Consider the following 260,961-nt stretch of genomic DNA (forward strand, 5'->3'; position numbering starts at 1 on the left):
ACTTGATAGAACAATAGAACAATATCATTTATATAAAGTACAACAGGAAATGTTGCATAAAATCACTTTATTTGTGAAAAAAATCCATTTCCTTGCACACAAACAATTGCAGATTTCTACGTCTAAACTTAAACGAGAACATCAATGAGAATTTTATTGTAGTTGTCATCGTACATCTCGTATCAACTATTCGTTGTAACATTATCACATACATAATGTATACGGTAAGACGGTAAGCAGGAGACAACTCTTTTCTACTCAATGTAAACATAAACGAAACGAATTCAAAAAGAAAAGTTTTAACATTTTTCCCGATTACAAAAAGAATTTCCCCAGTCAAATTTCGAATGAAAAACACAATGATCAGTACTCACTGCCTGTTGTGTATACTATCATTACACGTTGACAACGCACATCCGAACCGTTTCTCTATACCTGTATTTTCTTGTCATACTTATATGTAACAGAGCACAGAAAAATTTCGAAAAATCTTCGTGGAAACATCTACTTTGTAGTAAATTCATACGACTGACTTGATTAATTGCGTATCAGCGCTACCTGATTATATCAGTTCATTGATTCCAACTAATGCGCTATACCCTAGTAGATTGAGTAACTCATGTCAAGGCCTAATATTGTTAATTATGGCCGCCCAATGTGGTAAGAAACGTCAGATTTTTTCTTTCACTTCATTTCATCTGCTTACGACAACAACGACAAGAATAACAGAGGAGCTCTGGCTAGTATTCTTTTATATAGCGAAGCGTATAATAGAAATAATGAAGTAATAGATTTTGTATCACACACAAGTATAATACTTTACACAAATGAACCACCAGATTTAATGACTTCGTTACAATATGCTTACAGTTTTTAAGACGTTAGAAAAAACACAAAATCTCAATATATCAAAATTGAGGCAGCATTATTCAGACAAAGTCAAACAGATAATGAGACAACAGCGAGTCAAAGGTTCAATCTATATGTCATTTTGTAAATGTAAGGTAAGATGTCGTTCAAAACGGCAAGCATATGACAGTTATGCAATGTTTTCTTCAAAAGAGATGCAAATAGTCGTCATGAGTGACATACATCAGAGGTCAGGTCGAATATGTATTTGAATTACATCTGGGTTGTATGTGAAAAGAATGCGAAAGAGTCTCACACGAAAATGAGGCCTATTCTCTCCCATTGGACTCAACTTTCACTCACATGCTGATTCTACTCGGCCACATGCGTATCAACTTATCATTTCTCTGCTAATCTCAAATGTAATGCTCCTCGCCACATTACTCATGCTACGTATGTGTATAAAAGCCAAAAACGTAAGGTAAAATAAAAATCCCCTTCGTTATAAACAAGAAAGACAATTCATTTTGTTGAACGTTAATTTAAAAGTTTTCTATAAATTTTTTTCTTTACTGGAATTTCATCTTATAATCTTATTATATTACCGTGGATATGGTCGTCATTGTTGAAATTGTCTCATCATATCTTCATCATTCAACTTTGTTGAGGGACATTTTCGTTTTCCTATTTTTTTTTAATTGAAAATTTCATGGTCATGGTCAATTTAGCAGCAAAATAAGTGAGCATTTGATTAAAGTTTTTTTTTGCAGGAAAAGCAACAAATGTTTCCTTTCGTTATTGATTCAGGTGAATTTAATCTTCGGTATTAGATACGGACGATAAGCATTTCGCTAGTATAATTATCTAAAGTTTAATAATTGCTCTCTCTAGCACCTAAGGTAACTGTGACGTAAGTGAAATATCACGGCCAGCATTGTCAAATTGTCTTCACTTTTTCATACAACTTATATTCAGAAACGAAAAACAATATCGAACTTGATATGATTTTGGCCCTCTGTTTGACTTACGTCACCTAAGCACCTAAAGAGAGCTGGTTTAATCTTTTTTTGATCTAAATAATTTCAACAGATTGATACAAAATCTATTACTTCATCAGTTTAATCGAGCATTTTGAAGCGTTTGCTGTCAGTTTTCTAATTACCTCCGTCCGAATTTGTTCAATGCTTTTGCCATAGAGTGTCACACTTTTTGATATACGTCTTCCCTTAAGTGATTGTATCTTGAGTGAGTGTTCACTAAATTTTTTATTGATTATGGAAGTATCAGAATCAGCTTACTACATCTACTACGATTACTTCAATTTTATAACAATTTTTAATAACAGAAGTGTATAAGGTTCCATACTGAGACTTACACAATACACACTAACAGATCCACCGCTTATTTTTCAGCTTTTAAATCGTTCTGTAGAATGGTACACAGTACTCGCTACATCAAACGTTTTTCGTCTCTATTGTCATTTTCAATAAAAAAAATCCACAAATCTCTCATCTCATCACTTACACAATTTCACGCACATTTTTTTTCCATCCAAATAAACAATCTGTGTTTGCTCGTATGTCGTACGGTCACAGGGAAATGTCCCTGTAAAAAAAACACTTTCCATGTTTTATCAATGATCCAAAATTTATTGCAGAAGGTGGAAGTGTTTACTTAGGTGGCATTCATATATTTGTTTAGTTGTAAAAACGTCTGTGAACAAATTTTGGACAATTAATATGAAAAGCACGTTCCGTTGGCGATTGTGGTGCAAAGATAATGTTATAAATTATGTTGCCGATGATTTATTGCACATGAATTTGGACACGTTTGGTTTTGCAATGAAATGTTCTTTAAAATATTTTTAAAAAATTAGGCGTCCAGGTCGAATATATTAAAGCTGCATCATCTGTTGTTGACAACGACGACAAAAATAAGCAATAATGATTTCTATTTAAAATGAATCTTATAGCAACATCAATACCCTCTCTAGCGAGAGAGTATTGGCAACATGCATGTTAAAACAAATGAAGTGAAGGATTTGTTGAACATAAAGCAAATGAAGTAATAGATTCGTCTACTAAGTTAAGCATAATATTAATTGCAACCGAATTGTAGTTCCTATGTTTGATTTTGTTATTTGTTTACTAGTGATGACTTAGTCATTTTGGAGTGGACACACTGTACTCGAATATATAAGCATATTTGTGGTGTATGGGAAAATATAGAGATATATGGAAACCTGGAACTGGGAGTCATAAGAAGATAATCAATTGGTTGATTTTGATTGCAGAATTTTTTAAGAAATTGAAAAAAAAAGTTTCGTTTGTATTCGATGGTTGTGTGACATATTTGTAAGAAGACTGCATGAGCTAAAACCTAGCGCTATGTAAAGTGTCCAACACAATAGAGGTATCGGGCTTGTGAAAAGGATTCGATATTCGTACATCTCTACTGAAGTAATTTTCTTTTGGAGTACGCACCTAATGAAGATCCTATTCGAATTGATAAGTTTTACCAACACACTTCAAGCAAGAGTGGTATACTCTAAATAAAGAGAGATACCGCACTATTCATATTTCCGCCACCCATCCCTTAGTTTACTTAGCATAAACTAAACTTTGAAGTACTAGATGCAATGTAATTTTTCGACGGGTAATATTGTTTAAATTCCTAGTCGTATTTGCTAACTATGCATGTAAAATAACACAAATGAAAATGTGTCAACGTAACTGTTGCAAAATGAAATGCATTGGCAACATTTCACTCTTTCTAATCTCCTTTTCCTTTACGAAATACACATTTCCTTTAAAGTATAGCAAAAAGCAAAATAATTTCATTTTCTCTTAAAGGCCAGGAAAAGCCGAAAACTCTCTCTTCGGTTCTTCATCCGTTCCCACTCTCATTCGCCTTTCTCTCTCATCGCATGTTTGTTTATTCGATTGAACCAACATGTTTTCTTATCAAATATGCACTGAATTTATGTTTTCCTCCGAAGCGGCATTGTGTATTACGAATCATGTCCGGAGCGATAGCGGAGGACTTAACGCAGTCTAACCCCCAAAAAAAGAACTTTCTTCGGCAAAGTCTCAGAGTTTTACGAGTAGAACAGAAGGGCATATGTGAAAAATGTCGAAAGTTGGAAATTGGTGGGTCGATTGGGGTTTTGGAGATATTTCTTGAATGGTGGCAGATAGAGAATTACTTTCTTCGTCAAATTTTCGATTTTCGTAAAATTTTTAAATTTCGTCAAATTTTCGAATTTCTTCCAATTTTCGTCAAATTTTCGATTTTTGTCAAATTTTCCATTTTCGTCAAATTTTCGAATTTCGTCAAATTTTCGAATTTCGTCAAATTTTCGAATTTCGTCAAATTTTCGAATTTCGTCAAATTTTCGAATTTCGTCAAATTTTCGAATTTCGTCAAATTTTCGAATTTTTACCTAAAAAAATTGACTGGAAACAACCAAAATTTTACCAAAAAAATCTGCGTCGCAAAGTGGCAGATGTTACGGAACAGACCAGCAAGAAAATTTATCTGCCACTTGCGACGCAGATTTTTTTGGTAAAATGTTGGTTGTTTCCAGTCAAATTTTTTTTGGTAAAAATTATTTGGCAGATGATGAGAAAAACTAAGCCAGCTTGTTTGAACTAAAATTGGGTGTAAAATTTAATTTTTGCGTAACGAAGCTGAAAGCGTCAACTCTAATGATATCATTCATTTTAGAAATTGTACTTCAAAGACTGCGTCACACTTTTCTCGAAGAGATTTTTGTTGGTATTAACCATTGTATGTATATTACATACACACGGTCGATGTACAGGGTTTAGGGCCAGAGAATAGGTATAATTCATGTTCTTTTATACCAAAATGTACATGCAATCCGAACCGAAACCCAATGAAACATGTGAATCAGAGAGAAATGTTTTCAAACAACGAAAATTTACTCGAGTGAGATTGTTGGCTGGTATTATACACACCGTACAGACTATACGTAATATACGATTCATGCGATCAACTGGCTGGGAACATACACTCTGCTCAACAGTGATGTTGCACAGAGCCCATTTTCAAACACTTTGTGTATCAGTTGTTATCTCCCCGCGGACCAGAATGGTTGGGTAAAATAGCTATTGCATAGAGTTGTGTATGAACATTTCATTTGAAAAAACAATTTTGATAGAACAGAGCGTGGACACTGAATGATAATTTTCGAACTTTTCTCGATATTATATATACGTTGAATTCGGTTGATATGAATGTTTTGACGAGTGATTTTTGATTTGGTTATTTTGTTTTGATCAAATTTTTGAATTGATTAATAGACTGTGGAAGGTAGTAATTTTCCTACCGTGGCAAGAATTGTTTTTTTAAATTTTGTTTTACAAATTCAATTTATAATCAAAACTAGGATAAATATCTCGGACTTTTTTTTGTTATTTTAAAATATCGCGTGTGTTTTTTTGTAAAGTGCATAGAGGATTTAAAAATAGTTTTATGTTACAAACATACAACAAAGTAGAGAAAAAAAGCAACGGCTAGGAAAACATAAATGTAATTTTAGGTCATTTTAAAATATGATTTTTTGTTCCATTTAAAATAGCGTTAAGCGATTGTGATTAGAAGCAGAGTGGCGGTTTATTTATTTTGGAAAATTATAAATGAGAAAAAATCGTTACGTTTGCATTGTTAGTCGCTACGCTCGTATACCTTCTATTTAATCGGTGCAGAGTGTAACATCTGACTGGCGCCTGTTTATTTGTATTAAAAAAAAGAAAGAAATCCCTTGAAAAGGAAGAGCAAAAAAAATTGTTTGTGGTCAGTGTCAGATGTAAAGGTTCATCAAAAAAAGATAAAACAAAAAAAACATTTTGTGTCCAGGATTTAATTACAAATTTTGTTCCTCAGAGAGGACGAAAGTGCATGGAATATTTTTTCACCAGTTTATTTTCAACATATAAATCAAAGTGGAGAGTTGACCATCTAGCTTTTGTGTCAGTTCAAATGTGAAAATAATTTGTTTTTAGAGAAAAAAAAAGAAGAGAAAAACCAAATTTCACTGAAGGGAAGCCCGGTGGTGTAAAATTTATATCAAAGAGACGAATACTTGATAAAAGCTTTAACGTGTGTGACAATGGAAATTTTTTGCTTTCTTCGAAACCGAAAATTAATGGCAAAATATGTGATGAGAGAAAAGTGATTGAAAGTGTACAACAAGCGACATACTCAGAAATTCCTAAACTTCCTTAACTTCGAAGTACATAACTATACAGAAAATGTGAATTGTTTTCGGTTGATTTTCAAACCCAAATAAAAAAAGAAAAATTTTCCCAGCATTTCTTCTTCGTGGCAAATGTGTTAAACCAAAATTAAAAAAAAAAACGAAAATGTTTCCCATTCAGCGAACAATGAACGTTGTCACCGGATCCATCAAAGTGATTTTCATTTTATTCCTTCTATTCGATTGGAGTGTATTGGCCGAACGTCTGCTCTGGCAAAATGAAGCTGAATTCAATGCCGAGCCAATGCTGCGCCATTATAAACATCACAAAAATAAACCGAAAAGGAATGAAGACATTACTCATGTGTATGGCAAGCTGAAAACCAATTTACGGCATCGCAGCCACCATCACCAAAACTACCATCATACCACAACGACGACGACGACGACAACAGTGAGTACACCAACGACAACAGAAGCAACGACCACAACGACTACACAACCACCGACTACCGCAACATCATTATCATCAACTACAACAACAAGAAGCATTCGAACACCAGAAGAGCATCGCTTAAGGCACAGCAATAAATTTTATCAAGCTTTCAATCTAAACCATGATTACAATCATGAAAAGAGCAATGTGCGACGGTACATCAATCAGTCCAGCTATCCAATAAGTACACCGCATAATCCGTGGAAGAAATTGGTCAGTAGCACTACATACAACAATAATCACCATCCGAAACAGTCTCAGACGGCACGGAATTTCTACAATGTTTCCAAATTGATGCAAAACCGTCTGTTCGATCGAGATGGTATGGTTTATTCGACTCGTCCGCCCAAAATTCGCCATCCGTACGATGTGCTCAAAGTACCGCTACAAGAACGCGTTCGTGTCAAACCTGTGCGGAAGTCGTTCGATCACAATGATTTATGGGATGATAGTCGGCTTATGGATGACGATGATCATGATGTCGTTGACTGGTCGACGAAAAAGAGACATCTGAAGTTCAAGACGAACAGGAAGGGAAAGAAACTGTTCGATGATTATTACGAGGACGATTACGATGAAAATGAGGAGGATGATGAAGTTCAGGACAAAAATCTGGGGCTGGATTCAATGCTGAAGGTAAGTTTGAGTTTTGTTTGATTCTTTCACTTTCTATGCAACTGAGTGATCGGATTTTCAGAATCCGACTAACTTTAATACTATTAGGAACTTAGGATTTACATCGAGGGCGTTTATAAAACTAATCTTTTAGAAACGGCTAGACATATGTTATCAACAACATAGACAAACGATGAGCCTAGTGTATAGTGTTCCCTTATATTAGAAAATCGTAAGTTAAATGAAGTAAAAGATTCTGCCCAAACACTAGGAGTTTTGAGGAGATTTAGTAATTATAGCATACAGTTTAGAGGCTAATGGTATGTATCAGAATAGGCTTTTGCAATCGGCAGGGACATAGCACATCTTTAGAATTAAATCGTTAAAAATTCTGAAAATATCTGAAAAATTTCAGGAATTTTTGAAAGTTTTTACGTAATTTTTGTAAACTACGAGTTGCATACAATGTTTTCCTCAATACTTTTCGTCAACGAGCTGAGATCAGGTCTATCATAAGTACACTACCGAAAGCAATGCAGTGAACGTGTTTTATATTAAAAAACTAAATTCTTTGGTCTCTCGAGTTGCATAACATTAAGAATATTTTTGTTGTGCTGCAGGCAAACTGTCTATTGTTATTTGTTCTAATGTCTTTAGTCATTTTAATTAATTTCTATACCTGCTGCTTATAGCGGAGTGGCATTCACGATATGTTTCGGTATTAATTTTTTGATTGCATGAGGTGGTATTACATATCACAATTATATGACTAATACACGATTGAAGCTGGTGTACAGTTCAATAAATATTGAATTACAAAAGTGGTCGATAAAGGTTGCAAATGAAGTTTTTAAGGTCGCAATTCTCGTGACATGTTTTTTTTACAGGCTAACTTTCACAGATGAAAATAAATCTTAAATCTTTAAACAATTAAGTAATTCGGGAACCGTATCATATCACGGTAAATCAACTACTACTTGTTCAGACTATTTTTAGTATTTGATACGAAATCTTGTCCTTCATTTGTTGTAACACACATTTTCCTATGTAAAACTACAATGGTTAACACACATTGCTTATTTTGTAGTCGTTGTTGCTAACAGATGAGTCTTAAGTCTTGTTTAAAGGAATGTTAGTTTTAACTACTAAGTTTATCGCGTCGGCGTCGCGACGTGTTGGATTGCGTAAAAAATGGTCATTTCGTATTTCGAATTACGTATTTCGTAGCCAGATCACAATTTCCAATTTTTATTTTGAAAAGTTATCAATGATGATTGGAATATTTACAACTCATCAAATGATTTTTAAATTGAAACGGAAAAGCTTCGTAAAATTCATTGCATTTATAACCCTAGGCCGTTAATTATAAAACAATTAAATTTGCATATGACTCTCTGAAACTAACGCTCACCTAATGAAGTGCTAACGAATTGACTAATACGAAAATTATAGCGCAGTGCAGCTATAATTAGATCGGAATGTCCTTCAACTATTATTGTCAATCACATATGATGATATTCAGGTTCGTTGCTTTGACTCCCACAGGGAAATCAAATATATTTTGCAATTGAACAATATGAATCATTTGGGTCAGGCCCCTTTTTTGAATGAATTTAACGACAAATTATTGTCTGCGGTTTTTGCGTGTTGCTGGGCCGGTGGAATGCTCGTATGATGCAATTATTTGATAATTTAAGAAAACACTTTTTTAATGCGATTTTCTATTCACAAATATAATTTGTCTTATAAAAACAAATGATCCAATCGTCTGAAAGGTATGTCTGCCTCATTACTATTTATTTATTCTGAGCTCGTAAAATATTCGAGCCATTAAATTGCAATAAAAAATATTGAAAACAGTTCTTGTTTATCCCATAATTTGTTCGTTGGAACTTACCATCGCCACTGGAGGAACCGGCGGCAAAACAGATTTTTGTCGAAAGATTTCACTGCAATTTCCGTAAAGTTTGATCCGATTTAAGCTTTCTAATTTGAGTACTTAGCTTAACAAATTAAAAACTATTTTGCCTTCGTAATCGCTTTGTCTATATTATAGAGCAAAACTTCGCCGTTTAATAAAATAAAAGCAAGTGCATGTGAAGCAGAAGGTATATACAAGACGGTAGACCGTATAGACCCGAAAAACTCATAAAATGCAATCAAGACAACATAAAACCACAACAAAATTTTCATTCATAAACATAAAACCATACGGCACATCGTTTGGAAAAATGTAAATATTTTTTGTCAACACGAACAAGAGTCCGGTCATTCATTTTAATTAAAGCTTTATGCCGCTTTCATGCCCCAACAAAACCAAATTATTAATTATATGCAAAATGAACTAATAATACGAACGGACTTGGTCGGTGCTTTTTTATTCGGTTTGCTGAATAGACCCAGAAAACTTATGTGGCGTTGATTGATTCGTTATATCCCAGCCAGCCTCATTATGCACGATTGGATCGTAATATCCAAAAGGAAATGATTAAATTTTTATTGAATCGATCGTTAATCTTTTGCTCTTTCAGGAATATATCTCGGAATTTCTCGGTTTGTGTGCCGAGAGATTATCGCCCGGTAATTTATTCAGTTTAAACAGAATGCTGAATTAGGAATTTATATGTCTGAATAAACAGAGTATTAATGCATGGTATAAACTCTTGACATGCGGTTGGTTGGGTACATACATATATATATATATTAGACACAGCGCACAGCCGTTAATTATTCAGATGGGTCACATAATCATAATTAATAATGAAGCTGTGTTGAAATATATTGATTCGATTACAACTATTGTCTGTTAGATTTTATGGATAGGTTAAGCCACTAAGCTACACTGTCTGTGTTGTTATAACAGAAATGCACCGTATCGCACCATTATTATGGGACATTTATTATAATTGAGATTTATTTATGGTTAGCGAGGGGCTTTAAGGTAATATCTGGGCAAAATGTATTTTAATCGTTTATTATAAATGATTTGATTAATTTACCATTAATTAAGTGGCTGTTAAGCTGTTTTGGTTATAACTGCATTTGATAATTGCTGATGAATTGAAACGAATAAATAAATAAAAAATTAACAAATTTATGATTCGTGCGTTACGATAAATAAGCGCTTTTATGCAATTGTGTGACGGAATTGATTGGTTTCGTGCCTCTTTTTTATATGACAACAACGAAGATTATTATAGCTGTGACAAGCTACATGCGTTGAACCGTACTTTTCTTGTTTCAGGCACAACGTTTGACGCCCGCCCTCGGGATAAAAATGAAAAGTTTCGTTTTAACTAATTTCAACCAAATTTTTTGTGTGTGTTTATTGACCTCGGCTACGACTCAGATCAACAAAATTCGCAAGAAAACTATCATCTTTTTATCCCTAGTCATGTAAAACACTATTATTTTTCCTAGTCTCGAAAGTGGCTTATTACAACCCTTTTAGATGAAAAATAAATTGACTTTAAGCTCAAAATCGTGTAAAATCCATTACATAATAATAATAGCAATAATCTGCCTACTTTTCATCTTTTTATCACTTGTTATGCAATATTTTACATGCTGAGGGCGTCGAAAGAAGTGCTTGAAATATGAAAAATACGGTATTCGACGCATGTAGCATGTAGCATGCGTACTAGTTCGAAAAAGATCTTTTTTTGCAATCTGAAGTGTTGCCAGGAGATATTCATATATATTTAGACCGAATAAGGGCCTAATCTCGGGCCTAATATTGAGAAATGTTTCACCAAATTTCAATAAAAATATTCAAATTTGTGAAATTTGGTAAAATTATTTGAGCCAAATCGGCACACGTTCATACCCTGAAAGGCTAAAGTGCGATAGAAATGTTTCTGACAACAAAACTCTCAATATAACAATGCTAGTCTAGTAGCAGCTTCATGTATGTGCATGTTAAGCGAATCACTAGATAAATGGAACAGATGCTTAGTAGAAAATCCAATAACATTTTTCTCATGATTCGCTTAAAATGCACGTGGATAAATCTAGGACTAATCTCCTTAAATTGTGAATGCTTTTCCCACTGTTCACACAGGCAGCATGATATTAATTTGTTGTTGATAACAGTTACATTGCACATAGTTTCTCATGATTGGATTTCAACAGTGGCCAAGGCAATACTGTTTGTGTCGCGTATTATGATTTTACGCATTTTTATCAAACGTTGGATGCGAACGGTAAACTGGTATATTATCCCATTACACGGTGATTACCAACCCAATGCAAAGCCAAGATTGACTAAACATCATGTTGATAACACAGTTTCATACGATTCTTGTTGCATAAATAACTAGTATAAGAGCTGATGGTTGCATGTGTATAATAAACACAATAGGGCAATTCCTCTCTCTATATATTTACAAGTTTCAAACAGAATTTATTAATCACTTAATTTTTGAAAGAACTGAAGAAAAAAACGATAAATTAGTAATTTTATGACTGTGTTTATCCAAACAATCAACCAAACTTCTTTTTTCTCCATTCTATCGTTCTTAGAACTACTGCTCCACATTTTCATTCAATTTTTCCCTCAAATATTGACTATTCTCATTAAAGAAAAAAACGAGTGGAATAAAAATTCTATTCGTTTGTACCATCGACACTCACGTATTTCTTTTATACTATATGCACATCTCTTACCGCATTACTACGTCTATGCCATACAGAGCAAACACTACACATGGTCTAAATAGCATTTAATGCACACATTAAAAATTATTACAATTTTTTTTTTTGGTATTAAGCAAACAAAGTGAATATTTATTAATGTAATAATATTGTTGGGCCCATTTATTTTGATTAGGGAACAGAATGGGACACATGTTACGAATTAAATGATTTAATTACCAGTTGAAAACCAATTTTTTATTATTTCATTCAGTCGCTTTCGTTTTAATCGAAAGAAATTTTGTTTGTAGATGAGTTCAAAAGTTACGGAATATTTTTTAGTTTGTTAAATATAAACTTAGACACAATGATGATAAAGTGGTTAAGTCGAATTTGTGGGACTTTACAAATCTGACTAGTTGATAGGAAAATTTCCGTTTAACATTTTCGAATTTCCTCGAGAATTTCCTTTAAAAATTTAAGTCTGACTGAGGAAATCTGAAAATCGATGATCCCAATGAGGATATAGTCATGAAGGTCACTCATTTCTGGTGATAACGGTATATCCACACCCGGAAATGTAATTTTTCGACTTTTATCACTGCCTACCTAAAAAAAGTGGTTTAGACACCTGGGGCTCAAAAACTCATGAAGCATTTCTTAAGCCCTCCCCAGCAACAATAAGTTCCATTTTTTCGAAGGAAATTTTCAAAAGAATCACCCTGAGTAAATTCACGGAATTAATTTCAATTTTTCTCTTTCATAAAATTCATTGAAGAAACGGTTCATGTAGGGAAACCTGTCGAGATTTAACGAAATTTAGAGCAAGAAAGGTTAATCCTTTAGTTAAATTAATGTTGAAATATACGCTTGAAACATATCATTAACAATAAAATTAACGAAGAATGCAAGCAAGCAGAATAAGCATTCGAATAAAAAGCACTCTTTGTGTAAAGACGCGCGTGTTAACGTTCTTATTTACAAGTTATAAGTAACTTAATGGTATTGGGATTGTACAAAAGCTTACTCTTCGCACCTTTTTGATGTTTCCATAAACTTTTTGCGTACGCGGGGTGAGGTGGTTTTAAAATTGTATTGTTAGTTTTTTTACAAAACACTTCATGGTAATGTAATCGCTCGTTGGAATCGATCGATAAAAATTAAGGTAAATTTTAAGAAAATTCTCCTTCCCAGCCCTTACACTTTCTACGGGACGAAGAAGTAGTAGATTTTTCAATAAACACTAGTCAATTGAAGTAACAGATTCCACGATTAATAGCACGATTTGTTAGATCCTTCCAATGGATTAAATAGAAGTAAAACTTTAAGTGCATCAAATTTAACAAAAGGCGCTCTAGAAGCATCGCCCCGGTAATGATTTGTAGCTGTTGTTAAAAAGATGAAACTTTAGCTCTAACCTGTTTCATAATTATAATTGTTTTTCCTTTCAAAGTTTTCATTAACTTCACTTCCACTGCAGCGATGTAGTTGAATGAAATCGATCCATACGCTTTCCAGCTGAAGAAATTGAATACTTTCCAATAAATGAAGTACACAAAGCTTTGCATGCAACACATTGCTTGATATATGCTTTGTGCACACGAAATGTTGCCAAACTTGCCTTGTTCAACCATTATTACATCCATTAAAAATATGGCTCGTTCGAATATGGATAAGTCAGCCAAACATCCACTACCACTTCTTCGTGGAAGAGAAGATTTCGTTGAATTATTGAACAAGTTATTGCTGAATAGTTCACATAAAGAGACCCAGAAACGCTAGAAATGTATGTTTATGCTGACTGACTTCATTTTGTATTCGAGTTACAAGAGTGCAAAAGCAATTACATTTCGATGAATTATCGATTAGTTCGATTATCTTTCACATAAAATACAAGTCTTCAATGCGGTGTTCAATCGAATATTAAACGAGATGTAGTTCGTTTCACTTAGTCCCGAACTAATTATAAATATTTTCACTCAATCCTTCTATATTAATATGTGTTGTGTATGTTACATGCAGACGAGAGTCAGTTAAATTCTATTGCGGTAAAACGTTTCGCAATCCTAGTAATAAGTAATAAATGCATGGAAATCGAAAAACAAGTCATAACAATATTCCATACACCAGAATGAAAATGTAATGGGATGTAAAATCACCGAACGAATTAGATGTATAGCCGGTTGTGCGCTCCCGGAGTGTTTGGATTTTTGATCTAAAATATTTTATCGAAATTCCGTTAAATTATGTAATAAAACCGAAAATGTTATTGTTTTCGTTGTGGTAACATGAAACTCAAACAAATCGATGTTTGTTCAACTTATTATTTGAGGGAATGCTTTTCCTTCGAAGAACTTAGAAAATACTTTTGCCTCGAACTGTTATTACACTCGTGATGCTTAACGATTTAGCACATTAAATTTAATCCCGACCGATGTTTGTGGGGTAAAAACTGATATTAATACGGGAAATATTTGTGTTGCGATATAAGTAAAGTTTAGCGAAATGTTTTTCTTTTCCGTACCAAAACATTCGTTCCACACACAAATCGTGCTGAGACTATCATTTTCATTGTAACCGTCTCGTTGCAGAAATAGTAAATTCTCAATTTTATGGTTGTGGTTCACATTCAGTTACTTGAGCGTAAAATTATCGTACGATTTTCAAAAGTTTTGAATATTTATCATCAGGTATGTAGATAGGACCAACGTAATAGGTGGAGGACATTATTTTAGCCGTTAAAAATGAGTTATACTTTCATGGAGTTGCAAACTTTCTAGAAAAGTTTAAAACATCTTCGTGTGCAACGCACTTCAAGCATGAGTGGTACCCCAAATAGAGTACTAAAACGGGAGAGTGTATCAAACAAATTTTGGCACTGTAAGCTTAAGCTTTGTAACGATACCATACAACGCATCGGTCGCGACGCGTACCCTTTTTGTTAGATTTTTTGTAGCGACATTGCTCTACGACGAACTTTACAAACGAATCTTAAATTTCGAAGTTGAAACTCAGCGACTTCGTGTCGTTTGTTCTTGAATTATTTTTTCGGTTAATAGACAACAGTTGAGTGTCAAATATGACTGATTTTGGCGTAGGTGCCACTATTGAGCTTATGCGGGAATTCTGATTTCTTCTAAAATTCGCCGACCGATGCGTATCATGTTTCGTATCGCTACAAAGCTTAAGCTTAGGGTTAAGCAACTGTACATGTTTTGATTTAAAAAAATTACGTTGGAAGTGTTCCAGCAGTGCTTACAAAGTTCGCCGACGGTAGCAAACAAAAAGATGGTCAAAAATTGGCCATTGGTGACAACATCTGAGAAATCAGGTACTAGTGGTGGATAGGGCTTGTAACCCTCTGTCCATATCAACAATCTAAAACTTCCCCGGTTGCTTCCTTTCGAAGATATCGCCCATTGAAAATCGTGATTTTTCGACTACTTGGGGCTACAGCTGCCCAACCAGATGTTGCAATGTGAATTTTGTTTATAAAAAGTCTTAGAATTAGTCCCGCTACCGATCCCAATATAATTCAGAATTAACCGCTACTCTACCGGCCGTGGACGACACAGCTGCTGGTTCTCAGAAACGGCCCAGCCGTTCGGTCTGATTTTTTCCAGGGTGATGTTCTTGTCCATCACTGATTAATAATATGAAAAAAAAATTTTGGCGGTCGGCGTTCCCTATTTAATCTCGTTTCAAACCAACCGTGGCGAAGGTGAATCGCGGTAGGTCGGAATCCAGAGACACTTACCGTGGATTTACATAGCAACGTAAAAGTGACAGATGCAATGTTTTTTAAATACTGCAACCCGAAATTTCATTCATAAAATTAAAATTATGAATGAAATTTCGAGTTGCCGTATGAGAAAATTTTTGCATCTGTCACTTTTACGTTGCTATGTAAATCCACATTTAATAAAAAGGTTAAAATCAACACCCGCACAAAACGTTAGTATAAATAAAATGAAAGGAATTCCCCTGTTAAATATTGATGACAACAAACTTGTTTTCATAACTCTTGAAATGTGTGAACTAGCCTGCAATTCACAAATTACAACACTGAGAACAGTGCTATAAAATTTTGAACTACATTTTTGTACATTTGCACAAAAATGAGCCATCATTGTTTAATGGTAAAAAATGATCAGAAGAATGTCTCGACCAAAACTTCGTCAATATGTTCTATCGTTTTTTGGAAATCATCCTTCAATTTAAAATATAATGACACTGAACTTGTACCTTTTTCTTTTCCTAAACATTGGTTAACCTTCTTTTTGTCCAAGCCACTCAGATCCCTGCAAAGCCAAACCAGAGCAACTCGCACTATTGATTTAATACCAGAACTACTCCAGTTTATCGTTAATACTAACCCATAAGACGATTTCGTAAACAGAGGATAAACAAAAACGAAAACTAAATGTTCTTTGTGAAATGTAAAACCAAAAGATTGTCGATCTTAAGAGCCATACATAATGCTTTTAAGGCAGACTTAATATAAATAAAATAGAAAAAAAAATCAAAAGAAGTTTGAAATCCTTTTCGAAATAATTCTCTGTGTATAGTCTTAGTGCTTTTATGGAAAATAAAGTGATTTTAATGTCTCCGACATGGAATATATTGAGAGAGCAACTGTGAACATTTTAACATTTAATCAATATAAATAAACGAATGAAAAGTTATGTTGATTTATGGGACTCACTTCTACTTCATGTTCTTGACTTCATCAGACAGAAGGTCGATTTTGCATATTACATTGAATAAAATATAAACTGCAACGTTGTTGTGTTTAAATAGCAATCGAAATGAATTTATACAAAAAATTCCAATTAAATGCTATTGTTGTTGCTTTCAAGACAGTTTGATTTTAATTATTTATTATTTCAATTTTCTTATGATAATTGAGTGAAATGCTAACAATTTGATCTAAGTATTTTCGAGAGAATAAATTCACTGTGTTTGCTATATAATACGTTATCGATAACAGATGATAGATACCCGCAACAGGTACCAACACTACCCAAAAAGTAGCTACATCATTGGGGTAAAGTGTGAGAGTTTTTTAAAGGCTTGATTTGTTATCGAATCAGTCCATCACCATTATATTGAATGGTGCAAATGTCGGCTTTCTACTTATCAATTGAACTTTTTTTTTGTGAAGAGAAAAATCAAAGGTAATGACAATGACAAAGAGTAATGTTGATGTCGAAGAGCCACTGTGTTTTTGTTTTGAGAGGACGATTTCAACTTGGACGGTTAGGGATTAAAGAACGTAATTTGATTACGTTGAGTTTCGTGTTTGAAATGAACTCCAACGGAATGGCTCAGTGGGCTCAGTATGAAGGCTGAAGTTGAAGGTTGTTAGTTCATATCTCACCCGTGTACAACATACTAAAATTTTTATTTCCAATCCAATTCGATTCAAGTATTTCAAAATGTCTTAAAATTTAGAATTCGTCGTTGGAATTAGGAATATTTTTTCAGAAACCAAGGTGCCTATTTAAGTTTCAGATGGCTGGTGAATAACTTATGATTGTAGAAAAAGGAAATTCACGATCGAGTATCGTTCTTATTTTGATGAATGCATCTTCATAATACGAACAGTCTGTCACTTTAATTTAATTTTCTATGCAAATGACTAAATCAATAAAGAAACCAGACTCGGATATATATTACAATCGAGTGATAAATGTGTTTAAGTATTAGCGAAAAACACATAAGTTAGTTATTGCGATCACGGTTCGTGAATTGCAGTGACCAGTGATTTGGAATGACCAATTTCCATAGAATACGTGGAACATGTGAACGAAAATTTCCTAATAAGATAATAAGATAATAATAATAATAATAAGATAATATAATATCTTGGGACAATTTATCGATTTTGTCATAATACTCTGTGACACAGAGTCTGTGTAGTCAGTCAAAACTTTGTAATTTCCTTTCAACGCACTGCACCCACCCACTTCCCTTCACTAACATCGTTTCGACTGGCATGATAACTTTCACATAAATTAAATACTCTGAAAATAGTTACACAGTCGTTACTTGACGAACAGAGTCCGTGGGCCATTATCTTGAAGCTCTAATTTTTTCACAAATCTCATTACCGACATAGTTGCTGAGTCGGTTACCTCTTTCTATCTCGAAGCATTTTCAAGAGATTGATGTAAAAATCTTCTACTTCAATAGTTTTAACATATAACTCGCTAGGCCAGAGCCAGGGTTCAACATTTCTGTTTGTCGTCGCTGTGAAATAGAGCAGATGATTACAACTCTAGCCTTCAACTTCCATGTAAGTTATTAGCCTGCACTTATCCTTGTGATGAGTCCTGCTGTGCGAGTCGTGGTATCATTGTGTGTATAGTCTCTTATTTACATAATGTATATCTCACTAGCATTCTTGTTGACACATTATAAAAAGACTTCACACATTTTAGTGCAAACACGACTACCATTCGTTTTCATTTTCTAGTACACCAGTTCGTTTATGCGCGATATGCATTTTTATCTTGAGACATGCAGGTGCAGCAATAAAATATAAATAAATTTACACACTTGAAGACGTAAATAGAGAAGTGCATGATCTTAAAAAAAAAGAGTTGAAATCTTACGTTTTTTTCACTATAAATTTTAATAAGCCACTATGGATATACGCGCATATCATAACCATTTCACTCAACTTTTTTTTATCACAATTTAAACAAAAAAAAATCTTGAATTTTGTTTCGTTGGTTCCTTTTTTATCATTTTTAGTCAGCCTCTGCACTAGAATGGTTAGTATGAACAGTACAATGATGAATTTTTTTAAAATATAAAACTTAAATAAAGGAAACTAAAGTGAATTTGGAATATTTTTTTAAAATTTTTGCAACAATTGAATTTGAATTGTGAAACTGTCATCTGGATAATTTCGTTATAATATAGATATTGAATCCTGTTTTTGAATTAATGGTCGCTTACATAGGGATGATCATTGAGAAGATCAGTTTTCTTGTGAACGTTGTAGATCCGAGTCGAAGTACAATAAAAATATTGAAGTCCTAGATTTGGATCAAACACTAAACTTTAAACAAACTAAACCTGATTTTTACCTAACTCTAGCCGGGTATAATGAGTCCGTACTTATACGACATACAATACATAGAAAGGCCAGATTTTCTGCAATGGTTAGCCATCTGAGATCGACATTGACGCTAAGAATAACCGACAATGACTGGACAATGTTCTGTTATATATCAAAATGAAAGATAACAATATTGAAGTGCTAGAGTTAACTGTTACCAAATGAAGTAGCAGATTTAACGATTTTAACGAGTTTTACCAAATGTGATTTCCCCAACTCTCATTTTTTATGTTGAATATATAGATCTGCTTGAATAATGGCAATTTTTCTTCATAATTGAAGATACGTAACGAAAAGTTCATTTTGAGCCACCCTACTAGACAGTCATGTCATCCTTAGTATGATGAATATTTGTTTACTATTTATTTATGTTCAGCCAGACAATTTCACAATATTTTTTATTTTAAGTAAAAAAACGACAAATTTGTAAGAATGGACAAACTCGAAATGAAAAGTCTTTGAATATTATTACGACAAACATTTACATTTGCTATTAGTGCATTTTGTAACAATGTATCCATGTACTGTATACACAAGTGTCATATTGCAGTCAATATGCATTTAACATTATTAGGTGTGTATGGATGTGTGCATTATTAAGATTCAATTTTTGTTTGAAGTTCAGTGAACGGATTTAGTAATTTTATTTACTAAAAACCGAATGAATCAGACACCATTTATAATATTAATATTTTCATTGCACATTTTATTAATTTTAATTGGCTGAATAATTGCGGCTATCGAGTTCATAATGTCAAATAATCTGGGTAAATGTAATGAAATATACGAACAAGATAATCATATGCATACAAGACTTTTTTATCAGACTAAAAAAACCTTCATAGTCGTAGGATTTGTTTAATAAAAAAATATATATATTTTTCGAATGCATGTCATATCGAAGTGATAGTGTGGTGAATGCTATTAATTCGAATTGATTTCTGAGAATTTTATGTGTTTTAACATGCATCATCATGTATACACACAAATAAGTCATTAAATGCAGTCGTAAATTTGTGGCTAAGTCGAACAGCGATTAAATAGAATATTTAAATCATTTTACAATTAGAGACGATATGCCTTTTTATACGGGCCGCATAAGTAGATAATACAAGTCGCCGAAATAGAATCGTTTACCGATTTGGGACAATTAACCTTTCTCATCAGTCGGCAATTATGTATAATTGAATCTTTTACTTCTTTCGATCTGAACAAAATCTTGTACTTCCCGTGTTTTGTCATTCGCTTTGCAATAAAAGGTTCATATTTTCATGAGCTAATCGGTTTTTTGTCTTCAATATCGATAACAGATGGATTGTGCGAGAATTCAGAAGAAAAATTCGATTTCAAACTTTATTGTAGTCAATTGAATCGTGAAATTTACATCTTTCATCAAACAATGGCCTGAGGCAACGCACTTCAAGCAAAAGTGGTACTCTAAATAGAGTACTGAAACTTTACAGTGCTCCAAACAAAAATTTACACTGTAAAAAGAGTGGTCATAAAATTTCATACAAAAAGTACTCTATCTGGCAGCTGTCATAAATAGCACTTTTGCTTGAAGTGCGTTCTTGAGGAGTTTGGCCAGTACGAAACGATCTTCTAAAATTGTGAAATTTCTCAATCGCTTTATTCATGCCTGATGTGATTCTCACCTAGCTTATTTTTAGAGGATGACAATCTCAAGAAATCGCGGTTTCATAACCTTTGCTAGTAACCATCAAGTTCCAATCTCATAGATTTATCCTTGCTGATCAAAAGAAGAAGGGAAAACGCAACTACAGTTGAGCATAATTGGACCTAATTATAAATGAAACTATTTTGTTTTCATGTTCTCTTACATGAATATAAATTAAAATTTATGAAAAATAAGTTGAAAAAGCTTTAATTGTTATTAGAAGTCTTGTTTCAACCATAATCGCTATGCTACTGTTAACAAAATTCAACTCAGTTGTGTACAAAATACAGATGCTTGTCGAAGCATTTTTCGCAGATTCTTGTAATATTCTGCGAACGGCTCGCAAATTTTGGCTGGTTTTTGTGTTTTTGGGGTTATTTACTATGTTAAAGCCTCACACATTACATCTAGTACATTTTGTCATGATATTACTAATGTTTAACGTAAATTGTGATCATTTTACATTATTATTAATGTCTAAGAACTTAAACGATAGAAGGAGGATATCGAACAAAAAATGCGAGATCAACACCTCGGGTGATTTTGGACATCGGGAGAGATAAATTTATTTACGCTTTTTACAAATGCCGGCAACCTAGAAAGTCAAAACAGACTGCGTATACCGATTTATCTCGTCCAATGTCATCAATTTTTTGATCGATATCCTTCTTCTATCAGTTATACCAGCCAGCGCTCTATTTTTTTATGAACCAACTTCACTGCATTGCATGGATATTTTGCTAGAGTGAAGTTTCACCAGAAAATAACGCACAAAGAAGTAGTGGAAATTAGGGCGTCTCTGCAGGTGGCGGCTTGCATATATTGCGTCGGCCTCTCAGATAATCTGTCAATATTCACCTGTAATCAATAGTTTTCTTTTGCTCTTTCTTTTGAATTGACAGAACGAAAAGACAAGAGATGTTGTCTAAAGGAACAAACGAAAATCGTGGTGTTGTTCATTATTCAAGTATACCGATCCTTAGTTTTGTATTGAACTTTTCCATCTAAATTGTAAAACTAACAAAATCGTCAAACATAATCTTTGCTCTTTCTGATTCATGTCATCAGCTGTTAAGGACAATAAAACTTAGCAATACAGATTACACAATGCTTGCGATGAAAACGAGAAATATAAGAGTCGCGTTACGACAAAGTTTGTTGTTTTTCAATGGAATGTTTTCGCTTTTTCATTTCCATATTTGAAAGATATTTTGCACGTATTCTGAGTGTGGCTGAACAATATTACGTCTAAAAAAATTGTTTTCTTTGTCGAAATGAAAAACAAAATCATTGAAAACAATCAGCGTTGTCTCCCAATTGACTACCAGTGTTTTATAGCTACATGAAGCCTACATAAAAATAACAAAACATTTACTCTAATTCACTTCTGGGACACATCAAATTCCATGTTTTATGCGGCAATTGAAACTTTTCGGTAATTTCTAATGATTCGAAAATCTTGTCCGGCAACAGAATAATAAACATTTCGTTGGAACGTTGATCTTGGAGAACCGAAACGGAATAAATTTATTGGGATATATGAAAACCCAGGTTCATTAACTTCGTGCAATAAGGCACAGAGTAGAAAATAAAATATATAAAAAAAATCCAACTAGATAGACACGATGTGGTAGTAGTATATATAAACATACGTGTGTGTATTCAAAGTGTGTAACCTCCGGGCAATCATTTACGATTCAACAACAACAACAACATAAGAAAATTCTTTAAATGTTCTTTCAGTGCAATTGAAATTCAAAACGCAAAATAGAATTTATTAAAACTTCATTTCAATGAATAAGAAAATGAACGAATTTTTGTAACAATGTTATGGAGAGCCGAACATGAATTTATTATAACATGTCCTCCGGTTCGATTTTAAACTATTTTTGTGTTTAAAGATAAAATTTAATAATAAAAAAAAATGAAAGAAAAGAAATGGAAGACAACCGTTCAACTCTTTTATCGCATCTTTATTGTTTGAGAATGTAAATATGAAATGTAACAGAATGGTGTTTATTCAAACAAAATATTTTTTTTCTATCTTTCTTGAACATTTCGCTGAGAACAACTCTTGTGTATACCGTGCATATCTAGATATATGCATTGTACAATCAAATACAAAACGATGGTACCTGATAACGATCTTTAACCGAAAAAAGTCACGCTTTGTATTACGTTTTTCTTTATTTATTTAAATATTTATTTAAAAGGTGGTGAATATTCTTATGAGTCTAGCTATGCAATTCTGTGACGGAATTGTACTGTTTCCTGTTGGTGATATCGTAATGAGGAACATTATTACACGCAGACTTAAAGTGTTAGTACTGGTGCAAAAAACACTTTTTCGCACAAGTGCAGAAAATTTTCTTTTTACATCCTACAGTGTTGCCAGAAGAATCTTCCATATGATCAGACCGAAGTATTAATTACATCGATAAACTCTCTAAATGACCGTCTTTTTCTAAATCGCTTATTTCTCCAACTTCTCTCATTTCTCCATAACGAATAGAGTAATGTGAGAAGTTAGAGAAATAAGAAATTTGGAAAAAGACGGTCATTTAGAGAGTCTATCGATAGAATGTTACAACAATTACTATAACAAAAAAAAACCTTTCCAACATAGGCCACTGCTCACACCCTGATAGGTTAAAGGCTAATGCTAATTTAAATGTTACCGACAACAAAAATCGCACGCCATGCTATTTTCTAGGTCTTGACACTATTTTTTATTAAGGGTTGTGTTGTTCTGCCCATTTCATGCTAGTCATAGCTTCATTCATGTGCATGTTAAGCGAATCATATGAAAAATGAAACAAATTTTTACATAGAAAATACATTTCCATTTTTTTTATGATTCGTTTAACATGTCCATGCAAGACTAGCATCCTTATATTGATAATGTTTTTGCTACTACCGAGTCTATAGGTAAATGTTAGTGATTTTTGTTGTTATTTGACATTTGCATTATACTACAGTCTCTCAGCAGTTGGCAATTTGGTTTATGGTTTATGGAACAGAGCCTCTAAAATTTGCAAATTTTGCACATTATGATGTTGAGTTGCATAAAGGTACATTATCGCACACGATGTCCTGTCAACCTCCACTTTGCCTGGTGTTGACAATCGACATCTAGTGCGATAATGAATGATTGTGGCATAAATAACTATTACATTAAAATTCGCTTTCTTCTTCTCACTTCTATTAATTTCTACCTACTTCACCGGTTCTTTTTTGTGAATGCATTCCCTTCTGTTTGATTACATTGTTCTCCCTTTCATTCAGTCTAAATGGTAAAATTTGCAATGTTTTCTGCAAATATGAAATATGAAAAAGGTAATTCATAACATTACCAGAAGTGTAAAGGTTGATTCGAAAAACACAGCGTCCATGGAACACCAACATCCGACAAAACAACTCGCTGTTATAATAAGTCGAAAATCAATTACACTCCAACAATATCAAAGTAATCAGCAGCGCTGTGTTTTGTTTTCATGTATAGAATTCTGGTTATAAGTTAGACAGTTGAAGCTTTTGATTTTCCTGTTTTCAATGTTTTTGAATGAATGTTCGAACTTGAATCTGAAAAAAGTTTATCAGTAAATTGATGTACTAGCAGAATTTGTTTACCGGAAACTGAACGCAGAAATCGGTTCTAACTATTCGTTAAATGAGTACAGTGAAAAGTTACACATTTTATCAGTATGCACATCGGCGTTTAATCAATCACCATATTACATACCGATTATCTGAACCGATCCATTTATTAGAGATGAAATCTTTGTAGTTGTAATTGATGCAATGTCTGATTAAAGTTGTGAGTTGATCAGCTCTTCAATTAAAATCTGCAATGTGCATCTGATATGAATTAGCCATATATGACATGACATCCATCACTCTTAACACTATGGAGTATGGATATTGAATAATTGGGACGAGCTTCACATAACAAAAGTTGTGCAGAAACGAGTGTACGGGGATGTTTGGGTCATTATAATACAACGTAATACATTTTGAACATAACTCGCCACATATTAGAATTAAATAAGAGCATCGCCCGCTCTCGTGAAGATTCTGGGTTCGTGCTCTAGATCAAATTTTCTTTTCAAATGACAATTTAAGATTACCTTCACATTTCAACAGTGTGTAAAATGCATACAGAGAAAATCTCCTAACATACAGCTTTCATCATATATAACTTATTCGGGAGTGCAGGGATTATGTTTCCGAACATATAGTAGAATAAGGAACCACGTATGATGATGAATATGTATCAAAAGGACTGTTTCTGTGTTTAAACTTTCTGAAATTTTTGAGAAAACTTGAATGAGGTTGGGAATTTTTTGGAAATAAAACTTTGAAATGAGAAAAAAATTGGAAAAAATAGTTCCCCAGTGGTAGATGAACATGGAATTTGTTAGTATATTCCTCTAACATGTAGAATGTAGGGTAAAGCTACTAATACGAGCAGTCCATTGTCTTTTATTTAATTTGTTCGAACAAACTAAAGAGAGGACAATACAAGGCTCGAATTACAGCAGAGGTTCGCATTGAGTAGTTTTATCTTACATTACCCTAAGCGTAAAGCTGAAAATTCGAATTGATTTTATTTTCCCATGTTTACATTTTGTTAGGAAGAATTCGTGTATGGCAAGGCCTGTTCTCAAAATTCTTGGAAATGCTTGAAATTCTAAAATTCCTGATCAGGGCAGTATGCAGAGTATGCGACATTATTTTGTCAAGATTTCCGGGTATTTTATGAAATTCATTTAAATGTCGCCAACATATTTACATCGAAGCTGCTTCAGTTTGACCAGGTTAGATACATGGTTGACTCTCGATTGACCCATTCGGAGAAAAAGATATCAAACGAAAAATTAATTTTGTTAGAATATCAAACTTAAAAGAACTTAAAAGATCCACAGAGAATTCTTTTCGGCAATTCTTGGCCTAACTAATTTTCACCTTCTGTTTTTAATCGTCTACACAGAAAATTTGTCCAATTTTTTTCGTTAAGGGTCTAATTATTTTTACCGAAGTCACTGCAGGATGGTGTGTATTTGTGTTATACATACACATTGTATGAACTTAGGCAATGCGTAACTTGCCATTAAAATAAGCAAACAAAAGATTTTCTTATCATTCATTCACATTGTTAGGTGGTACTATACTTTTAATGATCTCTCAACAAAAGTATACTTTGCATTTGCATATATAAGTGGTCGTATGTACATTCGTGTAAATATGGAAGATATATATTTGACACACGAGCAATATCTGAGCACACGAAATATTTTTCTTTTTCATTCATAATAATTCCATTATCAACAGTGTGTATTACTATAGTTGTATACACATAATTTTCCAGTTGTATATAGGTACTCGTTCAAAGTGTATATAATACGGTGTGCGATGCAGATAAATTACATCATGAATATTATATGTAAATATTGACTAGAATTGGCATTTGGAAATTGACACACTTTTTCGGAGTAATAATAAATTGTCAATGGGAAAACTATGTTAATATTTTATGTTCTACACAGTTGCATTGTCGATGTACTGTTTTGAATAAATAAAACGAAGTTTTCAGATAAAATGGGAAGTGTACAGCAAACTTTGTTGTAAATTTTCATTCAATAATTCCGAACATTTCACTGGTTTTCCAAAAGTTTTGATGACCCAATTACATTGATGTAACGTGAAAAGACATTGATTTAGATCGAATTAAGGTGTGATTTAGAATATTGCAAACACTTCGGTCTATACGTGAATGTTTAAGAGGACGTGGTGCATACGCGAACTATAAGAAAAATAAAAATTTAATATTTTAGCTTCTGGAAAAAGTTACAAGTAGGAAAACTTAGTATTTGTGCCAACATCGGTAAAAAAATGGCAAGTTTTATTTTTCTTATAATTCGCTAATGTGACACGTTGCCTTTTTGCATTAAATTATTCATTGAGAGCCGTTGTTTCGATTTTAGATGATTTATTTGTTAAGAAGCTTTTTCTATTCATTTATTATTCATAAACAACCGCAAGTTTCTTTAGTTTTTCAGATTACCTTCCTCATATTCGTGATTTTTCTATATCTTATAAAATCGGAGTCACACTTTTATTATAACTCTGTTTTGAAATCTATATATTTCTTCGACTGTAAGGAAAATTGAGAAGAGCCGGTGATCGTCCACTTATTAACACGTAGGGGATAATGCTCGAGCAGGCACTTTAGGCACACCGGAAAGTGCTAAGGGAGTCGAGGAATACCTCCAAATAAATTTCTAAAAATCAAAATTCAAATTTTTGATTTTTATAAATTTATTTGGAGGTATACCTCAACTCCCTTAGCACTTTCCGGTGTGCCTAAAGTTGACAAGTCGCAATAACCGGCAACGTGAAGACGGTGATGTGTCGGTTGAACGTATATTTTCGGGCTAAAAATTTGGGATTACATTTTAAGTCAGTGTGAGATTTCTTTCGTTTTGTTAGGGATGGTAAGGAATTAAAGAACGTATTTTACTTCAGCAGGAACTTTTCCATGTAACAACGGTTCGAGATAAATACAAAATGCTTCTCTATAAATAGTGGTAAAAAATTATATTTGCCAGTTCGAAACGTAATGAAAGTAATTCCTGAGAGAATAAATTTTAATTCCAAAAAAGATTTAAAGAAATTCGCGAGTATAACGCCCTTCTACTTGACATTCGTCGAACAGTAACTATGGGTGACTTTATTGCTTTATTGGGGAGATTTCTCCCTGACTTCTACTGAATGTTTGGTGACATATTATCCATGTGTTTACGCTAGCTGATATTGGTGACATTTCGTCGTTTTAATTTAATTTTTAAATATTTTTTCTTTATTTACATTTTCTTGTTGCAATTAGCTATTGTATGCGAAACAAGACAACTTGTAAATTAAATTAAATGAATAAATGAATTGAATTGAGTAGATTCGGTTACGCACTGTTAATCCCTAAAAGTACTTAAATCTGGGTCCAATAACCTGTCGCATAGGGCTATGTATCTGTTATCGATAGCGACGATAAAAATAATGACAAGCTCTGGGTAATATCGTCCTTTATGTAGTAAAATGCATGTTTAAAAAAATTGAAGTACAAGATTTGAAATCACCCGATTAAAAATACTTTGATCGATGGAAGTAATAGACCAGGTAATAATACTGGTCATATGCTTGCCGTCTGTGACAGGATAATTCTATCTGTCTAAGATATTTGTTGCAAGAACTTTTAATTTAAGAATTTTAATGTGGATTTTCCGATTTGACAATAATGTCAGCTCCGGGAAGGAAACAAAGGATAATCAGATCAGTGTTTAAGATCATGGTAGTGATCGTCCCACCCTGATAAATATGCATAAATCTATGATGTCACCTTACATTATAAGTCCACTATTCATCAGGACAACGCTTTTGTTCATCAATGCCAATTAAAATCAAAGAATCGACATTGATTCATTGGATCAAACAAATCATTGAATATTGTATGGAAATTGTACTGCATGGCATTAGTGTCACGTAATTTATCCAATGAATAAATCATCAATGTTGACTACTACGGAGTAATTAGAAAGGAAATGAAGACGATGCTTAATTGAGTTGTTTATTAAACAAAGTTTATGGAATATTACGTTTTTAGTTATTGAGTGGTATGTTATGTATACCAAGATCTGTTTGTGTTAATTGAATCCGACATTGGTCGATAAAAAACGGTAGTAGTTCTCAGAAATCGAAAGTTGTTACTTGCTCATTATTACATTATTCAATTTGCACACCTAAGAATTGCACAACATATCGAAGGACATTATCATCATCTCATAAATACTAAAAGATTAGTTTGGAATATTTTAGCTGAACTGGAAAAAGAAACTTTTGTATATAAATGTGCACCACACACATTCTCTCTGTCAGCACCAGTAAAGTTTCGCATTTAAATAAACAATTTTATTAGCATTACAACAATGTGAACAACATACACAAAACACGAAAACTTTGCTGAGTTTCTGAGATCGTTTTCTTATCAGACAATATAGACATTAAAAACGACAAATTATTCATATCGCACTATAAATTTTCGTTTTACTTGTAACACATTTAAAAAATTTATCTTATACAAATTGACATTACATACCCAGCGCCTAGAGAACGAGATACAGTCAATAAATTAAATGTGTCACACAGAACACAAACTTTGTGCAGTAAGTAAGTGAAGTATCATGCATGAAAATATCTCGTTTTTAATGTGGATAATAATTAATTAGAAACTTTATTCAAAATTTAATGGCAACAATATTTTCGCATTGTTCTCTAGGGAGCGCGAAAATGTTTGACTATTAACCAACCAAATTATTATTGTCAAGTTTTGCATAATAAATTAAATTTTAATGAACATGTCCAATTAGCGCAGTAATAAGTGCAATGAACAGTAGCTTCGAACAAATAGCGAATAAATTTTCATTTTATTGAGTTTATAAATTGGTATATTTCAACCTTTAATGTTTGTTTATCAGCAGTAAATTGTATGATTCACATCATTGGATGCATAACGCAGGGTTTCACAGCAAATATTTCGGTTGATTAAAAATAGGGGATATCAGCACCAGATATTTGAATTAACTGGATCCAGACGGATGGTATCAGACATTTTATGCCTTGAAATGTTATTAAAACTTTCTCGCTCTAAGTCTAATTGTACAGATAGAAATATGTAACCAGATTTAAATCTTCTAGGGATTAATAGTGCGCAAACTAATCCTTTATTGGAATTAAAATTTAATCCCTCAAGACCTACTTTCATTACATTTTGACAACTAAGTACTTCCGTGTAGTGGAGCATTTTCTTTTTTATTTAAAATGAGAAATGTTTGAATGTAGACCATTGTTCATGTCCTTGATGAGATTTGAACCCGTGACCTACAGCACACTGAGCCATTGCGTTATTAATCCTGTTGCAGTTTTTTTTCGAACCGTTGTTATAGAGAAAAAATCTCAGTGGGATTAAAGAACTTATTACGACCGTCCCTTACAAATCGAAAGTAATACCCCACAGACCTAAATTTTAAAATCAAATTTTTGTCTTTGTAGTTATTTTAGGCAATTTCGCATGGTATGTAGAGCTACAGCAAGCGAAACCGTAATTCTTGGAGCGTCTGTCTTCGACCTAACGATTTTTCCGATTTTTCCGAATTCCTTGGTACATTCTTCGAATCTGTTACTTCTTTTGTTATTTTCAACTCAAAATCTATTACTTCGTTGAATTTAAACAAGCGTTTTGCGATTCAGAAAAATCGTTGATTCTTTACGTTTCGCTACTATGCCTGCTAGAGTATCTACTCTTGCCGATAAATCCCAATCCACAATTCATAGAACCGGAATTAGAACGTATAACAAATTCACACTGCAGATAATGAAATGAATTGTTACGAGTCATCACACAGTCGTGACAATAAAGCGATTCCATTAATTAAACGCGTGAAATGAGATGAGAGAAAAGCGATATTATAGGTCAACACTCGAAAGATGCAATTTAAAATGCAATTTAAATTCCGAACCTTTTCCCATTCTTCACACCATTTTTTTCAATTTAGATAGGCAAACAAAAAGTCCGTTAATTTTATTAAATTATACCTTTTGTGTGGCTGTGTGTTAAAAGAACTGATTATGATGCACTTAAAAGATCAGACGCCAATGATAGTTTGTTTGGTGTGTTGTTTCTCTGTTTATTAAATTATTATTCTTGGTGCATTATAGCATCTAAAATCCGTTTGCCAGAGCGGCCTGTTTAGCATATTATAACGCATTAGCGAGTAATTTTGGTGGCAAAAATTCTTCATTTTTCTGGTTAACTTTATCTGAACCGCAAACTTTAAAATTTAATTAGAGGTAGACGGTAAACAAAGAATCGTTTACAAAGAGAGCTTTTCTTCGAAACTTGCGCGAAAGTTTTGGTTCATATTAAGCACTTGAATAATTTAAATTCTATTCGCTGGGAAATTGCTTTTTGGAATAGCTCGGTTTGTTGTTTCCACTTAATATATTTCACTTCATCTTCCACTTCGGCACAATATCGTTACCTCAGTAACGGGGGGAGCAATTTAATGGCATGTTTACCCGTTTATTTAATTAAGCGTCATAAATGTGTGTGGAAATATCAAATTTAGTTCGGAACAATAAATTTCGCAAATTTTATTATGTTTCCATGCTATATTGTCTAATAAATATTGTCTGCAGCTCGGATAATTGGAGGAAAACAAAGCTAATTCTGAAATTAGACTCTAAACGAGAGCCTGACTTCTCGTCAAAGCATCTTAATTAAAGAACGGATCAAATGACTTTTCTTGGAAATGTCGGATTTCTAACGGCACAAACGCGAAATATTTTTTAATTGGATCAAGGGAGGGTTCAAGAACTACGTTAGAATTTTTCCTCGTTTTTCGATCCCCTCTCATTCCTTGCTTAGATATTTTTTATGCAAAAGAACTTTTTGGAGCTGGGGCTATTATTGGACCATTAACTTAAAGTTACCAAATTTTACCGAAATTTACCGAATATTTATTGGAATTCGGTAGATTTTTTTGGTGAATTTCGGAAAATGTTGATAAGTTTTTGGTAAATTTCGGTGTTCGATAATTAAATTTAGCAATAATAGGCGCTGATATGTAGTGACTGTTTTCGTAGGCCCCCTCAAAGGCATTACTTTCCATATTGCGAATATCAGTGGTCTTCTTTCATGGCGATTGTAAAATGCCATTCTTTCCCATTCTTCTTCTTGCTGTATCATCGGCTGAATCAGATGTACAAATCTTATAGATTGAAATGTCTTCTAAATGTCTGAGACTCACTCGAAGCAAATTTTCTTCATTAAATTACCTTTCTAACTGAAGTGACATCATCATCATCACAAAACATTTCAATTATTACTAGATGATGATGAGATGTGATGACTTAAACTATAACGAAATATAATTCGAAATGTTAACTGAACATTTTGTAAACAGGGCATTGTGTGTCTGTGTGGCATTTATCGATTTTTTTTTTTGAATTGAAATGATTTTTTAGAACAATGGAACTGAGTGCATGCCAAGTTTATGTTAAATGCAAATTTTGTATCTCACAATTTTTCTGTTTTGTTTATTTAGCCCGTGCCCCAGTCGTGGTGTGGCTTCATATAAATTTCGAATTATTTGCATATTTGAGATAATTTACATTTGGAGATTATTTCCTTTTTTTAGAAAACATTTTGTTTTTAGGTCATTGGAACTCAATGGTCGAGTATGTGAGTTAATTTTAACGACTCGCAGCACAAAGTATAGTTATTTGTATGTCAAATCAAAATAAAGTGTAGGAGTTGTTACGAAAAAAAAGAAGAAAAACAGTCAGAGAAGGTTTGGATGTGTAACTATATGAATCGCCATATGAATATACGGTGCAGTCAGTCAGTCGGCCGGCGCCCTACAATCATAGATGATTATGTTGAAGGTTGATTTTTTTTTTAAATATTTTTTTATGTAAAAATAAATTACTGCAATGCTCGAACCTCGAACGAAAAGCGATCGATGGAATTTTAAATTTTACGAGACACTAATAGAACGAAATTGCAACAATAAATTTTCTAACTCTACTACTAATCCGACACCTTCGAGTGTGCATTAATTTATCAGAGCTACAACAACACGAAAGAAACAAAATATTTGGTTTGAGTGCATTTCATAAAAAAGCAACCAGCATAAGTATCGAGTTCAATGTAATTTTATTGCAGAGCTGCTATATTTAGACGGCAGTTACGATGAAAATTTATTACTCATTAATCGGATTGTAATTAGCATAAAAGTCAAATAAATTAATATGAATTAAGACACATAGTAAGTCCTAAGTGCTATGTATAAGCTCTTTTTCACAGTTCATGCAACGAAATGGGTTCATTTCATTCGTCTTTGTACATTATCAATGAAAAGAAAAATTTGCTATTGCATGATATGGTGAATACTTTACATGATTCTGCGACGAAAACCGTCAATTTCATCAATGAATCATTTTTTGGCTGCCCTCAGCATGTCAAATCGGAACAACAAACTTAACCGCAACAACTCGAATTTTTGACGTAAGGACAGAACTCCTTTTGACGTAAATATCTATTTTTGTGACTCATCATTAATCTTATAAATGAACAAGAGTGAAATGAGTGGTTCGGACAACTTTGGATCCAAGGGGTCGTACACAAATGACGTCACGCTTCGTCACGGGAGGGTACTTTTAGGAAATAGTGACTAGAAAATTTTGACTCCTTTTGCGTAGCGAAGGATAGTTTGGCAAAAAATAATCGATAAAATAGCATGACGTCATTTGTTACGGCCCAAGAACCTGAACAGAATTAAGGGGTAAAAAGTAAGAGGTAAGTTCACCGCAGTAGAAATAAATAAAGCCGCTGTAGGCACACTTTTCAAATTATTTAAGTTTTTAATGATGGAATAAAGGCACTGCATTTAATCAGCGATGATCTCTGGCTAATTTGCTCTGATCTATATAAAAATGTAATTTAAAACAAATGAAGTAGCAGATTTCATTGAAAATATTTAAATCGAAACAATTCACAGATTCCCTATAATAAAGCAATCTCGCGTGGTCTTGTAAAATGATAATTTGATTTTGTAAAATCACGATGGCGCTAGATTCCTTGATACCCAAAACTCACGATTAAATTGAAATGCCGGTTTTTCGGTCCGAATAATGCAAAAAATTATTCTCTTAATAATTCGACCGAATGAGCAAAACGAATTTTATTCGATTTTCAATTAAATAGTTGAACTGCATAAATAGACAGCGTGATCTCACATTCTATAACTCAAAATATTGCATTTTATGAATCACTTGTAAATGAGTGATTTTTCCGAATCATTTCTGACCAGAATATTGTGCGCGCCAGTGATTTGAGTTTAGATTAATTTCAAGTGGCGCCAGATCCCTTATGGTCTAATTTATGCGTTTTTGATGTGATGCGTTCGTGATAATTTTTTTATTTAATTTTTTTTCTTCACTATTATTATGGTGATTATGTTGGGAACAATACGGGTGGCCAAGTGCATGTAGCATTTAAATAGAAATAAACAGATCGCTCAAATAAAAATAAAAATAATGAAAAAAAAACTCTTAGAAAACAATACGTGTTACCCTCCGTTTTAAACAGCCATACGTAACATTGTGGCATGGAATATTGTATACAACAAGATCGTTAACATAGAACTGGTTGTATATGGTGTGTAGATAGGAGTATAATGGGAAAAAGCATGAATGACTCTAATTGAAACATTTTTGAATCAAAATTTTTGTCATAAAAAATATCAACAGGAAACTCATAATCCCATTTAATGACTTAATTGTATGACAGCATTTCTTTACACCAAATGGTGTACATTGTTAACAAATTGCTCGCTAGTTTTCAGGACAAACTGGTTTTTTTTAAATGTTTAATTAATATTTAAGAAGATAACGGCAGCGTATAATGACAGAATGTAAATTCAATTAGCTGTGTAGAGGTATTTAGTGGAGTGAGCCTTGTTTGGAACAATAAATTTTATGTTAAACATGTTGTCTGCTCTGTAGGGTATTTCTTTGTTTATTAAAGATTATGATGTTAGGATTATCAATTGTTTATCACACTTAGACGTTTAAAGTGTCACTGATGAGTCTCTACGCTATGGCATACAATTGCCTGTCTGTCATAATGTATTTTCAGTAAAAAGATGTTCACCGCTTCCCCTTTATAAACAGGAGTTGTCATGTTACTAGTAAATCTAGTACTTCTTTGTTTGATCGTTTACGTTTGGTGCTTTTACTTTTTCTATATAAGCGGCTGGAGTTCATCTTTTATTTTTATTGTGTTTGTCGATAACAGATGACTGGATACCCGTTTCAAATTTTCCTGAATCTTGCTGAATTAACGTTTGCAACAAATCTTGGTACAATTAGATTTTAAACATTTTTTTAAAGCAATCAGGAGCGCGCATCCAACCAAAAATCTACTTCCTCAATTCGGGTTCATTAAAGGGTTCATTTTAATTTAGAGGACATCCTCGAACTAATAGGGTAACCTCGGAGTTCTGATGGCTCCGCAACTCAGCTTCAAAGCCCACATCGACAACAAGATAGCAAAGGCATATTCGATGTTGGGGCTCCTAAAGAGGATCTGCGCGGATCTCAAGTCTTTGTCCAGCATTTTCAATGCACATGTTAGATCCCATCTTGAATATGCTGCAGTAGGGTGGACTCCTTCGTCACAATCGCATAGCGACCGTATCGAATCGGTTCAAAAGAAATTCGTTATGTTCGCTTTAAGGCGATCGGTCAGGCGCGACAGTCAGTATCGACTCCCACCGTATGATGACCGACGTAAAATTTTGGATTTAGAATTCGTCGAACGCAGAGCCGAATTTTCTTCCTCTACGGTGAGCTGAATCGCAGAATTGACGCTTCGATACTTACTACAATGTTTGAATCGCAACGCTACACACCTGAGCATGCGTGCGGCCTCCTTCGGATTGATACTTTTCGAGTTCCCTACCATAGAACCGACTATGGTTTTCACTAACCCGTATCCTCCATTTGCAGAGAATTCGAAAATGTGGCTCATGTCTATAACAGCAGTAGCTCTCGCTCAGATTTTCGTTTGAGGATCAGATCCATCACGTGACGACGAATTACGCGGTCAACTATCAGTTAATTCGTAAACTAACTTTATTGTATGTCTTTGTCAGCATAGTTTATAATTTTGTAAGTTGTTAAACCAATTGACAAATAAATGTTTGAAAAAAAAAACAGGTCAGAACCGACTCCTTTTATTTTACTTGCAAATCTCTTTCATGCACACATTTTTGTTAATTTTTTTCTTTCAATGCTCGCAACTGGCAAGGGGCTCGTAATTTACATGTTTACACTATTTCTCAATGATTCAGATCTGTGAAAGGTTTAGAAAATAAGTCTTTTGAGGGGGATAGTGAGATAGTTCGTTTCTGCTGTTGTAGTAGACAAGGACGGAAAAGTTAAAAAGTACAGTTTTCGCGTGAAGTTTTTCGATCCAAGGTGAAGCCGAGGTTAACAGCTACTCGAAATAGTGACTTCTCATTTTTCAAATTTTCCGAGTTACGAACTAGGTTTTACATGCTGAAGGCACCGAAATGCTTCATTGATGAAATGAATGAATGGACTGAATGATTACACTGATTACAAATTTGTCGCTTTTGAATTTTAAGTCTTTTCGTTTACCGGTCAGCAGTGTCTAATGTAATCTGATGATCATGAAGTTAAAGTGGAGCAGAGCATTAAATAACAATTTCGAAGCCGTACATCAAAAACAATTGCCTGGGATATTTTTCCTTTTAAAATAAAAATTTGGTTGAACAAGAATGAATAATCCATTTGGTTTATCTTTGCTTCCTTTTCTTCTACCTAAATCCGGTGAATCTGTTTTCAACGTCTTCACTCAAAAGTGATTTAGTAAAACTCTCGTACATATATCAAAAATACAGGTAAGGGAAATTACTTTCACCCAGGGACTATTTTTGGGGAAAAATTTGCTAACGTTTTTACAAAATTTCGAATTGTTTCCAAAAATTTGTCTAAAAATAAAATTTGGGAAAATTAGGAAAATAATGGGAAAACTTGAGAAAGTACTGGAAAACGTTTTCCCAAAAAAGAGTCCCTGCTTCTACCCTATATCAAACTACCCGGACTGTCTCAAACCTTGACAGGTGAGACGAAATATGAATTCGAAAGTGACAAAGAAGTTGGATTCAAATATATGAAATTTCATGCACTTTTATCATGAACGCCTTCTTTCGACTACCAACACAAAATATAAAAAATTTCGAATGTGATTGGAGGATGTGAATAATTTTAATCTCAATATGCAGTATCGATGATACAGTTTTTTTGTTAATCGGAAATATTTCACATTTTGTTTAATTACATCGAAACGTTCAATTTCCTGCCTAAATTCCAATGAATATTTAATTTTAAAACAAAAAACAACATTCAATCCGATGAGCCTGGTGTTTTATTTACGCGCTGTGCAGCTTTACAAAACAAATCTATTAAGTAGTTGCACATAAAATGCATCCACACAGTATACATTGTACGTACAGTATATACACTGTATGTTCAATCTATCTCTATTATATCCGTAAACCAAAATTTGTAATTATTCAAAGTGATTCATTAAATATTGACTTTAGTTTAACATTTGTTTTCGGTGTATAAAACGAATTGACCGATTGATTTCGAGTGCTTTGTGTCTCTGTGTGTGTGTGTGTGCACTTTGTACACAATTTAATCCAGTCCAAAAACCGATAACCCTTTTTCCGAGCCGTGGTTTATGTAAACTTTTGTTTTGTCGTCGTTAAATATTTGATCGAATTTGAAATGGAAATTACATACAGTCGATCCAACCGAAACTGGAATTTCGGTCTTCCAGTCGGAATACGCGCCGTATGATTTTGGTGAAATATATGTTTGACGAACCGCAAAAAATCAATTAATTTTAGCTTTTGTGACAACAATGTGAGGAGTAGCATAGCATCAAACTGATAAGACCGGGAATTCATTTGAAATTGATTTTATTGTACACAACCCATTTCGAACCTTGCTAGAGCGCATATTGTACTCCTTGAGGCCTCGGAATTCAGAATGGGAAATGAACCGCATCATTTTAATTAAAAACCATCCGCCAATTCAGACCAATACAATACGCATCAATCGGAAGAGACATGAACGGTATTAAGTAATTAATGGGGAATATATTGGAGAAATTTTCATGTGAATGTTTCATTAAACATGAGTTATCTGTAGAGTTGATGTATGTCGTGTACCTGTACGCTGTACAGGTATATGAGTTTATGTTGTTTTCCACTTTAATTTGCAAATAACGAATATTTGCTTTGCAATTCATTTTTGAGTACCAAACCATGTTATGCGAATACATAGGTTCGATTGCATTCAACCCTAAGTGCACACCAATATTACAGTAACGTCGATTTTTTTTGTTTTATCCACTTTTAATAAATTAATAACGCGATGGTGGGACCATTTTCCCCGACTGATACTCTGGAAGTGAGAATTTAATTATTCGTTTTTCCTCTTAATTTTCACTTCATTATAATGAGTCAATTAATTCAGTCGGAACGAATGTAAATTATGAATGATGAATAATAAAGGCCATGAATTTGAATGGGTCGATAATTTATGAAGTACAAATTTTGTCTAATGAAGTCATTCATTAACTCCACATCTGAAGGAAAAGTGGAAAATCTTTCGGAGCAGCCAGTTCTTAACCAAATTTAAATCCCTTCACGATACCCGAATGGTCGACAAGCCAGTAAACTAATTCTAATCTATTGGCGGCTAGCGAGTTTCTATAATACTCTTCATTTGAACCATAATGCACGCACATGCTCGTGCACCTTGTAGAAAAACAAAAGAATTTTCTCTGAATTTTCAACCTGACCACCTGAATCTGATTTTCAGTTGTAACACAGATGTCCAGCATGTCATACGTATCGAGCAGTTACTTTTTTTTGGTAATACATTTTCTCATATTTTCTTGAAACTTTCGGGCAGTATGAAAATGGACCGCGCATTCTCCAATATTTTCCTTTAAAAAAAATTTTTGGTAAAATTTAGGAAAGCGTTTTCTCAAAAATAGTTCCTGGTATTGAGTCTGTTACTTTTCTTTATTAAGAGGCACCGGTACTTAGCTAAAATTGTAGCCGACATTTGTGTGCCTCGTATTTCATCTTTGATATCTTTCCATCAGAATCCTTTTTCGGAAATGTACAACCGCAATTCCGACCACGAATGTGTTAGCTTTCAACAGAAAATACATTTGGTTGTAGTCGTTTGACCAGCTCTGAGAAAAGTGAACAGTTTAACGAAATTTACATAAACTGCTCACGTTTCTCAGAGCCGGACAAACTGCTACAACCAAATGTATTTCCTGTTGAAATCTACCACATTCGTGGTCGGAATTGCGGTCGTACATTTTTCAAAAAGGATTCTGATGGAAAGATATCATCAAAAGTAAACTAAAGTCCAGTATTCAAAAATCGCCCTAATGTATGCTTTTCAGCAACGCACCGATGCCTCTTAAAGTTTCGTCAACGTATCGTTGCAAAATCTTTTACTTCAATTTTTTTAAGGCCAGGTAAAAGCGCCTTACATCGCATGTAAACATTGCTATATGATATTAAACATTTCATGGTCCATCGCTTTATTCTTGTCCTCACTGTCGATAACAGATATCACCGCCGCTTTGTTATCAGAGCGAAATAGTTATTAGAGGCGTTAAATAAATATTATCATATGACTTAACCAAGACAAATTTCATAAAAAAAAGCCTGTCGAACATGGAAGTTTCTATCCAGTAGTGTGACATGAACTATTGAGATAAAAAGAAATTTCTTCTACATTTCCACAAATAGAAGTTTACCGCTTCTCCCTTATCTAACTTTGATAACCATCTAAAGACTGGCTTCTTAGAGTGGGCTGGGCAATACCACTCTTTGTTTACTTGGTCTTAGTTAGGTGACAAACGTGATTCAGTTAACTTATAATGTTACGTAGGCATCACTTTGTAGTTTCTTAAATACTCGCTTTTTATTGTTTTTTTTTTTTTTTTTTTTGACATGGAAAAAGGGGTTTGGTGCATGGAACAAAAAATGGCTCTACGTAATATCAGTTTACCAATTATACGACAAATCTGACATCTGATAGTTTCGAACAATGTTTTTTTGTTCACTTCTCTGTCGCTCTTTCTTTTAGTAATTTTTCTACCTTAATTTCTTCACACCTTCAGTGGAGAATTTTAGTTGTATTGGAAAATCAAATAGCGGAAATTCGAAACTTTTTCATTGAAAGTTAAAATGAAAAGTGGTTATTGCACTCAATCAATCTCCTTTCGTTCTTTCGTTTCTCTTCTTTTTCCTTTGCAAAAGTTCGAACCGATGAAAAACCTGCATCCTTTGGGAATCAATAAAACATATTTCCAGTTCGAGATCTCAATGCCTTCGAGCTAAAAATAAAATACAAAATGTTGTCAACTTGTGCGACATAAAGCGATAAGAAACTAACAATCAACCAGACGTTGTTGTATACAGCATTGTAATGGTTTTATGCTCAGTGAACTTTATTTGTTTTATGACAGGGAATACACTTTGAACACTTTATATCTGTTGATCAGTTGATTTTCGCATTTAATGATGTTAAGGATTTAAACATTACACGAGTGACAAACACATTGAAAGTTAAATAATAGAAGCTGTAGCTTTCGGCATTAATGTCTATGTTTAACAACAACAACAACAACAGAATTAAATTGATTTCCAGAACAAAATTTTTGTTGTTGATTCCCAGTCTCGGGATGGTCTTAGTGGGTCATCGAGCCGAGTTCAAACGGCTCTTTCAGAGATGGTCAACCGTTAATAAGCCGGTCCGACCAGAAAAGCTTTTTACTTTTTAGTATGAATGACGGGCAATGAAGGTCATTTTACAAATTGTCTACATACGACGCCCGAATGGGTTTCCTCAGCCATTCCGACCCTGTTGATGATCAGCTTTTTTAAGTTAAGTCAGCAGATCAAAGTTTATCACTACGATACATTGAGCAAACGATGTATGAACGCCTGTACAGAAGTGTAGCAGATGTACCACTCCAGCACAGATCTTTGCTGAGCATTTTATGTATTTGTATCCTTAATAATTCAATATGAATATTTAGTATTGATGACATATCCCATGTGCAACGATAAATTCACATTAAAATTCAATTTTATTGTTTGATCAAAGAATCAAAGAAATTTTAGATTTTGAATAATTTTGACATTTCCTGGTGTCAAAGGACATTAATTTCATCAATGTCATATCCGTTCGCGTATGAGTAGAAGAACCAATAAGATGGTATGCCACGAAGTGTGAAAATGATGCAATACATGGTTAAAAATGTAATGAACGAGCCATCAGAACAGTCGGAGCGTTAACTGTTATCAATCAGTCTGTTAACTGTTATCAATAACGACGACAAAAATAATGACAAGCTCTTGGTAATATGGTCCTTTATATTTTAAAATACATGTTAAAACAATTGAAGTACAAGATTTGAAATCAACAGATGGAAGTAATAGACCCGACCCATACTGGTCATATGCCGTCTGTAACAGGTTAAAAAAAATCGAAGAAGCGATGCAGAGAACCGACTTCGGTGAATTTTCACACATAATTTCCGTTCTGCAAAGTGATTTCCTACAAAATGTTGTCTGTACGATAATATATTAAAAAGCAATATAAGCGGATTTCAGTCCCGTACGAAGGAGTCGTGGCTGTACGTCTTAATGTACCGCTCGTGACACATGGAATTCGAAGTAGAGAATTAAATCAAACTTTTTGTGTATGCATAAATAGATGGCAAGTCCACAGAAAATAGGGCAACAGTAGTGTCATTTTTAAGGGTTTGTATGGCTTTCCTTCAAGTTTAACTTTCGCAGTATTGAACAAGGTGGGCAAAAAGGGAAATCCGAGTTAGTCATTCCATTGTTAGTGATTCAGTGTTCAAGCTCTTCGGGAAAGACCACAGGGTTCTATTCGAATGTGCACGGTCAAGGTCAAACTCTGTAACTCACAATCGGCAATTTTTGAAAAATTGATTTGCCCAAGTTTTGTAAAAGATTATTGGGCAAATTTTAGCGGAAAATCTGTGTAATTTTTGGGAGATCTTTTGCTAAAAACGTTTTGGGCAAATTGTCAAATTTTGGAAAATATGACTTGCCGTGATCGTCTAGAGCACTAGTTTAAGTTGCCTACAAGACTGCAAGGTTTTTCCATATACATCGACAACATTTCAATACATTTTCATATTTTTTTAAAAATTAAACGGGTATATGAGGTCGTACGGGTCTTTTCGCAACGCTTTCGTACGATCTATTCTCGGTGTTTATAAACACAAATCAAATTGACATATTTTCAGTTTTTTTCTTCAGTTTTTATCCATAAACTAAATGTGGTTTTCACGACATTATTTATGTTTAATGCCTTGGCATCCAAATAAATCAATCATTTTTTGTGTATATTTTTAAAATAAAATAAACAAATAAATTTTGCCTCTCTTCCAACTCTTTAAAGTTTATTACGCTGATTTTGTACATATTTACAATATTTTGAATTCTGCAATTATCCAATTAACATACCACCAACATATATTAAATATTAACTGATAAAATGGACTAAACTTTCACAGAAAATTTATTATTTTTCGTTAAAATATTTATACATTTTACAAATTATATTCGGGGGCACAGCCAGTGCAAACAATAAATAAATATTACGTGCGGTAATTATGATGATCATATATATATTCGAAAAAGTTACCATGGCAAATTTTCATTTCCCTTTGCATTTGCAAACACTCAATCAATAAATTTTTATTACAAAAAGTCATAAATCAGACGAGATAATTTTATGATTTCATAACTGAGACTAATTGCAAGAAATTGCGTTGTGCTTCTTGAAAATTGCATAACCGATGACGGGACTAAATTGCACTTTCAGCTAAGATGATCAATGTGTTATAAGAAGAAGTTAGACACAGTTGGCGATTGATGTAACGATTGATTAAGTTGTTACATCAATGTCCGTAAAGTCCGTTGAGACAATCAAAAACAGTGTCCATTGTAATTAGGTGAGGATTAAAAATGCAACAATTATTATTTTACTAGCGGTCCCATACGAAAGTTGACCATCAAATAGCAATTTACCCTCTGCGAAAGGATCCATTCCATATGGACAATTTTCGATAATTTTTATTAATTTTCCTATGTGGAAATCAACTTTTGTATGGGGTAGTAGTAAACCAGAATACATTGAATGCCGCCGACCTAAGGCGAGACAGTTACCGAAGCTTGTTACTTGTGAGTTTGCCTTAATCACAAAATTATTACCTCATGTAATGAATTACTTTCGCAGCATCCAATGTGACCTACTATTTCTAACAAGAGAGTCAGTAGCAAGTTTTTTTTAAGGATTCTAGTGCCTATGAATTTACTACATCGAAGCCTGGATGAAAATGCTTAGAAACTGTTCATTATGATTCCTCGTTAAATCTATTACTTCATTTGTTTTAAGTATTTCGTAATATTTGATGCAAAGTCTTCTACTTCATTAGATTTAACATATGTTTTACCAATGACATAATGACAACATTGACTATTATGTCATCACTAACTTTTGTCGTTCCTATTGATAACATATGATTAGTCAGTTAAGTCGATGGAGTCTTTTCTTTATACATCAAAATTTCAACCTGGCGATATATTTAGGTTGTGTGACGGTGCTTTATGAATTAACTGATGGCTTGTAGGTCGAGAAAAGAAAAACAAGAACAGTAAGGACACTATGTCACTGAATCATCTGGAAAACATAGAGATAACTCATATCTGAATTTCACCAACGCCACCTGTAGATGAAATAGGAGTTAAATGGTGAAAATTACCGGATTTTTCAAGGCTGTATGTAATCTTTGGGCAGGTCACACAGATCGGCATTTTATTAGATACACGAAAACACACATTTTCCATACAAATAAATTTAACAATGTGTCGAATGTGTTCTGTATGTCGTGGTGAATTTTTATTATGGAACTTGACCTCCCCAAAATTTACAGTTTAGGTTTTTTGGGTTAATAATTGGGGTAATTGACAAACGATTTATGAGAAAATAAAATGGAATAAAAATGTGTGGGAAGCGATTTTGTCTAGTTGTTTCTTCCTCAGTACTTGTAGGCACACATAAAAGCTCCTACATAATAGCAATGGATCCGTTAAGTACAATAAATCTCTTCATTTCAATTTAATAACTTCACTTTAACATTTCTCGTTATTATGTCAATTGGAAATATTCCAAATAGGTTTTTTTGTGAAATATAAACTTTTGCTGACCCGGTGACTGATACTTAAAATAAATCCGAGAAACGTTTTTCTTCAGATCTCGCGCATGAGATGAACATTGTTGATGAGTAACAACGTTTTTATATTTATTTCGAATTTATTTCGACGGTTTGTCTATTTTGCATCAAACAGTGTGTCAGTCGGAGCGCGCATTTCGTCTCGAGATTAATGTAAAATTGGTTGCTGTAGTACACACTAGTATGCGAGAGGCGAATTCATGAATAATATTTGTGTCGGCATCGAACCGCACGCATATAAAAATGTAATTTCTGTTGTGAATTGAATTGAATGTTCAATCGAGAATTTTTGTACGTCTCATCATTTTCTAGATGTTGTTATGATTATATTCATAAACATTTTTATTTGATAATTAAATTTCATGTTCACCAATATGTAGGTTAAATCGATATTGGTTATGGTCTGAGAACAAATTTTATGAAGAAAAAAAATTCAAATAAATTAAATAATCGTGAATCGCGCGTTGCAACTCTGTTCACCGGAATAGCTGTTTAAATTCACAAATTATTGCCAGCCAATCAATTCGTCTTTTTTTGTTCCTTTCGTGAGTTAATTTTCGTTCATTAAATATTTATTTTAAAATGCAGAAAATGAAATGTTTCAACAAAAGCTTCCATTCATGCTGACATATCTCTTTAATCAAGAATATAACGTACCACGTAATTAAATGTCGTAAAATCAATTTTTTTTATAGAAAAAGAAACATTAAAGTAAATAGACGCGACAATGTACCTACAGTGTACCGGATACACAATACACATTCCCAGTGTTGTCTTTAGCTTTTGATCGCCAGAGGAACACTGTACTTCTGGTCGTTTTCCGGTTTAAGCTTTAGGCTCTTATCTTTCATTTGTTAGGAAATAATTTTAGAAGGGGTTTGGGGGTTTCGCTGGAATACACATCCAGGGATTCCACGCACTCACTTTTCTCACTTTTTACAACTAATTTCAACATGTGAAAAAGTGAGCAACTATTTGCTCGATTTCTCACTTTTTCAACTATTTTCAGTCCGTTCACTCACGTTTTTCAAAACAAATTAAAACAGGTTGGAAACCATGTTAGATTTGAGAAATTTCGCCTGCGGCGCTCGAAACTCTCCTCTTTTTTCTAGTCTTGTACATTATCATTTAGAAATGTTACCTCTGGAGTTAGTGTACGCAGAAACTTTGCGTCGACTCCAATCTACTTTTTGATTCCACCACGAGCTTGTGCCATTGCTTGAGTCGTTCAAACAGAACGCACGCTTATTTTGGTGGAGGGATCTGATCAGAGCTTCAAGGCTGTCAGGTGAGTTACAGGTAACCTGCAACTTTCATACAAATTTTCCTGGACTCTCCAGGCTTCAGATCAGGTTTGCATTAAGTCTCAATGAAACAAACGTCAAATGAAAACAGCAGACACAAGAACAAGAGTTTAATGTTGAGCTCGAAAATAGTTAGTTTATTGAAATACTGATGATCACACGCAACCTCCATTCAAGTTCCGTAGCGCCGTAATTGTTCTATCAATTTCCAACAGAAATGTTTATTTTTTATGCATATCGGGTCCACAATGCCAACAGAAATCGGCACAAAAAATGAGGTTCTGCTTTTCAGTCAATTTTATCTGCCGATTTCTTTTGAACGTTACAAATTTTTCTCAAGCCTTCCTGACTGAGTCATAGGAAATTTAAGAAGTAAGATGGAGGTAACGGATGTCCTCAATGTCCTACACATCTAAGTTTACGACAACATGCCGAAACCTGCATTCTTTCTGAATTTACAACCATTTTCTGACAAGCAATTCATGATGATTCGAAAAGTGCTGATGTGACGCAACAAAGTTCTAGTTGAGTTTGACGAATTTTAATTTTTAGAAACTTAATTGTGGAATAACTTTGGATTCGCGTAAAAACAGGGTACAAATTTCCCGAAAACTCACTTTTTTACCTACTTTTATATCAGAAAATCAACTATTCTAGCAACTATTTTCGTGACTTATGCTCACTTTTCGACTTTTTCACTTTAAATTCTCCGTGGAATCCCTGCACATCCGATAAAAGACAAACAGTGCTAAATGATAATCAAAATATTTTAGAAAGATTAATAAAGAAATATCAATACGAGCCATCTGAGACAGATCAGACAGATCAGTCAAGACAAATGCGGTATTTATGTAGCAAAGTAACTTGACTTAACTTGACTTACTTATTTATATAGCAAAGTGAATGCCAAAAGTAATGAAGTACAAGAACAGACAAAAGCATTTAGATGATCAGTAGAAGTAAAAGTTCGACACTGGTAATATTTTTGTCTTTATTGAATTCATCTACGGTAGACACCATATTAGCAGCTTATAGTAGTTATTATGTATTTTAGCAGTTATTGGTAACAAATATTTCAAATTAAAAGTTGACTTTTTTGGGAATTGAACCGGGGACCTCTAGATCATGAGAAAAAGATCTTTCTAATGTTGCAGTACAGTAGTGTTGGTTGACATTTCTTATTGTTGAAGCGTACTTTAAAAGCCATATACGTGTGTGGCGCATAAGTTACGCATAGAACGTTATAAAGTATCGCACAGAGCCGGTGTACAGAGCCGGAGGCGTGCTACATAATCCAAATCGTCAAAACAAACATTTTGGGCAGAGGTGCATGTGCATACGCTATTTTACTCAACAAAGAGAAAAATCAACAAAACAAGAATCGACAAAACGAAGTAACGTATGTGTTACCTCCCTAGACGCATACTGCGTTGAGTAATATATATTATGCACCTGTTGCCAAAATTGGTATTTTGACGTGTAGGACATTATTGCCCTAGCCGAAGGCGTGGGCCATAATGCCTACACGTCAAAATAACAGTTCGGCAATAGGTGCATATCATATTTTATATGTCGAGATCAGATATATCGAGATAAACAAAAACTCCCTAGAGGGATAAGCTCGAGATTATCGTTCTAGACAGATAAATAATTATATGTCGTTTTTTAACATAATTGAATTTAAGTCGACTTGATGGCAAGATAGTTAGATTATCAAAATGCTTATAATCAATTTCAGATAATTCCAACTTAAACAACTTTCTGATATGATTACGAAATAAAACTACTTCACAAAAGATGAATAAGAAACATAAATAAATCTGATCCAAATTCAATGTTTAAGACCAACATCCACTATATACGTTAAACGTACGTTATGTGCGTTTAGAGGTGTGCGCCGCCGAGTTTTTAGCCGGCGGCGCGGCTGAGCCGAGTAAATGGAGACGCCGCCGCTGATACAAAAATTTCAGCCAGCCGCCGACCGCCGCCGATGCTTTTCGTCGGCTTGAAAAATTTGAATTTTAAATTTTATTAAATGTTAGAATTATCAGCTGCACAATAGATGAATAGATTTTAATGATTTAAAAAGCTATCACTCTCAAGATTTTTCTGATTTTCTTAATAAGAGACTGTTTTTTACGTATACCTATCGTATCATACTATGAAATTCATAGAGTATACTTTGTTCCGAAAGGGCTCTCACTTATAGAGCTACTGTGCGATGGTCTTTCTAAAAACAATTTTTGACTACGGAAGGCAGAGGGATTCTTTTGAAAAACAGGGTACCGAAATCGTACGCATTTTCTAGTGGAATTTTGCATATGTACCTAGAAAGGACTTCGACCCTAGAAACCAAAACCACTTTCAAAAAAATTCTTCGAAGTTTGTGTGGCTAGCGGGAGATCATCAAAAAAAAAAACGAAAACTTGCACTTTTCTCACAAAAATTTCTCCAGTCACACGAGCTGTACAGTGCGGGATGTCATTAGAAACCTCGAGAAACTTCTGTAAGAACAATGTAAGTTCTCAGTCATTTTCGGTTGAAAACTTCAGCTGTACATATTGCAGTGTGGACGAATTAAAACCCAATAAGTCTCTATTCGGCTCAATAGTACATGTGATTACCTTTCTAATGACCCCCCACATGACACTGTACGCTCGTGTAACTGGAGAATTTTTGTAAGAAAAGTTTATCTAGGGACCAAGATCTATCGATCCATATAACTGCGATAAAATACTTCCGATTTCGGCACACGGACTTTCAGAAAAATTACTCTCAATGCGTTTTGCGAATGCGAATGTGAGTCTTTATAAGTAACTGATGGGAGGATATTCAGGTTCTACAAAAAAAAACAGAAAATGGAAAAAGTACATAATTCACTCGTAGTCAGTATCAGTAATCAGTAAAAAAAAAGAAAATTTAAATTTCCTATAAAATGGATCGGCGCGCTGCGGCTGAGCCGAGCCGCCGATGAAAACCTGTTATGGCTGGCCGCCGCCGGAACCACTACACTCGACTAGCCGCCGCCGAAAATTTTCGCTCGGCGCACACCTCTATGTGCGTTTAATTTCCGTCCCACCCGTAAGTTATTCACATTCCACGTACATCACTACAATACGTAGCACATGAATGTTCAAATCTGACAATCGAAATACGTATCTACGTTGTCAACGTGTCCCACGTCACTATCGCTCCAGTTACGAGCAGCGGCGACAGAAATGAGGAACTAGCTGTAGCTGTTTTCAAGTCCGGATTTCTATATAGTATATAACGTACGTAGAACTACATGTTATGTTTTGAACAGGATTCTTATCATCTATCGTTGTGTTGCTGCATCTAGTGAGCAAAACAACCCCATTTACTAACTAGTTAGCAAAATAGCTATTACTAAACAAGTGTAAAAAAGATGAAAAGTCTAGTTTTTGTGTGAATTTTATGTATCCGAGGCAAATTCGAGAAAACGTGAAAACATTTTTATTCCAAGTTATGTAATGGATTTTATCGCATACGCGGTGTGATTCCCCGAAAAAATTATTCACCTAGGATATATAAACAAACATTATACTTCTGTAAATTGTCAAAGTGTCATTCACATATCTTGTTGTCTCGTTTTCGCTTATGCGATAAAAAAGAATATGCACGTATGACAAGCCGTCTCGGCAAGCCTCGACCGCTTTGTCATACGTGCATAATATTTATTACATGCTTGGGCGTCGAAGAAATACACGAATTTATTAAAAGTACGATTTTCAACGCTGCTACATGCGTAAATTACATTATTTTTAATGAATACTCTTCCAGTAATCTAAGATCTCCATGGGGTAATAATCGACTGTTGTTTGATACAAAATCTAGCACTTGGTTAGTTTTAACATATATTCTACAAAAGTTAACTGGTCATTGTTGCTCATTGTTATAGGTCACCAAACTTCACTTATTTTGAAAGGTATCATTTCTATCAGTTAAATTATTCACATAACGACTGCGGTACGCCCAGTGGTCTGTACTCCAATTATTATGTGCATTACTGCAAGATATTCTCATATGGATTCTGCTTCATTCCCCATTTCATTTATCGAATAATCGTACGATTCGTGTAATTAACCGAGATAATCACATTAAAATGATAGAGAATGGGACAATGTACCGCAATAATTAAAATATATTCTAATATGCACTTAGCATCCCGAAAGCAATAAATACGAAAATTACGAAAATTAATGAAGTGCAACGTACCGTGACGGAATTAATAATTTAAAAGGTAACTACACAGACCGTCCTGTTTAAAGTGTAAACAACTCAAATATTAGTTTTTGATTCATTTAAAATTTCAAAGTACGTTTCACGGCAATTACATTTTGAGTAGAACTGTATAAAGTGCTCGCAGTCATTTGTGTACAAACTTCTGTAATATTGGCAATTAATTGAGATCTAGTCGTAGACGGTATTGGGATGGGATGGCGTTCTTTCAAGTCATTTTACATGCAACAATTTTTTTTTGTTTCACAATTTGTAATTGGAGAAGAGAATCAAAGAGGAAACAAAAGGATTTTTGCATAATGTGCAAAATTTGCAAGCTTTCAAAGTCTCTGTTGCATAAATCGTTGTCTGAATCTAGAGCCTAATAAAGTTCTTTGCACTCGATGCTATGGAAAAAGCTATTTACGCACTGTAGTACAAAAAAATTATTTTTTGTGTTCTCTTAAACGTATACGACGAATTACTACATAAGCATCAAATTACACTCATGACCTGACCTACAGCATTTCTGGTTGATATATATTACAAATATTGGTTTTCATAGATTTTTATCAACAATAAAAGAGAGATGATTGATGACCAACCCACATCAAAAATATGTAAAGGTAGAGAGTCCTTATAGTAGATTTAATTTATAATCATCGGTTTGCATCACATGGAAATAAAATTACTTGATGTGAACGAATTCAATTTATTTCCACCATCTCCACCTATAACATAAAAATCTCATTCGTCATTGCCGTATATGAAGCGGCAAAGCATCGTAATATATACATAATAAATGGCTCCATTTCACACTGACACCGGTTATATCGAATTATCTACACCTTTCCAGTTAATTACATCCATCTTAATACATATATTTCATCATCATACGTTGCATGTTAGTTGCCGACTCACACATCATAATTTTTAGTTCGCCAATATTTCTATCAAATTCTTGATGAAATTTGATATTTGAGTCAACGTAAATGGGAAGAGAAAATGCTGAATATTCTGCGAGGTAGATAATGTTGTTAATTTCACTTGTTGGCTCTGTGAACTTTATTTTGCGAGTGACACAAATTTAATGTTTTAGGCTGGTGCAAAGTATGGGAGCTGGTAAATTTGCTCTTTCTTTTGTAAGATTTTTGGACACTTTTAGAAGCGTCGTGCCAAGGGAAAATTCTTTCTTTTAATTAGACTGTCCAATCTAATCTAACCATAAGCTAAAGACGGCCAATTGTCACACTAGTGCGCTAATTTATTTTCGTTAATGCATTATATTAGATTCGTCAGGTTGGGATGGATCGTTCCCAGACCATGAGACACAGGTCGTATGACTCTTTGTTTCAATTTCTGGTACATCATGTAAATCAATTAAACTTCCCAGTCCCTTCCAAAGCTTCCCAGTCCCTTCCAAAGCTTCCAAGTCCCTTCCAGGACCTTTCAAATATAGTAAATCCTAGCTTGAATACGTCAATTGGTCGAATGACATCACCTATCATTTTTTATCAAGACGCAGTACTTTGGCCATTCACAGTTGATATAAAGACCTATTTACTCTCCGAGACCATAGCTACAATTTGGATCGTTTCTGATCCACATCTTCATCATATGCTTGTGCAGACCACAATGCCAACTTCTTGCTTCCACTACAATCCTTATGCGACACCAGCATATGCTGAGTAGGTTTTTGACCCACTTGTTATCGGGCTGGTTCGTCCACAATCTGGCACACTCATCGGTCTTTTTGTTACCCTTAACTCAAGAATGTCCGGGTTTGTAACTAAGTTCTAGCTGTTTTATAGTTTCCTGTAGTTCTCTCACAAGTTTTAAGAATAGGTTGGGTTTTCCTTGACCGTGGAAACAATGAATAAGGGTTTGGGTTTTCCTTGATTTTCCGGTCGACAAATAAAAAACTTTGTTTTTTATGGACGTTTCGCGATTTTCTTTTCGCATCATCATCATCATCCATAGAAAAAACACTAAACTTAGTTTATAATTCGCATTAATCTAACAGGGTTTCGGTACTTACGAATAATACATCTCAATCGAATTAATTAATTTTTCAAAAACACTAACACAAGTTTTAATGTAGGAACAGGTGTCATGAGAATCTCTTTCTGAACAAATGACGGCATTTTTGCCTTGTACCTCCCATCAGTGCTACTAATGCGTTAACGTACTAATTAATGTATGTACAGCCAATAATCATTCTCTCGTAGATATTTGCGACACACACTAAAGAAAATGTAATTCCTAACGTAGACAAAAAGGGTTTTTAAACGAATTGGATTCCAGAACTCGCCTTCGGCCCTATAGGTAGAGAACGTCTTAATGTCTTCAAGATATAAATCTAGTACTTCAATGATGAGAATACATCGAATAAAGAAAATGTTAATAAAAAGAAACATTTTGGCAAAATATTTCTAATAACAAATTGGATAAGATTAGTTAACAAAACAAATTTTTTTCGCTGATCAATCACATTATTCCGCGAAGCGTAACACATAAAACAGTTAAAATAAAACGAACATCGCGGCAATTTTGCATGATATAATCTCTTCGAAGAGATTAAGAGCTTTTGCGGTATACTATCGTGAGATAAATAAAATGTAATTTATAAAATGTAAGGATATACCTACCTACCTACCTAAACAGCCTGACCACCACACCGTGTGTATTCGTTTACTTTATTTATGCCAGACGAAACGGCTTCTTCTTTTGCCTTTTTCACATGATAATATTGGTTCCATATGGAGTAAAATGTATGGTTGGAATGGTATATGGTATGTGTACAGTGGAACATGTACAATTTAGTTGACTATAACTTAGTATTCTCTCGACTCTTTACGAGGGTATAATGAACCTTTCTGAATAATTTACATTTTTTGTTCGTTCCTTTTCTGTGGAAACGAATTCTTTCATTTCATTCATTGTGTACACGTTTCTGGTTCACTTTTTTATTCTGTGAAATTAAAGGAAATGCGAATTGTTTGTTTTATATTGTCCGAACAATACAAATTCGGAAGGTTGCGGAAAAAAAAGTCGTAAAAATGATGGCTAATGCTTACGATAATTGTTTAGTGTAATTACGGATTTCCTTTCATTGCCATTGAATTAAGTGGACTACTCGGAACAAACCATGCTAATTGCTACTAAATAATGTAATCGATGGATATGTTTCAATTGAGATTGGACTGGATAAACAGGATTTCTTTCCCGTTATGCAATAATTAAGCAGTTGTGGAAGGTCTGACTTCTTACATAACGAAATTATTACTTGCTTAGGGTGTGATTACTCATGGGGTGTAATACGTGAAATTAGATTTAGAGACCTTAACTTATCATCTGGGTGGCAAACGTCCAAGTGAGAAACATTTCCCAATATACTAGACAGAGCTGGCCAGGCTGCTCATCCGTTTGTTAAAAATCGAAGTAGGAAGTTAACTTTTCCCAAAATACTCTAGATGCAGGGCCTGGATTTTTAGTTGAAATTCCTACATTGACGCCTCTTTAGATTAAATCTTTCGTTTTGGCGCCCCATGCCACTCAAAACTCAATAATGAGGGATTCGGAACAGTCAGACGCATAACAGGTAGGAACTGTAACAGGTCTATTACTCCTAACTCTTTTTATTCTCGAGAACTAATTGCTCCCGATGATTATGTTTCAGTTCCTTTACAACCCCATAATCAGGGCCGGTTTAGAATTTGTATCTAGGTGTTTCGTGCTTCAAAATGTTTTCAATGTCCCACTTTCTCGGCGCCCTTCATTCTCCCTGCGTACTGTGTCTGGCCCACTTTGCCCAAAATCTAATTTGGCCATGTCTATAGTCTCTACCAAGTTTCTCAAAAGACTAATCCAGACAGAAAGTAATTCAATTGAAAATGGTAAACCAAATACTTCAGCCTCGACTTCAGCAAGTTTGCCTTGTATGTGCGAATCGTTTGTTGGTCTGAAAATAAATTACATCACTTCATATTAAACGATAAACCGGATTTCTTACAAAAGGTGTGAAATCGAAGAAAAGGATAAAAGAGGGAACAGAACAAGACAAGCCTTTTACACTCAATTTTGTTAAAGTGCTTGCCTACTGGCAATTAACGTTAAGTGATTTCAAGTTGAGGTGATTGCTTAAGTTGCACTGCAAATTGAAATCAAATCGGTTGTACTTGTGTTATATTTCTATAGACACACATTATACAGAATGAGATGCACTACAAATAACTGATATGAATTGTTAACTTTCATCCAATTAGTCAGAATATTTCACATTTAATGGGTACAAGTATCACAAATTTACAAATATGCGGATTAAGTACCACAGACGCTGGATGCATGCATATTAGACGTATATTATAAGCGTTGTAATGCATCACAAGATTTATTTGTAAAAGAAAAATGTTTAATCGATGTGTATGCATTTCCATTCACATTAATTTAGCTTAATGCAGATGGAAACGAAAATATTTAAATGATTTAACTGAACAACAAAGTAACATCCATTTCAAAGCATCGCTAAAAGACATCTTCCTTAGAGGTGTGCACCGCCGATTTTACGCCGGCGCGCCACCGATTTTGTGCTAAAATTTCGTCGCGCCGCCGCCGAAAAATAATAGCTAACGCCGCCGCCGCCGATTGTATTTTCGTCGCGCCGAAATATTTATACGTTTATTGAAATTGAAGAGTGCAAAGTATGAGAGATCACATTGAAATTTGGAAATAAAATTTTTTGCTGTACACGCCCTAATGAGATTCGAACCCGAGACCTCTTGCGTATGAAGCAAGCGGTCAACGATCTGAACCACCGGACTTAGTTCGGCAAAAAATTTTATTTCCAAATTTCAATCATACTTTGCACTCTTCAATTTCAAAAATTAGTCTAACGGTCGGTGTGTCCGAAGCAATACAACATCCAAAATAATTTATACGTTTAGTGCTTTCAGCCATTTTAATGGGCGGCAATATAAACTTAAATAGAAAAATCTATACAAAAGTGTGTGCCTAAGTACAAAGTTTTAGCAAATGTTTATCTCTCTTAATTTATAAGTCAGGTTTCTATATGCTGCTATGTTTCTATATGCGTAGAAAGGAGTTTTTTGTTAAAAAATTTTTGTTGGAACTTTGGGTTTTTCTTCTTACTTGCACTGTACGACGGTGATTTTGTTTCTGATGCTACGATAACGTATCCTATTTCCATCAGTAGATGGCAAGTGTTTTATGCACATTTTTAAATACTAGTCCAAATAAAAAGTTTGCTGTTGTCCATTTATCGATGGATACAACTGAGGATGGTCAGATCACGCTGGCCTGGGACCGCCATCGATACCCGAGGTCGAAACAGCATTTGTCTTTTCTGTATCCTCACTTAACGTGAACCCTTGGGTACTATTACTCTATTTTCTTTGCAATGGAATGAAGCGCGGCAGACGGCTGACGACGTTTCTCTTATTGTCTGATTGATTGTCTGTTGATGCAGATAAGAGGAAGAAGAAAGAGAACAAAATTCAGTGAATCAGTCAAAAATGGGTGGCAAACTTAAGACCTTATGTGGAATTTGGGTGGAAAATGGCGCAAATCACATATTTCAGGAATTTATAAAGTGGAAAATCTTTCCGGTTTCAAGTTTTTTCGTCAAAAGACGAGACACGGGTATCTTTATTTTCAATTTTTAGCTGCTTTATGTAAAAAAGTTGGGAAAAAAAATCATTTTGGCGTAGTCTATACACTTATTACTTATAAATTTAAGTTTATCTAAATCTCTTATTTGCGAAAACCTTCTACTACGATCTTACTACTACATCGAAGATGGACTAAAGGCAACGGGAGCGGTTATTGTTCAAATCGAAAGATAATAGTAGTGAATTTGCGTAAATGACACTAAATTATAAGTTGGAAATGAGAAACCTGCAGAACATCTAGTATAAGTTGACTTACAGCTTATATGTCATTTACGCAAACTCACTAATCATTCTTGGATTCATTAAATTAGATGTTTTTAAAATAATAGGTCAGTGATTCTACAAAATATTCAAAATATAAAAGGTGAGATACGTCTCAGTTGATTACCCTTGTATAAGTGATACTTCAGATCGCAAGATAGTAAGAATTCAGTGTGCGGAAAAAGGATTGCGCACGCTTTTTCAAATGTTTTTGCATTATTTTCGAAAGTTTAGATTTTTTGGAAATTTATCGGCGCGCCGATCGGCGCACCGCCGCCGACTATAAATTTCTCCCGGCGCGCCGCCGCCGATTCCTTATCAGTCGGCGCACCGCCGCCGACTATTTTAAGATCGGCGCACACCTCTAATCTTCCTTCCATATCATTTCAGTAAAATAATCTGCAATGCTATAGGGACTTACAACAAGTGATAACAATTACGTTTGATATACAGTCGACGTCAGTGAAAGTTAGACATGAATTTGCTGTAGCTGTTTTTCAGTTGGTATACTCACAAACACAACAGTGCACATACGCCTTTATAAATGTGAATTAGTTATATGTATGCGTCAAACCGTATAAAGATGTATAAACAGGTTTGTTTGTATCAGTGAACCAGCTGAAAACGAGTTGAATCAAGTTCATGTCTAAATTTCACTGACGTGGACTTCAATTTCACCTTTTCATTCTATCAAAGTCAAAGTGTTGCGTGTTATTGCCGATTTATAGACAGGTCAGGTCAGAATGAGAATGAAGTAAGCTTCTGATAGGTTTGTTCCAAGGCCATAAGAATTGTCAAATTTCATCCATAGACAACATAACCTAAACAATTTCTCAGGAAAAATGAGCTGCCGAAATTAGCGCGAAGCAGCTTCAATACGTAAAATTTTTTGAAAGCTGTCACTATAAGTATGCGGCGCCTCAAATTTTTTGCAAAAAACAAAGGTTATGTTGTCTGTGGATGAAATCGTCGTGGTTCGGGTTGTCAAACTTCGCGTTTACAGTTATTTGGAATAAACCAAAAGTTCAAACTGAAGGCTCAATGTTTTTTTTTTACAGTTTGAGATTTTAAATTCAAGTCTATGTGGAAATTCTGTCTGGAAAATAAAGTTCAAATGTATTCGATTTTCGTATATTTCTAATACATTTCTAGTACTTTAATCATAAAATTATTGTTAGTGCTCTACGTTTCTGTTAACCAACTGCACAGCTATGACATTTCATAGATATGATCTGTGGAGCTTCTTCAAGCCAACCTATATAATTTCTTGATAATCTTCATCCCCCGAAACAAGAATAATAATTCAAAATTTCGGGTTACATAATATGTTATTGAGAACGACGACAAAAATAAGCAAAGAACAGTAGCTAACGTCGTCTTAAATAGAAAAATCTATGTTAAATCAAATGAAGTAAAAGATTTTATTTCAGTCTATCGAAACTTCAAAGCAAATCATGTAGTAGATTCGATATGAGTGCATGTATTGCTTGGAAGACTGTCCTAATAATATGCTTAAATTTATCATTCTGTAAATGGTTACAGTAGAAATTCAAGTATATCTGTCTAACGCTTTCTATTTTTCTAAGGAATTCTCCAACTCTTTGAATTATGTCTTTTACAGTCACTCAACCTTCCACCAAATCAATCAATCTATACTAATTATTGACTGAACAGATTATTTCTTTCAACTCAATCGATTCTTACATCGAAAACCTATCCGAATTGTATAATTGTAATCGACAACGCTTTGGAAACAGTTTTAATAACAGTGACAATAAAATGCATAAAAACTCTTCGCCATAGAAATCAAATTTATTGTTTTGTAAATGGAATTAAAAAAAATTTACATTCGCTTTTCGTTGAGAAAAAAAAACATTTAATGACTCAAGTGTAACGCAATAAATCACTTCACTTCTCATATTGGTATGCGATAAACCTGGGCGACAAATACTGTATTCAATCAAAGGCATAAATTATCGTTCACCTTTCTGTGTAGACACATTTTGGTCAAAATCAATTAGCAAAGGTTTTTGTTTATTGTTTTCCATTCAATATTTATTATTGAATAGCTGTGACCATATTCGATGCATATTTAGGTGTCTCTATGACTGAATATGCGGGAATCAATGGGTTGATTGAAAATATATTTTGAAATTTCCGTAATGAATTTTATTGATGGAATGAAGATATTTATCATAAGACTTATAATGCAGCAATATGAAATAACTACTCATTCATATCATTCCTTTGAAGAAACGAACCGCTTTCTCTTGGAAAAATTAACCAAAATTAATTGCTTATTTGTCTACTCAATTAACTTCAATTATAATTGGACTTGTAAAGAGTAAAGACGTCTCTCACGAGAAATGTCTTCTTCAAAATGAAAGTGTTCAACAAATCACCATAGGTCTCGATCAAACATGTTTTCGTGTAAAATAAATCAAATTTTAATGTCTCAATTACCTTTTTCACAACTCAGGGACGAAAAATTCAACTTATTTTGCTCTGAACTATGAAACGTTGTATGTAATTCAGTGATTAAGGATTTCTTGACCCTCAGTATGTATTGTTGCACTCGGTGTATTATATAATCAGTAAATCGAGGATGCTTTATGATTAAAACTTCTCTGGAACTAATGCCACTCAAGATCTGACACTTCATTTCGATGCTACTGACACCTCTTTTTAAAGTGATGACATTACCCCCATACTATATGTACCTTGGCTAGAACTTATTTCTTATTTTATTCACTTTTAACTATGACGATTTCCTGAAAAAATTACATTAGTTTGATGAAAGACACAATCTCGAGACACAATGGAATACATACAGTGGTCGTCAGTAAAATTTAGGCATGCATTGGCTTCAGCTGTTTTTCGGCTGGTACACAAACGCTTATAGGCCATTTTTCAACTGGAAAATTGCTGAAGCAAATTCACTCCTAAATTTCACGGACGTCTGACGTTCACTTTATTATTTCCATTGTGTTTTTCAGTCAAATAATGCGACTTTTCGAAAAGGCTGCTAGTTTCCCTCTTTTTATGCAGTAGAACTGCATAATGTGATGAAAAACAGCTCGTAACAACCCAGATGTTTGTTGATAAAACATATTGTAAAATAGTTGGAGGCTGAATTAATTTTCAAAGAAGTTAATCGAAACGAGCCGTCAGAACAGTCGGAGCGTTCGCTGCGACTGAGCCCGTACGAACCCGTACATCTATTGCGTACGCGACCCTAGTTCGTCGGTCGCCCTACTCTTACCCTAAACCTACTAACCTAAAATTCTTATGAAATGTGCACGTCTTAAAAATTGCGCATAGCGCAATTACGAAGCCCCGTACGACGTTCCTTTCAACTGTAACCCAAACTTAAAAATTTTTGCAACAATTTATATTAACCTATATTTACCTATAAATAAACATTTTACTAATAAATATGCTAGTATATAGCTCAAAAGAATTATCTACACCGTTATATAGCTCAATATAGCTGTATATATTTATAAATAGATATCCATATTTGGGATGCTTGAAACACCCCACACACATAACCAATCACTTCCCACTGATCAGTAACTTTGTTAGTATCATTTTCACCGGTTTCTATTGTTTTTACAAAAATCCAAAATGGCGGCCGACGGCCATTTTGTTAGGAGGTGGAAATTAGTACAGCTGCTTTACATTCAATGATACTATTCAAACAAAAAAAAAATCATGAAATTCGGTCAAAGTTTACTCGATATATTAACAAAAAACACCACGTTCACTGTACGGCCGAGTAGCGACATATAAGCTCACTCCAAGAGACCTAGCTCACGCTTCTGTAAACCGAATTCCACGAACTTTTTTTTCCCTGATTGGTACGGTCAATACCTATCTAATAAAGCAAAATCCATCGAAATCCGTTCAAATTTGGCCAACCTACAAGCAAAAACGGCTTGCCACCCTGCACCTAGTTCACTCCAAGGGGTCTAACTAACGAGTCGATCATCTGATTTCCATAAACTTTTTTTTTGTCGATCGGTATTGTAAATACCTTTTCTTTGACGTATCACTTACATGTTTAGCCTTTGAATGGCCGCAGATATCTTCGGAAAACGTTAAATCAGTTATGGGGCCCCAGCTCGGGAGGGGTCGACCCAAAATTGCACATCTTCGTACTTAGCCTCACTATTTCGACTATATTTCAGGGAAAAAACATTTTTGAAATCGGATTTGATTTACTCAAGATATTGACGTGACAGACGGACGGACGGACGGACAAAATTTTTATTGCGGATTCGTTATCTATGAACATAGGCAAACACTTTGCCCTTACCGTCTGCTTCGAATTCCATCAATTACACACGACATCGTAATCCTATTAGCCCCTTGTACTTCGTACGGGGCTAAAAATCGGTGCATGATTAGGGGCATACCGTAGAATATATTTCTTGCTGCTGACATGAAAGCAGGATGGTATGGCCACCAGTCGATGTGTTTCCTTCCACAATTGTTGGCTTAGAAAAATGTGTTATCATAAGGTGGCGACACCAGTCTCAAGACATGTACTAGTAGTCTGACACTTATTGTTCTTTCATCCATCCAACCGTTTAGCAAAATAATAATAGTTGTCTGACTACTCGTACATGTCCGGAGACTGGTGCGCCCATCCTACTTCTCTCTGTGTACTAATCTTCCTCTCCTGCAAAGTTGATAGAAAATTTTGTTTGAATAAATAACGTTAAAATGGAAAATTGCTTTTCAAGTGTCTGGAAGGTTAGTGAACCATCTTTTTCATCATATCTGTGTGCAGAGACAGAATACCGACCGAAATGGTTGGGTCAAAAATCCAAAAAAAAAAATCTTTCCGTAATCCGAACCTTTCCCATTTTTTTTCCAATCTCTAGACGAAACAGGCTGTTGTTATTGAAATTAGCTTTTCTTTCGCTCTCATCTCATCCAAATGTAATTTACCAAATAAAAACGAATGAATGTAAATAGGCAAATCTCCGACGTAAAAAAAGTTGTTTCGTGTGCCTATTCAATTCTTAAATTGCAATTTTGACTTTCTTAATGGTTGAGTGTCTAAATAGCAGATGGGTATTGAATTCGCACAAAAGAAAGCTTTTTATTTACCCAAACCGTTTTCGTCTTAAAAAAAAAAACTTTCAGAAGCAAACGGGCCTGTGAATAAAACGGTATAACATTTCTGTTCTGTGAAGTAAAAGGCACCATCAACGACAACAACAACAAAACTATTGAATTCGAACGCGTCTTATCTTATTTTGAATGATTCGTTTTTGTTGTTGTTTTGCGGTTGTTGCTCAAGAATTTTTTCATATTTCATCATTGAAAAATGCTGAACATTAAGAGAATAAAACATTTTTCGTTTCATACACTATATGTAAAATAATACTGAAAAAGGGGCATACACTGTGTCTTATGTGTGCGGCAGAGTCAAATAAATAAAATCGAGAAGAAAAAACAACACGTCTCAAATGCGCCGTAATGTCTGCGAATCACTTTGAATGTGGATCTGAAAGAATGATTGGTGTGTTTGACTCGTGCGAAACATCGGGCAAAATAGATATCCAAGCTGAAGATTTCTGTGTCAATAAAGTAAAATTAGATGGCAATCAGACTCGGTCATGCTCAAGCCCATGATCATGGGGGGCAAGATTATTTTTCTGAACTTCAACTAACGAAAGTCAAGGATAGAATGCTAAAATTGTCCTCTCATTTCACGCGGGGCGCGATCGTTGTCCTATCTGCATAAACTTTCTCATGGAGAAGGTAAAAATTGTAAGTGAAGAGACGTTTTATCAATTAATGATCAAGAGAATTTCAAGTTTGATTTCTGAGTTTTGAGATTGTTCAATCAAACTCGCCATCAAGATTACACTGGGTTTTGTTTTATTTAATTTTCGAGTAGCAAGCGTAGCAATCAAAGTAGACATTCAGAGAAAAGTTGAGTTGCAAAATCACTAATTTCGAAATTATCAGTCGCTTCAGTTTAGTTTTATTTTTTGCTAATTTTTTTACTTGAAATATGGAAAGTTCGTCATCAGTTTCTTTAAACGCACCTGCACCAATCGTACCATACGTCAGGCGACGTGGTACTAGACATCCACTAGAGCCACAAGACGTTTTGGAACGTGATAGAGTTCTACGTCAAATTCGTGAGGAAGGATTGGCTCGTAGGGCAGAAAGTGATCGTCACACTCGCAATGCAGTTGCCATGGGATTTACCGTCACAGAGGAAAACTATGTGGACTTGACGACGGATGATACAATGGAAAGTGACTTTCTTTTTGGCCCAAATGGAGAATTGAGACGATTGGACGAAGTTATGGACGATGTCTGTGTGATATGTCTCGGTCGAATAGTAGAACTCGCTCGGAAGCAGGAAATAGTGATACTTTCTTGCGGTCATCCTCTTTGTGAAGAATGTTTATTTCAAATGATGGAAAATGGTCGTATCACTTGTCCATGTTGTAGGGCGAATATACAATACGCTGTAGTGAGGATCTATTCGGCAACAGATTTTAAGATACGATCGGTTCCACAGTTAAAGAATTATTATCTACGACGAAAAACGTAATTAAAATTTTAAAATCCGGTTGTACATAAAATTAAATAAATTTCAACGGTTGAACTTCATGCTAAAATCTGTCTTTTATACTTTCATAGTATGAAATTCATACTGCGGCTACTTTTGGAGCATTTTACCGAGGTTGTGTTTTACTATTTATGAAATGAAACTGCAAACTCTACTTATACAATTTATACTAATAAAATTTCGACTCTTGATTTCATGCTTGTTACGCGTAGATCAACCATCTACCAATCCTTTCGCACGGTAGAGGAAATGTTCGAGTGCCTTTTTAACCATGGTTTTCTATGTTAAAACGATGAATTAAAGTTAACAAAAAGTGGTACCAATTTCCGAAGTATAAAAGCGAAACGTTTTTGTCAAACAAACAGTGGATCATAAAATATACTCGTTCCAAGATTTATGTGAAAACAACTTAGAACTTTCTGCTCTGTGCAGTGGGAGCAAAAAACAAAAGATCACTTTGTCTGTGGTCCCGCGTATGACCATCACCGTCCAATAAAAGATAGACCAGTTGCAAATTCCAGCCAAACTTTTTATTAAATTTCGTCTGTTATCGACATCGACGACAAATGTAAATGATTACCTCTGGGTGCCATGAAAAATCCCCCAGTCCAAGAGCATCCACAGCGTGTCCGTTAACTTCCAATCTAATATTTTCCATTTCAATATCATCCAGTCCAACATCATCCAGTTCAATTTCATCCAGTCCAACAATATCCACTGGCCATTTTCATCGAGTCCAATAACATCCACGCATTTTGTATAAGGAAAATCTTTTTGTATAAGGAAAATATCGCTGAGATGGCTGGATATTATTGGACTGGATGAAATTGACGTGGATATTATTGGACTGGATGAAAATGGACAGTGGATATTATTGGACTGGACGATATTGAACTGGACGCTATTAGATGGGAAGTTAATGGACGCTGTGGATGTTATTGGACTGGGGGATAATGCGCGTTACGCTTCCCTGCATATTCCTTTTTTGCATTATTTCATTTTGTTGAGGAGAAAGTGGGCGACGATTCCCACCCCCTATTTACCTTGACCTCTCCAAAATGAAGAGATATATCGAACCTGAAAAATCATTATGTAACGCCACAATCGCAGTCGTACAATATGGACAATATACAGTTCGCATCTAACAAAGTTTAATTTAAATGGACTTCAATTCTACGTAATTATTTGGTTTTGAAATAAAATTGAAATAGTCCTAACTTTTCAAAACTTTCCACACGGAATCGAATCTGTGATGAAAATGTAAATTCTTGTTCAAATCATTCGCTAAATGTGGATTTGTTTAAAATTTGACGTTCAACTACATTCAGTTGTTTGGTTCGATGTAGTCTGAAAGAAAAAAAAAATTGCAAAATATATGTTGAAAAAAATGAAGTAATAGATTTTGTATGAGAACCTAGAAAATAATTTAAACAATAGAAGTAGTAGATTTGACCTTTCTGACACGAAATGGCTATTAGCAGCTATGGCTTGCAAAAAGTTAAGCTTTCCGTAATCTAAGTAAAAGTATTTTTGATCACGAAGAGATTTGAGTTGAATCCTTAGATTTTCCTCTGTGTCCAGACTTTAAAATGTTGGTATATCGTAAAATTAGTTTCTATTTAATTCCAAATTATGTCTTGCCACCAGAAACCAACTACCATGCATTACAACCACAAATTTATTTAAATTGTAACGCCCGGAATAGTGTTTAGCTTTTATACACACACGAATTTCTCTAAGGACTAAATTATGGACATTGTCACATTGCCAAAAATTCCACTGAGTTTGTGTTCATCGTGCATGAATGGAGAACATGTAAATCTGCGTTTTATGGTCGGTTTCGTGGGAGTGAAAGATTTTTCGAGCATCATTCCCAGTTAAATTAAAATATTTCCATTTGCCAACAGTTTTTTGTTTTCTTCGTTTAGCGGTTTAGTGGTTTTGACATAGCATATTTTGTTGAGCTTTTTATTTTCCATCGGCAAACTTTTGTCAGTTCGTTTGATACTACTTTATTTGAACGGAACGAAACATAACTGGTGTACAATTCACATGCAGTTAAACGTCGACGGTGGTTAACTTTGAATGCAACATAATATTGCATCAAATGTGTGTTTTACTGTCGAAACATTTTCACATTGCCTGTAAAATGGTTTACTACAATCGTTGCAGACTTTCAAGTTCGGAACAAGTTACAAATTCGGTACCTCTACATCGCAGAGTTACATTTATGATTTTATTAAAGTCGTCGAGCGAGTGAACAACATACATTTTCATCCTTTATTTTAATATATTTATACCACCTCTAGGTATGTAATACGTATAAATGTACCCGCTGATGCCGATATATGTATTTGTCTATATAACCAACTTTTATGTGAAATTGCTAAATTAATAATAAATGCTTTGGGATTATATGCACGGGTAATTTGAAGTGTAGTTTTACGTTTTGTTATGTATAATTTAGTACTTCATTTTGTAACACAATTTTGAGTAACGTCTCTCAAGATTGCTGAAAGGGTGTGTTTCTTTCTGTATTATTCATGAGTCAAACACAAAACTCATACATAATATCCGACGATGAATGTTCCACTGATTAGAACGGAGACGATAAAAATGTTGATAGAAAGGATACACAAAGTTTGTTTGTTTAATTAAAAGTTAATAAAATGTTGCTTTTGCAACTGTATGTACACGTCGCTAGTATTAAACATACGGTAACATCCAAATGGTTTTTTCTGTTGAAGTTCATAACATTCATTACGAATGCGTTTTAATTATCTCGCCGTAGTAATGTTATGGTACACTGAGGGAAATCCAGTAATAAGTTTTTATTACAACGCTCAACTCACATTTTATGCGGAATTATTAGACAGACGCAGAATTTAATTATGAGTGGGACATCGTTGATTTTATAAAAATTACGCTAAAAGTAATGAACCGAAAGCATTTTAATTAACGGCAGGGTGAGCGAAGATTAAAAAAAAACAGAGATTTTACACTGGAAAATATTACAGTGTGTGGTGTGTGCATAAAATTTGTAGGTAGGAAAACGCAAGGTTTTATATGAGGGGGTTGCACAGATCACTTCTGGAAATTATAGCAAACAATCAGCTGACCTGTGTTGTAACTCAAGTTCAGTCCTTTTCAACAACATTAAAGATAGAATCGCGTAGGATTTCTCGTTAGAAGAATTTTGTAAAAGACGAAATTAAGTTGATGACAGGAATAACACATTTTGGTTATTCTACATCGTCCTTTTTATTGATTACTACCACGGCGTGGCGGTCTGCGTAGCCTCGCACAGAAATGCTTGAGCTTTGCCACAGAAATTTAACCTTTCACTGACTGCAAGCATGTCACCAGTGTAATTGTCAAATCTTTCAAATCTTTTGATCAAAATACTTTAGTTTGTTTCATAGAAAATCTTTTACTTCCTTAGATTTAACATACACGTTCCCCTTTACCATATAAGGTCACATAGGCCATACGTTGAATATTTTTGTTGTCGCTGTCGTTAGCAAGAATTATTCAGCTGTACCAGCAGTAATATCGTACTATACAGCAAATTTTGAAATTCTCCGATTTAGTTCCAAATGACACCAAATTATCATCTAATCTGGGTGTCCATACGAGTTCAACGAGCTATTGTACGTCAAAATCGGTGGTCATTTGGCCAACATGTAAATCTTTGAATCTAGGGAATCTACGTAGGAATTGGTCGATTTTTCAGATTCTTTTTAAATTTTTGGAGGTTCTAGTCGTCATTCTAAGATTTTTCTTCCGATCTCCAAACAGATTGTGGGCATCTTGCGCTCAGTTCTACAACTCCAGGATTTTTCAGATTTTTTTTTTGTTCCTTTCTGGAGTTTTGGGATTATTGAGGAGTTTAATTGTCTATTCCTACACAGCGACTAACTCAAATGGTGCTTGTGGTGTGCTCGCTTGCATTAATGCAGTTGGTGACAATATCACGAATGTGATTTTCTTCGAATGAAGTATTTTATGCGACGGTCAAAATGAAAAAAATGTGGGCCGTCTCTAACTTTTAAGGCTTTCCTTAATAGATAAAGAATCAAATAATACTTCCCGAAACATTGATATTAGTCAAAAACCCTTACAAAGAGAAATGTGACGCAGGTCCTTGTGCATACTTAGAAAAAAGCTGATATCATTCTGCGTTTAAAGAGAAAATTTAGGAAAAAAATTGCGTTACAAGTGTCAGATACTGAGAAAACTACTGTTAGAAGCATTTTTTAAATAGAGAAAAATATGTCACGAAAGAATGACATTCAAGTAAGAAATTCGATCATCTGCCATCTGTTGCGCAACTTTCTTTTGTGATAAAATATTCTTTCTAAATTTTTAGACCCGTACGAAGTACTGGGGTCTTATAGGTTTACGCATACGTTTGTAACACGTCGAATTGGACTCCCTGAGTAAGGGGAAACCTATTGTGGTTGTCTATAGATGCCAAATCCGCGAAAAAAAAATGTCCGTCTGTCTGTCCGTCTGTCCGTCTGTCTGTCCGTCTGTCTGTCTGCACGATAACTTGAGTAAAACGCATCCGATTTTGAAAATTCTTTTTTTTCCCGTTTGGTAATGTCAAAAGACAGGCTAAGTTCGAAGATGAGTGATTTTGGATCGACCCCTCCTGAGCTGGGGCCCAATAAGTGCTGTACGGTTTTTCGAAGATATCTCCGGACATTTAAACGCTATACTCGTAAATGATACATCGGATGAAAGATATTTACAATACCGATCGACAAAAAAAAAGTTTATGGAAATCGGATGACCGACTTGTGAGTTAGACCCCTTGGTGTGAAACAGGCACAGGGCGGCAAGCAGTTTTTGCTTGTAGGTCGGCCAAATTTGAACATATTTCGTTCGTTTTAGCTTTATTAGATAGGTATTGACCGTACCAATCAGGGAAAAAAAAGTTTATGAAATTATGTTCTCCGGAGCGTGAGCTAGGTCTCTTGGAGTGAGCTCTTATCTGGCTACTCGGCCGTACAGTGAACGTGGAGTATTTTGTCAATATCTCGAGTAAATTTTGACCGAATTTCATGATTTTTTTTGTTTGAAAGGTATTAACGAATGTAAAGCGTCGGTACTATTTTCGGTTTCCTAACAAAATGGCTGCCGGCGGCCATATTGGATTTTATTAAAAGTGATATAAAGTGGGAAAAATGATGCTTAGAGAGTTTCTGTTAACATGGAAATAATGTGTTAAGTGTGAGGGGTTTCAGGGATTCCATATATGGACATCTATATATACCTATATACAGCTATATTGAGCTATATACAGGCATATAGAGCTATATAATAGCATATTCCTCTGTGAAATGTTTATTTACAGTGAAATATAGGTAAATATAGCGGTATATAGCTGTTTAAATAGGAATTTATGAAATTTGACTTCGTACGGGGCTGTCTGTATTGCCTCCGGAAATTTAATTGTATATGATAACAAGGCAAAGAGTGGATAATGTAAGTGATTTAAAAGGAAGAATAGTTTTTCAGCAGAGAAGAAAATGAAGTAAGAGAAATGAAGAGTTTCACATTAAAGGCTTTTGATACGAATAGGTGTTTCGTACGGGTCGGCGTTAGCTATGTTTTTCGTTCTTGTTGGCAAAATACTTGCGTACAAACACAGAATGCATCACCTATAATTATATCAGTTGTTTTAGAAGCATGCACTGCATAGGGACTTGCGTCACATTTCCGTTTACAAGGTTTTCTGACTGATTTGGAAAAGATTTCGAATCTCGATCATAATCTAGAGTTTAGTATTTTATATAATTTCCTTGTTGAGTTCTCATGTTAAATGGTCTACATATTGTTGCATAAACTGCCTTTCTATAAACTACCTATATTTTTAAAGGTTCTCAGTGTAGACCATCATTACATGTCAAATCAACAAAATCATACACGACAGAGCTCGCAACGAAAATTAAAAAATAATTTGACTCTGTTATCCTTTCCTGTGTATGTTTCATCCAGTCCTAACTAATAGCAGCCCGCTTTCACAATTATTTAGAGTAAAATGTCTCAACGTAAATTTAGTAAATGTTGTGGCCGAATTCTGGTGGTTTAAACATCAAAAAAAATTAATTAAGCGATGACACCGAAGATAAAGCTAAACACATTTGATGTTTGAAATTAAAAAAGAACGAAAGAAAAGAAACGGAAAAATATGATTTGAACGTTTTAATAACATGATGGATGGGATAAAAATAAGATCAATCATTTCTAAAAGGGCAATACAATACATCGTATTCATGCTGGCGCTGGCTGTGATGTAAATATCTAACGTTCTAAACTTATTATATAAATTTGTGTTGTGTTTACTTCAGCATATTTATTATCACCGCCAGTGTGTTAGATTATTAATTTTGTAAATAAATTTTCCGAAATAATTTTTTTTGTAATAAAATGTGCGACACACTTCAGAATTCTATAAACAACTCTGTGAGTTAAAATCAGCGCACGCATTGATATGCGATGACAAAATGTTAAGTGTGCTAGTTTCACAGTAGTTTGCAATAATTAAGTGTTATGTGAGTAACAGTACAGTAATCCGATATTTCACTATCACACATTTAATGTACTTACTCGTAGAACTGTTTCCGATTAGACTACATTTTGCGTGTTGTATCTAAAGAACGAGAATTAAATTTCAGCTTTTTATTATCGTAAATTATCAAATTTTCGTAACTAACGAACGGATAAACTTTGTTTCGCAAACTTTACACCTAAGAACATTATTTAATACAAACAGAACTTGAGTAACAATTTTGTACTTTAACAAGTTTGGATTCAATTAGATTGTATGATATATCAGATTTTAACTAGAGTACGTGTGTGGGTGGTGTTGGCTGATGTTAAATACTAAATTCTTCCCATGAATGGATATGCATACAAAACGTATCCACACGCTTCAATCGTTTCATTATTCCAAATCCCCACACCTATGCATTTCAAACATTCACTGATTCAGATGCCGTTTTACATGCATTCGCGGTGCATGTGGCAAAAGCGAATACCCCCTGCGACGTCGATACAATCGAATAGTCTATCAAAATCTTTTTACAATCCGAACAGATCTGTGAAGACCACAGTACGAAGTTCAAAACCATTAGCGTTAGATATTTTTCGACACCTTTTCTAATAGTCCCTTCACAGACGGCAAGCATATCAACAGTTTCTACTACTTCGTTTCATCGAAGTGATCGACCGATTTTAAATTCAAATCTTTTACTTCATTTTTTTACCATTCGTTTTGCCACAAAGGACCGCATTAGTCAGAGCATGTCGCTCATTCCTGAATTCGTTACCGATAACATATGATACAGGTTACAAAGTCGGTTAAAAACTGAAGGATTCTATTGAAATACAGCCTACCGAAATCGGACCGATTTTTTAGGGAAGTCATTTTTATGTGCCTAGACAGGACAGACTGTGCAGTCAGTGGGAGTAGACCGAAATCTGAAAATTGCAATTTTCTTACCGGTTTTTCTCCCACAGGTGACAAGGCACATCACCGACCATGATATCATTTGATAATTGAGGTCATGAAGTTACGGGCCAACGGTGTCATATAGTTACACCACTTGTATACCACTTCTGTGATTTATCGAATCATTTCCTTCTAATGATCATTGGTACGAAATCTTTTACTTCTTTGATTTTCACATATACGTTTTGCTGTCCCGTCCGACAAGTACCATTAAATATTTCAATGTAAGATTTTTGAGTTATCATGTTATGCATCACTAAAAGTGTTGGTTTATAATACACCCAATGAACTGAGCTTAGAATTTGTTTTCTGTTTTCAACGTTATTCAATCCACAAATACAATCCATATGAAATAACATCGAAACATAGCTCGATTACACAAACACTTATGCGCGCAAGAGGGGCCTAAGATGTACGAAGTACGGGCATGGTATGTACGAAATCTTTTATGTGGATTGAGAAACTGTGATATGTAAGTAAAGGGAATACAAGTTTCTAAGCTAAAATTTTCGGGTGTATGACCTATAGCCCACTTTTCTGCGTCATGATCGTTTACGGGACAATGACTTTTTCCACTCTCTTGCCACATAACCAGTGTGTAGGTTTTATCATCAGATTTTTATGTAACTTTCCTCAACTGTCCTGTCATTTTGCCGTAAATAATGTCCTTTGTATTTGGGTAGCGCTGTTCAATGAAACGTAAAAATGAATGACTGACTGAAAGCTAATAGACAAGAAGACGAAGAAAGAAAACAACATGTTGGATTGTCAATCCATTCTTTTATCCGTTGATTGATGGCCACACTGTGTGTGTGTATATATATTCGTTAATTTATTGGCATTAAGTGCTGCAAGACTGGATACATTTATTCTGTTCAGCTTTTGTAAAAAGTATGATTTAATACTGCTTATACACATGACGAAAACAGTTCGACAGTTACACATTTGATTGAGTTTATACTGAACGAACGAAGTAGATGAATTCCTTTGTACTAAAGAGACCACCCGATCTCTTTTTTTTCGATGGTCTTACAATCAGTTTTCCGTTTCAGAAAAACCAATGACCAAAAATCATACCGAACTACATTCCAAAGACATCATCACAATGCCGAACGTAACTGAAAACTTTGCCATTATCGTTTCAGTTCATGATTTTCATATCCTCTTTTTCCCCATTCCTTTACATGGAAAAAGTTTTAAACACGAACGGTGCCGATAATCTTACAACGTTTGTTCATGTAATTTCAACGTGTAGCAGATTTTATACAGTCAAGTTTACTGGCACATGCCACTGTTATATATGTGCATTCAGCTTGGATAGATTGACACATTGTCTTGGCATATGATGGTTTTCTTTGTGTGAATGACTTCCTCTAACTACCGAGAAGTAAGATTTTGCCACCAAGAAGTTGAATTTTATGCTGAAATATAAATTTAATTTTACCTGCTTCCGGCTTTAAGTTGATGCAGTTGTTACAACGACTACACCGCAATGATTATTTTATTGAACCCACAAAGTTGAGCGTTTGAATATTTTACTGCTTTCCGGTCAATATCTACAGACGATAAAAAATTGCAACTGAATTCAAATGCGAATGTCGTAGTATCGAGTATGCTTGCATAGGTTGGATTATGGGATGGGATGGGTGGACGAGGATTATTTTATCAAAAAAATTACCACAATTATGATTTCGCAACCTCGGTTTCGACAACATGTGAGGATGATTACCTTTAATTTTCACTGTGGATAGGCGGATTGACAGTAGAACGTAAACGTTTTTATTACCCATCCACCCGGAATATTGTTGTTACACGTACATTTCCCACCCGCGGAAAGCGATCGTTACATGTGGGAACTTTTACATTACATCACAAGTGAAGGAATATTCATATGAAAATTCATTACATATCAGGAGATTTTCATTACATACCAGCAGAATTTCATTACTTATCAGCAAAAATGTATCACATAAAATGTTCTTTAGCACTGAAAACGAAACAATACTCGCGATGTTATTTTAGTTTTAATATCACAAACGTTGTCACTTGAATTAAGTGCACACCAACCTAAGCAAATTCATTAAAAACTTTCGAAAAAAAAAAATACAAAAATGAGTGACGGCCATTTTGTCTATAGCAATTATTTCAATTTTTTCAACTTCGACGAACACCTATGGCCAAGCAATTTTAATTTTTGCATTTTTCACTTATTTTCAAAAACAATCAACACTTTTGTCTTTATTATCATGTATTCACCTCCCTTCACAGCAAAATTTATTGTAACAAATATTACGCAAAATATGAATCTAGCACTTCACAAAAACAAAACAGTCGAAGTAGTTTGTCAACATGTCATCAAAACAGTAGTGTTGCCAGTGATGCTTTCGGGATTAAGAAGAAATGTGATTTTATGAGCAGACTAGATTCGTTTATAAACGTTTCAATGCAACAACAGATTTTTTTGGTTGGTTTTTTGCTATCGGTATTTTTTATGTTTATTATTACTCTGGCAGTGAATGAAATAGCGCGACATAAATGTTGTGAAATTATACATTAATTTAGAATAATCTTTTGGTATTCAAGAATCTGCTAGTTGTCTTCTGGAACACTTTTGGTTTTGAACTGTCAGGTCCTTGGGTGGAAAAATGTACTCGTAACAACAATATTCCGGGTGAATAGGCAATAAAGCAGCCTTCGCCTTCGGCTCGGATATGCAAACTCTACACTTGTCAACATAACCGTTTCCAAAGCTTGTTGCTTAAAACCACACTTGTGAGTTCGGCTCGTATCACAAAATTGATCCTTCATGTAATGAACTACTTCCGCAGCATCCAATGTAATCTACTATTCTCTATTAGTCAAAATTAATTCATCTCAATCATAATTTATTTTTAGACTCATTTCTATGAAGAGATACGAGAATTTCGGTTGCTTCCAAACCCAAAAAACGCAAAGCCATTCTTTAATAACATCACAAACAAGGAAAAACGTCTTGGCGCAATACATACGCAATCTCGGGTAAATGTGACTCAAGAAACCATACAAATCCGAGTAAATATTGCTAATCGCCTCTTTGGCAGAGGAAAATAGTATATTACGTCCTTGTTTGTAAGTTTGTTGTTTTGGCAAGTGTAAGCAATTACGTTAGACATTTTCCGGCATAAACATGTAAAGTCAGGCCCGCACTGGCCATATGGTGAATTCGGGGAATTCCCGATGGGCCTTTTGGATTTTCGTATGAGAATTTTTAATTTATGGGCCTTTTTAAATTGAGTTGCATGGAGCCCCCGATGGGATTTTTCGAGCCAGTCCGGTACTGGTAAAGTACATAATACTGTGACATTTTCGCTAGTCGTTTTCCTCTCGACAAAATGCATATATTCAATTGATTCAGTGCTAGGCCGGTAAAAATTTCAAGTCTGTCACTTCTTTTGTTCAAATAATTTTCGACTCAAAATCTTTTACTTATTGGGTTTTGAAATGAACATGTTACAAAAGACCTCATTCACGTAAGCTTCTTAACACTTACTTTTGTCGCCATAATCGATAACATGACATCACAATACTGGAGGATGTATCTTTTGTATAATCCGGTGTCCGGTTAGATTTGGGTCGGATGATCATAATTCGACGCTTTTCACAATACCTCTAGTGTCAAAACTACGACTTTTCAGTAACGGCTGAAAGCGAAACATTTAAAGGCCAAAGAGCACAGCCAGTACCATATATGGTGGTGGATATATCAAAGAATTCGACAGCGACAATATTAGGCGTTCAGACGTAACCTCACTTAAGTTTCGTTAAATGTTCCGTTCATTTGCGAGATTTCACGAGATTTTGTTTCTAACGTGGATGCCATTTCAAACGTCCTTGAAGATGATTTATTACTATTAGTAATGCAGTGATCTAACATTAGTCAAGCTTGTTATACAACATAGACACTAAATTTACATTGTCATGAAATTAGCAATGTTGTTTGTTAGAGTGAAATATTTGTTTGAAATTCTAATTTCTTCATTTGATTATTCGTACATTACAATTCACTAGACGGTTTGATTGAACTATACTTCATGATAGTACGCGTATCTATTTAATCGAGTCTAATATTTGTTTGTTGGTTTGTCTCTCTATGGAAGTCTATGGCATCCAATGAAAGTCTAGAACAGGTATGGTCGATCGGCGAATTCGTCTTAAACACACTCACATTTTATGTCAAAATAATATGAAAATGAGTGCGTTTAAGTACGAAAATCAAATTTTTATGTCCTCCGGGCGAACAATAGACCATACCTGTTTTACACTTTCATTGATGGCATCTGCTGTGGAAGAGTTAGAAAAAGTATTCGATTTTTTTTCTTACAGAAGGGGAAATCAACTTTGAGCCGAAATTTGCTTAAGCTGATCACTCATATTTTGAAATTAATTCTGTGCTGTGGCCCGTTTGTAGCAAAATTTCAAACGAAGCATAAAATCTGTGGGACTCTTTTGAATTCGGTTCGATAGTAGTTGGGATAAAGTTCCATGAATGTTATTCTAAGAAAAGTTTTCAACAGTTTTCTAGTAATTTCACAAAACACAACTGCATTCATCACGGGAAAGTGGATGGTATTGGACTATTTTATCATAGAAACTAATCCCTTTGATTATTTCAAGAACTTAAGTATCTTCCCTAACAACCTTGTCGCACATTGTCCTCTCCCTTCAGTGGCAACCCAATTGACTCTGCATCTTTCTTTTGTAAATTACAAGTTGATTTTCCTTTGACGGAAGGTACTTCTTTGGTGTAATATATTTCAGACAGAAAATCTTGTTTTTATATCATAAATAATGGAATGCGAAACCAGATAATAAAGAAAAGATTTTTTTTTTTTAAATAAAATATTTTGTTTCATTTCAACGCAAATTTGATTTGATTTTTGATATTGTTTTTCTTTCGTTACAGGATTCAGACGATATCTACTCAAAATCATACATTCCAGGCACATTGACAAAACACAAGTTCGAAACGTTAGGTACTCGTGATGCAGTCAAAGATTCACGACAAAATTATCTTTCAAATCAGAAGAAAGAACAAGGTACGCATAGGATGATGTGTATATGAAAATTACATTAGATCGCATGTGAGGAAGTAATAAAATTTATTGCCAATTTTATAACAATTTCTGTGTTCCCTCCTCCTCGTCGTAAGAGTTTTACGATGAACCTTTTTTTATTCCTCGTTTGTTTTCGTACGGGTTGGTAACATTACATAATCATCGCGTTAAATTGCCGTAAATTTATTTTTCTATCGTCCTACGTCTTACACACCCACATTGATTTAACAGGCGTCGTTGTTTTAGATAGATGGAAGAGATTTCGGTTGTGTTTCCCATCTCTATGATAGAGTATGGCTACACGAACCACAGTCTTCCCGTTTTTTTCACTTTTAATTTTCCTTCGTTTACCTTTGTTATAACATTGCGAATCTCAATGTAATTTATTCATTTTCAAATATATTTTACGCTAAAGATTTGTATGCGTCTCTCATTCGTAGCTCTGGCTGCTGATCACGCCAACAAAATGTATTCGGAAGCAATATGCAAATGGCCAAAACCCAGAGTCATTGCTGTACAGAACGATCCAGATAAATTGTACACACCTCATTGTACGATTTTGCACAGATGTGGTGACGATGCCGGCTGCTGTTTAACGGATTCGCGAACGTGTGCGGTCAAATTATACGAACATGTTGACTTGTATTTTTATGTAAGTAAAAAAAAAATTGTTCTTTTCATTCCATTTGTCGATTGTCGACGAAAAAATATTTCCAACTGGAAAACTCGGAAAACTAAATTGTTTTCTGGATCTCTTTTATTTTACATTCGTAGAGTGTGCCACAGTAAACTCCGTTATTACAGAAAATCAGTGGACGGTTGTCTCATCTGTTATCTACAACGACGACAAAAAACATCAATGGCGATCTCAGATTTATATAGCAAAATGTATAAAAATGTCTTTAAATAATGAAGAAGAAGATTTTGCAACTAGATTCGTTTATATGTAATTTAACAACAAGCACAAACACACACTGAAAATGTAGATCTCAAATGAAATAGTAGATTCTACAATTATACTGGTGATATGTTAGCCGACTATGAAAGGATTAAACTAGAGTTAGAAAGCATATTTTAAGGGGGCGTACAATTATATTGAAAAAAGCTTTTACTTTGAACCGTGTTGTAAAATGTTTGAGCCACCGAGAATTGAAATATCACTCTTTTTAGCACTCATTTTAGTGTTGTAAAGTGACTTATCTCAGCACCCGTTTGATGTGATATTACAACACTCAAAGCAGTGTTGATATGGAATTTGTATGAGTTGTTACAGCGTTTGAGAAAATGCAAAGCAATGTGATCGATCAAAATTGAAGAGTGATTGTTTACAATGAAAATTAAGATTTTTTGTGCTCTTGTCTAGTTCCTCATTGTTCTACATGTTGTCAACAAAAGAAGCGTAAAGAGTGTCGTTTCACTCACACGTACGTGTGGAATTGAATAAACGTAAAGACAAACGCTAGTTCTATGTGGTGGAATAGGTGTGTAACAAATAAAACGAAAGAAACAAACGAAACCCACAAAAATTACATTCTTATGAGATCAGTTAAAATGCAAAATTTGCACACTTCATATGCCTCTGTGATTTAAAACGTTGTGCGTGTTGATGCAAAGTACTTTAATAGGCTCGCGATCGGCCTATACTTTGCATCTCGATTGCATAAATAACTATTACCTAACTAGTGTTAAGATAACGTGTATTTTCTACGTCGTTTAGGGAACACATTGCCCCAGTGAAAATGTCGGTCTCACGAGACCATGAAATACGTATTCTCAACGGTCTAATTCCAGTCTCAAAATTGCTGGAATTCTCAATTAGGTCTCAAAATATTTTTGTTTTTGCTAAAATCATTTCGGATGAACAAATGAGAATACCGTAGACCAAACGAGTAGTCTCTTTTCGAATATTATTTCGCCAGACTGTGCGAGACTGGATGAGTCGTCTCGTTGCAGTAATATACTCAGATCGCTTGAGACGAAACAAGTAGTCTCTTTGCTAACATTTATTGGTGAACTGTGCGAGACTGGATGAGTGGTCTCGTTGCAGTTATATGTCCAGATCGCTTGAGACGGAACAAGTAGTCTCTTTGCTAACATTTATTGGTGAACTGTGCGAAACTGGATGAGTGGTCTCGTTTGAAGAAAATATTTTCTTCGATATCTGAGACCGGTTGAGTGGTCTTGTTTGAAGAAAATATTTTCTTTGATATCTGAGACCGGTTGAGTGGTCTTGTTTGAAGAAAATATTTTCTTTGATATCTGAGACCGAGTGAGTGGTCTTTTTGGAAGAAAATATTTTCTTCAATTACTGAGACCGGTTGAGTGGTCTCATTTGAAGAAAATATTTTCTTTGATATCTGAGACCGGTTGAGTGGTCTCATTTGAAGAAAATATTTTCTTTGATATCTGAGACCGGTTGAGTGGTCTCATTTGAAGAAATAATTTTTCCGATTTCTGAGACCGGTTGAGTGTTCTCATTTGAAGAAAATATTTTTTCAATTCTTTGAGACCGGTCGAGTGGTCTCTTTTGAAGAAAATATTTTTTCAATGCTTTGAGACCGGTCGAGTGGTCTCTGTTGAAGAAAATATTTTTGGCAATTCTTTGAGACCGGTCGAGTGGTCTCTTTTGAAGAAAATATTTTTGGCAATTCTTTGAGACCGGTCGAGTGGTCTCTTTTGAAGAAAATATTTTTTCAATTCTTTGAGACCGGTCGAGTGGTCTCTTTTGAAGAAAATATTTTTTCAATTCTTTGAGACCGGTCGAGTGGTCTCTTTCGAAGAAAATATTTTTTCAATTCTTTGAGACCGGTCGAGTGGTCTCTTTCGAAGAAAATGCTAATTTTATAAATAAATGCAACCGAATAGTTGAGGTTTTGCGTTCTTTTGGTTCGTTCTGCAGATCCAGTGAGACAACTGTTTTAAATTAAATCAAACGTTTTATTCCACTCAACCACTCAACCGGTCTCAGATATCAAAGAAAATATTTTCTTCAAATGAGACCACTCAACCGGTCTCAGATATCAAAGAAAATATTTTCTTCAAATGAGACCACTGAACCGGTCTCAGTAATCGAAGATAATATTTTCTTCAAATGAGACCACTAAACCGGTCTCAGAAATCGAAAAAATTATTTCTTCAAATGAGACCACTAAACCGGTCTCAGAAATCGAAAAAATGATTTCTTCAAATGAGACCACTCTACCGGTCTCAGAAATCGAAAAAATGATTTCTTCAAATGAGACCACTCTACCGGTCTCAGATATCAAAGAAAATATTTTCTTCAAATGAGACCACTCAACCGGTCTCAGATATCAAAGAAAATATTTTCTTCAAATGAGACCACTCAACCGGTCTCAGTAATTGAAGAAAATATTTTCTTCCAAAAAGACCACTCACTCGGTCTCAGATATCGAAGAAAATATTTTCTTCAAATGAGACCACTGAACCGGTCTCAGTAATTGAAGAAATTATTTTCTTCAAAAAAGACCACTCACTCGGTCTCAAGCCTCCTGCCAATGAGACTGCTCATCCGACCTCGGAAATTGTAACAACGGTTCAAAATTAGAACTCCAAATAGATATATCTGATTTAGCAGCACGTGAACGTCGACGGCCGTCCAAATTGAAAGTTAAGCATCATTCGTCGCGGTTAGTACTTGGATGGGTGACCGGAAAAAACATTACAAATAAAAAAAGGTAAAATAAAAAAATTCAAATATTACTAACGATTCTACAATTTCAGTCAGTTTGGTCTAGCGAATTATAAACAAGAATAGACCGGCTGAAGCCTGGTGAGGTCTTTTTTCATTTTTTTTTTCAATTTCTGTTTACTACTAGCTTGGTACTCATTCAAGTACCACTTTGGTATTCAACTACCAAATTTTGGAATTATAAATAGGCAAGCAAGCCGATTAATTTCATCAGTCGGTGTGCAGCTATCAAACAGTAAAAATATCTACAACATCCGTATTAGTCAACTACCATGTTGGTAGTCAACTATCACTTTGGTAGTCAACTACCACTTTGGTAGTCAGTCAACTACCACTTTGGTAGTCAGTCAACTACCACTTTGGTAGTCAGTCAACTACCACTTTGGTAGTCAGTCAACTACCACTTTGGTAGTCAGTCCACTACCACTTTGGTAGTCAGTCAACTACCACTTTGGTAGTCAGTCAACTACCACTTTGGTAGTCAGTCAACTACCACTTTGGTAGTCAGTCAACTACCACTTTGGTAGTCATTCAACTACCACTTTGGTAGTCAACTACCAAATACTCGATTTATAAATAGACCAGCAGGCCGAATAATTTCGTCAGTCGGTGTGCGTCTCTCGAGTAAGAAACATCTTTGCTGCTATATAGTTTGGGGGTCTAACTACCAACAACTACCAAATTGCAATGTCTGCTATGAACGATCGGTTACCAGATAACAAATAATAATTGATTTGCCTGGTGTTGGTTTGCTCATAGTAGCATTGCAATTTACCAACGTGGTAGTCAACTACCAAATTGTTGAGTTATAAATAGGCAAGCAGGCAGAATAATTTCGTCATTCGGTGCGTAGCTCTCAAACGGTAAACATCTCTGCTGCTAAATATTTTGGGGGTCCAACTACCAACAACTACCAAACTTTCAAATTGCAATGTCTGCTATGAGCGATTGGTTACCAGATAACAAATAATAATTGATTTGCCTGGTGTTGGTTTGTTCATAGTAGCATTGCAATTTGAACTTTTATCAATCACATTTTATTTGTGACACAGACGGACGGACGGACAGACGGACAGACGGACGGACGGACGGACGGACGGACGGACGGACGGACGGACGGACGGACAGATGAAGTGCCCACAATAGGTCTTTTTTTCCTATGGAAAAAAGACCTAAAAAAGTAAAGGGTAGTGGCCATCTGTGAACTCAACATAGAAGTACAAAAAAAATCTTCCGATAAATAACGAACGAAGAAAAAAGTTCTAAAAAGAAATCAAATATGAAAAGTCTCAAACGGTCTAGAAAAAACTGAAAAAAGAGAAGTCTCAAACGGTCTAGAAAAAACTCAAAAATTAGAAGTCTGAAAAAGTTTTTTTTTTTATGACACTCATTTATCCTCATCCAGTCTCACAAGGTCTAACAAATCCAAAATGAGACCACTCATCCATTCTCACAACGTCTAACAAACCCAAAAGGAGACCACTCATCCAGTCTCACAAGGTCTAACAAATCCAAAATGAGACCACTCATCCAGTCTCACAAGGTCCAACAAATCCAAAATGAGACCACTCATCCAGTCTCACAAGGTCCAACAAATCCAAAATGAGACCACTCAGTCAGTCTCACTACGTCTAGCAAATCCGAAACCAGACCACTCATCCAGTCTCACTACGTCTAGCAAATCCGAAACCAGACCACTCATCCAGTCTCACTACGTCTAGCAAATCCGAAACCAGACCACTCATCCAGTCTCACTACGTCTAGCAAATCCGAGACCAGACCACTCATCCAGTCTCACTACGTCTAGCAAATCCGAAAGCAGACCACTCATCCAGTCTCACTACGTCTAGCAAATCCGAAAGCAGACCACTCAGTCAGTCTCACTACGTCTAGCAAATCCGAAAGCAGACCACTCAGTCAGACTAGAACATCCTCAAATGAGTCTAAAGAGAGACGTCTCATGAATTTTGGATGAACTCCGATGAACTATTTCGATAAATTCTCGGTCTCAAATATTCTCAAAGGCTCGAAATACGTAGTCTCACGGCCATACAAAAGTTTCGGTCTCAAAAAGGGTCTCAAATACGTTTTTTTTTTTCACCGGGGTGTTCTTTTTTTTAGCGAATTCGATTTCAAAACTCGCGTCCGGCTCGTGCTGGACACCTCTAATTCGCTCGTAAAAAGCCCTTTATAAGTAAGGTTTGAAAACATTAGATGTCTATGTTCCTAAAACAGGACAGTGTATTAAACAAATTTTGGCACTGTAAAAAAATCTGGAAAGTTTTTTCATACAAAAGAGTACTCTATTTGGCAGCTCACACTAGAAGGTTGAACCACTTTTGCTTGAAGTGCGTTGCTCTGTTACATAAATCGTTGAATGAATCTCGGTGCAAAGTACTTTATAAGGCTCACTAACATCTAAAGTACTTTGAGGGATTGTTTTGAAAGTGAACCAGGCTCCGTCGGAGTTTATTTTGGCGACGCGACGCTTTGTTTACATGTCTAGTCGCTCCGTGTACAGACAGTACACGGGACTCATAATGTCAAAAGCAAAGCAAAGTTGACGTTTTCGTGTTAGTGATATAATTTTTCAATGAATTTCGGTCATAATTCCTCTAGGTAGTCTACCTCTATGTGCCTAGTTCACCAGCCAAAAAAATAATATTAAAATTAAACGACTGCGATCTTAGGCTTTTTGGGGCCAAGGGCAATCTGGGCATGTAAACCAAGCGTCGCTAAAAAATGGCTCCGATGGAACTTGGTCCGCTTTCAAAAAAATCCTTTTTGCACTCGTCATAATGGTTGAGGTTATTTATGAAAATGAGTGCAAAGTACTTTATTAGGCTCTAGATGTTTATGACACGAGGCCAAACAGAGTACTTTGCACCGACATTCATACAATGATTTATGCAGCAGATGGCATATAAAGTTCGTAGCTTTTAAAGATTGTGCAAGTCACCATTTGCGTAAATAACTCTTTTTATACCAACTACGAAAGTTGATACTTTCAGATTTCGCCCCCGAGATGAGGAGTGAAAGTAATAGAATTCACGTTTGACTCTAATCAATGAAGTCAATTTTTACGAGGACAACGTCTTATTCATCTGATTTTAAGTGCCACTGAAGCACCACTTAAAACCTATGAGAGGCGATTTTTCCGATGGAATGTCTTAAACATACAAGCTTTGTCGACTTTCACATAGACATAAGAGTTTTTTTTAAGTCAAACGTAGAATTCAAGTCTAGCTCAAATTCAAATTTAGTAAATTTACCCAACTCATGCTACAGTGGAATTTTTAATTTACGATAAAGATGTAGAACTTGAGTGTTGTGATCAAAGGAATTTCAAACTTTAGCAAATATGAAATTCCGTATCATCTCAACCTAATGACTATTTCTGTAAAATATATTTCGAAAGACCATCGCATCGCATCATTTGCTATAAAATGTTATCTCCTTTAGCATGCACACTCATGTTTATTGCATTTAGTTCTACCTACTTTATAGCCACTGAGTGTATAAGTCATAATATTTTCACATCATCAATGTAATGTCGCATCGTTTGTTCAAAAGAAAAACGAAACGATGATGTCGGCCCATATATCAATTCGTATTGAATAAACAAATATGATAACCAGATTGTTTACTCCCTCAAAAATCATTAAATTCAAGTAGTATCCCACAACATCAATATTTAATGGCCACATAAATTTAGAGTCTCAACTCTTTCACAGATTTTTTTTTCTTTTCTCTTTCTCCCGAAAAACACATCAAACAGACAATTCTAAATTCGGTTGACAATAAATATCTAGACACACATCTCCGCACACAGCATTCGCATCAGTCAACAATTATTTATTAGAAGATTTTTTTGTCGTACATATAATTGGAGCTCGTTACTTTCTTTATATGGTGATGACGGAGTGACTCAATTAATAAACATTATGTTCATTTCGTCGAGATTTCTTAAACGAATTGATAAAAACGATTAAATAAGTTTCCAAGATAAAAAAAAAATTCTTATCCAAAAACTAGTTTTCCAGCTGATAAACATCTCATTTAAAGTTGTTCACATTATCGTTGCATATCTCATGCCGTTTTGAATTCTTTTGATTGCCTCGTTCATCTTTATGTATTTATATATCTATAGAGATACCATAGCATTTGTAGTAAAAAGAAAAATGTCTTGTCGTCAAAGTAGTTTCAGCACAATATTGTATTATGGACTGTGTGATGTGATAAAATATCAAGTGTGTTAATTACCATACAAATTGTTGAATTATACATCAGTCGGCTTCTTACACATTTTTTTTCATTTCTTCTTCTCTCTGTAACTTTGGTTTGGCATCTTAATTAAACATTTTAAGACTCACGCATACAATACGTACCGCAGAGGTTCTGTATCTACTCCGACTGTTTCGCGTCTAGCAATCTTACTAGCAATCGAACAATTACGTGCGAATGATAAGGTTGGCATTCCTCCTATAATGATAGCGAGTATATTCGTTTCCATTTCATTTTCGTGTCACTTATGCATTCGTGATAAATTATCACATTCACAGCTAATTTGAATAGACAAGAGAGAAAGATCCAATTAACATCTTTCGGTCTTTTGCTTCTTTTTCGGGTATGTTTTCGTATATTGTGTAGATATGTTGCACGGGTACATCAATTAAAATGCAATAAATTGTCTCCACATGAATCGTTGAACTCATTTTCCATTTGATTATGCACTGGTATGTGTTGTACTTTCCGCGATAGAATTACCGAAAAATGTTAATTTTAATGAAATGTCCGAGACTTCTTTTTGTCGTGTTTGTGGCAGTCAGCACAGACTGATATTGTTTTTATGGGAAATTTTGGGAATTTCAGTGAATGGACGATTATTGCGCAGCTAGAATGAAGCACGACATAGTAAACAGACAGGCAGCAGTGGCTGATTTGACTAGCCACTTTTAGTTCTTTCATTTGCTTAGACTTTGACGCAAATGCTTACAAATGACAATTCATTTTAGCGGTAAGATCGTCCTAAATGAAATGCTCAGACATGTGTTGAGCAGTTGACTGTTTAGAGTGAATGCAATGAATTTCAATTCATAGAACCATAATCGATTTTGCATAGCCAATCTATTTCAAACTATGGTGGCTGCCGATATTACTACCAAAAAAAATTGTTATCTGCGCTCCTGAGTGAAAATGAAGATCTGAAAAAAATTCGAAATACGTGATCTCAAGTCTTAAAAGACAATAGATTTGAGACCGTGATACAACGTATTTCGTTCCTTTGAGACTTACGTTTTTCCCCAAGACGTTCTCAAAATATAGGCCTATCATATGCCTTAAAAAAGAGTATTGTGTGCACTTACTGCCCAAGGTGTCCTTGACCTACCAGCACCGCCTTGCTGACTGCACCGACATCTCTGTCGACCTAGATGTACTTTAATGGTCAGTATAAAAATTTCAAAAAAGTGGTCAATGGTGGATTGTTAGTTTAGGCATGGATGGTGTGCTCGACCTCTTCTACAATATCGGACCACGAGCTAACTTGTGGCATTAAATATAAGTAAAACTCCCAAGGTCAAATGTTCGATATTCGTGGACCATCGAAACCTTCAGAACATTGTTGAAAAAATTACCTAACTTTCCGAGAAATAATCATTGAAAACACAATAAAGTCCTCCTAGAAGACATTTCGTGAACACATGCCGTTATTGCATGATACCTTACTAGTACCAATGTATTCTATCTACCAGCTCTATACCACACTGCCGTCTTAAATATCGTATGTTAAAATGAATGAAGTAATAGATTTTGTACCGAACATCCAAAAATAGGCCAAACAACAACGGATTTTATGAATATCCTTGAATCACTGTCGTTTTCCCGTGTTAAAGGATTTAATTTAATAACAGAGAAAATCTACAAATGGAACGATTACCGTAAATAACGACAGATCCGAAAATAGTCCACCCTCTCACAACGAATCAGGACAAAGTCTTGTAAACAATATGTCCCTATGTTAGCAAACCATTTTTCTTCCATTCCGCAAAATATTTTTTTTCTTCATTTTAATGCCACGAAGATTAATTTTCATTTGAGATGGTAAATTAATGGAATGGAAATTAGGTGCAAAAAATGTTATTCGGGATTAGAATACCAGACTACATGACGCGTAGTTGAAGGCGAGTATATGACGATGTTGTTGTTGTTGTATATCATCTACGTTCTGTATGTGTTGTGTTGCGTATATCCTGTTCAAAACCGCATATTAAATGCGGAGACGAGTGAAACTTCAGCGAGAAACTTGGGTGAATTACAATCAACATTTTTCAGATAACCATCAATGTGTGAAAATGAGGAAAAGTTTTTCACTTCACTAATTTCGATTTATGGCTTTTCATTTCCTTCGCTTCTTAACTAATTCTTCAGGCGCCCCATGTTAAAGCCATGCCTGTATGCGAAATAGCAAAAGGGTTAAACCTTTTTGGATGTTTTGTGTGTACTTAAAAGTCTGATAATTTATAACAATTCGGTGCTCAATGCTCAATTACACATTTTGTGAAGTTTTCGAACTTTTCAGCTAAAATTTCATTTAATTTTCGTGCGAGAAAAAGTTCACTGTCTCCTGGGAAATCTAACAGATTTAGCGTGTTACGGACGGCTATGTCACCTGTTGGCGGTGAAAAAAAAATAGCGACGAGCTTTGATTCACGATTCTTTTAACAGCAAAATATATGTTGAGACAAATGAAATTAGTTAACCTTTCACAAACGGCAAGCATATCAATCGGCAGTATAATCATTGAATCTATTACTTCGTCCGTCCTATTACTGTATAAGACTGTATACGTTACAACAAATCGCTTATTTGGGTCGTCGGTCTCGATAACAGATGACATAGACGTCAGAGACCGCATGATAGCACAGCTATGAAAATGTGTTTATAGTGAAAGATAAGTGACCTTCTAACACACTGCGCACTTGAATCTATTTAGCACTTTAGTGTGAAAACGGAAATTAAGACGATAGTCAAATTACGATTGGTTAGTGTATGTTCTTGACCCTTTGCATAGCACTCTCAAGCACCGAAGCTGACTTTGACCTCACTCAATTATAAGGCCAAAAGCACTCTTGTTGGTGTTGGCTATTTTTTACATTTTGATAACAATTGTATGAAAACGAATAGCTAACTTTGATTGTTTCAGCCCTCTATTTGAGTGACATCAATGTCAGCGTCTGTCCTTGCTTGAGAGTGCTATGCTCTTTGCCAATTCGAATAAAATCGTTTTAGCAACTACATGTTTTTCCCTAGCACAATGTTGCCCCATATTCCGAAGATATACATGATTGCATTCAAAATGGATTGTTCGGTTCCATTGAAAATGCTTGAAAGCTTCAATGAATACATTAATTCATTATTCCGCCCATTTTGTGTAGCTTTACACTTTTTCGAATCAGAATACATACCGGAAGGTTCTACTTTTTCAACATTTTTTTGGCCTCAAATATTTCCAGCGAAATATGTCGAGCATTTCCTGGATCGGTATGATGGTATGAATAGAAAATCCAATTTTTTTTTTGTTCATATTAAATCCGACAGAATGATAGCCTGTAACAGTGTATATAGGCCCCTAATGTTATGGAATTTGCAACAAATTTGATTTCGGTTTATGCATATTTAACGTAGTTTCATGTTTATGTCTTTAGAACACCACAGTGAATGGTAATGTTGTGCTACGATGAATTTTTATAGATTCGCTTAGAGCGCGCATTCCCAACAATTTGTACAACATGGTTCGGGTTCTCGGAAGGAAACGTACGGAAAATATCTACAATAGAACAAACATGCACAACCACTTTTGTTTCGTGATTTCTCTTTTTATATCAAATTTAAGATTTCGTCATTCTACTCCAATGAGTAATACATAGAGGCACACCACTTTTGACGTTCAGAAACATTTAGTTAACTCGAAATTTTAGCAATTGTTCCGGATTCCGATATTTTCAGTTCACTTCAGATTAGTTGAGGTAAGTTTTCGAACTTGTAAAATTCAGGCGGCGACAAAAGTAAACGAAGATATCTGGCAATGCAGTATGTTAAAACTAATGTAGCAAAAGATTCTCTATCAAACCCATGAAAGAAATTAGATGAAACGGAGTAATGTAAAGTACTGAACTGAACATATAGTGTCCATAACTTCCTACACCACAACTCATGATGTTTTCAACCTACCGCAGACCAAAAAAACACTCACCAGACCATTCGTAACAATGTTGATTTACTCTTGTCCTCAGGTCAAATCAATTCACCAGCGCACCGGCACCATCGAGAAGCGAACATTCGTCAATCACACCGAATGTTTCTGTGATAGCAAATCCAATGCCAAATCACCGCGACCAGAGCCAATGCGTCTTGCTACCATTATTTCTTGCACATGTACCAAGGCTTTCGAACAAGTCCTCGAAGAGGATGGAACATGTCGTTGCGATTGTTCGTCCAGTAACTATGCATGCGATTGGAAGAAAAAGGGACGGGAGCATTTTTCAATGGAAGATCGAAAGTGAGTAATTTTCTTGGTTTTAGAATGACGAGATGAGACACTTCTTCTGAACTCAATCGAATGGGTCAAAATGTGTGTCATCCCTCGTTCAAAATTTTTAATTTTTTATATTCTCTGCTCTTCAAATTTGTACAATATTTTTGTCCACCATGCCAGATGTATATTGGAGGGACGATGCAATCCACCAACATGTGAGTACGGCCGTTATGATAAAAGGCACGGACGTTGTCCGAGGAAGGAGGATAAATTAGCCACCGGATTTTCGTATCATTCTTAATAAGTAAAATTTTGATCAAAAGAGGAAAACATTTTTTTTAGATGCAATCAAATGTGTAGTGTTATGATTAAACGTTTAAATGGCGTTGTGCTTTTCTGTTTCTTGTTGAAAAAATGCACCACGCAACAAAATATTGAGATAATTTAGACTTTCGATCGCATTCAAACAAAATAAGATGTGTCCTGAAATGACCTCCAAAAAAACCGAGGGCAAAAAAAAACCTTTTTCAGTGATGTCAGTGTGAGTTTTCATTTAATGTTCTCCCTGCAATGATTTTTGATGGGCTGACTTGCTCCTTTGTTCTTACCTAAAAGTCCCTCTATGTAAACGTTACCACAACAGAAAGCCCCCACACCTAACGTCAAATAGCCAGACGATCTCCATTAGTGGGATTTGTTATACAATTCAGCCAGATGCGATTAAAAAAAATAATCGGGAGACAATTTGCTCAGTCCATATCCCAATCCCACCTAAATGATCATATCATTTTCCATTAATTTAGTATAAAAACATCCAACCAATTCAGGACGCAATGGCTACCACGACTCGTTTTGGAAAAATATTTGTTTTTCGAAATTTCTCGAATTTTCTTTAAAATGATTTTTAAGGCCAAGAAAATTCTGAGGCTCTGAGGTGATGTATGCCCAAAACAATTCGAAAGACCCGAAAAATTGAAATTTTCAAACAAAAATTGAAAATGTCCATCGAGCGCTCGGTAGCCCAGTACGACCAGTCCGGTCCTGAATCAATCTATGAAAGCCTAAATCGCATTCGATCAACGAGAACATCTCATTTTCCGGAATCTCTCAATTGAATATAGCGTTGACTTCTATCACGGATTTCTATGTAGTAAAATATGAAATCACCTGACTTCTAGTCATATGTGAATAATTACAATAATTTTAAGCATTTAAATGATTTTATCTCCTAAGTCTTTTTTATACACTTTAAGCATGCTCTCGTATGCATCGAATAAATTAGAATATTTTTAAGACAACGAATCGAAGCAAGTGGCAGCCTTTCACTACTTTTCTTTTACCATGTAACACGACATACACAGTCAGAGGCTGTGAAATCTCAGCAAGAATTGGCTTCAGCTGTTTTTCAACTGATCCACACATGTAGTCAAAACTATTTATACTTGTTTATAAGGTTCAACCGTAACGGTTGAAGCTGCTGCCCGCTCATGGTAGTGGTAAGGCCGTATAAAGTCGTATGAACAGTTTTGATTGTTTGTGTGGATCAGCTGAAAAACAGCTGAACAAATTCATGCTAAAATGTCACTACATGTAACTGTAGATTAGAAAATCTTCTTTGTCGGTTCACAGATTCGTGTAGAGTACTACCTTTTCTGCAAGTTTTACAAAAAAAAACCTGTGTTAGATCGATGAAAATAGAGTCGATCTGCTAAAGGAAACCTTTTCTTCAAGAGCACTACTTAAAATCAGCTGTTGTTTTGCATTAAGCGAAGTACGAAAAATATTTTAAGACCTTACTGCACAATTTAAATTACGAACACTCCTCGCTCCAATGTTTAAGAAAAAGCTCAGAAAATATAAAGTTTTTTTTATTATTATTCTCTTTGTTTCTTGGTCTTCTGGACCTCGAGCTTATGACTTTTGTTTTCGGGCGTTCGGAGAGTCCTAACGAGGGTTGATCTGAGTATATCTCATCCAACAGACATCGTAGAAAATTTGTGTCAAGATAAAGCCAAATAAAGTTTTTGATCGAAGATTTTTTGTGTTAGACAGCTTCGAATTTTCAACTTTGTCTGGCCTCTGGCGCTACTCTATTTTCAATTGAAATCGTATCTTCATTTCAAAAATACCATTTCTCATCGGTCCATGGCGACAGTGGCACTGTTCCAATGCTCTAAGAATCCTCTACCATTTTGCGCACGAACAGTTCTAGCGAATCATAACTGAAATGAAATTTAAATTCTGTGTGTTCTGCTTGCGCTGTAAAAAAAATGTGAAGACAGACTTTATCAGCATTTTGTAATAGAAAGAAAACAACTTAATTTTCGATTTATTCAAAGATTTATTTCCCGTTCATATCCACAACATTTTACTTCTTAAAATATTGAAAATATGTAGTGGTCAAAAAAGTTCTTCGCAATAAATTACTCGTAATTAAACAGTCCCTGTCTCTTTCCAATTCTCGTTTTAAATTTTTTTTTTAAGAAAGTGAAATAATTCCATAATTATTAGCCATAAATAGCGACAATGCGTCATTTGTATTTACATATTTTTTACATTTTTATTTAAATTAACTTTACAGAGATTTGTGTTTTTTCTTTTTAAATTTTTATATTCCAGCAAATTTGATTTGTTATTTATGAAATTGTTATGTAAGTGAATGCGAACGAACAATAATTGAATTAGACATTAAATTAAGGCTAACGGTTTAACAGACGTAAAAAAATGAACATTTAGTACTGTGTGTTCTTGGAAGACATGTACGTAGAGAAAATGTATTTGTGTTAAACGATTAAGATACCACCAACTGGTACCTGGCATCGTAATAACAGAAAAATGTTAGCAAAAATCGTTGGAAGTTTTTACATTTTGGGTATGCTGATGTAAGATGAACATTCAGTTTCGATGCGACATCCCTGCTTCTCCTTGTACTTTACCTTTTACATTCTAAATTCAGATATGGACCCTCCACAATTTAATAATGTCGTGATACCTGCCTGAAGTAATTGCAAAATTTATATAAAACAGAATTTCCTTAGGGTTTTCTTGCAATTACGCCAAAAGACTGTCGCGATTGGGTAAATTTAGTCAATCGTTTCCACCAACACTATGCAATGTTAATTCGAAAATATTTACATTACCTATAAAATGGGTCCACCCGAGAGCCATGTATATGTTTTATCGGTCGGCTTAAAAGCTCTACTTTAATAATTCATTACAAAAACAAAACGAAAAATGTTGAACATATTTACGAGCAGAGCAAGGTTACCACCCATACTTGATAGTCAAGTTAATGGTACTTGATATCCGATTGAACTTTCGCATAGAATTGTGAATTATGCACAACCACTCGAAGTAGTCCAAAGTTTAAACTTTCCACACGAAAAGTGCACTTTACAATTTAAACAAAAAATTGAAAATTTGTTATGTTAAAATAGTTAAGCTATGTTTCAAGATAAAAAAAAAGGAAAAACCAACAAGGTGACCATACTGGATGTTTACCGTGAATGTGCACCGTTACTATATATTTTAAGTAAATAATTTATTTAGAATGCAAATGTGTGAAGACTACAATATACAATATTCTTGTATAATGAAAAAAGAAGTTGTTTTGTCGAGATAATTATAGTGAAAAAGAAATTAATTTAACCAAATATTAAATCAAATAATATATTAAATATTAGTCACAGCCCCCTGATCCCAGAAAATGTGTCCATATCATCAACATAAAATCAGACTTAAATTAAAATGAAAAACAGAACGAAATGATAAAGATTGAGATGAAAAACGACACAATGTATGAAAGCAAAATATAGTGAGCGAAAACTCCTATAATGGCAAATAAAATAAAGTGAAATTTAGAAGTATTATTATTATTATGATAATTAGATTATTGATAAAACATAATAAATGAAATGGAACACTTTCAGAAAAATAAAATCAATTAAACAAAATTAAAAACCAAAAAAAAACTTTTTACTCTAAAAACTGACCCCAATTTACTTTTAAACACAATTAGAATAGAATACCCATGAGACAAGTTAATCGACAGAAAACATGAGTCTAGTCGAAAAATTGTGTTACGGTATGCCTACAAAATTAATGGTGATAAGGACTTTCGATTTCGATATGACAGATTGAAGTCAAAATTTGGTTTCGTGGGGGCCGATTTTTTCATGACGTTTTGACTTTGAAAATTCATTTCTCGAAAGTAATAGTACAAACCTTCAAATAAAATTTACATGCTACATTCGTCGAAAACCGTACTTTTCATGTTTCAAGCACTACTTTCGACGCCCTCAGCATGTAAAATCCATTACATAACTCGGGATAAAAATTAAAAGTTTCGTTTTCGTGTGTTTATTGATCTCGGCTTCGCCTCGGATCAAGAAAATTCACACGAAAACTATACTTTTCATCTTTTTATCCCTAGTCATGTAAAATACTATTTCCAAACATAAGGTATTTTACTTGCGAAGCGATGCGAAAATTTCAATTTCATACCTAGGACCCATCCAATATGAAAAATACTATTCGTACCACGGACTAAAAGTCTTTTTTAGCGTATTCGATTCCAGACCTCGCCTTCGGCTCTGTCTGGAAACTTCTCACACGCTAAAAAAGACTTTTAGTCCTAGGTATGAAATGTACTATTTCGCAGTGTGCTGTGTGTAAAAAGTGGATTCTTTTCTTTTTTCAACTTGTTTCAGATACTTTGGGGTATTATGAATGAGGTAAAACTAAATATTCAAGAAAAATGTTGAAAACTCCGGTTTTGGAAGAACTACGGAACAATACTTGCACCTAACCTCAATTTTTTCTGTTTTTCTCGCTCTTTTCAAAACGCTCAAGTGGGATCGAGTAGGACGTCTGGGATATTGTGTAGGTAAGCACCATCGAATCCCGAAAACATTGTCCTGTTACTAATTTTTGCATGTGGTCATCCTAATAAGTCCATTTTTTTTATTTACATGCCAAGGAAAGGGAGTCAGGCTAAGCCGTCATTCCAACCTGTAAAAACGTGGATCTTTTCAATGTACAAGTTTTTGGATTTACAGATAATATAATTCGTTTAAGTTCTTCGAAGGCTTTCAGAAGTTCGCCTAAACTTCGAAACGTACATTGTTCATACGAAATTACGAACCCATATCTACACACATAGTAAAAAAGTTAGTTACGAGCCTCGGTTTCTGATGCGAGCTTCTTTTGTCTTACCATTTGTTTGGATGGGTGAACAAAAGAAGCAAAAAGGACTCTTCCCCAAATCGCCTTCACAGAACAAGAGAAAAGATAGAAGAGGCTCTCACCTGGCTTTTTTATGCTTTTTTATGCTTTTTTATGCAAGACTATGCTTCTCTTATTCTCAACACTTCTCTAAGAGTTCGTCTATACTCTCATGTCGTCGAATTGTCAGTGTAATTTTAACACACATCATGTAGTCATTACATTATCACACACATTGTCACACGATCCGTTCGGACCAGTTAACCTCTGGCACCTTGGAATTTTTTCAGCAAAAAGCCAGTCTGAAAAATAGACACAATTTTCGTCAGGTGGGATTGTCTTGTATAAAAATACAAGTCTACCAGAAGTTGACAGCACTGTGAAGCAGTACTCTGAAACCACTGTCGCCATGGCCTGATGAGAAATAGTATTTTTGAACTGTATATTAATCCCGTGTTAGGGGGAGGCATATTGAGGCATTTCCATCCCGTGTATTAGGTCCCTTATTTGACGTTTCGAAAATGAACCGCTCCTGCCTGGTTTATTTTACTCTGCCGTGCACGGATTCGTTGTTGATGTGATGAATGCTTAGTATTCGAGTTAAGCAAAAATTTTGATGGCTTAGTCATCTGTTGGTTAACAATTCAACAAATCTAGATACATTGCACTCCGTATCTATAAAAGAAACAAAACCCAAGTCGCATGCGTATATGTGGGACTTATGAAGGTTTGAAAAAAACTTTCATTTGTCCACATTATATGTATGTGTTTTTACTATAAACCCGCTTTGCTATGAAAACTTATGAACGCAAGTCATCTGTTATCGACGTCGATGACGAATGTAAGCAGCGATTCACTGTTAGTGTTATCTTATACATAACAAAATGTTTGTTTAAACAAAAGAAGTAAAAGATTTTGTTTCAAACATTAGGCAATACCTTAAACACAAGAAGTAGCAGATGTAGTGATTATCTCCTAAAACGCTTACTGTAGAAGATTTACTATCAAACCAATTTACCTCAAACATTATTTAATAAAACATTTGCCCCTGTCCATTCACATAACACAAAATCCAGTTTATGCTGTTCAATGTTCCCTGATGGAAAGATGATCTTTTTATGTTTTGCTGAACGCCGATACCATTCATTACAACAAAAGAACAAAATTGAACAAAGTGCATATGAACTCTGCCCATTTAGTGTATGAAGAGTAAATTCATCAACATTTTGATTAAAAGATCCCTTTACCATCTGTTAAAATGATAAATTTCTTTTATGTTCAACTGTTAAATTAAATGGCAGAATTATGTGTTGCAAAGACGTATTTAATTACAAAAATCCACAACAAATGGTTGGATGATTCATTACTGAATCACTGAATCAAAAAGTAAAAAAACAAAATTATCTGAAATTCATATAGAAGCGTACATATTCATGAGGAAGTGCAATGATTGAAATTATTTTTTATTTTGTTTTATATTAAGACTCTTTGCAATTTTACAGCTTCGTTTTATATACAACACTTGTGATTCATACAAAATATCTAAACCGAGAAAGGGAAAACACATCAACCATTTTATTGGTTTGCGAGTCATTGTACACAATTCATAAACTAATCGAGCACGTTATACTCTATGTCTATCCCGATGATGTCACTTTCAAATATTTCCTTCCACAGCTAACTAAAATCTATTACTTCTTTTGTTAATTATTGATGCTGGTGACAAAATCTATTACTTTATAAGTTGAAACAAACACTTTGCTATAAAAGGAGGCAAAACAATCGCTTTTTCGGTCATTGCTGTCGAAAACATATGACCAGACGCTTCTGCTCAATTTGCTGACAGTGAACCCGGCACCCTAAATCAAACACTACTTGGAAAATCCGCATTTCAACTAGACAAATTGGTATTCATAAAATTCACCCGGCTGACTTCATCGTCAGTTTTAATATCAGTGCACGTAATTTGCCAGTTAATAGTTTTGCGTAAAAAGCAATAAATCCAAATGGCATGTTACACTCACTCTACAGCGAAAACATTTTTTTTTGCCCAGTTCGAAGATGCTAAATCAATTTTAATAGTTATGCCAATTGAAGCGTCTGCGTGTCAATGCAAGGCAATTAAATAAACTAATAAACGAGTTGCATGTCAATATTGTGTGCATTGTGTGTACGAAGAATTTCTGAATTGCGATTGATTGGAGAATTTATTGTCGACGGTACTTCGATTTTACGTCGATGACAATAATTTTTGGTGTCGTTGTTGAGCGTACAAACAGTGCATCGGTAGTTTATTTAATGAATTTGTGTAATAAATTCCCGATCGTGATAAAAAAAATTCGACGTTTGTTTCTAAAGATATTCTGTTGAAGACAATTAAGATGGGAGTTATTGCTACCAGAGTCGAACTGGCTACCAAAAAGGGCATAAGGCGTCCAAAGGTAAGATTTAGTCGAAAGAGGCTCCAATATAGTACTTTCAACCGGCCTTTCAAAAGGGCCTACCCGATTTCACGATATAACCAGCCCGATCCTGGCAGACTGCTACAATAACTTATTTAAATAAATCAACAATGCAATTGGAAACATAATTATAGGAAGGTTAATTAGTGAAGTCGATCAGCTCATTTTACAACAACATGCCGAAATCTTACGTGTGAGAAATGCTCAAAATAATCATCTGCCATTTCTTTTCGCCTGATAGACCACAGCAACATGTAGCCTCTGAGTTCCCAGAACTAGGACGTATTTAGAGTACCATTCATGTTTGAAGCGTATTTGCTGACGCGATTTAATGATATGGTCAGTCAAGCCCTGACTCTCACAATAAGGAAATCAACAACGCCTTCTAATGGGAACATAATTATGGTAAGTTGCTCATTCGAATTTTACAAGTGGAACAACGTGCCGAAATTATACGTATGTCTCGATGGATGGGTCTAAGAAATGCTTGAACTAATCATCGACTGTAGCCACTTTTAGGCTTTGAGTTTCTACGACTAGAAACAAAGTCGTATCTGGGTAGGTTGTTTTTCTGAACACAAAATATATTTCATACCAAGGACCAAAAAAGTGCAACTTCGTCTAGCCTTCGGCTCTGTCTGGAAACCTCTCACACGCTAAAAAAAGACTGTTAGTCCTAGGTACGAAATATACTATTATTTCAACCGATAAACTGGCAAGTATCACCACACTTGATCCACCTGATGGCATCAGTAAACTGATCAATGTATTTGCTCTAAGTTTCCTTTACACGTGACCAAATCGAAAAGGCTCCATATTACGTTCGACTCAATTTAGTTAATAACATTTTACCGTCTCGAATATGGAAATGGAAATACTTTCAGTCCGTACACCAGACAAAATTAATAGCAAAAAAAAGTAAAGAAAAAACTTTAAAAGTATGAAATATGCAGATCATGTTCGTTCAATGTGTAAACTATTTACTCAAAAGCTATTTTACGAATTACGTTTTGAAGTTGATTTATCTGAAAACTAACACAAAACTAAATAGTTAAGTCGAAATTCCGAAAATTTCTCCCAGTAATATGGGAGCGAGTTATGGTAAAATTGCAGACATTTTATTTACATTTAATATTAAATAAAAGTCTTAAATGCAGATCGTAAACAGGATGGTATACAATAAAATAGAGTAATGTGCAGTGTACATTTTTTTGTAAACAGAGATTATGTAAATGCTCAACGGAAAACTAAATATTTGAACGAATATAAATAAATGGATTGTGCACTCGATCCGCATGCTAAATTGGTTTTCAGACGATTTTTTTTAAGATCCAACCATATTTGTGAAGCCATAAGCGATAATAAATCAACCGATTCTTTTCGTTGCATTTTAAGTCGCAGTTTGATCAGGCGTCGTATATCCGTTAGTATTCATTTTTTTTTTTGTAAATCTGCTCATTTACGGGTGGCATCACATAAAAAGTCTCAAGATGGTGGAATAATGGTTTCATTAAATTATCTGACATAATATGGTTTACAGTCAAAGGCAGTCGAATTTCAACATGAATTTGCTTTAGCTGTTTTTCAGCTGATCCACACATACAATCAATACTGTTTATATTTGTTTATACGATTAATGGGCTACACGCAACAATCCGTATAAACAGTTTTGATTGCTTGTGTCGAGCAGCTGATAAACAGCAGAAGCATATTCATGCTGAAATTTCATTGCCTCTAACTGTACGAAAATGTGAGATAATAGAATGTCACCCAACATTTCCACTTACAGTGGAAGTGTGATGCATGTCCCTTTATCCACTTACAAAAAACTGATATCGGTGGGGGTGACACTCACTGCTTCAACACGCAAAAAGAAATGCGTAATAACGCCAAATAGAAACCTACGCGACTAGAATCTAAAACTATAAAGCACTTAAATCGCTCATAGGTCCCAAATAAGTGACTTTTAAGGAAAAAAAACTAGATTCCAAAAATTCTATCAATCTATAATCTCCGATATATTTTTTAGTGTGTCAGGACTTGCGTCACGGCGCCTTACTAACGTTTTAGTCTAGCAAAAGCAAACGTTTTAAAGATTTCGTCGTATTACAATGATTGAATCTGTTACTTCCTTTGTTTAAAGTGCCTGATGTTAAATCTGTTACTTCATTAATTTTAACTTAAGCCTTGCTATAAGAGAACACTAACAAAGTTTATTGCTCATTTTTGTCTGTGTTGTCAATAACATATGACAGCTTTTTGTTTATCTTAGGTGGGTGAGGGATGATTTGGCATACAGTTCTAAAACGACGCATTTTTCAACTAGGTAAACTCGCACACGAATTTTCGATACCAAAATTTTGTAAAAGGAGTCATTAAGTCGATGACATGGCTAAAAAGCATTTGCAGCAGTAAACTTGCGTGCGTGAGTTCATCTTTTACGTAGTTTAAAGTGCGTTCTTTTGGCACCGTGTGCCAGATGCCCTCAGGTGTTCTGTTATGGAATTCATGTGAAAAAGTTAACCCTTAGGATGCCATTAGTATACACTAAGATCCAAGATCACAAATGTATGATAAAAATCTTGTTTCTTGTGTGTACCTTGAATCTTTGATTGAAAAGAAAAAAAAAATTCAATACGGGCAGTCTAATGTAAAACACAGCGGCGGATAAGGTTTTCAGCGCCAATTAGTTTAATCTAATTTTCTTAAATTTAACTTTAAAAATCATAAACATTTTCCGAAGTGACTATTCACATGCGCCTGCAAATAGTCTATTTATAATATTTTGACTATTTGCAGGCGCCTGCAAATAGTCTCTTTATAATATTTTGGCTATTTGCAGGCGCCTGCAAATAGTCTATTAATTATTGAAGACGCTATTTGCAGGCGCCTGCAAATAGCCAAAATATTATGAAGAGACTATTTGAAGGCGTCTGCAAATAGCCAAAATATTATGAACATACTATTTGCAAGCGCCTAATTTTTTGCTTTATAAAATTTGCCAAAATAGAGTGATGTTTTCTTCTGCAAAATGCACAGAAAAGAGTAATGCTTCTTTCTACAAAATGCACAGAAGAGTGTGATGATTCCCTCTACAAAATGTCACAAAAGAGAGTGATTCTTCCTTCTACAAAATGCACAGAAGAGTGTTGCTCCTTTTTACAAAATGCACAGAAGAGAGTGTTGCTTCCTTGTACAAAATATCACAAAATGGAGTGTTGCATTATTCTACAAAATGCACATAAGAGAGGGATTCTTCCTTCTACAAAATGCACAGAAGAGTGTTGCGTCCTTTTACAAAATGCACAGAAGAGAGTGTTGCTTCCTTTTATAAAATTCAGAGAAGAGATTGTTGCTTCCTTCTACAAAAAGCACAGAAAAAAGTGTTGCTTCCTTTTACAAAATGTCACAAAAGAGAGTGTTGGATCCTTCTACAAAATGCACAGAAGTGATTCTTCCTTCTACGAAATGTCACAAAAGATAGTGTTGCTTGCTTATACAAAACGCACAGAAGAGATTGTTGCTTCCTTTACAAAGTGCGCAGAATAGATTGTTGCTTCCTTTGCAAAATGTACAGAAGAGAGTTTTGCTCATTTTTACAAAATGTCACAAAAAAGTGTTGCTTCCTTCTACAAAATCCACAGAAGAGAGCGTTGCTTCATTCTACAAAATGACACAAAAGAAGTTGTTTCTCGTCTTAAAATTGTTATGAGAAACTACAATTTCTATTTGAATTTCATAAATAGCTATTTCCTTTACATAATGCAACGAAAAGAGTGATATTTTCTTCTAGAGCAGGTCACAAGTGAAACTTATGTTTCATTCTACGAAATATCCTTGCGCGAAGCCAACAAATCTCATATTCTCGACATCTGACACTTTCCTGCCTGCGAACAGTGTCGCTATGACACACAATGATTGTCCATTCAATAACCGAGTTCAGCGTTAAACTTTTACCAGCGCTATTGGAACGGTATCGAGTTGCCCATGGGTTAATCCGCCACTGGTGACGTATCACGAGTGCTATTGACAGTTATATTCGGATCCAATCGAGCCTTGAACGGAAAGAATCGAGCAAACCGTCTTTTACCGTCTTCAAAAGTACTCGTGATCCCATTCTGTTATACGAAATCACGTACGAGTCTTGCATCCTTGCCCACAGGCAATCTCAATTTCATCTGGTCTTCTGTTATAAATTCGGATACCTAACTTTACCATCAATAGATGCAATTGAATTGAAAACTATTTATCCGAGACATTCTGACTACACATTCTATACGCTCGTGCATGGACAGGTGTGCTATAGAAGAGGCCAACTGGTGTTATGACTATAATATTTGTGTGCATTAGCTAATTGTGCAAAATAATTTACTTACCACAGAGATATTGTATTACAGCTAGAGTTCAATAAAAGGTTATCTCCATCGAATTATTCACTTTTCTACTTAGGCAAGCATCGTCCGTACATTTTGTTGAATATATGTGCATTTAAATGGGTAATCTACCAGATAGGCGCGTAAATACATTCGGGAAATTCCACATTTCACATGAAACTTGATCTTCTAACTTTGTCCGTATTCAAATGAATGTTAGTGTGGAAGTTTCAAAGGCACTGCAGTAATCATCGGTTAGTGTTATTTAATGGCTAAAATATTATTAAATTTGTTATGCTGGCACGGTGGGATTCTGTAAAATGTGCACAGTGTACAGAGCCATCGAGACAAGAAGACACACAGCCACACATGCACACACCGTTCAGTTTTGTTGTTAAATTAATGTTGTATCTTAAATAGCTTTATTGCCATTGAATCAGTACGTACATGGCATTGTGTGGATGCGGATAATATAATTCAATAATTTTGTTTTGTTCAGTTTCAAAAGTTAGAAACAGATGCAAGTTCAGAGACTCTCCTATTGAATAAATAAACACGGGGAGTACAAAAACAAGTAAATCCGTGGTGGAACGAAATTGTCTCGATTTTAGCATTCGAATATACAGCCACCTTGTATGAGGCATGGTCCATTAATCATAAAATTTTTATTTAATGTGAAAATTATATGGAACAATAAGTCGTTCAGTCGTTGTGTTCTTGTGTGTAGCAGTTGGAGTAATTTTATCGACCCAAAAGATGAAAATCATATCCTTCGTGCTGGCGATTTATGTGACCTGGATTGTTAGTGCAAATATGTGATTAAGGAATTTTGTAGCTCGATTCCCGTCAGAGTTTATTGTAGTTGATACAGAATAGTCGATGTGATGTTGAGTGAATTATCCAAGTGGAAATGCAGATACTGTAATTTGATATTGAGCTGGCAAGATCTTCCGAAGGGGTTTTATCTCGTCTACATGCATCAGCTTAAAGTATTTACTCATCGCAGTTCGAATATTGTCTTATGATGATCGGAAAATGATTCCCGCTAGAAAAATGGTTATCATTTGTCAACTAACTGAGACAAAAATAATAATCAATGAGCACCAGCTACACTGCTGTAAGATGCTACACGATTTATGCTGAAAGAAGTGAAGTAGAAAATGGTCAATATTAAGTTTCATGATGTATGTTGATGTTGAAGCAACTGAAGTAGAAGATTCTAAATAATCCATTAGCAACATTTGTAAGTATGTATGTTGCAACAAGTGAAGTAGAAGATTTATTAATCAATAGGCACCTGCTACATTGTTGTAAGATATGGTAAGACGCATGTTGAAACAAGTGAAGTAAAAGATTTTCAATAATCAATGATCAGAATCTGTTGTAAAATGTTGCAATATGATAAAACAATTGAAATAGAAGATTTGGTATCAATTACTAAACAACAGTAGCAACAGATTTAATGATTATGTCGCAATACGCTTGCTGTAAAATGATCGAAATCCTGGTACACACCTAACGCAAATGCAAAAAACTAGAGATCTGAAGAGATCAGAATATTATGAAATAATCATTTTCACTGAGTCATTACACGTCTGTCACGTATCAAAGTGTTGTTGTACGTCTATCACGTATAAAAATGATGAAAGGATAATATACGGCGGACGCGTATGGATGTCACAAGTGTCACAAGTATTTTCATACACGCTCCTTGTACCATAAGAAACGTGCCACTCGGATTTTATACAAGTGGCGTATCCGATGTATATTATCCTTTCATCACTTTTATACCTGCTAGACGTATAATCAAAAATTTGTGAAAATGCAGAGTACAACTGTCAACTAAAGTTGGCTCAAAAAGTCTTCAATTCAGCACAACGTATAGTCCAAAGAAACCTAACTCACCCAACTATATAGTGTACAGTTTCATTACCAGAAGGATCTGTTCATAAAAGGCAGAAATGTGAAAAGACTTAAGAGTATCAAAAAGAAAAGGCAAACGATTAAGATCAGTTATGCATAAATTCGTCCGAATAAATTTCTTTCATTTTCAGCGACTCGAACAACCTACCGCATTTCTCTTCAAAAAATGAAACAGAACAAGTTAAACCTTTTTTCACCAGAAGCATTTATCTGTTATTTTATTCACATTAAATACTACATTTATGTGTTATCATTATGTTCAATGGTTTCCATTTAGTCATTTAGATAGACGGGAAACGAAATATTTATATACTACACACGCACGTATCACAATGGATATGCATAAGATGTTAAACATGTTTATGATGTTAATTAAAAGGTGTTATACTTGGGAATAGAGCGAAGAAAGTGTGATATGTATCGGAAAGTCGTAAAAATAGAATAACATCAACCAGACCGAAGTTAATGTTTTGGTAAAATATTTATCGATTGAATCGAATGTTTTTGAATGAGAGAGTTAGTTATTGTTGTATTATATACTTCAATCCGTAATGTGAGGATTGTAGATAGCGCGTGTGATGTATTGTTTTCCACATAACTAAACTGTAATTCTGTAATCAATTTCTATTGACCGTACAACGGGTTTCAATGTCCTTCTTACTTTTTCACCGTCTGTTCTACCTTATATTAGGTAAATATGTGATATAAACTGCGATTCAAAGGAAACATATTTTTGACCAAATCACCAATATCTATTTAGCCTTACGTCCTACTCATTTTTGTAAACGTTTATGACGCTCTAGAATTGGATGTCTGAATTTATTTCTTATTTTGTTGAAATAATCGGTTAATTTTGGCTGCAAAATCTTTTACTTCATTTGTTTGGACGCGCATTTACCGCTATATAAGATCGCATTAACAGAGATCATTGTTCATTTTGGTCGTTACTCTCGAAAACAGATGATTTATCGTCACAAATTTTAGCTTCACCGATTGATAAATGCTTTTTAGGCACTAGATGTGTTCGCCTAAAAAGTATTTTCTCAAAATAGCCAACAAAAGTTTTACTTTTCGTCGCTGAGTCTGTTAACAAGTGACAAGTTGGTTCGTGTCGAGGGGTGACTCACTTCTAGATTAAATGGATTAAATGGTATTTAATGGATTTAATGGATTAAATGGAAGTGAGTCACCCCTCGGTTAGTGAGTATTTTGTTGATCGGAGGCTAAGCCAAGGTAGAGTTATGAAATGCATTTTAATGCTTTTGACCTTAAAGTCAATTTACTTTTCATCACTAGGTTTGTAATAAGCCCGAGGGGTGACGCACTTCCATTTAATCCATTTAATCCATTTAATCCAAAAAAATTTTTTTAGTTTTACCGAAATAATTAGGCTACCCACCTGAAAAATTTGTAAAGTAATTGCGAAAAATAGATTTGCACGATCACCAGCTCGTTTAAGTACTCGTGAGGTAAAGGAAATTTTTTTTGTTAAAAATGGTATTAAATTTATTTAATCCATTTAATCCACTTTACACCAAAAACTCCTAAAAGTGGATTTTTTTCGCTTTTTAACATTGTAGTATGAGTTGTAGTACGTGGTTCGATCAAAATCAACAATTTTTCAGACTTTTACAGTATTTTGTAAAATGAAGTTTTTTCGTATTTAATCCATTTAATCCAATTTTTATTCCATTTAATCCATTAAATCCATTTAATCCATTAAATCCATTTAATACCATTTAATCCATTTAATCTAGAACCCCTCGAATAAGCCACTTTCGACTCTAGGTAAAACAAATGTATGAAACAGTGTTTTACATGATTTTGTTTTCCCTAGGGTCGAAAGTAGCTTCTTACACACCTAGGGAAAACAAGAAATTTGGTTTAGGTTTCAAAAGCATGTAATATCCATTACATAACTCGGGATAAAAGTTGAAAAGTCTCGTTTTCGTGTTTTTAATTAATGTCGCCACGAATCAACGAAATTCACACGAAAACTCAACTTTTCAACTTTTATCCCTTACAAATATCTTCATATGTGCGGTGTGTTTAGCTTTGTTTCTTTCATTCAAATGACGCTTTTTCTGATGACAATTCGGGGGAGAAATAATCTATTTCCTCCTCTCTTGCTTTGACAGGAAAGAAAAAAAAATTATTCCTTCAACTGTGGAAAACGTTGGAAAACCTGTAAGTGTATCTTCAGACCGACCATATTTTTCAATTCGGAGGAAGCTGGAAAGTCATCAGTGACCAGCATAAGCAGTGATACTTTAGGCGTAATGCCTTTTGATGTTGAATTGTGTGATGTTGAAACTATTGGGTAGACAACGGAATGAATCAATGAACTCATAGTCTTTTGATCTTTAGAAATTTTGCTCGCAGCAATAATCAAAAAACCGGATGAAAAGAGTTTCATTAAAAAAGAAATCATCAAAAATGTCGCTGTCTCTGTACTATACCTACTTCTTCCGACTCAACCCAAAAACACACCAAAAATCATTTTTAATAAGACAATAAATGGCCCTTTAATTTGCGCCATCATAAATTACGTGGAATGTGTCGATCGATCAATGGGATTTCATATCGGATGCATGTTTCTGGTATATTATATGGTCTAAAATTCGAACTCTCTCGATGCATGCATAATTATTTGTAAATGTGTGTATATGCCTCTGGTTTGTATAATGCTTATAATGTGCATGCATGCATATAATGGCATAAACTAAGAAAACTGCATCGTTGAACCGAAACCCGAATTAAACAATTTTATTAAAGTTCATTCATCAATTCATCACCCATCATCGATCCCATTTATTATTTATTTATCGACACAAATATATATATATATATGTATACGTACGTGCGGATGATGATGATGATACGAGATGTGGAGGATGGTGTATTACATGGTAAATATTATTATGTATATAAATGTGGATGGATATGAAAAGTTGAGTTTTTGTTTGTTTGATGCGATATGTACACACAATATGTACTTTTCGTATTGTATCTTCTCTCTATATATAGGATTTTAAGCATCATACAAATACAATGCACAATTATTATTATAAGCCGCAACCGCATGGTAAATGGTATGGTTCACTCTCTACCGTCGTCGTCGGTCGTATATACTGTATAATATAAATGTATCATGAGGTTTAACAAACATAAAATACGAAAATATCAATTCTAAATGTACATTTTATTGTGTGTAAGCAAATGGATTTTTAGTTTTATTTTTTCGTGTTTTTGTATCAGGAATATAGTGGCCGTTTTGTTTCATTTTCATGTTCACGAATCAGCAGAAATAATCTTTTCAATTTTGTTCTCGGTTCGTCAGTTGAAAATTTACTGTGATAACGAACGCGTCGCGCGCGCAACTATTTTTAAAACATTTCTTTTCTTTTTCATTTATATATATTTTCTCACCAGAATTTTTTTATATATTGTGTGTGCGCGAATTGGTGTCTTTTCGAAGGAATACAGAAGAGAAAAGTCGAACAGAAAGTTTTTTATTTTCGTTTTTAAATTGGTTCCGTTCAAAATTCGGAACAGAAAAAAAAACATTTTTGTTTAATTGATCAACTAATTCAATGTTCAATCAATTTTGTCGCACCAAGCAAAAGTAAAGAAAGAAAAATCATATTTTGTAGGTGTGCGTACTTATAAAATCCCTAGACGATACTTTAGTTTAAAGGAAAATTTACAAAAAAGAGAGATTCGAACACAAACGAAAACAGCCAATTCCCAAATTACATTAAATATTCGTGTCCTTCGAGTTGAACTGTTATTTACGCGACGAGGACCAAAACAGGGAGTTTCAGACGTGTGCCATTTAAACAGAAATATTTGTTTTTACATTCTAGTTGGGTTGTGAGAATAACCTGTGTGAAATGTGAAATCGTAAATGAGAGTGAAAAAGGATTTTATAACAAAGTCCTCAGATCTCAGATGAACTTTTTGGAATGTAAATAGATTTTCTCGATCGAGGATTTCCTTCATCGTTCAAGAATTTTCTGATCATTTTGTCAGATGAATAGATAAAGATGGGGTCGTTAGGTATTAGTAGGATGAAGTAGACCAGGAGGTTTCATAATTTGTTTCCATATGTGCGGTTTGTGATAAGCCTCGTTGTCTCAACACAAAAGGCCATGCGAAAATGACGTTAGACGCTCCCCCTTTTGTTTGGACAGGGAAGAAAATAGAAATTTTATCCTCCGAACTGTCACCTTTGTTTTTGTTCCTAATTTCTTCCTTTGGAAAAACAACGATTTTAATGTGTGAGTGATGTGACGAAACGTTTTTCTCTTCGAAATCAAAACTTTTGTCAGAAATTTTTTGAAAACTAAGATCCTGATCTTGACAATCTTGATTTTGCCAACATGTATATAGAAGCATGTAAAAGTCAAATCTCCCCGAATTAGCTGCGATCCGCTTATCAAACGAACAGTGCGAGAAGCAGTCGGTAAGGATATTCTTAAAGGAGTTTGTTCGAATGAAAAAGGACTATCTATCCATTTGCTTGACAAAAACAAACTCTTCTCCTGGAATATACCAAAGTTATGTGTATACATTGAACTATCAATTAGTTTGTAGTAATCTATGTACACAAACAAATCCAATAGAAAATTAAATTTCATCCGTCTTAGCAAATACTTATTCGTTTGGAGTCACAGTAAATTATACGTTATAACCTTTAACAGACGGTAAATATGCATCATTACACTGCACTGCAGCAATTAGCGAATCTAGCACTGCTTTTGATGATAATAATTTTTACGTGTTACGGCATGTTTCATTTTCATTTACATTGCCTAATCACGTAAAGCATTGTACTTACGAGGTTCCAAGTTGTTATTTGACAAGTGGGGAATACAGCCCTCCCCTTCGGGTCGGGCTGTAACACCCCACTTATCAAATACACAACTTGGAACCTCGGAAGTAATATACTATTAACCGATTTATGTAAAAATCTTTTACTTCATACTTTTAACATACAGTTTGCTATAATTAAATTCGTTCTAAACCGACCAAATTACTTATATAATGTTCGAGTTGCTATCAATAACAGATGATAAAAGTCTTGAAAAAAAAAATTACTTTTGTGGTCGACAGTGGCCTAGGGAAAACATGAAATTTCGCTTAGGTTTCAAAAGCATTTAAAATCCATTACACAACTAATAAAACTATACACAAGAAACTAATTAAATTCTTACCCAGACAATCGAATTATTGTCAGGAGACAGACTAGACCTTCCTTGACATTAAGACCGTCAATCTACACTGAAAGAACAAATTTATAAATTAATTTTACCACTTCATTTCGTTTATGATTCACTAAAAGTGTTCATGCTAAATTGTATGATATTCTTTGTCCCTTCGAAGCTACATCTGCACTGATCATCAGTTGTTTATTGCACTTGTTTCTCAAGTCAACACTGTGCAATTAGCACCAAACGCTTTCAATAAATAGGTAACTCATAGGGTCTGTTAATGGTAGATACAAGTTTTTAAGTGTTATAGGACAGAGTTTAATTTGAAAGGATATTACAGATAATAAACACTCCATCACAGTATATACGCTTGTATACCAAAAACGCATTATTCGTTGCGGTGTTTTCCGTTGTGTATACGTACGTAAAAGTATAGCAGGGCAATTTTTTCCCGACACATCCCTTCAAAAAATATTTACAAACTCAATAAAAAAAAACCTACACCGCACGGTAGACAAAAACCAGCACACTTTATATTGTTACATATTTATGTGTTCTGGCATGCATATTTTATGTTTAGCAAAACCAGAAGATATGTAGTCGCACACAGGTATAAAATACGAGCTGTAATAGAGCAGAAGACGACTGAAATCCCAGCTGTTTCATTCAAAACGAAATCCCCGTGCAATTCAATTTTTAAGGATAATATTCTGGTAGGATTTTCTATTAAATTTTATGAAAAAATATGTATATTCCACTCAATTTCCTTGTTTCGTTAGACTATCTATATACACACATGGCCCTGCCGTCACACACAAATTGTGTGTACACACAGTACACGTACAGGTATACCGCAAAAATATGTAGAACGAATTCTTATTCTTATTTCTCATATACATCACGCAAATATTCTCGGTCTTAGCTATTTATATGCAAAAATTGTCCGCACTCATATCATCTAGCCAGATGTGAGTGGTTGTGCGGTGTTCTATGTATACCTATATGTATGGATTTATACATGAGGTCTGTTAATAAATTACTTTATTTCCATTTTGTCGAGTGCCAATTCTAAGAAGAATTTATTTCAAGTGTCCGAGTACGTACAATTTTTCTTTCATGTACCTAATTTTGATTTATGAGAATAAAATCCTTGGAATTTGCGGCTTATATTTCGGAAGGAATTGAAATTTGTTCAAATTATCTGATGCCCATTTAGTTAGAATTTAATTGGTTGACACTTTGGCTGACACAGAGATATGATACAGGCCTCCCACGCTTTAAAAATCTTCCCAATTTAAGAGTTTTAGGAGATTTTCAGCAGTTTTTCGTACGCTGGGAAGAATGTGTTTTTAACAAACGTTTCCTCGATGTGTGAAAGGACCACTTTTTTGTGATATATTCATCATTGTAGAAAAGCCCCTACTTCTTGTGTCAAACTCCTATTTTCTAGTTCGTTCAAGTTTGTTCAAAATTGAACTCAGGTTACAGCATACTCTTACGCTAGGTATTAGGGGGTGGCCGATTTTATAGGATCGGAAATGGATATAAGCACAAAAATTGTAGTCACCCAAAGTTATTAATAAGCTTTAAGTTCGATTTTGAACATGTGCCTCTTTCTACAACAAATTTACATTTTACGTTCTTTTCTTCATTTGGGTAAAGTTATTTTTCTGTAAGTACAAAAAAGTCGAAAAAGTTTTGAGATGGAGTCAAAGATAACGATGTTTGTCTCGTCATACAAAAATTAAAACTTTCATTAAATGTGACTAAAAGTATGTCAATATTTGATTGTGATTGCTAATTTTAAATGTGATTTCAAATGGAATTCAGGACAGGAAAGTTTCCAACATATTTTACATTTTGATCGAGCTGAGCCACTGTGCTGACTACTAACCGAAAATGTTTAGTATTAAATAAAAAGCATTAGTTTAACTAATCTGTTACAGACGTCAAGTATATGATCAGTATTATTATCGGGTGTATTACTTCCATCTGTATCAAAGTGATTTCAAATCTTGTACTTCAATTGTTTTAACATGTAATTTAATATATAAAGACCATTTTACCCAGAGCTTGTCATTATTTTTGTCATTGTTATCGATAACAGATGAATATAGCCGTTATAGGTTAAAAATGAGACTCTCCGAAATTGTTTTTCTAAGAAAATGTTTTACAAAAATCTTCTGAATGAACCAGCAACATTTTACAGGCAAAATTTATCATGCTATTTTACTCATCCAATGACTGTATTGGTCTTTACCCTGATTTATCGGAGTTTAACAAGATTTTTGATGTGTGGGAGGCCTGAATATGGTGCATGCCAAGTAGTTGAGTCATAGTTATTTATGCAACAAGTTGCGAAATGGTGTCGCTTTCGTCACTTGATGTGATAAAACGTTTTCTGCAGCCAGCTGCGAAAAGTAAACTTTTGAAATGCAAACTCACCACAATTTTTTTTAAAATAAAATTTGTTACTTTTTTCGTTACTTTAACCATATAATCCCGGCTTTTGAATCATTCACAGAAATAGTGTAAATAGAAAAATTTAGTATCGCGTCGGTACTGTAATAATTCACACAATTTTGGCGAAAATTAGTTTTTTTCTTCAAATAATTTTGTTAGTTTAGTTAATCTGTACAATCAATTCGGTTCGGTTGTATCGAAATTCAGAAAAAGGTTCTAATGTTTCAGCATAACTTGGCTGCACATTTTTGTATTATTATTTTTCGTTACTAATGATGAAATGTAGCCACCAGTGAACCAGTGAAAAAAGACCCTTCATACGTCGTCACTCAAATGAGGCATGAGGAATTTCGCAGCGCTGTTGCAGGACATTTAATTGATACAATTCTGTGACTGAATTGAACTGTTTCTTGCCTCTTTACAATGTCTACATTAGGAAGATTATTATAAAGGAAAAAGTTTGTTACTGAGAGACTCTTAGTTAGAGCACAAAAAATAATATTTCGGAAGTCCAAATGTAACTATTTTTTTATTATTTGTTTAACATGCACGTTGATGAATCTATGACTAGTCATAGAAACAGTTCATTCTGTCACTGAATTGTATAAAAGGTTTTATGCGACACGAATCGTATCCTGGTATGTTATCGCACACGATGTGTTGTCAACTTCGGCTTCGTCTCGCGTTATCTCTAGTGCACTAATGTACGATTCTTGTGAAGCTATTTGTTTAACCGGAGACTCTTTCTAAGCTATAGACCATTAGATTAGATTAAGTGGATGGAGATAATGGGAGACCCAAAATTTCCTGCACCTTGGCCATAATAGCTATAGACCATAATTCGTCGATTATCGCTAATTCTTCGATGGCACAATCGGTCAATTATTTGGATTAAGTGCGATAAAAATCCTGAAAAATGTTTCTATCGAAGAGGTCGAGTTTGTACATTGTTTTTCTTCGGTACGTTAACCAAACTCATTTCATTGTTTTCCTGAATTAAAACGAATCGGAGAGCGTTGAAAGTATGGCGAAAGTGCCTTCATTCAGAGGTTGGGAGACTTCATTTTCACATAAAAACAATAAAGTCGTAAAAACGGGAAAGAAAAAATTTATTTAAAAAATTGAGAAATTTTAAAAGATGCAATGCACAAGCCCCTTGGTTGTTGTGCTACTTGTTTTTTTTTTTTTTGTTGGAATTAATAGCACCATAATAAAAGCGCTAATGGATTTTAGTTCGGCATAGAACAAAAGCCATTTGAAAAAAGGGTTTTTTTCTATTCTAACTCTCATCCATGGGAATTTTATTTTTCCTTTTTTACTTACTGTTCTTATCATCAATTATTCTTTAAACTTGAGCATTTTATACTAACATGGTGGTGGATGCTTGTTAGCAAATGAGTACCTCTGCATAAGTGCACATATAAAGTCTTACTTTGTTTATGACTAACGTACAGACTGTTTAGGAGAAGTTGGATTGCGGTTGACGCTAAGTGCTCTTTTACTGTAATTAAAAAGGTTCTTTTTTTTCTTTCTGCTTTGTCTACATTATTCGTCTATTTTAAAAGATGTAGACTGCACTGAATTGCCTCTTTACGGTACGAATATTTCGAGAAAAAATTTAATCTGATGAACAATAGTTGGTAGTGAGAACGGCACAAATTTTTGAACCCTAAGCACACGTGTTTCAATTTAAATTGCATCCACTTCACCATATAGTTTAAATGACGAAGTCAACATCGAATGTTTATGTTGATTGTTCAGTGTACATTGAAATTCTGCCGAATAAATTGCTGGTTTTACGAGGAAAATGACGACGATAATGAAAAAACAACACAGAAATTATTTTCATTGATATTGTGAATCCATTCCGGATCATAAATAGAGTTGATGGTTAAATCTGTTCGTTGCATTGTTTAGATATAATGTTTCATCCACATTCTTGTACTTCATTAGTTTCAGTATTCGTTTTGCTGTATATGGAATACTGTTCAGGAGAGGGATTACGACATCAGTTCTCTTTTCTCTATTCAATCGAAACTCTACCGATAGAGAACGATTCACTATCTCATTGAAAGATGTCGCTGCAACAAAACCAATGTCATCAGAAAAATAATTAATTTTAAGGACTCTGGAACAGCAATTATTTTTTAAATCGGTTCTTAAAAAGGGATGTGATGAAACGGCAGTAAACGTTTTTCTAATGACATCTTTAAATGAGATAGTGAATCCGTTTCTATCGGTAGAGTTTTGATTGAATAGAGAAAAGAGAACTGATGTCGTAATCCCTCTCCAGATCTTTGCTGATTATTGTAGTCGTTGTCGTTAACAAATGATTATCTGAAAATCGTTTTTAACTCGTTCACAGACAAGTTATGATCCTAAAATAATTGAAATTTTCGACCAGGATTGAGTACCCAAATGATTAATTGGAATCTTCGGATAAATTTGGAGTTTTCGTTGCGGGAACAATTATGTAGAATAAGAATGCGAATATGATTTTCTTCTTAGATCACCAGCCACAATAGATAGTTATTTACATACATAATAAGTTTTCGAGTGGTTTTCACACGAAAACTCTACTTTTCAATTTTTATCCAGAGTTTTGTAATGGACTTTACATGCTTTTGAAACCTAAACCATTTTTAGCCCCGTACGAAGTACGAAGGGGCTTATAGGATTACGATGCCGTGTGTAATTTATGGAATTCGAAGCAGACGGTAAGGGCAAAGTGTTTGCCTATGTTCATAGATAACGAATCCGCAATAAAAATTTTGTCTGTCCGTCTGTCCGTCTGTCCTTCTGTCCGTCTGTCCGTCTGTCCTTCTGTCCGTCTGTCCGTCTGTCCTTCTGTCCGTCTGTCCGTCTGTCCGTCTGTCCGTCTGTCACGTCGATATCTTGAGTAAATCAAATCCGATTTCAATTTTTTTTCCCCTGAAAGGTAGTTGAAATAGTGAGGCTAAGTTCGAAGATGGGCGATTTTGGGTCGACCCCTCCAGAGCTGGGGCCCCATAAGTGCTTTAACGTTTTCCAAAGATTTCTCTGGCCATTTAAAGGCTACACTTGTAAGTGATACATCAAATGAAAGGTATTTACAATACCTATCCACAAAAAAAAGTTTATGGAAATTGGATGACCGACTCGTGAGTTGGACCCCTTGGTGTGAACTAGGTACAGGGTGGCAAGCCGTTTTTGCTTGTAGGTTAGTCATATTTGAACGGATTTAGATGGATTTTGATTTATTAGATAGGTATTGACCGTACCAATCAGGGAAAAAAAGTTTATGAAATTCGGTTTACCGGAGCGTGAGCTAGGTCTCTTGGAGTGAGCTTATATGTGGCTACTCGGCCGTACAGTGAAGGTGGTGTTTTTTGTTAATATCTCGAGTAAAATTTAACCGAATTTCATGAATTTTTTTTTGTTTGAAAGGTACTAACGAATGTAAAGCAGCCGTTGTACTTTCCACCTCCTAACAAAATGGCCGTCGGCCGCCATTTTGGATTTTTGTAAAATCAATATAAATAGGTGAAAATGATAATTCCAAAATCACTGATCAGTGGGAAGTTTAGTTTGTGTTACTTTTGAAAGGAACGTCGTACGGGGCTTCGTAATTGCGCTATGCGCAATTTTTAAGACGTACACATTGCATAAGAATTTTACGACGTTTACGGGCGCAATAGGCTTACGGTAAGAGTAGGGCGACGGACGAAGTAGGGTCACGTGCGCAATAGATGTACGGGTTTGTACGGGGCTCAGTCGCAGCAAACGCTCCGACTGTTCTGACGGCTCGTTTTGGTTTTACTATGTGTGTAATAACCCACTTTCGACCCTAGGGAAAACAAAAGCATGTAAAATGTATTACATAACAAGTAATAAAAGTTAAAAAGGCACGCTGCTCGGCTTCCACTCGGATCAGCAAAATTCACACAAAAACCTTTTATCTCTTGTATAATATTATACATAACAAGGGATAAAAAGATGAAAAGTAGAGTTTTCGTGAAAAATTTGATGATCCGAGGCGAAACCGAGGTCAGTAAACACAATAAAATGAGACTTTTCATTTGTATACCAAGTTATTTTCTCTACTTATATGCGATGAGAGCATGGCATTTTGTTGAAACTCTCCCTGACGACAGTTCAGCTCAGCATGTAAAATCTATTACATAACTCGGGATAAAAATGAAAACTTTCGTTTTTGTGAAAATCTCTACTTTTCATCTTTTTATCCCTAGTCATGTAAACGTTCGTTTCTCCCTGTTAATTTCTGACGTACCGTGTTGAAATGTAGCTTAATCAAAATCGTCTACTTAAACTGCTGATTATAGGCTATGATGAACACTAACGAGAGTGTCTGTCTATATTTGTAGTGCAACGTTTAATTATCACTAGAAGACAGTGCTACGCAAAATAAATATTTCGTACTTTATCCGTTCAAATCGCAAAATTTTCAACATATCAAACTGACCGTTCAACTTGAAAATGAGTTAAAAATGTAAACTCTACAATTGAATAAAAGTGAGCAAAAAAGTGCCGTGTCTGCTATTGGAAAAGCAACTTTAAAAAAAGTACCCAGCCCGCGTGTGTTACAGCGAAATCACCAACTATGACAGCGAAGTGTATCCAATTGTTCACATTGAACCTGTATGTTTTTTACTTCTTGTTGTTGTGCATCCACAAAGGTCTAACAATTACCACAAATCATCACACACCGCTGCGACACGAAAAACATTATAAATCGTCCGGCTTTCAATCATATCAACAACAGCAACACCAACATTCTCGACATACCCCAACAGCAGGAATCAATGAAGCCGTTCATGCGTTCCACCCATCCAATAATTTACATTTACTGCATTCATTACAATACAATTCACATTACATGAGACGTTCAACTACCACTACCACACGAAAGCCATACACAACCAGACACAAAAATTACAATCAAAGTCCATTTAAACCAAGTGCCACATCAAATAACCATCAAAATTCGTTAAAACTCCATAACCATTCACACAAACAACCGTTTGGATACCACACCACACTTACAGCGATGTCACCGCCGACGACAACGGTTGCACCTGAACATCTACATCGCCATCCATTCACCCACGATGAACATGTTCGAAAAGTTAACAAGGCGGAAAATCCATTTTTGACAACATCGAAATATGGGCCAACAGCGATACCGCAATCAACAGCCTTATCAAAACCATCGACGTCCATGCAATCGATAACAGAAGGCATAAGGCGAATACATTCGACACCACGGCCGCCACACAGACCGGTGTATCGTGGGAGTGAAGAACAGGATGATTATTTTAATGAATTTAATGAGAAAAATTATGATGGAAGCGATACGTTCAGAGCGAAAAATTATAGAGAAATAATCGCTGATGGCAATCGAGGGAAGGAAATGAATTTGAAAAATGTTATAAATGATGATGATGATAATGGGGATATCGCGGAAGTGGATGAAGAAGAGGAAGACGAAGATGATGATGAAGAAGACGAATATGTAAGTATGTTGATTGAATATTTTGATTTTATTTTTCGCTTTGTAATTTTAAACATAGATGCGAATCATTCGTTAGCGCCCTTTTTAATGTCTCAAATCATCTGTAGTCCAATGAAATGACGGAACAATGTTCATATAATTTGGGCTAATTTGAAGAATATTTTATTGTAGTATTCAGATCTTAGTAATAATGAAGTAAACACCACTTGAAAGAAAACCAGCTGTTGAGTAATGTGCACGCCAAAAATACTTACTCCCTGTACATAAATGTCATATATCAGCAGTATACCAACACACGAGAGAGCAATTTACTTGGAAAATGGCATTTTATTTAGCGAAATTAAGTCATTTTAAATGGGAAGTCATCTGAAATGTTAAGGTTGGATGCTCTAAATGATGCAGAAGCAAGATTTTGTTGAAAGACACCGACAACCTGGTGTAGTAATTGGCAACATTTAATTGCAAAATTAAATGTTTTAGGGAAAGGTCCACCTGTGTCATCTTTTCTACACTTTTACCATGGCATGTTTCGCATTTCGGCTATATCTCTATTTCTTTGCATAACCTCTGAACGTTTTACAGATGGCAAGAAGCGTATCACCCCAGTATAACTTCTGAATCTGTTACATCTTTTGACGTTGCAACAAGGCTTATTTTTCGTCAGAGGCGATAACATAAGAGCCGTCTTTAAAACATTGCGAATCGAATTTTTAGAGTTACACTTTCTTTCACAATTATTTACGCAGCCAAGCGAGCGAAACAGAAAAAAAAATGCCAACAATATTTTCACTACAATGTTAAATGGCCAACAATAAATAAATGTTCTCGTCTGTTCTTATAATTAGATTGCCATTAGAAATAACTGACATTGAACTTATTTTTAACTCGGGACATTATCAGTAATTAATTTTTATGAAATTAATTTTCTTTTGAATTCGGTTCCGATTTAATGGACATAAATTTTCAAAGAAAACAGATGGCTCCAAGATCTCTGTTCAATAATGCAATTTTTCATTATCTATATAGGTTTCATACATAAAAAATTTCACATTGAAATAATGAAGAAGAAAAAATGTTTTATTAAGACTCGAACATGTGGAATGACGCGAAGGAGCCTAACTGAAATAAGCACAGGATTTTATGGAATACAATTTCATAGCTTGGGCAGCGTTTTCATTGTAGTGATGAGCGGATGGACACTCTATGTTCGACAACAAAAATGATTAGGTTTCCTTCTCATAATGTTCTTGCAAGTGGTGATGTTTCCTCAACATCTGCATCTACTTGTGAAGCAATATTTTCTTTGTTAAAACTCTTAAGTTCAGGCGTCACTACAGCCACTCCAGTCACCTTTATCTGTTAAGGGTTTTATGCTTTATGCTTCCATGTATACTGGGCAAACTCAGGCTTTATATTTCAATACGAACCATGTGCAGATATCAAGCATATCACCAGTATTATCGAATCTTTTACTTTATTTAATCAAAGATTTTCAACGCATTTAAAGAAAATCTTTTACTTCATTTGCTATAAAGCCCATATTAGGAAGAGCGCCCTCGCCCTGCTTGGTGTCGTTAACAGATGACATACGTAAAACAATTGTAAAGGAAGTTTACTCCGTACAAAATTCCCAGACTAAAGAATACCAAATGCAAATGCGTGATCTCTTCTATCTTTTCAATTATTCAAGATTATTTCATTACTTTTTTATTTACCATTTAAAAAAAAAAACCAGTGACGTGTGTGGCTTCGAATCGATGGAATACCGTGAACGTCAACTAGCTATTTCATATACACACATAGCAACGTGAAAGCATGGTACTTAACTCGATGAAAACAATTCCTTGTGTCTATATTGACTATATAAATTTTCTTGTTTTTCTTTTCAATTTTTGGTTTTTTGCTTGCTTGTTCTCGTCTTCTATAACTGGCATTCTCGATTTAATGTGTTGGATGGGTATATTATGTTTTATGTAATGTTTGAATTTCATTCAAATAACACAATGCATCATACACTATAGATGAGATACATAACTCATTGTGTGCGGCTTTGTCACAAAACAACAGAAAAGCTATTAATTCTGATGGTCTTAGGAATTAATCTTTGGGGACTTCTGTGTGTCTTGGATCATTAGACGTGTAATAATATAATGGATTTAATGTATAAATGAGAATGATATTGAGCAGGTGGTATACAAGTGAAACAAACATAAACTTTGACGATGAGTGCTGTGCTGTTGCTATTATAGTATCTGTCGGTTGTGTTTCCATGATTGTATTAAATGTTCCAATTTCCGCAGAGTTGTCGCTTTGGATTTTTGGTGATTAATTGCTCGGAGAGAACAATGTGAAAAATTGTTTTGAATTACAATTCGAATTCACTTGAAAGCTAATCATTTTTAGAGTGTCACTAGTATTTACGGCGGATGTTTGTCGGTATTTTTTTTACGGAAGAACCTTAAGTTATTACGTACACTGAGAGAAGACATGCAAGCCCATTCACGTGATTGCACATAGAGGCAGACCTATTTAAAGTCTTAAAATTTTGTATTGGAATTCATCCCACATTTTCATCATATTCAATTAACAGTTGGCGGTAAGTCAGGCTATAAATAATATTGACCTGTTACAGACGGCAAGCATATGACCAGTATTATTATCGGGTCTATTACTTCCATCGATCAAAGTAAATCTGTTGATTTCAAATCTTGTACTTCAATTTTTTTAACATGCATTTTACTTTATGAAGGACCATATTACCCAGAGGTTGGCAGTATTTTTGTCGTCGTTATCAATAACAGATGAATAGCCGTATGTGACTGGTTTCGAAAGCCTGCATTCGTTATATAAGCCATTCAGTATTTAGGGCCTTACTAGCCCGTGGTATAAGTTACAAAAAAAATTGTCTAGTGCTAACAGGTCGGACTGGATACCCAAAAACTTTAAAAAGCTCTTTTCTTCTATAAAAAAACGAGCCATCAGAACAGTCGGAGCGTTTGCTGCGACTGAGCCCAGTACGAACCCGTATATCTATTGCGTACGTGACCCTAGTGCGTCTGTCACCCTACTTTGACCGTAAGCCTATTGCGCCCGTTAATGTAGTTAAAAAGAAATGTGTACATCTTAGAAATTACGCATAGCTCAATTACGAAGCCCCGTACGACGTTCCTTTCAAATGTAACAAAAATTTCAAATAGCCCTAAAATTTTAATTGATTGAGTATAAATACACAAAGGGCCTAGTATCGGCCTCAGTCCGAGGCCCCAAATTTAACGGATGAAAACTCGAGTTATATGTAAAATACACATAGGGCCCTAGTAGCGGCCTTAGTCCAAGAGACCAATTTTTTTTTTTTCAACAACATTCTATTCGGCCTTCGATTACCTTTCAAATGTAACAAAAATTACGAAAAACGAATGAAATTTACTCGAGTTCTATGTAAAATACACATAGGGCCCTAGTACCGGCCTTAGTCCAAGGACCCAAACTTAATTTTTTTTCAACAGCATTATATTCGGTGTTCGAGTGTTCGACTACCTTTTAAATGTAACAAAAATTAGGAAAAACGGATCAAATTTACTCGAGTTATATGCAAAATGCACATAGGGCCGAGTACCCTTTCACTTCTAAGGCCCTAACTCTATTGACAATACCTATCATTTGCAGTTACATTTCCATCGTTTATTTTGCCATAGATATCACCAAAAGACCTTAAATCACTTAAGTGGCCCAAAATCACGAAGGGCCGATCCGAATATGCCCATTTTCGAACTTAGCCTCACTATTTCGACTATCTTTCAGGGAAATTTTTTTTAAAATCTGATTTGATTTACTCAAGATATCGACGTGTACACCTTACTGTCTGCTTCGAATTCCATCAATTACACACGGCATCGTAATCCTATACTTCGTACGGGGCTAATAATCGAAAAGCCCTTCGAGCATCGCCTTAATTTCCATAGAGCATCACCAGTATTATAGAATCTGTTACTTCTGTTGATCGACATTTTTACAATAGATTGAAAGAAAATCTGTTACTTCATTAATTTTAACATATACTTTACACCTGAAAAAGGTTCATTCGTAATGTTTAAGTCATCTGAAAGACATTGTATTTACCTCAGTGCAGGCAGTCTGTGAACATTATTAATGAGTTTCACACTCAGATTTGCATGACTAAAAATATGTTAAAATTTATTCAGAAGCCGAGCAAAAATTGAATTTTCATTCCCTTGCTGAAGATTGGTACACAGCCAAATTTAGACGAGGTAAAACTCAAATTCAGATGTTGCACTTGAGACACAGCTGATTCAAAACAGTATAATGACCTACCTATAAAAAAAATCATTTGGCATTCATGGATCGTCCGTGTACCTTACAAAATATATAATCCATTCTACAAGGGAATTTCGTTCACTCGCTAAACAACATGTCAATAACACTAAAACATCATAGATTGAGAATAAAATAGAAAATCCCTATTAATAATGCAGTAAACAGTCGACAATTCGAAATGGGTCGATGAAAATAGGACCCAATTGATTCGTAAATTGTAAGATATACCTGGCACAAATGGGAATTGTTGGTTCTGCCAGTTTGAAAAGTCCGACTGGAAAAGATGTTGATACAAGTTCCTATTAAATTATTAATAGCTGAAAACCAACCTGCTCAGGCGGAAATTTCATATATTATCGCTTGTGACGTCAAAAGGACGGTGATGAAATTAATTCTCAGCTTAACCGTTTACGAACGGCGATATATATATATATATATATATATGAATAGTTAAAAGCAGAAACGGGTGACATATTTCATTCATTTATCTCCGTTTCAAATGGACTGACGTAATCCTAACCGAACGAAGCTATATGGATAAAATTTCATTTTTCTTATAGCCGCTAGTCTGACATGTCAGGTTTTATTTAACTATTGTTATCGAGGGCAGTGACTAATTATATGCAAACAATGACCTACAATATATTGTTTCCGTCTATGAATCGTTAATGAAGAAGTAGCTTTTGCTTCCCGATGAAAACATTAACATCGAAAGGAGTGACAGCCCTGCCGTCTCCAAAAGGCTGCCAGTATGACACTAGAAACAGTAATCAACCACCGGTTTTGGTACATTGATAAGCCAAGAAAACAATTCTTCCCCTGCAAATAATTGGTTATTATTGACCAAAACGCTTACGGTTCAATTTCTTGGATATTGCCAGTAAATGTCAAAACAAAAAAAATGTAACGAAAATCGAAATTGGCTCCCCTATAGATTGCAGTATCTGCTTCGAACAATCAACTTAATATTTATTGTGATAAAGGAATTAGATGACGGAGGGAATAGAAGGAAGAGGAAAATACTTCCATGCTCTTTAGCTGTAGTGGGTATAAAATTAACTAAATATAAAGGGAAAATCGGGTACATTTCTTGAAGTATCGAACACACATAACAAATATAACGAAATGCGTCGTCAGGATTATTTTTCATTTGAAAAGGGGAATTGTGTATGTTTTCCCTGACAATAGCTTCGTAATAACTTTACTCCATCCAACCAGAGATGGAACAAAGAAAACTGGAAACATATCGAGGAATCTGACAAAATACCATCAAGTTAATGACGAAACTTTGACAATTTGTTGCTTTGATCTATTGAAATTGATATTTTCGAAGCAAAATTTTGTCTGGACCTGGACGAATTATATGCTGTGAAATACGATGCGACTCAAAATAGATTCACAATTTACAAAGCCCAGACTTTCGCAACATAAATCCCTCTCAACGCCATAAAAACCGCAATTTAATGATTTGAATTTGTGTCGCCCAGCCATAAGAGAGACCATAAAAATGTTCTATTCATAACACTTTTCATTATATAAATACTCGATCCAGTGACCCACAAATAATGTGTCGACTAAGTGAACGTCCATATGCTAAATTTCACACGTTCTAGGATATTCACATCTTGTTAGAGAGTAGCAGTAGATTGCGAAAAAAAATCTCAGTTTTTTTAATGATTTAGTCGGAAATTATAAAATTTCAAACACGTGCCGCATTTATAAATTTTAATTAGACGTGTGCTTCAACGATATTATTTTCGTTTCTGTGGAATAATAAAAACTTAATGGTAAAGTTCGTTAATGAGTTTGATTTTATGTTTTTAAATATATCAGCTGGTCGTTCTATTTTGTGTATATTATTACCAATTATTAGGCATTGAGTGTCTATTAGGAATATTATTTTGAAATTAATTGAGATAAACGGCAGGTACGTATTGTATTTTCTTGCCATCGTCTGTTATCGATAAGGACGTCGGGTAAGCTCTGACTAATGATGTCATATATAGAGGAAAATGTATGTTCAAAGAAATGAAGTAAAAGATTTGAAATAAATCTCTACATCTAAATACCTAGATCAAATGAAGTAATAGATTCGATAGTAAAACTTGCCGTCTGAGAAAGGCTGATGGTGCGTTGCTCACTTTACCGGATCAGATAAAGACTTTTTGTATTTAGGGATTTTCTTGGATTTTTGTTGGTTCAATCTTATATTCCATGAAAGAAATTTATCCCAACAATCGTCTTCAGACGGTTTATGTTATCGATAGCTATGGCAAGAATAAACGATTATCTAGCGTGATCTTTAATACATTGAAAAGTTTGTCAAAAGTGAAGTAATAGATTTTGTGTTAACCAATTATACTGATGATGGTCTGTAAGATGTTTATCTCAACTTATTCAATCAAAAAATGTACGAAGAATATAATTACGTAAGAACGTTAAAGAAGACCAGCGGCACTCTTTGTGTTAAGTTTTTGCAGTTTTTTTCTGTCATGTGACAAACATTTTGGTAGAAAAGAAATTATGCTTCCGAGAAATAGATAAACATAGAAAATCCCTTTGCACTTAAAAGACAATCTTTTATTTCAAATTAGATACAAATCATCGAAAAAATCCTTTAATATTTCAGAAAATTGTTGACAATCCTGGAAAATCATGTAAATATGCTTGAAATTCCTTTAACCTGTAAGCAACCGGCAAACATTATGATCAGTATTATTATCGGGTCTATTACTTCAACCGATCAAAGTCTATTTAATCGATTGATTTCAAATCTTTTACTTCAATTTTTTTTAACATGAATTTTACAATTATATAGGCCAATATTACCCAGAGCATGTTATTATTTTTGCCGTCGTTATCGATGAATGTATGTGACAGGTTAAAATTGTCAAAAAAAATCCTAGAAAATTCCCTTTCAGGTTTTCCTCTTAGAAAATCATTTTTCACCCAAATTGCACGATTATCTTCCACTCGTTCACTAACCGAAGTGTTACACAGCTACACAACATTGGATTACATACAACCTGAACTGAATGATGAAACTACCAAAACAATGTCACAGTGTTAGAGTTCCAGAGATGCAATTAATAGTGCCTATGAACAAAACAACTGTAGAGTAAACTCGATGTCTATAAATAGCTACTATTACACCTATTAAACATTCTATTCTCATTTGATTCATGCAGCGTTCGCCGCAATGTCTTAGCATACTAAATCATTTATCTGACATAATATGTAAAGGCACAAGCGTCTGGAAGTAACAAGAAATTAAGCAGAAGTATGTGCAACTGAATTGTACAGAATAAATTCGTGTAACTTGGAATGCCTGTCAGATTATTACGTGGCACGAAAAAAAAAACGGAGCAAATGGAAATCCACTCCCATAAAAATCAAATCATCTGCAAAACTTTGGATTTATCTATTACACATGATAACATTTCATAAATGCGAATGTGCCACAGAAACCAACATTATGTGGCGCTTTGTACAGTCTAGCAGGTTTATGTTTCTATGTTAGCTGTTTACCAAATGAGTTTCCTAAACGTTTGCTGATAAATATTTTCAGTCAATTTTACAGCCTCACAGTTTTACAGCCTCATAATCTTGCAGTGCCATAGTCTTACAATTTTGCATCCTTACAGTTTTACATCCTAGGTACTACCTATAGTAGGTAGAGTCTAGTAGGTAGAGTCTTTGTTACTTTGACACTGTTTAGCATGGTGTATTTGTATATTTCTAGACCAGCGGCTGATCCAAAAAAAAACTGCACGTGAAATAATTTACCGCTGTAACAGCCGCTCCACTACACAGGACAAATGTAGAGTGTGCATATGAGTGACAAAAAGTTATAATTTAACATTTTTTTAAATTGCATTTTACAGTATCTTTGGGGCCATTCAAATAGTGTGCACTCTAAAAAGGACCGTTTTTATACGGCACACTGATTATATGGGAAAAACTTTGACACAAAAATTCCCGGCATTCGTGCTGTTGACATTGTGTTGTTATACAAAAATTTTGTAACGAAAAAAAAGTAAATGAAAAACCCACTTACTGTATGTAAGGAAAACAGAAAAATTAAATTTCACGTCAAACCATCATACAACGAAAATTATTTCTTCTACAAAACTTTGCAAACATTCTAAATTTCTGGTGCATTCTCGTGCTCAAAGACATAAATATGTAAAAAAAAAATATTCTTAGATGAACTACAGAATACATCTATGCACACAGACGAGACCCAGCAAATTTATATGAACAGTAAATGTGAGCATCGTAAAAATCTTTATTGTGGCATATCATGAGAAGCATATTTTTTCTATTATAGTTTCTCGGTATGGTGAATATATAGTTTCAGATTTTGCTGGCAGGCATGAGAGCCGCCGTTCAAACGGAGCTGCCGATATTTTAATGAAAACGAAAAAAAATACTTTTCGAAACAAGTGACGAAAAGTAGGACTTTCCGTTGCCTTTATTGCGAAAAACGTTGTATACAACTCGATGATAAATGCTTTTTTAGGCACTAGATGTGTAGATTGTCACTCGAGGCCGTAGGCCGAGTGTGACAATACACATCGTGTTGTATAAATAATTATTTCGCAATTTTCGCAAGGATTTTTTATTTTTGTGCGATATCAAAGAAATGCTATGATGTTAAGAGGAGACAGTGTATTTTGTACTCAAGAGTTCTATGTGTGTTGTTTCCTTGACCCATTCCTGAATCAAGCTACAGCTAGCATACATAAATAGAAATATGGACCCCTAGATTTAAATCTTTCAGAGATCGATTAAATCGTTTTTGGAGACATTTTTTTTGCTTATCAGAAATGATAAATGTTTTAATTTGATGTAGAAAATTCGAAGTGACTATTGGCACTTGGGTGCGAATAGTGTATAAGAAGACTATTGGCACTTGGGTGCCAATAGTCTATATGAATGCTATTGGCACTTGAGTGCGATTAGTCTATATGAAGGCTATTGGCACTTGAGTGCGATTAGTCTATATGAAGACTATTGTCACTTGGGTGAAGGCTATTAACATAAAATGTTGTTTATGTTTGTTATTGTTTAAATGACATAATAAAATTTTCCATGTATCCAATTGAACCCGAGACCTACAGAACACCAGCTGTCTTCACAGTGAGCCAATACGTTCTCAATCCCGTTGAAGCTTATTTCTAACCGTTGTTACCGACAAAAAAATCCCATTTTGATTAAGAGCGCTCACCCCTTGGCAATTTTCTAGCCTACATCTGTGCGCAAAAATATTCGTTTTTTGATGATTTCTCTGAACCAAAATCTTTTTTTGAAAAAGTAAAAGCATTAAAGCCTGCAAAAATGTGTTACTTTTAAGAGAAAAATTGGTTTATGAATGATAAGTTATTCCACTTTGAGAAACCTTTGCAAATGTGTAAATTTATGTGTTTTGCAAAGGTTTTGTCCAAATGGGTTAAGCTATCTACCACAAACCAATTTTTCCCTTAAAAGTACCACATTTTTGCATGCTTTAATGGTTTTACTTTTCAAAAAAAGATTTTTGTTCAGAGAAATCATCAAAAAACGAATATTTTTGCGCACAGATGTAGGCTAGAAAATTACCAAGGGGTGAGCGCTGTTAACATACGTTCTTTAATCTCTAACCGTGTCCCTAACAAATCGAAAGTAATCCCACACGGTTCTAAAATTGTAATCTCAAGTTTTTATCTCTGTAAGTTCCATCATTTAACAAACAATGTTTTGCCACTTGTAACAATAGCGCGAAATAAGCTCTGACAGGATTATGAATAATATATATTATGCACCTGTTGCCAAGATTGGTATTTTGACCTGTAGGACATTATTGCCCTAGCTGAAGGCGTGGGTCAAAATGCCTACACGTCAAAATAACAGTCTGGCAATAGGTGCATATCATATTTTATCTGTCGAGAACAGATATATCGAGATAAACAAAAACTCCCTAGAGGGATAAGCTCGAGATTATCGTTCTAGACAGATAAAATAAATTAGTCTGTCTGAACATCTTGGACTAAATTGTACTCTCAAGATTCTGTCTATCTATCTATTAGCTGACATTAGCGCTAGTTATTCTTTATATGCTTGAGCCGCCGTACAGCAATTAATATTAAATGACGAAGAACAAAATTATGTTTCGATTTAGACGATTCTTTCTGTGTTTTTACCAAAATTCCTGGAAAGAAACAGCATTTTTGTCCAACGTGTGGCTTTAGATAAGCCGCGATGCGCCGCTGTCAATTTTCTACCGGCTCTCATGCCTGATTTAGCTGCATTTAATTCTGATCATAAGAGAAACAACAACAACAAAAAAACGTAAATTGGACCTACGTTAAACATAATGGTATTGTTGAGCATTCGATTGACTGACTGGATGTATAATATCCACCCACTCACAACAATTTCTCGTTTAAGTCAACGTACCCGGTCAGTAAGCAGAAACGCTTCGTTTTATTTACTCTATCAGCAAATATTATCATCTGGTACAACGATTTAGAATGAAATACGATTCCATACTATTAAATATTCGATGAGAACAATAAATCATGCATCCTTAGCAGCGTTTTATTCCCATCATTCATTGCATTTGCGAAATGGTTTTTTTTTTCTTTTTCAATTTTCTTTTCTCGTATAATATGTTGAAAGTTTAATATAATGAAAATAATAATTCGAATCGAATTTCAATGAATCCCGGTGAAGGCGGAAAAACTTAAATGAAAATTCGTTCTGAACGAAATAATATATCGCACCGTCTCGCAGTTGCACAAAATTTCGATTTAAGTTTGGGTGTGTTGTATAATATGTTGTCACACAAACTCTCATTGAATAGTGTATCACGTGAAATGTGTAATGTGTTTATTATACAAACGTTTCCAACCAACTCTAAGATGGTATTCTAAACTTTATTCCGACCGCGGATCTGAAACGAAAACTTTCAGAGCAGTTAATTCACACAATTAGACATTTCCTTCCACCCATATTACGATTTTCGTTGAATTTCATTCAATTAACTTGCTTCCACCGAATGAAACCAATTTTTCCGAACGACGACGTTTTCGCTGCTATACTACGTACACGGTGGTATATCTAATATGTTAATATGTTGCTGTTTGTGATTGTGTGAGGTCATGGTGTTGGATGCGAACTCTTTTCTCAGAAATAGAAAATTTTGCAGCTTCAAATTATGAATGTCTGAGGAGTCTCAATCTACACCTTGAAACAACTTTTTCAAAATAAATTGGCATAAATGAGTCTGTGTGGTTGGAAATCATTTTTAAACGATGAAAGAAAATTGAGATCAGTTTATTTTGATTAATTGATTGCTAGCAAGCTTGTCCTGATTTTAAGTCTCATCTCTATTAGGACTTTTGGAGACCACGAACACCAGTATAATTGTTTAACCTGTCACAGACGGCAAGCATTATGATCATCGATCAAAGTATTTTTAATTTGTTGATTTCAAATCTTGTACTTCAATTTCTTTAACATGCATTTTGCTATATAAAGGACCATATTACGCAGAGTTTGTTATTATTTTTGTTGTCGTTATCGATAACAGATGAATAGCCAGGTGACAGGTTAATATGTTCTTCATCGAAATGAATCGGTACCCATGGCTCAATACCTTCTAGCTACGGCCCTGAATAGGAGAGTAAGGCCGTGATATTAACAAAATCTCTAAATCAATTTAATTGTGTTAACAAACAAACAAACAAATGAAAAACGACCTAGGGTACATATCTACAAATGCTGTATCGACGTATCCTGCTAATGTGGGTGCGGGGGTGTGGATGTAGTAAGCACAGACGAATCGTGCTGAAGATGTGAAACCAATTAATGGAATGCCAGCTTTTCTACAAGTTTCATTGCAGAACCGTAATTATTCACAGATCTAACCACTCTCTCGCAGCTGTAAACGTAGAATGTTGTGGTTTCAGAAAGTTTCATGTTTTTTGTCAATCAGTTCTACGAATGTTACGTAAAGACGAAACATACTATTTATGTGCAAAACCTGTCTGCTCGAAAATTGTACATTTTCGAATAGATTCTTCCAACAACTTCTCTCTATTCTCAACAAAATTCCGCATGTGAAATCCCCCGAATGTAAACACATTACGTCCGTATGGTTACATCGATGCAAGCAGACATTAATTTACTTTTATTTGCCAAAAATGGTAACCATAATACCCAGTGCACATATTGTTGTGCACCAGAGCTCAAACTAATAAAGCTTAAAGTTGTGGTGTATGTGTGTGGACTTATTTCTGAAATAGAAACATTCTGTCTTTGTAAACCGAAAGAATGGTTTTTCGTTAATACGAAAATGTTGTGGTAGAATGCAGTATTGAATGTGTATGGACATTTTCTTTGAAGCTTACTTGAGTCCATTCAAAAGCCTTGAGTATTATTTATAAATATGTTTGTACCGTATGATGGCTGCGAGCGAATAAAGGCTTATGCGATGAATGTGCTCTGTATAAAAAAAATTCAACCAGAGCTCAATTGTACTTGTGAAACGATGTTGTTAAAATGTGAACTTCTACTGATTCAGACAATTGAATCGTACAACACATTCAATCAGAAAATACTGTGATTTTGATTTATAATGGAATTTTGTAATTGGAAAGGCATTTTCAAATGAACGAAATTGCACAGTCAGAATCCATCGTTCGATTGGGATATAAGAATTTCCTTTTGCTTTATTTCGATTCGATTAATTTGATTTTTATATTAAAGTTACGTCCACCGAATTAAATCAAAATTCCATTAACAGGACGATCATCGCATTAGTGAGCAAAATGTTTCTGTTCCCTTTTACGAATCTAATCACTTTACTTCACGTATTCACAACGTAACATTACAAAAAGGATTTCTATAAAACTTTTTGTCACTAGTGATAAAAAGTAAGTTAATTACCATGTATAAATAGTATGTTGTGTTACAAGTATTGTAATGTTGATTTTTTCAGCACTAGACCCAAGTTTTCCTTCGGGGTCGTGTCGAAATTCGAAATTGGGTCGTGTGCTGAAAAAATCTCATTACAATACGTGTAACACATCATGCTTTGTGCCAACCGAGAATTGAAATAGACATGAGTGCCAAAACTGGCTCGAAAGAGCCTCTTCAGCTTACAAACAACTCATATGTAAAAGGTTGAAACATTAAACAAATTTCATAAAAAAATCCGAAAAACTAATGAAGTAATAGATTTTGCATCAATCTGCCAAAAATACTTATACCAAATGACATAAAAGATTTGACAATAATATTGTGGTCAAGAAAGGGACAGCCCGTCTACTATAAAAATTACTCAGTACAACCCCACTAGTCTTTGATTCCATTAGTTTGGAGGACATATAGTTTACTCGCTGCTTCCCATTGTTTGACGTGAAGACCCTTAATGTCAAAACTCATTTCAACACCGAATAACCGAAATGACCTTGTATCCCGATTCGTCGAAGTTTCGCTTATATAAAGACCACATCAGGCCCGCGTCCACCTATGAGTGATCGTTCTGGTAGGAAAGTCAAATTTGTGTGATTTTTGTACGCAGAAAATGCATTTTTAATCAATAACGATCCGCGTCAGAGCCACCTATTTTTTGTCATTGTGGTCCCTATCCTCCATTTCTAAGAGGTTAATCGATACAAGCATGACTTGTATCTAGCAGCACAATTTGAATGCAAAAGCTATTCAAGGAATTGCTTACATTGTATGTAATGTACTTGTACACATTATTGCATGTCAAATGTAATCATAAAGCCATTTTCCACATTCCATTCAGAATTATGGACATTGAATCACACCGAATGAATCACCAAACGAAGGAAATGTATGAAAAAAGAATATGGTTGGGTCTGAGGTGAACATTAGCCTAATTTCTTCTTTTGAATGATTTAGCAGCCTTGAATTTATGCTATCTTTAAATAACACTCCGAGACCATATTTATTGATAATAAATAAATTTATTTTTTTATATTATTTCCCTTTCGCCAATATATATCTATGAAACATTGTAAACGAGAGTTTGCATGATCACACTCTCATCGTTCATTTCTGGAAAAGGCAAACATAAACGAAACTGGTGAACATTCATGATTTTAATAGCCACATATTCCATAAACTTTTCGTCCTAGAACCATAAAAATCCAACTTTTATGGAGACCATTAAATAGGAAACTTATAGCCGAAGAAACCGTATCGTGGCGTGTTCCATATTCTTTGAATGTTTTGTGAATGAGAGGAAAAAAAAAAGTTTTCCCGTAACACATTTATATCTCATTGAATAATTTACTATTTAAAAAAAAGGACGAAAGAAAGTACGCCGAACGTACGGCTTTAACTTCGGTTTACTATAGCTCTAGGTGATGGTTAACGAAGAAGAAGTTATGTGCTTTTGTGGGATGTTTAAGAAACACTCAAATGTATCGATTATTTTATAGATGATAGAAACAAGAAAACGTTTTGGTAATAACTCCTAATTAATTGTTGTGATATCTTTCAGGATTATCTAGATGATGAAAGTACGTTGGAGGATTCAGGCCGAGTCGGAAGCCTTACTAATGAAAAATGGGAAAACTATGGAACGCGTGAGGCCGTAGACAAGTCACGTTCACAAATTGCACAGCGTTCTCTTCAACAAATGGCAGGTAAATTATTGACTCATCTTTTTTTTAGAGTTTTTTGTTCTTGAATTAAAATTCGTTTATATGGACGAGACTCAGCTGATCATGTCTCAATTTCACTGGCGTTCATTGTATTTAAGTATAGGCGCTAGTAGGGCAAGTGGTGTAATTTTTGACATGAATGTAAATGTGTTACCAAACGCTTTCTAAATTTACCAATCCACAGCACTCAGAACAATGTGTTTTTATGTAGCAGAATGTATGTTGTAACTAATAACCAGTAAGAGACTTTGCATCAATCTGACGAAAATGATACAAACAATTGAAGTAATAGATTCGATGATAAATTTTTGCCTTCTGTAAGTGAATGAGATTGCTCAAAGAGAATTTGTATACTTCGAGACGTAGTTCAGACTGCAGTTGCTATTGGCTACTGTGAAAGGATAAATTCGTAGAAACTCATTGAAACTGTAAACTTAAACTAAATATGCAATGTGCAAATTGTCTAATTGCCCCAAATAAGGCATTTAAACGACACAACACCGAGCATATAACTATTGAACATAATGATACCCACCTGAAATTCGATTGAAAATGGTTATAATATGCTGATGAAACGTGTAACTGAATGTGTGTTAATATTTAATCTTCGAAGCGAAACAAAACACATTCCTAATCCATAGCCCCACATCGTTTATGTATAAACATTTAGTTGGTACGATAATAACTTCATTGAACCGAACAAGTGATGTATGCACAATGAACTAGACCCTAGAGACACTGAAAACATAACTATATACACAAGACGTGCACACATTAAATCATACCTGATAATTTTGCAGAATAATTTCACTCGCGATATTATATTTTCCACCTTCGGCTTCAGGTGTAGTGTAGATTGTAGATGAACGTTTTTAATAACTTCATTAAGAGACGCGGATTATTTATACCGTAGTGGGCACCGAGAAAAATTGCTTATAAACGAGATCTGACTATGGTTTACATAATGAGATGGAAACCTAAATGCCATATTAGTGTGGAAACACTAAAAATCCTTTAACTAGGGTAGCCCCAATCCGGGTCAAAATGTAGGTATTCGGACCACATGAAGAATGGAATTGAAAATTAAAATTTTGGTTGACGGTTTGGGCGACAAGTCAAATTATAGAAATTGTCAAGTGGTGAGGCACGTTCAACCCGCCACCGAAAATTGTATGTGTGTGGTCGCCTAGATGTACACTAGGACTAATCGCATTCCAGCCTTTCTTGGGCTAGATAACGAAAGTCGAAGAACAAAAGATCTACAAAACGATCTTATGAGGGACTCAAAGTTACACTGATCACAGACTAGCTAAGACATCTCAAGAATTTAACTTGATTTTTTTGATGATTATAGTGTGCTTGGGTGGTAACAAAAAAATCAGGATTCTCTAGAATCCTCCCTCAACCAAGCAATATGTATGATAATTTAGAACAAAAATTGAATTTTCACATAAGCCTTATGTCCTTCATACCTTCTATTGTTCACCGTATTTTATGAAGGACACCCATATAATAATGTTAATAATTGCTTCTTATGATCTAAGTAGTTGAAATATAATCTTTTACTTCATTTGTTTAAGTAGAAATTTGTTATATACAAGACAAATCTAGCCAGTGTTCAACTTTTATCTTTGTTGTCCATAGCAGATGTAAAAGGTAACATCAACTGCTTGCGACTGGCGATATCACTACCGTCAATTGTATTTTAATAAACAGAAGGACTATGGAAAAACATTGATGGACGCAACGACAAAATACCAGAAACGATGTGGTGAAATTCGGAAGCAAAAAGAGTTACGAAAATGTATTCGCTCAAGATTTTGGTCTGTGTACGATGTGTGCGTATTATGCTCTACTTGTTAAATGAAAATCTCAATAATGAATATTCAATCACCCAAGAACTTAGCATTAAGTTTTTAGACGAAAATATAATCAATACTCAAATTTCATCACAGTCTTACCTGTGCGGTGTGTTTGGATTTATACCCAGTCATCTTGCAGTTACGAGTACACATTATAAACCGTCGCAAACATCGACCATATAATTTTCTCGAAATTCCATTTCTTGTCAATTATTTTGATGATGATGAGGATGATGAAAATGATGTGGGTAAAATTTTCAATTCCGTGTTTTAAGACATTGAACTATCTATTCGTTGCGTACAAGTACAGAAATATATGTAGGTCCTCGCTTATACGAACCGGTATAATGTTGTAAGTATACAAACCGGTGAATGTTTACGATCCGCCCTTTTGACACGTAACATGCAATTAAAATATCATTTTTTCCTTGCCTTCAACATCCAACTTTTTTTTTAATTGATTCCCTTACGGTGTCAAAAGATCCCATCATGTCCGTATAATATGAAATTATCGTGAGTAACATCAAATGCGTGCCACGCCAGTGGCATTAATTGCATATTATAATAAGGAGTTATGACTCGGCTATCATTTTGTATATTAGCATGTGAGTGGAGTGTTGTGTGTACGGATACTTAAATAGTGTTGCCTTGTTGGATATTCATCTATTTTATGAGAAATATGCAAATTACACGGGTTGGATATCGTTCTCGGTGTCTTATACAATTTCATTTTACGTTTATGGTTAGTGTTTTATACTTGGGATTTAATAGTTGGTTTATTTAGTGATGGATAAATAAATAGATTCGCGTGCTGTGCGCACCAGTGATGAGTGAAGTACCGGTTTTAATTTCGTACAAGTTACGTTCAAGCTTTTCGGATTAGATCGTATTAAATTGGCAGTGCAATTTTAGTGATATAATGTAAGAGGAATAAGAGACAACACAAGAGTCGTTCATTAGGCAAATTATTCTATGGAAGAGTTGGATTGACGACACAGCAATAACTATTTAGAATTTTCATCAGACAGTGTTGTGGGCTCTCGTTTTATTTTAGAGGAAATTCTGGGAAATAATTGAACTTGAATAATGGAACCCTACATGTAGTTGAAAATTTTTGAGTTGAGTCGTAGAGTGATCGGTAATCGAATCTGAGTAATGGCCACTGGTAATTGAAACAACCATTATACTGACTAAGACTCGAAATCAGGTCAGGTCGACCTGATTTAGTTCAGGTTGACCTGAACCTGATCTCACCTTAACTTGTATTAAAGATTTCGGGTTCAACCTGAACCTGACCTGATTGTAATCAGGTCGGATAACTTCAGGTTCAGGTCAGGTCAGGTTCAGGTCAACTTGAAGTTTTGCACCGAAAATTTTAGGTTGACCTGAATCTGAATCTATCCGACCTGAAATGGTATTTCGGATTCAGGTTCAGCTCAGGTCAAACCTGAACCTGACCTGAAAAAATTCAGGTTTTCAAGTTCAGGTTTCAGGTCAGGTCAAACCTGACCTGTTCCGAGCATTAACTGACTGTGATTTGAGAGACTAAAGAAGCAATGGTACTTATCTGAAATTACAATCTACATTTAGGCGTTTCGTATTGTATTTTCGCTAATATCTCTTTACAAAACTCCTTTTTGAAAAATATGAGACGACGATAACCCCCACAAATGCGTTAGCTTTAAATTAAAAATTGATTCTCAGGGATGGGTCAATTTTCACAAACAAATCTATTTTTTATTGATAGTTAACACCACAGCTCTTCTCCTAGCAATGAGTGTTCTCTTCTCCTAGCAGTGAGTGTTGGTGCTAGAAACAGTGCTATGCTAACATATTTGTGTTGGTTGGAAATATATCAGCGAAAATACAGCACCTAAAAAACGCCCGAATGTAGCCTTTTCAACAAAACATCCATTCCTCTTAGTATTCAGGCATATAGTTGTGACATCTTATCTTGCTAGTTTTAATCAAGTAAAAATTCATGTTGGAGTTGGAAATGAAGCAAACTATTGAATTGGCTATTCGTAAATTAAAAATTTAATGTTGTCGTTTGCTCCATTTTAACATTTAACTTTAAAAAAAAACGGCTTGCGAATCTCTAAATATGTTAATTCTTGGGTTTAATGTTCTGATTTATACAAAATCTTTTACTTTATTTGTGTAAAGATTAAATTTGAAATGTCTTTAAAGAGGAAAAGAGGAACACCAACCAGAGTTATTCCATTTTTGGAAGGCATGCGATAATGAAGTTCTTTGAATTTTTACTACAAAAAAAGTTTCAGCTCAAGATTTAGCTGGGACGCGATAAACTACAATAACATAATGGGATAAAAACAAACTTCATACATACAATGAAGACCAGCAACTCTCCTTCCAACATCATACAATTGCTTATAAAAACAATCTTAAGAATAAGAAAATTGTTGTCTAACGAAAAATTAAAAAGTCTTTTTTTTATATATTTCCAGTTCACAATGTAACCGCGCACATATCTCGAATTTATACGGAAGCTTTGTGCAAATTCCCGAAACCAAAAATTATTCCAATCGTGGCTGCATCAAAAACATACGTTCCCCATTGTACCGTTCTGCATCGTTGCGGAGATGATACTGGATGCTGTCACACGGACGCTTTAACTTGTGTACCAAAACGAACTGCCACAGTGGATTTATATTTTTATGTAAGTGTATTGTTTAGTATCTACTTTATGTTTCTGTTTTATTTTTATGGTTTCAAAGTCGGTGGGATTTATTTTGTCGTATGTGAAATGACATGGCTATGGTATGACTAAACTAAGTCGTATTAAATCACTCCAAAGTTTTTCAAAAATATTTCGTAGTTTTTGTTAAAATATGTAAAAAGTTTTTTAAGATTACATAAATTACGTGACCTAAGTTAAGAGGCATTGTTACTTACCTGAAATTAGAGTCTACATTTGGGCGTTTTGAAAAACGTAAGATGACAATAACCTCTACAGCTTTCAATCAAAAATATCTTTTTTTTGTTGGAGCTTGACCATCTCTGAGAGATGTCAGCAGTTTATGGACATGTAAGCCAACTGTTAACTTTGAAGTGTCTACTGTCGTTTTAAGTTTTTCCAAAATGAAGTTTGGAAAAACAAATCGGCGAAAATACGATATGAAACGCCAAAATATAGACTCTAATTTCAGCTAAGTATCCATGCCTCTTAACGTAAGCGAACAAAGTAAAAGTAAAATTGAATGGTGCTTCTACACCAGATGTAAACTTGGTTCTCCAAAACGAAGCTGAGTTGTAGCTAAATTAAAAAGTTGGAACTCCTCAAAAAAAATATGACCCGCTTGCATAGCACTGGACTTAGCATTAACATAATTTGGAGACTGATGGTATTTCTTTCGAAGACAATAGTCATGTTTTCAATACGTGTTAAAACACCCAACAATAGCAAGTGTATCCGCATTCATGTGTGGATGCTTTTTGACGTCTGACATACCAAGTGTAATGTTAAGAGCAGCGCTATGCCACTCGAAAACTATGATGTGGCTTGTCGAGAATAGTCCCTTGTTATATAAATAATTAATGACATCACCCCTTGAGCGATACGCACAAAACCTCGTCAACTATGATTCTTTGCGAACCGTAACTCTTTCAGAATGACTTCAAAAGAAAAATATGGCTTCGAGAGAAATCATGACACCTCTGGGATTACTACTCCCTTAGAATTAGATCTACTGGATCTAGTAATCCCGAATGACTATAGCCGAGTTGCACTGTTCTCATTCTTTCGCCGAAACATTCTTCCATATTCTCCTCATACATTAATTGTTATGAAAATGTATTCAAATGTTACCCCCCACATCATCCGGTTCCATCGGCAAAAAGTTCATTAGTTCCATTGAAATCTATGCTACAGTAATTTGATATAAAATTTCATATTTTCCCATGAACACATCAAAACTCTGAACTATTTTAATTATAATTTCGAAGCGATATATAGTCAGACCGCACCGTACAGCTTATTTGCATTTCAGTCGGTGATTTCACAAGAGGTAAATTGTTATGAAAATGTGTAACGGATTGCCGTCAAAACAATCCCCATGCGATCATAAAATGTCTGTCGAGTAAAGTGATTATTTTCAAATCATTTAACCTGAATGTATAGATATGTAATACCGGAATGGCAATAAATTATTTATTCACGAAACGAACATCATTGTGACTTATCAATCCAAATAATTGAATGGGAACGGTGATGTGCTGTGACTCATATTAATAAATTGGCTTTATTAGAGAGAAGAAAAATCAGGTGAAATGCAATGGGAAAAGTTGGAGGAAAAAAATTTCTTTTCGCATAAAATCAAATTTTTCTATTTGATGGATTCGATTAACTTGAGTGCAAAAATTTATTGCTGGAAATATTGTCACGAAACGAAAATATTTAAGTTTTTGAAGTGCTTTGCGGATTGAAAGATTGGTTAAAATTGCGCATCATGACAAAATATAGTTCTCTGCTATTGATTGACATGAACTTTTATTACTTTGCTTGTGCTCACAAGAACCAGAACATAAAAACTTAACAATTCAATACATCACTCAAACCCCCTTTCAAACTATTGGTTTGAATAAAGCCTGTAATGCAAATAGACCCTAATTGCTCGTTGTTCCACTACTACTACTACGACTGCTACTTCTTTTGATTTAAGAGCCTGATCTTCTACTTCATTAGTTAAGATCCCAATCTTCTATGATAAGATCTATTTAGCTAGAGCTCGTCACTTATATTTTTCGTTGCTATCGACAACAGATGACCCTTTGTCCGTGTTCCAATTTGCTCCTAACAAACCCATCTCTTTGACTAAACAAATTTGCGCGAAGGAAATCTGTTTTTGTTTATATTATAATTAGAGCAGCAGTTAGAGTCCTTCCCATTTTACGTGAGTTGTATAAAGCAAAATTTAGGAGACAGTGGAATTGAAGTTCGAAACAAGTCAGACTACTATACTGAGCCTGATCTTGATCTGAACCTGCTTTTGACCAGTACCTGTGCTTGCATACATCATGTTTTCTTCCCAGTATTCAAATCCGATTTCCTGATTGTTAACTGTATCCACTAAAATTCGACCTAATTTTTTCGGTACCTAATAATATTGGGATTTTTCTATAAAGAAAATTTATTTAATTTCATCATTTCGATAATACTGACAAACATTGTTTTTCTTCATATCATCAGAAAAGAGGGAACGGAGCGAGCGAAAAATTTTGTGGATTGAGCTTACGGATGAATGTAAATGTACTTTGAATTCTGTTCCTTTGAAATGACGAGAGTACAGAGGAAAATGTTTGTTGACTAATTCACTAATTCAAAGTTTTTGAAATGAGGACAATCGCATAACGAAACCCGGTGCCATTAGCCACAGTATTATAAGGAGACTATTGGCACACGGTTCCATTAGCCACAGTATTATTAAGAGACTATTGGCATCCGGAAAAATTAAAATTTGAATTAAAAGCCGGATATTTTGAAAATTAAAATTGTTTTGTACACAATCCGAGGGAATCCATATTGTTACGAAATGTAACGTAAAGGCTGATTGTTCGATCCTGAGGAATTCATCCTTTTACGAAATGTAATGTAAATATAGTTTGTTCGATCTTAGAGAATTCGATACTAGGGAATTAATCCTTCTACGAAATATAACGCAAAAATGCGTTTTGTAGAATACTAGGGAATTCGTCCTTTTACGAAATGTAACGTAAATGTAGTTTGTTAGATCTTAGGGAATTCATCATATTGAGAAATGTAATGCAAAGGCTCGATACCTTTACGTTACATTTCGTGAAAGAATGAATTCCCTATGATCCAACAAAACGGCTTAACGTTTCATTTCGTAGGAGGACAAATTCCCTAGTATTCTACAACACGCATTTACGTTATATTTCGTAAATTTATTCAAATTTTAATTTTTCCGAGAGACAATAGTCTCCTTATAATACTGTGGCTAATGGCACCAGGTGCCAATAATCTCTTTATAATACTGTGGCTAATGGCACCAATGACATAATAGTTGGACCCGACTATTATATCATTGAATGACACCGGGTGCCAATAGTCTCTCTATAAAACCGTGGCTAATGGCACCAGGTGCGATTAGCATTAGTATAATAAAGAGACTATTGGCATCCGGCGCCATTAGCCACAGTATTATAAAGAGCCTATTGGCACCCGGTGCCAATAGTCTCTTCCTATTTTATACTATTTGTACCCAAAGTATTTCTCCACTTACTTTATACAGATACTATCCAAAGCGACTTATTTTTTTTATAATTCCAAGATAATAATTTCAGTTGAAATTATCCCCATCATCAGGCACATCATTATTCATATGTTATGAAATTATCGAAGAACTATCAACAAAATGACCCACAATATGCCCAACATATTTTAACATGCAACTTACAACCGTTTTTTTTATATCCTCTTCGTGACCAATCAAGTGCGACGGTATGTTTGTTTTCGAGTTAATAATAACAATTTAACAATTATATATGGGGTTATACATATAAAATATAAGTTTTATGTGTTGCTTACTCAACATAATGATCGTCTGGTCTTGAAAAAAATAAATAAAATGAAATCGCATGAAATTGCTAAGACGAAACACTTTACCTTAGGTCAGTGTATTTATATATCCGTCCAGTTCATTTATTGTATATTTCTTTTGTTTATCTTAAAAAAAATAAAAACACAAAATATTGCGGTGGCGATTGAGGTAGGTTCAGTTATTACACCTCACAATTCACAAATATTTATTTTTCATTTTGTGTTTTTTATGTTTCTTTTAAAACAACAGTTTAATTGCACGTCAATACCGTCTGTATTACCCAAGGGACTGATTGAGATTTTATTTATTCATTGTTTGTGTTGACCATGCTGATTGATGGCTTTCGTTATCTGAGCTGATTTGTAACGGTCGGCCGCTTTGAATTTAATTCTTTTTTATTTTGTTACTGTGTCGCACTGTGGCAACAAAGGATAAAAATATCTCTGATTCGATCAAATTTATTACATTGCTACTGCAAACCGAAAAAATATTTTATTTTTTATTTATTGAGTTCTCTGTTATTTCCCTTTAGCTTGTTCGAAATGCTGCACAGCAATTGATTAATGGAAATGATGAATTTATTTGTAAAGGTAAAGGTTTAAGCTAATCGGACTGATATAATTGATTGAGTTGTTATTTTGATGGTTGGTTTTTGTGGGTTCGCAGTAAATTCGGCCGAAAAGAATGGAAGAAAAACAGAGAAAGTTGGGCAATCAGTTATAAAGTTACCATTTAATTTGGAGACTGTTACGTAGGCGATTCAAAGGTAAAAGTTTTGTCAAATGGAATTTTTATCTTGCCTCAATATTTGGAGGAAAATAATCGCCGAGAATTAGTGTAATGAATCTAATCTGCCCATGTAAAAATGGTGTTGTATTTCTGGTATGCTAAAGTATTTATCGGAAAGCACAATTCTTTTGGATTCTACAAGAGAAACAGAAGAAATCAAAGTGTTTGAACAGAATGACAGTATTAAGATTCTAATGAAGTCGACAAGTTCAAACATTTACAAGACATCAACTGCTTCAATCTCTCCCAAAAGCACTTCTAAATGTATTCTTCAATGGGAAGAGACCTACGATTATATACTTGTTAGAATACACATTTGGAAGTGTTTTTGGAAGAGTTGATCCATTATAAACGTTCCTACGGAAAAATTGCGTTATCGACTACAGGTCTCATTTTTTTGTAACGAACCTTAACCTGATTCGGTCTTACAGAACTACGTTAGAGATGAGAGATAGTCTGATCAGACTATGTCTGCCAGAGAGCTGATTTGAAGAATTGAATTTGATTGATTACCTACGCTCTGTTAAAACACCATTTTGACGATTAACAACGGTTCGAAATAAACTCCAACGGCATAAGGCCAGCTACAACACCCCATACTCAGTTCCGTGGAACATCGAAGCTGCCTTCTCTACTCTCCAAACATTCGCTATATTTTTAGTCACAACTCTCGTGTCGTGGATCTACTAACACCAAGCGGTGCGTTTACTGTACCTGTAGGTCTTTCCAAGGCCGACATTCGTACAACATTACAACAATTTAAAATAATTTTTTCTTGAGTTATTATCGAAAAACTGTTTTCGGTACCCCCTGACATGTCTTCATTTTTGAACACTTTTCACAGAAAACAATTATTTTTGAGAAAAAGTGAAAGATACGTGCTTCCTTTGAAAGACGAATCCAACGAATCCAACGAGCTATCACACATTAAAATCGGAGACCGCTTGTTCCCCAATCACCTGAAGATTTGGCGATATCAGTGTTAATCCCTAAAAGATTTAAATCTAGGTGTCCATATTTCTATCTGTGTTCGAGCCTAGCTCTTTATAAAAAACCGTGTGCACTACTCACGTTTTCGTGTTAGTGGTGGGTGTGATATAATTTTTCAATGAATTTCGGGTCATAATTCATCTAGGTAGTATACCTCTATGGCGCTACTTTATCAATCCAAAATTGAAAGCGTCACTGTAATAATTTGTAGAAATTGTAATTTTCCAAGAAAATAGCAATTTTCCAATTCACTCTCAAATGCGTTGCATTTATCCACTGCAAATTGTTATTTATAAATAAACATTTTGTCATTTGACCGTGACCCCTTTGTTTACTTAAACGAAATAACGTAAACAATAAATTAAGAACACGAGTCGAGTAGTAAACTCTTTTCTAAGAAAGTCCATTTATTATTTGGATGAATCTGACTTTTAAAACCCCTTCAGCTGTAATTTATAACGAATAATAAATATTCCTGAGCGAGCATAGTAAGAGTCAATCAGTTCAATTAGCTCGAGTGCAAACAATGTATCATTCGATTCATTCATTCATTTTCTATGAATTGATAACGTTTTGTTGTTCGTTTCGAGTTAATTTTATTTTTGTGTGTGAAATCAAAGCATTCCTTCTTACGTATTTGTACACACATTGCGTTCGGATTGTAATGCATGTCTGACTAAACATTGTGGTATGCAATGAAAGCAATAAAAGATCAACAACGCAACGGTTAACACAATTTTATTTATTTTTATTTTAAATAAAACGAAATTGCGACGTCACTTTTCATTAGACTTTACCTTTATACGGCTATCCTTGAATGGGGTTATTGGCTTTTTAAACAACATGACGTTTTTTTTCCCGATAAGTTATAAATTGAACTTGATGTAATGTATGTTTGTATAATAGCTCATCGTAAATGAATAGAGTTTATTTTTCCAATCGTACAACAAAAACTTTAATTACCAATTTACTTTTCATTTATTTTTACTTATAATATTCCCGGTGGCGTTGATGCAACGAGATCTATTATACCTATATGTTCTCATATTATAAAAGAGTATCGATCGTGATCAAATATAAAATTGAATGTTAACAAAATCGAACTTCATCGAAACATTCTTTTTTATGTAACTCATCTGTTTTACAAATTACACACAGTTTAACTCGAACAAGAAAAGTGTTGGTTAAGCGAATAATTTTCGATTTTACAATTGGTATTCTAAATGACGGAGTTGCAGTAATAAGTTTGGAAACGAAGAGATTTCCCTTTACAGATCACGGTGGGACTGAAAAAGTTTTTCTTCAAAAAAGTCGTAAACATTTCCTACTGGATTTGAAAAGTCCTCACGACTAATCCCAAATTCAAAATCTTTTATATCGATCCTTGAAAGAAATCGATTTTACTTCGACTAGCCACACGAAACATTTACGGCAAAACTCCTTGTGTCTATTTTGTCAACTTTCGATATTATTTTTAAGTAGCACAGGCCCTCCCTCAGCCTTACAACGATACCTCACACACCACCACTTGAACATGGGAAGGCGGAGAAAAATTCTTATATCGACAATTTTTGAGTTTTGGTACATTCTTTTCAAACCTTCAAAGACAACAAAGCCCAATCGATAACAACGACAAAACATTAGCATGCAAGTCAGCCTAATGAGATCTTATATAGCAAAGCAAAATGCATGTTGAACTAAATGAAGTAAAAGATTTCGCATCAATGACTTGAAAATTGTCAGATCATAGGAAGTAATAGATCAGACAATTATACTCATGATATTATACTTCATACAAACAACAAAAACATCCAAATTTTCGGTTTCAGAACTTAGAGGAACTTTCAAAGTTCATAAAGATTTTTGGATTTGCGTTAAAACTAAACTTTCCACCCAATTTTCCAAAACTGTTTTGTTGTAAGTTCCTCATGACATTGTTAGTTAAATAAATATTAGTTTGGCCTAGGTGATGATGCAACTTCTGTCCGAGATTTCCCTCGAGACATTTTTAATTGGGAACAGAATTTCCAGAATTTCTACAATGAACCGAACATTTTACAAAACTGAATTCGACGTAATCAGGGCCTATATTTGGGAAATTGAATTTCCCAATTTGGCAGAATTTTCCAAAATTTGCTAAAATTTTCCAACATTTGCCAAAGTTTGCTAGAATTTGCTATAAGAAAATTTGGCAAATTTTAGGAAATTTGGAAAATTCAATTTCCCAAAAATAGGCCCTGGACGTAATAGCAATATAAGCTTTCGAACTTTCCCGTCATTCTGTGACTATTACATTGTAAAGACCCGTGAATCTATTCTCCAAGAGTACAACTACAATCATCAGATGGCAACTGCTTTACCGACTTTTTATCGAAAACAGGGAAATTTCCCTAATAGCAGTAGTCAGGGAGGAGGGAACAAAGGATCTTTGATCTGGGCTCCTGCTTCTCAATGGAAGAAGCCTCCCAAATCTCTAATCTAATCTATCTAACGTTGCAGTCTAAGAAATCTACAAGTCGGAAGTTGCAGTCAATAAACAATCGTGCTGTCAGCATCTGCTATCTGAAAATTACAATACTTTCCAAAAACGGGACATTTCAGTAACATCACAAGTTAGATCTTTTGTCTTAGCCAAGCTAAAACGCGTAATCGACAACGAAAATAAAAAGAAACTTTTGTCAAGTTTCAGTCTCTCTTCCTAGAGTACTAATATTTGACTGTACACGTACTGGAGATAGACCTTTTACGGACAAAAACATCATCTGCTGCTGACAGCAACCCGAAAATATTCGTAAATTATACGTAATGTCGCCTTATATAGCAAAATGAATGTTAAAACGAATGAAGTAATAGATTTTATCACAAAATACTTATAGATCAAATTTAGTAACAGATTCGATAACTGTCTTTACGATCTGAGCTGCGTATAGGTCTGTTCCAAGGCCATTCGAATTGTCGAATTACTGTCAAATTTTATCCATTTATATGTCATCTTATCAATATTTGTATGAAAACCGAGCTCTGTGGATGAAATCGTGTTCGTTCGGTTAGTCAAATTTCGTGCAGCTGCCTTGTTCGAGTAAAAAAAGGTAATTAGCATATAATTTTGGGATAATCAGCAATCGACATCTGAGAAGCGAAATGCAAAATTGATGTGTGTGGGACACAATTTTCCCACAGTTCCTTTAATAAATCTGACTTCTCCGTCTCACTCGGTTCAGAGCATAATGTCAAGCATAACTATCTCTGTATTGTTTTCGATCCACAATCCAAACGTTCCCATATTTTTTGTATTCATAAATTCAACAAAATGCGAAACCTTTATGTGACATGAATGTTTATTTCCGAAAAGGAAAAGCTTTTTCTATGTTTCCTTTGTCTGGGAAAGGCTCACTTTGCATGCAACAAATTAAGTGTCAGACATCGTAACACCTTTTTAATCTAATGCATCCGTTAATTACAAAAAACACAATGCATCCGCGCACTCCCATTGAAACGATTCCTTGCATAATAAAATTTTCAACCTTCCAAAGCGTTTTTCTGTCGCACATTTTTTTGCGTTTTCATATTCCGAAATTGATGTCATGTTCACAAAAGAGACAATGCAAAATTGGATGTCGCTACCTGGAAATACCCGGTCGGAAAGAAAAAAATTGTATGGGGTAGGGAAGCATCTAGTCCGGCTTAACGGACCATCGTTTCGAACTCCCCTAGGGTCACTCTGTTTTGAACCGCAATCAATTTTTGGGTGCATTTCGGTAAAACTTTATTTTTGTTCAGGGGGGGTGTGGGAAACAACAAGAAATTTCACATCGGTTACCGACAACGACGAGTTCCAGCTAATGTGATCTATTATAGTAATCTGGATGTTAAAACGAATGAAGTAAAAGATTTTCCATCAATCACTTAGGAGTATTTAGATAATTGGAAGTAGTGATAGACTCGATTATTGGTGTCATGGACATGTTTTTGCAGTATGCGACCTGTCAAATGTCTATTAATTTCAAAAGAAAATTGTTAATTTGCTCTATATCCTGACCGAGACAATAGATACTACAAAACTAATCGCAAAGCTATGAGTACCAGCCATATTATCTAGACTCTTTTTGTAAAAATGTTTATTTTAGTTCATGTTGCATTAAGGCATTCCATTTACATCATGACTGTTTACATTCCACGATCTTAATATTTCACATGACAATATTGTTTAGGAATAAAAGATACACAGCACACACATACACGTATCGATCGCAAAGGCCAAGTCCCATACTAGACAATATTGATTCGCTGGTAAGTAAAATGAAAAAGGACGAGGTAACATGAACCCTATCGCATGGAAATTATAATGGCTTTTCGCCTATTACAATATATTCAAACGAACCCAAAAAAAACATTTTTTTCTTCTCCTTCTCCTTTTCCAAAATGAAGAAAAGAAAACATTTATCTAAAAATAGCATAAATCTTTTAAGATATTGATGATGTTATTGGTTCATATAAATTCTCCCGTTGTTATATTTAATGCATTGCGATGGGTTAACTTGGGTAAAATATTGTGGGTTTGTTCGGGGTTTTTCTCGCATAACGTTCCGGTTTTGTTTACTATAACTGTAAATTTATTACGATATAAACAAGGCAACCACCCATCGTTTAATGGAATATGTGCAATATGAAGAACAAAACGTGCAACAAGTTGTAGAAAAACAAAACACTGCACCCAGCTAATGAGCGCGGAAAGTCTCATTAATAATTTGATGTGACAACTGAATGTAAGGTCTCAGATTGTCCGACAACAAGTTTTTTAGACGCAATTCGCACCCGGGTGCGAATAGTGCCAGTATTATTGTAAAAATGCTATTCGCAATCGGGTGGAAATAGTGCAACCATAATTGTGGACACTATCGCACCCGAAGTTTGTACAAGGATAAATTCAGTAGGATCGAACCAAACCACTTCCTTATCAAACAAAACAGATTACATTTCATAAGAAGACAAATTCCCGAATGTCGAACATCTTCCCTAGGTACGAACCAAGCACATTATGGCTTATACATTTTGTTCAAGGTCAAGTACAGTAGTAATGAACAGAACACCTTAACATTGCAGTGCAGTATACAAAAGGATAAATTCAGTAACGTCCCACCTGTGCACTAATTCTACATTTCAATTATATGTATGTCCATTTACACTTACTGTGTCCACTGATGGTCCGTTGAAAAGGGGTAAAGTTAAAAATATCGAACGTCCTACACCTGTAAACAGGTGGAAATATGTTTTTGTTGCCTTTGTCAGAATGATAGATCGAGACAGATTCTCTGAACAACTTTTCTAAAAAAAATGGTTTCCTATAGAAATGACTATTTTTGTCCAGAAAGAAAGTAGTTGGTTCCAATAGTGTCCTTGTAACTTTACAATGAACCAATTAAAAAAAAAATTGTGACATTCTGGTGCGAATAACATCTACTAAAATAGTCCATATTTGCACCCGGGTGCGAATAGCTTCTACAATAGCATTGATTAGAAATATACGATATACCTACTAATAGCACCCGGCCGGGGGCGAATAGTCACTTCCAATAGATTTCTAGTTTTTACTGGTCTCCCAGAAAAAGTGTCGTAATCATTGAAAAAAAGGCCAGAGAACCATCGCATCAGACACACTGTCGTCAATCTGTTACTGGATAAAAAATGCAAAATCTCAAACCCTACAACTTTTTATTTATAGTAAAATTGAAACTCTTCGAGCCCCATACAAAAATTGCCCAAAAACATTTTACCGATTCGTTTAGAAAAACTTCCGAACTTTTTATCGCGTAAAGTCTTTCGGATGACACGTACTGGCACATTGCCAATTTTCGTTGCAATCCGCTGGCGAACCACATCCTACCCAATTCTCGTCATTTTTTCTACCTCTAGTTGTGTAACACCAACTGCCCGAATTTTGATCGGCGCACCATGACCAACAATAGCCTTTGTAACATCCTGATTGAGCGTCGGCTGGTTGAATGATGACGACTGTGGCTATAGCAGTGAACAGTAGGCAAGCCATAAAAAATCCGCGTCCGTTATTGAACATCTGAATTGAAAGTTTTGTTAGGAATTTAAGTTCAATTCGAACTAATGACTAGAAAAATTTCAAAAAGAAGAACCTTGCAATTGTAGTTTACTTGAAATTTGTTTTACTGAATCAAATCACTGTTGCTGATACAATTGTATTACTGAATGAACCATTTCGGAGCAAGCCCTTTTATACTACACTCCGTAAGATCTTAGGTTCCAAATATCCACTTAAAAATCGTTTGGGTAATATTTCAGGTTTCCGAGAACTAATCAGTTCTTACATAGAATTGTTTCAGTTGGTGCGATTCCCAATTTGCTTAAAGATCGAACGTATAATTAGTGGCAATGTAACGAACGTAATATCATAAACACATTCCGTGTGTATCATTGACTTTATTGTTCTTCTTTTCTGTAGCGATAAATCCCGCAGAAATACCTTGGTGAAACGAATGGGTGATGTGCTAAAGATTGGTCGGTCGAATAGTGTGTATAAATGGTACCTATCTGGTAAGAAGGTTGAAAGGGACCATTCATAACTTTGCGTAATACACAAAAAGAAAACGTCTTTTGTAGAATACTCACTGCTTAATAACAAAAAATCGTAGTTTTGTGTACTACGCTTTGCCTTTGCCAGCTAAAGCTGACATCTTACCTACCAGTGGTAGGCTACCACCAAGAAATTCAAAATATTGTGCTGGTATCCACTGCTATTTTTTGATCAGGTCTAACTCTCTGGCATGTGAATGCGGAATTCTAGATTCACAATCCAATTCTATTCTCTTTCTTTCTTCTTCGTCGTCTTCTTTGAAATGAATTCTTGGAGGACTCTCAAATTTTCATTCAAAATTTCCGAGTCAAAACTACATCTTTGAAATGACTCTATTTGTAAACTATCATAGGCATATCTAGAGTCGAATTACCGAATTACTTTTGTTTTTTTGTTTTTTAAATTCATACAAAATCTTTTACTTCATTAGTTTCAATACCAAATTTGCTGTATAAGATCTCATTGGACACAGAGCCTTTCATTTGTTTTTATTTCCCCTGTCAAGTCGATAACAGATGTCTGTCTGTTCGATTGAGACTCTCAACTTCAGATGCATGATCTCTAGCCCACTTTTAAAGTGGCAGATTTGAATAGATCGTAATTTGATTTCTTAGCGAAGCTGATTTTTGTCTGTTAAGTGGGCGTTTCAATGCCACATTGCGATGAGTATTATACATTAAGCATAATGTCGAGATTTATTTAAATGAAACAATAAATATATTGACGTGATTAAAACAACTCACCGAGCTCAGTTGGAAGGCAATTGTACAAGTCACATAAATTTGCCACACCTTCAACAACATAATGTTAGAATGTCTGCAAAAAAAAAGAATGTTCGTACACACATATCTTTCATACCATTCATAACTTCATGAGCTTCACGAGTCTATAAATTACAATGGCTGACGATTGTATCACTTCTTTGTTGTTATGCCATTGAATGAAAAGTATTCCTTTTTAAAACGTTTTTTTTTTCTTGTGTGGCTTGTGTCACTTGTCAAGATTCAGATTCGTATGAATGCTTTATCTGTCTCTGTTAAACTTTCTTCCAAACATCCATTCATAAATCAAATTTAAAGAGACACTGGTGTGGTATACGTTGTTATATAGGTGTACGATGGTACAAATAGTTTTCTTTTTCGACGTTTAAATGAATGACGGACTGTGCGGTGTTCGAAAGTTGTATAACCTTTTTTTTTCCTTCTGCCCTGTGATATATATAAAATAATAACAAAAACCGAATTGGAAAGATATTGATTGGATTTTCAACATTGTGGGAGCGCTCATATAAAGCTCTGCATGAAGTATGTCGAGCCATAAGCCAATATATATATCGGAAATGTATTTATTGTAGAGAAAAAAAAGTAACGTCATTCACAGTCTGGAACGTCGAAGTGTATCAAATAACAAATAACATTAGTGACTACACAGACCCGTACGGTACCTTGGCGTACGATGGCGCTCTCAATAGATTTGAATTGATTTCCATTTATTCATCAAAAGATTGGTAAAAACCTGACAGTGTCGATGTCTAAAAAAAACGTTTAATCATGTGTTATCGACAACGACAACAATAAAGCGTATGAACTGTGGTTGACTCTCTCTTATATAGAATAAAAGTGAATGTTAAAACTGATGAAGTAAAAGATTTTTGCTAAAAACACGGCAATTATTTCAACAAAAGGAGTAACAGACTTTGTGATACTGTGACACTGGTACCGTATGTTAAAGGTTAAGTTGCTGTGGTGTGCAGCAGATAAGAAAGGCTCTTAAGCATTTGAAGCCCTAGGTGAATTTCTGAATCAATTATTCAAACCGAAAATTGAATTACCACTCTGTAGATGTAGAGTCAAGAGTCCTACCTACCTTCTTAAAACGCTAGACAGCTTAGAAATTGGTTGACCAACGTTGCCTGACTTTACCTTTCATTTCTCTTTGAATTACAGTGATATAAACCGAAGTTGTGCCTAAGTTTCTTTCAGCTGTCCACAGTCCACTCAATATACTGGTCATACGTTTTCATCCCACCACTACCATGCCGTTGTCATTGTATTTCTATTGTTTCATCTCTAAGGCATACAATTATAGTGATTGTGTTTGTATGAGTGGGCCAGTTGGTAACAGAGCTGAAGCAAACATAGACACAGATTCGGTTGATATTAACTACATAAAGTTTTATCAAACACTATACTTTGAACAAAAGAAGCAACAGATGGTGCTTACCGCTTCTAAAAGGTTAAGGTAAAACTAGCTGATGCATGAATGAACACAACTTAGTCAGACATTCCAATTCCGAATGTTACAAACGTAAATGTAAATGGATTAGACTCGATCCGACCATGTCTGAGCCATACATATATGGAAGAAGACGTCTCTATCAAAATTTATTGACACCGAAAAAGGTCTCCAATATGGCTCTGTAATACTGAAGTCTATTTATATGTATAACTACTCGAACACAATAATATCCAGCAAATAAAAGAGTTAAACTTTGTGCTCCATATATAATACCTATTCATTTCTGTGCCATCGTTTCCGATTCGAAAAACAATGATATAACAAAAATACAACCGACCGTCCAGCAGAAAACAAGTATGTAATACCAATTTGGTATGCTGATGTGGTTTATCGATAAACATTTGTACGTGAGGGATTGTCTTCTTCTCGGGTTAAAGGGACGAAGCAAAAAAAAATTGTATTTGAATTTCTCTTGGGTAATGTTGTGGTCTGGACGGTAACTTTATCATGTTTTCAAGCATTTTTCATCATTAATTTATCATTTTCAATTTAAATTATTGTTGACGCGGGAAAATCTATTTCGTTTCGCTTTTTACGTGTGTTGTTGTTGTGGTCTTTTTATCTAAATTTGTATGTGGAGTGGATCTTGATAGAGCTCGTAAGGAAAAAGAAATAGCAGGAAGAAGAATGTAATTTATATGTTAGCTTATCTGTCGCCTATTTCTGCCACTGTTTGAATTTGTTAGGGAGAGTGTTGCGTGCGAATGAAGACGCTTGAAGTGGTAGCCTTAAGAGAAGCTCTGAATTTTTTAAGAGATAGACAGTGAACAGGAATCGTCTTCTCTACTTATTTCCAACCAATTCTTTCCTTTGAAGATTTTAGTGCTGACAAAGAAGTAATGAGTCCTGCAGTACTATTTTTCGAACAATTGTGATTTTAAATTCATGAAAATCAGTTAGTTTGAGATGTTCTACGACCACTAAACTTTGAGCCACTGAGAATCTCAAAACTGAGCGACTTACTTTCGGCCAAGGCATTTTTCCGATCGATTTTTTCTTGGCTGCACGGTGAAGAGTTGATTTAAAGATTGTCTTGGTCAGAAATAAGTCACTAATTCCTACGAATGTTTCTGTCAATATTATGTAATAATAATGGGAGAATTATTATGGTTGTATCATCTGTTTTCGACAGTGAGCGCAAAAACAAGAGATAGTCTGTTTGTAATGTATTATATAGCAAAACTAATGTCAGAACAAATGAAGTAAAAGATTTTGTGTCAACCATAGAACGCTAGAACAAAAGATATAACAAAATCTGTAACTACTTATGAAATACTAATCCTTTTGAGGCGTAGGGGACGAAACTAATTGTCGTGTATATGAAGAGTATACCATCTCAAACACTGATGCTGACTTTGACCTCACTATTCTGTTTAATTTTTTGATAACCATTGTATGGAAAAGAATATCCAACTTGTATGGTTTCGGCTCACTATTTCAGTCAGCTTGGGTGCTTGAGAGTACAAATTTATAGATTTTTCATTCATGGAACTAGAACGTCAGAGAATTCCACTTTTTTTTGGATTTAAGATGGAATTCTCTGACGTTCCCTATATCTCGAAAACGATACAACTATCTCTTCTTATTTTCATCGTGAATACAAATGGGCAGCCACACCAAATGACCGCAGAGGTGCTTTACAATTTCGAGCTAACAATTTCGAGGAACGGGTCCTATTGATGAAGGTGTTAGCTTTCAGTTGTTGTCATAGATGTTGTAAATTCTTCGTTTCTATTGCAAAACCTGACAAACCTTGGAAATCACTCCAGGGCAGTCTTTTTGTGTTGCCATATCTTTGAAAGATTTTTCCCATCTTCGAACTTGAATCGATAATTCAATTTCAATTAGGGATTTTAAAGACTTTTAAAGAGATAAAAAGTTCGGATTGGTGGACATTTAGGTGCGAGGTCATAAGACAGAAGCTAGTACATGCTCCGGAACGTTGAAATTCACTTTGAGCAAAATGGTTCCGCTAAAGGCCAACACACACTAGCATCTAATGTCAGTTGGGAATATGACATTTCTATTGTTAAAACCGGTTTAAACTGATTTTAGCTGTTTTAAACAATGGAAATACCGTATTCCCGATGACACTAGATGCTAGTGTGTTGGCCTTAAGAATATTTGATGGTCGATTTTGCATGTGGAATCATTCCGTCCTCTTTTAAGGTGGGACGAAGGCAGGACATGCGTATTATAAGAAAAGTGCGGACAGAGGAAATTGGGGTTCCAAAAAATATGCAAAAAGTTTGGACCGGATATGAAATTCGATTGAAATTTGTTCAAGGCCGCCGCCGTTGTAATAAATTGTTATCATGACAGCAGAGCACGGATGTGCTCAAGCAATATGATTTTTAGAGCATAGAATTTCAACTGTCTTAAAAGTGCTAAACGTCGATCAATCCATTGCATCAAGCGCACTATGTAAATTAGACGATGTGGTTCACTTACCTAAAACTGAGCTTCTTCGATGCGTGAAGATAATCTCAAATCCAACAACGAGCATATTTAAACGTTTGCTTCTTTTAATTCTTTCATTCAGATTGAACTTCGTTCTTGACGTTCTCAATACACATACTCACAAATCTCTTTTCTTAATAATACTAACAAAAGTTTGACAATCGGATGCCCAAACATTTGACGACACACTGGATGTAGACATCCCAAATTTGGTCATCTGATCAAGATGAGTCGTTTTTCTGCAACAAAAACGAAAATGTTTTTCATCATTTCAACAAATCGGTTAACTTGAAATACCTTTCATTGAACTTCTTCTGTCCTTTAACGGGAATCCAGCCCGATGCCGGATTTTCATTACTAACCATCACACCACGACAAGCTAATGCAAGACCAATCTCTGACATCGATTCGTCCTAATGATTGTTTGATTCAATCAAAATTTCAACTAAAAATCTCTAAGTCAACTCACCCTCCATTCGTTCAAATAGATGTCCGATTGGCTCATCAAATCAGCAGCTGACAAAACATCGTCAATGTCTCGGAAATGGCAAACGTAATTTGTGTGCAGCAGTGAAATGAACTTCGACGGCTGAGACAAAAAGTCGGTAGCTAGTTGTTCCGGCGAATGTTGCAGTGTCTTCAGGCCACTGGGTGGAGGTGGATCCATGTCTGTGGAGGTTGAATGATTAGAGGATTGAGTGTTCAAAGAACGGGTTAGAAACGTTGAAACAATCGACCCACATTTCGGATTCAACACTCTACCCAGAGCGTGGATAAACGAAATGGAATCATCGCAGCCAAGCGATCGAAATTTATTGTTTTTCTTGGTCCCTTTAGTTTTGGACGTTGTGTGCACAGCCTTGACGTCCAACGAACCACTATCTGCGCAAGAATGGAAATTGAATTTAGCAATTTCGTTAACGAACGGGCGACGGAGACGCACTTTTTTGCGTAGCGAAATGAAGATTGATTACCGCGTTCCGTATGTCTCCGTTCGATGTAAAAATTATGCTCTCGACCAGCTCATTGGACGGTTGCTTGTGCACCGATGAGAGACCAGTCGTAGACATGATCGACATTACTCGCTTCAGGCACTTTTTCAGAAGGCCAGTGGATGCGGCATTAAAACTGAAATTTTGGGGATTATGGTTTCGTTGGGCGATGAATCTAACGCGGATGTTTCGCTCACCTAATTTTGGTTATTTTGTTGGATTCAAGGACGGCGTCTCCGAATAAATTGTAGCTTATGTCCAGCTTTTTGGTCTTGGTGTCGGTGACTATAAATACTAGAGGTGACTTACCGTACATCGCGTAATTTCTAAAACGAGACAAACAGAAGCGAAATTGTATGGAAAGACCGTGGAAACGACCCAATCTTCAATTTGATCAAATTTTCATAATTACCCCAGCAGTTCGTTAAACTTCTCCGGATCCTTGAGGAAAATGTTTGGGAAATCCTCGACCAACAGTAACCGTTTACGTTGACTGGCAAACACAGACACATATCTGGACGATCGGTACAAAAAGTTCGAAAATTTGTCGTATTGCGTTTCGGTGTACGTGACTCCCATGTCATTGTCGTCTTTGTTGTTACGATTCAAATCAACGTCAAGCGGAACAATCCATTCGGAGATGTCGAAATCGAATTCCTTGGCAAGCAAACGGATCGTTGCAGTTTTGCCGCTGCCTGACGGACCCGTCAACAACAACACACTTCCGCTTGCATTATCCGCTTCCCATTTCCTAATCCAATCGCGAATTTCGTCAATCTTTTTGCTGTGAACGGCCAGATCGTCGATTGACTGGGGTGCAAATTTTTCAGTCCAATTTGACGACGAGAAATTGCTGTGAGTAGTCGGTGAATTGTCGACAAACGTACTGGATGGGCTTTTCCGTTCGTTGCTTTTCAATGAATTTTGTGAAGCAGTCCTGTTGAGGCGTTGACGTTTCTGTTGAAATAGTTGGTCAATTTTTCGGTTGATGAAAATAGAAACTCTGTTTCTGCATTCCTACCTGAGCCGGCTGCGTTGGTTCTTCATTTTCGTTGCCAAATATTGATGTAAACCACTTTTGCTGGAAATGAAATTCCATTGAAATTTTACGGTCAAATAAGTGCGGTCGGTTGCATGTGGAATTTATCTTAATTTTCACACAAATACCATCGACTTCAAACGTACCTGCTTTCCGCTCATATTTTATTGATCAGATCGAAGAAAATCATGTAACTAAACTAACTAAATCTAACGAAATTAAGTCAAGTGGCGGTCTCAAATAACATAAACAACAAAATAACATAACCAACAATGGATGTGTCAGATGAAATGTCACTTCAAAATAGAGCACAGTGTTGCCGAACGATATATTCAGAGGATTTATAGAGTCTTAGTGTATAGAGTCTACAGACGTCACGGAGCATTATTATTCATAATCAATGGCTTTTAACTAATTTTCTCTGTGGATGGAATTGTTTTTTTCGACTGTCAAAAATTATTTTTTGCTGTAACAATAGAAGAGACCTTTGTAATATGCTTACCCACTTGGCTAATTCCTTATTGCCTGGAAAGTCCGTTGACACCGATCTTAAATTAAGATTGAATGTATGCGCAAGTTTCCTTTTAATAATGTGTCTATAATTCAAATATTTATTTTGTTTCTGTCAAGTTTGACAGTATAACAAAAGACAAATTTGAATTACGTAGCTTCGCTTCGTGTAGCTAGAGTTACTAATAAAACATGTTGCACCAATATACTATCTCTAGCAATTACGATCATTTAAAAATTCGATTTAGGCAAAACAGATTTGAAAACCTCAGCTCCTCTATTAGGCCAGAGAGATGCTAATATGACGACTGGGTCGTTTCGACGGATAGAAGGAATATGTCGAATGACAGTTGGGTTTTTGAGAGAGAATTCAATACATTTTCTCTCAACCAATTTCAAAATCATTCGACATATTTCCTCTATCAGTCGAAACGACCCAGTCGTCATATTAGCATCTCTCTGTATTAGGCTAATTGCGAACAGTGTAACCAGAGATTCACAAACATCTTTACCACCTTAATAATTGTGGTTTGGTTTCTGGGAAGAGAGCGACCGTTCGATATTTTGTTGTAAATAAAGCCGAGACTTTCAGCTTTCGTATGAAACATGAAAAACGTAATACGTCACGCGAAAATGAAGTGTCCTTGTGACATAAATAACTATTGTTTTTGTTTTCGATTCGAAACCATCGGTTTCAAACAAAGAAATGATAACAGGTACCGATATCCCAAACAATTCTTGAATTTTGGTCAATTGTTTATTTCTTAAATTTGTGATTGTCTTCACACTACTTTATAGTCCGAGTTCCGAGTACTTATGCTATCCCGTCGGATTCGAGATCTTTATTCTTTATATAGTTTAGCACTTCCATTTATCTGAAACTGAACCGAAAATAAATCTTGAAGTGCTTTTACTCATCGTGATATAAGATATAAAGTTACTTCACTGATATAGTTATCTACTTTTTACTAATTACGGTTGAAAATTTAGGCAAACTGTTAACTTTTCTCAGAATCAGTCAAACTATTTTTTATTGAAAGCTAACACATTTTCGGTGGCTGTTGTCGTCTTACATTTGTATGAAATTATTTTAGTAAAAAGATATCGGCAACACGAAAAAGAGCTGATAAATAAATAAAACGCCCTAATGTAGATTTTAAGTACCGATTCCTCTTAACTTCTTCGTTTTATAGAAAAACTGTAATACTGTAAAATTACTGGAACTACCAATTTATACCTAACGCTTTCATACACTATCACATGGGACTATTTTTTGTACAAGTAACTCGTGACTTAAGCACCCGGACTATTAATTCGGTTTTTTCTATTCAGGAAAATATTTCGATCTGACATCACTGCGTTTTAAGAAAGTCGTATACAAAGAAAAAGATAAATGAAGAAAATATATGAGAGAGACGTAAGAAATTAAAGCTCGTTAAGATGTTTCGGAGAGACGCGAGAGACACTCATAATACACAATGATGTACACATGTACTTACATAGTACCGTCGTACAGTGTTGTTGTGAGCAAGGCGCCAAAATATAAATAAACAAAAATGATAAGTTTAATGAATATAATTAAAAAAATGTTATGAGTCATTTATATGTAGAAATTGTAAGTGCTCTAAATTTATACGTGCTATCGTCACACTGAAAGCGAAAACAGAATCGACAATATGTATTTGAGAATAATATATTGAGATTCCGATTAAATTTAAAATTCTATAAGAGTGTGCTGAACTGAAGAAGACGATATCATTGAAGTGTGTGAGACACGTCGGCACTAATCAAAAGTCAATGATAGTCTTACTATATACTAAGAATATTGTATCTATGCACAACGAATATATAACTATCCGGTTTTTGTTTTATCGGTTCATTGGCAACGCAATATAGGTACAAATGATTGGATAGGTAGATAGATAGGTTTGTTCTTTTGCAGAGTTAATACGTGTTAGAAAAATGGGTTCCGGTGTTAAATATCGTCGTCGGGACAATAATTATTACATCAAAATCGGTGTACTTGCACTGATATCCGTACCGGTTTTGTATTTAATTTTTAATTGGGCAAGGAGTAGTACTGACAATATTCCCGCTCAAAAACAACATCTCGGGCGAGATCTCAACGAACCTTACTTGGCCGAAGGTATGTTCAGTCATGGTCTGTCTTTAAATGTTATTTTATCGAAAAATGAATAAAATTCAGGCCTCGGTAACTATGAACCGGAACACTTGGAATCACGAAAAGGTCCCGGTGAAAATGGCAAAGCCTATGTTCTACCAGCAGAGAAAAAGAAGAATGCCACACAATCAGTTTCCAAGTACGGCATGAATATGGTGTGTTCGGACGAAATTTCGTTGGACCGGTCTATTGTGGACACACGAGCACCAGAATGCCGCCACTGGGTCTATCCGTACGATTTGCCTAGGACATCGGTAATCCTTGTCTTCCACAACGAAGGACTTTCGGTACTATTACGTACCATACACTCTATACTGAAGAGGACACCGGAGCACCTGTTGCACGAAATTCTGCTGGTCGACGATTTTTCGGATAAAGAGAATCTGAAGGGGGAATTAGACTCCAAGATTAAAAATTACAACGGCAAAGTAAGACTGATACGGAACAAAGAGCGTGAAGGACTGATTCGTACCAGATCAACGGGTGCACGAGAAGCACGGGGCGAGGTAATTCTCTTCCTGGACGCTCATTGTGAGGTGAACACAAATTGGTTACCTCCACTGTTGGCACCAATTTATCGTGATCGTCGAACAATGACCGTACCGTTTATTGACGGAATTGATTCGGAGAATTTTGAGTATAGACCGGTGTATGGTAGCGCGCAACTCAATCGAGGAATATTCGAATGGGGTATGCTTTACAAAGAAAATTTGGTACCGGAAAGAGAACAGAGTCGAAGAAAACACAAGAGGTAAGTAATGTTGCTGGTGCAGAAAATGGAGGGAAGGAGATTCTAATTGTTTCATTCTAGTGAACCGTTTCGCAGTCCTACCCATGCTGGCGGACTTTTCGCAATAGACCGTAAATACTTCTTAGAATTAGGCGCTTATGATGAAGGATTGTTAGGTTGGTGAAGTAACAACCATTTTTGAGGTGAACATTCTAATCACAACTAATCTTTCAATTCCGGAACAGTGTGGGGCGGAGAAAATTTCGAATTGAGCTTTAAAATTTGGCAGTGTGGTGGCAGCATTGAATGGGTACCGTGCTCTCGGGTTGGACACGTTTATCGATCCTTTATGCCGTACAACTTCGGCAAGTTAGCGGAAAAGAAGAAAGGTCCCTTGATCACAATCAACTACAAACGAGTCATCGAGACGTGGTTCGACGAGGAGTACAAGGAATATTTCTACACACGCGAACCACTGGCCAAATTCACCGATATGGGCGACATCAGCCGTCAGTTGGAATTGAAAGAACGCTTGAACTGCAAAAGTTTCGACTGGTACATGCAAAATATTGCCTACGATGTGTTCGAAAAATATCCCAAACTTCCGCCGAATTTACATTGGGGCGATATACGATCGGTGGCCAATCTGGAATGTATGGATATGTTGGGACAACATCCACCATCTACAATTGAATTGCGCCATTGCAACGGCTTAGGGGTCACTCAACTGATGCGATTGAATTCGGCGGGACAGTTAAGCAACGGTGAACGATGCATTGAGGGTGATGAGCATGGAATTCAGTTGGCTGTTTGTAAGTTGGGTACGGTTGATGGACCGTGGAGATATGACGAGAAGACGTTAACTTTGCATCACAATAAGGATGATAAATGCTTGGGCATTCATCCCGGAACGAAGAAGTTGTCTTTGGTGAAATGTGATCTTAAAAGTGCTTATCAACAGTGGAATTTCTATGAAATTAAACCGAAATGGTGATAGAAACTTAGAATTTTTTAGTTGCCGTCCATTTATGTAATCTTTGTCATATCTATACGTAAATGAATATACGTGTCCCATGTGCCATTCCATGTGTATTATTGTATTCAAGTCAATTTTATACAATTTAATTCGAATTTAATTTGATTTTGTGATGAAGTTAATGTCAGTACCAGTAATGCATTTATTTGTCGCTATCGAAACCGAAAATTTAATTTTCATGTTTCTGATAAAATAACTTTTATCGACTGCGTAAATCTTAAAAGTAGAAAATCCAAATGTTGCTTGTTCAAATAAAACAGTAAAACAAAGAAAAAAATGAAAAAAAACGAAGTTTTTATTATTATCTTTTGGAGCCTCCAGCGAACGAAAAGATGGGATGGAAGTGGATGGTCGACATTTTCATTCCTCGAGACAGTGCTTACATTCGGAACATTCGGAACTAATGTGGCATATCCCCTGTCTGCGTGTAACTACTCACTCGAGTGAGTAGTTAAATGATCATTTATATCTGATTATTTTCCTATCAATACACCCGCCTGAAGTAGTTGCAAAAGAAGTTGCAAAATTCGTAAAAGGAAAATATTTTTTGCAACAAGTTTTGCAACTACTTCAAAAGGCCTATCAATACGGATATTCCGAAGCGTACGATAGCCTGTCGAACGTTGGTTATCAGAGCATTTCTCTGATCAAAATACATGCTTAAACATAAATGATACTATAGTGACCGCTATGGACTGTATTTCTGCATTTATACATTTCTGTATTTTTCTCTTCATTTATGGTGCTTGATGCCAGTCGAGAATCAAGACGGATTCTCTTTATTTTCAATCATTTCAAAACTAATCCTTAATAACATAGAACTGAACCAAGCACTAGAACAGATTTTCTTAACGGATGTTTAGCCTCTCTGATATGATCTGCCACAAAACAAACAAAAATTTTTGAATTGCCACAAGTATAATGAGAGCCTCTAAAGTGGCAAAAAATTTTAGTAGTTTCAATTCTAGTGATCGAGAAGTGATCCTATATTGACCGCTACAGTGTCATCATTTTCTATTTTTTTCTGACACAACGTAATGACTTTATGTTAAAACACTAAAGACACTGTATTTAAATTATCATTTTATGGCGATATGTTTTCTTAAAGGTTAAATGGCCTTAGTAACACCACACTCTAGCTTAAGAGCTCTCACCCCTTGGCAAATTTGTAGCCTACATTTGTGCGCAAAAATATTCGTTTTTTGATGATATCTCTGAAACAAATTTTTTTTTGAAAAAGTAAAATCATTTAAGCTCGCAAAAATGTGTTACTTTTAAAGGAAAAATTGGTGTGTGGTTGATAACTTATCCCACTTGGAGAAACCTTTGCAAAATGTGTAAATGTGTAAAGTGCTTAAAATTATGACTTACAAACCAATGCTCTAATGGTTTTACTTAAAAATAAATGGTTCCGAGAAATCATCAAAAAACGAATATTTTTGCGCACAAATGTAGGCTACAAATTTGCCAAGGGATGAGCACTCTTAACATTGAACTTTGGAGGCAAATATCATAGTGTACTATTCATTTCGTTCGTACAGACAGGATGCAGGTAAAAGACGCAACATATCTAACATAGTACATATAGCCTATATGCAATGGATAAAAGATACTCCAAAGAGATATTACTTTTAGGTGTTGATTCTTGGAGCTAGAGTGCTATGCCTGAGTAGAAATAACATTGTTTTCTGTTCATTAAAACCAGGCCCGGGTTGGCCAGCATGGAAAATTATAATTGCACTTTTTGTAATTTAATTCATTTTGCTATGTTAACGTCATTTCAAGCTCTTTTCGCCCACTTAAGGCGCCTTTTCTACCCTTCAGGCTCAGTAGTCAGGCTGGCTCTTTGACCAGTAATTTTTTACCATACAGACAATATATACGCGAAGTTATGACTCGGGTATTTTTATTTTGTCTGTTAAAATTATAGCCCACTTACCCCCAACGCAAGGTGATGCAAAAAAAACAATTTTCTCATCTGATTTATGCAAACAACTTAATCTAACTATAATATGGCGAAATTAATACCTATAAAAGAGATGCAATTAGGATAGGTTGATGAAACTCCTAAATCAAACCACATTCATAAAATCAACTTATTTATGATGTCGATGATATTTGTTCAGACATTTCGAACAATAAAATTTTCTGAGAAGTAGATACCTGATAGACAAAATGCATTTTCACATTAAGTGGAACACAAGTGTGAATATTTAAAAAAAAAATACTGAACCACGATCTATGAATATTCAATTTCAAATAGAAGCAAACTATCGATTTTTAAGAGTAAAGGAAAATTGTGTTCATTAAAATTATTGTCTTGTTGATTAGTCATTTCGAATTATGAATCATTTATAATTGGTCTGAGACGCAGAACGAGAGTTACGAAGAACCAGATTACGATGAAATTCAAATCCCAAACTTTAATCATTTTACAGGTCTCAACAATGGAGAAACGCGAACCATCCGTTGAATATCTAACTTTCATCAATCACACCGAATGCCATTGCTTAAGCAGACACAATCCGGCGAATCTGCACCGCAACAATCCGTACCATGTGTCACCAACCACGGCGAGCAGTTCGTCAACGGTAACCGAAAATAACTGTCGATGTGTGAGGCACTTTACAGTTTTTCACGAACGTGTCGAGTCCGAAGAAGATGAAGGACTTGCGAAAACCCGTTGTCGATGCGATTGTGAACCGGAAAATGTCAATTGTGATTGGTTGAAAAGGGGAATGGATGGATTTTCCATAGAAAATCGACGGTAAGATTTCAGGGCTGTCATCACAATTGAATCTTTGATAACTTTAAAAGTTAGAACTCTACCAAGTTGAATATCCATTAGAGAGTGGTATATTGAGAGTTATTAAAGATTCAATAATGATGACAGAGTTACGTAATTTACGAATGATCATTTATGGTTTGTGAGAGAAACATTTGCCATATTTTTACTTTTTCTGTACCATGAAAGCCGTATAAGGGAACATCCATAAATAACTTCCACATTTCAGTGTTGCCGTAAAGGTTTAATATTGTTGATAACTCCATAAATATGAATTTTTGATATGTCAAATGTGTGACCGACATCCCAAATACCACCCCTTAATAGGAGATAGAGCATTCTAACTTTCCAAACTTCCCAAGCATCTCGAGTTATAACTGTCGACATCGTGATTTATGGATGTCCCCTAACCAAATGGCAGAAAGATAAAACAGTTTTCCCAATCTAACTATACCTTTCTCTTAAAACATTACAGGTGCATTGAGGACAGACGATGTAGTCGTCCAACATGCCAATATGGTCAATATAACACAACGATTGGCCGATGCCCAAAGGTCGAAGATAAACTGGCCGATGCGAGGAAATCGTCCTTCAACGAAACATCCAGGCTACGATTCGACTAAATAGAAATTAAATTTTTACACAAATTTTTCACACTCTACGCCAACCTACACACAAAAGAAATGAGAACGAAACACAAACTCAAAAACTAGTCATTTTTCGGAAGTGTGTAAAAATGTACTTACATAAAATTAACTTTTTTTACGGACGGCTTCGGCTACACCATTTATTATTGACGACAAAAATAAGCGATGAGCTATTTCTCTTATGCGGTTTTATATTATTGTAGTAATAGATTTTGCATACATTTCGTGAAAATGCTTAGACCAAAAGATGTAACAAATTTGATCATTTAGTTGGTGATATACACTTGCCGTCTGTGGAAGGTTAAAATTGCATAAAACAACAGCTGGTTTAACACAATGTAATAAAATGTTGGCAGCAATAAAATATTTTTCAGTATTAAAAACGATATTTCTTGCATATTAGTAAAGAGTTCAAAAATTATCACGTAAGTAAAAAGCCGTTTTGTTTATAGTATAATGTTTCGAAAAGAACTTCACTCGCTTCGCTCCAGTACCCAGAATTCGAAATTACACTTAGATTTCAAAAATTTCGAATTGCGATTTCTAAGGAAAATACCGTTCCAAAGTAGATGACCATAGACTGCTCACAATTGGAGACCATTATAATTCAGCTACTTATGTCGTTGGCATGAAAAGTTGTGGAACAAAAGGTTTTCCGTAAAGTAAAAAATTATTTTTCCAGCCGGAAAAGCACTTTTAAAGTCGAATATCTTCGAGACCACACAATCTTTTTGAAAAATTTCTTTTGTTCGGGGAAGTACGACACAATACCGATTTTTCATGAAAGACCTTTTTTGGTGAAGTCGGTTTAAGGATCCCCAAAATGTGACCTGGAAAATTCATCACCTTTCAATCCATTTTCACTGTTCATTTCTAATCTATTTTTCCTAAATGATACCTTACATTGGAAAACAACACTCAAGTACTTCTAATTTCAGCCGTCCGGCCATGTTTAGGAGCCTGAAAAACTCTTTTATACCTCAATACTGATTTTGTAAGTTTTTTCGAGATCAATAAAATATGCGTAGCTTTTATTTGAGATGTTCCTTCTCCTTAATTCCTGTTTATCCTGTATTATGGAATATTCTATTTTTGGGACGTTATTGACGATTTTCGTTCTGAAAAATTCCATTTATTTTTACGAAAGCCTTTTTGTGTGACATAATTTTTGTAGAATGAATTGAAATAAAGTTTTCCATATTTTTGTATTGTCCCGTTCTTCAAGGGAATAATCTTTGGAAGGAGCTCGCCTCCTACTCTATCATGAATCACAAATCACACATGTAAATGTTTGTACGCTTATCTTATTCCTATACTTGTAAATAGAGATTCATTAGATTACCGGCACTCGAGTCAATCAACACGCAATAAATATTCGTCCAGTAAAGTCTTCTGTGTTTCAATTATTTGTTTTACACCTTCAAGAAACGGCTATGTGAAGCAATAAATGTTAAAACAAATGAAGTAAAAGATTTTGTTTCGAACATTATGTGGTAGCTTAAACAAAGGAAGTAGCAGTTTTAATGATTATATTGCGATACGTCTGTCGTTTCGAAAAGGTTAAATGGTAACTCATCCAAAAAAATGTCTGATCCTGAAGTCAACTACTACTTTGTTCTAAACACTCGGCATTTAAGCTATTATCAAGTTAGAAGTCACCAGAGGTCAGTTCATGAAAATAAGTGACGTCATCATGGTGCCAAGGTCAACTCTGATATAAGACAATGCAAAACTGCATCGTTTTTTCTTATGAACTGGCAATTAATTGAATTCAGAATAAAGTGTAGGCGATAATGTATGTGGTTGACGTGGTAATTTATGGCAAAGCATATGCTAAAGAAGTTGAAGTAAGAGATTTTGTGTCGAAAACACACTTCTGACGAGGAGTAACAGATATTGTAATTATACTGTTGATATTCATGCCGTCTGTGAAAGGTAATTTAACAAAGGATTTGAAAGAACAGGTTAAGTCGCTTGTCTTAACATCTTCTTTCAAACCCTTGAATTTAACTAGCGTGAGATAAAATCAAGTATACTAGAAAGCGAAGCAAGTTACGTCCCCAAAGACCGAAATGTCAATCCATTTAGTGTGTCTGAAAATTTGTTATTTATTTTGTCACGATCGAAATCCTAGAAATGCTCGATGCTAATAAAAGAATGTTATGAACGAACCATCCGCAATTGTATAGTTCCGTGCTTGTATGTGTTCGTCACAATACAAATTCTCATCGGCTTGATGGCCATTGTAGCAAGTGAACAATTCAAGAATTTACTCGGACGCTATGTGCCCGAAATCGAACAAAATGAAATCAACATCAAGTTGTTCCTGTTCGAACTGTTCGGCTGTAATGTTTTTCTATCGTACATGGGCGGATTGCCATTGTTGCGACGATTATCAGACGCGTACACTAGCCACTTGAGCAGCTTGTTAAAGTTATGGCAATTCTTTATCTTTACTGCATCGTTGAACGGAATATTTGGCAGTTACATGATAAATGGATCGCGGAAATTTCTTAAGCAAACCATAGAGTCGACTCTATTTCGCGGCATTGACTTCTATTATACGGATCCGGAATGGCGATTGATTTGGGATAGTTTCCAGTTCAATGAACAATGTTGCGGTGTCGCAAGCTTTAAAGATTGGGAATCATTGGCCTGGATGATTAATCAGGATGAGAATTCCAGCGTTGGCAGGTTTAGAAACTCTGTCAAATACGAGGAAACTTGAAATAAAATTAAATAATTTTAGTGCCACGGATCTATCATCACTAACACCATACAGTTGCTGTAAGAAAGACAGTGTCTGTTACGGAAACAATGTGCATGGGAAATCGCCACAAAATTGGATTGAATTGCCTACGACTATCAATATGACATTGATCAATGAGGAAGGTTGCCTTCGAATATTTTCAAAGCGATTAGACGACATTTGTATGGCCATATTTGTTGTGGTGGCCATAGTATTCTTACTACAGGTAGCCGTAAAGTAGTCGTCAACTAATAGCTAACTTACTTGGCAATCCCACAATATTATTTCATAGATTGCAATATTAGTCGCTATGACAGTCTTAACACACAGAAAAGCCGCGAGAACGAAACAAACCTCAAACCATCAAAGTCAAACTGATCTACCCACAGGGGTGAGCCTAAAATAATATGTCCTTTCTGCTAAAGAGTTGACTCCCAATTTTTTCCGTCAGACTCCCATTCTGCCTGATTCGATGGAAATCTTAAGCGAATGTAACCAGACAGATGACGATGGATTCATGCTTCAAAAGAGAACCTCCAGTCATTTCGTCCTAAAGCACAATAATCGTAAGAATCGTGTCGAATTTGCCTCCGATATGGGATCGAGTGAGGATGAAACTCAAAGACTGTTGACCGAAACGACCAATTGAACATATTTCCTACGCTGTGTATTGGTTTAAGGAAAATTTCTTTATTATATTTTTTAGTTGCATGTTGCAAGGAACGACACGTTTTGTTGTTTAAAGTTAAGCGAAAAATATTCATCTCGTCCTGTATTACAGTTACCGAGTCTAATACTTCGTTTGAATTACGTTCTGATACTTCATTACTTTAACGTGCGTTTTACACTCTCTTATTTTTGTCGTCCCTGCCAGTAACGACGCCTGTAGAAGTTGGCATGATTAAATCATTGATTGTTCATTTCATTGTGGATAGGAAACAAAAATCCAAAGTTGGGTTCTCAATCAATTAAACTTCTTTTCTTGATCAATTCGTTGACCGCTCTGAGGCCCATCATTTTAAAAGCGGCAAGCTTATCGCTGTTCATAATTATAATTACTGAATCTATTACTTCTTTTTATTCAAAGTATCGCTTAGTGCTTGCTACTAAATCTTTTACTTCATTTGTTTTAACATAGATTTTGCTATTTAAGACCTCATTAGTGGCAGTTCATAGCTTATTTCGTCGTTGCTGTTGATAACAGATGATTAGATGATTAGATGACTTATGATATGTTGTTTATTTTTTAAATACTATTTGAATATTTTGTTTTACTTGCTACCCGTGTTATGGTCTAAGAATACATTTTCTTTTGGCCATAAACACATAGGGAACAAGATAACTTATTCGAGAGTTAGAAACTTGATTTCACAACTTGTGATTCAGCTTCGTTCCAAATTCGCGTTCGAGCTATGTGAAGAGAACAGAAAGCGCACTACAGAGCTCAAAGCTCTTCCCTTACCCATGGGTCGCGTGAAGCGAGAGTGAGACAAGGTTACTGCTTCGACCTCCGGTTCCAGTGGCGGTCTGATACTAGCGTGGTCTAGTCATCTTCAGTCGTTTCCACTGGGCCGTTACACGAGACAGCAGTAAATTTTCTGATTGAACTAGTAATTTGACAATTTTACAATAAAAGTTTTGCCATCATTAGAATTTGAATGGAAATTTCGAAATTCAGTGATAAGCTACTATGAAAATATACCCACAAAACGTAGCACAACATTTGAACATTTCGTCTTTTACTTGCTAAGAATTATATTTTCTTTTGGCCATAAACACATAGGGAACAAGAACACTTATTCGAGAGTTAGAAACTTGATTTCACCCTACAGTGGGGAAATATATATTTTCAATTAGATGGAATTTTTTGAAATGGACATGGTCTCGTTGGGGTAATCTTTTAGAAACTTGGTAGTTAGATGACCCCAACAGCCATTGGTTCATTCGACAGGTATTGTCCATGAGATACGAGGCTCTTTTTTCAATACGATGTTATGTTATGATGTCTTCATGGCACAATCGCGAATAAATAATAACGAAAACACCAAATATACTCTTATACTCTTAGTATGTAATGGATACTAATAAACGACCAATATTTTTATTCAACTTTACCGATAAAAAATAATAAACGTCCAATAGCGAACATACAAATAAAACAAGCGCGGTTTCTATTCAGGCCAGTGGTTTTTTAGTCATATCAACAACTTGTGCTAATAATAGCTTCAACGGGACAACTCTGAGCCACTGTGGCAAGGATCTTGTCAAAGTGTTCTTTTTGCTCAGCGAGCAAATCTGTCACCGATATAGTAAATGTTTAAATTACGTTGCGCCGACTAAGTGGTTAATATTTTCGTTAATTAATAGTGTGAAAAATAACATCTTCTCAACATACGCAGTGATGAAATGTTAAAGAAAAATCAAGATAATTTTGAAAAAAATCCCACAATTCGATAATTTTTTTACAAAATTCGAAAAAACTTTTCTCGAATTTAAGAAAATCGACACAATTTAGAAAATGTTACCGGTTTTCTCGAATTTGTGTTGATTTCTCGATTTTCTTAATTTCGAGGAAATTCACCAAAACTCAAAAAATTAAGGCAAATATAAATAACCAAGAATTCTTCTCTAAAACAAGGATTGTCACCTTGGCCTCTTGGACATCTAATGTCTACAACAGGGTTCCATATTCTTTATAGTACGAGTGTGACTACTATTTATTTTACAACCTTTTGTTTTTAACGAGGACTAACACAGGTTTATTCTGTCCCATTTAAAGCGAAAAATGCCATCCAGTTACTCACCATTTTAAAACTAGCTATTCAAGATCAACCCGTGAATAACGGACGATTGGCTTTCACAACTCCTCCCCCGCGTTCATAGTCCATCTGTCGACAAAAAAAAAAACACCACTGCACCCAGCACACATATGAAATATAAAAAAACTGTAATTGCAGACAGCAATGGGACATTTCTTTTATTAAACACAACAATTAGGATACGTCAATATAATGATTTCCGCTAAAAGCGACAGAGACACAAGATGTTTCAGGTATCGAAGGTGGTGTTTTGTCTCACGTCGTTGCGTATAACATTTATAGGTGTTTACACCCTACAATAGAGTTTGATTGCAATGACATCATTTTAAACCCTCTTTTTGTGAAGAAAAAAAAACCAACACGTAACACGACAGTAACACGTAATAACAGTAAATTATCTCGGTGCAGCCATTTTTACTTGATAAAATTTCTAAGCACAGCAAACAAGCTGTAAGAACGGTTGATCACCTGAAATATTATTACATTAAGGCCAGTTCATGGTCGCATATATCGCAAAAATGTATGCGAGTATGAACTGGCCTTAACTGAATGACAGCGTCGGTAAATGCCAAAAACCTACCGTCAAGAAGCTAAACAGCGACAATGTGAAAATCTTTCCGCTTTTCAAAATTCGAACCCGTTTCAATCCTTCCAAGAAGATGATCATATTTTTCTTAAATGCTGCAGACAAGTCGAACCACTCTGATGAATAAATGGCGAACGACAGTTTCTCGCGTTTCAATGTAAGTTCGTTACCAAAATAACAGGGCAGAAAGATTTCGTTCATCATTGTTGCCGAAAAGCTCACGTAAAATGAGACGGAAACTATTTCTTCGGATATGTTTGTCTGGAATTTGAAAAAAAATGCGAAAAACGTTATCAAAAGCTTTTTCTATATCTCTATGAATATGCTCACATAATGACCGAAAACTGTCTTGATCTTTTATAAATGACAGACATGTCGTAAAAGAGATCATTGAGTCGGTTTCTTCTTTCTCTAAAGTTACCGCCTGGTGTTTCGTACCTACAAAATCTTGTACTTCATCAGTTGTGGAATACAAGAAATCAAGAGAGGTGCAAAGACCAGTAGCTACAAAGGAGAGAACTCGTCAGAGTGGATTGACCCAACAAAAATCGTTTATTGTCTTCGGTGTCGATAACAGATGAATAACAGATGATCAGCTGTTTCTAAAGTATTTTCTACTGTCCAGCTATTTCATGACTGTGTAGAATACAATAACTATTTTTGGGAAAAAGTTTTTCATATTTTCCAATTTTATCACATTTTCTAGAATTTTCCTATTTACCCGAATTTTCCTATTCTCCCGAATTTTCCTATTTTGCTATTTTTCCAAATTTTCCTACATTTTTCCTTATTTTCCAGTATTTTCATATATTCTTGAGTTTTCCAAATTTTCCTATTTTCACTAACTTTTACTATTCTACAAAAATTTTCTATTTTTCCGTTTTTTTTTTTTGGAAAATTAAGCAAAAGAAATTGTAAAATCTAGAAAAATATTAGGAAATTCAAGAAAATATGGTAAGCATGGTCACTACCAGGATGACAATAATTTTTTTTTTAATCACTTCGAACCTAAGGAGTAATTATAAAAATTTGTCTAAGCTTCAAACAGCCAAATAAATCGAGCGAGATATAAACTGAAAAGGATTATTATTGAGAACTCTGATTCGCAAAATTCTGGAAAATTCCGATTAATTTTGACAGAATTCCGAGAAAACTCTGAATTTTTTTTTCGGAATCTTTTTCAACATAAAGCCCTGATAACCGATAACTCAGATGTAAAAGTTTCGTCACACACTTCAGGTTTTCATAATTATAAAAGAAATGTAATCGAGGCCTCAGTCCTTCTCTTTTTTACGAGAAGGATCAGATATCGATATCGACGCTTGTTTTTTTGTCTAAATTTTTTTTTTCGAGATTTCGTTTGGATTGATAACCCTCTCAAAATTCATAACAACCTAACACAACAACCTAATGATTATGCACAAAACTTACCGTCATGATTTTGAATGCTGTTACACAAAATATGACCGCACTACAGATGAATTGATAAAAGAATTGGATATCGAATAGCGATTCGACTGTGTCGATAAGCCTGAAAATATTTTAGCCTTCCTATTGGCATCTGATAACAAAATTTTTTTAGACGAAATATACCTAGAAATGACTTCAAAATTTTTTATGCTGTCTTCAAAAAAGATGAGTGTCTTCTCCTGTCTAGCAACGTCAGGCAGACCTCTGTACATGCTTCCGATATCGCGAAGTCTTTGAGCGATTATATCTAGCTGTCCACCAATGGCAATCAGCAGATAAATATGAAATGCCTCTAACAGCACTAAAGTGTGCGCTAAAAACAAAATTCCAACAAATTGGTAAGTGTAAGCAATCCAAAAATGGGTGGTGTTATTTTGCCAGTCCAATGGATACCAGGCAGGATAGGCTAACATCGGTTTATCCGCGAAAAATGGAGCCACCAGTGAAAAGAAGCATGCAAACGATGCGCAACCCACATAGAATCGCATAACCTTCGTGAATAGCCCCAGACGTTTCCTGTAGAAGTTCAACTCCTCTCCATCGCGGCATTTGAACGATTTGACTACATTGAGACAATGCAGAATGCTGTCAAAGTTCATGACAAAGTTAATGACTCGCACCCAGAGCGAAATCTCCGCCAAACTTTCAAATATGATGACTGTAACCAGGTCCATGTTGGTTTTAAAATAGAAATTGAGCAGCTTGAATCCACAGAAGGCAAACGTAAAAGCGAATTGAAAGAAGAATCCGTAGAATAGATACAACTTCCGAAATCTGTAGTCGATTGGCCAAATTCCGCATATTTTAAATACCGTAATTACGGTGTGGATTGGTTCCGTTGGATCATAGATGGATGGATCAAACTTCGCCGGAAGCAGCATACGTTCCTGGGTTGTCATAGTCTGACTCGAAGGATCACACTGATTCTGATTAATTAACGGACCAAGAATGGAGAACCAATTTTATAAAATTCAATTTGTGAACACGCCCAAATCTGTGTAACTACTGTTAAAATTGGAATATGATTGGGACATCCCAACTCAATCAACGATTATTTATGTGTTGAAATTTACATGTAACCGTAAGCTCCATATAATTAAATAAGTGACTATTCACCCCCGTGGACAAATTGTAGGCATATTATCGAAGCTTATTCGAACCACAGTGAAGTAAAAAAAGATGTTTCCTTTTACACATATTGATTTTCTCCATAGAATGCAAGACGGTTACAGGTACTCTTCGTTATAAAACAAAATTTAGGGACGAGTAACGTCCACTAATATGTAAAGATAATTAATGTAATTTGAATATTAAAAACGTAATTAATGATAATCACCGACAGCCTTTGTCGACATAATACCCTCTGTGATTTCGTGGTAAGTGTACTCTTTGCATTATATATAGGTTTGAGTTTATTGGGGTTTTTCAGAATTTTCTTTGAGATAATTCTTTGGAATCTACATTTGTGCTTACTTACTAACTTATCAGTCACGTTATCCCAACTATGTTTTGCCTAGTTCAAGACTTCACAACAAATGTACGGTTTGTATTTCGTCAAAAGTACAACAAAGTATCTTAGCCTATGTTTGAGAAACGTTCTATCGATTTTCTCGGACTTTTCTTATTTTTTTCTGTTCTCATCAATTTTCTCGAAATTAAGAAAATCGAGAAGTCATGAAAAATTTGAAAAAACCGTTCAAATTTTTTGGATTTTCTCGACTTTCCAAAAAAAAATTCTATGCTGAAGTCTAAATGCCACAATATGCACTCATTCACGGGAATCAAAAAATTGGGCCAGCATTGATGACGACCAACGATAAAAAAAAGTAGAAATTCAAAACAAAATGCACTGAGGGCGCCCCACAAGGACGATGAAGATTATCGTCAAACAAACAGAATGAAAATTAGTAAACTCAAACAAGACACAAGAATAAAATTCAAAAATTAGTTAACTCTGGAAAGGTACAAATGAGTATACAGGTAAAAGTACACGAAGGTAAAACACTGTTGGTAACAGGTAACTTACATTATATTAGTGATGATAAAGAAGACAAAGTAGACAGTCCGCTCACTTTGTCAAGCAACGGTTATTGTTAGATTAAATTTTAAGAACAACATTCCTCCAGGTCCTAATGAACCAACAGCACCTTCATCATTTCTTTCATATTAATTTTCTCACTTTAACTACCACTAATATTTCATTTTATGGATAAAATCTTTATTTTGTTATTAACTAACCTTTGCAACATTTGCTTCCATTTGTTCTAGATTCTAATGCACAGAATCTGCTTTCGTATAGTTAAACTTTCCACATAAATGCCTATGTATTTGCACACGTGAAGTTAGACTAGAACTGAAATAACTTAAAGCCACCACTAAAATATCTATTTTACCCGCAGGCGTGAGACTATAGGTAATCTTGGATATAATGGCAAACGATGTAAAATTATCACATTTTCAATCACTGATTTCTAACGGGTTTTTCAGAATCTCACGCATATTTTACACAGTATACCAAACCTGTTAGATTTCACACATCGAATGTCTTCTTTAAAGAAAATTGCGCAACCGCGAAGGTATTTTCTTGTAGTTGAAAAGTTTGCGTTTCTTTCACCACTCAGACTCACATTACATTTGTCGATGAATGTTACTTTAACTGTAAACAAAAGTATGGGAGCACGACCTAAATCTACCCTGTTTTTATTACGACACATGCACATTTCTAGCCCGCCTCTACTTTCCAACCAATCATAGTTCATCAATATTTTTGTTACCAATTCCCGCCATTGCCTAATTTCTTCTATTAGGGGGGCATTCAATTAGTACGCACGTAAAAAAAGGAATAAGGAAGGAAAACGATTAAAGTCGAATTTCTTTTTCGTATCTTATTCTACTGATGTCGGCTCGTACAACCATTATATATGTCTCTGTCATCTATAAATGATATAATGATATCCTGGTCTTATATATGATCTTTCGCAAACAGGAAGCATACTGTTATAACCTTCTACTCTCTACTCTCTACTCTCTATATAGATAGATTGACACACTGTATCAATGATACAGTCAGCGACTTAAGAAATAAGTGACACATTGCGTTTCTGCGATCCATTTATACAAAGAAAATTCTTTAAAGTCTTCAAACGGTTTTAACATTATCACGCGCAATCATGTAAGTATTTCACCCGTACAAACAAGTTTACCGAGCACTTTTGTTTGTATGAGTGGATCTGGATCAGCTGAAACAAATTGCATCACTTATCACTCGCTAACTGTGCAAAGACTAATAAAGAATTTTTAACTGAATTCTGCTATAAAATAAGACAATAGCCGAAGACTCTAACAAATGAAATCGACCAACGACGGCTATGATTTACACTTGTGTTTGCTTGATTAGGTCATTTATACCAAAATGTGTGTTACATTAAAGTGAAGTAAAAGATTTTGAATATACTTGGTTCAAAAGAAGAAGAAGCTAATGATTTATGTCTGTAAAAGGTTATAACAGAGGTGCTTACTTTACTTTTGATACTCTAGTTGACTAATCTAATTCGAATGAAACAAGGGGACAATAGCGAAAAAATCATGGAAATGTTGTCTTAAGTGGTAGCAGATGTAATTTCCATTTTAAAGTCTCACGCATTGCAGCATGTTAAGCTGAAAATCTGGAGAAACACCAGCTACAGTTTACATAATTACGAAACCACAAAATTTGGCCTTTAATCACATACCATTAATGTCATTTTGATGGTCAAATAATTGTTAACAAGGACTACAATGTTTAAAACGACATCGTTAAACCTTTAATAAAAAGCTAGGTACTCAAATGACGCCCTACGATGTATTTAACATGCGAGTCGAGGCCATTTGTATGTCTTCTAAGGATAATAAACATTTTTTTCAGTTTATATAATGTCTTACGTCCATACAATTTTAATACGAACATTATATAACGAAAATGCATTAATGCAGTAGCCAATTCTTATTAATTTACCAAATCAAAGCATATATAACAAAGACATCTTACCAGACATATGGCTGGTGAGCCAGTCAGTTAGTGGCTTGACAAATTATTCATTTTAGACAAAAAAAAACAAATTTTTACTAAACAGATTGAAATCAAGTTTTTTTTCGATAAATTTAACCCGTTAGATGATTTAAATTCACCATAGCTGATGTAACAGTTCGTTCACCTTGTTGCAGGTTTTTTTTTTCTTAATTTGACTTGGTTCAATCAGAACTATTTGGAGGGATTCTTTTGAAAAACAGCCTACCGCAATTGGACGCGTTTTCAGGTGGACTTTTTCAAATGTACCCAAGAAGTCAAAGCCACGATCAAAAAAAATCTTCTAAGCTTGTGTGGAAAGGTGATCAAAAACCGAAAACTTGCTCTTTTCTTACAAAAATTTCTCCAGTTACACGACCCGTACAGGGTTGTGTGGGGTATCATAAGGAAGGTAATCACATGTACTATTGAGCCGAATAGTGACTTATTGGTTTTAAAATTCATCCACACTGAAATATGTTCAGTTAAAATTTTCAACCGAAGACTTACACTGTTCTACTGAAATTTCTAGAGGTACACAAAACGTACATGGTCATGTAATATATCATTTGAAAGGTAATTTTATGTGCCTTTGGGCCAAATAGGGTTTTATGTGGTTTGGATACATATGCGATGAAATATGGTCACTTAAACATTTCAACTTCTATTTCATCGTAGATGCATCCATAGTAGTTTTGGCTTCTAGGGTCGAAGTCCTTTCTAGGTACATATAAAAAATTCCACCAGAAAATTCGTCCGATTTCGGTAGGCTGTTTTTCAAAAGAATCCCTATATATGAGATTTTTTCAAATTGTATTTGTAAAATTTGAAATGGAAAATACCTAAAACGAATCTTAGGCACAAAACCTTTTCGAGCAGCTATTTCATATGTTAACGATACGGCAACGACGAATATATACAATTAAATCTGTGTGATGCCATGCCCCCTTATATAGGAAAATAATTGTATGAACTGAAGTAAATGAATCTGTAGCAATCTGTTTAAAAATATACCTATAATCAAAAGGGGTAGTAGACTTGTCGATATTGATGCTATGTATTCCAAACAGAAATTTAGCATTAAGAGCTTCCGAGCGTAGGCTGAAATTGTAGCCTACATTTCTGCGTTTCGAAATTTTTGATCGCTGATATCTTTTTACGAGAGCCCTTTTTAAAAAATGTACGACCACATTTTCGAGTAAAAATATGTCAGCTTTGAATAAAAAATAAAATTGTCTGTGAAAGTTCCATGTGCTTTGAGAAAAGTGTACCTTTGATGCAAATTTGGGGCATCGGTTCAGTTTTCTCAAAGCACATGAAACTTTCACAGACAATTTTAATTTTTATTTAAAGCTGACATATTTTTACTCGAAAATGTGGTCGTACATTTTTCAAAAAGGGCTCTCGTAAAAAGAAATCAGCGATCAAAAATTTCGAAACGCACAAATGTATGCTACAATTTCAGCGTACGCTCGGAACCTCTTAATAACTAATTCATTCGAAATAACAGCTACTCTGCTGACTAGTTAGTAAATTTTGGGTTTTGCGCACTAGATGTAAGTTACACGTTTATTTATTCAAAGCGAAAAAAAAGACTGCTCGCATACGGCGCAGTCAATAAAAAAACGATCTTTTCAATCAACAAATATTACAATAAATAAAAATCATCCGCTCTATTACTTCCTAAAGTTCCAAGAATACATGCCGCATTGCCTCTTTGTATAGCAATAGAAATTTTCTGCAACAAATAATCTTTGGAACGTGGCTCCCCTGATGCTCTCTTCATCAACGATACGAGCGAAGCGAGCTCGGCAACACATCGTGTGCGGAAAACCCTCCCCATTTTTTATAGTTTTTTTTATAATGCTTTGCTATTTGCACTGTCTCCTTGTATTTAGTAGATTTCGTCAGTTATCCAGTCATCATTTTTGGGACCTTCTCTCCCCAAAACCTGTCCCGATAAGCCAGCGATCAGGTATTAAATATACTTGAGTGTCGTATTTGCAAATCAAAAGTTCATTTATCGAGAATCTTAAATTTTTTTAAGGAAATCAAACCAGATTTTGTTTATGGAAACCGAAGAACTATACAATCGCTAAACTGAACTGGTGTGCATACGTTATTTTGCACCAGCTGGTCCCATTTGGAATTGTATGCGACCAGCTGGTGCAAAATAACGTATGCACACCAGTTCGGTTTAGCGATTGTATGAAGGATTTCACTAAATTAGAATTTTTCTAACGAATATATCGCATTGGAAACGCTCTAACGTTCAAGTAATCTTTTTAATTTGGGTAGTTTCGATGTCTTTGGAATTTCGTTTGTCTAGTCTAAATTTAGGCGAGATATCAGTTGTCAAGGTTCTGAAACCATGTATGTAATTTTCTAAAAATGAATCGAGCGAAAACAAGACCTTTATTAAAGTAGATTCATACATCTGCGAGACTTATTGAAATTTGTCAAATTTAATATTACGAATATTTGTTGTGTGGAGAGGTAGCTAGGATTTTCGACACATCTTCAATCTACGGTAGCGCTGCAGCAGGGCTTCTGTTGGCCCCGTTGCCAGTTGTGGAGTGGCTTTTGATATCTGTGGATAGCAGTAATTTTCTTCCGGTGTAGGACAAACGTATTTCCTGCTACACTTTCGCGTTTCGGGATTGTAACGTGTACCTTCTGGACAATAGCGAATTTCGTAGTACGGCTCATATAAGCTTAATGTTTGGCCTTCATTTCGGCACACGATGTAACTTTCACAATTAAGTGACTTATAATTGACATATTTGCCAGGTCCAGTGCTACATGCATCCTTCGAACAAGTTTCATTCGGGTCGTAATTGTGGTAACATTGACGCAAAAGAGGTGAGAACAATGTATCGTCAGGACAATATTCTCTTAAAATTATTCTCTTGTGAGCTTTTACAACGTTATCATAATATACACAATCTATATACGATGAGCTGTCGTCGACGTATGGGTTCGAAATAAATGAACAATTAAAACTGCGACACGGATCGATGCCACCATGAAAATCAATTCCGTTGCAATTGTAAAATGAGTCGCATAGTTGCAGGACCGGGTTGAATTTGGTATTCTCCGGACAACTCATTATCTCAGGGTACAGTAAGCTACCACCGTATTCGCTGTTTGTATATTTCGAACATCGTACGAACGTTGAGCAATCATTACCACTGTGATCCTCGAATTGCCCTTCCTCAATGCAGTCGTAGTGCGAACACTTATTGTTACTGTCACATCTACTTCGGGGACTAAATACCGTTCCAGCAGCACATACCTCGGTTCGTACCAGTGGAAGTTCGACCAATTCACCATCGTTGTAGACGTCCGTTTCTTGACAGTAAAAGTAGTTTGAACAGTCCGTTGATAACTTGTCTGGTATGCGATCATACTTAAACCCTTCGCAAGGGTTTGTATTGTAGGGCATGGACTTCGTGGCACAATCATAGCTACTAAAGCATCCTTTCAACTCAGGCGAGAAGTATGTTCCCTGAGGACAAGCCTGACTTCGTGCAGCTCGGTTGTTATTACAAAAGACGAATGATCTACAGTCATCGGAATCGGGATCAGCATATGGTCCCCTTTCTGTGCATGTAAATTCAGCTATGAACAACAAAATAGAAAATTAATTTAAATCGAAAAAAATGGACAGAAATTACCGTGTACCGTGATGCCAAGAAAAGTCAATATCAATGCAGAGCACGCCAGTGTTTTCTCGTTCATTTTTCCTCGTTCGATTACAAACAGTATAGTGTATACTTGCCGATAAATTTAACTCAACTACTTTGGAACCTCAACAAACCAGCATTTTATATTGCGGAGACGAAATCTATTTTTGAATTCGTTGGCGTTCGCTCTGAGTTTTATTCAATCAATGAGATATGCTCACGGTATATTTTCAATTTATCAATTTTGAATGCCTCCGGAAATATCTAATTTGTATCTTTTATAAATGGCTCCTTCTGCAGCATGAAGTTATTTATGTAAAGAGGTGCTTTAGTTAACAAAATCATCAAAAAATAAATTAGGAGTAGCACATAGATCCATGGAACGGAGTATGTTTGGAATTAAGCCCAGAGACAGAATTATAAATTAGTGGATTCGACAGCAAACGAAAGTCGATGATGTCATGGAAAGAATAGTATCTCCAAAGTGGAGCTGGGAAGGACATATCGCAAGAAGGACGGACGAACGTTGGACCAAAAAGATCATGAATTGGAGATTACTGTCAACACGACCTAGAGGCAGACCAGCAGAGAGATGGATAGGTGGACAGAGCCTTTTCAGTTAGTTTGAAAACTCGGGATTGAAAGTTTTCGTGTGATTGTTGACCTCGGATTCGTCTCGAATTTTTCGTATTTTTTTTATCACTGGCGTTAACACGTTGCCGGTTATTCTGACTTGTCAACTTCAGGCACACCGGAAAGTGTTAAGGGGGTCGAGGAATACCTCCAAATAAATTTCTAAAAATCAAAAATTTGACTTTTGATTTTTAGAAATTTATTTGGAGGTATTCCTCGACCCCCTCAGTAATGATTCGTTCATTTGATTGAAGGTGGTCGTGTACCTCATTTGAATTGCTTGGAAACCTTGAGTTATGATGTACTCAGAAAGCATTCGAATACTTTTGAACTTACGTTAAGCCGGTGGTCCCAAGCGAGCTTATGATTAGCCTTAAAAGACAGTTAGCGAAGTCTTCCAAACAAATTAACATCACTTAGCATTGTGATATTGGGTGTGTTCTTGTCTACAATAATTCGGATTATCCTGTTTTGAACAGAAGACTCACTCCTTCGAAGCGATTATCGGTGTAGATTCAAACTATTCAGTCGGTTGAGTGTTTTTTTTTTTCAATTTTTATTTAAACATTTTTGAATATAATTTTCATTCATAATTTTATAAGCACTTAAAGTTACGTAAAACTCTGGTTTGTAATAAAATAAATTATATAAAACGTCTCATCTAAAAATATAATTTCAAAAATTGCTCGTCCTCTCTGAAACAAATTTATTGACGAAAAATATTTTTTTGCATTTTCTTTGTTTTTTTTTTCTTTTTAAATTTACGTTTTGTCGCGTTATCTACAAATTGGAGCATAAATGGAATGCGTACGCAAAAATTTTTGATAGCCTCCATTCTACTTAATTTAAAACCATTTTTCTCTACAATTTTTTTTACTTTTTTAAATGCATTTTTGATATATTTTTTCTATCTCTCACTTTCACTCTCGCTCTCGATTTTACTCTAAAATTTTATATTTTTTATGTAAGAAACCGCAATTCCGATGCATAATTACCATTTCTAAATTCGGAAATTATTTCTTTTTTAAAAACAACTTTCGATTGATGATATATTTTTGGGTGTGGTGTGGTTCGTACAGAAGTCGCTATTTAAAATTCGTCTTGCTGAATAACAATAAAATATTTTTATCTTTTCTTTTTTCTTTCTTGAATGCAGCAATGCAGCAAAACACGGTGAAGCTAAAATTCTCCTTTTTAATGTGCCCGATTTAGTATCACCCATAACGATTACACAGGCCTGCCACAACGTTGAATAAAGTCAAACAACATTGAATAATACGATATTACTTCTATCGCAATTTTTTTCCTTTGTGTCTTTCACGCCTGAGATTATACTACTATATTTAAAAAAAATCAAAAAGAGTTTTTATGCAACGTATGAAACAAGTTTTTACATACTACATGCGTCGAAAACCGTACTTTTCATGTTTCAAGCATTTCTTTCGACACCCTTAGCGTCTAAAATCCATAACATAACTCGGGATAAAAAGATGAAAAGTCTCGTTTTCGTGTGTTTATTGACCTCGGCTTCGCCTCGGATCAACAAAATTCGCACGAAAACTCTACTTTTCATCTTTTTATCCCTAGTCATGTAATAGTATATTACTATACCAGTGAAGTAATCGTGATACGAGATATCAAATTATTTCACATGTAAAGTATGACGTTTTACTTTACGAGCGAGGGAAAGGGTCTTCACTAGTGAGAGAATGGCCACATTATCTCACTAGTAAAGTAAAATACTATTGCATTCGTATGTATGTGTTTTAGTAAAGTTAGTAAAGTACGCCTTTGCTTGGGCGGTTTTCATCTGTTGTCAATAATGAATTCAGAAATAAGTAACGTAAATGACACGCTTGGAATATTCCGGTCTTATATAGCAAAAAAAACATTTTCAAAAAATGAAGTAGAAGATTTGCAATCAATCTCTTGAAAATACGTACATCAAAAATAGAGTCATAGGTTCGATAGTAAAACTGCTGCGAGTCAAGAACTCAGCAAACAATCGAACGTAGCATTTTATATTTCTCATGTAGTTTTCGAAACAATAACTTAAAATCAAATGAGACAAATATCAAACGGCATCCACTGATTTGAGTCAACTTGTTGGATAGATTTAATACGAAATCCAAAAGTAAAATCACATGTTTCCATATTGGTTGACTGTTCAACAGAGATTAGACTCGATGCTTTGCAGAAAAGCATACATTTAGGAGTGTTTTGAATACTGGACTTTAGTTTACTTTTGATGATATCTTTCCACCAGAACCTTTTTTCAAAAATATAGGACCACAATACCGACCACGAACGTGTTAGCTTTCAACAGAAAATAGATTTAGATGTAGCAATTTGACCAGCTCTGAGAAAACTGAGCAGTTTATGAAAATTTCGTTAAACTGCTCACTTTTCTCAGGTCAAACGACTCCAACCAAAACTAACTTTTATTTAAAGCACAATCGTGACCGTTATTGTGGTCGAAGTTTTTTTTTTAAAGATTCTGATGAAAAGATATCGAAATACTAGACACGGAAATGTAGACTACAATTAAGCACCGATGCCTCCTAAATTGCTTGTACTCAGCCAAAATAATTAGAATTTTGTCTTTAAAAGTTTTGTAAAAAAGTTGTTTAAGAAACGAGACCGTCAGTGTTTAGGCTTATCAGGACTTAGACAAATGAGAACTGGTAAGATGGTTCATTGCTACGAAATATCTATTTTTACTCGTTGTGAGGCAATATGCTGTTTTGATAAACATTTGAATTGAAACGACCAATCTTTCGTGTGAACCAAAGAATAGCCAAGGTCCAATATACACAAACGGAAGAGAAAATTATCATTTTTATCTCGAGTTATGGGAAGGATTTTCATGTTGTAGCAATGAAGTTTGCTGGAAACATGATCATAGTACACGGTTTTCTGCGAGGGTCAGATAAATTAGAAAATCTTGTCGTACAGAAAACTATCGAAAAATCATTTTATCAGAAAATACTCAAAAAAATCTTGGAAAAATAAAGAAAATCTTTAAAAATCGATGAAAATCACCAAAATTTAGGAGAATATTCTTTGATTAAATCCTCGAAAATCTAGAAAAAGAAAGAAACGGCAAAAATCCTCCTAAAATCATAGAAAATCCTCAGAAATTGAAAACTTCAGAGAATTTTCTTGTCAATGAAATTTACACTAATCGGTTCTCGACATCTTGACGCACTTTATTCATTAACATTTATTCTGCTATGTCGTCATGCGGTCAAATATTCGGACAATATCGTGTATACCGTGACTTGAACACAATTTTCACAGGTGAAATGTCATTTCTGAAAACGATCCCTAATTCTAGTTCTCTCTTTCAAAATTCACACGCAAAATTACTAAAAATTATTCCAAAACCTTTGCAATTCCTTTGATTTAAGTGGCAGGCCTGTGATTGTAACCGCTCACGGATAGAAAAAAAATGTCCGAAAGGCGCACACGAAAATTCATATTTGAAACAACTGCAACATTATCACAATGACCGTCAAGCACACCACCTCTTGAGTTCTGTCCGTTAAAAGTTACAACGACATCGTTCAGGGTGAGTACCGTCTAAGCTTTATGTTTATCTCTCAGCCGGCAAGGAGAGAACAAATCAATTCGAAAACCGGAATGCAAGCGGCAATTTATGATCGATCAATGCACCACGATTAAACCGAAAATCGACAAAAAAATTCAAATTTTGTGCGCGGTGAACTTAGAAAACACTACGAACTGAAGCTAAGAAAGCGAACACTTATCCTTAGAACTAGAACTGGATGCATCACCACCACCGTTCACCACTGTCGCCCCATTGGGCGGCTGTAGATTGCGACGATGCGTACGATCATGTGATTCGTCTAATTCTTGTATCGATCGGGCCAATGCATGCGCCAGCGCTTCGTCTTCGGTCATCGTTCCTTGCACTTTGGCAGCAAGATTCGGCGAATTGGATCGATTCGCACGGGCTGCTGCCAGATTTCTGTTACGGAAAAATTGATGCAAATCAGTTAATGGAGTCGGTCAATTTCCATTCAACAGTTACTCACTTGCAATCATGATCACTGGAATGCCGATGCCTTAAGCAGAAATTCATGGTACACTGTGAACACTTCACGGGAATCAGCTCTTTTTTCTTGCATCCTTTGAACGAACATTTGTTGGTAAATATTTTCCGTTTATCCGACTTGCAGTACTGATCTGTGGTAGAGACAAGAAAAAAATCGTTTTCAATTTCCCGCGACATTGGGCAAATTTGTTTGATGCACTAACCGATGTGCTGGCCAACGGTCATATCGGGACTGACTCCTCTCGGTGTCGGCACAGGTTCACCACAGAGTGGACACGCTGGTACCTGAAAGTCCTTTTTGTGAGCTGAGGTGCATGCATGCTTTTGGTAACTAAAATGTTCGGAACTGAATGGAACAAAGAGAACAGAAAAATCCAAAATTAGCACAAAAAAATCCGACAAATCACCTTCCGGACGCACTCAATTTTTCTATATATAGAGAAATGGAATTTTTTCAAAATCATTTCCATAAAAGAAATCGACAATCGCACGTTTCTATCGCCACTTACAAACACGAGTCAGCCTTGATTTGCAACATAACATTCAGAGAATGTGTCCTTGCTGCAAGGTTGGATAAAAGGTTTATATACTCACCAAAATATCATATGGCAGGCATCGCAGCTCATAGGAAGAAAATCTGAACAACAAAGAAAATGTTCAAACGTTAAAACTGTACTTTGTCATGAATAATTGAGAGGAAAATTGCATATTAGGCTGGTTAATTGAAGAATTTCGAATGTTAAAAAATTGATAAGACAAGCAAATCAATAAAAAAAAAATTGTTCAAAGGGAAGAAGAAAAAATATTTTCGTCAAACAAAGGCGACGACCGTCTCTTCTTCAACAAAAAAAATTATCAAAAAATGTGAACTGGTTTTAAAATGATAACAACATCCATACCGTACTTATTGCACGACTTCTGCGAACAATGTTTTCCTAGATGTGGAAATTCCATGTTTTCTCGCGAACAGAACAAATTAAAACTTTTTGTCTTCTTTCTATGATCACAAACGATACGACAATAACGAAACACTGTCGAATGACCAATGTTTTATAGATGACGAAATAGTTCCAAAACGATCGCAAATCTTCCAGAAGAAATGTATTTAACTTTGGAATTTATCAGGTGAAACTAAAATGACTAAACGAAAATTATAAGTTGACTAGAAACTTTTTTTTATGCTAACTTTTGACATCTCGATATTAGGTGTTTTGTCATGTTAATGACTGATTCGGATCAATAGGTGGCACAATCATAATGTTTCGAAGAAAAGCAACAACAGTTTGACCGGTCAAATTTAAATGTTCGAGTTTCATAGTTCTGTTGCTTCTGTCGGTCGGAGTTCGGTTTGAGGAAAAATGATTTGCCTTGCCAATTCACGCCGTAAGTGCGGTCGAAATTCAAAATGGAAAGTGCGGAGGTCTTTCTAAGGTAGCGTCATTTTCATACAATGAAGCATTGAAATGTACTTTTCGGTTCACTTTTTCATCGAATCGTTCACTTAAAATTCAAATTTTAGGCACACTTACGGCGTGAATTGAAAGAAAAAGTTGAGACATCTACGACAGCACCTGGCGGAAATTGTGATAATTGAGTTTTATGTTGTGTTGTGTCAAAATGGTGGGGTTGCTTAGACTAATTATAAATTATGGAAATTGGTTTAATTGAGTTTTATGTTGTGTGCTCTGGAAAATTCTATTCAAAGTTCGTTTGGAGACGTTAGCCGAAAATTTGGGATAAATAGGCCTTCTCATTAGACAGTTTGCGCTAATAATTTATAACTTATAAGTTATAAGTTATAACGACGAAAAAAATAATGACAGGCTCTGTGTAATACCTGTTAAAAAAATTGAAGTACAAGATATTTGAAATCAACAGATTAAAAATACTTTGACCGATGGAAGTAATTGACCCGATAATAATACTGGTCATATGCTTGCCGCTGTAACAGGATAAGCAAGGCTGTAAACTTTGGTCTTGCAGATACAGATATGCGGACACACACAAAATTTGACATTTTCATAAAAGATGGATTTTCAAATTTGACAATTTCATAGTAGGTGAATTCTGTTTTGTGTGTCCCCGCGTATCTAATAAAATGGCGGTCTGCGAGGCCTTGGCAGCCTTGGCTATAAGTTATAACTCAACTACCTATAAAGTGAAAGTTATACGTTCATAAGCTTATAGGTCAAATGTATGAAATTTAAAAGTTATCGAATGAGATGATGGTGAATCACATAGAGTTATACTTGAGAGGTGGCATGGTGGCGCTGTCGATCAAAGGAAACCACAAAAATATATGGGAAATCAGACATGTTTAAATAATGACAGCGCCACCTTGACACCTCTCGAGTGTAACTCTATGGTGAATCATATAGAGCAATTATACTTTAGGAACCAACCTACAGTGAGATTATTTACATGAGCTGTGTTTGTGAGGTTGAGATAGGCAAAATTTGATTTTTCTCTGCCGCTCTCAGCCCAATAACTTCAAGATTTTGATGGACTTTACATGATTTTGAGGGTTGGCTTCCAAATTTTCGGAATTATTGATATCACCGTAGGTTGGTTGCTTGAGTTTAATTGTTCTATCTGATCACTATCTTTCCATCTATATAAGTTTCGACTTTCGTACCTTCGAGCTATAAACTTATGAACTTATAACTGTCACTTTATAGGTGGTTGACTTATAAGTTATAACCACCTGACTTATAACTTGTAAATTTGGATTACAGCCTTACGGTCCTTACGGTGTTTCTCGAAGTAGTTTCCTCTCGGTACCTTGTCCACCACGAATCCACGAAATATGAACATGGATACATTCACTGTGTAATAAAAAAGAACAACAGTCGGACCTGTGGCACCGTGCCATTAGTTTTTATTTTGGCTATCTCTTTCAAAAAATGCCTCATATAGTTTGAGTTGAATAACCTAACATCCTCTCCAGTAGAGATGGGCATTTGTGAAACCCAACTAGTGAGAACGCGACAGATTTCTATTTTGATGCCATATTTTTAAAAGTCAACATGCTATGTGCGCCGAATGCACTAAATCAACTTTTTCGACTGGGACCGTAAATTTCGAACGCGTCACCTTTGATGGATAAAAAAACATTTTTTTTTGTTCGAGCGTTGACTTGATTTCATTCAGTAATCGCAGTGGTCGGTTCAGTCAACGTAGTTCAGTCAAACGATTGTGAACTCGGTATTCGTGATTTTTTTTGATTTTTGTTATTTTTTTCATGTTTTCATCTACACTATAATTTCCCATAATAAAACGACGAATTTATTTCATTTAATTCGAAAACAAATTGGTGATCGCATAACACGAAATCGACAAACAAATTTTTGTTTTGAATGGCAAACATATTGGTCGCTTTAATAAAGGGGGACGGTTTTTGATGTGTGAAACTAAAACAGTGAAGAAATTGTTGTATACGTTGTGCGTTGCATAGCAGGAAAGACGCTCGATTTAATTGTTTTTACCATAATTCACCGTCGATTTATGCAATAAATTTGCTTCAGATTTATGTTTTAATTTGGTGAATTATGCACTCGTGTGATTTGCGGTACTTAATTGGCAACTATCAGTTAAACAAAATTTGAAAAAACAATTGGTAATTGGGTGCGGTTCAGTGGCTCTGTGTATGGTTTTTATGTATATTTCGTTTTTGAAGTGATCAAACAACATATTGTGACAGCAAGAACATTTTAGTGGAACTTTCTGAACAAAATCAAAGAAAAAAATATTTTTTTGGTTTCCTCTACACTTTTTGCCTTTGGATTACGTTCGCGCTTTACTCAGGTAAAAATACTTTTGCATCTTATGGTCGATAATTTTTGTTTGAATATTATTGCTAAACATACCAAAAATACGGCGATCACTACCTACCACTTCTACCATGCTCACCGCTTTTAAGATTTTTGTCGTTTCGGTTGTTTTTTTCTTGTTTTCTTTTTTCGGATATGGTGCCGACTCGGTTGAATCATTCACCTGTTGATTTCCAAAAATGGTTGTCCTTGACTTTCTTGCAATTCAACAGGTTCGCCAAAAATGATTAGATAAAATTTATCGAAATCGGTTGCCGAAAAATGAATGGAAATCTAAAGTCCTGATACCATTTCGTACATTCGATATACGGCTCACTGGAATACACAGTGAGTGCTGAAATGTTATTCGGGTGTGTCAGCGAAAATTAAAAATAGGTCGAGAAAACGAGTTTAAATATTTGCATTACCCAAAATAGCTCTCTGGTATTATAAATCATTACACAAATCTGCTGTATTGTCTATTCTATAGTTCATGTAGTCCATGTTACCGTCTTGTGCATTTGGACGATTTTTTTTGGAGAAACGGATAAGAGAGGAAACGTTTCGATGCTGATGCTGAATCACTTCTGACATTTAAGAAGGTGTTCAGTGGTCGTCACAGTGGTTCATTCCTTTCTTCGGTTTACTATCTCATTTACATTTAAGTGCCATCACGCTTAAATCGAGACTACGTAAAATCTAGAACACAATTCCGTCGATGACGCAAACTTTGAGTGGATTTTGAGTCTCGGCTAGTTATGATTTTTAATGTTATGCGAGTAATTTCGTCGAGTCATTAAACAAGACGTTTTCTTTACATTCTTTCGATTTATTTTTATTTACTGAAACGAGCGGTCTGTTCGTTCAATAAGTTATGCAAGCTCGTTGTATTAATCATGTAAACAAGATGTCGTTTAGACAATATTTTATTCCAACTGTTATAAATCTCCTCCGTCACTAACATTTTATTGAGGCAGTCAATTTATAATGGCTGTGTGGATGAGAGCGTAAATTTAATGCGAAAGTAATGAAGTGGTGAAAATTGCTACATTCTGTTCTCAGTTCTTCAACGAAGTAGTAGATTGGATTTGGATGTGGCGAAAGTAATTCATTACACGAGGTAGTAGTCTCGTGATAAAATGGTGTTTTTTGAGCAACTATCTTTGCGACAAGAGTATAGAGTCGGAAAACACTCGTCAAAGCGAGTTGGTCCAAAAACTCATGAATGAGTTTGCGAGTATCACAAAACTACTTCCGAATGAATGACTGAATTGCCTAGTAAATCCAATGCATCACATAGCTAACCTCAAAAAATTTTTTTTTTTTGAAACATTGAGGTTATGTGGATGTAATTGACAACTAATTTGACAGTAATTTTAGAGAATTTGAGAAGACACAGCTTTTTGACAATGATCTGTACATTGAATGTTGCTGAATTCATTCATTCGGAAGCAGCTTATTTGTGAGTTTTTGAGCACTTGCTCCGGTAGGTGTAATCAAACGACTTTGCTTCGGATTAAATGACTGTCCCATTCGAAAGTCTAATAAATGCCAAAAACATAGGAATTCACGTAAAAAGTGAATCGAAAACATCCTTTATGTAATGGATCACTTTCGCAGGGGGCAAACTGCTATATTGTCGTCAACTTTCGCATGTGGCAGGCAATGAAAGTAGTATTTTGGTGAATGTCTTGTCTCATTAAACTAACTTTGCACATTTTCGTATCTAATACTCTTCTCTCCTCTTCTGAAGTTTTTCTCCATCTTAACATTTAACACCTGCCAATCGTATCGCCTAGTGTTTCATGCAAAATCCGTTACTCAGTTCTTTTAACATGCATTTTGCAAAGGAAATGGACACAATCGACTCTTATATTCGTCGTTGTTTTCACTAAGAGATCACTAGTCGTTTCTGAAAGGTGAGAAATGGCAGAATTTTTACATTCATTGTCAACATTCAACTTTCTATGCCATTGTTCATTAATAGAAATTAAGAGAGAACAAAGTATTGCTCGCAGACGGCTATTTCATCTGTTGACGACAGGGACGACAAAAATAAACGATTAACTGTGGACGTACGATTTCTTATATAACAAAACGAATGATAAAACCATTGAAGTACAAGATTACGTTCCAATCTTATAAACATAGGTACTTTGAACTTTGATCAAAAGAAGTAAAAGATTCGACGATCATGTTGGTTAGAAGCAGTGAAATTTCAGGATTAATTTGCTTCAGCTTTTTTTCAGCTGATCCACACATACAATCAAAACTGCTTATACTTGTTAATATGGTTTTACCACTACCACGAACCTGTATGAAGCATCTTCAACCGTTTTGATTGTATATGTGGATCAGCTGAAAAAAAGCTGAAGCAAATTGATGCTGAAATTTCACTGCCTGTAACTGTATGTTTGTCAACTGCAAAAGATTTACTCAGATTACTGACCGGCATTGTGCATCTTCAAGAATTTAAAAAAATAATTTTTTTAATAATTTCGAGAATTTTTGAAGAATTGATTTCACGAAAATTGGCCTTGCATGCAGGCGCTGATTTATTGTTGAAGAAATGAGAATTTGTGTGTGTTAGAAGTGAGCACTGCACTTTCCGATCAATTGATGGATTGAATTTAATATCTTGTCCGCTCTGAACCTTTCCATTTCTTTTTAATCTAAGAGTTACGTTAATCACAAACGTAGATTTACTCCATTTTTATCTGGTATTTGCCGTCGAATTCAGAATTGCCATTACGGCTATTCGAGCACAGTCTTTTGAAAAAGATAAGCCGGTCGAATGGTTGATTCACACGAGCGAATCACATAAATTATCGCCACAATATTTTTGGATTATAATTGATTCTGTCATGTTATATCACTTCTCGATGGCTTGTTTTACCGGCCTCTGCAAACGGATTTGTTTTGAATGTAAAAAACTCAATTAATTCTATGCGAAGCCCGCAAATGAATACCCTTACAATAAGTCGACCGAGGATTATCCCAGAAACTCTTTGTTGTAACATTGGCGGAATGCTCATTGATCTGTGTCTTAAGGTTCTGTTGAAAAAAAAAACCTTTTTTAGACATAAGACCATCCATAAAAGTTAATTTCGAGCAATAGAAAAAAAAGAGAATATCGAGAGCAGCAAGTAGTATTGAATGTCACGACAAAAAAATATATTTTTCCAATTCTGAAACTGTTTATCATAATAAAACCACAATAAGTCATCAATCATCGAACCACCAAGAGGTATTTGACCTCTTATTGTATTCATAAAAAAACAATCTTTGTCCATGCTGTGGATGATGTAATGCGGTGTACCTAAGAAAGAGCGATACACATTACTCATTTGAGGCAAGCACTTTTTATTAGACTTTTTTTCTGTCGAAACTCGTTGAAGAAAGAAAGATAGCCGAAACGAACGTAAAAAACAATTCAAAAGTTTTTTTTTTCATTCCATTTCGGTGTAATTAAATCATGTAAAAACGTGCTCTGGTTATACCTTTAAGTATTAAATTCAACGTTGGTCGTTAGTACGCATCGAATTCAAATAAAATGTTCAGAGCAATGAAAATCCAATTTAACGCCTACAGAAGAGCTTCTTTCGAAAAAGGTGAAGTTTTGCGATTTATTTTAAAATTATTTTCACCGAAATCGGACTAATGGACTTTTCATATGAAAGTAACTTGTAAACACTCCAGCCAAAACACTCCTCGATGCTAAGAAATACTCGATGTTGGTGTGGCTAGCAGGAGGTGATCGAAATCCGAAAAAGTACGTTTTCTTATGGAAATGCATCCAGTTGCATGAAATGTACATGATCGTGTAGGTTTGTCATTAGGATGTTAATTGCATGTACTTTCGGGGCGAATAGGGTCTAATTGGGTTTAACATATCATCTACACTTGAGACATCAGCAGTTGAAAAAATAGGAAAAGCTTGGTTATTTTGGCGAACTTTATTCATGCAACGCGGTCTGCCGAAGTCTCGAAACCCACGAAAATTCTCCAAGCATTGCTTGGCTGTTTGGTAAGATGTCTGACCCATGACGAGTAATGTAAATTTCAGACTCGCTTTCTTTACTCTAACAAAACCATCCACACCAAACTTAGGACTGGTGCTGAAAAAATCGTCATTTCCTGTCTTGGTACGAAAAATACTATTTTGTGTAGCAACTGAAGCTGCTGCGCTCACTTACTTTTTCGTAACCAACAAACGATAACGGATTTCTGTTCAAAATTAGCACAATAACTCAATTTTTACACCTTACGGTAGGCTCTGGTTGCAAGGGGTTAACACTCACAAATTTACACGTCAAAGGTACATTAATCGCGTAACTACCCAACCCATCTTTGGTGTCATTGGAAAACTGAGACCAGTAGGGATCAGGGAAAACAGTTTTCCTATGTTTTTGTTGCGATACAACCGCTACAATTTCTCCGAAATAGTCACAATTTTACCCGATCTATGAATTGCTCATAGTTGGGATAAATTGAAGCCCAATGAGACCCTGTTTGCCCAGAAAGTACATGTAATTATATTTCTAATGACACCCCACACGACCTTGTACGTTTCATGTACCTGGGGAAATTTCCATAAGAAAAGTGCATACTTTCGGTTTTTTATCACTCACTTTCCATCAGGGCTTAATATTTGCCTGGCAATGCCAAGTTTCACAAGAATAGTGTAAAGTGCCTGGCTTTTCACTATCCAAAAAGCATCAAATAATTATTTTGAATGTAATTTTGGCTCGGATTTTGCTTTCTAGGATCCAATATCTTACTGGTCCTCTAAAAAATGATTCCGGTTTTGATAAGCTGTTTTTTCTAAAGAATCCCTCCTCAACAAAAGATCGGTGAATTAGCGTTCCTAAAATATGAATTTAAATTTAACGACAAAACAGTCGTGTAGCACGTCACCAAAGATTGTGATGTACTTGACTGTACAAAAACAGTTCTACAGAATGTCACATAAATAAATTGCAGACGGCGTGTTCATTGTTTAAATTAGAGAAAATATGTGACCGGCATTGTGTCAGTTACGTCATCATTTAAGTTGGTTGGAATTTAATTCATTTCATTTGCTTGTATGTGAAGAAGGTTATTCTTTTGCAATGTGTTGCTCTCGCCTATTTACAGTTAACTAATTCTTTTCAGTAGAAATTGAAATGAGTTAAAGGTTCAATTAGTGCAGCGTTAATAGCACGGTTTGTTTTTAAAACATAAAAGTTCTTGAAGGTAGTTTGGTTGCTTCTTTTTGTTTTATTAATGTGAATACTGTGCAATTTGAAACGAGTACACAGAAATAGAATCATAACATTATTCACACTCCTCTATTACTGTAAATAGAAATGATTTTGATTTTATATCATTTTCAACACTTAATTTTCTGATTTAATTTTCTCAAATTTTTCTAAACGAATTTCCAATAAATATTTTTTTAACGTTCTGATAATGGCTATAAAGGTATCACGGTATAACTCAATCTATTACTTCTATCGTTTGAAATATTTTCATAAATTTCTTTCAAAATCTTCTACTTCAGCGATTTGATCAACGATGCCATATAAAAGAGCACTAGCGAGATGTCATTGCTTATTACTGTCAAGTTTGTCGATAACAGATGATTGACCGTTTTATAATACTAAAATGATAGCTAGTATCGATAAGATTAGGTTTTACGCATCATTGGTATTGGAGAACACCCTAGTCCACCTACTAGACAAATCTGTTTTTTTTTTACACATTCTGGCAGGTCAAGATTAGAATCAACCGTCGGACACTTCTTAGTTTACGGGATGTGTATGTATATATCGGGCACTCACACAGGACCATAGGACGTGAATGTATCAGTTTTATCCGTTATAAGTCACATAAGCAACTAGGATGTCTATCGTATGCCTCCGATAGTGGGATAGTGTAATATGAACTCAAGCTAAAGCGTAACATTAAAAATATCGAAAGTCATTTTCGCGTGTTCATTGACCACGGGTCAACAAAATTCGACTCGACTTTTCATCGTTTTATCCCTAGATATGTAGATAACTATTGATGCGATTACATGTCTCCATTGCCGAGTCTATCGTTATCGGTTGATATTCAACAATTGTAAAATTTGATTGTGAAACCATTGAAAGACCAAATAAATACAAATTCAATCTGTCCCATCACTTAACCAAAGTTTGGTTACCAAACTCGTTTTAAACAAAATGATGATGCATCGCAACGAAAAGAAATGTTTACCAATAATTAACTTTTATAAATAACAAGCCATACATGTGATAGAGATGTCTCAGCTGTCATCACAGTGCTCTACATCTTAATTTTTCACATAGAAGTGCGTATGTAAGCATGTTTTTGGACTCGTGTGTTTCCAACATATTAAGCGATAGCATTTTTTGAGATGACTAACGCGAAAAACACTTTTTTTTATTCATCTGAAACGAATAACCTTGTCTGTCAAATCGGTGAGTTTGGTCAATTCATCAAAATGTCTTATTGGAAATAAAATTCTCTATTTTGAGTCACGTCTTACCACCTTTCCACCATACAACAATTGAATCTATTATTTCCTTATCCAAAGTATGGCCTGGTGTATGACGCAGAATCTATTACTTCATTGAATAAAGTATCGCCCGATGTATGACGTAAAATCTATTACTTCATTGAATGAAGTTCATTCATTTGAACATACATTTCACTACGTAAACTGTTATATTTGGATCACATCGATTCGACAGGCACTTTCACTCAGTTGTAGAATTCATTACTGTTCATACTATACAAAAGCATAAAGCTACTGCTAGTACGGAGTATATAAATCGTCGGCTCCTAACACTTCCACAACTCATAAAATTCAAAATGCAATAATTGCAATTGCATCGAATTATTACCAAACCTTGCAGTGGTTGTGCGAATTCTGTTAGACCGTCCTTGTAAATGTTATTATTTTTCGTATTGTTATGTTCACAATGGGTACATTAGTAGAGGTTCTACGTTATATTGGCTAACCATTACAGCAATGTTATTATGTTAATAAATGTACAACAACATTGTGTTCAATTTGCGATTAAAATCAGTCGGAAAAATCTGTTGCTAAGTGGATTGCATAATCGAAATTCATGTTAATATCTACATGTTGCACGTTTTGTAGTTTAATTTGAATTGCAAACATTAATAGGACAAATAATGTGAACGGGCGATATATTCGTTGATACACAAATGGACGAAATTTATTCCGAATTCATTAATGAGCGACTGCATCATGCAACTGACCTGATTTGCAGAGTTTTTTTCAGTTGAAATTGTTCTGTTTAATTTTCTCTTTGTAAACGTTGTAAACTTACACTCCAGTTCTGTTATCACTGAGTCGTTTGGTGTGTGCATTTCGTGAATATTTATGCACTTCCTCATCACAACCGGATACGCAAGATAGAAAGACAGCTGATAAGAAAGGACTGTCTTTCTACGGTATACTATCTAGAAATTCTTTGTCGTCTGGATGTTATCTACCGAAGACAATCAGAAAAGAATTTTTTTACAATGTTTCCGTTCGGGTTAGGTTGTAACTGTATCTTAATTGAATTATTGTCGATCGCCACCATACAATAACCAATTTTTCATATATTTTTTTTTTCAGATATAAAAGCGACAATTGTTCCAAAACACAATGTGGAAGTTTATACGCGGTAAAGGTCAACAACCTTCGCCAGAACGACAGCAACTACAAAAAGAATTATTCGCATTTCGAAAGGTAAATATTTTCGTGTCTCTGTGTGTGTATGCGTTCTTTTCTTGTGACGTCCAGTTTTATTTGTTTTGGTTTTGTTTCGTTTCACGTTTTTTTTTTAAAACAATTTATGAATTTATGAACCGAGGCTAGAAGATTAATCGTTTTCAATTAAAGTTGATTCAGCTATTGATTCGACTGTTCGTTACATTCGACTGCCATTTCAATTTCTTTTTCGTTTGCATTGTTCAGAAGAGGTCTTTCCATTTGTTTGCTTTTTTCAATTAATTTTGACGTGTAATTGTAGAGATCGTTATCGCTGATTTTAATTTATTAAATCGCTACATTAATGCAAATTGTTGTTTTTGCTAATTTTATGTTTGTTTGAACCGTTACACCATTCATTGCTTTGTAATGGAAATTAGCCATTGTGATTTTCCCTGTTTGAACAATTGAAAATTAAAAATGAAAATGCATCGGATATCGAGTCCTAAATCGAGTTTTAAATGATTGCCCCACCTACTCTTTGGGTAAAGCCAACAGTCTCAAACGTTAAAGAAGCGATGATTAACGTACACACTAACAGAAAAGAGTTTAAAATCAAAGCTATCAAATTTGACCTTAACAATACCTGCATTTACTCACAACCCTATCGCCGATTCCATCGTCAGCAAAAGAATGTCACTTTGAGTTACAACTTCAAACCGCGTGATCACCGACTACTGAACACCATTTGCTCATTTCCTCGAGTTTTTCAATTAAACATTCATAGACCTCTCTTGCACGGCAATGATACAGGAAGTAGGAAATTGGAGCCAAAGTATATAAACACTGACGGTACTTCACATCTTTTATCTTTAACAGTAGTTCAAATTCTTTTATTGGAATTGTTAAATCTGGTACTTCTTTTGTTTAAAGCATCGCCTAGAGTACGATACTACGATACACACTCTTTTACTTCATTAGTTTGGACGTATAGTTTGCTTATAACAGAACACTAGCCAGAGCTCATATGTTTATTTATTTGACAATATTTGTCAATAACAGATGTGTTGCGGACGAATGTCTGGGGTCGCTACTCGGTGGTTTGGCATCTGAATAAACTGTAAACGCAGTCTGCATTTTGATCAAATTTTACTTTAGTTAAGCTGTACAACTAAAGTAAAACTATCAGAACTATCAGCTTTAAAATATAAACAAAAAATGACGAACAAATAATTAGTTCCGATACACTTCTAATTATGCAAAACAAATATCACGTCTAGCGTAACTGAAAAAATAGGTTCTAGAAGAAAAAAACTAAATTTTCATCCGCTCTCGGCTCCGCCTCGCCACTTTAAAGTTCAATAGTGCATAGATGTCTTTGTCGGGTGGTTTCTCCGGCTGTAAGGCACACAGGATACCTTATGATAGCTCAAATGAAAAGTAAAAGTCCAAAGTTTGTTTTGGCCTGTAAATCGTCCCGCTATTTTCCGATTTTCCTAGAGATTTTTTAATTTTTCTCGAAAGATGACTCTAGTTTTTGAGTTTAAAGTTAAATATTTTTTAAACTGAAATTTTTGGGGTCAAACTTTTTTCACCAATAACGTTCTACGTGTCATTCTGCAATTCAAAAAAAATGATTTTTTAACTTTTTTGGATGTGAATCTACATGCAATTTTCCATCCATTTTCGCGGATTGTTTTTCATATACAAATATATGCTTTTTGCATGATCTACGGAGTTCAGTGCGTTAGAGAGTGGCGTGTGATAGCTCAAATTAACGGTTTTAAAACCTAATCGTTTAGCTAACAGCTAACCTCTAGTTTCTTCGAATAGGATGTGGACTTTGGGGATTTGACGATAAACACTTATTTCGGGCGTATTGCCAACATAATGTCCTCGTCGAAGACATTTCGAGCAAGCGTTATCGTCATTGACCCCTTTCCACTTTCTTTCTAAAGACCATCCTCTCGCTGACTCGCAATCCTGTAACTTGTGTTGTTTCCCACAGAAAATACAATCAGATCCCATTTCTCCAACATGTAAAGCGGCAGCCGTCGACATAGGAAGTTCGTACTGTTTCAATCTTTCTTTTTCGTTGTCCTTTCTGACATAGCAACTTGATATAGCTTGTTGCTTATCTCTGTCCACTTCTTGTTGTAGGAACTCCAACAAATAATCTAACTCGCTCTTCCGTGGGTTTTTGATAGATCCATCTATTTCATACTTTGCAGATCTCTGCCATGCCACCAACGTATCTTCCGGTAGACTATCCATCAGAACCAGGAACAATGACGCTTGTTCGACATACTAATTTTTCGTATATTGAAGCGAGACTAGCCTTTCTATTCATATTATCCAAACTCATCTTGAACAGTTCTAATCGACTAGACTATAACGTCTGTCGTCTGTAAAGTTGTGATGTCACTGTGACGTTCAGAATTAATCACAACCAATGCAAATACATGCATTAAACCACATACCATTTTCCCCAACCACAATTAGTCTTACCAACTAACAAACATTTCTTGAAATTTATTCATAAGATTCATCAAAACAGAAATACGAAATATGAATAGGTGTCGGTGTGTGCACCTTTCTATTGATTTAATATTTCTCATACCAAAAAAAAATCCACGCTGATTCATTGGAAATAATGAGCCGAAGTTCAGAAATATTAAACTTCTGTAATTGATTCCAATTTTGCGCTCACGAAATTATCAGCTTAATAGATGAGAACCACCATATAGTTTTGACCATGACGAACCAGACACACACAACAAACAACACTTGAGAAAATTAAATTTTTTGAACTTTCACCCGCATCCGATCGTTTATTCTTTTTCAACTTAGCATCACGACCAACCTAATCATTTTAATGGTAAAATATCAAGAATTTCAATCGACTAGAAACTCTCTCGTTTGCTTTGCTTTCGTTGTTTTTAAATCCGAATCCAAACATCTTGAAGAATATACACGAAACGATTTTTATAACGGTATGTACGATGATTGAGGTATATGAGGTAACTAAAGTTAAACTTGGTTGTTTTGATTGACACTGAGTTTATGATGTTGTTTATAGCTAAATATATAAGTAGTCTTAGGCGGAAAATACACGAGCAACTTTGCATTGATGGGATCGACAATTATACTGCGTTTTTCATTGTAATTCGATATTCACCACAGGCTCAACAATGGACAACGCAGCATAATTGTCGATCCCATCAACGCCAAACTGTTCGTGTGCTTTTGGCTTTATAACATACGGATTGTGTAGATTATCACACATCCTTTCTGAACTTGTTGTTAATGAATGCAACAATGTAGTTCAACATACTCACATAGGCTGTCTGAATATTAACAATTTTTGCATCTAAGATTTATCTCCATTTATTTGTTGATGTTCGCAGAATAAATGATTGATCACTAGATCACTGGATAGATGAGCAAGTGATTGGTATGCAAAATATAAATGAAACACTTAACGTGTTAGATCATTTATGGCAACAGTAGTGCTACTAATTAGTTTCGGCATCATTGCTCGTTGCTAATCCATTTTTGTGGAATGAAAATATTCCAAATGCAATGTATTCAACAGTGAGTACGATTATGCAAGGTGTAAACCTGTTACATTAGAATTAACTTAGATCAGTTATATCGCACCAAGCAACTTCATTGACACGGATATGATTTAATCAGCAAATCTGTTACTTCTATTGATCAAAGTATCGGCTTACTGTTCGACGCAAAATCTGTTACTTCAATAGTTTTATAACGCATAAGATTTGCTTTATAAGAATCCATTATTCGGATATCGTCTTTGATCTTTGACATTGTTGGCGACAACAGATGATTAGCCGCTTCGTTTCGAAATTCATCACCAACAATCGAAGTTAGAGGGCAATACTGAACAGGAAATGATTTTATGTATTGCGGCTGTTTAAAATTTAGCTTGTTTTCAGAGCTGTTTTTATAATCTCCGCAGTTGAGGGACCGCGTTCACTTTTAATCGTGAATTTTATGGCGGGGATATTTATGCTAAGATCGTTAAAGTAAACGAACTGAAATGATAGTAGTATGTACAGTTCAGAGTATACTTCATACTGAAAATTGAGATTTTGTAATAGAAAAACAGAATCAAATTCTACGTGAAAAGTGAACGTAAAGGGCATATAATATCCGGTCAATGTAACGTTGTACACGTTAGACCTTAGTTAGTTTATTACGTGCTATGCCTAAGAATCGATGTGTTCCAGCCAAATTCAACTAATAAAAGCACACGACACCATACCGATCATCTTTAAACTTCTTCAAAATGTAATTCATTCTTAATTTCAGTCTCACCTGATTAATATCGAATTAGACACCTGCTGGCTGGACGCAGCTATTGCTTGATTAGCAGTAGTCCCGCAGTGTTGTTTAGGTGTGAAAAAGAGACAACGATATAGTCGTGTAAGACAACGTAAATAGTTGTATAAATCAGACCCGAAAAGTTTCTTCTGACACAAAATGAATTTTATTTCTGAAACAATGAGTTTTCTGTAAAACTTCTAACGATTGCCTTCGGCTCTTTTTGTTTTCTTAGCAATAAACAACGCTACAAACAGACAGAAATTTATGTAAAATAGAAGCGAAGAGAAAGTTCTTTGTCTGATGTAATTGTGGTGTTGGTTACCTGAAAATACCCAGCAAGATGATTTTACTGTTTCTATTTAATAAAAACTTTGAAATGACTATTTGTTCACCCACAGATTGTAATATTTGTTAATAGATACAAACGAACATATCGTGAAGTAGAATTTGATTTTAAGGCGGTAACCGGTAACCCATTTAGTCTAATCTATGTGTGCGTACCTTTAACCAAAAAACCTATTTTGCAATTGAATCATAATTTCATATTTTTATCACTTGGTTTTGGTTTTATAAATTTTGTTTTTTTGTGATAACACAACCGACTCAAAAGAATAAACTCAAACTGATTACGGCGGAAAAAAATTGTTTTTTTTTTCTGTTCCATTCATTATAGTTATAGCGATGTGTGGCACCTTTTAACCTGTACGACTGTTGGTTAATGAAGGTATGAGCCATGCAATGTAACTCTTATCAACGAAAAAAAAATATTTTTTTTTATTGTAAGCTTTAACTGAACGCAAGATAAATGACTTTTTATCAGTGTGTGTACATCGGAAAATTTTTGTTCCAACCAACACCTCTGCTGGAGTGGTTGTGTGGTTCTATTTACTTGAAAATTTATTGAACAAAATATGCCATGATATGAGTAAGGTGCGGTTTTTCATTTAAATGTTTTTGAGTCATTCAACTGTGCATCTGATCAGGATGGGGACATGACTGCGACTATTTCTAGCAAGTTTCAGTCTGAAATTCTCTTATTTCATATTAAATCAAAATTCTTTTCGCCAGCTCTTTGATACTAGTTACAAATCAGACGTAACTTTCCAATTCAAAAGATTTTTTATTTGAAAGAATTTCGAATTCAAAATAAATTTCCGTCTCTCTTAAAAGTGAAAGTACAATCTGCCGGCGTTGCAAAACTATATATGTTTCAAATAAAACATAAAACACGACACTGACATTTCCACCAAACATTAAATTTCAAAGTTCTTTTTTAACGTTCACGGTCAATATAACTTCTGAGTACATGATTGCATACGGAAAGTTTGCCAAGCATGAATTGAATTATTGATATTGTACACAGCGCACGCAAAGACGCAAAAAGGCAAAGTTAAATCTAACACTAATAAAATGTGTGTGCAAGTAGATTGTAACATGGATGACAACAACACAATATTATTGTGCACTGGACGTAATCATAGCTGAATATTAATTAATATTTCATGGATTTACAGTTCGGTAAATTGTAGAGTGCTTGTGGGAAAATAAATTTAGATTACGGACATTCACACGTACAAAAGCGATAATTTAGATGGAAATTAGAAATGATAATGTTTTGGCCAGTCGAAACGATACGTTCTGTTGTTCTGTAACTTTCACAGACTGTGGGACATACACACGTTACAGAATCTCTTACTTCTTTCGATCTAAGCATTTCCAAGGGATTGATACCAAATCTAGTACTTCATTAGTTGTAGCATAATTTCGATATATAAGACAGCATTAACCAAAGTTCATCGTTTATTTTTGGCGTCGTTGTCAATAACAGATGGTATAAACTGCGAAAAGGATCAGAAATTGTGTGTGCGAAATGAGTGTGAAACGAACATGAATCAGGAATACCGGAATACCGGGAAGTAAATACATAAATTTAACAATCACATGTAATCTAAGAAATTTATAAAATATCCGATACGACCCGTACTTCTGTTTTATAGGACAATATCTGCGAAAAGATTTTTATAATATATTCATCGTTATCGATTGTTTCGATTCGTCGCGGAAATTTGCGTTCATCTTAAAAAATCATTGTTATCAATCTATGATAATCTCTAAATAATTTTTTTGTCTATGAAAGAAAATAAATCACATTTTATAGTCTGACAATCAATATAACACATATAACAGAATCTGTTAATTCTTTTGATTTAAGCATTTCCAAGGGATTAACATCATATCTAGTACTTCATTAGTTTTAGTATACATTTCGATATCATTTTTCGATGGAAAACCAACCCATCTTTCACCAGCCTATATGAACCTTGCAATCAATGAGGTTTCGCGAAAATTGTTTAATGACTCGTCTAAGCGTGTAACGCCCTTGTTAGCCTTTCACAGATGGAAAGCATGCCCCTATTATAAAATCTGTTACTTCTTTCGATCTAAGTATTAAGAATAGAGAGATCTAGTACTTCATTAATATTATCGAACATTTCGATATATAAGATACCATTAGCCAAAGTTCATTGTTTATTATTGACGTCGCTGTCGTTAACAGATAATAGAGCCGTCTGAGAAATAGGTTGTCTGAAGCTGACGTGATTGATTACGTATCAATGGAAAACATTAATTATTACCAGCCTTTCAAAGAAAAAAATCAGATCTCTATAACCTGGCAATCAATGAGGAAATTTCGCGGAAATGGTTTAATGACTCACCTCAACGTGTGTCATTAACAGTTCATTAAAGCTCGACAGAGAGTTTATTGCTGCTATGCATTATATATAACAAATTTGATAGATAGGTTGTGGAATAAAAAAAAAAGAAGAGTTGCGTCCGCGTCGGATTATATTCGAAAAAATACGTATTTCAATACACCGTGCGTTGATGATTAATACATATTTTCTTTATCAACATTTTATGTTCATTTTATGGAATACTGGCGTATAAGGTGTGTAGAAATAGATATTTTTATGTAAACAAAAATATACAGCACGACTGATAGATAAGATAAGTAATTAAAAATAACGAAAATTTAGTTCACAAATAATTACAGGGAAACTCAATTCAGACAAGAAACATATAAAAAAGAATTATGAACCGAAAGAAGAAGCGAAATGCAATGCTAACAAAGCTATCCACTCCTTCTTGCCAGCCAACTCTTATCGACAAAAAGAAATAATTTCGAATTAAAATCTCTTGAGTCTCGAATGCCTACAAAGAAATTGGTTGACAAAACCTTCTAAAGATCCCACACTTACTGCCACATTGCATGCTAAAAACTCAATAAAATAAGAAATATATCGAAAACTCACAACCGGTTTAATCTTGGGCAGGGAACATGAGGCGACGAGAAAATTGAATCGTTTTCAATAAAAATGAGTTTATACCTACGTAGCCGCCGATTCAGACGCATCATGCTGAAATTTGTATATCTATATCGTTTCGGGAATATAATACAAAATGCAATAAATTTCCAATGTTTGCGAGTATGGGCTAAGCGAAACGTGTTGGAGTTGTGTATAGTCATCAAATAAAATCAGTTGAAATATATTGTCGTCCGGAATCGATTACATTCTTGAGCGAAGTAACTGTTCAAAAAAATGTTTTTGTTTCTTTATTGGTCCGGTATATTGTTGTGTGGCTTCTTTTCATTTAACGGAACCGATCCCAAAAAACGATAGAAACTGATACAAAAGAGAAAACAAAGGTTAACTTCTTATGATATCATATTTCATCTTAGAAACGACTATCTCACAACGACAACAAAATTAGGTGATGGCTTTAGTATATGATAGTACGACGTGTATAAATGGTACTGAAGTAATATATTCTGGATCGAGTACAAGACCCTAACAAGACGTTACAAGCCTTTTATGAAAGTTTTCTTGTTGTCAAGAGCCACACTATAGGAAGTGTGCGCACCTAGAACGTTGCACAGAAAAGATTTTCGTTTTCCGATTATCTGCCAATGTACCTTTAAGCTTGTATCTTCACCATACTCAGTAACCTTCAACGTGAATCTTCTGCCTACTTCTTTCTTAGCAACGTATTGTCTGCTTCGCACCGGATAAAGGACGATCACGGTTGTAGTACTAGTTCGATTCCCGTGTCAGGCAAAATTCCACGGTAACGTCCTGCAGTTCACTGAAGCTTCATAATTTAGGTGGTTGTCGTGTGTTAGGTGGCTGCAACTCTATGACAACACACTCTAATGATGTAACCAAAATACAGCCTTCATTTAGGCAAGATATTAATGAAGCACCTCTTGCATACTTCGATGCGTGGTTCGAGAGCAACATCAAGACGATGCATCAGAGCAAACTTGTTATTGAACTCATACCGCATAAGTCTCCTAGTGAGGTATCTAAACATAAGCAAATATAACATGTGCGAAACTGGGCACTAGGATAATGATTGATAGAGCTTTCAATATAAAATCCCTATGAACCATTCTAGGTTCTGTTGACTTTCATCCACCAATGTAAGACATGAAGACACTAGCAATATTATGAATTTCGAGTGAACTGTGGAATGGAAATTTACTTTTCCATTTTTCAGTTAACTCTTCTGTTTGAAAAGTATTGTGCGTGCAGCCTCTTCCCTCCCCTTTTGATTCAAAATGATCCTTAAAATACATTTCTTCCTTTTCAGACGGTGCAACATGGTTTTCCACATAAGCCAACTGCATTGGCCTACGATCCGAAAGATAAGTTAATGGCCATTGGTACACAGTCCGGAGCAATTAAGGTATTTCCATTTGCAAGAACGTTGTGCCTTAAGAAACCGTTCTAAATTTTTGATGAAAAATTAATAGGTTTTCGGTCGTCCTGGAGTCGAATTCTACGGCCAACACTCCGCAACAACGAACAAAAACGATGACCTAACGGTGCAATTATTGGAATGGGTGTCCGGAACCGGCAGAATCCTATCGCTGACGCGTTCGAACGAGTTGGTTTTGTGGGAACCGGCTGGTGCAATGCTCGTACCGATAAAAAACCTTTCGTTTGATGGAAAATTGAAAAAGGTATCGTCGCTGTGCTGTTCGGCCCTAAAAGATGTTGTCTGGATTGGAACCGAAGGTGGCAATGTTTATCAGTTCGATTTGAAGACGTTCACAATGAGAGAATCGGTCATCTATCATGACGTCGTGTTGGAACAGTAAGTCAACCAACCAATTATAGAGAAGGTACAGAGTTCAGCAATGTTCAATTAACTTTCAGAGTACCTGACGAATATAAATTGAATCCTGGTGCCATCGAATCGGTCAAGCAATTGCCAAACAACTACAACCAATTGTTGATCGTCTACAATCGTGGATTGTGTGTGACATGGGATTTGGAAAAGGCTGCAGTGATTCGATCGTTTATTTCGCCTGGACATGGTCAAAGTGTCGGAGTAAACATCAGTCAAGATGGAGAAAATTTCACTTGGTATCATGCTGACGGGTCTTTTGCCACATGGGATCTGAGCACGTCGAAGCCACCAGAAAATGAGAAGTACGTCCCATACGGTGATGACCCATGCAAATCAATCAATGGTTTGGTGAAAGGCCTACGAGGTGACGACGAAATCGTTGTGTTCTCTGGAGGTATGCCACGGTCCGCTTACGGTGATCATCAAACGGTCTCGGTGCACTGCGATGACAATACAAAAGTTTGTCTGGACTTTACGTCGAAAGTTATCGATTTTTTCGTTACCTTCAACGATGACCATGAGGGTCAGGCGGAGGTTCTTATCGTTCTGCTGGAAGAGGAGCTGTGTGCTTTTGATTTGACCGATCCAGCACTTCGTGCCGTTAAAACTCCGTATTTGCATTCCGTGCACACATCGGCGGTTACATGCAATCATCTCGTGTCTCAAGTATCGGCCGAGGTGTACGAAAAAATTGTTGAAGCTGGCCAACAACAACAAGCCGATTTGAGTGACATAGAGTGGCCAATAACTGGAGGAAGCGTTCCAGAAAATGAAAACGCTGACGAAACGAACGAATACGAAATTTTAATGACCGGGCACGAAGACGGCTCAGTCAAGTTCTGGGACTGTACGGGTGTGATTTTGAAGCCCGTGTTACAGTTCAAAACGGCGTCTCTGTTTGGAAGTGACCTCGAAGTGAATAACGATTTGAACGAAAGTCAGGATCAATTAACCGAAGGTGATCCACCGTTCCGCAAGGCTGGTTTGTTCGATCCATATTCGGATGATCCACGGTACGGAGTCAAAAAAATCGCTCTGTGCCCGAAGACTGGCCAGATTATTGTAGCTGGAACAGCTGGTTATATTGTCGTTGCTTCACTAGATCATCGCATCGGTGAGGGACCAATGAAACTGACCACCATGAATTTGGTCAGCGATCGTGACGGATTCGTTTGGAAAGGTCATGATCCCCTGACGGTCAAAGCCAGTCTATTAGACGAAGAAGTTCCACCGATTGAGGATGGCATTCAAGTAGTTGGAATTCTGCAAATTCTTCCACCTGCTGCTATCAATTGTTTGGCTCTGCAATCCGGTTGGAATTTAGTGGCGGCCGGTACATCACACGGATTGGTTGTATTCGATTACGTCAATCATCATCCGGTTCTACATGAATGTACTCTAAATCCAAAAGGTAGCTCTCCTGATCCCAAAGATCCGTCAAATATTTTTCTAAATTTACTTTCGAATCCTTAGATTTGAGTGGTGCCGGTGAAACCCTTTCCCGACGAAAATCGTTTAAGAAAACGCTTCGAGAATCATTCCGTCGCTTGCGTCGTGGTAGATCGACAAGAACTGCTGGTGGTGGCGTTGTGCCCCCTCCGACAACTATTGAAACACGTCCAGTTGAAAGACAAATTGAAGCTCGTCCAACCGACGATGCTATGGCTTCAATGGTTCGATGCTTGACATTCGCACAAACGTATATCATAAACAGTAAGCTTTCACTTCAGCCGCATCTTTCATAGCAACTAATGTGAACTTTCCAACTAGACAATACAACAACACCAACACTGTGGTCAGGTACTACTGGACTTGTGTACGTGTACATTCTTCACATTCCGCCAAAACCAATCAGTGACACCACACCGGCCGAACAACGTAAACCAATTACCGGGCAATTGGCCAAATCGATTCATTTGAAGCATAACGCGCCCATCGTCGGAATCACAATCTTTGACAATGCCGGCTATCCATTGGAACTGTCTTCCTCGCAAGCAGGCAAATCATCTCATCGCGTTGTCGTTGCCACTGAAGAGCAATTCAAGTGTTATTCGTTACCGCTGCAGAAGAGCAACAATAATGTGGTCAAGTACAAACTGACCGCTCTGGAAGGGGTTCGCGTGCGTCGTATGTCGTTCGCTCGATTCTCCTGCGTCGTTCCGCCGAGTATTGCCAACAATGTTTCGAAGAGTCCATCGAAAACGGACAACACCGCCCAATTGAATACATCGGCTGATCCATCGACACCGTTGACACATTCGGAAGTCGGTCTGTTGTGCTTAACCAATGCCGGTGATTGCTTGGTATTTTCGATTCCAGAATTGAAGAAGCAGATTAATGCTGCTGCCGTACGACGAGAGGATATAAGGTGAGATTGGATTGTAAACGTCAGCCTGGAGCGGTGGGCTCTTTCGTTTAGATTGTCCTTCGAAGGTGTAAGCCAACCAACAAATTTTCCTTTTTCAGTGGAATATCGTCGCTCTGTTTCACAAACTACGGCGAGGCTCTGTACATGATGTCATCGTCCGAACTGCAAAGGATTTCCCTATCGGCAACCAAGGTCGTTGCACTGCAAGGAACAATCGATTTGGAACCGTTGTACGAAGAAGAACTGGCACCTGAACTGGAACGAAAATCCGATCTGGACATCATCAACGAAGATGCCACACTAACGAATCACGCATCGCTAACGGCTGCCATTGACAACACACTGAATGGTCAAACCGAAAATCTTACCAACGGCGATTCGTCGTCGAACAATAATCCGAACGAAACGACAACCAGTTCGATGGGTGACATAACGGTCGATTCGGTTCGAGATCATTTGAATTCGACGGTGACAACATTACACACAACCACAACCGAAGAAATTGTCGGTGAGTAGATATTTGATGTATTTGAGGGGTTGTGTGTTTTTGGGGGTCGGACGTCCGAAATGAGTTTATGTTCACACAATTTTATGTTTCCACTCTACTGTTGTTTCGTTGTGGTTCATGGCGAGATACATTTTCATTGACCTTTTACCGACGGCACTGAGCATCAGTTATCGAAATCTAAGACGGAACTTCGACCTAGTTGTTGTCTTATAGTTTTACTTTCGTGCAAAAGATCTTAATCTTCTGAGAACCCATGGAACAAACGAAGTAACCGATTCGACTGATGATTTTGGCTGCCGTCTGTGAAAGGTTGACATAACACAAAATCATAAACCGAAATTGTTTCCAGGTCGATTGTCTGTTTTAAGTACACAAACGAATAACACCATTACCTCCATAAATATGAAAGAAATTCCAGACATAAATTTGCCGAATTTTAAAGATTTGTCACCGATTGGGTAAGTTCATCTCATTAACAAAGACATACTAAGAGAGAGTTTGCACTCACTGCTCACGCTCAATTTACCGCCTATAGCTTCGTAGTTATACTTGGACTTTAGAATAATTAGATGACTGCGCTTTTAATCTGTTTGCATTTGGATTTATCTATTAGAATTGAGTCATAAAAGTAGCGATTAACAATGTTACTGTAGTGTTATCATTGCATGCCGCGTCCATAATACAATTACAAGCCAGTTAAGTAACCATATTTTGTTGGCAAATGGTTCATCTTTTACCAAAGTCTCGAAACGACATTGCAGCATCAAACAGTTCGAAGACTATTAAAGTGTTAGCAAGTGATAACAATTATGTGAGAAAAAAATATCCGTGCATCCGTTGGTCTCAAGGTCGTCTGTGGTTCCACTGTAGCTGTTTCACAAAAAAATGAAGTTGAAATAGGAACGGAACAGTTATTGGTAGAGCAGGTATCAAGTGTGCAATGAGTTCAGGTTCACATAACCATTCGAAAGTCCTCACTACCTATCGTTACTACAATATCGAAGGAAGACAAATATTACTCAAAGAAGTCTACCTTCGATATTGTACAACCGATAAATAGTGTAGACCCATGGAGTGGTTATTTGAACTCACTTCACCCTAAATACCTGATGGATAAAAAACTGTCCCGTTCACATTTCTTCAATTTTTTTTTGTGAAGCGCCTGCATTGGAACCATAGACGTCATTAGGACCAACGGATGGGTGTTCCGTACTCAGACCAATCCAACGCACTATGACACTATTTGCGTACATTTCAAGTATTTAAAATTGTTCTCTTGTGTAACAACAAGCAACTTTTATTCGAAAGAATGTGTCTCGAAGAAATCTTTCGTTATCTCGAAAATTATCGGCAACAATATCGCGTCGAAAGAATATACCGAAACATGTACTAACGACTTCACCACTTCCCTGCCGAAAACAATTCTCTCTCTGTTTCTCAAACACACATTCATCATTCACCTTAATATTAGCCATCCGCATGTACGATCATTTGATTAACCTAATATTACAGACGGATACGGTATAATCCAGTATCTTGTCAACTACTTCTTTCACTACTAATGGTCAACGTAGTCTGATTTTACTTTGTTTTGTTTTGTATCTATTTTAATGTCGTAAAATGTTTTGTCCGTCCAATGATGTCCTTATACCCTAAGTTAATGGAACCGTAGTTTAAGTGTCTCTCAGGCAATCAAGAAGACATCGAACAGATTCTTGTCCTGCTAATTTCTGCTTTGTTTTCCTTGAAATTAAATGCTAGCGCTAAACTGAATGCTCTTTCGTAGAACGTTTTACATATCTATGAGTCAAATGATGGAAGTTGTGACTGGACTGCTGAAGCTCTAAAATGTTTTTTTTTTATTGAATGAATTTCCGTCGTAAAAGTAACTTTTGTCTACTCAAAATATCCTACAGATGAAAGAGACGGTTTCGCGGGAAATTATTGATTTGTCCTTTGGCTGGGATCTATGAACTTCCATCATTGTCTCATAAATATTTTAAGATTGAAATAACATGATTGTTTCCCAATCTTATCGTAAAATACAAATGTCCAGACGATGACGTAATCTGGCAGATTATCTGCTATTAGCAGGGACTCTATTTGGAAGGCTACATTGGATGCTGCGATAATAATTCATTTCACAAGATAGCTGTCTTTTCAACAAGTGTAGAGTTTGTACATACGAGCTGAAAGCGACACTTGCCGAAAAACAGTTACAGGAGGAATAATGAATTACGTATCAGCAACCAATCCAAATGTATTCTGTTTTGCTGCCTACCACATGTGAAAGTAGGATTTCACGTAAAAATTCACGAGAAAGGAAACGAAAATATTCCCCATGTAATCGATCATTTTCCCGAAATTTCTTGACTTTGCCGACATTTTCCTAGATTTTCCCATATTTTCCTTAATTTTCAAAAAAAAATGTTTTTGGGAAAATTCGGGAAATTGTGGACAAAGTCAAGAAATTTTGCGAAAATATGAGAAACTGTTGTCCCCAAAATATTCCCTGGATTTTAGTCATAACGTAAATTAGACTTTACCTCACGCCGTTAAAAACCTTAAAAGCAACAACGAAAAAATCATTAACAAACAAACATAATGCTTCCAGCGATACCACCGAAACGAGCACCAGTTCGGTGGTTATTAAATCGGTCATCACAAGTATGACGCATGGGACACAAAACGGAGACGCTGCGGAATCAGTGAAAACGACCACCACAACAACGCGTAAAGAGAGCGTATTTTAATGAATTTTTTTTTTAACTTTATTTAGTTTCTAGTTTTAGTTTTGTATTTTAATTGCGTTATTCAAATATCGTTATTCAGAAACACAACAAGAATTTTTTTTTGAAATAAAAGAAGATATTTTCTAGCGGCAGCTGTTAAATCTTTTGGTTTTGCAATTTTGTTTTTTGTATTTTAAGCGTTGTCCGAATTGGATGCATTTTTATGCTTAAATTTATTAGAATAAAAAAAATATTTTCAATTTTAGATTTTTATTTTTTAATTGATAAAAAGGAAGGGGTTGGATGGAACAGTATTTTTTCCTGTGACATGAAATGGCAGACTAAAATATTTTTAACTAATAAAAGTAAAAAGTTTCATATCAAAAAAGAAAAGAAAATATAAAAAAAATGATTAACGTATGGTACAATCACAAATTTCTAAACATAATCAATGAGATCAAAACTGGTTGCCTTATTTTGATGGAAGAAAATAGAAGAAAAATCCAGCAAAAAAACTATTTTACAATAAAAAGTATTACAAAACCAGCGAGAAATGCTTGCGTCTTTCGGGTAAATTAATTAAAATTTGAATTTAAAAAAATTATAGAAAGTGAAGCGATATAACTAAACACCATATAACTAAACCATTTTGATGAACAATTAATTTACTTAACCAATGCAAAGGGAATTTTAATTTTTTAATTAATTTAGAGACAAAAAAAAATCGATAAACAAAAAACATAAAAATTTTTTTTTAATGAAACTTATGATCCCTCCGTATGGCCTATTATATAAAATGCAATTTAATTTTCCCGGTCGTGTTGTATCGTTAGTCTTCAGTTGTATCGTTAGTTGGTGTAGATAATAATCAGAACCATCTTGATGTATTAAGCCTGATCAGTGATCACTGCAGACAAAATGTATGCAATTCAGAGAAAATATATCTTTTTAATGTGTAGCAAATTGAAGTTTGACTTTGTGTTTTCAAAGATCAAATATACTTACCAGCAAAGACTATATGGAAACATCAATCATCAACTGAAGTAATAGATTTCAATTTGAGTTCATTTTTTATTTTCACCGAAGTCGAAGCACCATCTGTGGCAATTCTCCCTTCAATTTGACTTGCCGATTGTTCCAGTTCATCGTTGATTGGAGAAAATGAATACTCAAAGGGTTTGCACAAATTTTACTTCAACGTTAGTTCTAATCACGTCATTACGAAAGTTTCGATTCAAGTTTCGGTCTGTCAGGTTGGTATGGTCCGTTTCCAGATCATGAATCACAGGTCTTGTGACTCTTTGTTTCTATTACCGTTCATGCAAATTAAACCTCCCTGTCCTTTCTAGGAACTATACTGACATGTAACCTTAGGTTCCGGGAAGAGACAGGTAGGTTTAATTGATTTACATGAAGAACGGGAATAGAAACAAAGTGTCACAAGACCTGTGTTTCACGGTCTGTTAACGGACCATATTTAATATGTAGGACCGACAATGAGGTAAATAGAGTTCAAAGTTACGCGTCTGGACGGTATCTAATATAACAATATATCCAGTCTTTCACGGCCCTATTGCACAGCGAAGGCGGGAATGAAATGAAGGTTCCTGGGCCGTTCACTACAGACAGAGAGCTTGTTCTGATAAGCTCGTCGGGACGTTCATGTACCCAATGTAGTACGATCTGGTTACCAGTCCTAACTGGTTTAGAGTTTATGGTCAGGATTTCAATCAAACTTTCGTCGAACAGATTCAATTTAGACAAGTAAACGGAGCGGATAGCCGAGTAGTAATGTTGTTTAAAACTTAAGTAAAAATCTCAAAATAAAATTAATAAACGTACGGCCTCGAAGCAACTCTGGAATTCTATTAGGTCGTCTGCTCCATCCAATTCACCTTCACCTCGCATCTTATCCGCTTGTCATTCCGACATCTTCATTGTTCGGAATTAATGGTCTCTTCTAGCAATAATACTTTCATTAACACCGAAATTCGGTCGGATATACCACGTACAACACTTGAAATTTCCTTACAAGATATTTCACATCTTGTATTACTTCGATGGTTTTGTCCGTCGCTAGCCCTGTGCGTCTTTCTTTGACGATTTTGACAATAATCTCAATAAGTAAAATATCAATCTTAACGGATTGACAGCGGATTTTCTGAGAAGAAATGTCATCATCAGATGCCCTAGATTGTATGCTTTCAAGTAAGGGCTGAAAAGAGATATTGAAGTTCCTAGTTTACTTAGTTTCAGAGCTGCAACGACAAAAATAAGCAATGACCCACTGTTAATGGCGTCTTATAGGTAGAAAAACTGCTGGTTAAACAAATGAAGTAAAAGATTTTTTTCTATCTTTAAAGTCAAGAGAAGAAGTAACAGATTTGGCACTTTGCCATACTCAAACGAAAAGTGTAGTCGAGCGTTTTTATTCACAAAATTTAGTTTTCGTTGACAATGAACCGTAATCATCACACCAGAAGCTCTATATCTGATTCGTTATAGGAGCCTTCATTGTTGAGCAGTCTTCCCTTCCATTACTGACTTTTGTAAGTCGTCTCGTTGTATAGTAACCAAACTCAAACCGCATCCAAATGGTAGAATTTTAATTGAATCTGAAACGAAAAAAAAAATAGAAAAAAGGTAACGAATGCTAGCGATGTTGGGTCTCATAATCGCACCAGTTAATTATTGTATCACAGCATTGCATCGGCGCCGCTTTCCAGTTGTAGAAATATTCCAAGGGTCGCTTCACACCAATTTCGTTCAGCTCGTCGTCGCATTCATTCCCTTTGAAAATTTTTCGCATATCCTCGGCGCTTCTCTTGTGCAACACCATATGGTAATTCTTGCAACTCCTCGCCATATATGCCGTATCGAATCTGCAATCATGTTTACGAAAAACGTTCCTCATCGACGCAAACCAAATGCCAACCGAAATGTCCTCGCTCGTGTACAAACTCAAAATGTTTGCGTTCGTCTGTACGTACTGCACTAATTTCTCGGAGATTATGTAGCCACCGCCTAGGGCATATGGAAGGTACTTCGAGCACAAATTGAAATGGGTCTCTTTCCAGTGTCCTTGCGTTTTGATGTTAGCCTTTCCGTTGAAGTAGCCCCAATACAGTTCCGGCATCGGATTCGGACCAAAATCTACCGATGCTATCCGGTCATGATAATCCTTCAAATAGCTTATCATATTGTCCAGCTTGACGTATGTATCGTCGTCGCACTTTAATAGATAATGGAACGAATGACTGTCCGATAGAGACTTGAGGCTAAGAACGAGTTTTTTAGTCAAATTTTTGTAGGAATCCTGGAAACCATTGACCAGAAGAAGGTCATCGTGAGTGCTAGATTCGCTGAACAGTTCGTTTTGCCGTGTACGGGTAAGGCCCGCCGTTCCTATCGCAAATTTGTGAATCACCTTCACCGGTTTCGATTGATCGATAAACTGTCTGGCATGTAACCACTGTTTGTACATTCCCAGCGAATTGACCTGTTCTTCTATGCTTTCTTGAATGAGCCAGCCAGACTCGTCGTAGGTGGGAATATAAATCCGTTGACTGCCATTATGATGCGGTCGAAGATTGAGCCAAGTTTCACGAATCGCATTACGTCTGTCAACATTGCCGGGTGCAGAAAGGATGAGTATGAGTAGAAAACATTCGGTTTTTTCGGCATCGATTGGCTTTCTATCGCCGAGGCACGATATGTTTGTGAATACATTGGTTAGGAAGCATCCCACAGAAAAAGTGAAAAATGGAACTAAAAACCTAGTGGTGAGGATGCGACGAGTTATTTTCATGGTTGAATTGGCATTGAAAAGAATCAAAATAACAACAAACTTGAATAGAACTTCAAAACAAACAAACTAACCTCAAACAAAGACATTTTGACATGAAATGTCAGTGCTTTGTCAGTGTCTTTGGAAGTGTATGACAAAGCCGTATTGCATGAAGCAAAATAGAGTAAAAGGAGTTCTCAAAAAAGTATAGCTTTCATTTTCATAAATTTGTCTTTAAAAAACGTTTTATTTATGTTCCTTCTATCAAAGTCAAATAAAATATGAAAAGTATGAAGACTCAATATCCTAACTATTTATCCTGTTTTCGAGATGGCGACTACACGACAATTTTCAAGTCAACAAAGTGATTTTTCTCAAATGAAATACATTTAGTTTGGTATCGTTAGAAAGGTATAACCTCTGACTATAAGATAAAAATTAACTTCTATCAAAATATGTCCACTCACTGAACTATTGTGACAAAACGGTTTCGAAGGGGTGCTTGAAATTTCATGAAATGAAAAATTTTGTATGGGGAAGGAGCTGGTCCGATTTTACTGAATGCTGTTTCGAGATCTCAATAAGTCCCTGAATCGATGTGCGTTCTCAGTTTTTGGGTGCATTTCGGAAAAACTTCTTTTTTTGTTGAGGAGGAGCGTGAGGGGCGGCGTCTGGCATTTACGAACAGAAGTACGTTACTTAACAATGGGGCAAAAATTCTTGTTTATTCACACAAGAGTTACCATTTCCATCATTTGCCCCAATGTCAAGTAAGGTATCTTATTCAAAAACGTGAGATAAAGTTTCGGCTCCGTGTAGTAAAGTTAACTTTACCACACGTTTTTGAATAATTTATTTTTGTTTCTACCGCCGGTTCTTAAACAAATAAAGTCTTCACACAAATGAGGTTTTTTCTGATAACAGATTTTTTCACTTATCAAGTATAATTACTCCATATGTATCGCGTAGTAGACGAGGAGGAAACCGACTGTCAAAATTTGTCTACAAAATAAAAAGAAAATACACCCAGCCTTTCCAATCAATAATCCACATCAAAGTGGTGCTAAGAGCAAATGGCACTTAATTGACCGTAAGTAGTATGTTAACGTGTTTGTGTTTGTTGTTGCTGCATATTTGCATTCACACGGTATATGAATGATTAAGTTGTTATCACCAAATTTAGCTAACTGAAAGCTGACTGCCACAGTTTAGGCTGTACGGATGTGTATGTAGTGGGAAATTCCAAGAATTCGTTTTCGTATTAATGGGTAAACCCAAAATAAAGAAAAACAAAACAAACTGTCAACTTTAAGAACTAATATAGTATTTTTCGTTACGAGTTATGAAAAGTGGAATTTTTCAGGAATAGTCGTAAGCTTGTCCTAAGCTAGATTGGCAAAGCCGGCGTGTCCTGAAAAATTCTGCTTACATCACGAGTAACGAACTACGTTCTTATGCGGTAATGATCATAATGAGACGGAAAACACGAACAATAACAAAAAGAATACTCTGCACAATGCACTTCAAGTATGAGTGGTACTCTAAATATAGTACCGAAACGGGACAGTGTATCAAACAAATTTGTGCACTGTAAAAAATCTAAAAAAGAATTTCATAACAAATAGTACTTCATTTGACAGCTGTCAATCGAAGCACTTTTGCTTGAAGATACTTTGCTACAAAAATTTCACTTATATACTTGGGACACTCCATATGTCGCTGTATAAGCAGTATCGAACCTTTCGATAGTAGGTGCAGTGACGAAAAACGTCGAATTATGATCGTAAGGCACAACAAAGTATATTGTGTACCAAGTAACATAAAATGGAATTTTACGGGACTAGTAAAAAGGTCGTAAATTCGTTCTAACGAGGCGCGGCCGAACTTGATGCACACGACGTTTGCGTATGGACAATAATAGACAATCAACGTTGCAATGACAAAGTCTCATTCGAGTACCACAAAAACTGACTTTGTGGCACACAAATGAGGGCAACAAAGTATGATTGTGAAGCCCGGGAACACATTATCAACTCTTGTTTTGCAGTTAAATTTATTTTGGATTTTATTCGTCGATTTTGAATTCAGATGAGAATAACAAATAAACCTGTACTGGTCAGAGTGGTGTGTGGTGTCTGTAACGCAAGTCCCATTACAAAAATAAATGTTTGGCGGGACCAAATACCCGTCAAAAATGGCAGATGATGAGGAATTCTACCCCTTCACGTAAGGGATAATCTAAATCTTTACTAAAATTGCCCAACCAATGGCGCAGGTTTTGTATTTATAGATTTCTTGAAATTTCTGTTAGTTGAACAAGTATTTGTTTCGAATAAAAAATGACACCGAATCATTGTGACGTCAAAGAAATTTTAAATTTTTGATATATTTGCATATTAACGCCTTGATCGTCACTTTTTCCGATATTACTATTATTTTGAAAGTTGAGCACAGGGAATTGCGTCACACTTTTAGATTTTTTGTGGGATTGAATTATAATGTATAAGTGAAGTGATTCAACAAATATCAATTGCGCTTACTCAAAATGTTACGCAACATTTAAGCGATGATTTGGATTTAGTTCTGGAAAATTTGTTTTTGTGGATGGGCGTTGATTTCAAAAGTGAATTCTGGATTTTATTTTAAAAAAAAGGGTGGAATACACAAACTGTATAATATAATAACTTCAAACTAGTTTTACATGTAAGTTAGTCAATGCTCTAAGAGGATCATCCTGAAGATTATGAAATTGAAATGCCTTTTCGTTTGTGATTTTCAAATGGTTTCAAATGTAGATCTTGTAGTCTACCTCTATGAAGTAAACAAAAGGATAAAACTAGTTTCTGACGTAGTCTACCTCTATGGTTTCTGATATTATTTATGCAGACATGACCAGCAACATACACAAAATATATAGGAATTCGAAATTTGCTGATTTCTTTATAAATGTATACGTGGCTCGACGTAGCTTGTTTAAAAGTGATGTTAGACATATATGTCAAAATCGTAGCAATTAACTGCTCAATAGAAATTGTTTGGTTGCGAAAATGATAAATGGCAATTCGACGAAAAGTTACAGTGTAGACTAGAAATAAACTCAAATTATAAGAATAGTTGCATTCGAACTTATACCAATAATTGAGGTTGGGGCACAAAAGCAACGTCAATTCACTACTATGGATAAGTCAGACAAGTCTAACTTAATGGTTCTATTGTTAGTACACTGTTACAAATCAGGAGAATTAGGGCGGTCAGGATCCTGACACTGAGAATTAAAAAAACTCTCCAATTAACAATGTTTTAAAAAATGTCTTTCCATTTCCAGTACAGCTTGACTTACATTTTCATCTTCAGCCGCAACGTAAATTCCACTTCGAATTTGTACAGAATGGATGCCGAAGGTTCGGACGAACATTCATGTGAGAATCTTCTAAGATATGTGCAAGGTTGCCGAATTGCCGCAAACGATCATGAAAGATCATCCTGGGGCATATCTCGAATATACGCAGATTTGAGAGAATTTCAAAAAGAAGCTTTTTTAAACATCAAAGTCAGCCCATCTGACGATTCCATATACTTGTGGAACATTGCTTTCCCAGCACCGAATGGCAAATTTATAGCAGCTGCTCTAAAATTTGACTTGGAATATCCATTGGTGCCTCCCAGAATCTTCATCAAGCAGAAAATATTTCACCCGAATGTATCACTAATGGGTGAAGTTTGTTTGGAAGATCTAAGAAACATTTGGACACCAGCGCATACCATTTGGTCTTTCATTCTATCCGTTCAATGTTTATTGTCAGATCCAAATCCTTATGATCCCATAAATCCGATTGCAGCGAAAATGTTTTTCGATAATCCGGAAGAGTATCAAATGTATTCATTGAAACGCTATGAGATGTCAAACGATTCGTTGACGAAAGACAGGCCGGAAATACTGATAATTTCAGAGGACGGCTTTAATGAAAATACTGATCAACCTAAGTATTTATGTGACGAAGAGTTCTTTCAATTTGAAGAAGAACTGTTGTTTCAACACATGCTGGAGAACAGCGTTAAAGAACGAAATGACACCAATTTCATTCAATAAAAAGTGTAGAAATTTTTTAACAAAAACCAACATTATTTTATATTCACACCAAGAGAAAACATATTCTTTTCCTAATAATATTTTAATGTAAGGAATGAACCCCGTTCAATTCAATAAGATTGAACCATTTGTCATATTCGGAAAAGCAATAAATTCTTTCCATATCCCGCGCCTTTCTATTCGTAGACACATTCTGATTGATTATTACTTGCATGCAAAGTAATCTCTTCCGCACAATTAATCGTTTCATCGACTTCGCCAAAAGACGATATCACTGATACTCCTCCAATCCTTTCCAAGTTCTTCTTCAATAAACCTTGTAGTAATGTAAACGGATACGAACTACGTCGTAAACTGTTCCCCAAGTTCTTAATAGTGACGTGGAACAGTTCCTGCGACGTGACACGTAATGCATGTCTAATGTACTGCGTTACTACATTGATCTTCATATATTGAGGAAGAACCGAATAAAAATTAAGGATTTGTCTCGAGCTGCATTACTTCTACTCGAAGAAATGGAATAAAACGATTTTTTTGTTAAGTTGAAACCGTCGCGTGGACTTTCTACAGCTCGTGATCTACTCCAGGAAGTGTCTTACCCTGTTCCTTCAGAAAGTTGGATAAATCAACCATACTTTCGTTTTGTTTTACACTTTCATATGGACAGGTTAAGACACTTCTGAGTTGATTAGGAAGGTGGTGGCATCAAAATTTCTCTGTGGCGCCAACTAGGTTTGAAAAAACCATTATGACGATCTCAACATAACAAAGAAAAATCTTTAATCCGACTTTTCACACAATACAGTTTAAAAAATTTGATGCCACTGCCATCCCGCGGATACAATAATTACAAAATAACACTGTAATATTATTCAAAATTAATTGTTTAAAGACAAGTTTTGTGTAAAGTTCACGTTTTCAGTTGAGGTTATGACGGAATTTTTCGGGTGTCAAGAATGACAATGTCAAAAATGTCAATGTCAAAGCTGTTACTTCACGACAGAAAGTTTCGATGTGGTTTGGCTCTTAGATGAACCACATTGAAACTTTCTGCCGTGAAGTGACAGTTTTGACATTGACATTTTTGACATCTGAAAAATTTCGGCATAACCTCCAAGGTTCTGAAAGAACAGGTTAAGGCCAGTTCATGGTCGCATATATCGCAAAAATGTATGCGAGTATGAACTGGCCTTAAGACACATCTGAGTTGATCACGAAGGCGGTGACACACAAATTTTGACAAATAGATACTATTTATTGAACATACTCATAACAGATTGTTTGAAGTGTCAACTTGAAGAAAAAAAAAGGTTTTTATCAAGTTGACATTTCAAACAATCTGTAATGAGTATGTTCAATAAATGACGTAGGGTGTCTTAACCTGTTCTTTCAGAACCTTGATAACCTCAACTGAAAACGTTGACTGTACACAAAACTTGCCTTTTAACAATTAATTTTGAAAAGCATGACAGTTAAAAACTGCAAATACTTGATTTTATAGGTTTCTTCCAAGGTGAAATGAAATGTCAAACCGTTTTCCATAGAGCCATAACCTCATGAGGTTGCACCCTTTTCACAATGCAATTGTCAAAATAACAAAGACAAATTTGTGGTTATGGTTCTATGGATGACATCGGTTCGTGTTCGGTTCATTTTGTTCGGCTTAACCGTCATCCATAGATAACCCTAACATCAACATTGTTGATTTTTGTTTAATTTTGTTGATCCGGACAAATTGATCAACAAAAACATTACATTTAATATATTTCCAATGTATAAAATGTGAAATTATAATTGTTGTATGGCGTTAACTGTTTCATCTCTTTGTTTTACAAGAAAACAATGCAAACTATTCGAACATTTACTTTATTTATTCATTTCCTCATGTTCACCAAGGTTCTTTCAGAACCTTGATTTTCACTGCACATACTTTGAGGTTAGGGTTCTTGGTGGATGATTTTTGACATTTCAAATAACCTTGGATTTGATCTATTGCTATATTTTTTTCTAAAGACTGTTATGATCAGAGCGGGAAGTTCGAAGACCAGTTATTTATAACTTATCTTGCTGGTCTTGTCATTGTATTTTTCCATATATGATTTTGACACATACCGCAAAGCACATTAAAATAAGTGGTCTGCCTTGGGGTACTCGTCATTGCAAATGTTGACCAAGACAAGTTAAAAAAAACAAAGTTAATAAATATAATGCACAGCTGTGTCCAAATGTTTATTTTGACGAGTTGGTGATTGTGATCCTAAGCCGAAGGCGCTCATTATGTGATGTGATTTCATCAGCCTCCGAATATTTTTGATGTTAATGCTAGGAGCAGTGCTATTATCAGAATCATTGTCCCTCTCATTGTCACAGCCTTGCTTTGAGATAGCCACTAACTAGCCCCCCTAGCTCCTCAAATAGCGCTTCAATTTATGACTTCCATTGACAGCTTTGTACACGACGTGCGTTTTATTGCGGCTTCGTTCATTTTGACGTTTATTGTTTCACAATGAAAATAATCAAAACATAAATATCCACGGAAGACGTATCGTAAATTCAATTCTTTAGGAAATTAGTGTTAATTAATCTGGTATCATGTCCTTTCTAAGGGGATCACTAAACTATGTTTGGTGTACAACTAGTGTACTCGGTAAAGGAGCAACTGGAGCAGTATTCCAGGTAGGATTCGATTAATTATTCGAAACGATATAGATTCACGGAACAGATTATCGCTTGCAAGTATTACGATGTTGAGCTGTTTGTCATCATTTTGTGTTGTAAATAGTTATCAGCTCAATACACTGCACCTTATCTTTGTTTGTACGAAAGTTTGAACTAAGTTTTCCGTAGGGAGTGAATAAGCATAATGGAGAACCAGTTGCAGTGAAAACATTCAATCAGATGAGCCATATGAGGCCAGGTAACTGTTTTTTCACACAAAATGGATTCCTTCAATTCTGACCAAAATTTATTCAATTTCCAAGTGGACGTGCAAATGAGGGAATTCGAGGTGCTGCAAAAAGTTAGCCATGAAAATATTGTCAAACTGTTGGCTATCGAAGATGATCAAGAAGGTCGAGGAAAGGTAATAACACGAAATTGACTTCTAATCTGACCGTCAAATGATCAATCAATCGTGACGCCCTGACTAGGTGATTGTCATGGAACTGTGCACAGGAGGAAGTCTATTCAATCTACTTGACGATCCGGAGAATGCGTACGGATTGCCAGCCCAAGAATTCCGGCTGGTTTTGGAGCATCTAACCGGCGGAATGAAACATCTACGGGATAACAATCTGGTGCATCGGGATTTGAAGCCGGGCAATATCATGAAATTCATTTCGGAAGATGGTCAAACCATTTACAAATTGACGGACTTTGGTGCGGCCAGAGAACTGGAAGACAATCAACCGTTTGTGTCTTTGTATGGAACGGAGGAGTATCTTCATCCTGACATGTGAGTATCCTTTCGGTGGGCCAGACAGATTGTACCGTGATACGCTTGCCGTTTGTAAGAGATTTCATCCGCTTATCAATCACAATATCTTCCCAAGGTATGAACGAGCTGTTCTCCGAAAGTCCGTCACAAAAACATTCACCGCAAATGTCGATTTGTGGTCGATCGGTGTGACACTATTCCATGTGGCTACAGGGAATCTGCCATTCCGACCGTACGGTGGTCGGAAGAACAAAGAGACGATGCACTTGATAACAACAAAAAAAGCATCGGGCGTCATATCCGGCACACAAACCTCAGAAAACGGTCCGATCGAATGGTCACGAACATTGCCGAACCACTGTCAGCTGAGCAATGGTTTGAAGAATTTGGTAACACCACTGCTGGCCGGCTTATTGGAAGAAAGTCAAACGCGAATGTGGTCGTTCGATCGGTTCTTCAAGGAGGTGACGAACATATTGAGTAAAAAAGTGCTTCACGTCTTCTACATGAACAAGAGTTCGTCGATTGAAGTGTACGTGCACGAGGACGATTCATTGTACAGTTTCAAAGAGCACATCGAATTGCAAACGGACGTTCATCCGGAAAGTCAGATTCTACTGCTGGGAAACGAACACTTGGAAGAGAAAGTCGACATAAACACACTGATCAAAGGCTACCCGGATACCAATGCCGATTCGCCGATATTCCTATACAGCACCGACAATAACAATGTGACAATACCGACCGAGCCAGAGTTGCCGAAATTTCCATCGTTTCCGAACAGTGTTTCGGTGGAGAATGATGCTAGTTTGGCCAAGGTGGGATGCAGTGTTGGGCATGAATGTAAGCGACGCATTGAAACGTATTCGAGAATGGATCGATTGTTGAAGGTCGGAGTGGAAGAGTTCATTCAAATGCTTAATCATTCGTTGGAGGCGTTGATAGAGTGAGTAATTGTTGTGACAACAGTCACGAGCTGAATTGTAACGGAATTTTCTTGCTCCGATAGGAAGACCAAACATTTAGAGGAGATGAGTGCTGTTGTAAGTGAACTGGGCGAAACGGTTAATCTGATTGCTACAAATGTAAGTTCCATTCAGCTTCGGGTGTGAATTAAGAGTCCCTTTTAAAGCCTCGATTTTTTAGACTGACTGCGCCAAGGATATGAATGTAATCACAAGTAAGCTTGATAGCCTTAAACACAACGTTGTGTCTGGAATTGTGGAGCCAACACATCAGTTGTACAAGAAATTCGTCGTCGAAGAATCGTTAAGGTAAACTCAAAATTTTTGTCACATCTCCTCCAATTTGACAACAATACTTCCCTTGTAGTGCCGAATGGAAATCGGCGATCAGGGAAAAGAAGTGTCCGTGCAAGACACGCTCCTCGGAACGGGCAAAGCATTTAACCGAGAGATTACGAGACTCGTGGCAGCATTTATTGAGGGACAGAGCGACGAGATCACTAACGTACAACGATGAGCAGTTCCACGCACTGGAAAAAATTAAGGTTTGTCCCGATGGTGTATCGGTTGTTCTAATTCCGACTGATGATTATTGATTCGAAATAGGTGGCCGAGACTGGCAAACGAATCAAGTCGTTGCTGAACGATGATGTGCGACCGGTTGTCGCTCAAATAGCTGAATGTTTGGCCGATTGGTATAAACATGCGCAAACGATTTACGTAAAGGTTTGCTCACACTTCATTTTGCTGATTCGTTTGTTGGAAGGTAAAATGGTTTTTGTCTTTGCAGACACAGTATCTGGAAAAGGACACAAAGAGTTGCGGTCATTCGCTGTCCGGAATCAGAGATCACATTTTTCAAATTAAGGAAGAGCTACGGAATGACGACGGCGAGTTACAGGTTTGTGTAAGTATCGAACGCTTGGCGAAAACGGATGAAATGTACAAATGAAAAACGGGATTTGTCTCTTTCCAGTATAATGGAGCGTATGAACCAGCCAAACCGCCGCCAGCTCAACACCGCGAATCACACAGGGATATGCGTGTAAGTATCACACAATCTGTTTGAATTAAAAACCCGCATCTCACAAATTCAATGTGCTTCCAGAGCGCGCTCACCAACGCCGATGAAATCAACGAAATTCTGCGAGTTAATGCAGAACTGATTCAATTATTACAGCAATTGGGTTGTGGCGATGATAATCTGAATTCAATTGATCACAGTCGACTGTAGACCGTAATTGGGTTTGGAGATCATTCGCTGCCTTCGCTTGTAAGATAATACACTGGACTACGCTCACGATAAGCAAATATTTTTTAGTTTTATTTTTAAATTTTTAATAAAGCATGGAGATTAAATAGAGAAATCTGTCTTGGTCTGCCTTTCATTTTCATCGACACCGGGGGGATCTTTTCGAAAAACAGTCTGCCGAAGTACGCATTCTCCAGCGGACTCTTATGTGTGCCCAGAAACGTACTGGTCCCTAGAAGCCAAAACCACTTTCAAAAAAATTCCTCGACGCTCGTGTGGCTAGTGGGAGTGGATCAAATACTGAAAATTTGGGTTTTTTAGACCCGTACGAAGTACTGGGGTCTTATGCGTTTACGCATACGTCCGTAACACGTCAAATTGGACTCCCTGAGTAAGGGGAAACCTATTGTGGTTGTCTAGAGATGCCAAATCAGTGAAAAAAATGTCCGTCTGTCCGTCTGCACGATAACTTGAGTAAAACGCATCCGATTTTGAAAATTCTTTTTTTTTCCGTTTGGTAATGTCAAAAGACAGGCTAAGTTCGAAGTGATTTTGGATAGACCCTTCCCGAGCTGTGGCCCAATAAGTGCTTTACGGTTTTTCAAAGATATCTCCGGACATTCAAACGTTACACTTGTAACTGATACGTCAAATAAAAGGTATTTACAATACCGATCGACAAAAAAAAGTTTATGGAAATCGGATGACCGACTCGTGAGTTAGACCCCTTGGTGTGAAACAGGCACAGGGCGGCAAGCAGTTTTTGCTTGTAGGTCGGCCAAATTTCAACATATTTCGTCTGTTTTAGCTTTATTAGATAGGTATTGACAGTACCAATCAGGGAAATTTTTAGCTCTTATCTGGCTACTCGGCCGTACAGTGAACGTGAAGTACTTTGTCAATATCTCGAGTAAATTTTGACCGAATTTCATGAATTTTTTTTGTTTGAAAGGTATTAACGAATGTAAAGCGTCGGTAAAATTTCCGGTCTCCTAACAAAATGGCTGCCGGTGGCCATATTGGATTTTAATAAAAGTGATATATATTGGGAAAAATGGTACTTAGAGTGTTTCTGTTAACATGGAAATAATTTGTTATGTGTGTGGGGTGTTTCAGGCATTCCATATATGGACATCTATATATATCTATATTCACCTATATTGAGCTATATACAGGCATATAGAGCTACAGAGTTCCTACGGCTTAGGAAGGCTCCTAAAATTACGAATTTTAGGAAATTTTAAAGGCAATTTTAGGAGTATTTTAGGAGATTTGGAAGGTAATTTTAGGAGAATTTTAGGAGGAATTTTTTAAAATGTGGGAAAGGTTGTATAAGTAATTTCCGGAGGAATTTTTGCTCTGTTTCTCTGTTTCTCATACACTTCGTAAAATACTAAAAATGTTTAAGAAAATTGACAAAAAGTTATTTTTTTTTTGTCAAAACATATTTTTCCTTATGTAGTTTAATAATTGAAACTTTTATGATTTCCTCTTTTCTGACGCGACGCCAGTCTCGACTAGCCAGCAACTGATCCTTTATCAGGTTTTTCTTGTCGACTGCGCCTTTCGAATTAACAAGATTCACCATAATTTTGTTTCCATCATTTATCAGCTCTTGTGCACTAAAAAGTTTTTTTTCTACTGGATCTGGAGAGATTTCTCGATATCGGAAAGTTTTTCTGAACTCGATTTTTTTTTGTGAAGATGCTTTATTGAGATTATCTTCCGCCTCTTTATTCTTAAGAAGTAGTACCTTCTCGACTTTTTGTTGTTCGAGAAAAGTAAAGTACATTGGAGTACATCTGGAAAATACGTCGATTCATTAGGAAGTCAGTGACGTTTATATTATTCAATGTGTCCGTTAACGTTCGAAGTGACACGCTAGTCGCATCTTCTGACAAAATGCGATCCTCGATAATGTATTTATTTTCGCTAAATCCACGTTCACGATCGCTATTTGCATGACTCAAAGAAAGGAGTGTTTTCGCAAGTTGAGTCAGGTTCATACAGAAGTTCAAATTCATTGCCGCATAATTTTGCTGTTTTTATCGTTTTTAGTTTTTCAGTATTATTAAAAAATTTCTTGGAGAGTGTGAGCTCATTTTAGGAATTTTAGGAGTTTTAGAAGATTTTAGGAGATTTTAGGAGATTTTAGGAGGATTTGGTCCATTTTATGAATTTTATGAATTTTAGGAGGAGTGGGAACTCTGGAGCTATATAATAGCATATTCATCTGTGAAATGTTTATTTATAGGAAAATATAGGTAAATATAGCGGTATATAGCTGTTTAAATAGGAATTTATGAAAGTTGACTTCGTACGGGGCTGTCTATATTGCCTCCGGCAATTTATTTGTATATGCTAACAAGGCAAAGAAAGATAATGTAAGTGATTTTAAAGGGCGAATAGCTTTTCAGTAGAGAATGAAGTAAAAGAAATGAAGAGTTTCACAGTAAAGGCTTTTGATACGAATAGGTGTTTCGTACGAGTCGGCGTTAGCTATGTTTCTTATGAAAATTTCTCCAGGCGCAAGAAGTTCGTGTGGGGTGTTTTGAGAAAGGTAATTGCATGTACTTTCGGGGCAAATTGGGTCTTATTGGGTTTAAAAATCAGATGGATTGAGATATGGAAATTTGACTATTTCGGTGAACTTTAAACGGTTCACCTGCATGCGAAACGCAACGAAAAAATCAAATACTTTCTCGGATTATCTCGGCTGGTCTCAGCTTTGCAGTCAATTCGGTAAATTTATTTAGACTTTGGTTCACTGAAATTTTTAACAATCGGAATTATCCGACGATCTGACTGTGTTGGTGATGCTGCTAACTTAGTGTGGTCTCAGAAATGATTTTGGACTTGCCGTCGTGCGCTTGTTCGTAGTGGCTTATTTTCGACTGCTGCAGTAGTGTCAAATCATTTTGTTGCGATTCCGATTATTTTTGTGGGACTATTTTACAGTCGATAAAGCCACTTAAGTAAAACTAATACCAGACACAAATCATCCATGATTAGGAAAAACCATATGAGAATGTTCACACCGGGAGTCGAACCCGGGACCCATAGGCTATGAGTCCATCGCTCTACCGATTGATAAAACTGGAGTGTAAGGTGGTAACTATTTCATTCATGTATTTTCTTTCGAATCAAGTTTTCGTAGCAGTGTCTATAATACAGACCCGTCATACACACCGAAATCAGTCAATATATACATTGACAAATGTGACTCTACTAAAGATGCCATGGAAAATGTGTACGGTAGCTCAATTGGTTAGAACATCAACCCGGCAAGGTGAATATTGTGGGTTCGTGTCCCACGTGTGCATCCGTTTTTTATTTCAAATTACATACCATTAAACTGACTCATGACTCATATGACCCTCCGATAGTCCGTTGCCAAGCGTAACGTCACAAATATCGAATGTCCTGTCGCAAAGGGACTGTAAGCTTCGAATATTTTTTGTTCCATTTGCTTTATTCGGTTCACAGAGACTTATGTTTTACACTTCTTCCATTCACCTGTTGCCAATATAATTGATTTAAGAGGAGCGAAAAATTCATTTTCTGAATTAGACCTTCAAAGTTCAAGGCAACAAGGGAATATACAGTTCATTGGTACGACTCTAAAATTTTATTTTAGAAAAACGCTTAAACGATAGGATATATTCTTCAACATTGTAAAAAAGTAAATTTGCTTTGGCCGCAAGCTCTACATTCGTAAAACACTATTAGGTTTTGCATTCGATTGATAATAGTTATTTATGACATCGAGTCAATATCTCGTATGTTATATACATATATCATCGAAGAATACAAACAAAACAATATTTACTAACACTCGTTCTCTTCGTTCACTCGTCGTAAATATTGTTTTTAGCCCCGTACGAAGTACGAAGGGGCTTATAGGATTACGATGCCGTGTGTAATTGATGGAATTCGAAGCAGACGGTAAGGGCAAAGTGTTTGCCTATGTTCATAGATGACGAATCCGCAATAAAAATTTGGGCCGTCTGTCCGTCTGTCCGTCACGTCGATATCTTGAGTAAATCAAATCCGATTTCAAATTTTTTTTTTCCCTGAAAGATAGTCAAAATAGTGAGGCTAAGTTCGAAGATGGGCATATTCGGGTCGGCCCTTCGTGAGTTAGGGCCACCTAAGTGATTTAAGGTCTTTTGGTGATATTTATGGCAAAATAAACGATGGAAATGTTAATGACACGGCAAATGATAGGTATTGTCAATACCAATCCAGGAAAAAAAAGTTTTTTAAAATCGGGTGAGTGGAGCGTGAGTTAGGGCCTTAGAAGTGAAAAGCTACTAGGGCCCTATGTGTATTTTACATAGAACTCAAGTAAATTTCATTCGTTTTTCGTAATTTTTGTGTCATTTGGAAGGTAATCAAAAGCCGAATAGAATGTTGTTGAAAAAAAAATTAAATTTGGGTCCTCGGACTAAGGCCGCTACTAGGGCCCTATGTGTATTTTACATTGAACTCGAGTAAATTTCATTCGTTTTTCGTAATTTTTGTGTCATTTGGAAGGTAATCAAAGGCCGAATAGAATGTTGTTGAAAAAAAAATTAAATTTGGGTCCTCGGACTAAGGCCGCTACTAGGGCCCTATGTGTATTTTACATAGAACTCAAGTAAATTTCTTTCGTTTTTCGTAATTTTTGTGTCATTTGGAAGGTAATCAAAAGCCGAATAGAATGTTGTTGAAAAAAAATTAAATTTGGGTCCTTGGACTAGGGCCACTACTAGGGCCCTATGTGTATTTTACATTGAACTCGAGTAAATTTCATTCGTTTTTCGTAATTTTTGTGTCATTTGGAAGGTAATCAAAGGCCGAATAGAATGTTGTTGAAAAAAAAATTAAATTTGGGTCCTCGGACTAAGGGCGCTACTAGGGCCCCATGTGTATTTTACATATAACTCGAGCAAATTTCATCCGTTTTTCGTAATTTTTGTTTCATTTGGAAGGTAATCAAAGGCCGAATAGAATGTTGTTGAAAAAAAATAAATTTGGGTCCTCGGACTAAGGCCGCTACTAGGGCCCCATGTGTATTTTACATACAACTCGCGTAAATTTCATCCGTTTGTCGTAATTTTTGTTTAATTTAGAAGGTAATCGAAGGCCGAATAGAATGTAGTTGAAAAAATAAATAAATTTGGGTCCTCGGACTAAGGCCGGTACTAGGGCCCTATGTGTATTTATACTCAATAAATTAAAATTTTAGGGCTATTTGAAATTTTTGTTTCATTTGAAAGGAACGTCGTACGGGGCTTCGTAATTGCGCTATGCGCAATTTCTAAGATGTACACATTCCATAATAATTTTACTTTAACTACATTAACCGGCGCAATAGGTTTACGGTCAAAGTAGGGTGACAGACGCAATAGGGTCACGTACGCAATAGATATACGGGTTTGTACGGGGCTCAGTCGCAGCAAACGCTCCGACTGTTCTGATGGCTCGTTTTTTTTTGTATTCTTCTCGGTATGCGTATAACATACTGAAAAATTACTCCTGATCACATCGCGTTATAATGTACTATTTCTTCCAGCGATTTGAAAAATAACGTTCTAAAAGATATACTACTTGGAATACTAAAAAGAACTTTCCTATGTCCAATAAGGAAATACGGGTTATTATAGCAGTTAAACCATCATAAAGCTCAGTGGATTGCGCAATAATCAACTGAGTTTGTCTGATAGCGGCAATTTTCGGTCGTTTTTTGGGATCGGGTGACAGCATTAATTTGAACAATCTGAACTGATGCGAAAATTAATATGTATCGTCATATCACACTGTAATAAAATATATCCTCACCTCGTTCTTAAATTTCTTGTCACAACTCTCCGGAAATTCGGCTCTGAGCAGTCGATCAAATAATGCACAACGCTGTTCAAACGTCTGCAGTGGAGTGATCATTTCCAATAGTATGACACCCAGTGAGTAGACATCGACCATGTGATCGTAACAACCAGTTTCGACCTCCGGTGCTATGTATCCAGGAGTTCCGACCGAAGTAGTATGTTTTTGTGGAGTAGTATGTTGAACAAATCCGTTTAAATTTTCCGCCTTTAAGTTTAGGACCGTGCTAAAGTCAGCGATTTTGACTCTGCCATCGTACCCGAAAAATATATTGGAAGGCTGCAATGTCGTTTTACACTAATTTTTGCAATAAAATGTAAGGAAAGTTTTCATTGTCTACCTTTAAATCCCGATGAACCAGCCCATGTGAATGCAAATAATCTACTGCTTCGAGCATCTGTATGAAGATTCTTTGGTATCTACGTTTCCTTTCATATAAGGTGCAATTAATCAGCCAGTGATCTAAGGTGTCCCTTGTGCATAATTCCAATAGGACATAAAGGTTGTTGTCCTCGAACCAAAAGTCATAGCACTTTACGATATTTGGATGATTCAAAAAAATAGGTTTAGTTTCGCGATCCCGTAATTGGTTCGGATTAGACACCGTGGTCAAGTCAATGCATTTCAGTGCGAATTTTTTTTTATTTTTATCTTCGACTTCATACACAGTACCAAAGTCTCCCGCACCCAATTCACTTAAAATTTTATAATCTGAGAGACGTTTTTTTCCTTCCGAATTATCCTGCTCTGTGTTTGGTTCTTGTTGGTTCGGATCGTTGCTCCCCATTTTTGAATTTTGAATGGTTTTGTAGATGATGGAATTCTATGCGAAAGAAACGCAATGCCGATTAATATTCGACTATGCTGAAACTCAAAACAAAAAAAACTTACATACGCTGTTGCTGTTGTCGTATGATATTTGTGGTGCAGTCCGACTGGACCGTGTTCAACCAGTTCACTTTCAAATCTGAAGTTTATATGTAAAATGGAACTTAACAAAATCAAAATTCGGAATTTTCGAGAAAAATATTTTCTTTAAGTTGATTTCTCACACTATCTGTTCATAAAATTTGGTGTCATCCGCCTTCGTACTTATCTTAACCTGTTCTTTCAGAACTTTGCTAATCTGTGCTAAATTTTCTTTTCTCTGGAATGAGAATGAAAGGTTCGGTCACAGTGATTATTGAAATAGAATCGAATTTGTCAAAGTTCTTTTCAATCAACACAATATCAAAACTTACAAAGTGGTTTCAGGTTTGAAAATTTAAATCAATTCTTTTGTTTTGACGTTACTTATCACGAAAGAACGGAAAGAACTTACTGTTATTAAACTGCGCTGACACGCTTGACACATACAGATTATGTCAATAGAAAAACGAGGTGACGGCGTAGGTGCGGTCAAATTCAAAATCGAAAGTGCGTAATTCTTTCTTAACGCAGTTTCATACAAGGAAGCGTTGAATAGTTATTTGGCGGCAGCGCCCTAGTAAAAGAAAATATCAAGAGGCACCGTTACCATATATCAAGGAGTGATCTCTCATTCATATATGCCGTTACTTAGTTAACATTGTAGCCTACATTTGTGTGCCTCCTATTTCATTTTTGATGATATCTCGATAAGAATCCTTTTTGAAAAATGTTCGACCGCAATTCCGACCACGAATGTGTCGTTTGACGAGCTCTGAGAAAAGTGATCAGTTTAGTGAGCAGAAATTTTCATAAACTGCACAGTTTTCTCAGAGCTATTCAAACTATTACAACCAAATCTATTTTCTGTTGAAAACTAACACATTCGTCGTCGGAATTGCGGTCGTACATTTGCAAAAAGGATTCTGATGGAAAGATAAAATCAAAAGTAAACTAAAATCCAGTATTTAAAAAACGCCAAAATGTATTCTTTTCAACTAACCATGTATCGGAAAACTTCACGACTTATTTTTCTCATAGTTGGATCACGGGCGTATAAAAGCAGCTGGTTAAAAATCATTTTACAGATTGAAGGTTTTCGTTTTGATAGTCAATCAGTTCAAAAGTTTTGTCCGCCAATCTTACAGCTGAAATGAATAGTCTACATGAGTTACAGGTCCATGTGTTATTTTATGTTGTCTTGAATACATGTTTTTTTATTGAAAATAAACAAAGTTTTTGGGAGTAGCGAGCGGAGAGTATGTCTGCATAAAAATTTAAAGAGTCTGTTAGTTAATGACAACAAAGAAGAAAGGCGATAAAAATGGAAAGAGATGCTGGGATGTAAACTGAGCAACTGGCACAATTTTCGTTATCTGGTTTTATAACATCGGTCCGAAATTAAACAGTTCAATTTAAATAAATAAATCGAATCATTTTTAGGCAAACAAATCTCCGAAAAAATATCTTTACTTTGGGGCGTCGTGGTTGATATCTTCATGTAGACTCCTAGTACTTACTGCATTCCTTTTGAACTCTTGTCGTTTTGTCAATTTAGTTATCACTGATTTTGAGCCAGCCCAACGAGCAGTTTATTTCTTCGATCTTCGTTTTTCGTCATGATCTTTCACAATTGTTAGGACGCAAGCCACACAAATGGTTTTTTGATCCACTCAACCAAGGTAGCTCTTCAGAAGCCGCACACACATTGTTTAAATATTTTGTCGCTTAGACCGAATCTATCAGATGTGTGAGGTAGAACCACGGCAGCGTAAAATAAACCAGGCAGGAACGGTTCATTTTCGAAACTTCAAATAAGGGACCTAATACACTGTATGAAAATGAACTCAAATGAACATTGACATTGACATAGGGTCACTAGATTATTCAGGTCCTTAGTCAAATCAGCGCTCCTGTCTGGTTACCTTTACTCTGTCGTGGTAGAACACAACTGAAGCAAACACAGCTTCATTATCGGTATGGTCTTACAATAAGACAAACTCTCTTATTATGATCATAATGGACATGTGTCATATCAATTATTAAGTGCGACGTTTCCTTGTCGTTTGACAACCCATGCGCTGCTCTTTGGTTGTTTATGGTGTATTTTTAGAAATGTTTAGCCAATAAACGCAGAAATTGGAATCTAGCTAACTGATTCCTCAAAATGGCATTGAAAAACGACTGATGTCAATGTCTAAGATGTTAGCTGAAGAGATTACAACCAAGGAAGATCCCATTTTCCAAGCACTCTTCAAATAGCGACATCGACGCTTCCAAAACGACGCACTGTCACACAGTAAATCACTACAATTGCCTTTATCTAAATACAACCGAAATTCTACGTTTTTGCGAAGAAAAACCGACGAAATTTTTGATTGGTCATCTGTTATGGACATTGACGATATAAATAAAAGATAAGCTCCGGTTAATGTCTTTTATAGCAAAATGTGTGTTAAAACTAATGAAGTAGTAGATTTCGTATCAAGCGTAAGGTGTCACTTTGAAGAACAGAAGTATAAGATTTGACGCTTATATCGCGAATTGCTTGTCATTTGTAAAAGGTTAATTAAAAAACATTTGTGATTGTAAGCCTAGAGTCCAGGTTGTGAAATAGTTAGCAACAACTTGAGAAATGAAGTTATGTTTATCAAACGAACGAAGAGAGTAAACTTGAGTGAAGAATGTTTTCGCAGGACCGCGCTGTTGCAAAGAGTATTTTTTTGTGAATTTAAATAACAAAACAAAGGATCAATGAAATAACTTGACGCACTCACGTACATTATTTATCAGATAAATATTTGTTGGTAGGGTGTCAAAGTACGTCAGCTGAACTCTGCGTAGACTAGTCATCTGGCTGTCATCACTGTGGTAAATTTGAGTAACTTTTCCTCAGCGTTACCACCCAGTGACCGGGTTACTAATTTAAAATTGTCCAATTTTTGGAACTGAGAGATTTTTGTGGACCTCTTCCGTATCGATTCTTGAATCATGTAATGGGGTCGTGTACATTTATTAGATTGGGGAATAAGGGGGAAATCTAAGCTCACCGAAACCGATTTAACAGTAACTCCGAAATTATATTTTCAATAAAAAAATTTCAGGACCGTGGATGGCAGCTGTTGACTTGCCGTATTGCAATAATTTTACCGATATGAGATCTTTGCTAACCAGTTATCAAACGTATGTATTTTCTACACCATCTAATGAGTGCCATGAACAGTGAAATTAATTGAAGATTAAAATAAACGGAAAATTTGTTTATTGTTTTTCCCTTGTAGTGCCGAATGGAAATCGGCGATCAGGGAAAAGAAGTGTCCGTGCAAGACACGCTCCTCGGAACGGGCAAAGCATTTAACCGAGAGATTACAAGACTCGTGGCAGCATTTATTGAGGGACAGAGCGACGAGATCACTAACGTACAACGATGAGCAGTTCCACGCACTGGAAAAAATTAAGGTTTGTCCCGATGGTGAATCGGTTGTTCTAATACCGACTGATGATTATTGATTCGAAATAGGTGGCCGAGACTGGCAAACGAATCAAGTCGTTGCTGAACGATGATGTGCGACCGGTTGTCGCTCAAATAGAATGTTTGGCCGATTGGTATAAACATGCGCAAACGATTTACGTAAAGGTTTGCTCACACTTCATTTTGCTGATTTGTTTGCTGGAAGGTAAAATGGTTTTTGTCTTTGCAGACACAGTATCTGGAAAAGGACACAAAGAGTTGCGGTCATTCGCTGTCCGGAATCAGAGATCACATTTTTCAAATTAAGGAAGAGCTACGGAATGACGACGGCGAGTTACAGGTTTGTGTAAGTATCGAACGCTTGGCGAAAGCGGATGAAATGTACAAATGAAAAACGGGATTTGTCTCTTTCCAGTATAATGGAGCGTATGAACCAGCCAAACCGCCGCCAGTTCAACACCGCGAATCACACAGGGATATGCGTGTAAGTATCACACAATCTGTTTGAATTAAAAACCCGCATCTCACAAATTCAATGTGCTTCCAGAGCGCGCTCACCAACGCCGATGAAATCAACGAAATTCTGCGAGTTAATGCAGAACTGATTCAATTACTACAGCAATTGGGTTGCGGCGATGATAATCTGAATTCAATTGATCACAGTCGACTGTAGACCGTAATTGGGTTTGGAGATCATTCGCTGCCTTCGCTTGTAAGATAATACACTGGACTACGCTCACGATAAGCAAATATTTTTTAGTTTTATTTTTAAATTTTTAATAAAGCATGGAGATTAAATAGAGAAATCTGTCTTGGTCTGCCTTTCATTTTCATCGACACCGGGGGGATTTTTTCGAAAAACAGTCTGCCGAAGTACGCATTCTCCAGCGGACTCTTATGTGTGCCCAGAAAGGTACTGGTCCCTAGAAGCCAAAACCACTTTCAAAAAAATTCCTCGACGCTCGTGTGGCTAGTGGGAGTGGATCAAATACTGAAAATTTGGGCTTTTTAGACCCGTACGAAGTACTGGGGTCTTATGCGTTTACGCATACATCCGTAACACGTCGAATTGAACTCCGTGAGTAAGGGGAAACCTATTGTGGTTGTCTAGAGATGCCAAATCAGTGAAAAAAAAAAATGTCCGTCTGCACGATAACTTGAGTAAAACGCATCCGATTTTGAAAATTCTTTTTTTTCCTGTTTGGAAATGTCAAAAGACAGGCTAAGTTCGAAGATGAGTGATTTTGGATAGACCCTTCCCGAGCTGTGTCCCAATAAGTGCTTTACGGTTTTTCGAAGATATCTCCGGACATTCAAACGTTACACTTGTAACTGATACGTCAAATAAAAGGTATTTACAATACCGATCGAAAAAAAAAAGTTTATGGAAATCGGATGACCGACTCGTGAGTTAGACCCCTTGGTGTGAAACAGGCACAGGGCGGCAAGCAGTTTTTGCTTGTAGGTCGGCCAAATTTCAACATATTTCGTCTGTTTTAGCTTTATTAGATAGGTATTGACCGTACCAATCAGGGAAATTTTCAGCTCTTATCTGGCTACTCGGCCGTACAGTGAACGTGAAGTACTTTGTCAATATCTCGAGTAAATTTTGACCGAATTTCATGAATTTTTTTTGTTTGAAAGGTATTAACGAATGTAAAGCGTCGGTACTATTTCCGGTCTCCTAACAAAATGGCTGCCGGTGGCCATATTGGATTTTAATAAAAGTGATATATATTGGGAAAAATGGTACTTAGAGTGTTTCTGTTAACATGGAAATAATTTGTTATGTGTGTGGGATGTTTCAGGCATTCCATATATGGACATCTATATATATCTATATTCACCTATATTGAGCTATATACAGGCATATAGAGCTACAGAGTTCCTACGGCTTAGGAAGGCTCCTAAAATTACGAATTTTAGGAAATTTTAAAGGCAATTTTAGGAGTATTTTAGGAGATTTGGAAGGTAATTTTAGGAGAATTTTAGGAGGAATTTTTTAAAATGTGGGAAAGGTTGTATAAGTAATTTCCGGAGGAATTTTTGCTCTGTTTCTCTGTTTCTCATACACTTCGTAAAATACTAAAAATGTTTAAGAAAATTGACAAAAAGTTATTTTACTATGCTGGTGCATGTAATAAGGCTATTACATGCATAGGCATAGGCCTTTACATCACTCGCATAGTAAAACGTCGTACTACACACGGAAAATAAAGTGATATCTCGTATCACGATGAGTAAATGTACCTCGGGCTAAAGCCCTCGGTTACTTTTACTCATCTGGATACGAGATATCACTTTACTTCCCTTGCATAGTAATGTACTATTTTTTTGTCAAAACATATTTTTCCTTATGTAGTTTAATAATTGAAACTTTTATGATTTCCTCTTTTCTGACGCGACGCCAGTCTCGACTAGCCAGCAACTGATCCTTTATCAGGTTTTTCTTGTCGACTGCGCCTTTCGAATTAACAAGATTCACCATAATTTTGTTTCCATCATTTATCAGCTCTTGTGCACTAAAAAGTTTTTTTCTACTGGATCTGGAGAGATTTCTCGATATCGGAAAGTTTTTCTGAACTCGATTTTTTTTTGTGAAGATGCTTTATTGAGATTATCTTCCGCCTCTTTATTCTTAAGAAGTAGTACCTTCTCGACTTTTTGTTGTTCGAGAAAAGTAAAGTACATTGGAGCACATCTGGAAAATACGTCGATTCATTAGGAAGTCAGTGACGTTTATATTATTCAATGTGTCCGTAAACGTTCGAAGTGACACGCTAGTCGCATCTTCTAACAAACTGCGATCCTCGATAATGTATTTATTTTCGCTAAATCCACGTTCAGGATCGCTATTTGCATGACTCAAAGAAAGGAGTGTTTTCGCAAGTTGAGTCAGGTTCATACAGAAGTTCAAATTCATTACCGCTGTTTTTATCGTTTTTAGTTTTTCAGTATTATTAAAAAATTTCTTGGAGAGTGTGAGCTCATTTTAGGAATTTTAGGAGTTTTAGAAGATTTTAGGAGATTTTAGGAGGATTTGGTCCATTTTATGAATTTTATGAATTTTTGGAGGAGTGGGAACTCTGGAGCTATATAATAGCATATTCATCTGTGAAATGTTTATTTATAGGAAAATATAGGTAAATATAGCGGTATATAGCTGTTTAAATAGGAATTTATGAAAGTTGACTTCGTACGGGGCTGTCTATATTGCCTCCGGCAATTTATTTGTATATGCTAACAAGGCAAAGAAAGATAATGTAAGTGATTTTAAAGGGCGAATAGCTTTTCAGTAGAGAATGAAGTAAAAGAAATGAAGAGTTTCACAGTAAAGGCTTTTGAAACGAATAGGTGTTTCGTACGGGTCGGCGTTAGCTATGTTTCTTATGAAAATTTCTCCAGGCGCAAGAAGTTCGTGTGGGGTGTTTTGAGAAAGGTAATTGCATGTACTTTCGGGGCAAATTGGGTCTTATTGGGTTTAAAAATCAGATGGATTGAGATATGGAAATTTGACTATTTCGGTGAACTTTAAACGGGTCACCTGCATGCAAAACGCTACGAAAAAAATCAAATATTTTCTCGAATTTTCTCGGCTGGTCTCAGCTTTGCAGTCAATTCGGTAAATTTATTTAAACTTTGGTTCACTGAACTTTTTAACAATCGGAATTATCCGACGATCTGACTGTGTTGGTGATGCTGTTAACTTAGTGTGGTCTCAGAAATGATTTTGGACTTGCCGTCGTGCGCTTGTTCGTAGTGGCTTATTTTCGACTGCTGCAGTAGTGTCAAATCATTTTTTTTGCGATTCCGATTATTTTTGTGGGGCTATTTTACGGTCGATGAAGCCAATTAAGTGAAACTAATACCAGACACAAATCATCTATGATTAGGAAAAACCATAACACTGACTCATATGACCCTCCGATGGTCCGTTGCCAAAGCGTAACGTCAAAAATATCGAATGTCCTGTCGCAAAGGGACTGTAAACTTCGATTATTTTTTGTTCCATTTGCTTTATTCGGTTCACAGAGACTTATGTTTTACACTTCTTCCATTCACCTGTTGCCAATATAATTGATTTAAGAGGAGTGAAAAATTCATTTTCTAAATTAGACCTTCAAAGTTCAAGGCAACAAAGGAATATACAGTTCATCAGTACGACTCTAAAATTTTATTTTAGAAAAAACGCTTAAACGATAGGATATATTCTTCAACATTGTAAAAAAGTAAATTTCGCTTTGGCCGCAAGCTCTACATTCGTAAAACACTATTAAGTTTTGCATTCGATTGATAAATTCGTTGTAAATATTGTTTTCTTTGTATTCTTCTCGGTATGCGTATAACATACTCAAAAATGACTCCAGATCACATCGCGTTATGATGAACTATTTCAGCCAGCGATTTGAAAAAGAAATGTGAAAAACAAATACTAAATGGAATTGCGGCTGCGGGCATTGCTATTGTTGATATTAAGGAAATACTGGTTAAAGAAATACCGGCTATTATCTCAGTTAAACCATCATAAAGCTCGGTGGCATCTCCTATCGAAGCAATCAACTGAGTTTGTCTGATAGCGGCAATTTTCGGTCGTTTTTTGGGATCGGGTGACAGCATTAATTTGAACAATCTGAACTGATGCGAAAATTAATATGTATCGTCATATCACACTGTAATAAAATATATCCTCACCTCGTTCTTAAATTTCTTGTCACAACTCTCCGGAAATTCGGCTCTGAGCAGTCGATCAAATAATGCACAACGCTGTTCAAACGTCTGCAGTGGAGTGATCATTTCCAATAGTATGACACCCAGTGAGTAGACATCGACCATGTGATCGTAACAACCAGTTTCGACCTCCGGTGCTATGTATCCAGGAGTTCCGACCGAAGTAGTATGTTTTTGTGGAGTAGTATGTTGAACAAATTCGTTTAAATTCTCCGCCTTTAAGTTGAGGACCGTGCTAAAGTCAGCGATTTTGACTTTGCCATCGTACCCGAAAAATATATTCGACGGCTGTAAAGTCGTTGTACACTTAATTGTTGCAATAAAATGTAAGGAAAGTTTTCATTGTCTACCTTTAAATCCCGATGAACCAGTCCATGTGAATGCAAATAATCTACTGCTTCGAGCATCTGTATGAAGATACTGCGGTATCTACGTTTCCTTTCATCTAAGGTGCAATTAATCAGCCAGTGATCTAAGGTGTCCCTTGTGCATAATTCCAATAGGACATAAAGGTTGTTGTCCTCGAACCAAAAGTCATAGCACTTTACGATATTTGGATGATTCAAAAAAATAGGTTTAGTTTCGCGATCCCGTAATTGGTTCGGATTAGACACCGTGGTCAAGTCAATGCATTTCAGTGCGAATTTTTTTTTATTTTTATCTTCGACTTCATACACAGTACCAAAGTCTCCCGCACCCAATTCACTTAAAATTTTATAATCTGAGAGACGTTTTTTTCCTTCCGAATTATCCTGCTCTGTGTTTGGTTCTTGTTGGTTCGGATCGTTGCTCCCCATTTTTGAATTTTGAATGGTTTTGTAGATGATGGAATTCTATGCGAAAGAAACGCAATGCCGATTAATATTCGACTATGCTGAAACTCAAAACAAAAAAAACTTACATACGCTGTTGCTGTTGTCGTATGATATTTGTGGTGCAGTCCGACTGGACCGTGTTCAACCAGTTCACTTTCAAATCTGAAGTTTATATGTAAAATGGAACTTAACAAAATCAAAATTCGGAATTTTCGAGAAAAATATTTTCTTTAAGTTGATTTCTCACACTATCTGTTCATAAAATTTGGTGTCATCCGCCTTCGTACTTATCTTAACCTGTTCTTTCAGAACTTTGCTAATCTGTGCTAAATTTTCTTTTCTCTGGAATGAGAATGAAAGGTTCGGTCACAGTGATTATTGAAATAGAATCGAATTTGTCAAAGTTCTTTTCAATCAACACAATATCAAAACTTACAAAGTGGTTTCAGGTTTGAAAATTTAAATCAATTCTTTTGTTTTGACGTTACTTATCACGAAAGAACGGAAAGAACTTACTGTTATTAAACTGCGCTGACACGCTTGACACATACAGATTATGTCAATAGAAAAACGAGGTGACGGCGTAGGTGCGGTCAAATTCAAAATCGAAAGTGCGTAATTCTTTCTTAACGCAGTTTCATACAAGGAAGCGTTGAATAGTTATTTGGCGGCAGCGCCCTAGTAAAAGAAAATATCAAGAGGCACCGTTACCATATATCAAGGAGTGATCTCTCATTCATATATGCCGTTACTTAGTTAACATTGTAGCCTACATTTGTGTGCCTCCTATTTCATTTTTGATGATATCTCGATAAGAATCCTTTTTGAAAAATGTTCGACCGCAATTCCGACCACGAATGTGTCGTTTGACGAGCTCTGAGAAAAGTGATCAGTTTAGTGAGCAGAAATTTTCATAAACTGCACAGTTTTCTCAGAGCTATTCAAACTATTACAACCAAATCTATTTTCTGTTGAAAACTAACACATTCGTCGTCGGAATTGCGGTCGTACATTTGCAAAAAGGATTCTGATGGAAAGATAAAATCAAAAGTAAACTAAAATCCAGTATTTAAAAAACGCCAAAATGTATTCTTTTCAACTAACCATGTATCGGAAAACTTCACGACTTATTTTTCTCATAGTTGGATCACGGGCGTATAAAAGCAGCTGGTTAAAAATCATTTTACAGATTGAAGGTTTTCGTTTTGATAGTCAATCAGTTCAAAAGTTTTGTCCGCCAATCTTACAGCTGAAATGAATAGTCTACATGAGTTACAGGTCCATGTGTTATTTTATGTTGTCTTGAATACATGTTTTTAGCCCCGTACGAAGTACGAAGGGGCTTATAGGATTACGATGCCGTGTGTAATTGATGGAATTCGAAGCAGACGGTAAGGGCAAAGTGTTTGCCTATGTTCATAGATGACGAATCCGCAATAAAAATTTGGGCCGTCTGTCCGTCTGTCCGTCTGTCCGTCACGTCGATATCTTGAGTAAATCAAATCCGATTTCAAAATTTTTTTTTTTCCTGAAAGATAGTCAAAATAGTGAGGCTAAGTTCGAAGATGGGCATATTCGGGTCGGCCCTTCGTGAGTTAGGGCCACCTAAGTGATTTAAGGTCTTTTGGTGATATTTATGGCAAAATAAACGATGGAAATGTAAATGACACGGCAAATGATAGGTATTGTCAATACCAATCCAGGAAAAAAAAGTTTTTTTTAAATCGGGTGAGTGGACCGTGAGTTAGGGCCTTAGAAGTGAAAAGCTACTAGGGCCCTATGTGTATTTTACATAGAACTCAAGTAAATTTCATTCGTTTTTCGTAATTTTTGTGTCATTTGAAAGGTAATCAAAAGCCGAATAGAATGTTGTTGAAAAAAAAATTAAATTTGGGTCCTCGGACTAAGGCCGCTACTAGGGCCCTATGTGTATTTTACATAGAACTCGAGTAAATTTCATTCGTTTTTCGTAATTTTTGTGTCATTTGGAAGGTAATCAAAGGCCGAATAGAATGTTGTTGAAAAAAAAATTAAATTTGGGTCCTCGGACTAAGGCCGCTACTAGGGCCCTATGTGTATTTTACATAGAACTCAAGTAAATTTCATTCGTTTTTCGTAATTTTTGTGTCATTTGGAAGGTAATCAAAAGCCGAATAGAATGTTGTTGAAAAAAAAAAATAAATTTGGGTCCTCGGACTAAGGCCGCTACTAGGGCCCTATGCGTATTTTACATATAACTCGAGCAAATTTCATCCGTTTTTCGTAATTTTTGTTTAATTTAGAAGGTAATCGAAGGCCGAATAGAATGTAGTTGAAAAAAAAAAATTGGGTCCTCGGACTAAGGCCGGTACTAGGGCTCTATGTGTATTTATACTCAATAAATTAAAATTTTAGGGCTATTTGAAATTTTTGTTTCATTTGAAAGGAACGTCGTACGGGGCTTCGTAATTGCGCTATGCGCAATTTCTAAGATGTACACATTCCATAATAATTTTACTTTAACTACATTAACCGGCGCAATAGGTTTACGGTCAAAGTAGGGTGACAGACGCAATAGGGTCACGTACGCAATAGATATACGGGTTTGTACGGGGCTCAGTCGCAGCAAACGCTCCGACTGTTCTGATGGCTCGTTTTTTTTGAAAATAAACAAAGTTTTTGGGAGTAGCGAGCGGAGAGTATGTCTGCATAAAAATTTAAAGAGTCTGTTAGTTAATGACAACAAAGAAGAAAGGCGATAAAAATGGAAAGAGATGCTGGGATGTAAACTGAGCAACTGGCACAATTTTCGTTATCTGGTTTTATAACATCGGTCCGAAATTAAATAGTTCAATTTAAATAAATAAATCGAATCATTTTTAGGCAAACAAATCTCCGAAAAAATATCTTTACTTTGGGGCGTCGTGGTTGATATCTTCATGTAGACTCCTAGTACTTACTGCATTCCTTTTGAACTCTTGTCGTTTTGTCAATTTAGTTATCACTGATTTTGAGCGAGCCCAACGAGCAGTTTATTTCTTCGATCTTCGTTTTTCGTCATGATCTTTCACAATTGTTAGGAGGCAAGTCACACAAATCGTTTTTTGATCCACTCAACCAAGGCAGCTCTTCAGAAGCCGCACACACATTGTTTAAATATTTTGTCGCTTAGACCGAATCTATCAGATGTGTGAGGTAGAACCACGGCAGAGTAAAATAAACCAGGCAGGAACGGTTCATTTTCGAAACTTCAAATAAGGGACCTAATACACTGTATGAATATGAACTCAAATGAACATTGACATTGACATGGGGCTACTAGATTATTCACGTCCCTAGTCAAATCAGCGCTCCTGCCTGGTTACCTTTACTCTGTCGTGGTAGAACAGAACTGAAGTAAACACAGCTTCATGCTCGGTATGGTCTTACAATAAGACAAACTCTCTTATTATGATCATAATGGACATGTGTCGTGTAATATCAATTATTAAGTACAACGTTTCCTTGTCGTTTTACAACCCATGCGCTGCTCTTCGGTTGTTTATGGTATATTTTTAGAAATGTTTAGCCAATAAACGCAGAAACTGGAAACTAGCTAACTAATTCCTCAAAATGGCATTGCAAAACGACTGATATCAATGTCTATGATGTTAGCTGAAGAGATTAGAACCAAGGAAGATCCCATTTTCCAAGCACTCTTCAAACAGCGACATCGACGCTTTCAAAACGACGCACTGTCACACAGTAAATCACTACAATTGCCTCTATCTAAATACAACCGAAATTCTACGTTTTTCGCCTATCAAACACTCTTCAATCAGGAAAAGCTTATCAATTCGAATAAATTGAAAAAGAAAAATTTATGAAGCGCCATGCTTAAACCACTCCATTAAATCCATTATTGATATATCGTGTCGTGTGTGATATATCAATGAAATTGTCTCTGCTACATTCAACGGGGAATGTCGTCGTCGTCGTCGTATTTTATTGGCATTATTATAATCACTAATGTTCGACAAAGCGAACTTGTAAACATATTGTTTTGTTTCTTATCGGCCGTCGAAGCCAATATGTTTCAATGATAGTCTTGGAATTGGATAAAAAATAATTCGCTTTCTCGTCACTTCGGTTTTGTCTTCAGAGGAGTGCCGACACGTTTCAAGTACATACGATATTTTAAGGTCATTCCTGATTGAGTACACGATGGTTAATATAAAGGAAACTTGTAAAACCAAAGCGAGAGGCTTCGTGACTGATCCCAAGCAACTTGTTCGTTACGTCGTGCTCTTAATTTGTTGTGTTGTTGTTATATTCCAGGTAAGATGAGTACTACCCATTGAGTAAGTGTACCCAATACAGTACTAGTTTGACCGTTTACCTTCACACGAACGTCTAACCCATCTATTGACAACGACAACAGGCGACAGCTGCTTTACTAGCTTGTCCACTCTTTTGCTGACTATGAAACCTATATGAAGCCATATAAGTAGAGTGTTTGTATGAGTGGACCAGCTGGTAAAACAGCTGAAGCAAATTTAGACAAAAATTTGGATGACACTAATTGAACCTATTGAAAAATAGGGATCAAAAGATTCCAAAAATGATAAAAATCTTGTCCTGTTTCAACTGTACCTACGTTCTTCTTTGTCATAAATATCTCTTAACTTCTCTCAATCTAAACATTTCCGCGAGATATTATCGTTGTTGTCGATAAGAGATGTCTCAAGAAAGGAACAGTACGCTTATTGTTGGCCACGGAAAGCATCCTTTATTAAGCTTTTTGTTAAAGACTTCTCAAATCCAAATTCCTTGCCATAGCTTTCAGAATGTTTCACAAAACTATACCGACCCCCTATCACTACACACTCCCATTTCGATTTGAATGAGTCGGTTTCGTATCCAGCAATAACATTTTGCCGCGATCCACCGTACAAGGAAGACGTGCTCAGGGTAAGTTTTCACGATTGTAAATATTCCACCAAACAAATGTTTTTGCTCCCACAGTCATATAATCTCTCGTATCATCCGAGATTTTCAAATTCCTGGCGAAATTTCGATTTTAATTCAGTTGATCTCGACGATCTATTCGAAAATGCAACTTATGGGAAAAGTGAATTTTTCGGTCAATATGGTTTGGATGGATTGGCAGACAGTAAGTTCTGATCTGATATTGAAAACGTAATATTTCGCCAATTTTGGAATACTATGAGAAAACGTAACAAAATTTAGATGTTGCCATCGTCAGCGGCATTTATTTCAACTTTGGACAGTGTCACACTATGACTCCAAAAGTTACCACAAGACGATCCTGGAAGAATCACGGATATTCGCTGATTCTGACCCATACAATGGAAGCAACGGAAGAAACAACCGGCGAAAACGTTCCTGGATGGCATGTTTTCATTCATGAGCCGAAAGAAAATTTTACAGGTAATTTTAGGACGGTCAGTTTAGTACATTAGCGCGGATAATAAATCATTTTTAAAGAAACCAATATGGAAACGTCTGGTCGAGTTGAGGTGAGTTTTTATAAGCAAAGAAAACAGTTGACCGAGACGGACAAACTGTAAAATTAATCAATTTTCAAGTACATGTACATCAAAAGTGGCGAAGAGGTGGAGGTCAAGATAACAGCCAGCCACTTCAATATGAAGTCTGGCCGAGACCGATCGTGCACAGATGATATTCATCATAGTGCAATTAGATGTGCTGACATTTGCCAGTGGACTAAAATTACGGAACCAATTGGATGTTCAGGTAAACAACGGGAAATACGACAACAATCAATTGCGACTAACGATCGAAGTGGGTCGGGATCGACGACCTGATGGGTTCAGGTCAGGACGCAACCAAATTTTGGCCTAGAACTGTTTGATAATTTTTATTTGGAAATAATCAATTTTGTTGACCCGTTTAGGCTGGGTTTTAGGGTAACCGGGTCTTTTTACCATTTTTTAAATTTATTTCCGAAGAAAAACCGACGAAATTTTTGATTGGTCATCTGTTATGGACATTGACGATATAAAGATAAGCTCCGGTTAATGTCTTTTATAGCAAAATGTGTGTTAAAACTAATGAAGTAGAAGATTTCGTAGACCTAGAGCCTAGGTTGTGAAATAGTTATTTATGTAACAACTTGCGAAATGATGTTGTGTTTATCAAACGAACGAAGAGAGTAAAGTAAACTTGAGTCAAGAATGTTTTCACAGGACCGCGCTGTTGCAAAGAGTTTTTTTGTGAATTTTTGTGAACAAAGGATCAATGAAATAACTTGACGCACTCACGTACATTATTTATCAGATAAATATTTGTTGGTAGGGTGTCAAAGTACGTCAGCTGAACTCTGCGTAGACTAGTCATCTGGCTGTCATCACTGTGGTAAATTTGAGTAACTTTTCCTCAGCGTTACCACCCAGGTCGCTTTAATGTGACCGGGTTACTAATTTAAAATTGTCCAATTTTTGGAACTGAGAGATTTTTGTGGACCTCTTCCGTGTCGATTCTTGAATCATGTAATGGGGTCGTGTACATTTATTAGATTGGGGAATAAGGGGGAAATCTAAGCTCACCGAAACCGATTTAACAGTAACTCCGAAATTATATTTTCAATAAAAAAATTTCAGGACCGTGGATGGCAGCTGTTGACTTGCCGTATTGCAATAATTTTACCGATATGAGATCGTTACTAACCAGTTATCAAACGTATGTAGTTTTTACACCATCTAATGAGTGCCATGAACAGTTAAAATTAATTGAAGATAAAAATAAACGGAAAATTTGTTTATTGTTTTTGAACATTCACACAAAAAAAAAATTGTTTAAAGATTGGCGGATATAAACATATCGGAATGTGGGTGTGCCGATCCATGCAAATCAGTTATATATTCCGCATATGTAATGAACCGGGGCAAATTTGAAAAACAAGCAGTTCCGAGTTCTCAGGTCTCAGACTTCCATGTCCCACATTGAATATATGAATTTAATCAAAGAACTTTTTTTTTTTAAATAAACGAAACACGAACAGGTCTGGCTGTATTACACATCAAAGATGGTTACGGTAAATATTGTTCATGGATGAAATTTTAAATAATAAATGGAAGGCGGATGAACACTTTTATTACAGGTATTTGAGGAACGTCCGAACTACGATCTAGCACAGTTTGTTGCTGATATGGGCGGTTCACTGGGATTTCTATTGGGATTGTCTGTGCTTGGATTGATCAAAATTTTGGAAAAGGTATGCAGGTCCAATAAACATTTCGAGACTGAGATTCTAAAGATACTCCAAATTCGGGTCGCTTTTTGTGGATTTTATCAGTTTTTGAGATTTTTAGAGAACTAGTTCCATTACACGGACAGAATGTCGACCAGGGCATATTTTTTAGGAAATTCCTTAAATATGGGAACATTCATGAAGTATGTCCCGTGTGCGAAAGAGTTGCAAGAGATGGTTTAAAATATGATAGAAAGAGATACAGATACTCGTCACAAGTGACATACTTTATGAACCAACAACGCACTTCAAGCATGAGTGTACTACTCTGAATAGAGTAGAAATTGGATTTTACTAGATTTATCGATCAACGAGAAGTAAAAGGCCAACATAGCTTGAGATAAATTTTAATGGACTTAATTTTGTCATTGAATGACGCTCAGTATGAACTCAACTAGAACAGTTGTGTTCCTGAACATACACACACGGAATTTTGAAAACCGACACATTTTCTGTTTCTGTGTTTTACTTGAGTTTCTGATTTCTCCATATAAAAATACATGCAAAATTCACAAAAAACCAGTAAACCACGAAGCAGAAAATGTGTCGGTTTTCAAAATTCCGTGAGTGTATTATTAAAGCATCAACATTTCGGCATATTGTGCCAATCGTCAGTCAACTCATTCAACTTGATATGTTGATATGGGTACTGAACCGAAATTTGTAAGTTTTATATGAACAATTTTTGGTAAAACTGGGGCTAGTGAATTTTAACTGAAATGAAAGAATTAACTTTGGAGTGACCGTCATTTCAGTTAAAATTCACTAGCCCCAGTTACCAAAGAACTTACAACTTTCGGTTCAGTATCCATACCAACATATCAAGTTGAATGACTTGACTGACGATTGGCACGATATGCTGAAATGTTGATGCTTCAATAATATGTTCAAGAACACAACTGTTCTAGTTGGGTTCATACTGAGCGTCATTCAATGACAAAATTAATTCCATCAAAATTTATCTCAAGCTATGTTTGCATGTTATTTCTCGTTGATCGATATATCTAATAAAACCCAATTTCTAAAAATTCTCACCCGTAATCTGGATAGAGTACGGAAACTGGACAGTGTATCAAACAGCTATAAAACACTGTAAAAAACCATTTCATACAAAATAGTACTCTATAGGCTACTTCGCGAGGGAATAAACGCACTCACTTGCTGTGGGGATAAACAAAAGACATAACCACACATACCGAATTTTCCGAACAATATTGTTTTGTTCTTATACTATATTTTGTGCAAGAAATTCATCAGAAATGTAAATAAATAGTGAAAATTATGAAATATTGTAAAAATAAGTCGTGTCGTCAAGTTTTCGGTGACCTTTGTCATGTTCTGTTTTTGTTGGCGATTTCGTATCGGATGTTTGTCATTCCAAACCAAAAATGAATCTTTTTTTTTCGGCTGAAATCTCGATGACAAGGCTTATTTTCACAGCATTTCATAATTTTCACTATTTATTTACATTTCTAATGAATTTCCTGCACATAATATCGTAAAAACAAAACATTATTGTTTGGAAAATTGCGTATGTGCGGTTATGTTTTTTGTTTATCCCCACAGCAAGTGAGTGCGTTTATTCCCTCGCGAAGTAGCCTATTGGCCAGCTCTCGACTATTATCTATTTTGCTTGAAAAGCGTTGGAGCCATCTGTTTGATAAAAAAATCAAAAAAAGTTACAGAGGAAAAGTTGAAGCAAATCAAGCCAATTCCATACAGCGAAAAATAACTGGTGCTAGATGTGCTTACCGAAATTATTTACTACCTGTTAGTCACATAGGATTACAAAAACTATAAAAACTATTCATGCCTTAGCAGAGTCTACTTAATGCTTAAAAATTCTTAAAAAAATTCAAAAAAATTGCTAGGATTTTTTTTAAATATCAAACGAAGTGATAGACCCGATAACAGCTGAATGCCGATGTGCTTGCCGTCTCTACACAATAGAAATTTGTAAAAGTTAATTACTATACATTCCCAAACATTTTTGAGTGCATCAAATGATGAGGATGGCCTTGTGCTTGATTGCAGACTTTTCCTGCTATGCCTCACTGACATACAACGATTATTTTCCTTTCAGATTGTCAGTCTAATATTTGGAAATTATATCAAAAAGCACCAGGAAAAGGCGGAACAGGCCAAATTAGATAAAAAACAGCAGTCTACCAAAAAAGAGTGTGATTTAAGTAGTACTAGTACACTCGAGCTACCAGCCAAATTATTGCCAAATAAACACAATATTTAGGTTACACCGTCATAATATCCCAATTCGAGTCAATTTAAATTCGTTTACATGCTAGTGTGTGGTAAAATGCTCTTTACTTCACTGTTTGTAGCTGTGGAAATGCACTTATTTCACTCTAGAATGTAAAAGAATGTACGTAATTGCTTTTAAATGATTGTTTTGTATTGTGTGAATACTACACTCGCCCTCGGCTTGTTCCGCAACCCTCACACATGCCAAAACAACAAAATTTACAAGTAGATACGTAATATACTATTTCTAATCGAAACCATCATTTACTGTTGGTGCATAGAGATTTATTGTAATCCATATTTCTTACCTGTGTGTACCCCGTATACTATCCACACAATATATTACGTTGAACAAAAAAAAAATTAGATTCCTGTTTATATTCCATATCGTAGCGATAAATTTTAACGTTTATAAGAGAAGAAGAGTATAAAAATAAATTAAATTACGAAAATACAAAAAAGTCTGTGCGTTTTGCTATTCGTATCGGTGCCACCAATCGCTAGATGTCTGCACTCAGCTCGAATATTCGTCTCTAAAAAATTGTTTTATATATAAAAAGTAAAACAAAATGCTTGCTAATAGCTACGTTGGACTTACCAAGCAGAACTCTGTTAACAGGGAACATTTAATTTATTAAAATTTAATTGTGGTTCGGTGACATTGCAACGACAATCTGTGTGCAGATCGAAATTTAAAGTGGTGCAAAAACTATTAAAAATTTGAGAGTTCTATTGAGACTTTATCTTGTTCGTTCTTGCCCCTCTGTATATCGTCAAACGATATCACAATTTTGATTCTTTGACAGAATTGGTTGTGATGCAATTCAATGACTGACGAACAGAACCATTTCAGTCCAATTTTTCAAACATCAGAATCCGGAAAATTAGTGATGTTATAAGTATTTGAATAAGAGCTTTTAATGGCACATTTCGTTTTGTTATTAATTTTAGGCAGTTGAGGCATTTCTTCTTTTCACTGTTTGTTTTTCACTCTTTCATTTTTTGTAGTACTTATAATTATCTGTATTATTGTTCTTCTAAACATTTATATTAGGAGTAATCCTTGATGTTTGCATGTAATAAATTGAAATTGAGAATCGACGTAGGGCTAGATGTAGATTATAGCAGACTCTAACAGCCCTTTAGTGCTCATCTGTTATCGACAACGACGATAAGAATAAGCGAGGTGGTCTCTTATGTAGAAAAACGTAAATTAAACCGATGAAATGGTAGATTTGCAAGACTAGGCGATACTTAAACCAAATGAAGTAACAGATTTAATCTTTGCCTGTTGTTTGATAAAAAAATCTTTTACTTCATTCGTTATAACATATATTTTGCTGTATAAGACCATATGAACAGAATATCATCGCTTATTCTGTCGTTGGAGTCGATAACAGATGATATATCAATATCACGGATCTGATATTCGATTAGATGCAGAAGTTCCTAATGGGTCCTTGATTAGTGTTTCATGTAAAGTCGATGAGCCGCCAGTTGCCGTATTCGAAATGTCATACCGTTAATCACTGTTCCCACGTCTCCCAAATAATTATAGATCAGCTTTTTCGTCCACAAATCACGGTGTCAATAGCCGTTTAATTTCCTTGAAAAATATGAAATTGAATGGTTTTTTTTAAAAAGATTTATTGGTTTGTGCAAATTGTTTGTGGTTTGTCTCAACAGCATTTAATGATATCAAAACTGATTTCCAGTCTGCTTGCAATGCGAGCCTTGCATACACAACTTTCGTAACTTTCCTTTCAAATCCCCAATTCACGAGGAAATAATACACATTTCATTTCGGTTGAAATCTAATTATATAACCACCCAAGTCAATTATATCCAATTCTGAATCATAATATGTAGGTAATCGGAATGAGCATAGGAAAAATAGTCACACATCAACCTAAAATAACAATGCGAATAGATGAGATACGCAAAGAAGAAATTAGATTCAAGGAGACGCGTCTATACAAAATAAAAAGTTTATTTTTAAAATTCTGCCTGAAGAAAAAAAAACTTTTCAATTCAATTTTATATCGAATTATTATTTGGGATTTTATTTATAGATGGACAACTCGTGTGTATGTAGTATGTACAACACTTGTTGACCGGGAATAAGGAATTTTAAATTTTGTTTCTGAACCAGAAAATCTTACGATTTTGAAGGGTGAAAGGTTTTTATAGAAAATAATATCGAGAAAGTCTATCATGAACGGAACTGTTGCCTATTGAAATCGACTACAAAATTAAACCATTGCAGTGGTAGGTTGCGCTAACTTCCCGATTTTAATTTATGTGATAGCTTTACTCTGTAGCGTAGCTGTCTACTTTTCGAAGATCTGCACTCACGAACATTTCTTCGTTTGTAACTCGAGCACTCGTTTGTAACTTGAGCACTCGTTTGTACCTCGAGCAAAAATTCGCAGCCAACGTTCCCAGAAAACGTTCGTAACTCGTAGCTCGAGCAAACGTTCGTAGCTCGAGTAAACATTCGTAGCTCGAGTAAACGTTCGTGGCTCGAGTAAACGTTCGTGGCTCAAGTAAACGTTCGTGGCTCGAGTAAACGTTCGTAACTTAAGTAAACGTTCGTAACTTGAGTAAACGTTCGTAGCTCGAGTAAACGTTCGTAGCTCGAGCAAACGTTCGTAGCTCGAGTAAACGTTTGTAGCTCGAGCAAACGTTCGTAGCTCGAGTAAACGTTCGTAGCTCGAGTCAACGTTCGTAGCTCGAGTCAACGTTCGTAGCTCGAGTAAACGTTCGTACCTCGTGTAAACGTTCGTAGCTCGAGTAAACTTTCTTAGCATAACTTTCTGGCATAACTCGAGCGCTGGCATAACTCGAGCGCTGGTATAAACTCGAGTGCTGGTATCTCATCCACTAGCATAAGTCGAGCACTCGTCGAGGCACTCGTATAACTCGAGTACTCATAACCAGTGCCTATATTAGCGAAAATATTTTCACGAATTTTCTCAAATTTTCACGAATTTCTCAAATTTTCGTGAATTTTCGCAAAAAGTTTTTTGTGAAAATTTGATAAAATCGCGAAACTTTGAGAAAATTCGTGAAAATATTTTCACGAATATAGGCACTGCTCATAACTCTCGATAATACACATCATAGATATCAAAGAATCATTCCTCACACCAAGTTGCATTTCGAAGTGACACGCATAGACCGAAAGATGTAACATCCTTGATAACAAATTATACTCGTCAGTAAAATGCAAACCAGAGTTCATCGCTTATTTTGGTCATAGTGGCCTAACAACCGTTTCTGAACGATTTCTTATTAAAAATTCTGCGGACATGGTCAATACGTATTTCCTTTATCTTCATAAAATGAGCCCACGATCACGGTCAAATAAATAAACAATTAACTCAATTCTCTTCTGATTAGCAAAGCTGAATGGTGAATGTTTTCGCACCGTTTGTGATTCAAAAAAAAACTAAGATTGATGAGAGAACGAGATAAAAATAATTACATTCCTTGCCGAATATGGCTAGAGGAGTGACGATACAACAAGTGAACGAAATACACTAAATTCACACAATTCTCAGCCATACAGCGAACAATCGTCATACAATGTGGATCTTTTTGTACACACACAATTCGGTTAGGCGAGCAGTAGAAAGAAAAAAAATATTTTACTGAAAAAAATAAAAAAAAAAAATGAAAGAAAATTTTCGGAAAATATTTATAAATATAACTACAGGTTTCACATTCGTTTTTTTCTATATTTTGAATGAGCTCTCTCATCCACACACATGTAACATTCGCATACCTTTCATTTGGTGCTGGTGTCTATCTAATAATGTTGAAATGATTTTTCTTCGTTCGAGCTTTGATTTCTTCAACTATGAAGAATTTAGTTTTTGAAAAGAAAAACAAGAAAGAATTCAGAACTGCAACCGGTGTGGGATTTTCTTCTTTTTTTTCTAGTGTACGCCGTTATATATGTGAAAAAGCTTTCGACACACAATTATATTTGAGAAGAAAATTATTATTTTTACATCGAGACTGAGTCATTTTACTTCTCATTTTTAGATTTGGATTTTTCGTGTTCGTTTCGTTCATTAAAATAACTAAAATTTTAAAAATGTAAAAAGCTAAACATATTTTTGCATTAAAAAACCTATTTGCGGAAAGTTTATTTTATGTTTCGTTGATTGATTGTTAAATATTTGTGATACGAAACACTGAAAGAATTATCTTTTTGAAACTGACAAAGTGTTAGAAGACAGATCGGGAACACCTTTCAGTAAAGAGGCGCTCTGTTCTTATTTTCCTTCCTCATTTCTTTCAGTGCACATTTCACGAAATTATTTTTTTTTAAATCTTCCGCTGAAGTACAGGTAAATTCAACCGAATTCACACCGAAATTTGCTTCAGCCGTACGCAGAACTGTATTCGGTTGACTTACACTGTACATATAAAAATGGTATGTAAATAGTCATTTGTGTATCTGTCTTGGACGAACAGGAACTCATGTGAATTTTCATGCAAAGGGCAGAATATTTGAAAAATTTCACTCATTTTCGGCCCCGAAGCATGAAAATGCTATTTGCACTCGGGTGCAAATAGTCTTTATTATACCTAAAGGAAAAATCAATTTGCCACTAATGCAACACATAATTCTCAATCCAATTTGCCTGTGACCAACGCACTTCAAGCAAAAGTGCTCCTAATGACAGCTGCCAAATGAAGCCCTTTTTTGTATGGATTTTTTTTTACACATTTGTTTACAGTGCCAAAATTGGTTTGATACACTGTCCTGTTACAGTACTCTATTTAGGGTACCACATGCTTGATGTGCCATGTTAATTATTTACCCAGACGCTCTACCTGCGGCCCTGTGAAAGTATGCAAGCATTAACCGCATGTCAGAATTTCTAAATGAATTCATCAAACAAACAAAAAAACAAAATTCAATGTTCACTTTTGGCTCTGATCTGTAATATGTCTTTGATCATTCATTAAATATTTGGCAAAATATCGAACATTCAAACAAATTTTAATTAATTCGTAAATCGTTCGTAGTTCGTACTATTAATCATTTTTGCCGTAAGTATAAAAATCTGAAAGACCTGCAAACATGATCGTTATTTTATACAAAGCTTTTGATGAAATTGTGCTTTGTCATTTAACAAGAAAGCTAAACCACAGGTAATGGGGAAAGTCACTCAGATGAAACAATAAATGCTCCACATTGACGCTAAGACATTGACACCATCAGTATGTAAGAGTTCAAGGTAAATAATATCATTGTTGCAAAATCCGATGAAAAATCTAGTTCATCAACCTTTAATATATCACTATCAGTGGCCATGGTAAAAGGACGTTTTCTTGACGTTTTGTCTGATGACCATTTTGGGGAAAATGTTAGTTTCTTCCCTCTTGTTTTCAGAGGGTAGAAAATACACATTTTCTTCCCTGAACTGTCGCTTTTGACTAATGTCCTACTGAGCTTATTACATAGAGCTGCACACATTACCTTATGTAGTTAACCTCTGTCTATGCACTCAGAATAAAATTGGTCAGAGACAAGAAGTTTAAAAATTATGTTTTTGAGCATTTTCTGGGTTTTATGTGTAATTTCTTGGCTCGAGGAGAATGTAAGGTAATAGGTTTTGACACTAAGAGAATTTATTTCTGGCAAGTGTGAAGTTCACACGATTTAGAAAACGATTTTCCGAGTTGCATTTACTACTTTATTATGCTTGCAGAAGTCATCTGCCTAGAACGATAAGACCGTTTATCCCGATATATCCCTCTGTTGAGGGTAATCCAAAATTTGGACTATGATTTGGACTATGTAACACTACCACGGCATATGTTTGGACCAGGATGCAAAGATTATCTTCAAATTCAAGAAGACCTATGTATACTCAAAAACGTTGCTTCACTTGCTTCGTTTGTGCCACACAAAGTTCAAATAAATATTTCACATGTTCTTCAGTTTTATCTGATCCTCATCGTTACGCGTGTTGTCAACAAAAGTGACGTAAAGAGAGTCGTTCATCGAAAGCTGTAATATTCCAAAATACTTATTTGTTCAACCGAGTGATAAATGCTTTTTTGGGCACTAGATGTTTAGATTGGGACAATACACATCGTGTGCCTAAAAAAGCATTTATCATCGAGTTATATACAACGTTTTTTCCAATAGAGGCTCATCTCGAAAATGTAATTTTTAGGCGTCTATTTCATCTGTTACAGACAGTGAAGACAAAAATAAACGATAAACTCTGTCTAACGTGGTATGATATATCGAAATGTATGTTAAAACAAATGAAGTAAAAGATTTTGCAAAAACTTTTTCCGAAATGCATATATCAAAAGAAGTAATAGATTGGATATTCTTGTGATATTCTCCCTGTAAAGGTTTAAAGCCAAGTGCTAAGAGGTATTAACTTAACTATCCATCATAATATCGCCACAACTGTAAGTTTTCAATAAACTAATTGATTTGTTCGATGCAAAATAGCAAAATTATTCGAACCACAATAAATTACAAACATTACTTCGGTTTAGTACAAGTTTAACAAAGAAATGACATTTTAAATGAACACACATCAGAATTGGAATGACTACAATTTACAATTAGTTCCTCTAGTCGAATCTGTTCTGGATATTTCAAAAAAAAAAAAAAAATTGAGCAGGAAGTATCAATCCATTTAACCGTAATATGAAGAACAAACAAACGTAAATGATGCATATAAAGCAAAATTATATTCTCAAACGAACAAAAATCTATGTCGACCACAAAAATCTGAAATGTTTATCGCCCGTTTGAGAATGCAGATTATTCAGAAATCGTATCGTCTCTAATATTGAAATGAAAACTGAGTTTTCAACATGCTCGCTACTTGAAATGTTACTTTACTTCTTCTTGTCGGTTCTATAAATATAAAATCACTGAAATGAACATAACACATTCATGGTACACTACTGTGTGGATATTCTGGTAACCAGCATGTAATTCAAAGCTAAATAAACGCATTCTTGACCGCTTTAACGTTATATATATTTGCTAGTAAAGAAGACGGACCAAAATACACCATTCATTGTAGAACACACGATTTGCCAAACCAATAAGAACAATGGCGATTTTTTCTCTTTACCTACATTTATAATGCTAGAAAATGTTTTTCGCAAAAAGACTTTCGATTTTCTGCTGAGCCGCTTTTACACCCGTCTCATACGTTCAGTATTTCGAATGATTAGAAGTATGGAAACCAACAAATTTGTAGGTTGATCGTTATCAATCGTTTTCCACAAATGCACGATTTTGTAACAGGAAACGAGTTACAGTCTTGTGCTGAAAGTATTCATGTTAGAACAATAATCGAAATTCCATTTAATGATCTTAATTGATTGCGCTTTTCGTTTAGATACAGTAAGAACTTTCTTTTTTTTTTTAAGAAAAAAGTGTACCTTTGATGCAAATTTGGGGCTTCGGTACAGTTTTCTCAAAGCACATGAACCGTTCACAGACAATTTTATTTTTTATTCAAAGCTGACATATTTTTACTCGAAAATGTGGTCGTACATTTTTCAAAAAGGGCTCTCGTAAAAAGATATCAGCGATCAAAAATTTCGAAACGCAGAAATGTATGCTACAATTTCAGCGTACGCTCGGAACCTCTTAAACAAAGCAGCGCAAGTGATTGTTACCTTAGCTATTATAAATCTATGCGAGCATTAAGTTTTTCGACTAAACCTTTCACAGACACCAAGCATATCATTAGTGTAATTATCGTGTCTACTACTTCTAATGATGTAAGCAACTAGATGGACTATTTTTGAGAAAATATTTTCCTAAATTTTCCAGATTTTTGCAAGAAAATTGGGGAAAATTCAAGAAAATATGGGAAATTGTTTTCCTAAAAAGAGTCCCTATTTGCACCTCATCAAAACAAAAACTTCTACTTCGTTGGTGTTAGCAGAAATTTTGATATGTAATACCTCATTAGAGTGATCTAATCGTTTATTATCGACGTTGTTATCGATAGCAGATGACCGCCATTGCTGCATTTGTATTTTATAGTAAATTAAAAGAAAAACTCAAGTCAAGCAACTCTAAGATCAAAGCACAGCTAAATCTTTATTAATAGTTAATAACTTTAGATGCCTCTGTTGCATAAAATGTCGTATGAATCTCGGTGCAAAGTACTCTTTTAGGCTCACGATGTGTATTACACATCTAGAGCCTAATAAAGTACTTTGCACTCGATGTCATAAAATCTTTTTCTTAACTTGTGCCTTAACAACACCGTTTGAGCAATTTGGCCACATATTATGTCAAGGAAACATCTTACTTTCATGTGTAACCAATCCACTCGCTTTCAGACTATCTTGATTCGTGCCTATATCATAGTTTCTAGCGCTTCTCACGCTTCATATATATTGAAGATTGTAGCCACCATCAGCCATATCACACTAAATTTTATTTATTGCCTAATTGAAAGAATTTGACTGCACCACTGCTGCCATGTAAATGGATGTCGTGGTATAAGTAAGCATACGTTATGTGTGCAGTTCTTAGATTCGTATAAAATGGATTGAATTCGTTACTAATTTCTGTGAATCTCAAATGACTCACAATTTTTCGCTGTTGTTGTTGCATATTTCGACTAAAATGCAATAATAGAATTTAATGGTTTTATTTCGTTTCATCTTTATGCACATCTTCTGATGATCTGAGTACATATATACAGGAATCCGCGAATGGATGTTTTGTGTGCAACACAACCGTTTCATATTTTACATCACTTTGAAAATTATTTAATAATTTTCGTATAATTCTCTTCTATAAATAAAAATGGAAGAAGAAAGTCATAATACAGACTGAATTAAATGCCAAAGAATTTCGTTTACAGATTAATCTATAAATGAGAAATTGAGCAACGATGTATGTAATAGTCATGTTGGGAGACCTTGCGTTGCAATTAAAACGATTTGTTTACGAACTTACAAAAATAATTAGAAACGAAATTATTGTCGAAATACTTGGTTTGAGGTGAGGAGTCGGAAAATATTACAAGCAAGTAAAGCTCGGAAAAGGTCGACACAGCGGCCAAGAAATTGTATGACCTGAAGTTTCAGGTGTTTTCCTTGAAGAAACCTGAACTGAACCTGAAAACTTCTGAAACCTGTCATGTTTACCTGAAATTTTCAACAAAATCGACAAAGTTGACAAAACTGTTATATTTTAGGTTTTAGGTCTGTTCAGGTCAGGTTAAAACTTATAAAATCACGTGAAAGGTTTCCAGGCAATATTCAGATAAAATTAGATTGATTAAAACATAGCTAACGCCGACCCGTACGAAACACCAATTCGTATCAAAAGCTTTTAGTGTGAAACTCTTTATTTCTCTTACTTCATACTCTTCTCTACTGAAAAGCTAATCGTCCTTTAAAATCACTTACATTGTCCACTCTTTGCCTTGGTATCATATACAAATAAATTGCCGGAGGCAATATACAGTGAACGACATCTCAAATGTCTCACTGTCATTTTTTTCAGAGAATGTCATTGTGAATTTGCAATGACACAATAAAATTCTCAGACAAATTTGACAGTGAGACATTTGAGATGTCGTTCACTGTAGCATCGTACGAAATCAACTTTCATAAATTCCTATTTAAACAGCTATATTTACCTACATTTTACTATAAATAAACATTTCACAGATGAATATGCTATTATATAGCTGTATATAGTCATATATAGATGTCCATATATGGAATGCCACCCCACACACATAACAAATTATTTCCATGTTAACAGAAACTCTCTAAGTACAATTTTTCCAACTTTATATCACTTTTACTAAAATCCAATATGGCCGCCGGCAGCCATTTTGTTATGAGACCGGAAATACTACTGACGCTTTACATTCGTTAATACCTTTACAACAAAAAAAATTCATCAGATTCGGTCAAAATTTACTCGAGATATTAACAAAATACTTCAAGTTCACTGTACGGCCAAGTAGCCGGATAAGAACTCACTCCAAGAGACCTAGCTCACGCTCTGGTGAATCGAATTTCCAAAACTTTTTTTTTCAATACCTATCGAATAAAGCAAAAACAGTCGAAATCGTTTCAAATTTGGCCGACCTACAAGCAAAAACTGCTTGGCGCCCTGTACCTGGTTCACACCAAGGGGTCTAACTCACGAGTCGGTTATCCGATTTCCATAAACTTTTTTTTATCGATCGGTATTGTAAATACCTTTCATTTGACGTGACACTTACTAATGTCCTGAGATATCTTCGAAAAACCCTAAAGCCATTATTGGGCCCAAAATCAGCCATCTTCGAACTTATCCTTTCTTTTGGCATTACCAAACGGGGAAAAAAAGAATTTTCAAAATCGGATGCGTTCTACTCAAGTTAGAGAACGGAGAGACGGATGGACGGACTTTTTTTTCGCGGATTTGGCATCTCTAGACAACCACAATAGATTTCCCCTTACTCAGGGAGTCCAATTCGACGTGTTACAAACGTATGCGTAAACCTATAAGACTTCGTACGGGTCTAAAAAGGGGTTTTGTTGTAATTTTACTCCCCACGAAACTATCTTAGAAATACTTATCAAAATTGGATATTTTTCTGTTTCGTCAAGTCACGTAAAATTTATTGATCCTAGTTTCTCAATTATACTGACAGAGTTCACTTACATCAGCCCAAAGCTTCGGGGCTATGCATTAGGCAAAAAGTAATTCTGATGAGTGGGCACATTGAGCAAGTTTTTGCTTTCAAAAGCACAGTCAAAAATATGGTTCTGGAAAATATGGAATGTAAACACTCTACCAATTGGATTGTTTTTTCTTTTCTTGTGTGCCTAAAACTCTTTCCGGCGTGTCTCGGCCTATTTCATCGTATTTATTTAGCGAAGTAAATGGAGATTAACTTTTCACGAATGGAATCCATATCAACAGTTTAATACAGGATCTACTACTTCCTTTGATGTGAGTTTATAAAAGATACTATTTTATTCGAATATGGATCTTCATGTAATAAGTTGAACTCAAACTATTTAATTAACTTAGTACTTTAAGCTCAAGCTACATTTGATCAATACTGTGAGTAACGGTATATGTAAAGGGAGATAACCAGTATCGTATGCAATGCTTCGTCTAACTTCTACCTTAACTGATAAAGTACTTATTTTTGCAATGTATTTAAATTTATCTGGTGATATGCACTGTGTGTACTCGGTACTTAAATTAAACCAACTTTGAAATTGCCTTAATCCACATTTCAACACAACCTATTTATAGGCAACGATTTCTTCGAAAACACTTTTTATTGCTCGTCTTTGTACAATCAATTGTTTATTTAAATTGTTTTAATTCATGTGCCTCTCGTTGGTGTGTTCCAGGAATGATAATAAATAAATAAAACTTAAGATGAAATTGTCACTGCAGACACCGTACCGGAATTAAATTTTTATTTTGTTTTGCACATCTGTAATCTCAAGAATTCGGATATAAAAGAAAGATCATTCCGAAGCAACGGTTCATTCACATTACAGTGATACAGAAGTACTAAAGTGATAAGCAAGAAAAAGTGAAGTAAAATGAAACATTGTGGATTTCTCGTTCTCCTGTTGACAACTGTTCTGGTCAGCTATGCTGCTGCTGCATATTGCCCAATGAGTAACACCAATTCGTGCGTTTTTGGTTTCGCTACATGTACGTGTCCTAACCCATCATGCTACGTAAAGGTATACTCAGGAAGTACCTCAAATGTTTGGTGCTACCACGTATGTAAAATCTCATAAAGGTGTTTCGTGTTTATGATGATCGTTGCTGATCGATTTTGTAATAAAATGTACATTTGATTTCTGAATATAAAATAGAGTTTTTGAAGTAAAACTAGTTTTTTAATAGTTATTTATGTAACAAGAATCGTATGGAGGTATATTATCGCAGCAGATGTCAAATTGTCAATCAGAGGCGAAGCCGAAGATAATCTTAGAAACGCCTTGCAAATACTTTATCGGACTAGTGCGATAAAATACGTTCAAACGACATTGCACACAGGCTGCGTAAGTTACAAATATCATCACTTACATAAAGGAATTTTAGCTACGACCTCCACCATTCCTAGTTCAGAAGATATAAGCTAGGAAATCGGTTCTTGAAAATGCTCGATATTCTAAAATTCAATGATCTTTGTACGATGAGCTTTTCTTTGATGAGATGGTGTTGTTTTGTATAAAAAATATAAATTTTGACAATAATGGTATTCCACACATTACGTATCTCATGTTGTACGGACGAAAGTTTGGAATTAAAATTTTAGGTCCGATTGGGATTACTTTGGATCTTTTATTTTTAGTTCCACTTGGATTGGTTTTCTGTAACAACGATTCGAAATAAACTCCGACAGGATAAAGAACGCAATGGCTCAGTATAAAGATTCTCGACAGTGTGCTGCATGTGAGCTCCAGCCTCATCAGGCACATGATAAATTTTGAACATTCAATTATTTTCCATTTTAAAGATTTAGTCGCGGACTTTTAATTCCTAAAAGATTTAGGCTGATTGCATATGCGGTGAAATATGGGCACTTAAACATTTCAACTTCCATTTCATCGCATATGCATCCAAACCACATAAAACCCTATTTGGCCCAAAAGCACATAAAATTACCTTTCAAATGATACCCCACACAACCATGTACGTTTTGTGTACCTCAAGAAATTTCTGTAAGAACAGTGTAAGTCTTCGGTTGAAAACTTCAACTGCACATATTTCAGTGTGGATGATTTTTAAAACCAATAAGTCCATATTCGGCTCAATAGTACATGTGATTACCTTTCTAATGACACCCCACACGAACCTGTACGGCTCGTGTAACTGGAGAAATTTTTGTAAGAAAATTGAAATTTTTCGGTTTTTGCTCACCTTACACCAGCCACACAAGCTTCGAAGAAATTTTTCGAAAGTGGTTTTGGCTTCTAGGGTCCTTTCTAGGCACATATAAAAAATTCTACTAGTAAATGCGTTCGATTTGGGTAGGCTGTTTTTCAAAAGAATCCCTCGACAATACCAAATGTTTGGCACCTGGGAACCTGGGACTACCAATATATTTCAGAAAAGTGAGAAAATTTTGATAATAAAACCGACAAAGTCTACCAATATCTCACAAGGTCCAACGAAGTAATGTGAAAATGTAATACCTTAGTGGAACGAGAAATCTTTTCAAAATCGAAAAAATTTCGAATAATTCTAAAAACGTTTGTTCGATTGAAAGGAAAATAATTAGTTCAAAATTCACTTATTTTCTATTTACATCCAGCTTACAACTCGGTGAGTATATTTTTTAGCAATCTGGAATTGTATAAATAAATGCATAAAAGAACTTGTTCCACAAGTACACTCATATTATGAGCTGTGAGTATGCCAAATCATAAGAAAATTTGTATTTTCAATTTTTCTGGTTGGAAATGGTTTCTCTCTAACCATTCAAGCTTGTGCTGGCTCGTATTTTTATATACATAACAATAATTAAAACTAACGCCACTGACTATTCGAACATTACATACAAACGGTTTTTTTTTCGCGTTGTGTGTATTCAGAATATTAACATAAATTCTGGCCGCGTGCCAATAATTCGTTTCTAAAACTAAACCTTAAATGTGAAAACATTATTTATTATATCTTCTGTTGGATAATAACGTGCGGTTTCAGTTAAATGGAAAATACACGGATTTTCGGATTTTTTTTAATTTCTTTATCTTTTTAGAATTTTGCTTCGTTTTTTTTATAACATGAAATCTTAAAATGTTTTTATTAAATTGCAAAAACGTGAAAGATTTGATTAGAACGAAATTTCATTGTTGTTTTCTTTCTCTGAATATTTTATTTTCGAAAAAAGAAATTTATTTTTAAAAAAACTGACCCGTGTTCGAAATTGTTGTTACAAAATACGGCAACAATTTCATAATACATTTTAAAGGAAAACGGTCAGGAAGCGATTGAATAAGAAACTTGCTACGTTTGTCCTCTGAAAATAAAAATATTTAAAATTCTAATCATGTGCTTCATTCTCAATTGATCTGAGCCTAAAATGGGACTCTTCAATGGAAGCTCAATAAATAAAATGTAAAGCGTGTTTTTCTGATTCATGTAAATCTATCACACATATTCAGACTGATCAACGTCGTGTTTAATGCTCAATGTATACTCCAGTGGATTATTACTCCACTCCTAATAGGAGTCTCCTATATCCAAGTGTAGCATTGTGGTCTACGGAAAATATGTGCAGAAACGGATGAAAAGACGAAATGGATGAAAGAAATTAAAGTACGCATTAAAGATTTTCAGGATTGAAGTTAGAGCCAGTCCTAGCATGGAATAGAGGTAATGAGACAAATAGTAGAGCAGCAAAAAGAACAACTCACAACTTTTTACTAGTCCTATTCACCACGTTGAAAAATATTGTTGAGAATTTCAAGATGTTTCGCAACGCCCTTGAAGATATCTGCATTTCTATGCGATGTGATGCGTTTCTATGCGGTACGATGAGTTTCTGTCCGTAAACTCCATAAACTTCAAAGGTGTTACGCAACCTCTAGCGCTTTTTTTTTAATCGTTTTGATGTTCTAGAGTATTGCTAAGTATTTAGAAAAGAAACGAAATAAACATTCCTCAGAACGTTCTGAAAATTTTATCAAAACGAGAAATGACAGGCGGTTGCACACTACACAATTCTCAAAATATACTCGGCTGTTTACATGACATGGTGCAATCTTCACTAATCCTGTTTCAGTCATGACCAGTGATTGGAAAGTTTGCGCAAATGACGTATAATTTATAAGTCAACTTATAAATTGGAACTTATAAGTAGCTTTCCAGAACTTCTTGTATGAAGAGGCGACTTACAATTTACAACTTATAGGCTGACATATCAATTATACGTCACTTGCGCATTAAAAAGCAAAGGACATGTTAAAGACAATGAAGAATATATATTAAATATTATGCACCTGTTTCCAAATGCTTATTTTGACCAGTTGGTTATTGTGATCCTAAGCCGAAGGCGCAAATCATTATCCAACTCGTCTATATAAACATTTGGACACAGGTGCATATAA

At 35.3% G+C, this 260,961-nt stretch overlaps 14 protein-coding genes and 4 long non-coding RNA genes across 21 annotated transcripts; 10 read left to right on the plus strand and 8 right to left on the minus strand.

The window, feature by feature from the left end:
* The first annotated feature begins 4,907 nt into the window (after positions 1-4,907).
* LOC119079153 lies at positions 4,908-90,038 on the plus strand. The gene is made up of 5 exons (XM_037186969.1): positions 4,908-7,202; positions 74,188-74,320; positions 74,779-74,990; positions 86,342-86,607; positions 86,764-90,038. The coding sequence occupies exons 1-5, from the start codon at positions 6,237-6,239 to the stop codon at positions 86,882-86,884; spliced, it is 1,698 nt and encodes a 565-aa protein (XP_037042864.1). The 5' UTR covers positions 4,908-6,236; the 3' UTR covers positions 86,885-90,038.
* Positions 34,453-47,467, minus strand: LOC119079154. The gene is made up of 3 exons (XR_005088118.1): positions 47,431-47,467; positions 34,658-34,660; positions 34,453-34,463 (listed from the first exon to the last, which is right to left on the minus strand). It is a non-coding gene; the product is annotated as an uncharacterized LOC119079154 (long non-coding RNA).
* On the plus strand, positions 56,595-72,469 carry LOC119079156. The gene is made up of 3 exons (XR_005088120.1): positions 56,595-56,605; positions 59,597-59,601; positions 72,420-72,469. It is a non-coding gene; the product is annotated as an uncharacterized LOC119079156 (long non-coding RNA).
* On the plus strand, positions 73,086-73,794 carry LOC119079155. The gene is made up of 3 exons (XR_005088119.1): positions 73,086-73,138; positions 73,293-73,295; positions 73,784-73,794. It is a non-coding gene; the product is annotated as an uncharacterized LOC119079155 (long non-coding RNA).
* Positions 90,039-103,904: 13,866 nt separating the features above from the next.
* LOC119078655 lies at positions 103,905-160,275 on the plus strand. 2 transcript variants are annotated; one of them, XM_037186253.1, is made up of 6 exons: positions 103,905-104,217; positions 112,605-113,752; positions 128,607-128,751; positions 133,100-133,311; positions 159,281-159,609; positions 160,103-160,275. In XM_037186253.1, the coding sequence occupies exons 2-6, from the start codon at positions 112,841-112,843 to the stop codon at positions 160,248-160,250; spliced, it is 1,746 nt and encodes a 581-aa protein (XP_037042148.1). In that variant the 5' UTR covers positions 103,905-104,217; positions 112,605-112,840; the 3' UTR covers positions 160,251-160,275. The 2 variants fall into 2 exon arrangements, with proteins under 2 accessions (XP_037042148.1, XP_037042147.1); XM_037186252.1 differs by lacking the exon at positions 103,905-104,217 and having other exon boundaries at positions 112,578-113,752.
* Positions 150,401-152,676, minus strand: LOC119078656 (cell cycle checkpoint protein RAD17). The gene is made up of 9 exons (XM_037186254.1): positions 152,531-152,676; positions 152,367-152,426; positions 151,758-152,302; positions 151,543-151,671; positions 151,297-151,481; positions 151,095-151,235; positions 150,823-151,022; positions 150,651-150,766; positions 150,401-150,592 (listed from the first exon to the last, which is right to left on the minus strand). The coding sequence occupies exons 1-9, from the start codon at positions 152,543-152,545 to the stop codon at positions 150,472-150,474; spliced, it is 1,512 nt and encodes a 503-aa protein (XP_037042149.1). The 5' UTR covers positions 152,546-152,676; the 3' UTR covers positions 150,401-150,471.
* Positions 154,541-157,129, plus strand: LOC119078654 (N-acetylgalactosaminyltransferase 7-like). The gene is made up of 4 exons (XM_037186251.1): positions 154,541-155,040; positions 155,101-155,827; positions 155,888-155,982; positions 156,052-157,129. The coding sequence occupies exons 1-4, from the start codon at positions 154,857-154,859 to the stop codon at positions 156,798-156,800; spliced, it is 1,755 nt and encodes a 584-aa protein (XP_037042146.1). The 5' UTR covers positions 154,541-154,856; the 3' UTR covers positions 156,801-157,129.
* A 2,078-nt stretch (positions 160,276-162,353) lies between the features above and the next one.
* Positions 162,354-163,749, plus strand: LOC119078670. Its single transcript, XM_037186329.1, has 4 exons — positions 162,354-162,968; positions 163,024-163,249; positions 163,316-163,414; positions 163,475-163,749. The coding sequence occupies exons 1-4, from the start codon at positions 162,418-162,420 to the stop codon at positions 163,670-163,672; spliced, it is 1,074 nt and encodes a 357-aa protein (XP_037042224.1). The 5' UTR covers positions 162,354-162,417; the 3' UTR covers positions 163,673-163,749.
* Positions 163,750-174,345: 10,596 nt separating this feature from the next.
* LOC119078673 lies at positions 174,346-175,828 on the minus strand. Its single transcript, XM_037186332.1, has 3 exons — positions 175,621-175,828; positions 175,485-175,564; positions 174,346-175,091 (listed from the first exon to the last, which is right to left on the minus strand). Exons 1-3 carry the CDS (start codon positions 175,682-175,684, stop codon positions 174,444-174,446), a joined length of 792 nt encoding a protein of 263 aa, XP_037042227.1. The 5' UTR covers positions 175,685-175,828; the 3' UTR covers positions 174,346-174,443.
* Positions 175,829-176,993: 1,165 nt separating this feature from the next.
* On the minus strand, positions 176,994-177,801 carry LOC119078677. Its single transcript, XR_005088042.1, has 2 exons — positions 177,657-177,801; positions 176,994-177,391 (listed from the first exon to the last, which is right to left on the minus strand). It is a non-coding gene; the product is annotated as an uncharacterized LOC119078677 (long non-coding RNA).
* A 1,565-nt stretch (positions 177,802-179,366) lies between these two features.
* Positions 179,367-181,534, minus strand: LOC119078674 (AN1-type zinc finger protein 2A). Its single transcript, XM_037186333.1, has 5 exons — positions 181,240-181,534; positions 180,935-180,977; positions 180,544-180,686; positions 180,321-180,471; positions 179,367-180,253 (listed from the first exon to the last, which is right to left on the minus strand). The coding sequence occupies exons 1-5, from the start codon at positions 181,292-181,294 to the stop codon at positions 180,013-180,015; spliced, it is 633 nt and encodes a 210-aa protein (XP_037042228.1). The 5' UTR covers positions 181,295-181,534; the 3' UTR covers positions 179,367-180,012.
* Positions 181,535-183,487: 1,953 nt separating this feature from the next.
* LOC119078661 (lethal(2) giant larvae protein) lies at positions 183,488-207,979 on the plus strand. 2 transcript variants are annotated; one of them, XM_037186308.1, is made up of 10 exons: positions 183,488-184,144; positions 191,786-191,899; positions 200,864-200,959; positions 201,027-201,370; positions 201,433-202,817; positions 202,880-203,119; positions 203,177-203,774; positions 203,873-204,282; positions 204,632-204,740; positions 206,897-207,979. In XM_037186308.1, the coding sequence occupies exons 2-10, from the start codon at positions 191,816-191,818 to the stop codon at positions 207,033-207,035; spliced, it is 3,405 nt and encodes a 1,134-aa protein (XP_037042203.1). In that variant the 5' UTR covers positions 183,488-184,144; positions 191,786-191,815; the 3' UTR covers positions 207,036-207,979. The 2 variants fall into 2 exon arrangements, with proteins under 2 accessions (XP_037042203.1, XP_037042204.1); XM_037186309.1 differs by lacking the exon at positions 204,632-204,740.
* Positions 207,980-209,427: 1,448 nt separating this feature from the next.
* On the minus strand, positions 209,428-210,900 carry LOC119078669 (beta-1,3-galactosyltransferase 6). Of its 2 annotated transcripts, XM_037186327.1 has the most exons (3): positions 209,950-210,900; positions 209,696-209,896; positions 209,434-209,629 (listed from the first exon to the last, which is right to left on the minus strand). In XM_037186327.1, the coding sequence occupies exons 1-2, from the start codon at positions 210,820-210,822 to the stop codon at positions 209,798-209,800; spliced, it is 972 nt and encodes a 323-aa protein (XP_037042222.1). In that variant the 5' UTR covers positions 210,823-210,900; the 3' UTR covers positions 209,434-209,629; positions 209,696-209,797. The 2 variants fall into 2 exon arrangements, with proteins under 2 accessions (XP_037042221.1, XP_037042222.1); XM_037186326.1 differs by having other exon boundaries at positions 209,428-209,629; positions 209,696-210,900.
* Positions 210,901-217,297: 6,397 nt separating this feature from the next.
* LOC119078662 (inhibitor of nuclear factor kappa-B kinase subunit epsilon) lies at positions 217,298-220,659 on the plus strand. The gene is made up of 12 exons (XM_037186311.1): positions 217,298-217,567; positions 217,739-217,808; positions 217,873-217,973; positions 218,041-218,345; positions 218,443-219,273; positions 219,337-219,412; positions 219,474-219,601; positions 219,660-219,837; positions 219,899-220,018; positions 220,083-220,199; positions 220,269-220,337; positions 220,401-220,659. Exons 1-12 carry the CDS (start codon positions 217,484-217,486, stop codon positions 220,524-220,526), a joined length of 2,205 nt encoding a protein of 734 aa, XP_037042206.1. The 5' UTR covers positions 217,298-217,483; the 3' UTR covers positions 220,527-220,659.
* Positions 220,660-225,995: 5,336 nt separating this feature from the next.
* LOC119078672 (aurora kinase A-like) lies at positions 225,996-227,446 on the minus strand. Its single transcript, XM_037186331.1, has 4 exons — positions 227,304-227,446; positions 226,753-227,235; positions 226,368-226,691; positions 225,996-226,310 (listed from the first exon to the last, which is right to left on the minus strand). Exons 2-4 carry the CDS (start codon positions 227,197-227,199, stop codon positions 226,089-226,091), a joined length of 993 nt encoding a protein of 330 aa, XP_037042226.1. The 5' UTR covers positions 227,200-227,235; positions 227,304-227,446; the 3' UTR covers positions 225,996-226,088.
* A 3,026-nt stretch (positions 227,447-230,472) lies between these two features.
* On the plus strand, positions 230,473-231,596 carry LOC119078609. Its single transcript, XM_037186204.1, has 6 exons — positions 230,473-230,501; positions 230,600-230,777; positions 230,839-230,955; positions 231,020-231,136; positions 231,206-231,274; positions 231,338-231,596. The coding sequence occupies exons 1-6, from the start codon at positions 230,473-230,475 to the stop codon at positions 231,461-231,463; spliced, it is 636 nt and encodes a 211-aa protein (XP_037042099.1). The 3' UTR covers positions 231,464-231,596.
* A 3,205-nt stretch (positions 231,597-234,801) lies between these two features.
* LOC119078671 (serine/threonine-protein kinase Nek7-like) lies at positions 234,802-236,562 on the minus strand. Its single transcript, XM_037186330.1, has 4 exons — positions 236,420-236,562; positions 235,869-236,351; positions 235,483-235,806; positions 234,802-235,425 (listed from the first exon to the last, which is right to left on the minus strand). The coding sequence occupies exons 2-4, from the start codon at positions 236,313-236,315 to the stop codon at positions 235,159-235,161; spliced, it is 1,038 nt and encodes a 345-aa protein (XP_037042225.1). The 5' UTR covers positions 236,316-236,351; positions 236,420-236,562; the 3' UTR covers positions 234,802-235,158.
* A 3,904-nt stretch (positions 236,563-240,466) lies between these two features.
* On the plus strand, positions 240,467-246,262 carry LOC119078668 (degenerin-like protein unc-105). The gene is made up of 11 exons (XM_037186325.1): positions 240,467-240,629; positions 241,131-241,262; positions 241,317-241,464; positions 241,542-241,742; positions 241,800-241,831; positions 241,901-242,069; positions 242,936-243,014; positions 243,137-243,254; positions 243,337-243,369; positions 243,436-243,549; positions 245,669-246,262. The coding sequence occupies exons 1-11, from the start codon at positions 240,516-240,518 to the stop codon at positions 245,831-245,833; spliced, it is 1,305 nt and encodes a 434-aa protein (XP_037042220.1). The 5' UTR covers positions 240,467-240,515; the 3' UTR covers positions 245,834-246,262.
* Positions 246,263-260,961: the final 14,699 nt, after the last annotated feature.

Source organism: Bradysia coprophila, unplaced genomic scaffold (assembly GCF_014529535.1).
Source record: "Bradysia coprophila strain Holo2 unplaced genomic scaffold, BU_Bcop_v1 contig_297, whole genome shotgun sequence".
Lineage (NCBI taxonomy): Eukaryota > Metazoa > Arthropoda > Insecta > Diptera > Sciaridae > Bradysia > Bradysia coprophila.

Excerpts from the sequence above, each read along its gene's own strand:
- LOC119078672 (XM_037186331.1), bottom strand. The coding sequence starts at position 227,199 with ATGGGGAGCAACGATCCGAACCAACAAGAACCAAACACAGAGCAGGAT. Across the intron at positions 226,692-226,752 it reads TGGTTCATCGGGATTTAAAG|CCTTCCAATATATTTTTCGG; the intron begins GTAGACAATGAA and ends ACGACATTGCAG. Across the intron at positions 226,311-226,367 it reads ACAAGAAATTTAAGAACGAG|TTCAGATTGTTCAAATTAAT; the intron begins GTGAGGATATAT and ends TTTTCGCATCAG.
- LOC119078655 (XM_037186253.1), top strand. The coding sequence starts at position 112,841 with ATGACAGCGAAGTGTATCCAATTGTTCACATTGAACCTGTATGTTTTT. Across the intron at positions 128,752-133,099 it reads TTCTCTTCAACAAATGGCAG|TTCACAATGTAACCGCGCAC; the intron begins GTAAATTATTGA and ends ATATATTTCCAG. Across the intron at positions 133,312-159,280 it reads CAGTGGATTTATATTTTTAT|GTCTCAACAATGGAGAAACG; the intron begins GTAAGTGTATTG and ends ATCATTTTACAG.
- LOC119078661 (XM_037186308.1), top strand. The coding sequence starts at position 191,816 with ATGTGGAAGTTTATACGCGGTAAAGGTCAACAACCTTCGCCAGAACGA. Across the intron at positions 201,371-201,432 it reads CATGACGTCGTGTTGGAACA|AGTACCTGACGAATATAAAT; the intron begins GTAAGTCAACCA and ends ATTAACTTTCAG. Across the intron at positions 204,283-204,631 it reads CACAACCGAAGAAATTGTCG|GTCGATTGTCTGTTTTAAGT; the intron begins GTGAGTAGATAT and ends AATTGTTTCCAG.
- LOC119078654 (XM_037186251.1), top strand. The coding sequence starts at position 154,857 with ATGGGTTCCGGTGTTAAATATCGTCGTCGGGACAATAATTATTACATC. Across the intron at positions 155,041-155,100 it reads CGAACCTTACTTGGCCGAAG|GCCTCGGTAACTATGAACCG; the intron begins GTATGTTCAGTC and ends AATAAAATTCAG. Across the intron at positions 155,828-155,887 it reads AGTCGAAGAAAACACAAGAG|TGAACCGTTTCGCAGTCCTA; the intron begins GTAAGTAATGTT and ends GTTTCATTCTAG.
- LOC119078662 (XM_037186311.1), top strand. The coding sequence starts at position 217,484 with ATGTCCTTTCTAAGGGGATCACTAAACTATGTTTGGTGTACAACTAGT. Across the intron at positions 217,974-218,040 it reads ATCAAGAAGGTCGAGGAAAG|GTGATTGTCATGGAACTGTG; the intron begins GTAATAACACGA and ends CGCCCTGACTAG. Across the intron at positions 219,602-219,659 it reads GTCGTCGAAGAATCGTTAAG|TGCCGAATGGAAATCGGCGA; the intron begins GTAAACTCAAAA and ends CTTCCCTTGTAG.
- LOC119078671 (XM_037186330.1), bottom strand. The coding sequence starts at position 236,315 with ATGGGGAGCAACGATCCGAACCAACAAGAACCAAACACAGAGCAGGAT. Across the intron at positions 235,807-235,868 it reads TGGTTCATCGGGATTTAAAG|CCGTCGAATATATTTTTCGG; the intron begins GTAGACAATGAA and ends ACGACTTTACAG. Across the intron at positions 235,426-235,482 it reads ACAAGAAATTTAAGAACGAG|TTCAGATTGTTCAAATTAAT; the intron begins GTGAGGATATAT and ends TTTTCGCATCAG.
- LOC119078668 (XM_037186325.1), top strand. The coding sequence starts at position 240,516 with ATGGTTAATATAAAGGAAACTTGTAAAACCAAAGCGAGAGGCTTCGTG. Across the intron at positions 241,465-241,541 it reads TTTGGATGGATTGGCAGACA|ATGTTGCCATCGTCAGCGGC; the intron begins GTAAGTTCTGAT and ends AACAAAATTTAG. Across the intron at positions 242,070-242,935 it reads GGAACCAATTGGATGTTCAG|GACCGTGGATGGCAGCTGTT; the intron begins GTAAACAACGGG and ends AAAAAATTTCAG.
- LOC119078609 (XM_037186204.1), top strand. The coding sequence starts at position 230,473 with ATGAGATCTTTGCTAACCAGTTATCAAAC. Across the intron at positions 230,956-231,019 it reads CGCAAACGATTTACGTAAAG|ACACAGTATCTGGAAAAGGA; the intron begins GTTTGCTCACAC and ends TTGTCTTTGCAG. Across the intron at positions 231,275-231,337 it reads AATCACACAGGGATATGCGT|AGCGCGCTCACCAACGCCGA; the intron begins GTAAGTATCACA and ends ATGTGCTTCCAG.
- LOC119078673 (XM_037186332.1), bottom strand. The coding sequence starts at position 175,684 with ATGAACGAGAAAACACTGGCGTGCTCTGCATTGATATTGACTTTTCTT. Across the intron at positions 175,565-175,620 it reads TCTTGGCATCACGGTACACG|CTGAATTTACATGCACAGAA; the intron begins GTAATTTCTGTC and ends TGTTGTTCATAG. Across the intron at positions 175,092-175,484 it reads CATTCGTCTTTTGTAATAAC|AACAGCGAATACGGTGGTAG; the intron begins AACCGAGCTGCA and ends TCGAAATATACA.
- LOC119078670 (XM_037186329.1), top strand. The coding sequence starts at position 162,418 with ATGCTAATAAAAGAATGTTATGAACGAACCATCCGCAATTGTATAGTT. Across the intron at positions 162,969-163,023 it reads GAGAATTCCAGCGTTGGCAG|TGCCACGGATCTATCATCAC; the intron begins GTTTAGAAACTC and ends AAATAATTTTAG. Across the intron at positions 163,415-163,474 it reads AAACTGATCTACCCACAGGG|ACTCCCATTCTGCCTGATTC; the intron begins GTGAGCCTAAAA and ends TTTTTCCGTCAG.
- LOC119078656 (XM_037186254.1), bottom strand. Across the intron at positions 151,236-151,296 it reads TCATTTCGCTACGCAAAAAA|ATAGTGGTTCGTTGGACGTC; the intron begins GTGCGTCTCCGT and ends ATTCTTGCGCAG. Across the intron at positions 150,593-150,650 it reads CAGAAGAAGTTCAATGAAAG|AAAAACGACTCATCTTGATC; the intron begins GTATTTCAAGTT and ends TTTTTGTTGCAG.
- LOC119078669 (XM_037186326.1), bottom strand. The coding sequence starts at position 210,822 with ATGAAAATAACTCGTCGCATCCTCACCACTAGGTTTTTAGTTCCATTT.
- LOC119078674 (XM_037186333.1), bottom strand. The coding sequence starts at position 181,294 with ATGGAATTTCCACATCTAGGAAAACATTGTTCGCAGAAGTCGTGCAAT. Across the intron at positions 180,978-181,239 it reads GAAGTCGTGCAATAAGTACG|ATTTTCTTCCTATGAGCTGC; the intron begins GTATGGATGTTG and ends TTTGTTGTTCAG. Across the intron at positions 180,472-180,543 it reads GACCGTTGGCCAGCACATCG|ATCAGTACTGCAAGTCGGAT; the intron begins GTTAGTGCATCA and ends TCTCTACCACAG.
- LOC119079153 (XM_037186969.1), top strand. The coding sequence starts at position 6,237 with ATGTTTCCCATTCAGCGAACAATGAACGTTGTCACCGGATCCATCAAA. Across the intron at positions 7,203-74,187 it reads GGCTGGATTCAATGCTGAAG|GATTCAGACGATATCTACTC; the intron begins GTAAGTTTGAGT and ends CTTTCGTTACAG. Across the intron at positions 74,991-86,341 it reads ATGTTGACTTGTATTTTTAT|GTCAAATCAATTCACCAGCG; the intron begins GTAAGTAAAAAA and ends TCTTGTCCTCAG.